The sequence below is a fragment of the Amblyomma mixtum genome, chromosome 1 (genome assembly GCF_055824585.1).
Source record: "Amblyomma mixtum isolate Tamu chromosome 1, ASM5582458v1, whole genome shotgun sequence".
NCBI classification, from domain to species: domain Eukaryota; kingdom Metazoa; phylum Arthropoda; class Arachnida; order Ixodida; family Ixodidae; genus Amblyomma; species Amblyomma mixtum.
In genome coordinates this window covers 64,143,174-64,429,591 of record NC_143012.1, presented here as the reverse complement: position 1 = coordinate 64,429,591, position 286,418 = coordinate 64,143,174, and the positions used below count along the sequence as shown (strand labels likewise).

General features: G+C 50.0%; 4 protein-coding genes across 14 annotated transcripts; 3 read left to right on the top strand and 1 right to left on the bottom strand.

Annotated features, from left to right (window-relative positions):
• Window positions 1–43,035: 43,035 nt before the first annotated feature.
• LOC149366518 (uncharacterized) lies at window positions 43,036–44,236 on the top strand. Its single transcript, XM_089571161.1, has 2 exons — window positions 43,036–43,476; window positions 44,108–44,236. The coding sequence occupies exons 1-2, from the start codon at window positions 43,036–43,038 to the stop codon at window positions 44,234–44,236; spliced, it is 570 nt and encodes a 189-aa protein (XP_089427287.1).
• A 7,429-nt stretch (window positions 44,237–51,665) lies between these two features.
• On the bottom strand, window positions 51,666–90,016 carry Skp2 (S-phase kinase-associated protein 2). 2 transcript variants are annotated; one of them, XM_089551205.1, is made up of 11 exons: window positions 89,832–90,014; window positions 87,461–87,758; window positions 77,730–77,841; window positions 75,520–75,628; window positions 73,065–73,179; window positions 71,810–71,865; window positions 69,919–70,059; window positions 66,599–66,697; window positions 64,088–64,215; window positions 63,258–63,420; window positions 51,666–56,165 (listed from the first exon to the last, which is right to left on the bottom strand). In XM_089551205.1, exons 1-11 carry the CDS (start codon window positions 89,873–89,875, stop codon window positions 55,979–55,981), a joined length of 1,452 nt encoding a protein of 483 aa, XP_089407331.1. In that variant the 5' UTR covers window positions 89,876–90,014; the 3' UTR covers window positions 51,666–55,978. The 2 variants fall into 2 exon arrangements, with proteins under 2 accessions (XP_089407331.1, XP_089407339.1); XM_089551213.1 differs by lacking the exon at window positions 51,666–56,165 and adding an exon at window positions 61,640–61,929 and having other exon boundaries at window positions 89,832–90,016.
• Window positions 90,017–90,287: 271 nt separating this feature from the next.
• On the top strand, window positions 90,288–107,788 carry Cchl (Cytochrome c heme lyase). Its single transcript, XM_089551220.1, has 5 exons — window positions 90,288–90,478; window positions 92,995–93,238; window positions 94,413–94,687; window positions 101,172–101,255; window positions 105,765–107,788. The coding sequence occupies exons 2-5, from the start codon at window positions 93,005–93,007 to the stop codon at window positions 106,027–106,029; spliced, it is 858 nt and encodes a 285-aa protein (XP_089407346.1). The 5' UTR covers window positions 90,288–90,478; window positions 92,995–93,004; the 3' UTR covers window positions 106,030–107,788.
• Window positions 107,789–110,229: 2,441 nt separating this feature from the next.
• Window positions 110,230–278,907, top strand: heph (polypyrimidine tract-binding protein 1 heph). 10 transcript variants are annotated; one of them, XM_089551158.1, is made up of 16 exons: window positions 110,230–110,650; window positions 126,990–127,014; window positions 178,597–178,641; window positions 238,491–238,592; window positions 241,816–242,127; window positions 242,250–242,406; window positions 243,645–243,703; window positions 244,728–244,887; window positions 248,379–248,471; window positions 253,696–253,826; window positions 261,433–261,466; window positions 268,111–268,203; window positions 268,742–268,958; window positions 270,290–270,367; window positions 275,571–275,634; window positions 275,717–278,907. In XM_089551158.1, exons 1-16 carry the CDS (start codon window positions 110,625–110,627, stop codon window positions 275,783–275,785), a joined length of 1,665 nt encoding a protein of 554 aa, XP_089407284.1. In that variant the 5' UTR covers window positions 110,230–110,624; the 3' UTR covers window positions 275,786–278,907. The 10 variants fall into 10 exon arrangements, with proteins under 10 accessions (XP_089407284.1, XP_089407311.1, XP_089407297.1 ...); XM_089551194.1 differs by lacking the exon at window positions 110,230–110,650 and adding an exon at window positions 111,849–112,094; XM_089551132.1 differs by lacking the exons at window positions 110,230–110,650; window positions 126,990–127,014 and adding exons at window positions 149,074–149,345; window positions 153,094–153,207.
• Window positions 278,908–286,418: the final 7,511 nt, after the last annotated feature.

The window sequence follows — 286,418 nt, the reverse complement described above, 5'->3', positions numbered from 1 at the left end:
ATCCTCAGATTGGTCAGCTGATGCCGCACTTGGAAGGCCACGAAGCTGCGGTGCCTCGCGTTTTCCAGCGCATGCTGCCGACGTTCAAGATAATGCACGGCGTATTGTACAAGCAGAACTTCGACAGCAGCCCGAGGTCGTGGCTCCTTGTTGTGCCGGAGGACCTGCGCTCCGAGGTCGCCCAAGCTTGCCACGACGATCCTACAGCTGGTCACCTTGGCTACAGCCGGACGCTTTCACGTATTCGAGAACGGTACTACTGGCCGACACTTCCTAAGTACGTGCGTCACTACGTAAGAACTTGTCGAGAGTGTCAAAGGCGCAAAACACCACCCATACGACCAGCTGGTCTTCTCCAACCACTCGAACCACCGCTTGTTCCGTTCCACACTGTCGGAATGGATTTTCTTGGTCCATTTCCGACGTCGCAGTCGGGCAACAGGTACATTATTGTAGCGACTGACTACATAACGCGATACGCGGAGTCCCGAGCACTTCCGTCTGCGACAGCTGTTGAGGCAGCCAAATTTTTTATTGAGTGCATTGTGCTCCGTCACGGTGCCCCTGCCGTTTTGATCACTGACCGGGGTGCCGCGTTTCTGGCCAAGCTCACACAGGAGATCCTCCGTCTCAGCTGCACCAGCCACCGCCGAACTACTGCGTGCCATCCGCAAACGAATGGGCTGACGGAGCGGCTGAACAAGACCATGGCCGACATGATCGCCATGTACGTGGATGTAGCCCATCGCAGTTGGGACTCGGTACTGCCCTACGTTACATTCGCTTATAATACCGCTGTCCAGGAGACGACCGGTATGACCCCTTTCCAGCTGGTCCACGGCAGACAGGTCACCACGATGCTTGACGCTATGCTACCGCACGAGCCGCCTGTCGACGTAGACGATGGTGCCCGAATAGTATGCGAGCGCGCGGAAAAAGCTCGGCAACTCGCGAGACTCCGCATCCAACACCAACAGCATGCCGACGCTCGTCGGTACGATCTCCGTCGACGCGACGTACATTTTTACCCTGGAGACAAGGTCTGGGTGTGGACGCCGGTACGCCGTCGAGGTCTCTCCGACAAACTCATAAAGCGGTACTTTGGCCCGTATACAGTTCTTCGCCGCATCGGTGAACTTAACTACGAGGTGCTGCCCGAAGGAACACGACCGTCATCACGTCATTCACCCCGCCCTGAAATTGTGCACGTAGTGCGGCTTAAGCCGTATTACGCGCGATGATCGTCTGCCCCGAACTGATTTTTCCACCTCCTCCTACACTGGCCAGCAGGAGTTTTTGTGCGCGTGTGCGGTTTTCCGCCCTGTGCCTTTGTTTTCGTGTTAGCATCGGGACGATGCTTCTTTATAGGGGGAGGTAGTGTCGCGAGTGGAAGAAAAAGACGAGGAGTGTTTTTGCCGCGCGCCGACGACGACGTTGCTGCTGGTGGACCTCCCTGTTTTTCTGTGCTCCCTGTCTTCACCCGTTCTCGCCGCCGGCCTGTACGTCAAGCCGTGACAGTATAACGGGTGCGCTGAAGGCTTTTTTTCAGCCAACCAACGTACGCGTTGGTAAATTAAAATTAGGAGGACGCTTAAGCTTCGCGTTAGGAGTAAACCCGATAGCGCCTCCTCCTTTTTCTTTTTATTCCTTTCTAATTTTTCACCGACTATCAATCTAAAATCATATTACAAATCACGGTCATCGATTAGAATAGTAATTGTCGATCACATTACTGACTACCCATCACCAATCAATACCTAGACTAGACTGCACGATACAGTTCCACTAAATACTCATATACATATACACCATTTCTTTCAGTACAATGAAGCACCAAAACCATCACGCTTAATTACGATAGGTATATTTGGTTCTATTTCTGTAGTTCAGTACACATCCCACACACACAAGCGCACGTCACACAGAGGCGCGAATGTCACGTGCTCTCATGGTCACTTGCGGCTGACAATGTCATTCCGAAGACAACGCTCGTCTAACTCAAAAAGACTCAAAATATGAAAGCAGTCTTACATGACAGTCAGTAGACTGACCGTGTTGCGCGCACCCTAGTGCACATCAGTGCAGTGTCTATCGGCACCTACACCTTTAATTCTTAGCACGCCACAAGGTCTCCGCTTTTTGGCCAGAATATATAAGCACAAGGACGCGAATAATCAGATATATGATTCGGATTCGATTCGGTTCTTTCACTATTCCATTCGTATTTGATCGTTTTCAACTGCGCTGTTCGTACTCGATTTGGTAGCTAGGCTAGCGTATTCGTATACGATTCGGTTCTGAAAAAGCACCCCTCGCATTACTCCTTGCTACCGCTAATCGAGGTAAAACAAAGCACTGAATGCGCTGACATCACTACTTTTATTAATCTTTACCGGCCAGGAATGCGGGGCAGTTATTACAAAATAGAGAAGAAAAAACTACGACAAACAACAGTCACACTGAGTTCACTCCAACACTATGCCGACAACATGCAGATGCGTCACTCTAGGGCCCACGGCACCGGGTCCGGTAGCCTGGAAAGTCAACCCCCTTGCACTACTTCCCCTATACTAGTGTTCTCAGTCTGTCAATGCGCTGCAGCGGCATCCACCTCTCAACGCTGCACACGGCGCGGTCCGGTCAGACAACAGTCCAAAGGCAAGACATCTCAATGGGCACTGCAATTCTTTCGGACGTCCCGCGGATGTCCTGCGGATGTCCCGAACGTCCGCAGTACGTTTATTGGAGTTTTAATGTCCACAGGGATGGTGCGGAGTTGAATCTGCCGCAAGAGCACCGCGGGGAGGCGTAGCTGTCTGTGTTTGTGTGGGCGCTGTGTTTGGAAAGTGCGCAGTCCTGAATGACAACGATGCCGCCCATTAGACTACTGCACATGCACCGGCGTGTTGTTCATAGCGGGCGGGAATCGTTGGAGCGAGAATCGTTGGCGGTTTCCGGCGGTAACAATGCCTCCAGCCATGGCATGACTTTGCTCCAGGAGGCCTGGCGCCGATTGGTCCACCGCTGCGATCGCTTCTTGTCTAAGTCAGAGTCGGTAACCGACGCCTTCTTGGAGCGGCGGAGTCTGGGAGGCGGGATTGGCGGGGACCCAGCCGCGTCAACTGCCAGGAAATCCGTGTTCTCTTCGTGATCTGATCCCGTCGGGGTCTGTGCAGGTAGAGAAAAAAAAACAGTGGCGTCATGAGATTATTTAGGCGCCGAACTAGAGCATTGTTCTTTCCTAATATCCACATTTGAGCGACCCATATCATCGAGCTCTGTGCAGATGGAGCGTTATAAAGAGCGCGGTCCTCTACGATGGCTGACCCAGAAAAGTGACCTCTGAAATGTTAGACAAGTCGAGGGCGTTAGTTAGAAGTACGCCACACGGCAGCGCTCAGGGATCGATTCCTGACGACTGATTTGGTGGACGTTGCGTGTCTGGGCAAGCACCTACGAGATGAGCGGTAACAGCGGTAATAGACGCAGACCAAAGAAAAATGTTTTACGGCTGACATGTGTCGTCTGTGTACACCCTATACGGAACTTGCTACCCACCGAGCATAACGACACAAGCTAGCCTGCAACAAATTGTAGTAAGACCTATACTACTCGAGGATAATTAGTAATGACTGCCGGTCTACTGTGACTCATAGTCACGGAGATACTTCTAGACAAGGAAGGTAAAGTTTAGCTACAGTAGACCTCTGTGCTTTTCGTTAAGAGTGCGCGGTAGTGAGTAGACGCACTACGGCGCGCGTACCTGGGCTTCTGCATCAATCACATCCGGAGGTTGCACGTCGGCGAGCCACTGCACGACTTCTACGGCCTTGGCGATCTTCTTCTGCTCTCTCTTCTGCTCTAACGCAAGGTGCCGCGCCTCCTCATCGCGCCGCACTCGCAGAAGCAGGATCATCTCGTTCAATTGGACCTCATTGCGTAGCCACATCTCTTCCAGCTGCCGCTGCCTTAGCAACCACGCCTTCCGTCGCTGCTCCCATTCCTCCGGCAGGATGTGAGTCCAGTTCTCGTCATCAGTGAGGACAAGCGCTTCGCATCCCATAAGCTCTCCCAAACGCCACGACTGGCAGTAGTGTCGCCGGTTCGCACCACTACGATCGGGGCAGCCCTGGTGGAAGGAAGCCCCAGTGAGATCTCTTTGCGCCGCCAGTGGCGGGTTCTTCGCTTGCTCCGGTGCGGCGTTGTGCTCGGTGAGAGGGGGTACCGCGTTGTTGCACTGCATCAAGCCTCGCTGAGGCCTCCAGCTGGTTTGGAGACTGGAAGGCACGTCCGTGTAAAGACGAGTGTCCCGAGGAACGCTCTGCGGCCCTACAGCATATTCGAAGCTCGAGTTGACCTGGGAAGCCGACTCCAACGTCTTGTCTGAGCAGCTTTCGTCTTCAGGGTTTCCTTCTTCGATGTAGCCGCTGCTTGTGATCGAGAGGCAGTCCAGCGGGCTTTCAGGCGTCTGGCCAGCGTAGAGGCCGGAGAAAGAACTCTCGGATGACTCGACTTCGCGGAGACATACATCAGGCTTTTGCAGGATATGGCTGATTCCATCAGAACACACCGGTGGACTGCCTGTGTCCGCGTCTCCGGGTTCCTGGAGATACTCGCAATGGCTTTGTAGTTTTTCATGAATCGGACGGGAGCCACGACGGCATGCTGGGGTTGGAGGAAGACCAGGACAGTCTTGAGCACCTTGGTAGCGTTCCGCCTGCATGTCCGCAGTCTTCGATGATGTTGCGCTCTGTAGGCTGCCTAAAAGAACCGAGGTAACCGCTAGGGATGCGTCGTCAGTATGCCGTGCTTCAGGTCGTCGCCAGTTTCTGCCCCGATGGAGCAATGCTTCTGCCGACTCGTATGCCGCTAGCGCGTGCTGTGGCTTGTTCGATCACTTCTTCTTCTTCGATCACTTTTTCTTTGCATTTCTTCTTCTTCTTCTCCTTAGTAAACATTTCATAACGACTGCTTCGTCTTCTTCAGCGGCTTGGCGTATCTCCCACAGCCGGAAGAATTGGGAATCTTGGAAGACACACTACAAAAGTGTGTAGCAAGATTGCAGATGGCTGGTTGGAGGCCGGCTGTGCTGTGTATGACTATAGGCCGAGAATTTTGCCATGCGTTCTTTTTTTTAATTTCAATGTATTTCTGCCATGAATGAATTTGTATACCTTTGCTGTTTGAACTGAAACCGAAACTTCATCGCACGGGCCAAAGTTCTGCTTTGCTCGACGTCAGCGATGAACTGAATCATGGAGAGTCACACGGAGGAAAGAAACATCCACGGAGAATCAGATGTGAGCCGAAAGAGGAATAAGAGACGAAGCAGAATTCCTGAGAGGACCCAGCGCGAATCTGTCATTCCTTCGTCATTTCTTCCGACAGTGAAAACGACGACTCCGTGAAGAGTTTCAGGACCAGTGATTTGACATTTGCTGAGAACCCGTTGCCAGGAGAGTAGTTTAGCGAGTGGAACGCTGAGCATTTACATCGCGTTACGCTTTGTTTCAGGTCATTGCGAGGTCTGAGCCCCTGTGTCAAGTAGAGACTGTGGCGAAGCGGTCCATCAGATATAATAATAATGATAACGAACAAATATATAAACGAGCTGGTTGAAATTAATGCCACAATAAATGAGATTTGTGAGCAGATGAGAAGTGGGAGGGGTACAAACACAATATTTAATTCGCCTAGACATACAACTTCTCTAAATACTAATGCCATGTGCATGACAAGGTTGGCAGACAATCTCATCCTTGAGAGTAGATGTAAGCATGAAATGCACTGAAGGAAGGACGTACCGCATTCTAGGACGGCTCATAGATACTAATAGAGGCACACGAGTCTGGGGGGCGTTCCTTATAAGCCACTTCTTTTCCTTAACTCTTCTTCACGAATGACAGCGCGCCCGGCTTTCTTTGTCGTTTTTATTGTATGGCTACCCGCACAACTGGCGCTTACCTCATGTCGAAGAAGAGGGGATGGTGCCAGCACCTGCTACTCAGAACTCTACGCCCTCGTCGCCGCCAAGTCAAAGAACGACGTATTAGAGCGTTTTTATAAATCTCTTTATTGTTGTATATTTAATTAATTTATTTGCTATGTTTAACTGTTGCATTATATTGTCACGTGCTTCCACAGAACCTCGACGAAGAAGCAGAAGATGGACTGACGAGAAAGGAAGAGAAAGAGCTGAAGGACGCTGGTAGGCTTCCTGCTTCCATCCTGCTCCGACCGATCCCCTCTGTGAATAAACCCCCGTGCGTGCTAAGCACGTAACAGTTTGGTGGAGGTGCTGGGTATCGACCACGGAGCATTCCATCTACCGAAGGAGCCGTAGACTCGCAGGCTTCCCACCACTGCCATTTGACATGCCTGGAGACGACAATGCCGAGCAACCCGGGATATCCACAGCGAACAACTGGCCACATTATCGAGAGCCCCGCACATTTTTTGGAAAACCTGAAGAGGACGTTGACGAGTGGCTGAAACACTACGAGCGGGTGAGCAAATACAATCGCTGGAACGCGGCTACTAAACTGGCTAACGTGGTGTTTTTCCTTGCCGCCACTGCCCTTGACTGGTTCGACAATCATGAGGATACACTGAATTCGTGGGCTACCTTTACAACCGAGATAAAGAAAAATTTTGGGGATGAATCGGCAAAGAAGAAGCGTGCGGAACAGACATTGCTTCACCGCGCGCAAGTACCAGGAGAAACTTGCACGGCATACATCGAAGCCATCTTAAAGTTATGCAAGCTAGTTAACTCCAGTATGCCTGAAGAAGACAAAGTCGGCCATCTTCTAAAAGGAATTGCGGAAGATGTTTACAATTTCCTGATTAGCAAAGAGAGCCTGAGCACCACCGCTGACGTTATAAAACATTGCAGAACATTTGAAGCTCTTAAGCTGCGTCGAATCACCCCTAAATTCGGAAGATTGGCCAATGTCACCTCTATAGCCAGTGTTAAAGCCTGTCCTCCAAATTCTATGGCTGATATGAATCGAGAGATTGTGCGCGAGGAATTGTCCAGATCCCGGAACACCTTCTGCAGCACAGAATATCTGCGGCACAGTTCTGCACCAGAGGAAGATGTTGCCGCCCTGTCGACTCCGTGGGCTCAACCTAACGGCACTTTGCCCATGGACGATCGGAACATTGCCCAACGTTATGGCCACCAGCTGACGGAAAGGAGGCCCACCTACCCAGAAGACGTGGTTCGTCCGCAGCGAGATCCTGGCTCCAGCCAACGTCGCGACTTTGTTCGCCAGGACTTTTATGGCGGTCGCTGGCGCTCTCAACCTTTGTGCTACCGGTGTTGCATTGCAGGGCATATCGCTAGATATTGCCGCCGTCGTTTCCCGACTTCTCAAGACTGCCAACCCCCGGTGCATACTTACGGACAACTGCACACCGCGCAGCAGCGACCCCCAACGTCCGCTTGGGAGCCGTACCGTCCGAGCAATTTGCGGAGTTCATCACCTGCATCTGACCATATGTTCCTCAAGTGAGGAAAAAAGGAAGGAGAAGAACCGAGTCATTTCTGACCTCCAAAAGAACGGCTACCCAAGCTCATTCATCCGGCGTATTATCAGGAAACAAAAAAGGCAAAACAAAATCCGGTCTATTATTTCCTCAGACGCATGCCAGAAGCGGAAACGTGTTTGCATCCCCTACGTGAGAGGCGTGAGCGAGACGCTCGGTCGCATTCTCGGAAAAGAAGGGGTGCTGACAACGCACAAACCGACCAGCACTATCGGTCGCCTTCTCCCCCGCCCAAAAAACCGGCAGCCCAGAGAAAAGGCCCAGGGCGTCGTGTACAAAATTCCGTGTTCCGTCTGCCCGGCGTCGTACATAGGGGAAACGAAGAACTTCGCGGAAAGGATGAACCAACACAAAGCGGACGTCCGTCACATGAATCGTCAACGCAGCGCCGTGGCCGAACACTGTGAAGGGTGTGACCACCCAATTGACTTCGACAGCACCATTGTATTGGAAACGGAAGCTAACCCACGCAGGAGGCTTCTACTCGAGTCGTGGCACATACAGCAAACACGAGAGAATGTTAATCGTTCCCTGGGGACTCTCCCGTCATCCTACGTCCATGGGCTGCGGCCATTGACCCGCAGGTCCTCCACACAGGGGCTTAAAAAGCCAAGCTGCGCTCGCCCTTAGTCACACCGTGAAGAAGGGGCCGAGCCGGTCCCGAAACGTCGTGTTTTTCCTGTATTTTACTTGGTTGGCGTCACTTACCTTCTCCTAACAAAAAACAACAAGAATATAGAATTAAGAAAACAAAAAGATGATGCTCCTACTTATACAAAGTATTCTAATGCTGTTTTGAAGCGTTGGTTGTCAGTAATGGTAGCGCTAGGTGCAGGAAGGCGATTCCACTCAGCAGCTGTTGGCATTGGTTTTGCAAAATGGAATTCCGACTTTGTTATTGTGATCTAGCCTTGATGAAATGTATTGGGGAGGGGACATCAGTTCGTGGCGAAGTGAAGGATGATAAAATATCTTGTGAAAAAGTGAGAGTCTAAGGGCTTTACGGCGAGATGCTAAAGATGGCAGGCTGAGATTTAATTTCATTGCAGAGATGCTGGCAGTTCGGTTATAATTACATACAATAAAGCGAGCAGAATTATTCTGGACGATTTCTAATGAGTGAATTAGGTTTTGTTGAAAGGGATCCCACACTGCTGCAGCATACTCTAGCTTTGAGCGGACCAGTGTCTTATATAGAAGAAGTTTTAGGGAAGAAGGTGCCTTAGAGAAATTACGTTTTAGATATCCCAGCATGCGATTAGCATTATTAATTACGTAAGAAGTGTGAATGGACCAAGTGAGGTTGCTAGTAATATGGATACCAAGATATTTGTAAGAAGAAACAGGATCTAGAGGGACATTATTAAGGTGATAGGGAGGTAGCTGGCCGGAAGTTCTTGACACACGCAGAAATTTACATTTTTTGATGTTTAATTCCGTTGACCATGATTGGCACCAAATACAGATAGCGTTAAGGTCTGCTTGAAGAGAAGATATGTCATCGTCGCAAATTATTTCCCTGTAGATGACGCAATCATCTGCGAATAAATGAATGTTAGAGGAAACACAAGAGGGTAGATCATTAATGTAAATGAAAAAAAGTAGAGGACCAAGTACCGACCCTTGAGGTACGCCGGACTGTACTTTACTTGGCTGCGAGGTTGAGTCATTAGCAGAAACAAATTGCGAACGGTTAAAAAGAAAGCATTCGATCCAAGCAAGCAGTTTGGGATCAATGTTAAGTTGATGTAACTTAAACATTAGAAGGTTATGGCATACTTTTTCAAATGCTTTCGAGAAATCTAAAAATATACAGTCGGCAAGTGAACAGCGGTCAAGGACGGTATCACTATCTGCATCGCAACGCGGCACCGGAGCTGCGCCTGCGCCGTACTGCGTCAGAATACAGGTACACTCTTAGAATAAAGAGTGTGAGAAAGGGGTAAAGAGGGCATAGCATGGACTTTTACGCCCTTTACAACACCCTAGGAGTAACTTTGCACCCGTTAGAAGGACGCTCCTGATCACTTACTTTCTTTTAGGAAGCTTGCACTCTACTTAAGCTTTCTACCAGCGTTGATAATTGCGGGTCCGTTCCTGCCCCTAAAACAGCGGGAAGGCTATACTTTGCTCGTGTGTCACGACGCGGCGCTCGTGAAGAATTTTGCATGGAGTGCCTTGAGGCGCGCAGTCTTCATAGAGCGGCGGCGAAGAACGTATATAATGGTCAATTTCTATTTTGCGGCAAATATATAAAGTGAAAAGATTAAGATTAACGTATATGCTGAGAACGGAATGCAAATCCTTAGAGCTCGTTTTATTATGGACTATTTCTAGTACGATGAAAATATTCGATGCTTTAATTTGACACGACGCGGCGATAAGCTCCAACGCTCACGTTCTGTGCGCATTTTATCTGTGTCCTTTACCAAGCAATTGATGTAATATTTCCTCCTCACGCTTAGCTGCACGTAACAGCAAGATCGGCGGGCCTCGATTTAGCGTGATAACTGCACTTGCACCATAAGCTCACGTTTGTCTGTAGAACATTCGTGGTTTACATATTGCGTCAGTCGATGTTGCGAGTACTTAAATAACCTAAATGACATTTGCCCTTGACAACCTTCACCTGCGTGTAATGGCCGTTTACTCGCGCGGTTACAGCTCCAGAATGCTCCTCAAAAGCAAAACCTGTGGCCTGAAAACTTCTGGGCAAGACTGTACCTAGCTTACTGTCGAGATTCTGCTCAAACAACCGGTTCTGCCAGTCAGCCTACAGCCTCCCAATGCACTAAGAAAATTAAAACAGAGAATAATAAATAGGCGCAACTGAAGTGCGTATTTTGCAAGCAAAGTGTCGATATCACTTTCAAATGCTTTTACTTAAATGCGAATCTGTGAACGCCTCATTTATGGCATGAGATCCCATGCGCGGGCACGGTAAGTTATTGGCTTGGATGGATTCTATCGATTCGATCCTTACTGTTGGTAAACGGAAGGAATAAATGAATGAAAGAATGCTTTCTGTGTGCCTGTATGTGCTCATGGAAACAGTTTCTTTTATCTTCAGTACAGAACAAGGGAGCTGGTGCTTATGTTAAACCTTGACGGGGGTTCCAACAACTGCATACAGTAGGCAGTGCCCTAGGACGACGCTAGTGCAGCGTTTACTTTTTTTTCAGTTCTGCATAAGAGCTTTTGAATTGCAGTTTTCATGACAAATAAAGCATAGAGTAAAGAAGGAAACAAAAAACCTGAATTGCGGAAAAGCATGGGCACAAGAGCGTGTACTTAACGTAGAACTGTTTGATACAGCAATACGTACGTAAATTTGCAACACTGAAACTGTGCCGCTTCATAGAGGAAAGAAGTGTTGGAGAATCATGTTATGTTTCCACTAAGAGGAAACTGTAAGGTGATTATTGCAAAAACTAAAATTCAAAAGCGAAATGAGTTCAATACTGCGAACGCAGATTTGCCACATCACATCGTATGAACACCCGTAAAATTTGTGTTCAGCCAAATACAACACCTCAGCACTTCCTCATTGGTAAATTATTGCTATCGGCGAATTCTACTAATAACTTTCCCCTGATATTCCTAGAACCTATGCCATAGTCGCCTACCGCCTGGTCCCCAGCCTCCTTCTTGCCTACCTTCGCATTGAAGTCGCCCGTCAGTAAAGCGTACTGTGATTTTACTTTGTTCATTGCCGATTCCAGGTCTTCATTGAAGCCTTCAACGATCTAGTCATCGTGGCTTGTAGACTCGCAGGCCTGCACCACGCTTGTACCCTTATTAAGCCTAATTACGATAGCTGCCACCCTCTCGTTAATACTAGAAAGCTCGTCTATGTTTCCAGCTTTATTCTGATTGATGAGGAATCGCACACCTTATTCTCGTCTGTCCGCTAATCCACTATAGTCCAATACGTGTCCGCCCCTTATTACCACATACGCCTCATCTGTCCTGCTAACCTCACTAAGCCCTATGACTTCCCATTTAATACCCGCTAATTCCCCCAACAGCACTGCTAAGCTAGCCTCACTGGATAAGGTTCTTGCGTTAAACGTTGCGAAGTTCAGTTTCCAATGGCGGCCTGTCCGGAGCCAGAGATTCTTAGCACCTTCCGCTGCGTCACAGGTCTGCCCGCCGCCTTGGTCAATTGCTGCGCAGCCGCTGGGGACTAAAGGCCAAGGGTTAATTGGTTTGTTCATAGAAAGTTGCGGCCAAGTAATACACTAGAGTGGCCAAAACCTGCTCTGGTGAGGAAGTGAGTTGTCGGTTCTGGTCACTGATATCCGGCCGCACCTCAGTCCTGGTTATGCAATTACATCGACACGCGGAGTTTTTTTTTTTTACCCGGTAATTGCGCCGATGCTTTTCCTCTACGCCAGCGGGGAAGCACAAACATATACGCTCAAGAATTTGTGGTTCTGGCTTGTTTGGTAGTGAAATATTTAAGAGCGAATGTTGTTCACCGTTGCGATGGGCCAGCGCAGTAATACGCGATGCCGCGAAGTGTAACGCGCGGTTGCCGCTGCTTTTTAAAATTTATATTCTACTAGAGCAGTGTGTGGCAAGTCTGGGGATCGTTGGTTCGGAGGTGATTGTGGTCTGTACGGCCAAGCGGAAAATTTCGCATTGCGTTTGGAGGTACTAGAGATATGTTAGAATGCATTTCTGTTATACGTGCATTTGTATCTCTGGTGTGATGGGTGGGCTGAAGGCACTTTTGTTTCTGCTAGCTAACGTAAGCATTCGGAAAATAAAATTAGAAAGACGCTTAAGCTTCGTCTTTAGAGTGGACGCGATAGCTCCTTCTCGTTCTTTTTTTCTCTTTTATTCCTTTCCCATTTCTCACCGATCCCCAGTTTACAATCATATAAAAAATCACACCGTCGATTACAATGAATTGCCGATGACATTACCCACTACCAATCACCAATAATTACCTATGTTATACTGCACGACATACGGCTCCACTAAATACTCATACACATACACACCATGTGTTTCAGTACAATGAAGCTCCATAACCATAACGTTTAATTTCGATAGGTATATTTGGTTCTATTTCTGTAGTTCTCTACACATCCCAAACACACAAGCGCACGTCACACAGATACGCGAATGTCACGTGCTCACATTGTCACTTACGGCTGACAATGCCATGCCGAAGACAACGCTCTTCTAACTCAAAAAGCCCGCCAAAATTCGAAAGTAGTCTTATATGAAACTCAGTGTACTGACCGCGTTGCCCGTACTCTAGTGCACATCAGTGCAGTGTCTATCGACACCTACAGCTTTAGCTGATCCATAGCGCGCCACAGGGCCTCCGCTTTTTCGCGGGAATATATGAGCACACGTACGCGAATAATCAGATATTCGATTCAGATTCGATTCGCTTCTTTCACTATTTGATCCGTATTTGATTGTTTTTAACTGCACTGTTCGTACTTGATTTGCTGTCAAGGCTAGCGTTTTCGTATTCGATTCGGTTCTGAAAAAGCACCACTCGCATATACTTCTTGCTAAAGCTAATCGAGGTAACGCAAAGCTCTGAATGCGCTACAATTACTACTTTTATTAGGCTTGAGCGCCCAAGAATGCAGGGAAATTGCTACAAAAATAGAGAAGAAGAAAAAAGAGTAGGACAAACAACAGTCACACTATACAGTCCCTCAAGCGCTATGCCAACAACATGCAGATGCGTCACTCTAGGGTCAGCGGCACCGTGTTCAGTGGTCTGGAAAGTCAACCGCCATGTACCACTTCCACTATACTCGTGTTCTGACTCAGTCTGTCAATGCGCTGTAACTGCATCCTTCTCTCAGCGCTGTACACGGCGCGGTCCACACAGACTACAATCCAATGCCAGCCGCCGCGGTGGCTCAGTGGCTATGGTGCTCGGCTGCTGTCCCGAAAGACGCGGGTTCGATGCCGGCCGCGGCGGTTGAATTTCTTTGGAGGAGAAATTCGAGGCCCGTGTACTGTGCGATGTCAGTGCACGTTAAAGAACCCCAGGTGGTCGAAATTTCCGGAGCCCTCCACTACGGCGTCTCTCATAGCCTTAGTCGCTTTGGGACGTTAAACCCCATAAAACCAAAACCAACAATCCAATGTCAAGACATCCCAATGGCCCCTGCAACTCCTTCGGTCGTCCCGTGGATGTCCTGCGGATGTCCCGAGCATCTGCAGTACGTCCTGGAGTTTTAATGTCCACAGGGATGGTGCGGAGTTGGTGCGGAGTTGGTGCGGAGTTGAATCTACCGCGAGAGCACCGCGGGGAAGCGTAGCTGTCTGTGTTTGTGTGGGTGCTGTGTATGGAAAGTGCGCAGTCCTGAATGCCAACGATGCCGCCCATTAGACTGAGTCTACTGCACATGAACCGGCGTGTTGTTCATAGCGGGCGCGAATCGTTGGAGCGAGAATCGTTGGCGGTTTCCGGCGGTGACAACGCCTCCAGCCATGGCAGGACTTTGCTCCAGGAGACCTGGCGGCGATTGGTCCACCGCTGCGATCACTTCTTGTCTAAGTTGGAGTCGGTAACCGACGCCTTCTTGGAGCGGCGGAGTCTGGGAGGAGGGATTGGCGGGGACTCAGCCGCGTCACCTGCCAGGAAATCCGTGCCTTTTTCGGGATCCGATCCCGTCCGGGTCTGTGCAGGTAGAGAAAAAAGAACAGTGGAGTCATGAGATTTAGGCGCCGAACTAAAGAATTGCTCTTTCCTAATATCCACATTTGAGCGAACCATTTCATCTAGCTCTGTGCAGATGGGGCATTCTAAAAAGTCCGGTCCTCTACGGTGGCTGGCCCAGAAAAGTGACCTCAGAAATTTTAGACAAGTCCAGGGCGTTAGTTATAAGAACGCCACACGGCAGCGCTCAGGGATCGGTTCCTGACGACTGATTTGGTGGACGTTGCGTGTCTGGGCAAACACCTACGAGATGAGCGGTAACAGCGGTAATAGACGCAGACCAGAGAAAAATGTTGTACGGCTCACATCTGTCGCCTGCGTACACCCTATACGGAACTTGCTACCCACCGAGGATAACGACACAAACTAGCCTGCAACAAATTGTAGTGAGACCTATATTACTCGAGCAAAATTAGTATTGACTGCCGGTCTACTGTTACCCATAGTCACGGAGATACTTCTAGACAAGGAAGGAAAAGTTTAGCTACGGTAGACCTCTCTGCTTTTCGTTAAGAGTGCACGGTAATTAGTTGTCGCACTACGGCGCGCGTACCTGGGTCTCTGCATCAACCACATCCGGAGGTTGCACGTCGGCGAGCCACTGCACGATGTCTATGGCCTTGGCTATGGCCTTCTGCTCCCTCCTCTGCTCGAACGCAAGGTGCAGCGCCTCGTCATCCCGGCGCGCTCGCAGAAGCAGGATCTCGTTCAATTCTTCCCCATTGCGAAGCCACATCTCTTCCAGCTGCCGCTGCTGGAACAGCCACGCCTTCCGTCGGTGCTCCCTGTCCTCCGGCAGGATGTGGCTCCAGTCCTCGTCATCAGTAAGGAGAACTACTTTGTATCCAAGAAGCTCTCCCAAGCGCCACGACTCGCAGTGGCGCCGGTTCGCACTACTGCGTTCGGGGCAGCCCTGGTGCAAGGAAGCCCCAGTGAGACCTCTTTGCGCCGCCAGTGGCGGGTTCGTCGCGTGCCCCGCTGCGACGTTCAGTTCGGTGAGAGGGGATTCCGCGTTGTTGCACTGCATCCTGCCTCGCTGAGACCGCCAGTTGGTTTGGGGACTGGAAGGGGCGGTCGCGTAAAGACGAGTGTCCCGAGGTACGCTGTGCGCTTCTACAGGGTATTCGAAGCTCGAGTTGGCCTGGGAAGTCGACTCCATCGTATCGTCTGAGCAGCTTTCATCTTCAGGGTTTCCTTCTTCGATGTAGCTGTTGCTTATGATCGAGAGGCAGTCATGCGGGCTTTGAGGCGCCTGCCCAGCGTAGAGGGCAGAGAAAGAATTCTGGAATGACTCGACTTCGTGAAGGCTGTCATCAGACTTTTGCAGGATATGGCCGATTCCATCAGAACACACCGATGGACTCTCTGTGTCCGCGCCTGCCGGTTCCTGAAAATTATTATTATTATTATTTATTATTATTTTCAATACTGCAGGCCCCTTTACGGGGCCCTAGCAGGTGGGCATACACAACAGTTACACTGAGGCAAGAACTACATCACACAACACAAGAAAATTTCAAAATGCGGCAAGAACACATGCAAAGATAAATCTGGTAGAACAGTGGTTCATTTGTCTACCTGCGGACAAACTATGTACAATCAGACAAGGTTACCATATGAAGTGATCAAACACGGCTAACAGTGAACAACATGCACGTAGAAGCGAAAACAAAAAATGAAAGAAAAAACCTTGGCGCTCAATACAAGATACGTATATGATGGAAACAATAATAATGCTGAATCATAGCGGACAATCGAACCCAGGAAGACAAACTATGACTACGCAAGGGGTGATGCACTGATTAAGACGACAAGAAGGAACGGAAGTGAAACGGATTATCAATACCCAGAGGCCCATGTGCATCACTGAGAGCGTTACTCTGCGGCAATACTGGCCTCGAGCCTTTTATCGAACGTTGTTAAGGTCGGCGCATGAGTAATCGAGGCATCCAGTTTGTTCCATTCTCGGATGGCTACAGGAAAAAGTGAATGTTTAAGTGCATCTGTGCGATAGGAATAATCAGTTAGAGTGAGTGCATGTCTGTGTCGTGTTGGTCGAGTCTGGGACGGGCAAATATATTTTGACACATTGATGTTATAATCGTTATGCAACAGTTGGTATAAAAATTTTAAACGCGCGTGCTTTGCTCTCATTGATAGCGTCGGGAGTCCTGAAATAGCTGCAAGGTTCGATGGGGAGTCAGTACGCTTATATTTATTATGGATGAACCGTAATGTCTTTCTTTGTATTTTTTCTAGTTTTGCTTTGTTAGTGGTTGATTCCGAAAACCAAACAGTGTGGGCGTACTCTAAAATAGGTCTTATGAAAGTTTTGTATGCTAGGAGTTTAGTAGATGCTGGTGCGAGTCGGATACATCTTCTGAAAAAAAAACAGTTTTCGTAATGCTGCCGATGTTACATTAGCGATGTGTACGTCCCATCTAAAGTCAGCGGTTAGTGTAATACCAAGATACTTATGCTGGGAGACTTTCATGAGTGGCGTACCGTGAATGCTGTAAGGGAAAGATGAGGATATTTTTTTTCCTGGTTACTGACATGCACACTGATTTTTTAGAATTAACGGTCATCTGCCATCTGTCACACCAATCCACCACAGCGTCAAGTGACTGGGAAAGCGCAATGTGGTCTTCCGGACTTTCTATTTTCCTGTAGATGATGCAGTCGTCTGCAAATAGCTTAATGTTACACTTAATCTGAGCGGTTATATCGTTTATATAGATAAGGAAGAGAAGTGGGCCAAGAACGGAGCCTTGCGGAACTCCCGAAGTGACCGCGGTTATTTTAGAAGGCATATTTTGAAAGATTACAAATTGAGAACGGTTAGATAGAAACTCTTTGATCCAACCCAGAACTTCCCCCCGCCCGATCATGCATTGCAGCTTTGCGATTAGTTTGTCATGGCACACGCAATCAAACGCTTTGGAAAAATCTAGTAGTAATATATCAGTTTGACTGCAGGTATCGATGATGAGGGCCAAGTCATGAACGGCTTCGATTAACTGAGTGATAGTCGACAGCCCTCGGCAGAAACCATGCTGGTCAGGTGATATCAACTTATTATGCTCTAGAAAATCTGTTAGATGTTTTGAGATTATGTGTTCGAAAACTTTACATGCTGTGCTAGTCAGTGAAATGGGCCTGAAGTTAGATGCACCACTGATATCTCCTCCTTTATGGATCGGAATGATTTTCGCCAGCTTCCAGTCATCCGGTAGTTTTGACACAGCAAGTGATTTGCGGAATATTATGCCGAGATATTTGCTGCACCATTCGGCGTATCTTTTCAAAATTGCATTGGGTATGTTATTTGGCCCGCTGGCTTTCTTCGGGTCGATGTTCTAGAGAAGATTGAAAATTCCGTCATCAGTTATGTTTATTTCTCTTATATCTGAAGTTCGGGTTGTTGCCATCTGGGGAATAACGCCGTTATCGGTGGTAAATACGGACTGAAAAAAGTCATTAAAGTAATTAGCCTTCGCACTGTTTTCCTCTGGTGTCTGTTCGTGTCCTGCTGTGTTTCTATTGCGGAAGTGGTTCCAGAACCTGTGTGGGCTACAAGTAAGGAAGTCAGGCAGCGTAACACTAAAATAGCATGTAAAATGTATGTAAAATGTACTAAAGTAAAATGTTTGCAACGACGATGTAGTTTTTCAGGAATCGGTCGTGCGCCACGATGGCATGCCGGGGTTGGAGGAGTACCGTGGTAGCGTTCCGCCTGCATGTCCGCAATCTTCGAAGCTGCTGCGCTCTGTAGGCTGCGTAAAAGAGCTGAGGTAACCGCTAGGGATGCGCCGTCGGTATGCCGTGCTCCAGATCGTCGCAAATTCCTTCCCCGGTGGAACAATACTTCTGCCGACTCGTACGCCACCAGCGCGTGCTGTGGCTTCTTCTTCTTCATCCTCTTTATAATGGCACATACCCACGTGGGGGGATTGGCCGAGGTATAGTTATATAAATAAGGAAATTTTCATAGGATTACGACAAAATATCAGAGCCAAACGTGAATAATGAAAAATGTAATCATGAAAAACGACCAAAGAATATTGAAATTAATATAACAAAGAACTTTTTGGTGAAAAGAAAAGAAAGAAAGAAAAATTCTAAGATTTTTAAAGGAGTTAGCAAATTGTTCGATCACTTTTTCTTTGCATTTATTCCTCTCCGTCGTCTCCTAAGTAAACATGGCTTTGTATTTCTTTCCCTTCTTCTTGTCCTCAGTAAACATTGCATTTTAAAACGGCCGCTTCGTCTTCTTCACCGGCTTGGCGTATTTGCCACATCCGGAAGACCTGGGAAGCTTGGAAGACACGCTGCGAAAGTGTGTGGCAAGACTGCAGATCGCTGGTTTCAGGCTGGCTCTCCTGTGTATGACTATAGGCCGAGAATTTGGCAATGAGTCTTTTTTTTTCATTTTAATGTATTTCTATTATGAAGGAATTTGTATACTTTTGCTGTTTGAACCGAAACCGAAACTTCATCGCAGGGATCGAATAAGTTCTGTTTTGCTCCACGTCGGCGATGACACTTGAATCATGGAGAGTCACTCGGAGGGAAGGAAGCATAATAGAGACGAAGCATAGAGACGAAGCATAATACCTGATTGCCAAGCGCGAATCTGCCATTCCTTCTTCATTTTTTCCGCCTGTGAGAATGACAACTCAGTGAAGAGTTTCAGGACAATTGACTCGTCATTTGCTGAGGACCCGTTGCAGGAGAGACGTTTTGAGAACGCGACTCTAGGCATTTACATTGCGTTACGCTTTGATTGAGGCGACTACGAGATGTGAGACCACGTGTCAAGAATAGAGTGTTGCGCAGCGGTCAAGCAGATATAATAATAATAATAACGAACAAAGATATAAACGAGCTGGTTTAAATCAATGCCAGAAAAAGGGAGATTTTTGAGCAGATGAGAAGTGGGAGGGGCACAAACACAATATTTAATTCGCCTAGACATACAACTTCTCTGAATACTAATGCCATGCGCATGACAAGGTTGGCAGACTATCTCATCCTTGAGAGTAGATGTAAGCATGAAATGCACTGAAGGAAGGGCGTACCGCATTCTAGGACGGCTCACAGATACTAATAGAGGCACACGAGTCTGGGGGGCGTTCCTTATAAGCCACTTCTTTTCCTTAACTCTTCTTCACGAATGACAGCGCGCCCGGCTTTCTTTGTCGTTTTTATTGTATGGCTACCCGCACAACTGGCGCTTACCTCATGTCGAAGAAGAGGGGATGGTGCCAGCACCTGCTACTCAGAACTCTACGCCCTCGTCGCCGCCAAGTCAAAGAACGACGTATTAGAGCGTTTTTATAAATCTCTTTATTGTTGTATATTTAATTAATTTATTTGCTATGTTTAACTGTTGCATTATATATTTAAAACATAACTTATTTAACACGTAACTGCTAACCTGCTTTCGTGAGTTTCACTATGTTCGCAATTAATAACCACATTCGTCAACGGAGTTCTTTCGTTAGAAAATATTAAAGTTTCTGCACAATTTATGTTTTATGTAGTATTAACGCCGTCTCTAATAAACTCTGAAAAGAGCTAGTCTTCGTGCCACCCTGTTAGGTCGGTATTGTAGAGGCTAGTGCCTTAAATGAAGAGTTAGTGTTCCCTGAAACACCAGGTATATGAGTTCAACGTGAGGCGGGACACGTGAGACATGAAGAAAGCAGCAGCACAATCGCTGGTTCTTCACTCGTAGTTAACAATACGTTTTGATGGGCTAGTTGGAAGTAATTGATATTGTGGACCAGCGAAAAACGGACAAGGGACCAAGGAAAGAGAACAGGACACAGGCGCTTTCTAGCAATTGAACTGTATTGAAAAACCACGTGAAATATATAGGGAACGAACCAAAACAAAAAGAAAAACAACAAACCAAAATCAGAACCACATCCAGAACCACTAATAGTTATTCCGCCTCTTGAAGCCGGGTTGCTTTAACGTTGTAGAGAATTAAAACGTTGTTTTACCGATTATATTGCTGTTTATTTCACGCCTTACATGATCTATGCTGACCTTCGACGTCATAGAGATTGCTTAGATGTTTAAACCGAAATCGAAACAGGGGCGAGAAGAAATTCGGTCATAAATGATTTAGCGGTCGTAGGCGAATACCATGTCGTGATCCCTCTATATTAATGTCTTACGCATAATTAGAAATACGAAAACACGTTATCGAAAATTTGGTGTCTATATTCCTGTGTGACTGTTATTCATTTTAATGCGAATGCATTACTAGCACCATTGTGAGAAAATTAGGCGGCGTGTGTGTACTCGCAGATGGTACAGCAAATCCGATGGAAATGCAAATAACGTGACGTCACGGCTATCGATTAAAATCGCAATTGCCGATCACATTACCGATTACCAATCACTAATCGTTATTTAGGTTACAATGCACGACATACTGCTCCACTACATACTCATACACATACACACCATTTGTTTCAGTCCAATGAAGCTCCATAACCATAACGCTTAATTACGATAGGTATATTTGATTCTATATCTGTAGTTCACTATAGACATCCCAAACGCAGAAGCGCACTTCACACCGAGGCGCAAATGTCACGTGTTCTCATTGTCACTAACGGCTGACAATGTCATGCCGAAGTGAACGCTCTCCTAACTCACAAGCCTGTCAAAATTTGAAGGCAGTCCCATACGAAACTAAGTATACTGATCGCGTTGCGCGTACCCTAGTGTACATCCCTGCAGTGTCTATCGACACCTCCCGCTTTAATTCATAGAACGCCACAAGGCCTTCGCATTTTCGCCGGAATATATAAGCACAAGTACGCGAGAAATCAGATATTCGATTAAGATTCGATTCGGTCTTTTCACTATTCGATACGTATTTGATTCTTTTCAACTACACTCTTCGTACTGGATTTGATAGCAAGGCTAGCACATTCGTATTCACTTCTGTTCTGAAAAAGCACCCTCGCATGTACTCTTTGCTTCAGCTAATCGAGGTAAAACAAAGCACAGAATGCGCTACAATTACTACTTTTATTAACCTTCACCACCCAAGAATGCGGGGAAATTACTACAAAACAGACAAGAAAAAAACAGTACGACAAACAGCAGTCACACTACAGTCACTCCAACACTATGCCAACGACATGCAGACGCGTCACTCTAGGATCAGCGGCACCGGGTGCAGTGGCCTGGAAAGTCAACCTCCATGCACCACTTCCACTATACCCGTGTTCTCACTCAGTCTGTCAATGCGCTGCAGTTGCATCCTTCTCTCAGCGCTGCATACGGCGCGGTCCGCACAGACAACAAACCAAAGGCAAGACATATCCCAGTTGGCACTGCAACGCCTTCGGACGGCCTGCGGATGTCCCGAACGTCCGCAGTACGTCCATGGTTGTTTTACTGTCCACTGGGTGGTGCGGAGCTGAATGTACCGCAAGAGCATAGCGCAGAATCATAGTTGTGTGTGTGCTTGTGTCCCCAGTCTTGAATGCCTAGTATGCCGCCAAAATTAATCTGAGTCTGCTGCACTTGCACCGGCGCTTTGTTCATTGCGGGCGGGAACCGTTGGAGCGAGAATCGTTGGCGGTTTCCGGCGGCAACAACGTCTGCAGCCATGGCATGACTTTGCTCCAGGAGGCCTGGCGCCGATTGGTCCACCGCTGCGATCGCTTCTGGTCTAAGTCGGAGTCGGTCACCGATGCCTTCTTGGAGCGGCGGAGTCTGGGAGGAGGGATTGGCGGGCACTCAACCGTGTCACCTGCCAGGAAATCCGTGTCCTCTTCGGGATCCGATCCCGTCGGAGTCTGTGCAGATGCAGAGAAAAGAATGGAGTCACGAGATTATTTAGGCGCCGAACTATTGGGCGACCCATACCAGTGAGCTCTGTGGAGATGGGGCATTATTAAGAACCCTGTCCTCTACAATGACTGGCCCACAAAAGTGACCTCAAAAATGTGAGACAAGTCGAGGACTTTATAAGAACGCCACACGGCAGAGCTTAGGGATCGGTTCTCATTACTGAATTTGGTGGACGTTGCATGTCTGGGCAAACACCGACGAGACGAGTGTTAACAGCGCTAGTAGACGCAAGCGGAGGAAATATCTTTTTGCGGCTAGCATCTTTCGTATGTGCATACACTATACGGAACTTACTACCCGCCCAGCATAACGACACAAACCGGCCTGCAACAAATTTTAGCAAGACCGGCACGGCTCGAGCATAATTAGTAATGTCTGCTTGCCCTCTATTGTGAACCATAGTCGCGCAGGTCTCTCTAGACAGGAAAAGGAAAGTTTAGCAACGGTAGAACTCTCTGCCTCTTGTTAAGAGTGCGGCAGTCTGCAGGCGCACTGCGGCGTGCGTACCTGGGTCTCTGCATCGACCACATCCGGAGGTCGCACGTCGGCGAGCGACTGCACGATGTCTATGGCCTTGGCTATGGCCTTCTGCTCCTTCCTCTGCTCGAACGCAAGGTGCAGCGCCTCGTCATCGTGGCGCGCGTGCAGAAGCAGGATCATCTCATTCAACTCGACCTCCTTGCGTCGCCACACCTCTTCCAGCAGCCGCTTCAGGGACAGCCATGCCTTCCGTCGGTGCTCCCAGTCCTCCGGCAGGATGCGGCTCCTGTTCTCGTCATCTGTGATGACGCGCTCTGCGTATCCGGGAAGCTCTCCCAAGCACCACGGCTCGCAGGAGTGGCGCCGGTTTGCACTACTTGGATCGGGGCAGCCCTGGCGGAAGGAAGCTCCAGTGAGGCTTCTTTGCGCCGCCAGTGGCGGGTTCGTCGCTTGCCCCGCTGCGGCGTTGTGTTCGGTGAGAGGGGGTACCGTGTTTTTCCACTGCGTCTTGCCTCGCTGATGCCTCCAGCTGGTTTGAAGACTGGAAGGGACGGCCGTGTAAAAACGAGTGTCACGATGGACGGTGTGCGACCCTGCAGCATATTCGAAGCTCGACTTGACTTGGGAAGCCGACTCCATCGTCTCGTCTGAGCAGCTTTCATCTTCAGGGTTTCCTCCTTCAATATATCCGTTGCCTGTGATGGATAGGTAGTCCAATGGGCTTTCAGGCATCTGGCCAGCGTACAGGCCGGAGAAAGAGCTCTCGAATGATCCGACTTCGCGAAGACTGACATCAGGCTCTTGCAGGATATGGCTGATTCCATCCGAACACACCGATGGACTCTCTGTGTCCGCGTCTCGGGGTTCCTGGAGATACTTGCAATGTCTTTGTAGTTTTTCAGGAATCGGATGGCCTCCACGACGGCATGCTGGGGTTGGAGGAAAACCAGGACAGTCTTGAGGAGCACCGTGGTAGCGTTCCGCCTGAATGTCCGCAGTCTTCCAAGCTGATGCGCTCTGTAGGCTGCCTAAAAGAGCCGTGGTAACCGCTAGGGATGCGTCGTTGGTATGCCGTGCTTCAGATCGTCGTCAGTTTCTGTCCCGATGGAACAATGCTTCTGCCGACTCATAGGTCACCAGCGCGTGATGTGGCTTGTTCGATCACTTTTTCTTTCAAGATAATAATGATGATGATGTCCTCAGGCTTAATGGCACATACCCACGAAGGGGGATTGGCAAGGAATTTCTTCTTCTTCTTCACCTCTTTATAATGGCACATACCCACGTGGGGGGATTGGCCAAGGTGTAGAGGTATACATAAGGAAATTTTCATAGGATTAAACGTGAATTTTGAAAAATGTATTCATGAAAAATGATAGAAGAATATTTGAAGTGAAATAACAAAGAGCATTTTGGCGAGAATAGTAATAATTAAAAAAAAACTCCGAGACTTTTAAAGGAGTTAGCAAATCAACCTACCAGTTGCAATTATGTAATCATGGAGATATCCACAAATTGAACTCAATGCAAGTCCTTTGGCGCTCGCTCCGAACGATAACAACACTGGCAGAGATAACGGGAGCCCTAATCTGGAGAGAGGGACCTCCAGGTAAATCTTTCTCTGAAGTGCGAACTTTGGACAGTAGAGCAGGAAATGGTCCACAGATTCAACGACCCCGCATGAGTTACATAGGTTTGTCGGAGACCACCCACATCTGCATAGCTATAAATATAAACTGGGAATCCTGCACCGCAGTCGCGTCATTGATACCTCACACTGCCTGGTCTTACACGAACGGACATTCCATTTATACGCTAAGTGCTGATAATCAGCAGTATTTAGTAGGGGATCGCGTAACCTGGCTGCTATGTGTTGGAACCGCTGAAACCTGGAGATCGCCAGCAGACTGAAATTCGGGACGGGATGCGTTATTGGCCCGTCAAGAGCTGACCTTGCTAAATAATCAGCCAACTCGTTGGAATGAATGCCTGCATGACCAGGAACCCAGACAAAACGGACCTCCTTTAAAGTGGACGGGACAAAAAATCGCAGGAAGCGGCACAAAAAATATTTTTGGGGAGTTTCAAGGGAGACTAAAACTGACAAACAATCAGTCAGGATGATAACGTGAGATACATGACACGGAATTTTGTGCAGGGCCATTCCAAGAGCCAAATATTCTGCAAAGAATATGGGGATATAATCTGGGATGCGGACAGAGTAGCTCCATGCCAAATCCTGCGAAAAGATGCCAACTGCAGCTTTTTGGCAGCTGACGGAGGCATCAGTAGAAAGCACCACATGATAGGGGAATTCCGCTATATGACCAGAAAGAATGCCGTTTAAAATGTTTGTGGGCATGTGTTTCGCATGAGATGGGAAGATGTGGTCAAAATGGAATTACCACTGCCGCCGGCGTGTCGTCAACCCACTGCAAAGAACTGAGATCAACACCAATCGGGGTTAAAATTTTCTGCGTTAAGGTAATTTGTGGCATTTGATATCGTGGCCAATGATGGTAAAAAAATAAGGCCTGCTGAGACACAAAAATAGGAGTACTGACATTAGTCATCGGGTCCAACGACCTGAGGAAAGTTCGCACCGTGAGTATTTGAAAGCGGGAAATTAAATCGGGCATACTGGCTTCGAGATAAAGCAGGGCGTTTGAAACTGATTTTGGGAGACCAAGGCAGAGACGTAGAGCACGCCTTTCCAGTAAGATTAAGGGTTGAACCTTGTAGTTTGCGCTACCAGAGAACAAAATGCAACCAAATTCAAGTATAGGTCTTACATAAGCTTTGTAAAGTAACAATAATGTGTCGCGGCGCATCCCAAACCTTTTATTGGCGATTCGTGTCAGCCGGCCTAGAGCGCGTTCTCCTTTACGCACGTTGTGCTTGATATGAAGGCTCCAATCTAAGGTTGGATGGTAAGTAACACCTAGATATGTAACAGATTCCACTTGTGGAATCAGATTAGAGTGATGGGCTAATGAAATGTACAAAGGCGTGTCTGGAGGAAATACCAGTGTGCCACATTTGTTAACATTCAGGGATAAATTAATACGGTGCAACCAAACTCCAAGAGCATCCAAATATCCCTGCAAAATCTGGTAAAGCGAATGGATATCCGTGGCCGAGGCGAAAAAAGCTATGTCATCTGCATACACAAAAACTGTTATATCAGGACGGATGGGGATGTCACTGACCAAAATATTAAAAAGCAGCGGTGATAGTACCGAACCTTGCGGCACTCCTCTTGATTGATGGTAAGTATTAGAACATACGGTACCCTCTGCGCAGTAAAAGTATCTGTCCTTTAGAAATTCAGATACCCATGCATAAATGTAGGTTGGAGGATGTAACTGCGCAAGTCTGTCAAGTAGAGTAGTATGTTCTACACTATCATAGGCCTTTGGTACATCAAGAGTCACCAAAGCTGAAACTTCTCTTCTGCGTATCGAGAGCCGGATTCTACTCTCTAGATCCACATGCGCGGTCTATATAGAGCATCCGCGACGAAAGCCAATCTGTGCTGGTCTAAGGCCATTAACATCCTGAACATGTTTTGTGAGACGGCTGTGCACTACCCTTTCAATTAATTTGACTAAATTTGAAGTTGGTGCAGTTGGCCGAATATTCAGAAGAACCGCTTCGTCGTCTTCACTTTCTTGGAGCACCTCCCACAGCCCGAAGACTTGGGTAGCTTGGAAGACGCACTACAAAAGTTTGTGGCAAGACTGCAGATCGCTGGTTGGAGACTAGTTGTGCTGTGTGTGACTATAGGCCGAGGATTTCGCCATGCGTTCATTTTTTTAATTTTAATGTTTTTCTACCATGAATTAATGAGTTTTTATGCCTTGGCTCTTTGAACCCGAAACCGAATCATCATCGCGGGGGCTGAAGTTCTGCTTTGCTCGACGTCAGGGAGGACGTGAAGCATGGAGAGTCACACGCAGGAAAGAAACATCCGTGAATAGTCAGCCAAGTGGAAAATTTCAAACAGTGTTTGGAGGTATACATAAGCTTAAATGCATTTCTCTTATAAGTGGATTTTATATCTGGTATTGTCGCGAGTGGAAGAAAAAGACGAGGAGTGTTGGCCGCGCGCCGACGACGACGTTGCTGCTGGTGGACCTCCCTGTTTTTCTGTGCTCCCTGTCTTCACCCGTTCTCGCCGCCGGCCTGTACGTCAAGCCGTGACATTTGGTGGAGGTGCGGGGTAACGCATCTCATGCAGCGCACCCCGCCTCGTAGTTCGAGCCCCATCCTAAGTCCTGGCCGTCGAGTTTTCTTGGAGGAGCCCTCGGCGGAAACTGAGACTCGCGCTAGCCGACGCCAGCAAGGCCAAGCGCCGGAATTCGGACTCTTGCCCGAGGGATCGCGGACATCTAGGACAGCCAACGTCACCATGGCGTCCCGGTCACAGCAAACCGACCCCGCGATTGCATCGAGGATCGTCTACGTGCCTCTCACTCCAAGATCTGTCGTGCCGTTCCGTGGCGATGGCCTTGACGATGTTGAATTCTGGGTCCAACACTATGAAAGAGTAGCGCGACATAACGGGTGGACTCCAGAGCAATGCCTGCAAAACCTGTACTTCTCCCTGGAAGCCACAGCGAAGTATTGGTTTGAGAACCATGAGGCTTCATTAACATAATGGGAGACGTGCAAGAGCGAACTGGTACGCACGTTCGCAAAACAGCACCGGCGACAGCAAGCTGAAGATCTGCTCCACGCTCGCATCCAAGGACCTACCGAAAGCGTCAGGAGCTTCGTCGAAGACGTGCTGCGTCTGAGTGCCCGCGCCGACCCGCGGGCTACTGAGGAGAAAAAGGTACGGGCGTTGATGAGGGGTGTCCGGAATGACATCTTTGGAGGCCTCATCCGCAATCCTCCGACCACAGTGGCCGGATTCGTCGCCGAAGCTACCAACATCGAGCAGGCATTGGCGACAAGAACCAGTCACTTTCGGAGACTGAGCGCCCTTCCTGTCGTCTCAAGTCTTGCCTCGTCTGACCTGGGTGGAGTTGGTCTCGCCGATGTTCGAGAAATAATTCGCGACGTCATCCGCGAGGAGCTGAAACAGCTCTTCCCTACTCCTGAGCAGCCCGCCTCTGTCTCCATCGCGTCGGCCGTTCGCGAAGAACTGCGACACGCGCTGGCGCCAGAAGACGTCCCAATTGTAGCTGCAGCCGACCCACCAGCTCTGAGCTACGCCGCCGCAGTTCGTCGTCCTCCCGCCCATCGCCAGGACCAGAGCGCTCCCGATTCCGGCCTTCGACGCCGTGAGTTCCTGCACTCGTCTGATGCACGCCTGGGACCGCCTGTTATTGCGTATGCCAGCCGAGCTCTTTCGCAGGCGGAGGACAATTACTCGACAACTGAAAAAGAGTGCCTCGCTGTCATCTGGGCCATCACCAAATTCCGGCCCTATCTGTACGGTCGCCCTTTTCGTGTCGTCACCGACCACCATTCGCTGTTCTGGCTCGCCAATATTAAGGATCCCGCAGGCCGCCTTGCTCGGTGGAGCCTTCGGCTACAGGAGTACGACGTCACCATCACCTACAAGTCCGGCCGCAAACATCATGATGCTGACTGCTTGTCTCGAGCCCCTGTGGAGCCGGCACCGGGAGGCGAAAATGACGAAGAGGACGGCTTTCTTGGGGCATTGGACACGGCAGATATGGCTGCTCGGCAACGCAGTGATCCTCAGATTGGTCAGCTGATGCCGCACTTGGAAGGCCACGAAGCTGCGGTGCCTCGCGTTTTCCAGCGCATGCTGCCGACGTTCAAGATAATGCACGGCGTATTGTACAAGCAGAACTTCGACAGCAGCCCGAGGTCGTGGCTCCTTGTTGTGCCGGAGGACCTGCGCTCCGAGGTCGCCCAAGCTTGCCACGACGATCCTACAGCTGGTCACCTTGGCTACAGCCGGACGCTTTCACGTATTCGAGAACGGTACTACTGGCCGACACTTCCTAAGTACGTGCGTCACTACGTAAGAACTTGTCGAGAGTGTCAAAGGCGCAAAACACCACCCATACGACCAGCTGGTCTTCTCCAACCACTCGGACCACCGCTTGTTCCGTTCCACACTGTCGGAATGGATTTTCTTGGTCCATTTCCGACGTCGCAGTCGGGCAACAGGTACATTATTGTAGCGACGGACTACATAACGCGATACGCGGAGTCCCGAGCACTTCCGTCTGCGACAGCTGTTGAGGCAGCCAAATTTTTTATTGAGTGCATTGTGCTCCGTCACGGTGCCCCTGCCGTTTTGATCACTGACCGGGGTGCCGCGTTTCTGGCCAAGCTCACACAGGAGATCCTCCGTCTCAGCTGCACCAGCCACCGCCGAACTACTGCGTACCATCCGCAAACGAATGGGCTGACGGAGCGGCTGAACAAGACCATGGCCGACATGATCGCCATGTACGTGGATGTTGCCCATCGCAGTTGGGACTCAGTACTGCCCTACGTTACATTCGCTTATAATACCGCTGTCCAGGAGACGACCGGTATGACCCCTTTCCAGCTGGTCCACGGCAGACAGGTCACCACGATGCTTGACGCTATGCTACCGCACGAGCCGCCTGTCGACGTAGACGATGGTGCCCGAATAGTATGCGAGCGCGCGGAAGAAGCTCGGCAACTCGCGAGACTCCGCATCCAACACCAACAGCATGCCGACGCTCGTCGGTACGATCTCCGTCGACGCGACGTACATTTTTACCCTGGAGACAAGGTCTGGGTGTGGACGCCGGTACGCCGTCGAGGTCTCTCCGACAAACTCATAAAGCGGTACTTTGGCCCGTATACAGTTCTTCGCCGCATCGGTGAACTTAACTACGAGGTGCTGCCCGAAGGAACACGACCGTCATCACGTCGTTCACCCCGCCCTGAAATTGTGCACGTAGTGCGGCTTAAGCCGTATTACGCGCGATGATCGTCTGCCCCGAACTGATTTTTCCACCTCCTTCTACACTGGCCAGCAGGAGCTTTTGTGCGCGTGTGCGGTTTTTCGCCCTGTGCCTTTGTTTTCGTGTTAGCATCGGGACGTTGCTTCTTTATAGGGGGAGGTAGTGTCGCGAGTGGAAGAAAAAGACGAGGAGTGTTTTTGCCGCGCGCCGACGTCGACGTTGCTGCTGGTGGACCTCCCTGTTTTTCTGTGCTCCCTGTCTTCACCCGTTCTCGCCGCCGGCCTGTACGTCAAGCCGTGACAGTATAACGGGTGCGCTGAAGGCTTTTTTTCAGCCAACCAACGTACGCGTTGGTAAATTAAAATTAGGAGGACGCTTAAGCTTCGCGTTAGGAGTAAACCCGATAGCGCCTCCTCCTTTTTCTTTTTTATTCCTTTCGAATTTGTCACCGACTATCAATCTAAAATCATATTACAAATCACGGTCATCGATTAGAATAGTAATTGTCGATCACATTACTGACTACCCATCACCAATCAATACCTAGACTGCACTGCACGATACAGTTCCACTAAATACTCATATACATATACACCATTTCTTTCTGTACAATGAAGCACCAAAACCATCCCGCTTAATTACGATAGGTATATTTGGTTCTATTTCTGTAGTTCAGTACACATCCCACACACACAAGCGCACGTCACACAGAGGCGCGAATGTCACGTGCTCTCATGGTCACTTGCGGCTGACAATGTCATTCCGAAGACAACGCTCTTCTAACTCAAAAAGACTCAAAATATGAAAGCAGTCTTACATGATAGTCAGTAGACTGACCGTGTTGCGCGCACCCTAGTGCACATCAGTGCAGTGTCTATCGACACCTACACCTTTAATTCTTAGCACGCCACAAGATCTCCGCTTTTTGGCGAGAATATATAAGCACAAGGACGCGAATAATCAGATATATGATTCGGATTCGATTCGGTTCTTTCACTATTCCATTCGTATTTGATCGTTTTCAACTGCGCTGTTCGTACTCGATTTGGTAGCTAGGCTAGCGTATTCGTATACGATTCGGTTCTGAAAAAGCACCCCTCGCATTACTCCTTGCTACCGCTAATCGAGGTAAAACAAAGCACTGAATGAGCTGACATCACTACTTTTATTAATCTTTACCGGCCAGGAATGCGGGGCAGTTATTACAAAATAGAGAAGAAAAAACTACGACAAACAACAGTCACACTGCATTCACTCCAACACTATGCCGACAACATGCAGATGCGTCACTCTAGGGTCCACGGCACCGGGTCCAGTGGCCTGGAAAGTCAACCCCCTTGCACTACTTCCCCTATACTAGTGTTCTCACTCAGTCTGTCAATGCGCTGCAGCGGCATCCACCTCTCAACGCTGCACACGGCGCGGTCCGGTGAGACAACAGTCCAATGGCAAGACATCTCAATGGGCACTGCAATTCCTTCGGACGTCCCGCGGATGTCCTGCGGATGTCCCGAACGTCCGCAGTACGTTTATTGGAGTTTTAATGTCCACAGGGATGGTGCGGAGTTGAATCTGCCGCAAGAGCACCGCGGGGAGGCGTAGCTGTCTGTGTTTGTGACGGCGCGTTGTTTGGAAAGTGCGCAGTACTGAATGACAACGATGCCGCCCATTAGACCACTGCACATGCACCGGTGTGTTGTTCATAGCGGGCGGGAATCGTTGGAGCGAGAATCGTTGGCGGTTTCCGGCGGTGACAACGCCTCCAGCCATGGCATGACTTTGCTCCAGGATGCCTGGCGCCGATTGGTCCACCGCTGCGATCGCTTCTTGTCTAAGTCAGAGTCGGTAACCGACGCCTTCTTTGAGCGGCGGAGTCTGGGAGGCGGGATTGGCGGGGACCCAGCCGCGTCACCTGCCTGGAAATCCGTGCCTTTTTCGGGATCCGATCCCGTCGGGGTCTGTGCATGTAGAGAAAAAAAACAGTGGCGTCATGAGATTATTTAGGCGCCGAACTAGGGCATTGTTCTTTCCTTATATCCACATTTGAGCGACCCATATCATCGAGCTCTGTGCAGATGGGGCGTTATAAAGAGCCCGGTCCTCTGCGATGGCTGGCCCAGAAAAGTGACATGAGAAATGTTAGACAAGTCGAGGGCGTTAGTTATAAGAACGCCACACGGCAGAGCTCAGGGATCGGTTCTCATGACTGAATTTGGTGGACGTTGCATGTCTGGGCAAACACCTACGAGATGAGCGGTAACAGCGGTAATAGAAGCAGACCAGAGAAAAATGTTTTACGGCTCACATCTGTCGCCTGCGTACACCCTATACGGAACTTGCTACCCACCGAGGATAACGACACAAACTAGCCTGCAACAAATTGTAGTAAGACCTATATTACTCGAGCATAATTAGTAATGGCTGCCGGTCTACTGTGATCCATAGTCACGTAGATACTTCTAGACAAGGAAGGAAAAGTTTAGCAACGGTAGACCTCTCTGCTTTTCGTTAAGAGTGCACGGTAGTGAGTAGACGCACTACGGTGCGCGTACCTGGGTCTCTGCATCAACCACATCCGGAGGCTGCACGTCGGCGAGCCACTGCACGACTTCTACAGCCTTGGCGATCTTCTTCTGCTCCTTCTTCTGCTCTAGCGCAAGGTGCAGCGCCTCGTCATCGCGCCGCGCTCGCAGAAGCAGGACCTCGTTCAATTCGGCCTCATTGCGTAGCCACATCTCTTCCAGCTGCCGCTGCCGGAACAGCCACTCCTTCCGTCGGTGCTCCCATTACTCCGGCAGGATGTGAGTCCAGTCCTCGTCATCAGTGAGGACAAGTGCTTCGCATCCCATAAGCTCTCCCAAGCGCCACGACTCGCAGTAGTGGCGCCGGTTCGCACCACTGCGATCGGGGTAGCCCTGGTGGAAGGAAGCCCCAGTGAGACCTATTTGTGCCGCCAGTGGCGGGTTAGTCGCGTGCCCCGCTGCGACGTTGTGCTCGGTGAGAGGGGGTACCGCGTTGTTGCACTGCATCCTGCCTCGCTGAGACCGCCAGCTAGTTTGGAGACTGGAAGGCACGTCCGTGTAAAGACGAGTGTCCCGAGGAACGCTGTGCGCTTCTACAGCATATTCGAAGCTCGAGTTGACCTGGGAAGCCGGCTCCATCGTCTCGTCTGAGCAGCTTTCGTCTTCAGGGTTTCCTTCGATGTAGCCGTTGCTTGTTATCGAGAGGCAGTCCAGCGGGCTTTCAGGGGTCTGAACAGCGTAGAGGCCGGAAAAAGAACTCTGGGATGACTCGACTTCGCGGAGACTGGCATCAGGCTTTTGCAGAATATGACCGATTTCATCCGAACAGACCGATGGACTGTCCATGTCTGTGTCTCCGGGTTCCTGGAGATACTTGCAATGCCTTTGTAGGTTTACAGCAATCGCACAGGCGCCACGACTGCTTGCTGGGGTTGGAGGAAGATCAGGACAGTCTTGAGGAGCACTGTGGTAGCGTTCCGCCTGCATGTCCGCAGTCTTCGATGCTGCTGCGCTCTGTAGGCTGCCTAAAAGAGCCGAGGTAACCGCTAGGGATGCGCCGTCGGTATGCCGTGCTTCAGATCTTCGCCAGTTTCTGCCCCGATGGAACAATGCTTCTGCCGACTCGTGTGCCACTAGCGCGTGCTGTGGCGTCTTGGCGTCTTCTTTTTCTTCATCCTCTTTATAATGCCACATACCCACGTGGGGGGATTGGCCAAGGTATAGTGGTATAAATAAGAAAATTTTCATAGGATTGCTATAAAATATCGGAGCCAAACGTGAATTCTGAAAAATGTATTCATGAAAAACGACAGGAGAATATTTGAAGTCAAATAACAAAGAACGCTGTGGCTTGTTCGATCACTTCTTCTTCTTCGATCACTTTTTCTTTGCATTTCTTGTTCTTCTTCTCCTTAGTAAACATTTCATAACGACCGCTTCGTCTTCTTCACCGGCTTGGTGTATCTCCCACCGCTGGTAGACTGGGAAGCTTGGAAGACACACTTCAAGAGTGTGTAGCAGTATTGCAGATCGCTGGTTGGAGGCGTGCTGTTCTGTGTATTACTATAGGCCGAGAATTTCTCAATGCGTTTTTTTTTATTTCAATGTATTTCTGCCATGAATGAATTTGTATAACTTTGCTGTTTGTGACCGAAACCGAAACTTCATCGCATGGGCCAAAGTCTGCTTTTCTCGACGTCATCGATGACGTTAATCATGGAGAGTCACACGGAGGCATGCACGGAGGAAAGAAGCATCCATGGAGAGTTAGTTGTGAGGTAAAAGTGAAATCAGAGACGAAGTAGTATTCCTGAGGACTCAGCGCGAATCTGCCATTCCTTCATTTCTTCCGACAGTGAAAATGACGACTCCGTGTAGAGTTTCAGTACAAGTGACTCGATATTTGCTGAGGACCCGTTGCCAGAAGAGAAGTTTTGCGAGCGGGACGCTGGGCGACCACATAGCGTTGCACTTTGATCGAGGTGATCGCGAGATCTGAGCCCCCGTGTCAAGTAGAGAATGTTGCATGGCGGTCAAGCAGATATGATAATAAGTACAACGAACAAATTTATAAACGAGCTGGTTTAAATCAGTGCCACAGAAAATTAGATTTGTGAGCAGATGAGAAGTGGGAGGGGCACAAACACAATTTTGAATACGCCTAGATATACAACTTCTCTAAATACTAATGCCATGCGTATGACAAGGTAAAAATACTATCTCTTCGTCCATAGTAGATGTACGCATGAAATGCACTGCAGGAAAGGCGCAACGTATACTACGACGGCTCATAGATACTAATAGAAGCACATTAGTTTCGAGGAGCGTCTATTATAAGTAGGGCCCGGAAATTTAGGCATTTGCCTAAACATGCCTATAAATGCCTAAACAGGGGATTTTTGCATTTGCCTGCCTTTTTGTCATTTTTTAGGAAATACTACATATTTAACCGCATTTTTTGCCTATAAATGCCTAAATCCGGCAATTTGGTCCTCGGTGCCGTTTTTCAATTTTGAGACACCTGTCTATGTATGGTGAAAGGTGCGCGCCGATGCACGCACAAAAGGCGCGGGTCTCGCCGAACGTTTTTTCGAAGTGTAACTTGAACGCAGTGTAACGAACTGTTTATCTTGAAGTGTAGCAAGAGACGAATTTGGAAAGAGACCTGACATACATTAGGGCAAACTTCTCAAAATTGACGGAAAGGATGACAAAGTTGGAAAAGGCTGGACTCTCAATAGATGAATCGTTGAAGGTAGTGGCAGAAGTACCAGCAGCACTTCGGGGACTGGAAGGAAAGGGTGCTACTGCTTCTACGAAGATGCAACAATTGGTAGAAAAAAAATGGATGCTTAGAAACAATTTCCCAAATCAGAGACTTTCTACGCAGAGACGATCGGCCACATCACCTGAAGGCCTAAGCCTTTATCAACTCTCATGTTTTAGGTTCGCGCCACTAACTTCATGTGATGTCAAAAGAAGCCTTTTAAAGTACAAAGCTATGCTTAGCGAAAACCAAAGGAGCTTCAAGTTCGAAAACCTGAGGATGCGCTTTATTGCTTCAGTTGAGGACTGCGTATGCTCCGTGCTTGACTTACAGAGCTTGTACTCATGAGTAAAGAGTATTATGCAAAGCGCCTATTTTTGCTTTACAGCGCCTATTTCAATATTTTTCAGAGCCTAGATGCCTCCCTATTTCGGGGTTCTTTAGGGCCTAAATTTCCGGGCCCTAATTATAAGCCACTTTTTTCTTGAGCTTTTCTTCACGAGCGACAGCGTGCCCGGCTTTCTCTGTCGCTTTTATTGTATGGCTACCCGCACAACTGGCGCTTACCTCATGCCGAAGAAGAGGGGATGGTGCCAGCACGTGCAACACAGTGCTCAATGCCCTCGTCGCCGCCTCCTCCAACTACCGCGTCAAAAGACAACATACTAGAGCGTTTTAATAAATCTGTTTATGTTTTGATGTTGAATGATTTTATTTCTTATATTTTTTGTTGCATTATGTATATATGAAGCATAACTTCTTTAATACGTCACTGCTAATCTGATTTCATGAATTCACTGTGCTCGCAATTAAAAAATTGGTGGTGGCTTAGCTTGGTTAAGCCTGGTAATTGCGAAGCAATACGTGGGTTCTGCTATTGTACCGCTGTTGCTTCCTCTTTGCATTCTGTCGACAACTGCAGCTTACAACGATGAGGCATTATCCGTAGCTACGCCATGGTTCAGCTGCTAGTGTAGCTGGTGGTGGCGCTTGTGGTTAGACTTGTGGTGATGCATCGGTTATCCAATCCAATCCAATCCAATCAAATGCTAAAGGTCAACCGTGCCTACCACCGCCTCGTGTTTTGACGAGTTGAGGTGGTAGCTAAAGTAGTATTGCTTCGCAATAAAAATTGGCAGTGGTTTAGCTCTGGTTAAACCTGGAGGATTGCGAAAGCAACGAGGAGAGAGAGAGAGGCGATGGAGAGCGCGCGGCAGCGGCGGCGGCCCCGGCACGCTAGCTATGCGCCGCTACTGTGCATGCGCAACTGGCGAGCGCGGCGGTGGCCCCTCTGAGTCAGCCGAGCAGTGACGGCGGCGGCGCGCCAGCTGTGCGCCGTGTGACGTCACTGCTCCTCGCGCATGCGCAGTATGGCCTTTCGTCAGCTCCGCGAAATGGCTCGGTGACTAGTGTAGTGTTGCTTTCGCAACATTGACCACATTCGTGAACGGAATTTTTCCAATAGAAAATATTAAAGTTTCTGCGCACATTATGTTTTATGTAGTATTGACGACGTCGCTAATAAAACTCTGAAAAGAGTAGCTGGTCTTCTCGCCACTTTCTTAGGTCGGTAGTGTAGACGTTTATGCCCTAAATGAAGAGTTAGACTTCCCTAAAACACCTGGTATATGAGTTCAACGTGAGGCAGGCAGGAAAGCAGGAATGTAATTGCTGGTGCTTCACTCGTAGTTATTCCGGCTCTTCAGGCCGAGTGGCTTTAACATTGTACAGAATTAAAAAGTCGTTTTAGCGATTATATTGCTGTTTATTTCATGCCTGACACGATGTATACTGACCTTTGACGTCATTGAGATTGCTTAGATATTGAAACCGAAATCGAAACAGGTGCGAGAAGAAATGCGGTCATAAATTATTTAGCGGTCGTAGGCGAATGCCACGTCGTGATCCATCTATATCAATGTCTTAGGCATCATTACTAAGAAGAAAACACGCAACCTAAAATTTGGTGTCTACATTCATTTAAGATAGTTATCATTTTCATGCGAAAGCATTACTAATTCCATTACGAGAAAAGGCGTCGTGTGTGTGTGTGTGTGTGTGTGTGTGTGTGTGTGTGTGTGTGTGTGTGTGTGTGTGTGTGTGTGTGTGTGTGTGTGTGTGTGTGTGTGTGCGTGTGCGCGCGCGCGCGCGCGTGTGTGCGCGTGCGCTCACAGATAGTGCAGAAAATCTCAGCGATGGCAAGAAAAATAGGGTGACGTCACCAAGCCGCCGTATGACGCACACAGCAAGCCCAGCACCACGACTTCAGTCAATCCTACACATGTCGTTCGTCTGTATGTACTCGCCACTGGCTGAGCTCCATGTGGCGTCACCTTTCCCGAACATCTGCACAGAAACTGTGACGCACACGTTTGTCGTACAGCATTCGGGGTGCTGTCATAAGATCTCTCTTTGCATATATCTTGCATGTGCCAGTCAAACTGAAGGCTAGCTTGCGACAAGGATTCGAACCGACGACATATGCACCTTCAACTGCATGCCTTCTCAGGCTTTCGTACCAAAATTGTGATGCAACCGTTAGTCGTGCAGCGTTCCGGGTTGTGTCATCGCTCGTGTGTTTCTGTGTGGGTTGTGTAATACGTCGCGCCACCGCAAAAAGCGCAGACATTGGACCGAACTGCCTGCGGCGCGCCATTTCGAGGTCATTAATGCATGTACAATCATTACGCGTTAACAATGCAGCCAGGGTCTGTAATACTTTCGCATTCGCACACGTAAGAAGTCTTAAATGTCTCTACCAATTTTTTTTTCATTCTCCTCTATGTCATGGCCTATTCTTCGGCCTTAGCCACCAAGTCCGTGAAAAACGACGCACTGGTCTTTTTGAGTGAAAACGAAGAAACCGATAGAGCGACCCGTGCCACGCGCGAAGCCTGAGGGCATCATCATCATCAACACTCGAGCTGTTCCATCTGGGCGAGAATTGCCACCGGGACCTGGATTCCGGCGCAAAGATGGACGACTGCTCTGCGACCACCGCTGCTCCTGTTGAGAGCCCAACCAGCGCAGCAGCTTCGAAAGCAGCCGGCACACAGTACGCAATGAACGACGCCAAGCTACCTGACTCGACGTCACTGGACGTTGTCATTCTGCAAGAGCCACCGCCTCAAACTTCACCTCCCGATCGGCTGGCGTCCGCCTTACCAGAGAGCAGGAGGCAGCGGCTTGTGGAATGGCTCCGAAGTGACTTTACAACTCCTGAAGGTGGCGATACAGGGCGAGTTGGTGAGGCTGAATTCTTCTCAACGACTGCATCCGTAAGTGGCCTTCCTTTTCAAAGTACCTCGAGCAACCTGCACGAGGCCCTATACCATAGCCCTCCAGCGAGCGCCGAGGCGCTCTGTGGACGATCTCTTGCCACCGGAGACGACAAAGCTTCATTGGAGACGACAAATGACATCTTGGAGGAACAGACTCGCTTGCCTGGCTCGACGAATCTTTCCCAACTCCGTACGACGAGACCGAAGTTACCAGCACCAGCGGTTCTTGCCGTAGAACTTGTGGAGCAAGAAAGCGACGATGATAGAGCCAGCGCAGGTAGTAACAATAGCACGCTTACCTCCAGCACCTGGATCACCGTCGAGGACTCTGACGACGAATGGATATGCGAAGAGTGCCAAGCTGACGAAAATGGCGAGGAGGAATGCTTTAACGAGGAAAGGGGAACTCTTGAGGTTGACATGAGTCGTCAGCGGACGCAGTGTCTGGAGTCTCCAGGACCGTTTGATAGGAAGAGACCTTGCCGAAGTGATTCAATGCCACAGCCTTACCGCAGCCAAATGGGTCCAGTAGATCGAGCCTCCGGTGAAAGTGTGAAGCTGGCATCCGAACAGCAGCTTGAACGAGCCATTAATTTCGACGAGACAGAACCATCTCCGATGCTGGCTATCCCTTTACTGATATCCGCTTCCTTCTTTCTTTTTCTGCTTCAGTAATCATCTCTAGTTTCTCCAGTAGCAATGGCAAATAAAAGCGTTTGTCATCCCCTTTCATATGCCTTACTGTCCTTAGTTTCTGCTTACATACTTACCTCAATTATTTGTTTTTAATTTACATGACATATTCGATTTGAGATAGATCATATAAATTAAACGCAGATTAATATATTAATGAAGCACCTGAATCCAGCTGCGGGTGCTGCTATTTCCGTATCTCATTTTTTTTACACACGTCTTAGCACCCTCAGACATGAGTTATTACCAAGTGAAAGAACTTTGAAATTCTCTGGTGCGATGTCAGGGCACGTTGAGGAACCCCAGTTTGACAAAATCAATTCGGAACACCCCGACGGTAATTCCCGTATCCTTTGCGCAGCTTTTGGTCGTTAAAGCCCACATACCACACCAAAATTTTCAATTTTTTTTCAGGTTTCTTGTCACGGACGTACCAAGAGTGCATAGGAAAAAAGTAGCAACTTGTAATAAGAAAAGGTAGTTTCTGTCATGTCCTCTTAAGCACATATCAGGAGCCATCACTCCTTTAAAGGTGTAAAATATGCCTGTGTTGCCTCAATCTCGTCACAATCAGTTGTGCTATCAAATCGGTATATTTTAAGCCTTTTTGCAGCGTTCGTGCTTGTAAATACAGCAACTGAAAGCACACACTCAGCAAAGCTCTCGCGAAAAGCAGAGGCGCGGCACGCCACAGGACCCGTTGCTCTCGCCCCGGCTCACAACCTGGCGATGGCAGGTCTCCCTGTCACTCTATTACTACCGGCCGCATAAGGCATGCCGTTTATGCGGATGAATTACTGTGTGAGGTACAACTGGCCCAGATGGAGACATACTTACTCATACATGCTTCGCTGGATGGTCTTCTAGTGGTGGCTGTGTCGGTCCAGCCCGTGTATAGGACGCTTTAGTGGTTGTGGTGGCTGTACCCCTAACAGCGTCATTCTACCACGTGCCCGCATAAATACGTTTCACGAGTCTTTCTTCGTGCGCACCGCTCACGATTGGAGTGACCTTGCCAACCATTTGGCGTCCATCGGTGATCCTGTACTGCACGCTTCAAGACTGCTATTGAAGAAGCTGCTTCATCATAGTCATGTTGGCCTCAAGCCTGTCACCGTTTATCGCCGTACATACGCCCACACCTAATGTAATGTCCGACATCGGGACCTTTGAGGTATCGATAGATAAATAAATTGTGCGGTCTGGGGGCTAATGCAGGGGGCCCGTGCCCCAGGTAGCACCGAACATTAGAATAGTGTTATAAAAATGTTATGCAAGTTGGAGTAATGTTACATGTTGCATAGTAACTTTACATTAACATTAAAAATTAACATATAACGTTATAAGTTACATAGGAAACGTTACTTTCACATTGTACACAAACGTTGTTTTAATGTAATCTTCTAAATTTTATTATAATGTTAGAGTCGCAACTATAAAACAACATTGCAAATATATTTCGAGCACGAATTTCGAGACATTTTCTCACTGTTCTTAGAGTAAAGATGTTTTTCAACTAACAGTACCTTGTAACCACATCTCTTAGATAATACTCGCCATAGATTACATGAAGAGCCCCATTATTTTGTCACAAAACTTTAGTTATTACCCATTCCCCACTGTCACTCATGGGACATCCCGCAGTAGCGAGTATATAAGCTCGGCGGCATGTTATTCGTTTGGAGGTGAGTGAATACGAGTTGCTGTGCTGTAGTGTAGCGGAGAAGGTGTCGCTCTTGTTGTTGGTTCTTGCAAAGCGTTGTAAGTTGTGTGCCGTCACCACTGGCAGGCCTGCATGTAAGCTTGTGCGGGGCTGCTTCACCATTTTCGAGAAAGTTCCATTTATGTTGTTTACATGTTTCATGAATGTTTGGGGAAAGTTATTCGAACATTTATATGTAACATTACAAATTAGAAAAAAAGGACATTAAGGACATTGAAATAACATTTGAGCATAACAAAAATGTAACATTATCACAATGTTTCGGTGCTACCTGGGGCGTTGCTTGGATTCTCTTACGGAGGGGGATTTCTGCGCAAATAAGCGTTCTTAATGGTTGGTTGGTCTCACTGTTGATGTACTCGCGTTATTCACGAAAGGGAGAGGTGTAACTCGTCACAGTGTGACCAGTAGGGTGAGAAACGGCGAGGCGGCGAGTCCATGGTGGCGACTTGAATTGTGCACGTCGGGCATCTCCTGGGGCCAATGCCGGTGGTGGCAATTTTATGTTCGGTGACTGTTCTGCCGGCACCGAAGATACGTCAAAGCGAGCGGCTGCTCTGGTTGGCATCTGTATATGGCGCGGCGATATTTACAAGACGAATCGGGGAGAGCGGACTCCGCCGAAGATGCTCAGGACCGAAGACGAGTGGCCAATCACCCGTGCTGCGAGAATGCCCGAATGGAAATGTTCAAGGTTCTCCATGAGGGTTGTCCACGTGGGTTGTTCGTGAGGCTGAGAGGCGATGGGGTGTAGATTCAAAGATGGTCTTACCCAACAGGCACTGAAACTACCCTGGACGTCCTGCGCACGTTTAGGACGTCTGTGAGACGTCCAAGGGAGTTTCGATGCCTACTGGGTAGTTATGAAGAGGTTATATAGGTATATGATGTGGAGGGTGAGCGAAGCGACTTCGTAGGGAGCCAGGTTGGCTGTCATCATTATCGTGTCCACCAGTTCACACGAGCGAGTAATTGTTAGCGTTAGGGACGGCTGGACTCGGAACTTACCATGGCGTGTAGGCTATCGGTGTTCGTCTTGTGGCACTGCACTCTCGATCGCGTCCTTGCGGTAATCCACTCAGGGCGGTGCATAACTTAAGGTGTCTTCATCTCTCACTTCTGCTGGGTTGAATTTCGCAGTTTCCGCCCCTTCAACACTTGCAGCAGGGCCGTCTCCGCTTTGGCAGTTTGAACAAGCAGCAATTGACGATCAAATGAAGGATGGTCAAAACAATAAAAGTATCAGAGGGGGCCTTGAACTTGCCAAAAAAACAACGCAGTGAAGGCCACGGGTGGCTGGTGAAGGTTTCGCGACGACTGGGCTCGATTTTGCAGAGCTCGATAAATGTACATGTACATCATTTCATATTGCCTGTTTATTCAGGACAACATATAGGACCTGTTCCTTCTGAAGGAGTGTATCTGAACGTCTGATGTGCTGATGCTGTGGTATAATTTTTTGAATGCGTATTTGTCTTCCTAAAAAATTGCCTTCAGGGCGCCCATCATCCCAGCGATACAAATCCACTTATGACAGCAATGCATTCTTACCTCATTAAGGATAGTTGCCGGGCCAGTTGGTACATGATCTCACCGTAAAACAGCCGTGATCTCACCGTGTTCTCACCGTGATCTCACCGTGATCTCACATGATCTCACCGTGTGTGCGTGTCTTCTTTCTTCGTCCCGTGTAAGCGCGCTGTTTTACGGTGAGGCATTCTTACCTGTCTACAGTTCCAAACACAGTACAGAATTTTCGGCCTGGCCATACACAGCACAATACCCTCCCAACCAACCATTACCAAACTTACACGCTACTGTAATGAAATCTAACTAAAAAAAAATCAGTAGTTAACAACAGGAAATGGTAAATGATATCATGTATTACTGCGCTGGCCAATTGCAGCAGCGAATAAAATCAGCTCTTTAATATCTATCCACCAAACAAGCCAGAAGCATCAAAATTATTGACCTTGTATTTCGATCTCAGGCTTCTTGTTTAGGTCACAAAATCTTTAACAACGATCTACGTTTTGTCACGGGGGAATTCTGTTCGGCGGTCCTGAATGCCGGCGGAGCTTCACAGAAGTCTTGAGTTGTATGCCATTTTCATATGGTGAAGAAGAAGAAGAAGAAAGAAAGAAAAAGTGACCGACCAAGCTGCGGCGCGCGCCAGCTTCTGAGCTTGCAGAAGCCGTGTTCCATCGAGTTAGGAAGCGACGACGACGTGGAGCCCGGCGTACTAACCGCTGCTCAGCTTCGTAAGCTGCGGACATAGAGGCGGGACCTTACCTCGGCGCTCCCCAAGATCGGCTACATCGGCTGCAAGGCTACATCGAACAAGGAAACCCCGAAGGTGATAGCTTCTCTGACGGTGCGATGCAGTCGGCTTCCCAAGGCAACTCGAGCTTCGAATCCCTTGTAGAAGCGCACAGTGTCCATCGGGACACTCGTCTTTATGCGGCCGCCCCTTCCAGTCTTCAAACCAACTGGCGGCCTCAGCAAGGCAGGATGCAGTGCAACAACGCAGTACCTCTTCTGACCGAACGCAACGTCGCAGCGGGGCACGCGACGAGCCCGCCCCTGGCGGCGCAAAGAGGTCTCACTGGGGCTTCCTTCCACCAGGGCTGCTCCGATCGCAGTGTTGGGAACCGGCGCTACTACTGCGAGCCGTGGCGCTTGGGAGAGCTTACTGGATGCGAAGAGCGCGTCCTCACGGATGACGACAACTGGAGCCACATCCTGCCGGAGTACTGGGAGCTCCGCCGGAAGGCGTGGCTGTTCCGGCAGGGACTGCTGGAAGAGATGTGGCTACGCAAGGAGGTCGAGTTGGACGAGATGCAGCTTGCGTTCGAGCAGAAGAGGGAGCAGAAGGCCATAGCCAAGGCCGTGGACATCGTGCAGTGGCTCGCCGACGTGCAACCTCCGGATGTGGTCGATGCAGAGACCCAGGTACGCGTGCCGTAGTGTTCTTACTGAATGCCGCACCCTTAACGAAAAGCAGAGAGTTGTACCGTCGCTAATCTTTCCCTGCCTTATTTAGAAAGATCTCCGTGACTATGCGTCACAGTAGAGGGCCAGCAGTCATTACTAATTATGCTCAAGTCGCGTAGGTTTTACTTCAGTTTGTTGCAGTCTAGTTTGTCTCGTTATCCTGGGCGGTTAGTAAGTTCTGTATAGTGTATGCACAGACGAAAGATGTCAGCCGCAAAAACATATTTCTTTCGTCTCCGCCTAACGCTGTTACCACTCGTCTCGTAGGTGTTTGCCCAGACACGCAACATCCGCCAAATCAGTCATCAAGAACCAATTTCTGAGTACTGCCGTGTGGCGTTCTTATACAGCTAACGTACTCGACTTGTCTCACATTTGTGAGGTCACTTTCCTTGCCATCCTTCGTAGAGGACCGGGTTGTTACTTACACCCCATCTGTACAGAGCCCGATGATATGGGTCGCCCAAATGTAAGATCAAGGCTCTAGTTGGCCCGATGATATGGGTCGCCCAAATGTAAGATCAAGGCTCTAGTTGGCCGACTGCCTAAATAATCTCATGACTCCACTGTTTTCTCTGCACCTACACAGACCCCGACAGGATCGGATCCCGAAGAAGACGCGGATTTCCTGGCATCTGACGCGGCTGAGTCCCCGCCAATCCCTCCTCCCAGACTCCGCCGCTCCAAGAAGGCGTCGGTCACCAACTCCGCGGCTTAGATCAGAAGCGATCTCAGTGGTCGACCAATCGGCGACAGGCCTCCTGGAGCTATGTCCTGCCATCGCTGGAGGCGCTGCCAACGACTCTTGCTCCAACGGATCTCGCCCACAATGAACAACACGCCAGTGCATGTGCAGCAGACTCATAGTTATGGGCAGCGGCATCCAGGACTGTGCATTGTCCAAGCACGGCACCCACACAAGCACGCACAGCTTCGAACCATGCTACGCTTCCGAGCGGTACTCTTGCGGTAGATTCGGCTCCGCCCCACGTCTTCCCGTTGTATTGTTGTCAGTGTGGACCGCGCCGTGTGCAGCGCTCAGAGAGGATGCAGCTGCAGGGCATTGACAGACTGAGTCAAAACATGAGGACAGGGGAAGTAGTGCATGACGGTTGACTTTCCAGGTTGTCGCTGACACTATAGTGACGCCTCTGCATGTTATTGGCATAGTGTTGGAGTGACTGCAGTGTGACAGTTGTTTATCGTATTTTTTTTCTGGTCTGTTTTCTTGTAATTGCCCCGAATTCTGGGGCGGTAAAGATTTAGTAAAGGTAGCAGTTTTAGCCCTTTCGGTGCTTTGTGTTACCTCGATTAGTGTAAGCAAGGGGTATGCGAGGGGTGCTTTTTCAGAACCGAACTGAATACGCTAGCCTTGCTACCCAACCACGTAGGAATGGTTAGTTAAAAACAATCGAATACGAATCGATTAGTGAAAGAACCGAATCGAAGCTGTATCGAATATCTGATTATTATCTACTTGTTCGAATGTATTCATACGAAACATCGAAGGCCTTGTGGCGCACTTCTATGAATTAAAGCTGTAGATGTCGATAGACTCAATACTGCATGGTGTCCACTAAGGGGCATGCGGTATTTCAGCGTACTGGGTGTTTCATCCAATATTGCTAGCAAATTTTATAGGCTTTTTGAGTTACAAGAGCGTTCTCTTCGGCATAGCATTGTCAGCCCTGGAGTCCATCAGAATACAGCATGTACTTATTAGCTAGCAAGCTGGCTAAAACTATTGCAGTGAAGCTCTCAATCAGAGGTTTGTAACCCCCCTACACGGGACCCCCCTAAGTGACATCCGTATCTGTCTAAGATTTTTCGTCACCGCTGCAGCGCAAGGAATTCTGGGGCCTCACACGGATGAAAGCGAAGGCGCGCGGCAATTGGCTGTGGTTTAGCTCTGGTTAAACCTGGAGGATTGCGAAAGCAACACCTGCGCGTAGCCGTATATTGTTGCGTGCGCTACATTGCCCACAGTCTCGCCGTTCTCGACCATACTGCGCATGCGCGAAGAGCAAGTGACTTCACTACGCACAGCTGGCGTGCCTCGCCGCGCGCGCTCGCTTTCCTTTCCGTAAAATGATTGGAGTGTAAAACGTTGCAACGCCAATGAGCACAATGAACGCCGATGGCCTATGGCTTCAGCGCCGCGTTCCTGGCACAACCTTGTCAATGCCTGCAGCCCACATCTTTCTCTCTCATCACCCCACGTACCTATAAGCACTATTCTGGCGTCCACTGACCCGGGGAGCCATTATGCGCACTTCCTTTCCTTAAAATGGTCGGTGTAAAACGTGGTCAACGCCAACGCCAATGAACACAACGAACGCCGACGGCCTATGGCTTCAGCGCCGCGTTTCTGGCACAACGTTGTCAATGCCAACGCATGCAGTGCACACCTGTCCCTACCGCCACTTAGCTTAAAGCATTGTTGAGGTGTCCACTGTTCCAAGAGGGCAGTTATGCGCCTTCCCTCTGGTTCAGGTGTCCACCGAGATGTGGTGGTGGTGGTGAAACAGATTTATCGTGCAATAAATTTTTACAGAGAGGTGATTGGGGTAGGCCCTATTGGCCCTCTCCCCTAACAATACTAGGTGGAGCCCCTATTCCGGGGCCCCATTGGCAAGCAACGCCGCCCGCGTCCGGTGAACCAAAGCCTTTTGGGTCTTTAGGTCCTGACAGCCGAGCAGGGCCGCCTCCAAGTCCTCTCTGGTGGGGTTGGGGGGGATAGATGGGTTTGATTGATACGCCCAAACCATGTGGAAGGTGTCAGCCACCTCCCCACAGAACTGGCACGTGCCATCAAAGGATGTGTTAAATGTTTAAGTACCGCCGGGCGCAGTACAGTGTTAGTGAGAATTTTGATGAGGAGGCGCTCGTCAGCGCGATCTAGTCCCTTAAAAGGGGCCGGGTAGCGCCGGTGCTCCTCCTTGTAGTAATCGGTGATGTGTTTGAATGTAAGGGCCAGATTGTCTGATTGGGATTAGGCTTCCAAGGACAGGGAGATAGCCCGGGGAGAGAGTGCGCGGGCGGTCTGATCGTTTCCTTGGAGTCCCTGGTGACCGGGGGCCCAAATCAGGTTATGTGGAGTTGGAGCTTTGCATCGGCAGCTATATTCTAGTATGCGCCAGGCAAGTGGGGGAGCCCAGCCCAACTCATAGTTCCTACAGGCCCCTCGCGAGTCGGTGATGATGTGTTTCGACTGAGGATTAGTGATAGCCAGAGCAATGGCAATCTCCTCCGCGTGTGTTGCGCTGTAGGCTTTGAAAGTGAGCCCGTTAACTGTGTTTGTGTTGTGCACGACTGCGGCCGTGTACCACCCCCCGTGGTGTGGGCCGGCAACGTCCACGTAATACACATGTTGATGGTTACCAGTATCGCGCCAACGCTTCCGCGCGCGCCTGGCGACGACCGCTATGGTCTTCTCTGGACATGTTGCGGGGAAGGGGTCGGACCCGGAGGGCGCGTCTCCAGGGTTCTGGCACTCTCTCCCTTTCCTCAATATGGTAGTCATGTTTGATGTGTAGCCGGTCCAAGAGGCGGCGACCGGATGTGGTGTGCGCAAGACGCGTGTATTGGATGACTAAGTGGGCTTCTCGAAGCTCCCGGAATGTGTTTACCACGCCCAAGGCCAGAAGTCGCTCGTTGGACGTGGCGACCGGGAGGTCGAGGGCCCGCTTGATGACTTTCCGGTGGATGACCTCCAGTTGGTCATCATCATGTTTGCGCAGGTGCAAGTAGGGGGTTGAGTAGAGGATTCTACTCGTTACGAAAGCATGGGCAAGCCGCAGTGCATCCTTGCTACTCGCCCTCACCTCACGCTACGTATATCCTAGCATAGCAGAGCTAAGCCACTACCAATTTCATATACACCACAAACAACGCAGATGGCGATGCGCAGTCGCTACTGCGCATCTGAGAGGGAGACTGTAGAAGAGCTGCAGATTGGGCTATAGTTGGTATAGATTCATAATGGTGGTTCAACAGTGCAAACACACACAGATCAAGAAAGTGGTGTGTTGTCTCTTTCTTGGTCTGTGTGTCTGCACTGTTGAACCACCATTAAGAGGGAGACTGTCGGCGATGCGATGGAGAGCGCGCTGCGGCGGCTCCGGCGCGCCAGCTGTGCGCCGCGTGACGTCACCCGCTCCTCGGTCTGTGTGTCTGCACTGTTGAACCACCATTAAGAGGGAGACTGTCGGCGATGCGATGGAGAGCGCGCTGCGGCGGCTCCGGCGCGCCAGCTGTGCGCCGCGTGACGTCACCCGCTCCTCGCGCATGAGCAGTTTGGCCTTTCCAGAGCTCCGTCAAATGGCTCGGCTACTGGCGTAGTGATGCTTTCGCAACAAAAAGCGGTAGCCACGCCTACCAGCGCACGTCACATAGCGGCGCGATTGTCCCTGCTCTTTTCGCAGTGCCCAGGTAGGAGCGGTAAGCGGGCAGAGAGCACGTAACATAATCGTAACTGCGTGACGTTCGCTCGTAGGCGTGTCTTGCGCTCTTTCTGCCCGTGTGCGGCCCCAGAATTCCTTGCACTGAATGGGGAGGGGGGGAGGAAAAACGTATAAAACAGATAGGGATGTCACTCATGGGGTCCGGGGCTACCTCTGAATGCTTGATGAGCCTAATTAAATTAGTTCCTAATTAAAATAGAAAGACAAACTATCCTCAGTAAAAGTTTTTCCTTCTCCACTGTTGTGGCAGTCCAAGACGCAGGCCGCTTCTGTTATTGCGAAAATTCCACTTGCCTGTCGAATGAGCGCACCAAACTAGCGGTGCGGTGTCCCCTGCCGGACTGAAGACCGCGAGTCGCGGACGCCGCCAAACCGACAGCTCGTATCACAAGTCGGCTACGGCTCGCAGCTAGGGGAGAACCGAGGCGCTGTCGTCGCGCGACCAAACTAGAGCTTGGCGTCCCAATGCAAGGATATTAAGGCGAAAGCCTTTAATGCCTCATACTGTCGTTAGCAGACGCGTCAGCAGCCGTGTCGACAGACGCGTCGGCAGATTCGTCCGCCTTTCGGCGTCACTGCTTAAAACGCTCAAGGTTCCAGCATGAATAAAGGCGCATCTATAGTGAATGCATGGGCTTCATAAATAAAATAAAAGGAGTAAAGTCAAGAAAAGGAAAATAAAAAATAAAAACACGAAAATAAACAAGAATGGAAACAAAATAAAAATAAGATTTGGAAATAAAAATAATCAATAAAATTAAAATAGAAGCAAAATAAATAAATAACTAAGAAAATATGAAAAATAAAAAGTAAATAAAAACAAACAGTGGCCAGGAAACGCTTTCGCCTTGCAGCACTTTAGAGAGCCAAAGTTCCCCCCGAATTTTTCTATTGGGCATTAAAAAAAATAAAGATAAATGCTGTTGATGCTGCAGAGTATGCGTGAGCACTAGAGAGCAGACGCTGTCGCGTTCAGACCATCCAGCTGCCCAGCTTCAACATGGTGCGGCGGTCCCTGCAGGCATCTCAGACTATCGGCAGTCCTCGCTGCCCCGCTGTCCAGCAGAGCTGCAGTAATGGCCTCCCGTCGCTCGCCCGGCTTCCTCTCTGGCCAGAGGCCATCTTGCTCACCCTATGCGCGCTGCCCCCAGCCGTTCGCGCGCGGCAGCTCTTGCTCTCATCACTGGGATGTCATGTACTTCGTAGTTACGGATTCACGGCAGCTTTCCCGCGCGCCTCGGCGTGGTTACAGCGGCGGCGCATCGTAAGTTCTTTGCGCAGCTTGCACGGCCCTACTCCATGATGCCGCTGTTCAGGCGGCGGAGTTCGTGGCAATAACATGCACGCTGCGTTCCTCAGCGCGTCCGGCGACTGAAGCCTGCTGTTGGTGGCAGCGTGGCCGTCCACTGCTTTCGGGAGGGAGGGACCTTCGGAGATCCACCACGCTCTTGCTGCGAGTGCCCATTGATTAGCCTGGCTCTACGTAGTACATACATCGCCGTCGCTCAGCACCATGTCGCATGCGTTGTGTCCGCGTTGCTATATAGTGACCCGCCACTACCACACTATATTACTTGTGCTGCTTGTACCTTTATCTCACTTCCTACACCGGACTCTGCCGCGCGTGCGGTCTGTTTGGTTTATTGTGGTTTAGCATCCCAAAGCAACTCAGGCTATGAGAGACGCCGTAGTGGATGGCTCCGGAAATTTCGACCACCTGAGGTTCTTTAACGTGCACTGACATCGCACAGCACACGGGCCTCTGGAATTTCGCCTCCATCGAAATTAGGCCACCGCGGCCGGGATCGAACCCGCGTCTTTCGGGCCAGCAGCCGAGCGCCGTAACCACTGAGCCACCGTCTAAGCAGTCTTTCCCCGCACTTAGTCAAAAGAAAATACAGGATCGTTACGAGGGTGTAGTTTGAGCGCTCGCTGTGCTGTGCGAAGGCGCAGGTCAGAAGGCTGTGTGGAATTCATGGTTGCATCTGCCGCAGCTTTCTACTTCACGCCTGGGTTTCCATTGGCAACGTCGTCAAGGTATGTTGGTTCAGGCACACTTTTTAGTGCGCTAGCAGTGGCTATTATAGCATTTGGGCACTGTGTGTTTGTATATGTTTGTCTGAAGCCAGTTTTGTGGCAGGCTGCTCGCCTGCACACCAGGTGGCAGGCAACCTTGTGCCACTGCTCACCTGCCCACCGTTTGGCTTACTTGCCAAGCTGTAGCTGGTATTAACCAGGTGAGAACCAAGGTCGTTAATTAGGCGGCACCGCCCCTAAATGCACCGAGCTAAGGTTAGGAGAACGTGATTCAAATGGTGCTTGTAGAGTAGCTGAACGGAAGAAGTTGGATTGTTGTTGCTGGCCTCCGGAGGAATGACGCGTAACCACAGTGGGGAATGGCCAAGGTGCCCTGCACATTGCGAACTTTTAAGACTGACGTAGGTGAAATTTTGTTGTAATGGAAAAAATTTAGACAATTATAATAAAGGAATCCCCATGTGAGAGAATAAGTGGAATAGGAGGTGGAAGCCCTAATTCAGTGAGCGAAATCTCCAACAAACTCTTCGCAGAGAAGCGAACCGCCAACAGGAAAGGAGAAAGTGATTCGGTTTGGTTTGGTTTATGGGGTTTAACGTCCCAAAGCGACTGAGGCTATGAGAGACGCCGTAGTGGAGGGCTCCGGAAATTTCGACTACCTGGGGTTCTTTAACGTGCACTGACATCGATTTCGCCACGATTCACAAAGGTTCGATCGAGAATCCCCATTGGCACAAATAAAGATCCAGTCGTGGTATTCTGCACCGCAAGAGGGTTGTGGACATCTCGCATTGCCTTGGACTGCATAAGCGGATACTCCATGGGAATGCCAGATGCTGAAAATCCGCTGTAGCAAGGAGCTCATGATTCAAGGAGCCCATTTAACTCATTTGCAATCAAATGACAGCTGATATGGATCATGAGAGGGAAATGACTAAAAGAATAAGAATGGGGTGGAGCGCATATGGCAGGTTCTCTCAGATCATGAATGGCAGTTTACCAATATTCTTCATGAGAAAAATATACAACAGCTGTATCTTATCGGTACTTACCTATGGGGCAGACACATGGAGGCTAACAAAGAGGGTTCAGCTTAAGTTAAGGACAACGCAGCGAGCTATGGAAAGAAAAATGATCAGTGTAACGTTAAGAGATCGGAAGCGGGTGCAGTGAGTGAGAAAACAAACGCAGGTTAATGACGTCCTAGTTGAAATCAAGAGGAAGAAGTGGGCTTGGGCAGGGCATGTAATGCGAAGACAAGATAACTGCTGGTCCTTAAGGGTAACGGAGTGGATTCCAAGAGAAGGCAAGCGTAGCAGGGGGCGGCAGAAAGTTAGGTGGACGAATGAGATCAAGAAATTTGCGGGAATACGGTGGCCGCAACTGGCGAAGGACAGGGTTAATTGGAGAGGTAATGGAGAGGCCTTTGCCCTGCACTGGGCGTAGTCAAGCTGATCATGATGATGCTTTGCATTTCTTGGGAGGGTTTAGTCAAAGTGAAGTGCAGCATCAGTCTGGAGATTGTGAACCTGTTTTACAGAACTGATTGTGACAGATTTTCGACAGCAGTGAGGCTTTCTAGTGTGTGCATGCATACTAGTGTTTGTGTTCTTCGGCCAGAGAGCCCCACGACAACAACATAACACATTGAAACATTGCCCTTTTTATTTAAAATGCTCTCACACACTATAATACACCACATGCACATCCAACACTCAGTGTGTGCTAAAACAAAGCACACACGATTCTTAGGCCAAGCACAGCAGCTAAAAACACAGCACTGAAAGATGTGACGAAGGAAAGAAGGATGAGGGTTTACAAAAGGGCATATGAGAAAAATGTATGAAGGAATGTCATGAGAATAAAATGAAAAGGAAGGAAAAAACAGACTTCCTTACGACTTGGTACAGGCTACCCTATAAGCATATAAAGCAACAATGTCTGTGCTGCGAGGGAGAAGGAACCACGTGAAGTGCTTACAGTCTTCGTTCAAGCCGCTGCCGAGAAGCCAAATTTAATGCCACTGAACTAAATGTTATGATAACAGCCAAGCCTACTGACCATTTGAAACAACTTATAGATGAAAACATGAAGCAATATGTTATGCAAATAACAAATTTGCTAACTCGCACACTGAATCATTCATATGTTTGCTCTGACAACCGCAATACCAAGCATGCAATGAATGATGCAGTTTGGCCTAAAAAATGCCAGTCAAGGCATAGCAAAATCAGTGCCAAACTAAAGCTAGAATTTTTTTGCAGGGCATACTTTAGCCGACACAGACAAAAAAGAAAACTGCTTGGCTTGCAGTTTTGGCATTCTGTACGGCTTTCAGTAAGCTTTTGAATCTGATGAACCGACGACATAATCTGACGAAAGGTTTAACGCAAACGACCTTAGAGGTAGCCTTTTCAGACAAAAGCATCTAATATCACCAAGTTTACCGTTAACGGCATTACCTGAATGGCGTTACAAGCACAAACTATAAACTGTTCACAAGGCTGGGAGTTGAAGTGGACTGTTGAGGCATCATAATAAAGATGCAAGGCAAGCTGGTGCATAGCTGGAACAAGATAAAGTGCTAGAAGACTGCACGCAGTCACGAAAACAATGCAGGTAGTGCATGTCCTGTTGTTTTCTTGATTGCATACCCTAATCTTAATCTTGATCCAGCAACGTTGAGGCACTTCGGCATTTCTGTACTATGCTAAGCTAAGCAGGGTGAGAGACAAATGGCTAGTGCTGAAAAAGCAAGCACTCTGCTATTGCTCTCCGAAGTGGTGACTGTAGTGACTACCTCACAAATGAAACACAGCAGACAGCAGTGTAAAAGCAGTCAGAATCACATAACAATGACTCGGTGACCCCTCAGGCTTGGCCTTGCTAGTACACACAATAACACTGCAGGAATGTGTACTGAATTCGTTTGAGTCCGCCAGGTTAGTGGCAACACCTCTTTTAAGCTGTTCACAGGCAGCGCAAAGCTTTATTTGAACCTTAATGACACCCATTCCTGCTGTACAGTTTGAAGAACAGGGCCAACTGAAACACGTGACTGGGATGCCGGTCTGTTTGTGATTATAGTCAAGACATTTTAGGAGCACCTTGTGTGCTCTCTTGTCACCCCAGGTGTAGCAAGTGCCCATGTGAGTGTTTTCTGCGTTTAGATAAAAAAAAGCAGCAAAAAAACTACCCTTCGAGTTTGTCATTCCAGAGGGGTCTCTGCGCTAAAGCAGAGCAAAACTTGCAGCTGAGTTTCAGTTAAGCGTCCAACCCTTCCACTTTGTTCTCCAGTGTAATGAACAAATCTTTAGTGTTTAGAATCGAACACTGATGCGACAACGCGAAAACCATTAACAGAGTCCACCCAGCTTAAATGCTATGGCAAGAGAGATGGCATTTCACGGAAAAAGAAAAAAAAAAAAGGAGCAGGTTAATGTAAGGCACGAAAAGTGAGCATGCACACGAGTAGTAGTGACGGTCGCAAGAACAGATAACACACCACACCTATGATCATTCAAACTTAAATTCTACTTTCATTTCCAAACAACATTTGTTACTTGAAACTTTGCAGGGAATAGATCTCCCCAAAGAAACGGTCTTACACTTCGTGAACATGAAACACATAACTACGTCGAACGAGGAACCAAGCAAGCTGTCTTTTTTAATGTGTACGAAAACAAATACACGCTTCTGTGAATGTTGAGGTCCTGGAGAACATGAGCTAGTTGAGAAATGTACATGTGCAAAACAGTGAAATACGCCCATGAATAGCAAGCAGTAGAATAGGAGTTGAAAAGTCTTTTCATGTGTCTTTCATTCACATCAGCTCAGAACACAAAATCATTGCAAATGTGGTGCTAGACTCCGACCAAACATGATAATGCAGGTAATGTATGAACAGTAGTTAACTACAGGGTCGATGGAACGAAATGCGAACAGAGCGGAGCCTAGGTGCGGCGCTGTTTTCGTTTTCTTTTCATCACACTTCTACTTAGATGTTAGCAAAAAGGCACTACAGTCGTCCGTGACACATTTCAGGACGACTAACGTCTTCTTGTTACCACCCAGGTAAAAGCGCGACGAAAAGAAATCCGAGCAGTGGAAAGCTTAGGCGCTGCGTTGTTCACATTTCTTTCCATTACAACACTACCACTGTGAGCCCCTCCGTTCTGTGAGAAATTCAAGGACACCGCAAACATCCCCTGTGGGACAATTTGTCAAAATTTGGCAACAACAACAACAACAACAAAACTACATCTTGAATTTTCCAGCAGGTATTTTTATCTCGGTCAGCTTCTCCCCCAAGATATCAAGCTAGAGATCTCTACTGTCACGGCAGTGGTTTGTATATGGCACAAAAATGACACCAGAGTTTCTTGAAAATCTCTGTGACGGCAAAAAATTCCGAGCACGTGACTACGGGAAAAAAATATGTGAGCAATAATCCCCAGGAGAGGTGTAGAGTACCATTACTGAGATCAGTGGTCATTTGAGCACTTGTGCTGTGTCCCACACTGGGACGAAAGAATAAATCGGTGCAGTCTCTGACAGCTGGAAAAATACAGGACACTCCGTTCAAGGATATACGATGTATGTTATGTTAAATCCTCCAGATAAGCTGAACAGGTTAGAGCAGAGTCCATTGCTTGGCTCTCTTCACTCACAAATGAAAGTAAAAAGATTGGTACAAACCAGGAAATTTGGACACATTGCTGGTTCAGTTGTGCCAACGGAACCAGTTTTGACTGGAAAATACAGGACACTCCGTTCAAGGATACGATGTATGTTATGTTAAATCCTTCAGATAAGCTGAACAGTTTAGAGCAGAGTCCATTGCTAGGCTCTCCTCTCACTCGCAAATGAAAATAAAAAGATTGGTACAAACCAGGAAATTTGGACACATTGCTGGTTCAGTTGTGCCAACAGCACAACTGAACCAGTTTTGACATGCAGATGTACTGGCAACTTAGTGAAGCAATGACGGCCTAGCAAACAACATGCACTGAGGCAAATTAGGTTCTTCAACCAAACAAGCAGGAACGTGAAGTTTGCTAGAAGTTGGCAAACACTGGACAGATGCCTCCACCCCATGTGACAAAAGAAGGCATAGTCAGAGAGCTTAAAACCCACAAAAGTTAACCACACGTGGTCTCCATGGGATTCATAAAAATAATTTTGTCCTGGAGTACTTGATGCACTTTCTGTTAGCTTAGTAATTCTAATTTAATAACAGCCTCTTTGTGCTTTCACGCATTCAATTATGCTGAGCACTCTAATGAACTCTGGTAAGCACTGACGAGCTGAACAGATTGACATCATTGCATTTGTCAACGGGAAGTGTACCGTATGCTTTGTGCATACAGTACATCTCCTGCTGAGACAAAATTCAGCGATGCCGCAGTGTGATGAGAATGAAATGCCACTTTGGTGCCAAGTTAGACGCTTGCTGGTTGGTTGAGTGATTCCACTTTAATGAACAGCCCCAGAGTGTTCCAAAATTCTTTACTAATCCCAAAAGTTCTGCATAAGCAGGTGCCGGGGAAGTGAAAAGACTGCTGTCCTAGTCTGTACCGTACAAAAACGACTCTTGTCCTAGTCTGTACCGTACAAAAACGACTCTTGTCCTAGTCTGTACCGTACAAAAATGACTTGCCCTAGTCTGTACCGTACAAAAACGACTCTTGTCCTAGTCTGTACCATACAAAAACGTCACAAAAGAAAGGGTAGGTCTGTAACGGACGAGAAGATGCACAGTATTTTAAGAGCACGTGTTGCTGAACACCACTTTCTACAGCGACACCACGCAGACAAAGCAGAGAGTCTGAAGTCTTTGAGCATGCAGTTGAGACCGCACCAACACGAGAAAGACGCAGCAACCTGAGAGAGAGACATGGCGGCAGCACTGGCATACAAACTTTTAGTCGGTGCCGCCACAAAGCTAGGAGTGGGTGTCGTCAGTCGCGAACCTTGATACCCCAGATGCTGGTCCGCCGGATGCCGGTTGTCGGGCGAGCTACGGTCGAGAAGAGCTGCTTGTTGATGTCCAGATGCGGTAGCCTCTTGCGGACTGCCTGGAGTGCGCTGTCACCCAGCACGCCGAAGAGCTCGAGCTGCTGGAGCGACTCCATCTTGGACAGTGCGCTGCAAGACAAGGAATGGGGTCACATACAGTGCAACCCTGGAGCACAATTGGGGTAACTATACGCTCGAACAAAACTCTAGAACGAAGCGGCATGCACTCCTCAAAGGAGGCCCTCTACCCATTGGTATTGATCCGTTTTCGTGATGCTACAGTCCGCTGCCTTGCACCAGCTATCGGGGTATTACACGTGGCTCTCGTGTGCAAGCTGGTTGGGTGTAACATCATGACGATACGTTGATTCCAGTGGTTGGAGGGCATCCTTTAAAGGTGCAGTGAAGAGAAATCTGAACTCGTCTTTTTGCCGCGGGAACTCAATCTACACGTACCAAGCATTCTTAGAAACTTCGACTTACTGCCCTGCGTGGCCGATTTCCCTAATTAAATCGGATTAACGTCCGGCTTTTTTGTTTGAATTATCCCCGTAAGGTGGGCGGAGTCGACCAACGCGTGGAGTGCCTTTCACCCAGTCCCGTGGCGGCTTGCCGCTCTGCCATCGGCGGAGTAATACGTAGCAATCCGTAGAAGCAAATAGTCCGCGCGTATTTTTATTTCTCCGGGCTTATTTTGCAGCTATATTATCTGCGAATGACACTATTTATTCACGGAAACCTCAAACACAAAACAAAGCCCCCACAGAGCTGGCTGAAAGACACTCCACGCGTTGGTGAACTCCGCCCACCGTACCAGGAGAATTAAAAAAAAAAAAAAAAAGGCAGAGGCAGATGCAACTCTGTGCTGATAAGCATTCCCGCAGGTCCCAAAAAGGGCAAGTGATTCTCATGCGAGTGCCCTTCTGAAGCCCTGCATTCCAAGGAATCATTTTATAAACTGCCTCCAATTAAAGATTGGCCCTCATAGCATGCAAGATATCTTTCTACAAAAGGAATAAAAATACAGCTGACTGTCCCTAACTTGAACTTGAGGAGAATTGAAAATTGGTGCGAGTTATGCGGACTACCAAATTAATGGGAGCCTTTCTAGTACACTTGGTGCTGACAGGACCAAAGTGAGTTTCAGTGAACTAGCTGTTTAAATTAAGCGAGCATAAAATCAATTGTAGTGAAGTGCACAGTGTGTTTAAAAAATTTTATAACATAATATCTTGCAGCGCTATGTAATCTTTCAATATATCACATTTTCACAAATTTGAAACCATGCTGACTTATTTTCTTCTGTACACACAAAAAAACTTTGGAAATATGGGTTTCTAAAGACAAGAGCAGTGATTCAGCATTATTCATCCCTTGTGTGCTAACGGGAGAAATGTTTCAATTCAATGGGATAAATTTTTTTGAATTTTCAGATTATTGTAAGAAGTGTGCCATGAATTTACAGCGAAAATTCCCCACCTGCTCCAATCATTAACCCACTAGCGGACTCTGACGAGCCTGGCTCTTGACAAGTACATCTTGTCCGGTACTGCATTGCTCGGCACTGTGTCCAGTTTAAGGGGAGATGAGGGTCTTAAAAACTCGTTTTTTATTTGTCGACATAACTTGTTGAAACTTGGCACGCAGGTGTATCATGGAATGGTGATTTCAAATATGCATTTAGATTTTCAAACATCTCACCTGGAAGAAAATTTATCGAAAAATAACATTCAAATTAGGCCACTTCTTATGGGCCTTTATAGTAATTTATCAGTTAAAAAGCTTTTTTTAAGAATATGCAAGCATTTCCAAAGGTCGATAGCACGTCCTAAAGCTTTCTTTTTTACTTCAAACATGACACATTAGCAATTAGCCCAAGTGTGGGCTAATTACTGCCACATCATCTTTTCTTTCCAACTTTGTTATTTATTTATGATCAACAAAATGACTTTATAGACATTTTGTTAGCTTTACGATGTGCTTTTGGCCTTTGCAAATGTCTGCTTATTCTTAAAAAATCTTTCTTTAACTGATAAATTGCTATGAAGGCCTCTAAGAAATGACCGAAACAGGATATTTCATTTTGCCATATATTTCCTTCCAGCTGAGATATTTGAAATCTAAATGCATATTCAAAATCAGCATTCAGTGATATACCTAGGTGCTAAGTGTCAGAAAGATATGTTAACAAATAAAAAGTTTTTAAGACCCTCATCCCCCCTTAGGCAAGTATGGCTCATCCAAAATTTTTTTTTGTGTGTAGACAGATGGGAGCATGACTGACATTTGGTAACGTTTTCAGAAAAAATTGTGTCCTTTACGGTGCTGCCTAATTAAGCAATTTTTGCTGGGTCTTCATATCGAGATAGTGACTCAAACTACTTTTGAGGCCTCACTTATAATTCCTCTAATAGGTAGTCATTATGTAAGGAAATCAGCACATTTTAGGCACTTTTAAGCATTCATGCTTGCAAAGCAAACACACACACACACTACCATAAAAATGCGGTGTCTACATTAAAATTAAATATGCGTGTTTTGCATGCCTCGCTTTATGCATTTCTACACAGTTTTTCAGGTCTCAATACATTTTATTACATACACATCGCAGGACATCGTCCCTTGTACACAAGGATTTCAGTAGTGTCTAGGATTGGTGTGCATGGACTAAGACAATCACTAGTGTTTTAACATGTCTAAATAAGCACGCATTACTGCATCTTAATTACATGGCTCTTAAAGCAATTTTTTTAAAATTTTTGACCAAATGTGATGAAATTTGTCATTGTTATTCAGCTTCTTGAACTGATCTCAGATGTCTTTTTTTAAATAGGCCAGTTAGTTACAAAGATAAATGAAATTAATGGTTCATAATCTGCAGAAACAATGAAAAAATAACCGCACTACAGAAATTGATACTGACGTATGGCTAAGTATTGAAAGCATGAGGAATACAACGTTAGGAGTACTTTTTTGGTGTAACAAATATAAGCGATGCAATTCAAAGTTTACTGTTCGAAATGTGGGTGCGCTATTGTCTGATCTAGAGCAGAACTGCAAAATTTTAAAGCATAAATGCCAAAATGTGTTCCTAACATTGAGTACTTTGCACTCTTAGCTACATAGAACGTTAAGTTGGGTGAGTTTGTATAGGTTCATGGTTGAAGAGTCGTCGCCTTTACTCTTGTCTCTGAAATGAAAGTTATGGTTCTGCCTGCCTTGAAGGCAGAGATATTGCTGCCGCAAATTAGCAAGAAGTAAAGTATGAGTGTTTCGAGAAAACGTTTTTGCTTGGAATTGAGCTCACAGTGACGGTATAAATAGATCCTGCAGCCAAAATACTGATCCACGAAATGGGAAACCTGGTGAATTGGAAGGAATGCTAGCTGTAGATTTTGAAAATTTAATTTTCGAAAAATTGGATGTTTTTCGCCATGTTATCGTCTCAGAGAGCCATGTTCCCCCAGAAAGACTTCATACATGCTGTTCTCATGCCCTCCCACCCTGTTTATTTATCTGAAAGAGTTTAAATTTTACATAGTGGCAATGCCAGTGAAGTGCAATTTGGAGCAGTTAGCTATAAGCTCCCACAATAAAAGTAACGAATATCGCGCAATGATTTTAGTTAACAAATCTCTAAGGCTGGCAAAATATCCAAGATCGATAGAGTTAGATAGCAGTTGAACTCTGCCGAACAGCTACATAAGCATGATTAAGCATGTTTTTTTTCTTTGGTAGATCTTTCATTATTTCTTTATTCCCCCCACCACTCCACAGCCGCTTATTCGTCTTCAATGACTCCCTTGATGGAGAAAAAGACTGATCGATGGTCAGGCCTATTCCAAAGACTAAGATCTTGATGCCGTTACCACAACCTGGATGGATGGATGGATAGGAGCGCCCCCTTTGAAACGGGGTGGTGGCAATTGCCACCATGCTCAGATTTTCTTTCTTTATTTATGTTCACCTGACGAATGGAACGTGGATGGTTGCACACGTAGAAGGATTCTTCAGAGCAAACATGACAGTTTGCATAAGCACACACGGCACACACACTGCCAAACGGGTTATCGGTAAACTGTTGGTGAAACTGACTTGTAGCGGCGGCGCTTTCATTCAAACGAATCGCATGAATCGTCTTTCTGCCTGCAACGATGTCCATCGGTGACTCGGAGTCGGTGGTAAAAGTAGCTGAGACAGATGTGTCGCCGGTGGCTTGCCTTTACCGCTTCTCTGAGTCTTTACACAGTCTCCTGGCAAGTCTACCTTCTCGTTCTTCTGGGGTTTCCGCCGCTCGTTTAGCCTTGCCAGCCTCATTTTTTCGCTGGCGAGTCCGCTCACGGCGAGCGAAGTCTGCTGGATGGTCAGAAGCAGCCCGCCGCAATGATCGAAGATGTAGTTCACTATACCTGCGCTCCTCAGTGCTCTCTCCTTCCACAGCATCCAACTAAGACAAGCGCACAGCTCTGGTTATGCACCTTTCCAACCTGGGCGCTGCCTTATTGTTCCCTGGATTGTTCCCCCCCCCCCCCCCCCCCTTCCTGCTTTCACTTACCAGCAATGTTGTCGAGTGCATTTTTACAAAGAGAGAGTTGCAACAGTTAAATGTTTATTGCACAGAATAATACATATACTAATGTGATGGGTGGTACTGCTTTCCTTTTGAGAGCAAGTCAAAGCGTGGCTCAGCAGCACTCAGAGCCAGTCTCGTATCAGCTGCCGGGTCAGGGCCGGTGAGGGTTCTCGCGGGACACAAGAAGACAGCCCGCGGAACCCAGTTTGAGAACCCCTGCTCTATACCCCATACCTGATGTCACAAGCATTCGCCAGTACGTTAAACTGGTGAGTCTGACAACCCTGACTGTCTAGTGCAGCCTTCCGAGCAACATCTTCTTGTTTGTTGCTAACCGGTGTCCATTGTTTCTGTAGCAATAAATGCCGCTTGTGTCAGCATATTGTATTCCTATCTTCTCAAGCGCACTGTTAAATACTCTGCGTCAGTAAGGCTCTTCCAAGACATCTTCACGGCACGACGGTGGGGGGCCACCCACTGCGTCCGAGGGAAGGGGCCTCGGCTCACTCCAAGGTCACTTGGGAAGCTCCCCCGCCGGAAAGCGGAGTGCGTGTGTGTGGCAGTGATTTGTGCTTCAGGGCCGACGGGCAGAGGGGACGATTGTTTTGTCGGTGACGGTGAAAGACAGACACTCAGCGACCCCGGAGAAGCGAGCCTCTCGTTTTTGACGTTCTCCGGCCAGTGTTCTTATTGTGGTGTAGTTGTAAAATAAATCCTCGTTCGTTGTTGTTAAAGTATTTCAGTCTCTCGTAAGTCATTGGAAAACAAACACGCACGGCCTGCCGTGGCTGTCTTGCGCACTGCGGTGCTAGCGATCACGGGGTGGGGCATAGACGCGTGGAGAATGTACATACATGTTCCTCCCTCCAATTTTGGAACCCCACAGCACTTAAAGACTTCTTCGCTCAGTGCTGCCTTTGTATGGGATAAACTGACATCAAAACTTTTTTTAAAAAATGTCTAAAAATCACAGCATTTATTTGAGGATCTCCTGAATGACTAGAGTCAGATTTATCCTTCAGGAGAAAGGCTCTATCACAATCTGTTGCACAGACAAAACCCTTGCAGCTTTTGTCGGGAGACGCTAAGTTGATGTGCATCTGCTTCATGCAGCAATGATGACGATGAAGAGGACAACTCGTGGATGTCATCCAATTGATGTGGTCAGTACATGATGTATGATGAGATCATAACTTCGGCCAAATGGCCACGCTGCAACCAGATGGACTGACTGCCTACACATTCGTACACCCAGGCTCAAGGCGGAATCTCACTGGGCGCCGCGGACTGGATGTCTTGACGAAGAACTTTCGAGGCCTCCTATGCGGAGGGAAAGACAGATCAGCGAGTGCATCTCTGAAGATTTCAATCTCCACTGCTAGTTGAAACCAAGTTGTTCAACATGCTGATGGGCGACTTCCGTCTCTGAAGAATGAAGAACGAGGCTCTCTAAAGAGCGGGGGCACGAGCAACGGTTTACAGAAGTTCAGAGTCGAACCAATCTAGGCCTTGCATTGGTTTCCTGGACCTCGTCAAGCTGCATTAGCAGCTTTTATTTTATTTATTTATTTTATTTATTTTACAATACTGCCAGTCTCAGTAAGAGACCATAGCAGGTGGGCGATCAGTACAATACAGATAAATTACAAGCAGATCAACAAAAATGAGAACTCTTACATAAGTGTTACATAACTACTAGTAGGCAGGTTAGCAAAGAATACCTTGAAGATTCAAAACTGAAACAAAAAGAAATCAAGTACAGCAGGAGTCGTTCATTCCAGAAAACATGCTAGTATTTGAAGTATTTTACACTAGGAACTAGAGGAAACCATCCAGAAATGTCTGGTGAATAAATTGAATTGAATTGAATGCAACATTTGTTTTAAGGGGGGGCACTGGTCTTGATAAAAAAAAATTTATTAATGAAGTCACAGTTACGAAATCTTCAGGGCTTATGTATTTTGTGTGCTGATTCTAGATATGTCATTTAATTTCATGTAAAACAATTCCTTGAGCACTTATGCACTTTTTATTTAGTATTTTGCGGAGAGTTTTGAAGAAAATTTGCTGCAGGAAACTCGCTGAAATGTATGCCATTGGGTTCTCTTGACACCAAGGAATGCAATAAGGGTAAAATTATCATCCTGGCTCTCATAGAACTTGAGTTATAGGGTACTGAAGCTGCCACTTCAGAAACAGGAATACACACTTTCCTTCTCATTTCTGAAGCAACAACTTGAAAACTCTATAACTCAAGTTCTATGATAGGCAGGAAGACAATTTCACCCTTATTGTATTCCTTGGTGTCAAGAGAACCCAATGGCACACATTTGAGCGAGTTTCCCGCAGCAAATTTTCTTCAAAACTCTCTGCAAAATACTAGCATAAAAAGTGCATAAGTGCTCAAGGAATTGTTTTACATGAAATTAAATGACATATTGAGAATCAGCACACAAAATTACATATTCCCTAAAGATTTCGTAACTGTGACTTCATTAATAAATTTTTTTTTTTCAAGACCAGTGTCCCCCTTAACCCTTAAAACCCGACACTTCAAATCATGCACCAATCGACGACTCACGAAAGCTGTGGGAACTTTCGTGCCTGCTACTCAGTCACAACGTGGCAATCGTTAAAGCGACACTCACAGGAATGTGGTGGGCACGATGTTGTAGCAGCGGCTCAGGCCCAGGTGCTGGAGGTCCGGGAGGCCTTTGATGATGGTGTGGATGGCCTCGCAACTGATCTCGGAGGCATCGCTAAGGTCCAGCTCGACAAGGTGTGGACACCGCTTCACGAGCACCGCCACGTCTGAAAGCACGGAAAAAAAAAAAAATTGCGTGCTTTGAATGCAACGGCATTCATTTTTTTTTTAAATTTAAATGTTTACTTCTTAATTTATTTAAAAAGTTTTTCTCTCCCTTTCTAATCACCAGTTACTCATTATCATACAGTCGTAAGGCAATGCACACATTAGGTTCCGCTTTGTTCGACAAGAAGCAACACGGTTTTGTGGCTGTGTGTTTCACGCTCGCCTCGCAATCTGAAAGTCCTGGGTTCAATTCCCCGTGCCTTAGCAAGAAATTTTATTTTTCTCGGATACCATGGTGAAGTCATGTCGGATTTTTTGTGAACACTTTTGCGGTCAATGATGACAACACCGGTTTTTGTTGCCAATGAGCCATATAATGGTTTGGTTTAAAGAGGTTTAACGTCCCAGAGCTACTCAGGCTATGAGGGTCACCATAGTGAAGGGGTCTGGAAAGTTTGACCACCTGAGGTTCTTTACCGTGCACTGACATCGCACAGTACATGGGCCTCTAGAATTTCGCCTCCACTGAAATTCGACTGCCGCGGCCGGGATCGAACCCGGGTACTCCGGCTCGGTAGACGAGCGCCTTAACCACTGAGCCACCGCGGCGGGGCGACAATCACTAAAGCCTGGTGTCGCAGCGAGAGGATCGGTAATAAAACTCACGGTCATTGCGGAGTTCTGTCTGGCAACCAGCGATGTTGAGCTCGCGGAGCTTGGGTGTCACTGCGTGCACGAAGGCGTCTATACACCCCTTGGTCATTCCAGCCCACGAGAGGTTCCAGGAGGTCAGACTGGCAAAAAGCAAAAAAAAAAAAGGGGGGTTTGAACAGTCAGTCACCACCTTGTCCAGCATCCCGGCAGCTGTGATCGTTAATGCAACTTCTACTAGAAAGGAAGAGAACAAAAACTGGCAGACGGTTACATTTCACGGTAATGAAATTTTTTTAGTGTAGCATACAGTATCTGAACCATGGGCGACCGCACGTGGAACACACCCTGCCTCGTGCGAACATATGGTAGTGCGCACTACTCTACCTTACCGATGATGTTCGCTCGGTGATTACAACGGTGCATGCTACTCTGGTGCCGCGGGGTTGATGCTGTACTATGTGCCTTCACGCTACTGTCATATTCTCCTCCTCCACTATCCTCCTTGTGCTTCGCGTTTGGCTAAGCCACTCGACCCGGGAATGGGCGCCTAAGAGCTGAAGTCTAAAATGCAAGCAAAAGCACCTTGGACAACAGAGACCTATAACCAGCAGCTTAGGACTGCTGAATGCAAACCCACTGGGCCTGTTGCCAAGCTAAAGAGGGATTGCGGGCTTTGGAGATGAAAGTTTTGGTTTTTTGGGTATAGAGAAAGGAAATTGGGCAAGTTTATTGGGAACTCCACTGAACACTTAACTATACTAGCCGACTGATTTTTCGGACTCCAACGTTTTCGGACTCCAACGTTTTCGGACTCCAACGTTTTCGGACTCCAACGTTTTCGGACTCCAACGTTTTCGGACTCCAACGTTTTCGGACTCCAACGTTTTCGGACTCCAACGTTTTCGGACTCCAACGTTTTCGGACTCCAACGTTTTCGGACTCCAACGTTTTCGGACTCCAACGTTTTCGGACTCCAACGTTTTCGGACTCCAACGTTTTCGGACTCCAACGTTTTCGGACTCCAACGTTTTCGGACTCCAACGTTTCGGACTCAACGTTTCGGACCTCGCTGAGAAACCGTCGCGCACATCACAGGAACATGTACGTTTTCATAACCGACATTTGAGACTCTGTGGAGTCCAGAAGTTTGATTTTTCGGAATAAAATAGGCACCACCAATACTGTGGAGATAGGTTTTCATTTGAAAATTTGCTTTTGTGGCTTAGCATAGATGTCAAGCAGGCATTGCTGTAAGAACCAACCGGTTCTTCGCTGCTGCCGTAGAGTTACAATCTCGTTACGAGAGACATGGTTACAAGAGACACTTGATTATTAGAGACATCTGAAAGTGGTTTGGTGGGTTTTCCTATATTTGCCATGTTAACAACACTGCATGCAAGAGACATGGTTACAAGAGACACTCGGTTACTAAGGACAACTTTTTTGGGTCCCTAGAGTAAATTCTTCACTATTTAGAAGAGACACAACCCAGATACGCTCACGCAACGCGGGCGACATCGTACCAACTCGTATGCGCTGCACTTTTCATTCCCTTGCCTTGATTCATGTCGCACATCAAATAGTTGTGGTAACTGTCTCTCGCTGCACCTTAATTGCCATATCACGGACTGCATGTCCTCATTGAGAGATTGTGAGCTTCCTCCTCAGCTACCTCACGGTTACAGTCATGATGATGTATTCAACGCGGATGAACTTACCGTATTTACTTGAATCTAGGCCGGCCACGATTCTAAGCCGAGACCCGAAAGTTGAAGGCCACAGAAAAAAAAAAAAAAAAACTTACCTCGATTGTAGGCCGGCCGAAAAAACAACTGCGAACAAGAGGTACAGCACGCAAACGACATTTATTGCCAGGAACCCGCTCAGGCTGATCTCGGGCTGGCGTTTGGGCGAGGAGACATATGCAACGCCAGCCCGAGATCAGCCGCCGAAGTCCCGCCCGGCTTGAAGATTTGACGACTGCTCTGCAGCGAGTATAACTTTCCGCTTGAAGGCGGCACTATAATGGCACCGCCTGTTTGGTGCCATGGTGTTGGTGATAAAAACCGAAAACTTCACTGCTGCGAATGTGCTCACGCCACCGCACGAGAACAGAACAAGGCCAAAATGGCAGCCAGTGCTCATGTGTGCTTTGATCAGTATCGGCTACGGATAGCAACGGCTACAGTGCTGTCTTTCGTTGGCGTTTTGTGGGGGCGCCACCTACGTGCTACATTTATTCGTATTTTACGAATACGAAACCTCGAAACGAAATCCTCGAATCTAAGCCGACATAAGAGTTCTACATCTCGTTTTTTTGAAAAAACTATCGGCCTAGATTCGAATAAATACGGTATCTAGTTCAACTCCTCAGTGCTTAGAATTTTTGGTCCCAAGAGACATCTTTCTCCGGTCTCTTGAGTGTCTCTTGTAAATAGGGCTGAGGAGGGATAGCGCAACCATCTCTCTGCACTTCACCACCCCAGCTGACGAGGCACGCGGACAGCAGACTGCAGTACCTACCTGGTGCATCCCCTGCAGAGGTGTGAGATGCCTGCGGGGGTGATGCCCATCGTGAGGCACATGTTGAGGGCTTCCAAGTCCCGGTTGGCACCAATCAGCCTGAAACAGGGAGAAGGCGTTCGCCACACTGTACTCCCCCCCCATGCCTATGCACGACAACAGCATGACCAGGCAGCAACACTAATGAAAACAGACATGCTGTACAATAAGCATGCAGAAAAAAAAGGCGAAATGAAAGCTTTCTGGTTACTAAAGCAGGACCGAAAAAGATAAAAAGATGGATAGTAAGGTTCGGTTTGGTTAACGGGGTTTAACGTCCCAAAGCGACTAAGGCTATGAGAGACGCCGTAGTGGAGGGCTCCGGAAATTTCGACCACCTGGGGTTCTTTAACGTGCACCGACATCGCACAGTACACGGGCCTCTAGAATTTCTCCTCCAAAGAAATTCAACCGCCGCAGCCGGGATCGAACCCGCGTCTTTCGGGTCAGCAGCCGAGCACCATAACCACTGAGCCACCGCGGCGCCTGATTGGGAAGAGGAGCGTCTGTGTGTGCTCGAAGGTAGCAAGGCTCAAAGTGAGCCTCAGTTATCGCTTGTGCACTTGGGCACGTGAGGACAGATATCGCACGTAAACTTCAGTTCGTTGGTTTGGTTGGTTGGTTTACGGGGTTTAACGTCCCAAAGCGACTAAGGCTGTGAGGGACGCCGTAGTGGAGGGCTCCGGAAATTTCGACCACCTGGGGTTCTTTGACGTGCACCGACATCGCACAGCACACGGGCCTCTAGAATTTCTCCTCCAAAGAAATTCAACTGCCGCGGCCGGGATCGAACCCGCGTCTTTCGGGTCAGCAGCCGAGCGCCATAACCACTGAGCCACCGCGGCGGCAAATAGTAAGGTTTACTGACATGACGTGAATATGATGCAAATGGCAGTGACTCCCACATAGGCACACAAAAATGCCACTACAGCATAGTTTGACGGCAAAAACCTAAACTTCACAAAAGCTCTTCCAATAATGCAGTCACTGCAAGACAAGATCAAGAGGGACCCTAGTGTTTGAAAAAAAACATTTTATTAATGAACTCACATTTACGCAATCTTCAGGGAATGTGTTTTTTTTTTCTGCCGATTCTAAATTTGTCATTTAATTTCATGTAAAACAAGTCCTTATGCACTTATGCAATATGCTGTGCAAGTCTTTTGGAGAGAGAATTGAAGAAAGTTTGCTGCAGGCGACTAGCTGAAATGCAATGCCGTTGGTTTGTCTTGACACCAAGGAATGCAGTAAGGGCAAAATTATCATCCTGCCTATCACAGAAGTTGAGTTGTGGGGTTTTGAAGTCCCCACTTCAGAAATGGAAAGGAAAAAAATTGGAGGGGACCCTTAAAGGTGCACTGAAGAGGATTCTGAACTTGTCTTTTTGCCGCGGGAACTCGATCTACACGTTCCGAGCATTCTTGGAAACTTCAACTTATTGCCCTGTGTGGCCGATTTCCCCAATTAAATCGAATTAACGTCCGGCTCCCGCCTTTTCTTTTTTAATTCTCCCTCGTACGGTGGGCGGAGTCGACCAACGCGTGGAGCACCTTTCACCCAGTCCCGTGGAGGCTTTGCTTTCGCTTTATTTTGTTTTTTAGGTTTCCATGAATAAATAGTTTCATTCACAGATAATATAGCCGCAAAATAAGCCCGAAGAAATAAAAATACGCGCGGACTATTTGCTACTACGGACTACTACGTATTACTCCACCGATGGCAGAGCGGCAAGCCGCCACGGGACTGGGTGAAAGGCGCTCCATGCGTTGGTCGACTCCGCCCACCGTACGAGGGAGAATTAAAAAAAAAAGGCGAGAGCCAGATGTTAATTCGATTTAATTAGGGAAATCTGCCACACAGGGCAATAAATCGACGTTTCTAAGAAAGCTCGGAACGTGTAGATCGAGTTCCCGCGGCAAAAAGACGTGTTCAGATTCCTCTTCAGTGCACCTTTAAGAATATGACGCAAATGCAATGAAACTACACATACTTGTTCAGTTTTTTTCTGCTGATTTCAAATATGCAATTTGTGTATTTCTAGGCCATTTAGTTCCTGAGATATTACTATATATCATGCCATTGTCTGGTCAAACAATAGACAAAAGATGGGCCACCAGAAATTTAATTTTAATATGTGGGTAGATATACTACAATGTGTGAGGAATGCAACGCTGAAAGCAGTTTTTAGTTTTTTTGTCCGTGTGGACAAATGGGCTTAATAGTTAGTTTTCAAGTGAGTTAACCAGACATACAGTTCCGGAAAACACGACACACAAGAGGGCATGCAGTCTAATAAGTTCCTTGCAGCAGAATTTCTTACAAACTCTCGGCAAAAGTTACCTAACATATCACGTAAGTGCACAAGCAGTTGCTGTACATAAAATTAAGTGACATATTTGGAATCAGCATGCAAAAATGCATGTTCCCTGAGGATTTCATAGTTATGACTTCATTAGTAAAAATTTATTTACAAGAACCTCTTCCCCGCTTAAGGGTCTGGTCTTGAAGAAAAAATTTTTATTAAGGAAGTCACAGTTACGAAATATTCAGGGAATATGTATTTTTGTATGCTGATTCTAAATATGTCATTTAATTTTGTGTAAAACAATTCCTTGAGCACTTATGCACATTTTATGCTAGTATTTTGCGGAGAGTTTTGAAGAAAATTTGCTGCGGGAAACTCGCTGAAATGTATGCCATTGGGTTCTCTTGACACCAAGGAATACAATAAGGGTGAAATTGTCTTCCTGCCTATCATAGAACTTAAGTTATAGAGTTTTGAAGTTGTCGCTTCAGAAATGAGAAGGAAAGTGTGTATTCCTGTGAAGTGGCAGCTTCAGTACCCTATTACTCAAGTTCTATGAGAGCCAGGATGATAATTTTACCCTTATTGTATTCCTTGGTGTCAAGAGAACCCAATGGCATTACATTTCAGCGAGTTTCCTGCAGCAAAGTTTCTTCAAAACTCTCCGCAAAATACTTGCGTAAAAAGTGCATAAGTGCCCAAGGAATTGGTTTACATGAAATTAAATGACATATCTAGAATCAGCGCACAAAAATACATGTGCCCTGAAAATTTCATAGCTATGACTTCATTAGTAAAAATTTATTTACAAGAACCTCTTCCCCGCTTAAACTATTCAACTGCAGTTTCACTATGACTGAACAGAAGTTTCCATGCTACAGACCACTGCAATTTTTAAGCACTAAAATGCGAGAAATAAAAAGAAAAGAAAAGGAAAAAGGGAGCCCAAAGCAGTGCAGAGCCCACCGGTGGCTACCTGCAGATCTGGTCGTCCAGGTGGCACTGCTCGAGGCTGAGCTTCTTGAGCTGGGTGCACTGAGCGAACAGCTGACACAGGGCAGCCTTGCTGATGCTGGCCATGCTGAGGTCCAGGTACTGCAGCTTACACACCACCGAGCTGCGACAGAGGCCGGGGTCACGAACAAAACGAAAGCCACGGCTAGTAGTCCCACTCTGGGCTCACACTATAAACCATGCGGCCTTGAAAAAAGAACAGAATTTTAAATACTTAGGCGTTTATCTCACTGCTGACCTGAGGTGGTCAAAGCATGTTAATTACGTCGTAAAGAAAGCTGCTGGTATATTAGGTTTGTTGAGAAGAAATTTCAGCCACCTTCCACAGCATCTCAAAGAACAGCTATATTTTACTCGCGTCCGCACGGTACTCGAATATGCATCAGTGTGCTGGGACCCGCACACACAAGAAATTATTGACAAATTGGAAAAAATTCAAAATAGGGCAGTCCGCTTTGTACTTGGAAACTATTCCAGGACACTCAGTATCTCGGAAAGCAAAAGGAACCTTCAGTGGCCAGAACTTAAATCTCGAAGAAGAAATCTGAGATTAAAATTTTTGCATAACATTTTCTATTCCAAGACTGGCATAGACGGATCAAAGTATTTGAAGCCGCCTGTCTCGAAGCGAAGAGACCACAATTTAAAGCTTCATGAATTTCCTTTTAAAGGTGACGTACTCCGTTATTCGTTTTTTCTGCGAACAGTTCGCGAATGGAATGCTTTGCCGCCACATATTGTTAATGTTCTACCTAAAGATGCCTTTTTTCACGCGTTAAGTGCATGATTTCTTGTTTTTTGAATATGAAAATGCCCCCCTGCTATAATGCTGAAAGGTGATGCAGGTACCAAAAAAAAAAAAAAAAAAAAAGGTGGGGCAGAGAGGAGAGACCACCCTCTCACAAGGAACAACAAGGCCTGGGAAGCTCACAACGTGGCTCTCACCACTATTCGGAGAAATGCTGAGCCCGGGCACAACAGCGACCCCCATTCGTGGGCACACTCTTTCTTATAGTTGACAAGAACAGAGCACTGGCACGTTTAGTCTGCCTTCAAACGCACAAAAAAAAGTGCAAACCACGCACTGTTCCCCATTGCCAGCATGTGGGACTTTTAAGGATGCTCTCACTGTAATTGCAGGCTAGCCAGTTATACTTAGTGGCACGGGCAGGGACACTTTATTTTTCATTCTTTTTATGGTCCCACAATAATTTTTGTAACTGCAGCCTGTTTATCATAGAAAACTACTCGCATCAAGTTGTAGCACATTATTTCACGCATAACAGCGACCGGAAAAACGGGCTCGTAGCGAGCAAAATTAAGTGCATTTCAAAACACTAACCACCACTGAGCATAGAATCAGAACTTAATCACAATGTTTTTTTTTTAACTTTTTTTTCTCTGTAGTGATTCGTTATTGCTGGAGACTAGCTTTACGGCAGCTTTGCTTGGGAACCAAAGTGCTCATATTAACGAGGCACGACTGTACTGCCATAACCAATACTAAGATGAAATGATTATCAAGCGTACCACTGAATGCTTCGAACACCTCGCATTTGATAGAACATGGCAGCAGAGATGTGGCAAAGTATACAAATGCCACAGCAAAGCCATGCCGCATCATACAAAAGTCAGGGTACTGCTAAGAGAGATGGCCTAAAAACATTATTGGAACAGTGTAAAGAGGTTCTGATAAAGTCAAATCCACTCGCCAAACCTTCCACTTTGCCCTGAAAACACTGACCTGTTTGCTTAACTAAACAAACCTTCGGGTGCATTTCATGCAAGGAACACGTTAGAGAAAGTGCATCCTGATCGGAGTGCAAAAGAAACATCAGAGTTGCCAGCATTACCTTTTATCGGCTGGGCAGGACATCAGTGGTGTATCAGTGAAGACTGGAGTTTTGACCTGAAAGCACCACATACGATCAAGTCAGTTTAATTCCTATCATTTCTAGTTTCGCAACAAACCTGAAGCACAACTTCGGAAAACCACACCGCATTTAGCTATCACTGCTCAAGTCTGCTGACAGCGAGGCTGACACCATGTAAAGCAAACATAATCTCATTGATGTCATACTGCAGATCCTGAGAATGCTCAGTCAGGCATTGCTTGTCCTGTACTCTAAACTCTTAAAGGTGCACTGAAGAGGAATCTGAACTCGTCTTTTTTGCTGCAGGAACTCGATCTACAGGTTCCGAGCATTCTTAGAAACGTAGACTTATTGCCCTGTGTGACAGATTTCGCTAATTAAATCGAATTAGCGTCCGGTTCCTGCCTTTATTTTTTTAATTCTCCCCGTACGGTGGGCGGAGTCGACCAACGCGTGGAGTGCCTTTCACCCAGTCCCATGGTGGCTTGCCGCTCTGCCATCGGCGGAGTAATACGTAGTAATCCGTAGAATCAAATAGTCCGCACGTATTTTTATTTCTGCGGGCTTATTTTGTGGCTATATTATCTGCAAATGAAACTATTTATTCACGGAAACCTAAAAAACAAAATAAAGCGAAAGCAAAGCCTCCATGGAGCTGGCTGAAAGGCACTCCGCGCGTTGGTCAACTCCGCCCACCGTACGAGGAGAATTCAAAAGATAAAGGCGGGAGCCGGACGTTAATTCGATTTAATTAAAGAAATCAGCCACACAGGGCAATAAGTTGAAGTTTCTATGAATGCTTGGAACATGTTAGATCGAGTTCCCGCGGCAAAAAAGAAGAGTTTGCTTGCAGCTTTAACAACTCCATGCTCTTGAATCTGGCAGTCCTAAACAACTCCTAAATAGCCTAAATAGCCTAAATAGCCCCAGAAGTAATTTACAGCTGGCATCAGTTTTGTCCCAGGCAGTCCTCCTGTCTGCCATTGGCCAGCACAAAGATCTGGGCCTCCTTTACATGGGAATCTCCCTTGATTAGTTCAAACTAGTTATCTGTTAACCAGTTCAAACCAGTTAAGGGGCACAGCGGTCTTTTGTGGGTGAAAAATTGCGAATGCAGCGCGGAAGCCGCTGTGCAAAGTCAAAGCAACCCAAGAGTAGTCATTCCTAATACGTATCATTTCTGCTCAGCGAATCCACAAGCGTGCTCCCAAACACATGACACAGCAGCACTCACATCAGCCGTGGATAGCCTGAGGACAGTCACTCCTCGTCTGAGCACGTTTCCGAGCACACCAGGGCCCAAGTGTTTCTTGCCGAGGTCGAGCCGCCGCCAGAGGCTCTCGTCAAACCTGCGTTCCGAGAGACAGGGCATGGGTAGAAACCCAGGTGACACTGTACCCCAGCTACAAGACATCACATTTGTCTCTGCTCTCGCATGCTCCCAATAGTGATAAATTGTACCATAAGTTTAGAATGGCTGCGTTAAAGGGGCCCAGAAACACAAAATTAGTTGACTGTTTTGCCTGTTGATCGCATACAGTGAGTTACAATGGTGCTATTAGCGTCGGTAATACCACGTATATTCCGTTTTTTAATATTTTAATGTGCTCCCAAAAACAAATTCATGGCTCTGATGGTGTCCCCACACAGTGGCGGGTTTTAGCAGCGGATATGACATCACCTGGCGCGAGCTTGATGATTGGACAAACAGTAAATATACTGCAAATTGTGTGAATAAATAGAGACATTTTGTCACCTGTTGGTGTTTTATATTAGATCAACAAAAACAACTTGTTCGTCTTAGATAAAAGCCCTGCAAAGCAAGTAAAATAAAAATACACCACCAGGGGCTCTGGCATGAAAACGACGCTGCCAGTCTCAGCAAGAACGAGTTACAGAGAGCAGGCAACCATGGAGTGCAAACTTCCGCCACGTGCTCTGGCTGGCTGTTTTGATTGGTTGCGCCAGGTGCTGTCATAGGGGGAGCGAAATAGGAGTGGGCAGCCCCGCCAAAATTGAGTAGAGGGCAGCGTTTTGTTTGCTTGTATTTTGAAATTTCTTCATTGAATAACTCCCGTTCCTGTGCATCGATTCCTGTAATTCTTTTTAAGTCAGCATCTGTGTGACATAAAGAATCCGCCTGAAGTATAGCCGGTATCCCCCCAAGCAGTGTTTCGCAGCCCCTTTAATAGCAGTCCTCAAAGGCATTCCTTCTATGCTATGGTATCTTGGTGGCTTTGTCTCCACTGCGAGCTGTGCTGGCATGTACAATCCACGGCTTCCTTCCAAGGTGTTGCAAACAACGCAGTCAGCCGCTGAAATCCCTGTGATCTTCAGGCCTTAGCTAGAACATTAAGGTGCCACCTGTTGGTTAAAGGCACACTTACATTCGCCGTTTGCAAAGGACAAGTGACCAGCTGCAATTAGCGACCAAGGAGATTGGTTTGGTTTAGTTTATGGGGTTTAACGTCCCAAAGCGAGTGAGGCTATGAGAGACACCGTAGTGGAGGGCTCCGGAAATTTCGACCACCTGGGGATCTTCAACGTGCACTGACATCGCACAGTACACGGGCCTCTAGAATTTGGCCTCCAAAGAAATTCAACCGGTGTGGCCAGGATCGAAGCCATGTCTTTCGGGTCAGCAGCCGAGCACCATAACCACTGAGCCACCGCGGCGACTGACCAAGGTGAAGGTCAGCAGTACTGATGTTCACACTAGAAAGCATGGCCCATAGCTTGCTTTCCCAAATGGTCTAGTTTGGAATAATACCCTTGTCAAGCGCACAAGTTAAGTGCACTTACGGGGAGTACGCTTCGGCATGTCGAGTGATACTTTGGGCTACGCGGTGCTAAACGGGAAAGCGAAGTGCACTCGTATTAAAAAAAAAAATGGCGACAGAAAATTAGCGGAATTTCTGAAGAGGTCAATGGAAAAGAAAAAGCACTCATAATAATTGATTGCTTAGCGTTATAACGCAAATAAAACGAGGTCAAGCAGTTTTTAACGATGAAAAAAAATAGAAATGGAAGAAAAGCCAAGACCAGCCAAGACTATCCAGAATTCTGGCAACAAACAAGATGGCGACGGGCAGCGATGTTGCATCTGATAACGTTTCCTTGTTGTGTTGCTTCGCTTGTAGCTATAACGAACGAATTTTTTTCTGAAAACAGTGCTATAGCGTGTAAAATAAAGTGGTAAGTACTTTTTACGCACTATACATATTTTGCCTTTGAAGTCGCTGCTGGCGAGACTACGCACTCGGGCCAGCAAAGTGTGGTCCATGAACGCATTCCTAGCGGAGTGCACTCTTCCGCGAGTGGCACTCCACTTGCGTCATTTAGATGTGGCAAAGTGTACTTACAGCGAGTGACACTCTCCGTAAGTGCACTTAACTTGCCCGCTTGACAGGGGTATAAGAGTTGCCGGTGCTAACATTTCTAGCAATGGGAAGCTGTAGTATGTACAAAAAGCTCCGTGTCACTTCTAAGGCGTCACTGATTGGGTTAGTATCTTGGCTGTTCGAATCGCAAGGCTGGAAAATTGAGCCGCCGCGCGACATCCAGCAACCTTTGCTTTTCGAACAAACCGACCATTTCCAACTGTCGCTTTTCAACCAAAAACGATCGTGCAACTTCTACAACTTGTGAGAGCACTCTGCGGGGAGGGTTCACTCCGACGCGGTACTCACGCTAGCCCCATCCATCGGCGGCAGACCCGGCCACAGTTGATGAGCACGTGCTTGGGTAGCCACTTGAATACTTCCAGAATGGTCTCGTCCGACAAATCCATGAACGGGTCTACAAGCACCACAGGGCAAAAAAAATTGTAGGGTAGATTACACTCTTGTGTAAGACTGATGACACAGCGATGCTCTTTGAGCTTGGTTCGACTGAGTTAACCGTGATTATACTGGTCATTTCGATCTGTTGTCTATAGTCCCCACTACATCTGAGGTCCGAAAGTGTGCTTCGAAAAGCCGGCTGTCCATAAGAACAAGTCACAGGTTTGTCCTCGAACGAGCACAATCAAATTCCTTGTAACTAGTTAAACAAAAATACTAGAGGCAATGAAAACAGCACAAGTTTTGTGAAATAGGCTGCGATTTGAAGCAATACTTTAATCATAGCAGCATAGCATGCATACGCTGCTTTTACCACACTTCATGAAGTGTGGTAAAAAACCAAGACATATGCAATCTGCCTGGCTTAACAACGTGTTCAGTCGGGAGTTATGCAATTCACTCGTTCAGAGAGCAACTGAAAAAAAGGCCTCATACCAACACCTAAGCAACCCCGCTCATATAAAGAGAAGGATACCAGGCTTGACAACCCGTACGAAGTTTTTTTTTTTTTTTGTCATGCTGGCAAGTTTTTCCATGTTTGCAGTGCTCAAGTCATATAACGGTCGCCAGTGCGAAAGACATACCGTATATTGCCAATTATAAATCGACTCTGATTATAAGTTGACCCCCCAACTCGCGATCCCCTTTGGGCAAGAAAAAGTTAGACTCCGAATTTAGGTCGACACTGCTGCACCCTGCGGTCCTAGCTCGCCCAAAAAGTTTTTCAGAAGGCCGAGTCATAATGAAACATTTATTCCTTCCCGAGACATCTCTGACTCCTCCTCGCTTGTGAGGACACAGTCGCGATCATCATCTTATGAGCCACTGCTGCCGCTGGTTGTCGAAAGCTGTGCTGAGATGCCGCACGTAGAAAACGCGCAGAGACCATGTCTGTTGGTAGTCCATACCAGGCATCGCTGACCCATTGCGCCTTTGGACGTTTTTCCGTGGAACGCCCATGGTTTGTCGATAATAAGTTGCTATCGTATTAAAACAAACCTTTGGTGCATATCTCAATCAAATTCAAGTTTTTCTAAGCAGATCCAGTTTCACACCGTGTCCGACAACTATTATGGAATTACGAGCGCACGGGGTGCGATATTATCCGCAACTCGGTCGAAATTACTTTTGACCCTGCATATACGTCGACTCCGACTATAATACCCGTGCCACACGGACAGATTTAATGCCATTAAGTGCTTACTGCCTTAAGTTTTAATGGCATTTGTGCGGTGCCACACGCATATATTTAATGGCATTAGCCTTACTGCCATTCGCGACCTACAGAGTTCGCCACAACTCATTCGCCCGTGCAATGTGTACTCTCGTTTCCATTCCACACGCAGAAAAGCATGCAGCTTTGTCAGTTACAAATTCCTAGCCCACTATAAAATGGTTAATTCTTAACTTTCAGCCAGATGAGGCACCTAAACCGCATTTTCGATGCGAAGAGTGCCATTTTAACCAGCCTTATTGACTGGTACTCTCGACTTATGTGCTGACATGCGAGTTTATGGCTACTTTTTCGACTTGTAAAGCAGGAACAGCCGTATTTTCTGGAAAATCGTTTTTACGTTACATCTGAACAACATTCCCGATATATTCTGCTCATTAGGAATGTTTATATTAAGATGAAACTTTTGACTACCTTGCAAGCGTTATCGTCATCGTCACTTTCGATAATGGCATTAAAAGTGGACGTGTAGCACCAGCTCCGAAAATAATGGCATTAACAAACTTAAGGCCTTAAGAATTTACAGCCATTTCTTGTGCGCGTGTGGCACAGGTATAAGTCAACCCCTCAACATTGGAAGGACATTTAAAAAAAAAAAAAGTCGACCTATGCGCGGCAATATATGGTAACAACTTGCACATCTTGGGCGTATATTCATGCAATGCCCAGTGCTCAAAGGCTGAGGACCTGAATCAAGTTTCAAAGCAAACAAGCTGCGACGACCAGACAAAACACTTGAACTGCCCAGAGATGAACTGAAAAGTTGTCTTCAGTTGCGACAGTGGGTTTCACTGAACAAGCAGAGACAGTGTTTTTCACCCACCTTTACCGCCGCTATTTTCCTGCTTGGTGCGCTTGTGCAGTGTGAAGTCATCCGCACCTGTCCTCGATGGTGGCGTGCTCGACAGCACAGGTGGCACATCCCGCTTCTGTCCCTGAAACGGGAACAACTGGGTGAGTGTGAAGAGCCTCGCAAGGTATTAAAGGGACACTGAGGAGAAATTGAAGTTGGCTTGTATCGACAGAATACCAGCTCCTGATTACAAAAACGCCACTCATACCGACAGCAACGCTCTTGTAACGTAGAAACTAGCAAGAACCAGAATGCAGGTGTCGCCGCAACAGGCCAAACTCGCAAGTACAAGCTTCATGATGTCATAGGACAAAACAGTGTTGCTAGAACCAATAGTTCTAGCAACACTAGGACACGAGAAGCCACGAATCACTGGGGCGCAGCAAATGCATGCGCAAATCTCCTTGACGTCGCCAGATGGCGCCACGTGCCCCGCAGCTACGCGCTCCTGAAGCATCGGGACCAATCAGCGCCTGTTTTCCGGCGGTAGGCGGGCTCCCGGTATTCCGCTAGCGGTGACAAGGTACACGGTATGCTAAAGGCGTCTATTTGAGAGAACTTCGTTGACGACTTCGAGAACGAGATCCATCGTAACGCTGGCAAAACGCCAGTGCAAACGTAATCGAAGCGACTGTAGCGACGGCCGCAATAGCCGATAGACCCCTTCAACGTGCGGCCGGCGGTAGCTTTCTTTTCGGCTGCTGCCAGGCCGCACTGCTAGGCCGCAGAAATCACGGAGTCTGCGGTACGTCATGTTTCACGTCACTTAGTCCTGTGTCGTCACAGGAGAATCCCAAGTTTGAATAAGAGCGGCGGGAAAAACTTCTTCAACTTCGAATCCAAATTTCTTAGAAATAAATGCATCTTTCGCTGCCGGCCAAGTGGCAACAAAGCCATGACATGTCGAACTATCGGATTTTACTATAAAAAAAATATTAATAGTGCTCTCCTCAGTGTCCCTTTAAGGCGAAAGCCTTCAATGCCTCATACTGTCCTTAGCAGCCGTGGCTGCCGGCAGATGTGTCTGCGTTTTGACGGGTGTTCATAGAGATAAGCGAGACACTTACTGCGTAATTTCCCTTCCTCAAATACAATTTTAATTTTCTTCATTACGGCCCCTCTCTTTCTTCTTTCACTCCCACTGCCTCCCTTCCTCTACAGTGCGGTTCAGGTGTCCACCGAGATGACAAGGAATCGCAGCGCCATTTCCTTTCCTCAAAAATCGCAGCGCCATTTCCTTTCCTCAAAAAGCCTTGCGTTCAAAGGGCAAGGCATCGCGCCGAACGGGTGGTGGCGTTCTGTGGACTCCCTGGCAGCACTACAACACGCAGTCGCGTTCTACTCCTAAAGGCGAAGCTTAAGTGTCATTAATGAGCAGTTAATTAGTATTTTGGTCATTAATTAGTAATTTGTCATTACTCCGTCATCAATCATGTGTGACGTCATCCAGTGTCACATAGGCAAAGTGGTGTGGAAAACGCTTTCACCTCTACGCACTTTCGACAGTCAAAGTACCCCCTGAATTTTGTTAAAGGTGCAGTGAAGAGGAATCTGGACTCATCCTTTTGCCACAGGAACTCAATCTAGACATTCCCAGCATTCTTAGAAACTGCGAATTATTGCCCTGTGCGGCCGATTTCCCTAATTAAGTCAGATTAACGTCAGTCTCCCGCCTTTTTTTTTTCTAATTCCTCGCACACGGAGGGAGGAGTCGACCGACGCGTGGAGTTATTTATTTATTTCATAATACTGCAGGCCACTGCTTGGCCCAAGCAGGAGTGAACATACAATGTTACATAACCAAAAGAATAAAGTTATTCAATATTAGCAGCACACGGAAGCCAAAAGAATAAACTTATACAATGTTAGCAGCGCACGGATACCAAAAGAAGAAACTTATACAATATCAGCAGCACACGGATACAAAACATACATATAATCAATATTAGCAGGTAAGTAGACGATTTAACGCATCAGAAAAATTTTGTGAGGAAAAAACAGATTCTGGTAACGAATTCCAGTCTTGCACTGTTCTAGGGAAAAAACTGTATTTAAAACTGTTAGTTTTGGCGAAAAGGGGAGTAAGTGAATGTTCACGAACATTCCGAGTCCTTCTCACTAGAGGACGCTTAATGCACTCCGCAAGCTTCAGTTTCTTTTTACCTGCCTTCCAGTGCCTTCCAGGCAGTCGCGTGGCAGCCTTGCTTTCACTTTTATTTTGTTTTTTAGGTTTCCGTGAATAAATAGATCCAGTCAGAGACTACATAGCTGCAATTAGGCCCACGGAAATAAAAATACACGTGGACTCCTTGCTTTCGCCGGCCACTACGTATCACTCCGCCGATGGCAGAGCGGCAAGCTGCCATGGGACTGGGTGAAAGGTCGGTCGACTCTTCCCACAGTCTGCGGGGAATTAAAAAAAAAAAAAGTAGGAGCCTGGCGTTTAATCTGATTTAAATCAGGGAAATCGGCCGCACAGGGCAATAATTTGAAGTTTTTAAGAATGCGCGGAACGTGTAGATCGAGTTCCAGCGGTAAAAATACGAGTTCAGGCCTTTAATTTCCCAAGTACGCGAGGAGCATTCCTGCTCTAGTGTTGTAGGGTGATCGGAAAAACCATACAAAAAAAATAAATCAATAACGCGAAAAGTAGAGACACTAGCATGACATGGTTCTTCACAGAAATTCGAAAGAAGAAATTTTTTTCAGAAAAGTTTTTATTAGTTAAAAGGTTGTTAATTTTACCTTCAAGGGACCGGAAAGAAAATATGACAGAGAATGTTTTCTAAATTCAAATCAGTGTGAAAGCACGGATTTGCGCTACGTAGAGGATGACAGTAAGCAGGCAGTGCCAAGGGATATTGTCGCCCCGCTTCTTGGACGTACAATCAGCACAAGAAAATTTTGCTCAGGTCAGAACCACTGGATCAGTGCCACGTAGAAGACTATGAGCGGGCAATGTTGCAGAGTCATGTCACAATGTCACATCGGAGGTGCGTGGGCAGCTCTGCAGCATTTAACTCAGATTTGAGTAGGGCTTTTTTCACAATCACTTGCCATGCCAATCGTACTTGGACATGGCGTCTCCTCTGGAAGCTGTTCGGATTAACCGGTGCGGGATGTGTAGCGTCCGAATCAGCGAGCGTCCGACACCGTAGACTTACAGGGGGGGCATTAGCAAGGACAGCACCGGCTGTCTGAATTATCCGGATTTCCGAATTAATGGGGGGGGGGGGGGGGGGGGGTCAAATCAACAAGCTTTGACCGTACCCTATTTGTCATTGACAGGCAGCACTTAGCGCTACTGCGCAAACTACTGACACAACTGAAGCGCCACATTTCAGTGGCAAAGGTAACCATTTCGGCAACCAAGTTTTTGGTTATTAAAGGTCAACTGCAGCACTTTTTTGAAAATTTCGCGATGTTCAAGGATTTGAATCTATGTAGGCTGTAGGTAAAGCATGCCAAGTGTTTTTGCACTGACAATCAAAATAGTGACGTAATCGACGATTGAAATTTGTGCTTCTCCACAATGCACCGGAGGAGTGCAGGAAAATTTGGCGTGACGTCACGGAAGGTATGATTTCAAATTACCGTGGTTGTCAGCCACATCGTGACCTGACGCGTTACACACTGCTAAACAACTCTTGGCAGGGTTCGCCTTCGGTGGCGCTGGTTTTTTTTTCTTCAAAGCAGGCGTTTGTGCGTCGGAAACGTACCGATACCTTCCCCCCACTTGGCGCTGTGGAGAAGCTTGAAGGGCGTCCAGATTTTAATCGGCGATTACTTCACTATTTCAAGTGCTAGCCCAAAAAGACTTCGTATGCTTTACCTGCAAGTTTTACACATTCGACCCTCTTAAGCTTATTGATTTCTAAAACCTATGCAGTTTCCCTTTAAAAAAACTACAACCCTTTTGTTGTGCATTTGTGTGAGTACTGCATTGCGTTAGTGTGTTTCCAAACCGTTGATTTTTACCTTGTCCCTTGATTTTGAATCACCCTGTATTCTTAAAACACACCGGCCTCATTGAACTTGGTCATAAATTCAGCCACGACTGCTAATATGCTCATGTAAATGACTGTGGTATGCTATGCACAAACACCCTGTGTGTGTGTTGACATTGTGATACGCATGTGAGAACTGCAGCTGTGGGCCAATCGCATTGGATGGACCAATCGCAATTGCACGTGGACCAATCGCACTGGATGCTGCACGCGACTAGCTACGGCAAACATGACTTGACACCAGCAGTGGCAAAACTCACTGAAATGACAAATCAAACACAATAAATAACCAGGAGATACCAGTCTACCTTGTTGCCGAAACTACTAGCAAGCACATGAGGTATGCAAGGGGACAGTTACTGTCCTCTTGTCATGCCCAAAGGAACTCTGCCACGCTGTATTTGATGTCACTCATACAGTTGCATTATGGTGCCCATAAATGTGTTCACCAGTGGCTTACATGTCCAACGCGTTTAGTTCTGCATCACACATTGGCAGTTCTGACACCTCTGAACCTCCTCTTACAAGTTGCCGATTTCCATGGGCGCGAGAAGAATATAAATTTTAGTTCCATCACATCGGGCTTTCAGAACGCATCTCAGAGTAAGCCCTACTAGACTAGAAGAACGACTAGTCCATGCTAGACTAGAAGAAAGGACAGCGTAAAACTCCCTAGCTCCCCTCAAGGACCAACAATGTTGGTCAAATGTTTCGGGTGAATGCCAATGAGTATAATTGCTCTCTTATTAAGAACCAACAATGCTGGGATCCTTGGCATGCCTCCGTGATTCACATTATAAGCAGAGCCCGAAAACCAAGAGGTATGACAAGCTTGACGAAAACGCCAGAGCACAAAGGGAAGAAATCCAGAGCTTCCCGTAAATTCCAACGTATAACCAAAATAAATTTATTTGATCACTAGGAAATGCTGGAACTTGAGAACTGAAAGGGACAGCGCGGATACAGGACGATGATGGTTTGGTTTATCTGGTGAAGATGAACGACAAAGGCTCAGCGTAGTCACACGGTGCCTGTGTCGTTCATCTTCATCGTCCTGTGTCTGCACTGTTCCTATCTGTCACGTCCAACCACTTAGCCCATAGCAGTACCTTTTATTGCGAAAGCAATACTAGCACTTTCACGCCGTTGCGTGCTGCAGCCGGTGACCACCATCGTGCCACGACCGGTGGCCACCATTGACCTTCATTTGACCTTGATTGCATTACATTGGATTAGATTACATTGGATTGGATAGGAGTGGATTCGAGTGGATTGGTTTGGATTGCATTGGATTCAATTGGATTGCATTGTATAACCGATGCATCACCACAAGTCTAACCACAAGCACCACCACACGCTACACTACGAGCTGTACCATGGCGTAGGTACGGATATTGCTTTCGCAATTACCGGGCTTAACCAAGCTAAGCCACAGATTTCTTTTTATGAACTGAAGTTTACTATCCCCCATGTGAGATTCTAGGAGGCCCCACACTGCACATGTCTCCATACTGAGCCAGTTAGTTGCCTGCTATCTCACTATGCCATAATGAACGATGTGCACCATTACATTACAGCAGAAAAAAGCCTCTCCATGCAGCTACAGAGCAGCACGAGCACAATGAGACCTGTGATGCTGTTCTTTACTAAGCCTGTTGCTCAGAGGTTTATTTTTGAACAAGCATTTGTGAAGAGTATTGTTAGAAAAAGATGTTGAAAAGCCAACAGACGACTGTAGCTGGCTTACCCACACGAATGGCCAGAATGGTAAACTACAGGTGGATAGAACTCAAGAACAACACGGAAAGTGCCCCTCAAATGAGGCCTTCTAACCAATCCATGATGTGAACAGCGCGAACTACAAGGGACAAGAAAAGAAGGGACACAGGACGAGCGCTGACTCGCAACTAAAAGGTTTATTCACTGAAACCTTCTTATATGAAGAAACAATCAAAGGGAAGAAACAACACAAAAAACTAAAAACCATGAAACGCAACATTCGTCAGGTGCTCCCGAGAAAATTCATCTCCCTATCGCAAAGGAAAACAGATGGTTTGCTGACGCAATTCAGTTGATCCCCTGCACATTTGGTCAAACATTGTCTAGAATGTAAAGTCATGAAAAAGAAAAAGAAAAAATGCACCGCATTATTCAATCAAACACGTGTACTATACACCCACAGTGATCAGACGACACGAGAAGTTGTCGAGGCTTTTCACATCGCAGGGGATCAACTGAATTGCGTCAGCAAACCATCTGTTTTCTTTTGCGATAGGGAGATGAATTTTCTCGGGAGCACCTGACGAATGTTGCGTTTCATGGTTTAGTTTTTTGTGTTGTTTCTTCCCTTTGATTGTTTCTTCATATAAGAAGGTTTCAGTGAATAAACCTTTTAGTTGCGAGTCAGCGCTCGTCCTGTGTCCCTTCTTTTCTTGACCTTGTAGTTCGCGCTGTTCACATCATGAATATCTACCAACTCGCCCAACTGAACGTTTTGCTAAACCATACTTCTAACCAATGGCACCAACTTATTGGCATGACACTGCAGCACCCGCTAGCATGGCATTTGCAGATGGTTAGCAGGCAGTGCAGGGCATTGCACTTGACGTCACGACCACGGGTTCGACTGAGGGGCACTTAGCACTTCAGTTGCATCCCACTCTAAATGCGCGTTGTGTATCGCTCTGTTCTCTCCCATGAACGAAACATCAGCCTGACTACGCCCACTGCCGGGCAAAGGCCTCTCCCATGTCTCTCCGATTAACCCTGTCCTGTGACAGCTGCGGCCACCGTATTCCCGAAAACTTCCTAATCTCATCCACCCACCCAACTTTCTGCCGGCCCCCGCTACGCTTGTCTTCTCTTGGAATCCACTCTGTTACTTTTTATTTATTTATTTATTTCATAAATACTGCCGACTGCCCTTTGGCGGTCAAGGCAGGAGTGCACAAAGAAAAAAAATTACAAAGTGGTAACAACAAAATAACAGCAACAAAGGGCGATTACAGTACGAGGACAAAATTCAATAAGACCAACGGGAACCAAAAAAAAAAAAGTATACAGGCAAATCATCCGACTTCAAACAGACTAAGTGAACAGAATAAAAACAAGGAAACCGAAATACACTGTGTACTAGAGACGCTACTGCGATACATGAGCCGAAACAGCAGACAAGAAAGATTCTGAAGATACCAGGTTGGTGATATCGCTTAAGGACCAGCTGTTATAGTTCCTTCACATTACATGCCCTGCCCAAGCCCATTCCTTCCTCTTCATTTCGATTAGGATGTCGTTAACTCGCGTTTGTTCCCTCACCAACTCTGATCCACCTGATTCTCCACCTCCTCATCACCTGATCCGTCCACCTGATTCTGACTGCTCCTGCTATGCTTGCCGTCTCTTGAAATCCATTCAGTTATTCTCAATGACTATTGGTAATCTTGCCTTCGCATTACAAGCCGGTCCCTATCATACAGAGCGATCAGGAAAACGAGGCCAGAGCTTGCTACCAACCTAACTAGCACAAAGCACAGCGGTTCCTCGTTCTTTGGACTGGCACCAGCGTCAAGCTGGACCCTACCAGTAGCACGTCGGTGCCCACAAGGGTGTTTATCCACAAGTCCCACATGCATTCCACGAAGCCGTTTATGCACAGTTACAGCACAAACTGCACATACAAACGGGCAGCAACAACCAAACGGGAGCCAGCATGAAGCCAGTACGGCGCAAACCGCGCTGCTGCGCTCCCCATTTGCTGTCAGTCTTTGTAACATTGGCCCTCGTCATGCGGTGTGCTACTGAGCTACGACATTTCACACCCCTATCCAAACCTGAGGGGGTTCACAGGGGTTGGCTCTGCCTTGCCACAAAGAAGCAGCCTTACAAGGCCTTGACTTTTCACAGCCTACTAACAGTTGCTCCTGCAGTTTACAACGATTGTTTTCAAACACTCATTTTAACGGCACCGGAGTGGGGGCTGTACAACCACTCCTAGCAACATCGCGAAAGAAAGCACTGAGCTCATCATCATCAGCCTGACTACACCCACTGCAGGGCAAAGGCCTCTCCAATTAACCCTGTCCTTTGCCAGCTGCGGCCACTGTATCCCCGCAAACTTCTTAATCTCATCCGCCCACCTAACTTTCTGCTGTCCCCTGCTACATTTGCCTTCTCTTGGAATCCACTCCGTTACCCTCAAGGACCAGCGGTTATCTTGCCTTCGTATTACATGCCCTGCCTAAGCCCATTTCTTCCTCTTGATTTAGACTAGGACGTCATTAACCCGCGTATGTTCCCTCATCCACTGCGCTGCTTCCGATCTCTTAACATTACACCTATCATTTTTCTTTGTTTATCTTGAACATGTACTGCTGTCACCTTTATGAAAGAGAACATACGAGCGCATGGCAGACAGCCTCGAATCCTACTTGTCGCAATATGCGGCCGCCAAGCAAAGTGGGAAGAGAGGCACAATTCTCCATTCGCTAGAAGCAAGCAAGGAGACTAGATGCCATGCGCTTGTGCGTTCCCTTTCGTAAAGCTGATGACAGTACAGCATTGGAAAAAAATATTAAGCTAATAAAGTCTTATCCTCAGCCGCGCAGTGGGACTCTGTACCACACCTGGGTGTCAGAGTTTATGAAGAGTTCATCAGTGTTGGCGAGGGTTCCCCTCACCAACACTCATTTGATTTATGATTTATGGGGGTCTAATGTCCCAAAGCGACTGAGGCTATGAGGGACGTCGCAGTGAAGGGCTCTGGAAATTTCGGCCACCTGGGGTTCTTTAACATGCACTGACATCGCACAGCACACGGGCCTCTGGAATTTCGCCTCCATCGAAATTCGACTGCCATGGCCGGGATCGAACCCTTGTCTTTCGGGTCAGCAGCTGAGTCACCAACACTGATGAGGCAGAATGAAGCACATAACATGGCCCAGATACAAACCCAACGGGCTGGGTATTGTTGACGAAGGTATTTTTTGCATGTCGTGTCTTATAGAGGCAGCAAAATTGTGCCATGCATTAGTGGCATTGCAGTGACAGGTTTATGCTGTATGGGACCCTTGGCATAAAACGGATATAGATAAACTTGAGAGGGTACAAAACTTGGGTATCCGATATGTCTTTAACAACTATACCAGGAGCTTTAGCGTTTCGCGTGCAAAAAACTCGCTGGGATGGAAGACGCTTGAAAAACGTAGGTACTGTTTGAGGTTAAAATTTTTTCATAGTATTTACTATTCCAATACTGGCATAAACCGTGACCTGTACATCCATTCACCAAACTATCTTTCGCTACGCCGTGACCATCTGTTAAGAGTTAAGGAAATTAACTGTAAATCAGAGATGTACAAATATGCTTTTTTCCCTAGGTCTATAAGAGATTGGAACCGGCTCTCTGAAGAGGTGGTATTAATTACGTCAGGTGATTTATTCTCTTCATCTCTGTGAATGCTGTTTTTAGGCTGTATTAATATTGCATCATGGTTGCATTGTATGTGCTGCACTTTGTTACCTTTTTTTTTACGCTTGTATGATGTGTTATTCCTCGCCACTGTAATGCCACTTGTGGCGCTGTGGGTATTACAATAAACAAATAAACAAGGCCACTTTCAGGACTGCCGGGTAATCGCAGAGAATTGTGCACAATCAGACATGTCGGCTGTTGTGCCAACTGCACAAAGCACGTACCTTGTTGTACTTGCGCGATGCTCGTGGTGGTGATGGTGGATTTACAGAGGCCTCGCTAGCTTGCGGAGATTCATCATCCAGGTAAGCAACGCCCATGTCCTCGAGGATGTCGCTCGGGACGCGACCGTCAACGCCCCACTTTTCACGTGACGAGTTGTCATCACTGTCGTCTATGACAATTATGTTCTCAACGTTCGTCTCCTCCTTTGCTGTGGTTTCTGGGTGCTTGGTGTTGCGTCGGGGGCGCTTGCCGGATGGCTGGTTCGTTGAGATGTCCTGCAGTGGGCTGCGCTTCTTGCTGTTTTGAATACAGAAAACAAAACAAAAAAAAAACTTAAAAAGAAAAGCAGGAAACATCAGGAGAAAATGCTGAACAAGACAGCATACATTCCTTGTTTGAATCTTATTTAGAGTTCAATCTTTTGTAGAGAGAATGATCTGGGGCATGTTAGGCCCACGAAAAAGCAAAGGCAAATAAAACAGACAGAAGTGATAGTGGCACATGTCACAAGCCTGGCAAATCGCTAGATACGGTGCGGAAAAATGTGTTGGCGAGGCATCAATTCACCTGCATCAGAAAGAACTTTACAAGGGTAGACGTGCAGGCTAGTTGGTGAACCATGATTCTTTAAAACAGCGCAAAAGACAAGGACACAGATAGAAAAGACACACACAGCACTGTGTGTGTCTTTTCTATCTGTGTCCTTGTCTTTTGCGCTGTTTTAAAGAGAAAGAACTTGACTTTTTGGGTTGATAAGATAGGGTACTTTTGCTTTTGGCGTTAAGTTTGGTCGCGCATGCGTTGCTCTTGAAGGAAGGTCGTTTCGTTCAATAAATCAGTTAGTCTACGTTCGTCCTGTCTGCATCTTTTCTGTGTCCTGTCTCCTGCGTAGTTTTATGTCTTCAGAAAGCCTTACCAACTAGCCTCTCATCACACACTTCTAAATGTCATAAGCCCTTAAATCAAAGTCGAAAAGTGCGCGACCAGGAAAACATTGCACCGTTAACAGTTAAAAACCTGTCCGAGAGCTGTGAGAACAATACCTTGCAGCTCGCTCAAAAGTACTTTTGGCAGCTTTACATTTGCGCAGCTTTGTGCTATGATGCTACAGAAGCTGACGCATGTGCACTTTGCAGAACATATGACCTACGAAACATTGCGAAAAGAAAAGAGCATGAGAGTGCAACGCACTTCAAAACCTGACGTCACAACGGACAGCTAGCCCTTACAATGAAAACAAAGACAACCTTCTGGGAAAGTTTATTCTGTCATACAAAGATGAAAACAGACCTAAGCAGAAGTTGTTTGCTTGCGACGCGCGTTTTTTAATTAAAAACGACGGCAAATTAAAACTTGCGCCAGCAACGCAACATTCACGAACGATGCGGTAGGTGTGTTCGAGTGACGACCATTACTGTTATTTCTTCCCAGACGGAAGCCCTCATGGTGGCAGCGATGCAAGAAACAAACACACGAAGAAAAAAGATTAAGCGCATGCCACAGAAGGCCAGAAAATTGTGAAGTTCGGGCTTTGATCAGAGGTGCGCACGGAACGATCGAAGCAGCGTCCGTGTCCGGAACGGATTTTGAAATTTTTACGCCGAATCAAATTGGGCTTATCGACAGAACTGCGAAACAGTAATAAGTGCTACAGGCGCATGAAATGACCACTGTTTGACCCTTTACAAAGCACCCAAGATGAAAAAGAAAGAATCATATTTGAAAAATTCCGTCAAGCTGGGCACAAACGGCGCCAATGTTGCGCGGGTGTTCCAAGTGCTTTTGGGCTAACAATATTGGCACTCCATCCATCGGATGGCAATTTGGGCTTTGACAGATGTATAAATGCATTGTTAATTTACTGCACTACGTGCAATCCGTACATTTGGCGGTAAAAATTAATTTTAGATAAGTTGGCGCCCGGCGTTATTGGCGCGCTTGGGAGTTTTGGCGGGTGATAAGCGATGCACAGATTCGGCAGCACACGGCGTAAAAACGCAAGTTGAGGCAAGAATAATTCTCCCTGACAAATATTTAGCGTCTTGAGCAGAGATCTGGCTGCCAGTGCAAGATACAAAATAAAACGACGGGTTGCAATAATCGGTGTTCAACGCATATGGGTCCCGCACCCCAACGGTAGCAGCTCGCACCCTCGGCATCGATTTACGCAAGGTCCGAGCACCGGTCGACGAATTTGGGCGTTCCTAAGAAAAATTACAACGTGTACAAAGCTTCGCGCTGGAATAATTACTCGCCCACACCTGAAACGTGCGCTCTGAGGAATGCTGTGCCCTGCAAAGCACGGATTCGTCCCAGCAGGAATAAAGCCAACAACAACCTCGGACATTAGTGCACATAAATTCCACTTACCTGCCCTTAGTGGAGTAATCCAAGGGAACCACTTTGTGATCCATGTTCAGCGCGCCTAATTCAGAAATTTATTCTTGCCGCCACCGCCACGATACCGCAAGCGACAAGCACACGCCGACCTCCACCTGCCAACTCCGCCGGTCTGCCGCCCGGTCAACGAAAACGACAAATGGTTATGCTGGCAACGCTGAACCGAATCGAAGCACGCGATTGGTCGTTCAGGAAGCTACTGCACGACATGGATAAATAAGTATAGTTCTTATGTTTCAAAATGTTTGAATTGGGGTTATCCTGCAATTAAAAATTCAATAATTATGAATAATTTAAAACTTTGTCTTCTATGTTTATATCAACATGAGCTGCGTAAACACAAACCACTGTAAATACACGCAAAGCATAAACTGTTCAACGTTTTTTTGTGTCCTGGTCCGGTTTCTGTATTACTTCCGGTTCATGCGACGCACATGCTGGCGCATGGCGGTGCAGTAGCTGCTGCGCGGTTAAAAGCGCGGTGCATGCGTGCGCTTGCGGTCTTCATCTTCGGTGCAAGTGTTTCGCGCTTTACTTGCGTTGAAATTTTCGAACGCTGAGCCTGAGGAAGTGTTGTGACCTCACCTGAGTGTTTTCTGCTAGCAGGATTGAGCTAGGTGAGCTATTTTTGGCATCGTGTGCGTATTATACGCGGCGTGCCCGGGTCGTTCACTTGGTGTGTCCTCTCGTTGGAAAGCATGAATGCTGGAAGTCTCTCACGCACGCTCCTTCGTTTATCACTGTGCGTGTGTGTGTGTTATATTTGTTTTTTGTAGTGAGTGGCAATTAGGTAGTGCCAGGACGTAGGAGTGGTGTGCAAGGATCTTATTAACGCTCGTGACCAACACTTCACCTTCAGGAAGAGCGTGCGTTTTCGGATGCTGCGCGTGGTGCAGGTAGCTAAACTTTATGAAAAACGGTTTTGCTGGTTTTCATTATACCACTGTCAGCTAACGACGCTTCGTGACTAGCTACTGATTACTTCGCAGTTGTGGGCGTTTTTTTTTTTTTTTTCCGCTCTGTTGCGTCGAACTTGTTTCAATTGTGAAGTTTCAAGCTGATGCGGAGAGCGCAGGTCAACCTCTCGCGCTACAGGTAACGTTTGAAGTAACCTGCGCTTGTGCCTTCGTTATTGATGTATGCCCTCTTGAGTCACGGACAGGTGTTGATTACGTTTCCGTTAACATTTTTTAAAGGAGATTGCCTAAGAGAAATTTTCATTTTCATCTTCAGATGATGAAATATGCCATTTGTCATGTCCTAATTTGACCATACCGTGGCTCACAGCTTATCTCAGGGTTTATACTGCTTTTGATTCATTCTAGTCGTATCAAATCGTGATCTAAACAAGCAAGCACATTTTAGCAATCTTTAAGTGTTCATGCTTGTAAAACAAGTGAGCAGAAAAACTCACTCACTGAAGTCTTGCAAGAGGCACCTGGAAACTCAAAAGCACTGTCTTAACGATTCTCTGTGTTCATTTCAAGTACTTAGCCTTGGGTGGTTCTGTTCAAGACTTCAGATTTTATTGCATCGACATTTGTGGACATTGTAGCTGTTCAGAGTGGGTCCATTAAATGTAGCGCAGCGCCTGCACAGGATATCTGCATTTCATTTGGGGAAAGTAGTGTCTTCTAGCAACTCATGTATAAAAATGCTGACACATGCATGCACAGTGCTCAATGCTTGTTGAATAGGCTGAACATTACCGAATGCTCTGTGTGTTCTTGTGGTTTAGATAAGCCATCACATGTGAGGTCTCGTAATTGCATTACAGTTACCAGCTGTAAATGGACAAATCATTTCATTGTCTTATTAACTGGATCAGGGCAGTTTGTGCAGATTATGGCTGATATGGCTAAGAAAAAAAAAATAATGGGGTACAACCCGACTGAACCTAGTAAGATGAGCGAAAGCTGTCAAAGTTAGCGCACGAAGGTAAGCACATGCATCTATATAGCGAATGGCGTGCCACGCTATTTCCGGCAGTTGCGAGAGTGCCGTCAGCTCCACATACGCAGCTGTGGCGAGGCACAGCTAGTCACATGATTCGATAGTTGTGAGGCGAGCGAGCGCGGTCGGCTCAACGCGCCCAGCTGTGGCGAGGCGTGGCGAGTCACTTGGCAAGACGTCAGAGCCAAGCCTCCTCTCCTCCTGGTTTGAAGGTCAAATTTCATAGCCACATGACCTTGAGCTTTGTAAGGGAGCAGTAGATCTTTTGTTCTAAGGAAAGTAAATGGGTGATTCTTCTTGACCATAGTTCACAAGCACATCTGTGAGCAGGGCCACAAGCACAGTGCTTGAATAACTGCGTGCAAGCATTGCAAACGTGTTTACTTTTTGTGTTTTTTAAATTGTGTGCTTAGCTCTTCCCTGTCTTTTCTGGCCTTTCTTGTTGTCGCTGTCCTCTGTGCTTCACCTCACTGTCCTCTCCCTGTCCCTTTTATTTTCGCCAGCTGCAGCTGAGGCGAGACTTTAAGGGGCTCTGAAAGGAGCTCTGATAAAGTTGTCGTATGCCTGGGCTATTAAAGCACCCCGCTTCACAAATGTTGACCAGCAAGAATTTTTTAATGCGCTTTGTAGAAGATGAGTTATCTGTAGTCAAAATCTGAATTTCAGCTCCTTTGTGCCCTTCCCTCTTCTCTCGTCACTTTTTGCACACTGGAGGGTCTGTGTTCCTCCACCGGCCCCACCTCCAGAGGCGGAGCTACGCAGCTTATTGGCCGCTGCCATGGTAGCTGCATGATGTCTGAAAGAATCCAACCAATAGCCGTCTCTGAACTTATATACGCAGGTGCGAGCGACGGAGGAGGGTGCGAGCATTAACAACTCATTGGGAAGGGCTTGCCAACTTTCTTGCGTGATTGTGGGTTCTCTGCTGCGTGTAGAAGTGTATTATTTGGCTCAGGTGTTCATGACAGCGCAATGCAGTGATTCAGAGTGTTGATGTGCTCTCCTCGGAAAGTGTTTTGAGGGCCCCTTTAAGATATTAGATAGCAGTTGCTGTGGCCGGCAACATCCTTTCCTCTCGATATGTTTGTTTTGATAAGCTACTACTACTACTACTACTACTACTACTCGTAGCTGCCAATTTTTATTGATGCTGGCTCGGTTCCCGCTTGCTCTGTGACAGCTGCACCAAGATGGGCGCCTCTGCATCACAGCCGAGAGAAGTGACCGGGCCACTGGGGACGGTGACGGTCCACACGCAGTCCGAACCGCAGCAGCAGCAACAGTCACCGCCATCCGAGTGCCCCATGCATGGCCTCTGCAACGAGATCACTGGCCAGCCTTCGAAAGAGCAGCCGCAGCCGTACCGGAGCGAGTGTCCCATGAGTGCGGCAGCATCTGGTGAAGAGATCAACCCGGCCAACATGGTTGGTGGAGATCTTCCTCATTGTGTGCACCTGCGGCTGATGTTGTGTTCTGGATGCTTGTTTTTCTCCTCTATGCATTTTCCGTGTTTGGCAGACCTACGACTTTGCTCGTTAGAAGGCATGGTGACTTGATATCTCATGCCGGACTTGAACTGAAAACTGTTCCAGTGGAATCCAAGTGCAGCATTGTGTTTTGTTATTAGTATGTGTATGAGGCAGTTCACTTAGTGCCAATTTTTGCCTTTGCCAGCCTTGTATTTTTGTTGTAGCAGGTGTACAATGTTTGCACAACTCTCTGCACAACTAGTTTGCTTCTGAAGCATAGCGTTGATGTGCAAGGAATGACCTGCAGTGCTCGGGAATGTTTGTAGCCAATGGATATGGTGCTCATGGCTAGCATAATGCAGGTATAATTGGACATCATGGGGAGAGCCTTACATTGAACCTCATTTGAGTGATGATGAGGATGAGCTGTCCTTTGGTGATGCTAAGCCTTAAAGGGGCCATGAAACATAATTTGAGGGTTGTGAATAAACCCCACCAGTGATTAGATAACGTGCTGGCAAACTTCTCAACCAAATCACACCAGTGGGTGGCCCTCGTTCTTGCTCCCGAAATTTTTTTTACAATTTACCATGCCTTTTCAAAACCTTGCCCTCATTTCAGCCTTCTGTGATCTCATTTCTGCTATCAAATTATGACAGAGGAATGGTAGTTTGTTGTTAGCTAAATGGGATTCATTAAGCGTCATGTTTGGTAGGTACAGTCTTTGTCAAAAGTAACCAGGCTTCAGGGTTTGCTTCTCACCCGTATAATAGAGTCCTCACGGCTTCCCTAAAGATCAAAAAGTTCTTTGAAGTTGAGAAGAGGGGTTTCTCTTTACCATACAGAGATTTAGAGCTTGAGGGCTGGCATAATAGCTTTAATATACGACTGAGAGGCAAAACGTGCAGCCTGGTTACTTTTGACAAAGACTGTACCAGCGCAAGTTGCAGTGCAAAGATAGCATGTGCGTCAAACCTGGTGAGCCGTACACTGAAACCTGGTGAGCCATGCCCTTGCACTTTGCGTGTTCAGGCTTTTGGTGCTGCTTTGATATGCATTTAAAAGCTTGGTGTTGTGATACTCAGCTGTGGTCGTCAAAAATTTCCGCCACTTTCTTCCGGACTAACAGATGCCCAGCCCCAACCAGCAGCCGGCACCGGACCAGCCGTTCCCGCTGCCGACGGAGCGGCAGCGGTCGCGCATCCCCAAGGCGGGTGGGGCCGAGGGGGAGACGTGGGAGTACCCGTCGCAGCAGATGTTCTGGAACGCCATGCTGCGCAAGGGCTGGAAGTGGCGGGAGGCCGACCTGCGTCCCGAGGACATGGCGCACATCATCCGCATCCACAACGCCAACAACGACCACGCCTGGGAGGAGGTGCTCAAGTGGGAGGCACTGCACGCAAAGTAAGGGAGGGAGTGATGCCTCTCTATGGAACTATGGAACTCTCTATGGAACAGCGAGCTATGGAAAGGAAAATGATAGGTGTAACGTAGGAGATCGGAAGAGGGCGGAGTGGGTGAGGGAACAAACGCGGGTTAATGGCATCCTAGTTGAAATCAAGAGGAAGAAATGGGCTTGGGCAGGGCATGTAATGCGAAGGCAAGATAACCGCTGGTTCTTAAGGGTAACAGAGTGGATTCCAGGAGATGGCAAGCGTAGCAGGGGACGACAGGAAGTTAGGTGGGCAGGTGAGATTAAGAAGTTTGCGGGGATACAGTGGCGGCAACTGACAAAGGACAGGGTTAATCGGAGCGACATGGGAGAGGCCTTTGCCCTGCAGTGGGCGTAGTCAGGCTGATGGTGATGATGATGATGGTGCCTCTCTGGTACTGTGCAGGTCTGGTGGGGAAAAGGATTTGATGTTTTGGTTTCAATTTTGACCTAAAAGGAGTCTTAAAGGTGCACTGAAGAGGTATCTGAACTCTTACTTTTACCGCTGGAACTCGATCTACACGTTCAGAGTGTTCTTGGGAACTTCGAGTTATTGCCCTGTGCAGCCGATTTCCTTAATTTAAATCGGATCAACGTTGGGCTCCCGCCTTCTTTTTTTTTTTTTTAATTCCAAGCAGACTGTGGGAGGAGTCGACCAACCTTTCAACCAGTCCCGTGGCGGCTTGCCGCTCTGCCATCGGCGGTGTAATACATAGTGATCAGCGAAAGCTAAGAGTCCACACATATTTTTATTTCCGTGGGCCTAATTTGCAGCTATGTAGTCTCTGACTGGATCTATTTATTCATGTAAACCTAAAAGAAGCAAAATAAAAGCGAAAGCAAAGTCTCCACATGACTGCCTTAAAGGCACTCCATGTGTTGGTCAGCTCCTCCCACCGTATGCGGGGAATTAAAAAAAAAAAAGGCAGGAGCCGGACGTTAATCCAATTTCATTGGCCAAATCAGCCGCACAGGGCAATAATTCGCAGTTTCTAAGAATGCTCGGAATGTGTAAATCGAGTTCCCGCGCCAAAAAGACTAGTTCAGATCCCTCTTCAGTGCACCTTTAAGGTACACCTACTTTCCAAGTTTTAGCGCCTGAAAAGACAAGGAACTCTCGTTCACTGTGCATTTCTTTTTGAGACACTACAACTTGAAAGTATGAATAAACATGCTAGGGGTGTGCGAATATTCGATAATTTCGAATATTCGATCGAATAGCACGGTATTCGATATTCGCTTCGAACCGAATTCTCGGTATTCGAAATTTCGAAGTATTCGCCTCGCGCGAATAGTGTTTCTGGGGCGCTTGCCCGCTTGCTTTATGTGGTTTCAGTTCCGAGTATTGCCGCACAGATGGCTTTTTTTTATCGCGCTTTCAACGCTCGGGGGTCAGTCAATACACGAATCACAACCAGGTCGGGGTGCGAACCCAGCTACAAACGAAATAAAAGTGAGGGCGACGCGCTCTTGCAGAAGATCCTGCGTTCTGGCCGTCTCCGAGCCTCCCCACTAAGGCTGCCATAAGCCGCGTCGCTGCCACCGTGTCGAGGCAGACGCAAAGAAGGAAGAGCACAGCCATCAGTCGTCTAAGCTTCAAAACAAGAAACCTCAGTTTACTGTTGTTGTTGTTGCGACTGAGCGAAGGATGAAAAGGAAAGTGCACGGGCCTGCCGACTGGCTCTAGCCGAGCCACCACCGCTGCCACGTGCAGATAGCGGAGAGTTCAAAGATAAGAGGAAAGAAAGAAAAAAGACGCGCGTCACACAACCCAACAACCGCGTCCGCCGCGGCGGACGCTGGCTGGAAAATCAGATAAGCACCGAAGCCTGGCTGGAAAATCAGATAAGCACCGAAGCCGCGCCCGCCCACTCCACGACCTCTCGATTTTTTTTCCCGTTAGAGTTGCGGAAAAGATTACCAGATAGGACAGATGCGAAGATAAACACGCAGCCCTACCGCGCTATCGCTTCACCCAGTCAGGTGACGAATCATGCGTACCGAACATGGGCGACCGGTCTCGGCAGCTTTCAAGCAAGCCATCATATTACCGGCGGAGGCGCGAAAAATTCAGCGGCAGCGCGGGGACTCGATGTCGCCGAAGTGTATACTTACATCAGTCAATGGGAAGGGCGCCTTTAGCGTGTGATAACGCTAAGCTTATTGTGCACCCGTGGAGGATTACTGCCGTTAACGCTCGGCATCTACGACTGGTGTCTTTTCTTGCTATTCTGACTGCTTGCGCGTTGATGGGAACGGAACGCCGCCGCCGTAATCAGGGCATTGAGCCATCTTCGGTGGTGTGCCGAACTCCGTTCGTCGCCGCAACTCGGGCACTCTGATACGTTGGAGGCTGAGAGCATTCTTGATGGAAGCGCGATGCTGAGTGCTGCTCGGAGGTACTACCGGGGACAATTTTGCCAGGACGCGCGAGCGGTGCGAATGACGTTTCGCTTGCGGCGCTAGAGTTTTGTACAGCCGCTTCCGTTCTTGCTCGAGGGAATATGCTAGTCTGGGAATGTAAAAATTGTTCTTCCAGTATAAATTGCCAGTAAAAATTGTTCTTCACTCTAGGTGTTAAAATTTTGAAGTGTAGTTTTAAATAAAGCCTCAGTGCAGTGTGTAATGGCATCGTGTGTTGGGAAAATAAATGGTTTTGGAAATGCCTACTGTCACTCAGCCTCTTTTTAGTGCCAGAAGTACTATTCGAACTATTCGCTTCGAAATTATTCGAAGAAAATCGCTATTCGCTTCGAATTCGCTTCGAATCAAAAAACCACTATTCGCACACCCCTAAAACATGCCCAAGTTTCAACATTAGCTTCTGTTTCTATTATTGCATCACCATCCTTTGTAGTCTTTTTATTTGTTCAGGGCCTTAATCTTGGGCTGGAGGATTTAAAAAATTTCCTCCACTGCGGGAATATGGCCTGAGTCACTTTGGGGCATTAAACCTCGCAAAACCAAACCTTAACCTAATAAGAGAGTAATTACTGATTGGAATCCACCCAAGCGCAGCCATACGGCTACAACTTCACTGCGAAGTTTCTGAGAAAGCTGTATAGCTTTCCTTTGTAGCCGTGTGGCTGAGCTTGGATGGACGCTAATGAGTAATTACTCCCTTATTACAAATCTACTCCATCTTGGGGGATTCCTCTAAACATTTGACCATATCTTACCTCTTTGCAAACACTACCATATTTGTGCCCAGATATTGCGCACAAAGTAGCATATTATGGTCTGTGTTGCTTGAGAAATGATTTATCGTTGGCAGCTACTAGGTGGACTGTTTAGAAATGTTAAATAACTGGTGAACACTGCTGGTGTTGTTCACAGAAAAGCGAGCCAGGCAGCGATTTTAACAAGTTGGGCCACCTGTCGGTGTCAGCCTTGCAACTTGCCCATCTGCTGAATCTAGGGCTCTTTGTGTTAGTTGCACCTTTGCATGGTAGATGGCGCCACCTGTAAAATACACCGGTTATGAAGGTGTCAAGTGTTGTGTTGCCTGGACTTGAATATCCTTAAACTTCTGATGTGGCCAACTACATGTTCATGAAGCAGAACAGATGGCACATGTGTGTGTATCTGAGCTAAAAGCCGCTAGCTTTCTGGAGACGGACCTCTGAGGTTTCGCTGATGTGAAGTGAACACATGCCACTTGTGTTAGGAAAGGAAAACTGGTGCCTATGTGGCATGCAGTGCTCTACCAATTGCAGTACAGTGGTCATGGGTGTGGATCCCACTGACACCATGTCGCTGTCATCTATTTTCTGTAAGATTATTTCCTGTTAGAAATGATTATTCAGCTAATTTCTCACATCATCCAACACCATCATAAGAAAACTAATTAACATTTCTCTATGCTTTCTTTTACTTTCAGTGACTGTTGAATTTCTTCCCATTCACATCCTATCAGCCCCTAGTCTCCTTACTCTTGTATGCTCATTTGCTGCGAGGCACTGTGAAGTTGCATTCAGACAGCTGATAAGTGTGCCCAGGCGCACAGAACACGCACCTGTTGCTTGACACTTTGGCTGTGTCATGAGTCACTAGTTGGTCGCATTGTGTATGAAGAAGTACAGCCACAAATACGGAGTCACGCGATGAAGCCATGGGAAAGCTCAGTAAGGTGTCCCGAATTATAACCTCCGATTCTGTGGTAGCATTGAAGAAAGACAGTCAGTGACTTCTGTTTGGACAACTGAAGTACCGTAAAAAACGGAATATAGGTCGGACCGGAATATAGTTCGAGCCCCCCAACTAACCAATTCTAAAACTGAAAAAAATCTTTTTCAATGGCAAAAGTACTGAAAGACACCCTTACCTTGAAACAAATGGGACTCAGCTGGTTGCACAATGGTGACAGTATCTGTTTTCATTTAGATGCTGCTCGTATGTACACCCGGCCAATTCTTTAACACTATCGCACGACCATTGACCCGCGTGCTAGTCAGTGCCCTGAGTGGTGAAACAAGCGAGATACGCACATGTGTACACATGCGCTTACTCTTGCTTCTTTCGCCGCTCCGTGATAAGGTGCTGACAAACACGCGAAGCAATGGTCGCGCGATACTGCTAAAAAATTGGCCGGATGTAAAGTACAGAGAAGGGCACGAAGTACGCAAGCATTTCTCCAAGTCATCAGAGTCGTCCGAACTTGAGTCTGATGACGATTGCTTGTCGCTGCCCACGTCCCACAGAGCGTCATCCTCTGTGCCGTCTAACGTGTTGCTTATGCTGCATTTTCTAAAAGACTTGCGCACCATCTCTGTGAGGAGAGATTTCCACGCCGACGACATCCAGCCACAAACCAGAATAACCTTGCGACAGCTGAAGCGCAAATTAGAGGTGCCACAACGTCCCCATACTGTGCTGCTGCTGATGGCAATGGTGATGGAGGCTGTTGACTTCAGTCACCCATTGTTGCAAGACTTCCGCAGTTTTTCCGGTATATGACCAGTATATAAGACGGGGGTCGACTTTTTGCCATGTTTTTTTTTTTTTTTAAAGTTCGACCTATATTCCGGTTTTTACGGTATACTGACAGTTGCACAATCTTACAGAAGAACTTGCTAACATACCTAATGGTTGAACACCCTGCGTGCTGCAAAAGATTTTGTAAGGGTTTCTGGAAAACGTGGAAATTAGAAGACTCATATTTTTTTTCTGGAAAAAAGCCTTCCCATACACCTCTGCACCCTTTGGATTTCCTCTTAGAAAAAAAGAAAAGGAAAGAAAGAGAACCATGTGTGTTGCCTGCATGTGTTGTACAAGTGTTGACATAAAAGTATATTTGCTTCAACATAGGGAAAAATTCCAGGTAGTGGCATGACGCCGTGAGTGTTTTTACGCTAGTTCGAAGTTCAGTTAGTTGCATTTGGCTCGTGATATCCTTAAGTGCTAATGTGTTGTAAAACACAATATAACTAACCCACGTTAGTTCAGAGGTTTTAAAACTGGCTTCTACAAAACCATTGAGTTTTTTGAAATGCTCTGAAGGCTATGCATGCCTTAACCTTGCTTTTCCTTTATCCAGCACTTTATTTTGGGACTAATCATACTGTAGTTCTGGGAATTCTGCTGCACGTATGGTCGTTCTTCAGTGAATGGTATTTTCTTCAGGGCATGAAAAATAGAGCATGTGCTTGCTCTGTTCTGCGTGCATACCAGGCAGAATGAACAGAAGCAAGGACATGCGGGTTTCCCAAGGCTGTGTGGAAGTAGGCGTTCCCTTATGATAGAACGATTGAGGACCTGTGCGTTAGTTCACGCAGTACAACCTTGTTGATTTGGATTTCAGGGGACCAGATGAAATGTCCAAATCAACTGAATGTTGAATTATTAGGAGGACATAAAAATAAGTGTAGATATGGTAGAATCTCGATAGTATGAATCTCAGGGGGTCGCTAGATGTATTGGTGTCGTTTGAAATTCGAATAATCCAAAACGAACCGATTTCATAAGCACAATTGACGGAGATTGTTTCTGGCTGACGAGGTTTTCTTACAGCCGCGTGTCACCGCTGACTGGTGACATCGGTGCTGTGCTAGTTGTGCTCCGTTGCTGACTATTGGTGGTATACACTTAGCAACCGGTGATCTCGGCGTCAGCATTGTACGGACAGCAAGTACTTGAGTACTTGATGCTCGAGGGGGGGGGGGGGGGGGGTCATGGCTTGCACGTTTGTATCATCCGCAGTGGGAAGGGGGCTTGCTCATAACATCCGAATTTCTGCCCATTGCACTCAATTCACTGTGGCCTATGAATTCGTATCATCTCAAATTCGTGTCAACCAGGATCGTATCATAGAGATTCTACTGTAGTATCTAGGAATGCCTTGCTCTGAAAGCTGGCTGAATCTCAAGGAGTACCTTTCGTGTCTTTGGTTTGCTGAGTTGTTGGATATGCATGCTGAGCTGTTGTGTGAATGCCCTGAGCTTCGTGTGTGGAATGCAGGGAGTGCTGCACGCCCCGGCTGAAGAAATTTGGAGGCAAGGCCACAGACTACTCGCCTCGGGCACGGATACGCAGTTGGCTCGGGTGAGTCTTTGTTTCCGGGGATATTTGAGCGGGCCTCGGCAGCGCAGATGCTTCGGGGGTAGAAGATGTACTGTTGGTGGCAAAAGTTTCTGGAACATGCGATTTGTAAACGAAGCCGATAGCTCTGTTATTAGCCGCTGGCTGGAGTCCACGCTTGTGGATGTGAAAGAGGAGGATTTAAATTTCGTCTTCACAAGTGTGGTTTTCAACTGGTGGCTAATAATTGAGCTATCAGCTTCGTTAGTGGATCAGTGTTCCAGAGATTTTTGCCTCTGACTGTACTCTGAGCTGTGCCACATGACGTGGCTCGTACTCCGTTGAACATGCTTCATAAAAATGTTTCTTTTGTTGTCTTGTCTCTTGGGAAAGGAATTTCTGCTGAAAGTTGCATGTACACGTCAGTTAAAGTTAGGGCCTTCAACTAAGAAAGTGACAGTGTCTGGCTGTTAGGTTCAGTGCGATCTCATAACCATCTATCTTTGTTTGTTGTACCTGCTGCATGCATACAGCCTCAAAATCTCGAGTGCTCACTCACAAAGGTTTGGTAGGCTGATGGGTTGTTCAAACTCAGACTCACTCGAACTCATGAACTCGGACTCATGAACTCATTTAGGCTCAGAGCACATGTGGACTCAATTTGACTTGTGACTCATCTGGGGTCAGCCATTTAGTTACTACTTACTTTGACTCACAACTCATTTGGGCTTACTCACTCATTCTGGCTTACGGCTCATTTGGGCTCACTCAGTCATTTCGACTCACTAGCATTCGGGCTCACTGACTCATTTTGACTCGAGACTCACATGGGCTCACTGAAGAGTCCAAGTGGCATGCCCCTGAGCCGATTGAGACGTGCAACAAAGGACCCTCACCCCCTGTGCAGCGACATAGTGAAACTCTGACAAGGCTCCTGACACATCCTCACACAGCTCATTACCGTACCTGCGTACACTAGCAATAGGGAAGGGACAAAACGCCATCTTCCTCGCCTCTGTGGAATCCTCTTCGGTCCCCCACCGACTTCGGCAAGCTGCCTCTCCTTCCAGCAAGCTTGGTCGTGGCAGTAAATCGTTCCTTCGCTCCGCTGCCAGCAAACAAACAAACAAACAAATACTATGTGCACTCCATCGTTCCGAAGACACAAACCTTGATCTGAACCTGAGCTCAGAATCACTCATGACTCAGATCATGATCTGAATGTGAGTTTGAACTCACTCACAACTCAGATTATCATCTGCATGCGAGTCCGAACTTACTTATCACTCAGATCGTGATCTGAATATGAGCCTGAGTGACCCCTAGTGACAGCTTATGAGTGAGTTCGCTGACCTAGCCTGCACAAGTCCATTTCAAGCAGAACTTAGGTGTTCTGCTTGTGTGGTATTCTGCACAGGTCATCCGGAGTATTGGCAATACTGCGTTTTCAGCGTTTTGAGCTGAAAAACAAGTTTTGCGGAGTGGGAGTTTACTTGCTTGTAGAGAGAACTTCATGTTGCTAGTTTGTTTTTTGTTTTAAATATTTTTTTGGACTCGACTCTTATAACAAATGATTCGTCACTCATTTCACTGCTCTGTGCAGTGTTCGTTAGCCTCAGCCTTTTTTAACAACAGCAACAAAATTCCTGCTGCAAGCTGTGTTCTCTCTGCCTATGTAATGCATGGTTTTGTGAACGCCATTGAAGCACGGTTGCTGCATGTCCTGTCAGCATCCAGTGAAACTCTAATGAGACAGTTGAAAGAGAGCAATAAACAAGAAGATTCTTGGTCAGGGAGACTGAATAGTAGCGCACTTGATTTTCACTTCGATATTGTGAAGACTGCTGTGTGCAAGTGTTACTGGAACCTGCCTGTGTCTCTTCAGTATCCAATATATTTGAATTTGTATTGTTGCATCACAGTTATCTTGCTTGCAGTTCGTTAGATGCCAATTGCACAAACAAAAGTATTTTATGCATGGCTCACTTCAAAGTCCCCCTCTTTTTTTTTTAAGAGTGTTAGCTCTCTATACTAATGTTTGTCAAGGATGCATCTGTCTGCCATGACGGTCAAATTGACCAAAGCTGTAACCACATGACCACACTACATCACGTAGCAACAGTGGGTGCATAGTGCCTCAGTTGATATCTATGCTTTCGATCCGTTATATATGTGCCAGTATAGCGGCCATCGAAGCAGGACCTCCCACGGGACCATCATTTGCATAAAGTTGGGGGTCACACGTTTGACGCAGAATGGTCGAAGTGGTGTCAAATGACTTGCTATGTTCCTGAGGATAAAATTACTAATCGAGATGAAGCCCAAACTATGTGTGGGATTCGCATCGATGACCTTTCCGCCCCCAAGCCGTGCATTCCGAGGACCTTCAGACGGCCATTACGGCCGAACCGCTTGTTGCAGGGAGTTGTGGATGGTGTCGAACAATTCGCCGTGTTGTGGATGCACACATTTATAAAGTTTATTAACAGATGTAACGAGGAAATATACCGGATGTAGTGAAGGTGTCTGTAAATCGCAATAGTAGTGCAAAATCCATGAGGTAGATTGCGCTGCTTGTGTTTTAGAAGGGATGTTTCCAGAAAGAAAACATCCGCGGATGTTTGGATTTGGTCTTCCGGGGACTGGAATGGGAACAGTTGGGGATAAGAGTCAATGGAGAATACCTGAGTAATTTGCGATTCGCTGATGACATTGCCTTGCTAAGCCACTCAGGACAAGAACTGCAAAGCATGATCAATCAGTTAGACAGCCAGAGCAGAACGGTGGGGCTAAGAATTAACATGCAGAAAACCAAAGTAATGTTCAACAGCCTAGCAAGGGAACAGCAGTTCGCAATTGGTAGCGAGGTGCTGGAAGTAGTAAGAGAATACGTCTACTTAGGGCAGGTAGTGACCGCAGATCCGGATCATGAGAGGGAAATAACTAGAAGAATAAAAATGGGGTGGAGCGCATATGGCAGGTTCTCTCAGATCATGAATGGTAGCTTACCAATATCCCTCAATAGAAAAGTATACAACAGCTGAATCTTACCGGTACTCACCTATGGGGCAGAAACGTGGAGGCTAACAAAGAGGGTGCAATGAAGTTAAGGACAACGCAGCGAGTTATGGAAAGGAAAATGATAGGTGTAACGTTGAGAGATCGGAAGAGGGCGGAGTGGGTGAGGGAACAAACGCGGGTTAATGACATCTTAGTTGAAATCAAGAGGAAGAAATTGGCTTGGGCAGGGCATGTAATGCGAAGGCAAGATAACCGCTTTTCCTTAAGGGTAACGGAGTGGATTCCAAGAGAAAGCAAACGTAGCAGAGGACGGCAGAAAGTTAGGTGGGCGGATGAGATTAAGAAGTTTGCGGGGATACAGTGGTGGCAACTGACAAAGGACAGGGTTAATTGGAGAGACATGGGAGAGGCCTTTGCCCTGCAGTGGGTGTAGTCAGGCTGATGATGATGATGATGTTTGCTGAGCACGCCGCTGTAAACACTTGAAGCTCCCATAGCTAACGCTCGTAAGTCGAACACTGAGGCGGTGTTGGCGGGGGATTTTTTGCTTCTTGACATTTCATTTGTTGGAGAGCAGTTGTCTCATACTGGGTGTCATATTGTGCATAGCGGTGCACAGTATTTGAGGGCAGTTTAAAGAGAAGCAAGCAGGTTGCATACTCATTGGGTACTTTTTGAAAGCACATAATCATGTAGGTAGGACGAGACTTTCAAAGCCCTTTACTCAGTTTTGAAGTGAGATTCAGGCTTGTCTAAATTCGCTTTCAGCAACCACACATTTGTCCTCACGGCTCTGAACAACACTATAGTTTGAGTTGACTTTTAAAAGCAGCACAAAACAACACTTTATTTTTTTTATTCGAGATGTTTGCCATTAGGCATAATGAGAAAGGGAGAGAAAGTTAGATGTGTGAGCAAGCTTCGCTTAAAAAGTGGCGAAAGTTCTCGATAAAGCGATTATCATGTGTTCACTTACGATAGTTGCCTGCAACATCTCATTGCAGGCCTACCTTCCTGCCAGATATTTGGCGCCCCCGCTAGGCCTGTCATATCCGGCGCGTCGGCGTACACAAATAATCGGAGTGTGTTAGCTTTCGCGACTTCCGAAACATCTTCAAGCTGTCTGCCTTATTCGCATTATACACGGATGAAAACTTTTTTTTCTGTTTTTGTTATCTCCAAATTGGACCTCGTATTGTATGCAGGTTTTTACGGTGTACCGCTAAAAAGTAGACCCTGTTGCCTGGGAACTTTTGACCTGTATACTTTCCAGACCTGCAGAGCTCTTGCAGCCTGAGGTTTTTTTTTACCTTCTCACTCACTTATAGGTCATAAAGCGCAGGAGTTATGTCAGCTGCATAGCAAGCAGTACACTTTCCCCAAAGACTGTGCATGTGTGTTTTGCTGATGCATTTTTATATGGCGACGTTCAGCTCACGTTTTGTAATGTTGATCTCATTATTTGGTAGATACGAGCTGCAGTTTTGTAATGTTGATCTCATTATTCCGCAGATACGAGCTTCCATTTGACAGGCATGACTGGATCGTTGACCGGTGTGGCAAGGAGGTCCGCTACATCATCGACTACTACGACGGCGGGCTAGTCGACGCTGAATCCAGTCGTTTTGCGCTCCTCGATGTGCGGCCCGCCTTCGACTCCTTTGAGAACGTCTGGGACCGCATGAAGGTGGCGTGGTGGCGGTGGACGGTAGCCAGCAAGCAGGAATCTGCTTCTGAGCCAGCCACGAGCCAACAGGGGGCTGCTGCTAGCCAATAGGACTGTTGATGTAGGGGAGACACGGGCAACCTTGTGTCTCTGGCAGTGATTGTGACAGTAGACAGGCAGGTAGCCAAGCAAGCGTGGTGAAGCTATGTGAACGAATTTCAACCCATATCCAAACAGGTTTAATTCATTTGTGCTGATAAAGTAGTTGTTCTCCAGTATTAGACATGGCTTGTTGCATCGTGGACCCTCTTAGGTTATCAACAATGGCTAAGTCATGTGCATTGGGATGTGCTGAGCAGTGCACACTAATCGTGGAATGTGAAATTAATTCGATAGAAAGGTTCTCATATGTGCTTGTTTAGGTTTTCCCCTAGTCTGCTTCTTCACTTCATGCAGTCATTGTGAGCCTTGCATTTTCAAGCTTGGCACTAATCTGGCTTCCCAGTTTTTGTGTCACTGAAACGTTATTGTGGTAGGGAACGCCAAAAGCGCAGTCACTGGGCCTGTTTGTGTTTGCAAAGCTTGCGATATTTCGTGATAGAAATCTTTGAGATGCTTCTTGGCTGACAAATCAAATGCGAAGGGCTAGTTGACTTCATAAGCGGCATTAACCGGTTCAGAACCTGGCAGTGATTCCAGTCGGCAGCTTTTTGATGTCTGCCACTCCTTGAAAACCATCATTGTAAGGTGGAAGCCATGATAAGCACTCTTAGTGGACATTGGATGTCTGTATTGTAAATGCTGCACTGTATATACATGCAAACATGGCCTTCACCATGTTGCATTCATGGCGCTGGGCTCCTGGAAGGCGAAGCTCATGGCTGACATGATCTGGCCTTTGTACACATGCGCCGGGCATGCTGAAAGCTTTGAATTGGAGGAGGGCAGAGGTTCTTGCGACCTATCATGCGAAACAGTCTGTGTTGTGTATTGGTCAGAAGATGTGCGCACTCTGATGTAGGAGATAGTAATGTGCAAAACGAGAACCACAGATATATGCAGAAAGCTGAGCAAACATGCGAGTTCTTTTTTTTTCCTTTTTATCGCTTTACATGAAGAAGCCACGTCTTCGTCGCTGCATGATTGAGGAGACCTGTGAATTTTGCTTGTGGAAAATTGTGTTAGAAGAACTACCCGGCAAATTCGAGATGTGTGCATATCCAATGCTTTGTTCTGAAACCTTGTTGTGTGCATGTTTTCTGTTGTCACTTATCATGCTGTCGCAATTACTCCACGCTGGCTATAGTCAGTGACTAAGCCAACTGATGAGCAATCCATTTTTACCGGTACTGGAAGCTCGGAGAGCTTGGTTGCAGTATATTTGTGGAATTTATTCTCTTCTGTTAAATTTTATACTGTGTAACATTTACTGTGTAACATTTATTCCAACTTGATAGCATCTCACTTTAATGCACAGCTTTCCCTTGCTTGAGTTTGCACCACGTTAACAAAACACATTCGTACTATAACTGGCTCAACTTGCTACCTTACTGCCCTTGTTTGGTTGCCTGATCGTGAAGGTTAGCTTTCTGTAGCCATGTAGACATGTGCATCATGTGAGGCTGTATATATGAACATGTAGTTCGATTGCTGCTTTTGTCACATTTTTGCTGATACTCTTTCAATGCGCCCATTTGCAGAAGGGCACGTCTTGTTGGGAAATGTGCTGCATTCATGTGGTCTGAATTATTATCTGGGACATTATTGGATATCTGCATTGAGATTTGGAATGCCATTGGACACTTGTTTCTAGTCAGCAGTGATTGTGTTCTGCTCAATGTCAGGAAAATTAAAGAACAGTTGAATTGAACCAGTTCTTGTGTTGTGTGTTCATGATTTTCTCAGCTTTGATGTGTGTGTTGTAACATTCGTTGAATGGTTCACGGTGAGAAATGTTTCACTGATGTTGGGTGCGCTGGCGAATGTGGTGCCAGTGATTGGAGGTATTAGGAGTGCAGAGGGGGTTGGAATATTAGTCAGAAGAGGGATAAAACTGTTGGTGTGGCAACCAATTGCAGATTACGTGTTTGCTTTTTTATATGCGCAGGTAATCACTGGGAAATCTTGCATCACATGATTTCAGTAGTTGATTCATGAGTGCTGCTTCTGCAGCATTTATTTATTTATTTCATTACTAGCAGGGCCGTTGAGGCGTTACAGATAGGAGTGGTAAGTATACTTATACAAATACAATAAGCAGAGTACTTAACGTAGGTGATGAAGAAGAGCAGATTTAAAAGCTTCTGGTTCAGAGATTGAGACGATGCTGGCGGGCAGGTGGTTCCAGTCTGAGCTGGTCTTGGGCAGGAAAGAATAAAAATACTGGTTAGTTCTGCAACTTGGAACACTCACTTTGAGTCGGTGATCAATACGAGATGATACATAACTTGGAACAGCGAAAAGACTTTGTTGTAGCGATTGATTTGTGTAATATATTTTTTGGAAAGTGAAAAGTCTAGAAAGATGACGCCGCAGTGAAAGATCTGGAAGGTCTAGAGTTCTCTTCATGCGTGTGACGCTAGAGAAACGCGAGTAGTTAGACAAAATAAAGCGGGCTGAACGATCCTGAATTGATTCTAAAGTGTTAATCAGTGACTTAATGTTAGGGTTCCATACAGAAGACGCATATTCTATTTTAGATCGGACGACCGTTTTGTACAGTAGTACACTAACCGGAGCAAGTGAAAAGTTACGGCGGTTATGGTTTTCTTGGACGGCAATGTTAAAATTTTAATGTTTGGAAATGTCAAGCTAAATCTATGCTGGGGACGTGTGTTTCAGCCGTCGTGTTCGCTCTGGCCTTGCACTTCTATAAATTTAAGAGGTGCCCTTTCTTTCTTCATATAAATTGTAGATGGCTGCATTGAACAATGGTAGCTCCGTGAGCATCATAAATTCAGGCACTGTTCCCATGGACAAAATGTGCTGAGAAAGTACACAGGATAGCTTTTGGTGTGTGCTAGTGTTTCTGTAAGTGCTGCAGTGTCACTGAATATGTTGAGATTTAGGGGAGAAAATATATATATATATATATATATATATATATATATATTGAAAATTTACCATAGAGAAAATTTACCATTCAACTGTCAAGATTTGATGCTCATAATTGCCAAGTAACAGAATTGGTTAGCCATTTCATTAACCATAGTGCATTTCGTCTAATTGACCGCAATTTCAAAGTGCTAGCAAAAGGTATGCACTCAAATGCTCGGCTGTTGTATTTTGCTTCGACTACCCCGAATTCCCTTCAATGGCAAAAAAAAAAGAAAAAAGCATTTATTCATGATAGGAGGAAACTGATATCTACCACGCAATTGTTGTTTACTGGCTATGTATGGTTGTGCATTTTAGCTTTGCTTTACATTTGTAACTTCATAATTTCACTTCCAGTGTGCGTTTTCTACATGAGGATTGAGTTACGAACCCCGGGTTAAAAACTAATTCGTGCTCGCATTATCTGTGGTGACGGGGATCGCACTAAAGCTAGAAGGTTTATATCAGCTTTATGCTGTCATATAACGAGTATACCCTAGGGCCAAATCCTTTTTTTTGTGGTTAAGTGCTGTACTCGAAGTTCGGCAGGATAGTAAAGGATAAAAACAAAAATGCGGTCCTTGCCAACAACCTGTCATTACGAAGACCATTATGTATGTCATCTACTGCCCCGCCGCGGTGGCTCAGTGGTTACGGCGCTCGGCTACTGACCCGAAAGACGCAGGTTCGATCCCGGCCGCGGCTGCCCAATTTCGATGAAGGCGAAATTCTAGAGGCCCATGTACTGTGCGATGTCAGTGCACGTTAAAGATGTCAGTGCACTTTCGGCTTTGCTTCACGTTAAAGAACCCCAGGTGGTCGAAATTTCCGGAGCCCTCCACTACGGCGTCCCTCATAGCCTGAGCTGCTTTGGGATGTTAAACCCCAATAAACCAAACCGTATGTCATCTACTGCGGTTGCGTCAAGTTATGGGCAGTACTGGCCGGAGAGAGCCAAAGCCAACTGTAATGCAGACCGCGCCGCTGATAGTGCACTGCGGCAAGACCAGTTTCCGCGCTGCCCTTCAGTTTTTCTCGTTTTTTTTCTTCCTCGATCAGCGTAACGGCGGCACGCCCGCGGACACGCTCGTTCCGTTCGGACGGACCCGGAATCGTACTCGCTTCTGGCGCGCGGGCGTGAGGTTGATCACCTGCCGGAGCGCGCGCGAGCGGCTGCAGCGCGACCTGAACGCCAGGGGTCGCCACCGTTTGTTTAGTCACGCATCGCACGCCCGCCCTCCTCTCTTGTTTTCACGGCAACGCCGACGAGGCTCGCACTCGCTTTTTACGTCGTGCCTGTTTCGCGAGTGACAACGCCCGTTTAGCGCCCCAAACCGCTGTTCGCACGAGCTGCAAGCCGTTAGCGCCGCTTTCCGAAAGCCGCTCCACTCTGCAAGCCACGCCGACAAGCGCGTCCGCGGCGTCAGCGACTCAAGCAGCGGTACTCTCTCGCTCCGTGCAGTGGTGTCCGCCATATTGTGTGACGGGTTGACCGACGACGGCGGCGGAAAAAATAGAGAAGGCATTCGCCCCCTCCTCTCCCGCGCGCCGCAGCAACCACTTGCTGCATGCCATCCGACTGCGACAGAAGACGTCGGCCGAAGTTTTAAATGAATTGTGTCGCTATTATGAACGGGTGAGTACCGCTTCACCATTCATTCCGGGGTCCGTTTTGGCGCCGCGACCAGTGTCTCCGTGCGCCGGAGCGGTGTCAACCCGCCTGCGGCCTGCTTGCTTGACCGGAGGGTGGGAAAAGGCCTAGCTGGATCGCGTAGTGGGTGCTCCCCACCGAGTCTTGGTTTCTTTCTTTTTGCTTTTCTTTGTGTGGCCGCTTCTCGGGACGGTCAAGGGGCAACAACACTGCCTCGTCTCGCACGCGTTTGCCGGACCGCGACGTAGGCGCCCCGGCGACTGTGTCCGTTCAGCGCGTGCGACTGTCCGAGAACGCGGACAGAGCTGCCGAAAAGAACGGCACTTGTCTCGTGAGGCGCGCAGGCTGTAGCCTGGGGCTCTTCGTCGTTCGGGTTCTCGGGAGTGCATGAACCCCGTCTGTGACGCCCTTTTTCTGTTATTTTCCATTAAAGCTAGCGCTGCGGCGGATGTCGGGTTCTCGGCGTGGCTGTTACACCATATATACCACCTTTCAGATTCGAGGAAAATCCAGGTTTGACTGCACGCTAAAGGGTCCGTGTCACAGCGTACCTCGGATTTGAGCGCTTCCCGCATTTAAAAGCTCTTTTCCGCAGTCGAGCGTTAGCAGCGAACAGTTCATGTCGCGCGCGTACGCGGATTAACTCTGCCGCAGCTTTAATCGTCTTATGACGTGGCTTTGCTAACCTCTACCCAAGTAGATCAAGCGAACGGCGCAGGAAATTGATGGCTTTCAGTCGCGCCGTTGATTCATCGCTTTTTGTTTCTAGCCGCACGTGCGGTTTCTCCCCCCCTCGGGGAGAACTTTTTATTTTCGTCGTTTTGGGGCAGAAAATTGCTGCCACTCGCATCAACTTAACGCCGCAGAAAAGTGCTCCACTGACGTTGAAATGGGAGCACGCGTTTTCGCGCGTCTTGGCTTTAGGACCAACAGGTGGTTTGAGAACTCGGAGGCGTGCTACGCTTCAAACTGGGGGCGCTCGCGGCATCGCGGTTTTTGTGCCTTTTTTTTTTTTTAACACGTCTTCTTCAGTGTTTTAATTGTTCCGAACGCACGCGCTCGGCGTGGCGTTTTTCTGTTTTTGTTTTTAAACTTCTCTTCTGCGCGGCGTCCATGTTGTGCTCTCGAAACCTTCCGGCGACGCTGCGCCTATAGGTCTCGTGTCTTGAAGGCGTTTGTTTGCGGAGTTCGTCGTTGGGGTTAGCGAGTTCGGCGCCGCGTTCGGAGGTTGTTCGGGTGTCGGAATTGTTTCTTTGCCTTGCTTTGCCTCGCGTGTATGGCTCGGTACCGACCTTCGTGACGCCGGGTTTCGGCGTGACCGTTCGCCGTCCCACTTATTGATCGTGGCGAAGGAACTGGCGATATGTCGGACACGCCAAGTGGCACTGTGCGCTGGTGACGACGGGGCAAGCCGGGAACTCTGTGGCGAGTAAGTTTGACAGGCTGGAGTGTCACAAGCGCGTAGCGAGGCCAAATGCTTCGCTGTCACGGTATGCCGGTGTTTCAGAAACGTGTGGCCAACTCGCTCGGGCTGGCGTAAGTGTGTAGTAGCCGAACGTTGCGTAAGGGCTTCAATTTCTGACATCGCTGCTCTGAGTCAAGTTATCATTTAGGTTCTTTCCGGGCGAGCGTTTCGGCGCCATCAGGCATGCTTTTGCCGCTTACGAGCGAGTTGTGCGCCCTTGGTTTAAAGTTGTAGGACCACATGCTTAGCTTTTCAGGAGTGCCATGTAACAGTAATGATACTTTTAAAGCTTTTAATCTGTTTAGAGTGAAAAGGGCTGGTTTCCAGCATATTTCAACGCCTGGATCTTAAGGGGTGTCGTTACTGTTCCGCTACACGACACAAAAAAGCAAACGGTACGCCTTGCAGGCTTTTCGTCGAGAGTGTACATGCAAACATGCTTATTTCGACTTTCAAACTGAGATTACGTCAAGTGGCTCCATGTTTGAAATAACGCGGAAAATTCGTTGCATGGAACGGTTGGTGTAAGCGGTGATTTGAGCTTCCATGCGAATACCAGTTGGTCAAAACTATGCACTTAACTAAGCAAAGTTATGAAGAGTGTAGTTTACAAATTAAGGACACCAAAATTGGAACAGACTGAGTAAGTTGTTTCTTGGTTGCCCTAAATGTGCATTGTGACAGGCTGCGGGAGCAAATGGAGAACTTACATGCTTAGTAGGGTAGCAGGCACCAGCTTGCTTGGTCCGGACAATGAACATCTGGCCGACTTCAGCTAGTCTTCCAGTCCCCTCATTCCCTGCTGCATCTGTGAATGAACATCTCGCACACAAAAACATGTTGTTCAAGCTAGGGCTGATTCCGAAAGGCTACCATTGCTCTGTCATTGCGCGTTCCCAAGTGCAAACCAATGTGCCGAAGCATGTTTGTGTGTAACGTTGGAAGGGGCAAGTGATGGTTACCTCTCATTGTGTATATTTTGGGCTAGCCTATTTTTCGTGCAAATCAGGGACGTAATGTTGCAGCTGCGTGCTGTGATGGATTGGAGCGAAATGTGTAGAATGTAACTCCGTTATTTGAGGCTTGGTGGTGCAAGTGATCAGTGCAGTTGTTTCTGAGGATGCATGTCGTATTCGGTTAAACTACGAAGAATTGGGTGTGGCTGCTGCTTGTACCCGTGCCACACGGCCAGATTTAATGCCATTAAGTACTTACTGCCTTAAGTTTTTATGGCATTCGTGCGGTGCCACACGCATCAATTTAATGGCATTAGCCTTACTGCCATTCGCGACCTACTGAGTTCGCCACAACTCATTCGCCCGTGCAATGTGTACTCTCGTTCCCATTCCACATGCAGAAAAGCATGCAGCTTTGTTAGTAACTTCCTAACCAGTAGGAAATGGTTAATTCTTAACTTTCAGTCAGATGAGGCGTCTGTACCGCATTTTCGATGCGAAGAGCGCCATTTTAGCCAGCCTTATTGACAGGTACTCTTGACACGCAGAAAAGCATGCAGCTTTGTTAGTAACAACTTCCTAATGAGTAGGAAATGGTTAATTCTTAACTTTCAGTCAGATGAGGCGTCTATACCGCATTTTCGATGCGAAGAGCACCATTTTAACCAGCCTTATTGACAGGTACTCTAGACTTATGTGCTGACATGCGAGTTTATGGCTACTTTTTGGACTCGTAAAGGAGCAACAGCCGTATTTTTTGGAAAATCGTTTTTACATTACATCTGAACAACATTCCCGATATATTGTGCTCATTAGGAATGTTTGTATTCAGATGAAACTTTTGACTACCTTGCAAGCGTTATAGTCTTCCTCACTTTCAATAATGGCATTAAATATGGACGTGTAGCACCAACTCCGAAAATAATGGCATTAACAAGCTTAAGGCCTTAAGCATTTACTGCCATTTCATGTGCGCTTGTGGCACGGGTCTTATACCCATGCCTCGCGGACAGATTTAATGCCAGTATAGTGCTTACTGCCTTGAGTTCAATGGCATTAGCCTTATTGCCATTTGCGACCTACTGAGTTCGCCTAGGCAATGCGTACTCTCGTACCCATTCCACATGCAGTAACAACTCCCAAACCAATATCAAATAGTTAAAACACAACTTTCACTCAGCTGAGGCATCTATACTGCATTTGTGATGCGAAGGGTGCCATTTTTACCAGCACTTCTGACAGATCCTCTCGACTTCAGTGTCTACATGTGAGTTTGACTACTGTTCCGACTTGTCAGACAAGAACGGCGGTATTTTCTGCAAAATAATTTTTATAATACATTTCAGCATTCCGAAAATACGGTGCTCTTGTCAGCATTCACATTTCTGACGAGCCATGCGGTCCCAACACGCCAGCACACGACATTTAACGCTCCTGCTCAGCGACCACGAGGCGCCCCGCATCCTAAACTTTCTCCTACGAGCGTCCCCCTTTACAAGCCACGATGCTGCGCCTTACGACAGCGGAGTCCTAGGAGAAGTATCTTCAACCAACACGTTTGGACTTGTCACAAGAGGCCAGACAGCGAGGCGCCGTTTCCTCCTCCCCCGGACGCCAGCGCGCGGCAAGATTTGAAGCGGTTGGCCGCGCGGTCGCTGGTTGGTCCTTTCGGAGTGCCGCCTTTGGATTGGCCAGTTCGGAGGGGCCACCGTTCCTCAGGCTATAAAAGCCCCACCGCTGCAGCTTGGGAGGAGAGAGATGACCGAGAGGCGCCGACGATAAGAGACGCGTCGGCGAGGCCCTCCCAACTCTGCAGATCCGCCGAACCTCCTACGTATCAGTTATCTCATTCTTGTATTCTTGTCTTAAATTCTTGTCTTAAAATAAATCAATTTCTTATTCGAAAAGAATCCGGCCACTTCTTGCTAACATGACGCAGTCGACAGGATCTGCAGAGGCGTCACCCGTGAACGAAGACCGAGTCGACAACGTGGAGCCCAGCAGAACGCCGACGGTGAGCTTGGAGTCCCCGCTCATTCTGTCCCTTCTGGCATCGGCAGCACGCAACGCACTGACCACCTTGAAGAAACGGCAACTGGTGGAAGAGCTCCGATGCCGAGGACTTTCGTACAGCGGCCGCAAGGACGACCTCGTGACGCGGATCATGGACGACAACGCTCGCCGCCAAGCCGAGAGGGCGGAATTCGAGAGACTGCTGGCCGAGAGAGATCATCTGCGGAGGCTTCTTGCTCAACGACAAGTGTCACACGATACGAGTGACAGCACGGACCAGCAGCCACTGTCGACACAGGTCAGCAACGAAACGGGCTCCCTACGACACGACGGACCCCGCGCCCCTGCCACGGACACTACGCTGCAGCACACGGTGTCGCCGCAAGCGGGCCACGAAAAGGGCTCCGAACGACACGACGGACCCCGCGCCCCTGCCACGGACACTACGGTGCAGCACACGGTGTCGCCGCAAGCGGGCCATGAAAAGGGCTCCCAACGACACGATGGACCCCGCGCCCCTGCCACGGACACTGCGGTGCAGCAGCCGGTGTCACCGCAAGCAGATAACGAAACGGGCTCCCAACGACACGACGGACCCCGCGCCCCTGCCACGGACACTACGGTGCAGCAGCCGGTGTCACCGCAAGCAGATAACGAAACGGGCTCCCAACGACACGACGGACCCCGCGCCCCTGCCACGGACACTACGGTGCAGCAGCCGGTGTCACCGCAAGCAGATAACGAAACGGGCTCCCAACGACACGACGGACCCCGCGCCCCTGCCACGGACACTACGGTGCAGCAGCCGGTGTCACCGCAAGCAGATAACGAAACGGGCTCCCAACGATACGACGGACCCCGCGCCCCTGCCACGGACACTACGGTGCAGCAGCCGGTGTCACCGCAAGCAGATAACGAAACGGGCTCCCAACGACACGACGGACCCCGCGCCCCTGCCACGGACACTACGGTGCAGCAGCCGGTGTCACCGAGATCGAACCACGGAACGGGCTCCCCACGACACGACGAACCCCGCGCCCTAGCCACGGATATTACGGTGCAGCAGCCACTACCGACACGAGTTGGCCACGAGACGTGCCTCCAACGACACGGCGCAGCTTTCGCATCTGCTACAGTTACTACAATGCAGAAGCCATTGCCAAGACGAGCTGGCTCATCCATAAAGCCAGCGCCGCGACGAAAGCGCGGCAGGATGCGGAACGATCCAACAAGCCCGACTCCCTGGACCAAGAAACGTTACGACCGAGACAAACACGGCAGTCCGCATAAGTCGTATCAGGTCCCCAGGTGGAAACGACGACGCAGTCGTATCGGTGAGCATCACGGTACAAGCCCGACTCCCTGGACCAAGAAACGTTACGAACAAGACAAACACGGCACTTCGCACAAGTTGCATCGTCTCCCCAGATGGAAGCGAAGGCGTATTCGAACGAGCTGGACGCAAGCCACAAGATACGCGGGGAAGAACGCCCAGCACGCCAAAGAATTGCTGTCGACAACGTGCGCCTGAGGACAGGCGCAAATTTTGGAAAGGCCGTGTCAGCATTCACATTTCTGACGAGCCATGCGGTCCCAACACGCCAGCACACGACATTTAACGCTCCTGCTCAGCGACCACGAGGCGCCCCGCATCCTAAACTTTCTCCTACGAGCGTCCCCCTTTACAAGCCACGATGCTGCGCCTTACGACAGCGGAGTCCTAGGAGAAGTATCTTCAACCAACACGTTTGGACTTGTCACAAGAGGCCAGACAGCGAGGCGCCGTTTCCTCCTCCCCCGGACGCCAGCGCGCGGCAAGATTTGAAGCGGTTGGCCGCGCGGTCGCTGGTTGGTCCTTTCGGAGTGCCGCCTTTGGATTGGCCAGTTCGGAGGGGCCACCGTTCCTCAGGCTATAAAAGCCCCACCGCTGCAGCTTGGGAGGAGAGAGATGACCGAGAGGCGCCGACGATAAGAGACGCGTCGGCGAGGCCCTCCCAACTCTGCAGATCCGCCGAACCTCCTACGTATCAGTTATCTCATTCTTGTATTCTTGTCTTAAATTCTTGTCTTAAAATAAATCAATTTCTTATTCGAAAAGAATCCGGCCACTTCTTGCTAACACTCTTTACCACTGTTAATATTCAGGAGCAGTTTTTGACTGGCTAGCAAGTATTATCATCATCATGGCTTTCATGTAATGAGATCAAATATGAGTGGGTAGACAGCAGCTCCAAAAATGATAGCATTAAACTTTGGGCCTTAACGGACTCTAGCCACCTGAATTTACTGCATGTTTTCTTCTTTAAAGTGATGCATTAGACTTTAGAATGCATGAATCACCAACGTGGTATTCGCCTTCGAATGCTGAATAATTTATAATTGAATTTTTCTCTCATGCTGTTTCGGTTTTATCAACCAAAGAATGGCTGTGACGTGCAGTTGAACTTTAGGTCATGAAAAAAATGGTAAATATAATCACTGATACATAGTTTTCATTCACTACAACACTTAAACCAGTTTGCTTCCAGAGCTATAATGATAACGACATATCAGCAGTTATATATATTGCCATTTTTTTCATGCCTCAGGCAACCTAGCACCAACTACACATCACAGCCATTGATCGGCTGATGAAACCAAGAGCATCAAGAAAAAATGCCATTATAAATTATTTAGCATTCTTTGGAGAATATCGTGATGTGCTCCATGCATACAAATGTCCAATGTATTGTTTGAAAGAAGAAAACGAAAGCGAAAATTTGGTATCTAGTCCTTGAGCATTTACTGCATTTCTTGTGCACGTGTGGCACGGGTATTGAAAATTGCACATACGCAGCTATGGCAAGCTTCGGCATGATGTAGTGCCTGTTATGTTTCGTAAGGGCTAGAATGTTGTGTCATGAAGCCAAGTTACGCCTGTGGTTGTGGGCACAGTTGGAATGTCAGCAGAGACCTTTACTTTTCAGAGATGTCAAAATTTTTCTTTACCTCGGCTTAGGTTGGGTTTCTTTTTCCGCTTCCTGAATACTTTGCTGAGCGAGTAAAAGAATTCCGAATGGAGTAATCTTTGTCTGCCAGTTCTATAACAATCTTTTTGAAAGGAAGCTTGCATGCTATGCCTGTGTTAAGTTCTCTTGTGCACAAGCGTTGGCAGCTGACTTTCCTTGCATTTACTTGTAGTGGCGGCCATGTTTGGAGATGCACTAAATGCCTTGGTGTTGGCATAGAAGAAACAAAATTCCTTGTGCGTGGGAGATGCAGGGTTCTTGCACCCAGTGCTGCCGGGCACTCCACTCGTTTTCAACTGGGTACAGGCTTTCCCCTGGCCCGGTGCTTAGCTTGCGGAAATGGCCCTTTTAACCACCTTGTGCGGACTAGCACGTTAGCCATGCCACTGTTTGGCCAAGCTGCCATTTTGCCGTTGAAATCGGATCAAGAAATCTCTTCATGGATAATACGATGACTCTGACACACAGCCACTCTGCCGAGCTAGAACTTTTCGCAGAGACAGTGACAACTGCTTCATTACCTTGCAGAATGCAGTGTAGGTTACCTTGGGAAATGAGTGCGCCACATTTTTTTTTTTGCTATGTTTTCCAAAATACTTCATGATTTGCAGGTTGGCTTAGCACGGTACAAACGAGGACAAGAGAGGGACACCGGACGAGCTGTTGTCCTCGTTTGTATCACGCTAAGCCAACCTACAAATCATAAATCACCAAATGACCCAACACTGCACTTTGCTAAAGTTCCAAAATACTAACCTGGCAAAAAGGGGCTGCTGTGGTGGCTCAGTGGTTGTGGTGCTCGGCTGCTGACCCGGAAGAGGCGGGTTCGGTATGGCCGCGGCGGTCAAAACTTCGATGGAGGTGAAATTCTAGAGGCCCGTGCACTCTGCGATGTCAGTGCACGTTAAAGAACCCCAGGTGGTCGAAATTTCCGGAGCCCTTCACTAATCCTTCATAGCCCGAGTCGCTTTGGGACGTTAAACCCCAATATACCATTATACCATAACGTGGCAACAAGGGCATCAACAACTACTTGATGTGGGAGGAACAGAAGCGCCTGTTTGGCTACAGTGCATTTTAGCATGTAAAGTCTGTAAAGTCCTTAATACCTTTTGTGCCGGGTACCAGCCTCTTCACTAGTCCAGGGCTTAACAGCAGTGGACTAGTGGAGAGGTAAAGGTGCTCACAGGGAAGGTGTACCACTTCAATGCTGTGCTATTTGAAGTTCAGGTTTTCCTGCAGATCAACTATTAGCTAAAGCCTAGCAACTTTTGCCAGTGCAGTTGGCCCTCTTAAAGATCTGGTCATGTCACCTTGGTTGCAGCTTTATTTGAAGGTTGACAAATTTCTCTGAGTGCTAGGGATATTCAAAGAAATATTCAGTTGGGTCGTAGGGTTTCTTCAAGCTTACCTGGGTGTCTAAGTGCATGGCGTTATAGAGCAGATTATGTAAATACGAGACTGTGGTGGTGGTGTGCACAAGAGAGTGCAGACATCACTTTTGCCTGCTTTCTCCACACACTTTGGTGAGGTAAACAGCTCTGTAAAGGTCATGCCGTCGCATGTTAAGTGCTCCTCTAGCCCTATGCTGCCTTATCACATAGTGCTAAAAGCAGCAGGCACACGAGAGGGGGGCAGGAAACCGTCACATTAAGACACCGCCTGCCCATATGTGTCACTCCGTGAACAGAAGGTAGTTCGCTCTCCTTTATAAAAGGTAGTGGACTTCCCTTTTTTGCGCCACAATATCATTTTGGCTGGGCTGGTTTTAAACCCAGAGACACCGGCCGAGCCTGAGGGATCAAAGAGTGGAAAGGATCGATAAAGAGTTTCCAGGTGCAGTAGGTAGTTGAAGGCAGACAGGTTGAAGTTTTCCGTAAACAAACAGTCGAAGATAAAGAAAGGATGAGTGTTTTGTGCACATTCTGGCATGCCCCACTTAACAGCATCAAAATAGTCAGATAAATAACAAGCTACACTTAATAAAAAAAATACTAGGAGAACGGAAATCATGCACACATCAGGAACGCTTTTTTGAAGTTATTTTGTGTCGTTTACGTATTGGACACACACACCTTACTCACAACTTTCTACTAACAAAACAAGACAAACCTACCTGCGAAAAATGCGGAGATGAACTGACAGTAACTCATATCTTAATCTCATGCACAGAACTTGAAACACTCAGAAACAAGTTTTTTACCCCGTTTCACAACCAGCACATCCCTTTTCATCCGTCATTGACTTTAGGTGAAGAAGCTCTTATTGATAAGTGAAGCGTTTTTAACTTTTTAAAAGAAGCCAACGTGCTCTCGAAACTCTGAATAATGGTCAGTTTTTTACAACTTGAGAATTTTTTTGAACCACTCCTCAGCCACCCTCTCGTCGTGAGAAGACGGCTGAGGTCCCTATTCCATTGGTTGGGGACCTCGAGATCCTTGCACAGCCAAGGATGGCTGCTGAGGTTGTCAACCCTTTTTAAAGCATTCACCATAAGTCTCTTTTAAAATTTTGTCTTATATTTTTACTAGGTTGCACGAATTAACTTCTTAGGCCCTTTACACCTCCGTTCATTTAGACTTTTGTATAACATCCTATATAAAATAATTTTACACCCTGAGCTTGGCGCATGATAGCCTTAGTTGCTTATGCGCTATTAAACACAACACACAACACAAATGAAACGCGAACAAGAGATTTTAAACGCAAACTGCAAAACTGGGAGTTGTTGCATTAGGGAGGCAGAATACTAGAGTGGTTAGTTTTTGCGTAGGTTGGTTTGGTGTAGAGACCATTCTTTGGAAATGTTATTAGGCCACGCCTGTATTTCCTCTCTAGCTGGTAATATTTTTTTGTGCGATCGTGTTTCAGTTTTGTTGGTGTTTCATTTGGCGCTGATGGTACACCCCGCTTATTTTGTCTCCAAGATGTGTAGTGGGGCTTTTGTAGCACCCGAAGAAGTGCTGAGCACCGGAGAGGTGAGGACGAGAGCTCCTCTCACCATTGAAATGTTTCTGAATGCTGGCAACTCCACTGGACTACTAGCAAGTGAAACAAAAGGTGTATTATGGTAGCCGTAATGATAGAGCATGTACATTAATGCTTCTTTCTTCAGGTATTGGGGTGTAGCGTGGAGAAATTTAAAGGAGTGTTGTTGCTCTCAGCTTTAGCATATTGCTTAGCACACAAGCATATTGCATTCGTGCAGTCCAACTTCTCTGTGGAGAGAATACGCTGAGCTTGGGGCCTGTGTGTGCAGCACATTGTATCAAATCATCAGCTTGCATCTCGATTCTGTCCTGTCACTTTCGTTTTCCCCCACTGTGAATTAGCAAGCTGCCAACATCTTCGTTTTATCTGCTGTTGAAACTTCGTACTGACGAAGAAAGTACGAGGTGTGTTGATGAGGCACCTCTGCGTTCAGAACTTCTACTTCGTTAGGTTTATTTCACTTCAATTTGATTTCACTGTTTTCTTCATTGTAGTTTCCACATGGAGTTTCGCGTATTTTGTATGCGCTTACTATTTTTATTGCTAGTGGCAGCTGCTCTCGAATCGAGGGACATCAGCTGGGTGGCAACATCTGTTTGTGGGCAGCCTTTTGAATAGAAGTACAAGCATTTAAACTACGTATTTATTTCTGCTGCATTGAGCACAACGGGCTGGAACATATTTATAGTCCGTATTTGTAGTGTGAAAGCATGCAGGGGCAGATTGTGGATGTGCGCTGGCCCGTGTGTGATTATGCTCGGGACACATCTTATTTTGGTGACGGGGAAGGCCATTGTTCCCTCACGTGGCCCGCTGGGCGCACAATACTGGATGCCTTTTGTGGGCACTTGTCATATCCGCATTTGGCAACATTTGTCACGGACATGGTTGGCCGACTCTGTTCATGTGGTGCGCAGATGCGCCACTGCGGGGATCCTTCACGCCCGCCCGGCTATATGTGTCATTGCATTTGATTTGCCCCCTTGGGGTGACAGCGTTGGCATTGTTCAGTCGCACGCTTTTGTGTGGGGTGTGTGTATGGTGGTGGAACTGGCTACTTTGTCAGGCGTGTTTGTAAGCTGATATTTTGTCCCGGAAGCATGAAAGTTTGGGCTTTTACTGCAGGTTCTCGGCTGCTTGAACCTGGCATTCTGCCTCTCGCTGTTTTTTACGAACCAGCTGTCACGAAGATCAAAATTTATTCAACCCGCCACGATGGCTCAGTGGCTGTGGCGCTCGGCTGCTGGCCCGAAAGACGAGAGTTCGATTCCGGCTGCGGCGGTCAAGTTTCGATGGAGGCGAAATTGTGGAGGCCCGTGTACTGTGCAATGTCGGTGCACGTTAAAGATCCCCAGGTAGTCGAAATTTCCGGAGCCCTTCACTACGCCTCATAGCCTGAGTCGCTTCGGGACGTTAAGCCCCAATAAATCAAATCAAAATTCATTCAAGAGCACATGAAGTGCACAGGTTCAATGATGAGAAACATTGATTCATAAAGGTCCCGAAGTTAGTGCTGCAGTGGAGACCTTTTGGAGTGAACTGCAAAGAAAAAAAAATAAAAGTATCTGTGCATATCAGTGCAGAAATACTACAGCTTGAAATAGTTTTAAAAAAGGGTTCGGAGAGATAACAACATACCCAGCGTATCAATGAAAACAGCAGTATATGTAATTAAGGGAAGAAAAAACAAGGTATGGTTGGACCGCAAAAAAAAAATTATTAGCATGTCACCGTTAGAAGACTAAAAAAGAGAATCTCGCATGACATGAGTGATTCGCAGTGTGCAAAACTGGAGGCAGCGTGACATGGTACATGCTATCCCAAACGTGGCACTTTTCTTCCTGTGTCGGAAATGCTGCGGCAGCTGGATTCGTTGCGACCACTTGCTTTGCGGCCACAATCACGCCATAATGCGTCTCCTGGATCACCAGGCGCTCGAAGCATGCTAACTTGCTCAGCATGATTTTAAAGGTAATGGCGGCCTGAAGAGTCACCTCTAGCTTCTATTATTACCCGATGTCTACTTCACTGCTTGCTAGTAAGCAGGGAAACAATCCATAATCTTTTTTTTGGAACTGTTTTTTTTTTTGCTTTATGGACACTTTTGCTCGGAAACCAAAGTGTCCATATTAACGAGGCACGACTGTAGCGTCAAAGAAATAGAAGGTGCCAGTGGTAACAGAAGAGGAAGTGGCAGCCGTATAAGCAACACTGGGTGAAAGGGGGAGAAGTGACGGTCAAGGAACTGGAAATCTGTTAAAGGGACACTGCGGAGAGCTCCATCCAGTTATTGTTTTCTAAAGATTGGTTTGCTGGCTCTCTCTGGGTGCGTTTGTCTGGGAGCTGAGAAAATTTAATTTAAAAAAAAATGGCTGTGGCTCAACTCGTCTGAGCCCGGTTATACGGAGCGAAAGGCAACGGAACCAATGGCCAGTGTCGACGCGGAGACGTTGGCAGCCTCCGCTGCCTTTTTCCGCTTGAGATACTCTTGTTGCCTGTGCCGCTGCTTCGCCAGACGTACCTCCCGTTCTTCATCCGTTTCATCGACTAGACGAGCCTGCTTTCATGACTTATCTCTAGCCAACGCGGCTTCGTGACGCTCTGTCGTAGGGATCATTAGAAGCAGCCCGGTGCCGCCAGTGCTTAGTCAGAGAACTCGTCCCGGTGACCGGTTCTGGTTCCATGTCTGTGCGGTGTCTAGGCAGCGAGCGCTGGCCTTTATTCAGCAAGATCGAATCACATGGCTAGTTATGACACAAATGGCGAGAGTGAGCGGTAACAGCCGTGGCAAATCACGTGGTATAACATCATAGCCACACCTCCGGCTAGCCTCCAGTTGACCTTCAGCTTTTGCATGTGAGAAGTAGAGCTTTTCGCTCCAAAATTTTCCCGTCCCTCAATTCAGAGTTGCAACTTGTACACTGAGGGCCCCGCCGCGGTGGCTCAGTGGTTACAGCGCTCGGCTGCTGACCCGAAAGACGCGGGTTCGATCCCGGCCGTGGCGGCTGAATTTCGATGAAGGCGAAATTCTAGAGGCCCGTGTGCTGTGCGATGTCAGTGTACGTTAAAGAACCCCAGGTTGTCGAAATTTCCGGAGCCCTTCACTACGGCGTCTCTCATAGCCTCAGCCGCTTTGGGACGTTAAACCCCAATAAACCAAACCAAACTTGTACACTGAGGAGTACTGGTTGCTGCCATTTGAAGGATCATCCGGTGTTGACATGTGCAGTTTACTTGCAACATCGTCCTGTGGTGGCGACATCTGTATTTTGCTTTTTGGCCTTTCCAAGCTTGTGAAAGCTTACTTTCTGTGGAGCGGTATCTATGTCGTTAGAATGCTGTAATCTGTCTATGCAGGCTTCCTTTTAAGGGCAGTGAAGATAAGCTAGAGGAACTTGCAAGCTTGTGTACTTAATGATGTCTTATCACCTCAAGTGCTCGATAAGCATGAAACAGTGTAAGTACGATGATCCACAAGAAAAGTGAAGTCAGAGGCTTGCAGAATTGTAGACCAATTAGCTTTGTCTTACAGCGAGTAGACTCTAACGAATGTCAGTCCTCTAGGCTTCATGGATGATTTGTGTGTAGTGTTAATTTTGTGTGAGAAGATACCTTTTTAGCTGGTTTACTGCTAAATCCACACTGCCTTTATCAAATACACATCAAATACATTGACGTAGCCAAGCCTTTTTGCCACTCTGGGTGGGCATGTGAAATCTTTTGTGCAGCGTATCCCGTCACGGCAGCTTGCGAACATAATCTGTATTCAGCCATTTCGGTCTGAGTTGTATTGACTGAACACCTTTTTAGCTGGTTTACTGCTAAATCCACACTGCCTTTATCAAATACACATCAAATACATTGACGTAGCCAAGCCTTTTTGCCACTCTGGGTGGACATGTGAAATCTTTTGTGCAGCGTATCCCGTCACGGCAGCTTGCGAACATGATCTGTATTCAGCCATTTCGGTCTGAGTTGTATTGACTGAACACCTTTTTAGCTGGTTTACTGCTAAATCCACACTGCCTTTATCAAATACACATCAAATACATTGACGTAGCCAAGCCTTTTTGCCACTCTTATGTACATGTGAAATCTTTTGTGCAGCGTATCCCGTCACAGCAGCTTGCGGACAAATCTGTATTCAGCCATTTCGGTCTGATTTGTATTGACTGAACAGTGGTAGTAATTTTGAGGGTGTTTTGCCTCTTTTCTGTTTAACCATGTGAAATGCGGATATGGCATAACAGGCTATGAAACAGCTCTCGAAGAAGTACCGCAGCAGTGGCCTAGTCGTTCGAGCATCTGCCTCGCTTGCGGGAGGTGTGGGGTTCGATCGCCAGTGTTGCCGGGTACCCACCGGTGACACAATGGGTACAAGCTTTCCCCTGCCTGGTACTCGGCTTCTTTAGGGTGAAATGCTTAGGAAATGGGTCTGTGGCTCCACCTTGAGTACAAGAGAAATAATCTCATGCCATGGCACTTTTTGGCCACGGATGCTCTTGAGTCATAAAAATTCATCATCATCAGCTCTCGGAGAAGCCATCTGTTTCATTGGTATGGCTGTCTTTTGTTGGGTTGCCAGCTCCATCAAAGCTGTGGCGAGTCTTCATCATTTGAATGTCTCCCTTTTGTGGGCTCCCTTATCTGCTCCCCTTATGTCAGCCACTTGTGGCATGGTTTGATATATGAGCTCGCTGCGGTGTCTGAGATAACCTCTGATTATTACTTTTGTCCCTGTGGCTTTGTTGGACTTACCGTGGGCTTACTAAGGCTGTGCGTAAGTCTCCAAGCAACCTGCTCACCGCTGATAGTGTCTGCTGGAAATGCGGAAACAGGTGGTGGTTATCTTCGCGCAAGAGAGTCCGCTTATTGCGTTTGGGCTGGATAGCGATAATGCGCCGGGGGATAAGACTTCCGGCACACTCGTGCTTGCCGACATGTGCTGCCATCTAGGGCAGGCGTCGCTCGCGCTGGCTGCAGCAGGCGTTGGAGTTGTTATGCAGCACCAGAGCTCGTGTAGCGAGACGCATGTGTTTTGCAGGTGGCTTGCTCCGAGTGCCGTTCTGCTCTCGAGTGGGTGCATAATGTGAGGCGAAAGCCTTTGGCGCGGTGTTGCTGCTTGTGTCACTGATGTGTGGTTAAGATGTTAAGTACTCAATTGTCAGTGAATCTTAAATGCTGGAGACACTGGAGGGCGTTTGGGAGGCATCAGTCTGATTCGATGCTACTCTGCAAATACTCTCCAGCGTCATAGACAAGAACTACACATGCGTTGGCAGGAAGTAGCGTAGCCATTAGCACGCTCGGCTGCGGAACGGAAGGATGGTGGTTGAAATCCCATCGTGCACAGTTTCTAATTTCAGGTCTGACAAGAAAAAGCGTGACACCTCTGCTGACAACCTTCTGTCAGCAACGATGAGGCATTAAGGGCTTTCGCCTTAATACGCATCATATCTAGTGGCTTTAGAGCAAAGACTCATTCCTGAACTGGGTTTTATTGCACTCCATAGCCACATGAACAGATTGTTCGCTGTTGAAGTGTAGTATTTGGTTGTAAAAGCTGGCAAAAACTTTCATGAGTAGATGGCCACTGTTCTTCTGCAGTTGATTTTGCCTAAGGTTACGGGAGGTTTTTCTTGTGGCTTTTTGCTCTGGTGGGTGACAGGTGTCTCAAGCTTGGTTGTGGGCCTTGGGAATCTTGTGTGCCTTCATTGTCTCCAGAACATTTTCTTTGCATTTCCCTGTCACAAGAAATAATCCTCTCCTTTTCCGTGCACCCTTGCCCCCCGTCATCTGTTGCATACCTGCCTCTGCATTGTTGGTCGGCTTTTGGCTTGTGCTTGTCTTGACTAATTCTTTTTTTCCCTTTTTCTCTCATTTCTTTGCAGTGAAGTCAGCAAGGACTTATTACGAGTGAGTAGACTCTTTTTTTCTGCCCTTCTTGCCTTGCGTGCCTGGCTCTGCAAAGTCTTGCTTTGGGTGTGGAAGGTTCTCTGGACGGCATTTTTCAGCAAACGGCCCAGCGGGACCTCGAGGAGTTATAAGTGCTACGAGCGCTTTTCCTGAGCATTTAATTTCTTTACTGCAGCCAAGTAGTTGGGCCTCTCCGTCAACTCGCCATTTGTTTGGTATGGAAAGCTGTTTTTTTTTTTTTAACTGGAATGCGCAGTTGAAGAAACAAGTTTGTTCTTTGTACAGGCTCGCGTTTCATGATTGGGTCAGTGGGGTGCGACAAGACCACTGGGTTTTTCTTTCTGGCCGTTTTGGTGCGCCCTGTTCTTCAATGTGCACAAGAATTTTATTCCGGCCCCACGATATTTTATTTTATTATGATGCAAAGGCTTTTCCTAGTCTACTAGACCCGGCCATTCGTGTTGCTTCCCCTAAAATCGGGATCACTTGTGGTTTGGAAAATTGCATGCTGTGTAAGCGTGGGTTTTTGACATCGGCGATATTTACACCAAAAAATGTTGAGGTTTTGGTGGAGTCTGTGCATTCGACTTCATTGCTGGGTAATCTCCTGATCTAGACATCACATCATGTTAAGGCTTATTGGCCAGTAAGCCTTTAATACCTTTCCGAGCATCATCAGAGGCCACAAAGAGCCCCTATTTTCTCATATCTGTGTTGTTTATTTGTTGAGATGCCCTTAATTGCCTGATCATTGTAGAGGGCATGACATTTGCGAGTGAAATGGGAGTTACTGGTGTCTTGGAAGAATAAATGTCGTTAGTGATTGTTCCAACATTGTGATCGTTCCCACCTTAGTCTCGTGGCGATCACCGAGTACACTCCATCCCATATCTTACTTGCAGCACTCCTTAGCCTCCCTGGAGAGCACGTTAGACATGTTCCTCCTCGTCTCACAGTCGGCGTGTCGTCTGCCCGAGAAGTACACAGATATGGTTAGAAAAGAGTATAAATCGACGGTCTACATACCATGCATGCTTACTTAAGCTAAACGCAAGCATTTTGCATGACGTTGCACCATTGGTCACATTCATGCTTTTAGCTCGGCGCATGCAGAGACAGAACAAAAAAGTCAGTCTAGTGGCGCCATCTGGTGGTTAGAACGGGAAGCGTTTTTGTAAGCAAATTGACGCTTCCGTTTAGGACCAAAAGTGGCAGAATTGTCGCTGTAAATAAAAAATAAACCAAATTTAAAGCCCGTAAGGTTTATTATAAGAGATGAGACGAAGCCTAAGCCTGGTGCCGCACTTATGTCCGTGAGTTCTTTAATTCATTGTGGGAGGGGGGGGGGGTCCTCTTCCTTGCCTATAGCTGTAGTCATATGCGAACCCAGTTTGCCGGAGTTGCGTTCGTAACCTGACTGCAGAGCAGGCCTGTGTACAGTCATGGACAAAAGTTCGCGGGGTATGGATTCGCGGGAAAGAAAATTATTGCGGGGATGTCAAGCATAGCAGATCACAGAAATGCACAGGAACATGAGGAGACATGCCTGCTCCATCTGCTACAAAAATACAGTATGCCTGTCTACTGAGGCAGTGCAGAAATAATTTTTTTCCCCCCAAATCCGCATCCCGCAAACTTTTGACCATGTCTGTACAGCAGGTGTTTGTGAACTATCGAGAAACTTTTTTTCACTTCGTTTCGTCTGCATTAAGAACTGCTATGCTGCTTAGGAGGTACTTCTCTTTGATGCCTTGTCTCATGGGCTGTATTCTGAGGTGCTGAGGGTGGAAGCTTACTAGGTTTATTTCATCTGGCCCTGCCAGAAGGTGTTTTGCATACGTTTGAGCACAGCTTGTGGGATGAAGTGTGGCACTTCTCGCGTGTATAGAATGGAAGAAGAAAGTTTTATTGTCTATGCATTGGAAGAACTGGGAATGGCGGACATGCATCTTCCTTGATCAGGTTACAGAGGAGGGAGGGGCGATTTTCGGTGCTTCGCTTCTGGCTGATGTTTAGCTTGGTCATCACTGACCTACATTTCCGCGAGAGGCAGTTCTAGAGTTCATCTTTCTTTTTTGCCATTTTTACCATCACTGTTGATGCAGAAGAAGTTCAATGTCGGTAGTGTGCTATCAGCAAGGAATGAAATGCAAACAAGAGAGCTGAGCCACGAAACGCAGAATAAGAATATTTTAGCCCGAGAAAGCTCAATACTTGCTCAGGTTCTTTTGACTTCAAAGGCGTGAAGACTCTTCTTCAGCAGTGTTAATCAACCTCGCTAGCGTTTCCACTCAAGGCGCTAATATTACGGTGTCTTTGAGATGTCCCCTCAGTTTTCTTGTTTGCATTTCATTCATTGCTGATAGTACACAGGTGAGGGTGGAGTAGGTAACCATGCTGGACCAGCCAGACAAATAATTTGAGCTGCACACACTTTCGCTGGGGCCCTTTTGCTGCGATGGTTTCATTTATTTTGTGTTAAGGAATGTTCTGCAGGCAACTTTCTGGGTGTCGTGAACTGGGGTCTCCTGTGTATTGTTAGTAGTGGAGCATTGTTGTTTCTTGCTTGGAAGTGCACATCTGGCAAAAGTTCTTCCAGTAGCCCACAAAGGGTGGCTCCACTGATACCGCCCAGGGGGGAGTGTACACTCTGAACACGAATGAGCATATATATATATTATAAAGTATATGGGAGTAAGGTGTCCTCTCGTGCACTCTTTTTTACTCCATCCTGTTCAGAGTGTACGGTGAGGTGGTCGTGTTAACAAATGTAAAAACAAAATCGGCTTCACGTGAACGGTGTTCGAATTTGGTCGGAACGAGGTAAACGGCGGTACGTGAAAGCTCTCACGGCTTTGTCACATTCAAGCGATTGAGAGGCGCGTCACGGCAAAAAATTTCAGACTTGTAGTAACCTCGTCGCTGTTGTCGGTGGAAAGAGGTTTTTTTTCGTCCACGCTGGCAGAAATCTCGAGCGTTTTCGCTTTTGATGTGAAACAGGCTATCAATAGGGTCGTTTACCGGTTTTTCGAAGATCTCGCGCGAAGAGCGGCGTCCGAGGTCACTCCGATTCGACGCCGCCAAGGTTGGCTAGGCTAGCTGCCTTTCTGGGCTGGGCTTTGTTAGTAAATGTAAATTTGTTTTTGAGGAAAGGAAATGGCGCAGTATCTGTCTCGCATATCTCGGCGGACACATGAACCGCGTCGTAAGGGAAGGGAGGAAGGTGGGAGTGAAAGAAGAGAGCCGGGATAATTTCGACCACCTGGGGATTTTTAACGCGCACTGACATCACACAGCACACGGGCGCCTCTTGCGTTTCACCTCCATCGAAACGCAGCCGCCGCGGTCGGGTTCGAACCCGGGTACTCCGGCTCGGTTAGTATGATACCTTGTTTCACTTTTCCACCGCTATTTCACGTGGGCGTTGGTGTCGTCCACCATCATTCCCCAAGCGCGTCAACAGTGGAAACGCAAGCTCTGGCACTGTGCCAAAGTGGTCCCTTGCAGGGAGTGAGTGCCACTGAGGCTTTGGACGTAGCATCCCCTTTGTGGGTTAGTTGTAGAATTCTGAGGACGCGTGTGACAATCTGGGTGAGCGGGTGCGACAGGATTTGCAAACTTTATTTATGGTTTATGGGCGGGTTTAACGTCCCAACGCGACTCAGGCTGTGAGGGACGCCGCAGTGAAGGGCTGCGGAAATTTCGGCCACCTGGGGTTCTTTAACTTGCGCCTGACTTCGCACAGTACACAGCACTAAATTCAGCCGCCGCGGCCGGGATCGAACCCGCGTCTTTCGGGTCAGCAGCCGAACGCCGTAACCACTGAGCCACCGCGGTAGCTGATTTGAAAACTGTTGCGCAACAAAGATACACGTACGCGAGGAGGGCCCCAACTTCTTTCCCCGGGCAGCTGTGTAGAGCATGGTCAGCGGCGGCCTGCCTTTGCCGTAGCATCGGCGATGCGCGTTGACGGCAGGCCGGGCAGCGGGCGAAACTAGTTTTACTGCCGAGCCGCGGCCGCAAATAGCTCGCTGTCCGCGGCGGGCCCGCACGTGCGAGGGGCGACCTTGAGAGCGCGGTCACCGCAGCCTGGGTTGGTAAGGCACAGCGGACCACTGGCAGAGCGGCTGGTGGCGGTGGCTTCCGTGTCCCCCCGTGTTGATGAAAACGTGACGGGAAACGTGCACCGGGCTCCGGTGGCGCCTTAGCTCGATAGACGTTACCATGGGGTAAGAGCGGGCAGATGTCGGAGCACATGCTCTCTCTGGACTGTTGCGGACAGGTGCAAAGAGCTTGAGCTGCGACTTGGCACCGTGCCTTGCGTCAGATTCAGGAGAAGCTTGGCCTTTAAAGGTGCACTGAAGAGGAATCTGAACTTGTCTTTTTGCCGCGGGAACTCAATCTACACGTTCCAAGCATTCTTAGAAACTGCGACTTATTGCCCTGTATGGCCGATTTCCCCAATTAAATCGAATTAACGTCCGGCTCCCGCCTTTTTTTTTTTGAATTCTGCCTCGTACGGTGGTCGGAGTCGACCAACGCGTGGGGTGCCTTTCACCCAGTCCCGCGGCGGCTTGCCGCTCTGCCATCGGCAGAGTAATACGTAGTAGTCCGTAGAAGCAAATAGTCCGCGCGTATTTTTATTTCTGTGGGCTTATTTTGCGGCTATATTATCTGCGAATGAAACTATTTATTCATGGAAACCTAAAAAACAAAATAAAGCGAAAGCAAAGCCTCCACGGGACTGGGTGAAAGGCGCTCCACGCGTTGGTCGACTCCGCCCACCGTACGAGGCAGAATTCAAAAAAAAAGGCGGGAGCCGGACGTTAATTCGTTTTAATTGGGGAAATCGGCCACACAGGGCAATAAGTCACTGTTTCTAAGAATGCTAGGAACGTGTGGATCGAGTTCCCGCGGCAAAAAGACATGTTCAGAATCCTCTTCAGTGCACCTTTAATGGCTCATACTGTCGTTCGTTAGCAGACGGTGTCACACCTCTGGAAATGTGTTAACTCGGGAACTAAAATTGGTAGGAGAAAACTAATGGTTGCATCAGATAGAGGAGGGAAAAATGAACCTAGAAGCCACGTTTGATGAATGTAGAGTAATTAATTATATGTAAAAATGCCAAATTTGCGTCGAAATAGCGCGGACGTCGATATAGCCACGGGAACCGGTGTGACGTCACATCCACCGGCGTAGTGAAGATTGTCACAGAATGGTCGGAAAAACGTCGGATTTGTGTCAGACTAGATGGAGAAATGTGCGTGAATAACACTTCCCCTGAAAGATGTATGATTTGGGTATCGATATAGCCAAGGGAACAGTGTGACGTCACATCCACCGGAAGTCGTCAGGGCATTACTGTCCTGGGCTTTCGCCTCGGCACTTCAGTTTCCAAAGTGTCCTCGCAATTTTTGATCATATAGTTCGAGACCTTCGGATTGGTCTTTTAGGGAGATGCCCCAGAGATCCATGGGCGTCATCGCCACATTACTTGCTGACCTGTTGGGCGGGCTCCTGAACCTGGCACGGTGCCAAGAAGCCGGAACTCCTCTGCAGCTGTCCGCAACAGTCCAGCTAGAGAGCGTGTGTTCCGGCGTCTGCCACGTATTGCAACGCAGACAAAGACGCGCACAACGCGACGCTTCTTTCTCTGTCCTCGTGTGTGTTTGTACAGTCTTTGTCAATAGTAACCAGATTGCATGGCTTGCTTCTCATTCGTATAACAGAGCCCTCGCGGCTTCCCTAAAGATCAGTAAGTTCTTTGATGGTGAGAACAGGGGCTCTCCTTACCATACAGAGATTTAGAGCTTGAGGGCTGGCATAATAGCTTTAATATACAACCGAGAAGAAAAACGTGCAGCCTGGTTACTTTTGGCAAAGACTGTACGTGGTCTGCAGTGCTGTTCGCCTCGCCTGTTGTAGGTCTTCGACACCGCCGCCGGACTTGACTTACAGATGAGCTTTGAGCGCCCTTGCCCGGACACCGAATGCAGGGGCATCTTCCTGGGAAGCAGTAGTTTCGGCCCCTCCGTAATTACGCAACACGCTCGCTGCTTACCTTCATGTGCGCGCCCCGCGGAACGCGCCGCTTCCTCCTCCCGTGGGGGGATGCTCCGCTGCCTCTTGGGGGCGGCGAGAAGGCACACGGACCTGCTTCTTCGCCTGACGGACCGCACGTGCTGCTTGGGCGAAAATTGCGGTGGGAGGGCGCTGACCCCTGCAGGCAGGGGTGCGGCTGTCCGAGCGGCGCAGCTGCCCCGAGAGGTAGTGAGTTTTCTACGGCGATGCGTTTAATCGGGGACTTTGTCGGGCGTCGTAACCTGACTCCCTTGAACATTGCTACCCAGGAAGTTCTGATCTTTGCCCGACATGTGCGCCCGGGGAGTGGTCACTCTCGACGATCACCTCTCCGTTTACGTGTTTCCGTGTAGTTCTATGTTTTGGCGTGAGTGGCGCAGGCAGCAAGAGAGAAGTAAACAACAGCTGTATCTTACCGGTACTCACCTATGGGGCAGAAACGTGGAGGCTTACGAAGAGGGTTCAGCTTAAGTTAAGGACAACGCAGCGAGCTATGGAAAGGAAAATGATAGGTGTAACGTTAAGAGATGTTATCCTAGTCGAAATCAAGGGGAAGAAGTGGGCTTTGGCAGGGCATGTAATGCGAACGCAAGATAACCGATGGCCCTTAGGGGTAGCGGAGTGGATTCCGAGAGAAGGCAAGCGTAGCGGAGGGCGGCAGAAAGTTAGGCGGGCGGATGAGATTAGGAAGTTTGCGGGGATAGGATGGCCGCGACTGGCGGAGGACAGGGTTAATCGGAAAGACATGGGAGAGGCCTTTGCCCTGCAGCGGGCGTAGTCAGGCTGATGGTGATGATGATGATGGACGTATACCTGTTTTCCGTGCCGGGGATGCGCAGTGACAAGCGCGTCATCGGGTAGGACCACTGCGCATGCGCTACTGGCATACGTAAACCCTTGATACGTCTCCGCTAATGCGTCTCCGGTATGCTAAATCTCTCCATTGTGGTCCGGATGAACTTTTGGAACCGATGGGATGCTACGGCTACCTTTGGTCATCTCTTCGATCGACCGCAGGGGGAGCGGGAAGGTCGGTAATTAGTTTCTGCAGCCTCACTATGAGAACCGACGCCGTCAGGTGTGCTGCGGGCCCTGTCTGTTCGCTCGTAGCTCCGAGAAGCGACTGCAGTGGCGCACAGCGGTTTGAGGTGGTAGCGTGCGCGCACGCTGTTAGCCTGCTGGCGACGAAAACGCGTTACATAGCTGGGAAGACCTTGATCGCGTGGCAAGCTGTCGAAGCTCGGTGCCTGTAGAGCGGGTTTGCCGGTGTCGTCGTACGTCTTCCTTTTCCGCGCTGTCGTCGGAACCCGGCAGCCGGCCGGCTTGTGACGCATATTCCGTCGTTCGGTGTCTGGTAATTAATGTTTTGAGGAAGGGGCAGGCGCAGTAACGATCTCAGTCGGGATGGGCATCTGCGAACGCCCGAAAGGAGGCAGTTAGAAATAGGCGACGTTGTGGGTGTGCCCGGACTAATTTCGACCACTCGGGGTTCTTTCATGTGACCCGACGTCTCACAGCGCACAAAGTTGTTCCCGAGTAGAGTGCCAGTATATTGGAGGCACTATAACGCGATTGCAGTGCCGGCCCGATGTGGCGTCTGAGCGCGTAGTACCTGCACGCTCGCTGCCTCGCATGCAGGTGCGTGCGGCGGCATCATCGCCCCCCCCCCCCCCCCCCCCACCACCGCCGTCGTACATACGGCCATGCTTGTTTCGCATCCTGTGCGCGTTTCCGTTCGGCGCCCGATCGACGTCCCCGAGGCCTGTTCGCGGTGCGCGATCGCTGCCTCCCATTACGCTTGCCAAGCCCGGCGGTGACGCCAACTGCGTCGCGTCCCCCCCGTTCTCTCCCGTGTCGCTCTTCCTTCCCAACTGCGCGACGCTTTTTCGTTGTCTTTACCGCCGTTTTCGCCAGCCATGCCGACCCCCCGCCAACGTGACTGCCCGTTAGACGCCCCGGAAACGCCCTTGGCCGCGTCTTCGAGCGTATCTTTCGCCAAGCGCTAGTGCAGAGCCGGAAACCTGTGGTGGTCATTGAGGGTTGCATGTTGTGTAATGGTTTTTAGCCCCACCGTACGGTAGCAACGGCAACTGCTACCTTGCGGCAAATGTGTTTAGGCAAGCCTGACTACGGTAGCAACGGCATCGCGTTTCCGTATCTGCCGTACGGCCGTCCGGCTGCGCTAAAACTGTCTAGTGTGCGTCTGGGTGTTCGTGTTCGAAGTGGAAGGTTTTCAGCCTCAGTTCGTAAGCACCCACTCCGCTTATAGTCCGCCACGTCCTCTCCCGCTCTTCTCAGTAGCAGTGTGTAGTTGGCTGTTCTTCGGTATCATGTACTGGTAGCCTTTGGGGGAGTGGTCTGTATTGAAGCTCTCCGTTCCTGTTGATATGGCGTCTATATTGTGTTCCGCCTGCCACAACCGGCCCTTACGGCTTCTCCGTGATTGCTACTCAAGCACCGCTGTACGGCCATTGAAGGAGACGGCGTCAGCGTTTCTATCTCTTGTTCTCGAAGTGCATGACGTCATCTTGAGCAGGTGGTGCACACTAGTAACAACGATGCTTGCTTGCTTTCTACCCTCCATCGTGACTGGTCTGACGCTATGTTTCTGAACAACCTCCACCGTTAATAGGCAACCTGCAGTGTAGTTTGCAGGTACATGTGGCGCCGTCTCGTGGCCGAAGAGACAAGCACTGAGTAGGCAGCTCGGCGCGGCCCGAGCGGCTCCGCTTCCCGAGGAAGGCGCAAACAGCGAGGTTGCGCAGTTTTGCGGATTTTTGGAAGCTTTACCTCGGCCATCCTACGCCATGGCTGTCGGTCGCACTCGGAAAAAAAATCAACCGGAGATACTGTTGCGGGAAGGACTGTCATACACGAGAAGGGAACGGAGACGTGAAGCTGTTTCGTTTCCCTGCAAGGCCGCACGGGTCAACCCGGCGACTGAAGTGGATCGTCGCAGTGTGCCATGTCAAGAAAGTTGCACTGGTGTTGTAATTCACGTGAAGCTAAGAGGAGAAAAAAAGTGTAAATGCGGAGCGGCTGAATGAAGCTATAATATTGAGCTTTCATTAAATTCGCCGCTAGTAGTTCTCTTGCTTGGTATCGCCGAATTACGGTCGCGCTCCCGCGTTAAGAAGCCGTTTTTCTGGTTCTGTCAGAACAACGGTCTTCAAATCAGGATTCGTCGCGTTCGAAAGCAGGGCTCTTGGTCGCGGTTTTGTCCTATACTGGTATACTCAAGTACGTGCGCTCAACGTTAGCGTGTACGTGTCGAGGTACCATGAATTAAAGGCAGCACGCCTCGCGGGGTGAATCGCAGGTGATTAATTCAGGTCCCACTCCCGTATGTCGTTCCCATATGTGTTTGCCCGTCTCGCGCAGATTTGCATGCTTTGTCTAAGGGGTGAATTGATTTTGCAGTGCTGTGTGTCATACAAATTTGGTTGCATTGTATTTGAGTGGTGAAGACTTCTCCAACTGCAGCCCAAATGACAACACAAAAATATGTTCAAAGCACTTTGTCCGTGGTGAAAAGAGTACCATTGAAACGCATCCCGGTTATCTCCCGACAAGCAAGGTCATGCATGAAACTGCCCTAACATTATTAACAACCTTAATTCAGCTGTAAACACCTGGATACCGCGGGAGTCATAAAGAGGCTGACTGTGTGGTTGCTTGGACGTTCAGTCTGGGCTCGATAGATGCAATTCTTTCTGTACACCCACCACTGTTTACTGTGCTTTCGATTACACGCTACGGGAAAAATTCACATATTCACGGGTCCCGTGCATCTAAATTTTGTCCCTTTATGTTTTTAAAAATCTTTTTTCCAGATCAGTTACCAATGCAAAGCTGCGAGACGGTTGCTTACACATGCACTGTACATGCACAAGTTGAACGTCGTACACGTGTTTGCCCTGCTGAGACTGACACTTCGCCGAAATTTCAGCGCCGTCTGTTTCCTTCACTGAGTGCACATGGTTGCTTTCGGAAAGGCGACATCCTTTTTAGAGCTCCGGTCGCCGAAAATACACATCGATGGCATCAATAGGCTTGAATCCGCAATATAAAACAACCGACATTTTCAAATTCGTACTGGGCATGCACGCCGCAAAGAGCGACCGCCTACCCAGTACCAAAAAAACATATGGTGGCGGCGCTGTAAGCAGCGCGACAGCGGCGCCGCCTGGCTATTGCAGGTTGCCTATAGCCAGCAGGACGGGGCGATTTGCCGCTCCCTGTAACGGCGCGTGCCGAGGGCTCTAGACGTCCATTGGCGCTTTGTCTTGAGGCCTTGCTGGTTCGCCCTTGAGAGACGGTCCAGCGGACGTCCGCCTCCCGTCGAACTGCGCGCGACACGACGTCGTCGCCGTCGGTGTGATTTGCTCGCGCCGTCCGGCAGCTTGTTGCCAGTGGAGTGGTCAAGTTATCGGCGCGAGGCGACGGTGGCGCTTCCACTGCTGTTGTCCCCCCGCATGTAGGGTGCAGGTCTGGGGAAGCCGAGGGCTCGCGCTCGCGCCAACTCCAAGCCGGACGGTGTGTAGCGTTTTGTAGTCTTTCTTTCTTTCTTTCTTTTCCTTCTTGGTACGTGCACAACGGAGATTTCCTCTGGGGGAAAAACCGGCTGGCTGCCTTGCGAGCGCCGTTATACGCGCAGGCGGATGTAAGCAGGCGCGCCGCTTCCGGCGCATTTGATGGGCTCACTGGCCTTGTGCGGCCACGCTGGGGATGTAGTGTTTGCCGGCGGTTGGGTTGTGTTGTTCTACCTCGAGGGCGACGTTTATTACGTGCAGCAGCGTCGCCCGCGCACGTCGCCTCCTATCGTGGTAGTTAGCTTCTGCCGGTCTTCGGTGCCCCGACTGGGGTCGCATTCTCTGGCAAAAACGGAAAAACCGCGTCGTGGGGAAACGAATGAAAAGGGGGAGGGTTATGAAAGAAGAACGCGAGAAAGAGGTGCCGTAACGGCAATAATCGAAAGGCGCCTTTGCGGCCCGGATTTTATCTCTCGCGATGCGGACTTGGAAGCCGAACGCACTAACCACTGAGCCAGCGTGTGTGATGCGGACTTAGGAGCCGAACTCTGTAACCACCGAGCCAGCGCGGCTAGTCTAGATCGACAAGCCGGCGACTCCGCCGACGGCGGCACCAAAATGGCCGCCGCCGCCGCGGAACTGCCGCAGCGGCCACCTTTCAGACCAAGGTGGCCGCGGTGCCGTGAGTGGGCATCGTTGGCGGAACGCTTCAGCAGGCCTGCTGTGTGTTTGGCCACCCCCTGCCGCGGCTACAGCGCGTGGTACACCGCGTAATGGTCCACCGGGGGGCCTCCGTGCGTACGGCGGAGCCGAGTCGAGGACGGCTGAAAGAAGCGTAAAAACCGTGGCGCAACGGTGGCGTGCTTTGTAGCGCTGCCGCCGCGCGTCCCCCTCTCTCCAGACCGTGGCCTGCTGCTCCATGTGCGCAGAGCACGCGAGGCAGTGTGTGTGTGTGTGTGATAGAGCGCGATTGCCCCCGAGTGCCATACCCCCCCCCTCTCATCTCTCTCCTTGTGGGCGCGTGCTTCCATTGTGTCATCGCTCCTCCCCGCAGCGTCGCGTGCTGTGTGCCGTCCATCGACGCGGGCCCCTCCATGTCGGTGGCGTCCGCCTGTGCCGCCCGGAATCCAATTGTGTGCGCGACGCGTGGCCTTGATTGGCAGCGGCGCCTGCGGGTCGCGACGCGGACGAGCGGCTCTGCGAAGGACTTTGGCTGCGCGCACGTTTGGCCCGCCAACTGTTGAGCGCAGGGGAAAAAGGCCGGCTGGATAATCCGTGCTAAGCCTGGATTAGCGGATTCCTTGGCGAGAGTGTTGTTTCGTTATCGTTGCGGTTCTCTTTGAAGGGACACTGAGGGGGAATTTAAATTGGCCTGTGTCGATAACTGCTTTCACAGGAAATTTGGCTTCTATAAGCTACGAAAGGGAGAGGAAAAGTCAATACAGGTGACGCCATCAGCCGGCCGATTTCTCAAGCCGACTGGGGTGCGGATCCCGGAGGTCACGCTTCGTCGTCATTTACCTGAAAACGGTGATCACGGAGTGCGAGTTTCGATGTAGACGTCGCGGGTTTGAATCGAGCGTGTGCCTGGAAAATTTTTAAATGCAATTTTCTCGGCAATGAATTGGGTCATTAGCCGCCGGACAAACAAAAAGGTGTCCAGGAAGAACTGCGGAATTTTACCGAGAACAGAAGAAATCGGATGGCGTTTGTATGTAATACCCCCATTCCTGGGGGCCTTTAAGGTAATAAAGTGAAGTGTAGTGGAGCTCCCCCGTAGGGGCCCATGTATTCTTGGGTGCTGTCGTACAGGTTCCCACAAAAGTTTTAGGAACACGTAAATCGCAACAAAGCTTGATTAATGGGTAGCCTAAGCATGCAGCCATCAAGTGAAGTGTGTGCTTTGTAGTTCCCAGCACGACCTGCACAATGCACCCCTCAATGCCTGGATGCGCTTCTATCGTAAAAAAACCAGCGCTTAAGAACACGGACAGAGCACGAGGTGAAACAGACTGACGGCGCTGACTTATAGCTTAATTTTATTCACACGTAGGCAGTCAATTTATGCATTTACACAAACATGCGCAATGGCGTCTTGTCAAACCCAGATACACCGTTGCCACTCACATGCGTAAAACTAGAGAAAACAAAGAAACAGCAATCATTCATTCAAGGCACGTGTGCCATTACCTCACCTTCCCTCGCCAGAATGAAGCAAGCTCATTTCCCTCCCTGACAGGCTTTTATCGAGGATTTGCTTACGCATCCCTCGCCCTTCCTGATGATGTGGAATGCTTCCGCGATCTCCCTCGTGCACTGATCGTGATGTACAAACACCAGTTCCGTGTCAACAAACGTTTGACGGCGTCAGCGCCGTCAGTCTGTTTCACCTTGTCCTCTGTCCGTGTTCTTAAGCGCTGGTTTTTTTACGATGGATCACCACCAACTCGCCCAATCCTCAGTTCTTCTGCGCTTCAGCGAGGAAATTAACGTTTTTCGTGATTTCGGCGTTCCGGAAACTTTTGTGGGCACCTGCACATGCTTGTAAACGCGTGGGGTTGGCTGTCCTTTTGTACAGGTGAGCTAACATCTGTATCGGTGATGACGAAGTTGGTCGTCCGCGCAGGATGAGCGCCAGCTGTCGAACGGGCGTAGAGACTAACCTTTGCACGCTTGCGCGCACCTGTGCTTGTACATGAAGGACGAAGAGAAATGATCGGACAGTGGGGAAAAAAAAAAAAATGCGGCGCGCAATTGATGTCGTTCGTTAATAAAACGAGGCGACGGGAGTGAGCCTCCGCTGTGGTTTGCCGAGCGCATGTCTGCTGGAGCTTTCGTACCGAAATCTTGGCGGACACCCCAACCGCGCCGTAATGCAAGGGAGGAAGGTGAGCGTGCAAGAGAGAAAGAGGTGCCGTAGTGGAGGTCTCCGGGATAATTCCGACCACCTGGGGGGGACCGACATCGCACGGCACACTGGCGCCTCTTGCGTTTTCCGCCTCCATCTAAACCCGGCCGGGTTCCAACCCGGGTACTCCGCGGCTTGGTAGACGAACGCGCTAACCACTGAGCCGCCCTACCGAGCCGCCCCTACTGAAAAAAGTTGTGCGGTGCAATAGCCTCAAACAGTTTTTCATACGAATGTCGTATGCAGTTGTGATGCAAATGTGTTTTTCGTTTTTGCAATATCGTACATTTGTCATACAGGTGTTATGCAATATCGTGCAAATTGTGTGACATTTATATGACGAAGCCTGTATGAGGGAATTACATCGTAAAACTTTTTTTTTCGGCAGGGACCGCGGCGGGGTTTCGCGCCGACCTCCGATTTGGAATTTAGTCCTCTTCCGGGTATCGAACCCGGGACCACAGTCATTCCTGGGCGAGATAAGTGTGGGCCCTGCCCGCACCGCCTGCAATAATAGCGCCGCGGGGCAGTTTCTCGGTGGTCAGAGGCCAAACACTGGACTCTTGGTCGTCTTTCCGAGCGCTCTAGGTGTATCCGTTGTCGGTCCCGCGCGGAAAGTGAATGCGTGGCGACAGCGAATGAGCGCGCGGTGATGAGTCCGTCTCTCTCGCGCATATTGGGGGCCGCGTTAAAGGGGTCGCACCCCCCCCCCCCCCCCTCCCCCGAGATCCGCGTTAAACGGGTCGCCACGGTCCCCCGAGATTGGGCGCCCCGTGGCGCTGGCTGGGCGTTTATATATGAGCTGTGCACACGCGTTGGCTGCTGCATGAATTGGCGCGCTTGTGCGCGGAGTTTGACGGAGCCGTGGCGGGGCCGGAAACGCCAGCGGGGCGCGGAGGCAACTACGCCGCGCATAACTCGGGGAAGAAGGGCCCCGGCCTGATTTGACTCGATTTATAATACTCTGTGGATAGCTAGACAGTGAGCTAGTGAATCCCCGCCAGCGCCGCGTGTGGATGAGAAAAGACTAACTGTTAACGCGCAATCACGGTGGTCGGTGTCCCGCTTTTCATAGGGAACCCAAGCTGAAGTTTGCCGTGTCGATTGCAGCGCCGTAACACACAGCATAGCGAGAGGAGCTTATTGGCATGAGCTTCTGCGCTCTGTCGAAGCCACACGCGGTGCCTGTTAGCTATCTGGGTTATGTCTATGGAAGCGAGGCAAATAGTGCTATCAATCAAACGCGGGCTTCTAATCGCTATGAATGTGCTTCGCTTTTGTAGCGGCCCGAACGACTGACGACAGCAGTTTTTAGGCACCTAGTGGAATAACTGCAGTGCCACCTGGGCAGCGCAGGTTCTCTATATGCGCCTGCAGTAGGAGGGAGTGAGAGGGGGGGGGGTTCGGTTTGTGCGATGCTTGCAGCGTGTGTGAGCCGACTTGTGGTATATCTCGGCCGTCACCACCAGTCCTGCTACGTCCCCGCTGGAGGAGAGCAGAGTTGACGGAGGCCTCTCCCCTAGTGCCCCTCGTAGTTACGACGTTGTTCTGCGCCCGCCTAATCACCGCAGATGTCCTAATCTCGTCTGCCCGTGCACCCTGTTAGGTACCACCGGTTTTATTAGACACTTTTAGTTGGCCGTACGTAACGGGCTTACGTACGCAACGCACACTACGTTGCGTACGGTACGAATGGCGCGTCCATCACACTTTTAGTTAGCCGTACGTTAGCGTCCTTCCGAGTGGACGTACCAAGCGCATCCTAAAATTCTCCGCTGTGCTTCTCCGCGCCATCTGGCGCAAGAAATAAGAACTGATGCTTGAAAAGTTCTTGACATCAGCCAAACCAAGCCTCTCGCCAATCCTCCTCCAGCCATTCTCGCTGTTTTGTCTGCTTCAGGTTGTGATTCTCGTGTGCTCCGCGACTACCACAGCAGCTATCGAAATGCCGAGAAGCATTTAATTACTGGTAACGAAGCTGGCTGCATCGCGAGTCTTTTTTTTTTGTTCCAAGAAAAACTATGTAAGCAGAAGAAAATGAAATAATTGACTAAAAGCCAGAGAAGTGCTCCGCTAGGTGTCGTTGCTACGAGGTAAACACGGTTAGGCCTACAGCTTGAAAATCGCCAAATTATCTTAAAAACAGGGGCTAGTTATCGCTTATACTTCTGCGTGTGGGCGAGAGTGTGCGAAATAAAAGCGAACCGCTACGATTTCAGCGAGCTATCCCGTCGGAGAATGCAGCGGCGACATGTGTTTATTTCGAAGCGGGCGAGCAGGGCGCCGCCATCTTGTCAACGCAACCCGTAACGCGCCCGTAGCGCACGCACGCAACGACACGATGCGTGCGTACGTACGCAAGCGGCCCAGCGGTACGGAACGTTCTGCGCATGCGCACTCGCGACCCGTAACGTTCCTGCGTACGTAACGCCGTTCCGTACGGCCAACTAAAAGTGTCTAATGGTAGCGGCAACGCGGTACACGATGTGCCAAAGGTGTCTCAATACCGAGCCAAGCGCGCACCGTGGCCCTATGCGAGGCGTTGCAGGTTGCCGATGTGCTTGCTTGGGCGCTTGTCGCCCTTGATGTCGCCGTTTCGTTATTAGAGAGTTTTAGAATAGGGTCGGGGCGAATAGGGTGACGCTATCCGCATGCGCTTAGCGTTAGGACGACGGGTTCACGTTTTCTGTCTATAGAATAGGGTCGCGGATGATCGCTTTGCACTTCTTGAAGGCAGCGACATGACTGCGGGAAAGAGAAGCTTTCAGAGCAAATAAGTTAATATATATGCTGTATTTTTTCATTAAGACGACATGCAAACTGTTGCAGTTACCAATTTCTATTTAGGAATTGAGAAAAATGATGCAAATATTTTTTTTTTATAATGCGGACATGTTCAATCCGAGCCAAGACTATCCACACAGGAAGACCAAAATTGCAAACCTGTTTGCGGAGATCAGGAGTTCGAACCTCCCGCGCTTTCTGACGTCAGTCGACGCGCACTCGCTAAGCCTTGCAGCTCTGTAAACACGGAAGCAATCTGAAAATTTGGCGCGTTTTATCGTTAAAATTTTGTTGTTCAGGCAACTCCAGCCAAAGCGAAAGCCTCGTGCGCCTTTAGTTTGCCGTGAGCGTGAGCCACAGAGTAGCGGCAACGACGAATTGGTGATGAAGGGAGAGGCCCCGCTTAGATGGGCGCCGCCATGTTGACCGAACGTAAAGGGGCTTCGGGGCGCACGCTATTTCGCCGATTTAAGGCTGAACTCCATGTACGCGAAAACTCACGCGACAGCGGCAAGCGACGAGCGGCACCGTCGCGCGAAGCGAAATACCCGTGTCGCTTGTCCTGTCGCTCGGATCTGCACTCACAGAAAATTTCGCTCGTCGCCCGGAAGTTGCCAACGCGATTAGCCAATAGCAGCAAACCTGGCAGCGTACGTCACTACCGAGCCTCTTGCCGGCTCTGGCAAAGATGGCGCTGGCTCTGGCCGGGAATCTTGCTTCACCACCGATTCGTCGTTGTCGCTACGCTGTGCCCCACGTTCACGGCAAACTAAATGCTCACGAAGCTTTCGCTTTCTCTGAACTTGCGTCAACCACAAAATTTTAGCGATAAAACACCCCAGATTTTCAGATTGCTTGTGTTTACGGTGCTGCTAGGCTTAGCGAGTATGCGTCGTTTGAGGTCAGAAAGCGCGCGAGGTTCAAACAGGTGTGCGCCCCACGTTCAGGCAACATGGCGGCGCCCGTGACAATAACATAAAATGACATGCAATGACATACAATGACAAAGCTGTAAACACGTTTTATTTGACATTTTTCTGCCCAAAATTGTAATCCTTGCAAATAATGTGACTCTTGTAATAAACGCAAACAGCTTTGCGGTGTATTATGCCAGCAACACTGATCGTCGTCTCCGTTTCGCGTTCGCGTTGTCGCTATGCATGGAGCTTGGCCGGTGGGCGAAGGAGCGACAGCCAGCCGTCGTCGCCGCGCCGCCTTGTCGCGTCGCTTACTTTTTCGCGTACATGGAGCTCAGGCTTTAGCGTTAGCGTCGCCCGCTCACCCAAAGACCCAAGGGGCGTTAGCGTTGTGCGCATGCGCAGTCGCATCCCGCTATTCCTGTATTACCCAAGCGATAGGGTGACCCTATACTAAAACTCTGATGTCGCCGTTTCGTTTTCGAGCCGACAGAGGAACGACGTCCTCTCGTCGGCAGGTGGAGTCGGGACGGTGACTCTCCGGGTGTGTCGCCTGGAGAGGCTGTCACGCGTTCGCCATCGCTCTGTGATGCGCGCGCACTTTTCCGTGTCTTTGAGTCGGTCTGCATTGCATGCGCGGATCGGTCGCGCACCTCATTCACGCTAGTGTGACATGAAGGATTTTTCAAAAACTGTATTCTCGTCGAAAAAAAGTGAGGGCAGTTGCTGTTTTCCGATGCGACGGAGTGGAATGGTTCGTTTGCAGCGGAGCGCCGTCATCAATCCCCCCCCTTTGCTTATTAAATCCCCGTACGCGTACCAGGCAACCCAGCAGGCCCAGCCCTTTACCCAGTGTTGAAGAAGCGCCGTCTGCGGCGGATCTGGTATCGCCGCATGCGTAAACGCGACCGGGACCTAGGGGCCGGGGAACTGCGTCGTGCGGAGCCCGGAATCGGCGCTGCTGCTCGAGAACAGCTTCCGTCATCTCGTGTTCGGCTCGTTTTCCTCGTTTATTTTTTCCCTTTCACCGCGTAGCGACGTAAACTGTCAAGACTAGACAACAGTCCTTCGAGGACATTGACGTCGCCTCTTTTCTGCTCTTCGTTTCCCGCCGAGATAACCGACTGCGAACGGCTTTAAACTTGGCATAATCGCCGGAGGCGAATCTCCGCCGACAAGTCTTGAGCGAGTGGCTCGAACTATTTTTTTTTCCCCCCTCGTCGTTTCCTTTGCGTCTCGCGACGACGGGCGGCCTTAATAGTTTATTATTAAGTGGAGCGAGCCCGCACAGCTCTTGCGAGCACAACTTCTCGAGGCATGCCTGGGTGTCCCGAGTTCCGGCCTGCCGGCGTTTATACAGTGTAGTCCTGTCGAGCCCTTCGCAGCCTCACTCGAGCCCCGTGGTGGTGGTGGAGGAAGCAGGAAAGACCGTTGAGAAACCCCCTCCGTGTTTCATCGATTACCGAAACGTCTCTCTCGTCACGGCCTCTTCGGCGGCTGCCGTTTTCTCCCGGCCGCCGCCGCGAGCTTTGACTTCTTTTTTTTCCCCTCTCTACCTCTCCTACGACGAACGGGAAAGAGACTGGTACTCGCCGTGAAGCGCCCGTCGAGGAGACGCCAAAAAGCGCGCGCACAAATAGACGCGAGATTTAGGCGGATACACAGGCGGGTCATCATCGTGGCTCTGTCCGTGTAATCGAGCGCCCGACGTGGCCCGATATGCCGTCGCGTTTTGATACTGGCCGTCGGCTGTGTTGTTTCCTCGTTGTGCGTCTCGGCTCTGTTCATTTCTTCCTTGAACGACGTTGTGTGGGCCACGGGGCCACGGCCCCGTGGCCGGCGGTGTCAATGGGCATTCCCTCCACCTTCTGTCAACTCCCCGTGTGTTTGTGGGGTATCGGTTTTTGCGCGAGTTGTCCGCTGCCTCGGGCAATGAGCGCCGGGGCGGACTGTGCTCGGGCGCGCGAGTGATTCAGTGATTGGTTTTGGTTATTGGAGTTTAACGTCCCAAAACAACTCAGGCTATGAGGGACGCCGTAGTGAAGGTGTCACAACTATCGCCCGTCAACCGGCTGCCTGGTGCAAGCCGTTGAGGCACAGGGGCCGCTTTACGCTCCCCTGTGGCCTAAGAGCGAGCGTTGTGCAACATTTATTTGTTGAGGTCGGTCAGCCCGTGCGTGGTGCACGTGTGTCGGTCCTCCAAGGGAACTCAAGGGGTTGATGGGTGAAAACAAATATCTACTCGCATGCAGGAAAACACAAAACAGGTAAAAACGAACAGAGGAGTAGCCGAAAAACTATACAAAACACGACAAGTAGGAGACAGACAATACAAAAAACACACAAATCCAACTACAGAGAACAAGAACTCTGGTCCGGGTGGTTGTGGATGGACGATGGCTCGACGGCGGCGGGCCTTGCGAGATGGAACGCGTGCCTCGGCGCGGTAAATCGGCCCTCCACGCCCGCAGACACACCGCCCAACCTCTTCAGCTGCCTATTTCCTCCTGACTGTCCCAACCGCCCGCTGCAACCTGGACGGGCCTGCAGATAGCATACTTCTTCCCTTTCCCTCATCATCGGGGCGCTTTTGTCAACGCGGTGACGACGGGGCAGAGGGGACGCATGAACCCGCGAAGTTCCCTCGGAGCGCCGCGCGGGAGAGCAGGAGGGAGCGCAAAAGGTTAACGTCTTCCGTGACAGGCGTCGCCGAGTCGGCTATGCCTGCACTCTCCACTTTCAAAAGAACAGCGCACGCGTACCACCGCTCTAGAACTTTCCACTCCTCCTGGAATTCCAGTGTCGGCTTCGTTCGCCGATGGCCGAGCCCCGAGAGAATTCCTGACGGACCCCCAGCAACCGCCGTGCTACGTGAACGCCGCCTCTCCTCTGTCCTGACGAGACACGTTCCACTGGTCTGTGACAGAAGGGCTCCGGAAATTTCGACCACCTGGGGTTTTTTAACGTCCACTCACATCGCACGGCACGCGGGGTTCTAGAATTTCGCCTTCATCGAAATTCAGCCGCCGCGGCCGGGATCGAGTGATTCAGTGAGACCATCGATTCCGCTAGGTGCGCGCCAGTTTTCGCGGCACCCTGCTAAAAAGACGGCCGAGGTTTAACTCTTCTAAGCTCCGTTAGACGGAGCGAGAGCTCCGTTAAGCATTGTCTGTGTCTCGGCCACACACGCGGTAGACCGCAAAGACTCTGGACTGCGACAAACACGGTTCTGCGTTCGCTGTAGTAGTTAGCCTTTGTGCGTATCATGGGCGAGTGCAAGGTTCTCGCAGGCGGTCTGTCCGCACTGCCTGCCGCGCGCTCATTCATGGCGAAACGCAATGTGAACAGCGGCTTCGGCTTATCAAGCGAACGGCGCGTCATGTGGTTAGTCACGTGACCACAGCTGGCGAGGCGGCGGCCGGCGCGCTTGGGGCAAGTCACTGGGTACGACGTCGTAGTCACATCTCCAGCGCGCCTCTAGCGGTCAAGCGGCAGCACCCGACGACGTTGGCGAAACGTGGCGTAGTGGAGCTCTCGCTCCAACGAAAACGACTTGGCGCAGTCTTGCGGTTCGCTGTCACAACGCCTCCGCGAGGTGTCAGTCACGCGGCTCGTGTATCGAGTGTCCCACGTTCTGTCCGTATTCACGCATGCCCAACCGAGAACTGGGAAGCGCCGTATGTGTGCACGATTATGCCTGCCTGTATGTGTTCAGCTAGCGCGCGAATAGCGTTACGAAGCCGCGACCTGCCGATTCTCGCTTCCGTCCGGGTGCGGTTTGGTTTGGTTTGGTTTATGGGGTTTAACGTCCCAAAGCGACTCAGGCTATGAGAGACGCCGTAGTGGAGGGCTGCGGAAATTTTGACCACCTGGGGTTCTTTAACGTGCACTGACATCGCACAGTACACGGGCCTCTAGAATTTCTCCTCCAAAGAAATTCAACCGCCGCAGCCGGATCGTCCCGGAATCGTCCCGGCAGCCGGAATGCACGGATCGTCCGTGTCCTTGTCAAGTTTGCCCGAGGCCGTAGTTCTTTAGGAAGAGAACAGCAGAGGAAGCGAGGATGGCGACTTTAGACAAAGTAGAACTTGTATCTATGCCGGGTATGCGTAGACTTCTCGAACAGGTAAGGAAACCTGACAGGTGGAAAGAGGCCAGAGTGGGCCAGTTCCTCGCCGATGACGGGCGATGACAGGTCGCCGGTGTCGTTCATCTCTCTGGGTGACCAGATCAGGGCTAGAAAGGTTGCGAGAAAGGACTCACAGGCGTGGCTATGCACTGAGCTGGGCGTTCATGACACGTGATGAATGAACTGCCGGGTTGGGGTTACTACAGCTACTTAGGGAAACGATTTCACGAGTGCCAGGTGCAGGAGCATACTGGCCTGGTGGTCATGCCCGCATTGCCGCGGACTGCTTTGTTGGAAATTTGGTGCCCGGTCGCAGCACTGGCCGTCTCGGAAGGTCGCGCGCGCCTTTCTTTTCAGGCTACCTGGACCATGGTGTTGGTTCCGAAGTTCGCAGTTTTCTGAAACTTTCCTACGGCGCCTTAACTGCGCTCGCAGCACGGAGGTCTCTGCCTCCGCATTCCTCGCACCCCCGCGCCAGCGTCCATTGGCCGCGACTCCTTGGGCGCCGCGTGTTCCCTAGTTGGGGCCTTTTCTCTATGCGCGGGGCTCGCCGGATGCGCCTGTTGAACTCCGCCGATATACCCTCCTTTTGTGCGCCCCTAGCTCGCGGCGCGCTCTCGGTGGCTTCCGCCGCAGCGATGGAAGAGGAGGGGGGACGCCCCCCTCCTCTTCTTCTTTCATTCCTTTCTGTCCTGCTGCCGGCTTTGTTCCTCCCGTCGGCTCTCTTCTTGCACCCCCGGTTCTCGGATTGCTCGCCTGTCGTTCTTCGTCGTCGCCGCGGCTGCGTCGTCCGCACCGCGCATTCGCTCGGACGCGTCGACGACGGTCGGCCGTGTGCGTACTCCTCCTACCAGGCGGACTCCGGGACGTCGCCGGTCCACAGGGAGGGAGACATGTTCCTGCCGTCGACCAAGTTCGCCATCACGGCCGCGGGGAACGTCGTACCCGTGGTCCCTCGCAGCCCCGCGTCTACCTCGGTAATCGGCGCACGAGCACGTTTTTGCTTTTGCTTGTTCTTTTTTTTTAACGCCGATTTGAAAGGAGGGCTGGATGGATGGATGGATAGATGAAAATGGCTTTACCCTTTGTGCCGGGCGGTAGCTTTCGCCACCTAGCTTATACTTCCCCCATTGTTAATTGATTTTTCTTTTCCCTTTCTTTCAATTTCGCTCTTACAATGTCTAGTCTGGCTACCCCTTTCCCCTCCAAATTCATCCCTTCCTTGATTTCCGCCACCAATCCTCCAACCTCCCCTTCGTCAGTGCCATGCCTCTCCCATCCACTCGCCCGTCCTCCCCAGCAAATCCCAGCGCTATCTCTGTCTGTTGCTGTCCCCTCTGGGAGAGGGCTGGGCGGAGTTCTGCGCACCTCGGAACCAAGTGCTCTGTGGTCTCCGTTTCCGTTTTACAAGCAGAGCACAAAATATCCACTTCTTCAGATTTGGACCTATACGTTTTTGTTCTCAGAGTCCCTATCTTAGCCTCTCCAATTAGTGTCGTGGTGGCCAGTTGTCTTGTACCTGCCGGCCACTTGCCCTACCACGCTAGCAGGTGCAAGTCGTCCGACCGTTATATGTCATCCGTTGGAAGGTCCTCCTTCGAAGCTGCGTTTGCCGTTTTATTCGCAGAGTTGTATCCCACTGCGGTCTCACTGCCTGGGGACTGCGTCAGCGCCTTGATTGACCCTGACACGGTTAGCTCTGCCTCCCCGGCTCTTCTTCGTCATTGGGTGCAGATAGGTGTACGCGCGCGAATTGGCTCGCAGGGCACGTACTGTTTTCAAACAATGCGCACGCTCCGCGGGTGCGTTGGTCTCTGCGGGACGTCGTTCTATCCGTGGCGGTTGCCCTCATGGAAACGGTACGGTCGAGCTCTGCGGTTGGCCTCGCTCGCTGTTGGGTCCGAGTTTGCCAGCCCGCATCGCTTGTACCGTCTTCTTCCTCGGAAGAGCTCCTCAGTCTTGAAAGCGTAATCGCTTCGATGGAAGTGTAGGGACTTTGACCCACAAAAGTGCGCCTTTATACCCAACAGACGAAGCAGTGCGCAGTTCTCACCCTCTCATGCGTGTGGGTCTCATAAGAAAAAGCGGTGTTCATTCTACTGGAGAACTCTTCCGGCGTATTAGGGCTACAGCGCGAGAGACGTCGAGGAAATGGGAGCAGTCGGGACGAAAGGGGAGCCCTCGTCCCGTTAGCCCCCGTTATGTTGAAGAGGGCTCCTCCCATTTCGTCGCACCGGCCCACGCGAACTGTTTCTCAAGCGTTCTTGAGTAACGCAGTCAGCGTACCGTGTGTCGCAAAAGTTTACAGTCCACGGCCTCATTCGAATGAGTGGCGTAATGGGTTGTAAACTTTTGCAACGACGGTACATACTTCCCTACAGGGGTGTACAGATTCGGTCACGTACTCTGGCTTGACTGTTCTTAACTATTCCCGAAAGTAAAAGCGAGAGGCTGTTGTGAAGGGATTTAGATAGCCACTCCCCACAGTAATAGTTTTCCGGAAGGAAAATTTGAAGTTGCGACTGGCGGCCGCGGGAGGGGCGCGCTACTTGAAAAAGGTCGATCTGTGTCTTATCGCATGTCCACTCGTTGTAAAGGGTATGACCACGACATCGTCATCATCGTAAGAAAAGGGTAGTCACTTCAAAAAAGATGGTCTCTGCAAAACTTATCCAGTGTCTCTAGAAAAAGGTAGTCACTGGGAAAAAATGACGACTCAAGAAAAGCCCATTGTGTGGACGAAGTCCTTGACCACTTGTAAGGTCCACTGTTCCAGCATAAGCGCTGCGGGGTCGGGATAACTGCCTCCGCTCAGCGACCCTCCTCGCCTTGACAAAAGCAAAAAAAAAAAAGGGGGGGGGGTGCGGAGGGGGGGGGGGGGGGCATCCGTGGTTTAGGTCCCCACCACCGCCTCAACTTAACCGCAGCGCGTGCCTAGCTTGGACGTCGACGCCTTCATGGAATCGCGACTGTCCGGCGGGGGAAAGAAAGAAAGGAAAGTTTCTCGGCAGGCAGGATGTGCACGTGATGCAGGTGTATCCGTGACGTGTGCGGAATTTCCCCGGTTCGCAAGGAGAGCTGCTGCTCCGCCGCAGCAGCGGACGTCGACGACGGCGGGGTCCTCCTCGCGTTGCGGGACGCTGGTGTCTGGTGACATCCGCTCGTGTCCGTACCTGGCTGGGCGGTCACGTCGCTTCGCGCATTCCGTCCGCCCTCTCTCTCTTCCCTCCTCCTCCTCGAACCCTCCTCCCCGCTTACATCATGAGACCGTTCCGATTTCCGCCGCGCGCGAGAGCCCTTTGTTTCCCACGGGAGGCGGCGTTAACCGAGATGACTGCGTAGTAGTATAAGTGCGGTAGGGGGTGTGTGGGGGGGGGGGGGGGGGGGAGGAGATGTGGTATCTTAGCGCGAATATACGCCCCATCTCGCTCGCTTCGCGTTACAGGGCCCCGTACTGTCACATGCCGCTTTGTCTCTAGGGAGCAGTAGAATTTTTCTAAAGCGTAGCGTTACTGCGTACCGCTAGGAGGGTGTACTGCTACCGTAGCCAGCAAAGCACGCGCTGTTTGTGGGCGCCGGCAGCGGTGGCGAGCGAAGCGGGACTCGGTCCGCTTCTGACGCTGACTGGGGCGGAAAGCAGCGCGGCGAGGCCGATCGGTCAGGACCGATTTCCGCCGCCGGAAAAAAAAAAAAAATCGGGGGGGGGGGGGGGGGGGCACTTTGACGATCTAAAGTGCACGTGGCGAAAGCCTTTCCACCAAGGAGACGACGGCCGTAGGCACACACGAGGGGGATATGGGGCGACTTGGATTGGCATGACTAACTAGGTTAGATTAACTAGTCAAGATTGGTTAATGACTAGTCATGACTGGGTAATGACTTAGCCGTGGCTAATTGGTGACAAACTGGTCATGATTGGTTAATGACTAAGTAGTCATGACTAATTTGTTGATGATGATCACCCGCCGCGGTGGCCCAGTGGTTACGGCGCTCGGCTGCTGACCCGAAAGACGCGGGTTCGATCCCGGCCGCGGCGGCTAAATTTCGATGAAGGCGAAATTCTAGAGGCCCGTGTGCTGTGCGATGTCAGTGCACGTTAAAAAACCCCAGGTGGTCGAAATTTCCGGAGCCCTCCACTACGGTGTCTCTCATAGCCTCAGTTGCTTTGGGACGTTAAACCCCCATAAACCAAACTAATTTGTTGATGAATAAATAGTCATGAGCGGTTAATGACTAGTCATGACTGGTTAATGACAAACCAGGCATGAATAACTAGTCTTGAATGGTTAATGACTAGTTAGTCATGACTTCTGACTAGTAATGACTAGTTACAACTTTCGCTTGAGATGTAATGGACGGACGCTTGAAGGCTTTCGAAACGAAACGTTAAAGGCTTTCAGCTTAAAATTCCGGGACGACAAACATGGCGGCGCCCTTCGAAGCAGGACCGCTCGCTTCGGACTGGATTCGCCTTTGTTGCTGCCTTTTTCAGTGCGTTCGCTTGCCGTAAGTTGGGGCACCGGTTTGTTCATAGTAATGGTTCCGGTCCTGACAAGCAGATGGCGCCACTAGGCTGTGCTTATCGTTGCGTGTCTGTTTGCGTGCGCTTAACCAAAAGTTGGAATGTGCTTGCGTTTAACGTAGGTAAGCGCGCATCGGTTACGGTGCGTAGACAGCGTCGATTTTATGTGCTCTTTTTTTCTGACCACATCTGTGTGTACGCAGCGAGCGGTGACGTGGGGGCCGGGAGGTGTGTGGAAAAACTGGCAGAGTCGGGAGGTGGCCGCCCGCTCGTGGCTGCTGTCGTTGCTCGTGCGGCTGTGCTTCGGTGTTTCCCTTGTACGTAAGGCTGCTACTGTGTGACGGATTTGAAAAAAAAAAAAAAACGAACAAACACACACAGATCGAAGCAGATGAAATCATCGAAATCAAGGCGGTCGAGTTGAAAAAGACGTTCGTAGGAGTGTGTGCGTTGACAAAGATCGGTCTTCCGATCGAAACGTCGAGTCAAATGTTTCATTTAACGAAGCGTGTACTTCCCTGTGTGTATGTGTGTGTGTGTGTGCGCGCGTGTGTGTGAGAGAGAGAGAGAACATAACCTCGGCATGGGTCGTTCAAACATAAACCAAGCCAAAGGCACAGCGGTCAGTAGGCTATTTCTTTTCCAAGTTTCACCGCTGGGGAAGGTCCCAATTCTATGCAATCCAAAGGCAGTACAGTCCGCTGTCCGTTTGGCAGGTGTTTGCCGAGTGCAATTCTTGGCGTTGGTGTGCCTGGATGACTGGAAAGCTCTTGTCAGGGTTCGTGTGGGTCACCATGCGAAGGGACGGTAAAAGCTCCCGGTTAGTGGTGCTAGAATTTAACTTCCAGAAGCGACGCATGGGCCGGGTTCTCTAACGCGCGCTGGCATAGCACAGCACACGCGGACGGCTTTTATGCGAAGCATATTGCTAGAGCTACCACTCACGCCGTCGCCGTGGGACCCCCACGTGACACCGTGACGTCACACCACGTGACATCGGATGAGAGAGCCGGCCTCCACCTCGCGCCGTCGCCGTGGGACCCCTAGCCGTCACACCCGCGCATTCCCGCGCATTTCGAACGCGCGTTCACACTCGGTGTAGGTGAAACGCTCGCTCCACCGGGCAGGCAGACGCGGCTTCCGTGGCAATCCAGGCGCTCACCCAACGCGCGTCTCGGGGTTAGTCGGCGTTCCGCTGTAGCCATGCCGTTGTCTTCCCCCACGACGAAGGCTTCTCGTGGTTGTATTAAAATGACCAAGTATTCAACCAAGGAAAGCCATGTATTACCAAGCCTAGCCACTAATATGCTTCGCATTCCCCAGGCTTAGCCAAGCTGAGACTCAGCAATTTTTTGCATTTTGCCGTCATCGCAACACGGCCGAGATTGAACCCGGGTCCACCGGCTCAGTAGCTGAACGCTGTAACCACTGAGCCACGGCGGCGGGGAAAAAGAGAAACCTATGGTTTATCATGACTAAGCGCGGACTATCGTGCAGTAGCACTAGTTAAGGTGGGCATTTGAGTTCCTTACATGCTAAACGCCTTCGTCCGGAAGGCATTTATCATGAAGGCCTTCAGCCTAAAGACTTTTATTTTACCACGGAGGCCTTTACCCTCAAGGTATTTATGGTGAAGGCCTGCCACGTGTACACACAACCATCACGGAGTCCCTTATCGGTCTCGGCGTCACCAGCTTAGAAATGAATGGCGGCGTAGCCCGGCCTCAGAGATCCATGCTGAGAAGCTTGCCTTCTCGGCAGTTTCTTTTCGAAAACGGCCTCCAGGTGGCGGCGGTGCCTGTAATTTTACTTGTTTTCGCGGCATCCGGCTCGTAATGGCCCCGTTCGCGTTAGTGTGAGTGGCCTCTTCGTTATTAGTGGTGTCATTAGTAGGGCAGGATCCGCACCCACCGAAGGCAGCCACAGCTGTGTGCTGCGCGCAGAGCACCGGCGCTGCTCCAATTAGCGGGCCTCGCCCGCCGCGCGCCATTGTCGTGCGCTATCGTGCACCGGCCGGGGAGAGACAGACGGGCGCGTGTCATCCGCGGCCTTCACGAGCCGGGCGTCTGATCGAGGGCGACCCGTCTGTCACGCGTCGCCGACGCCTGCTGTGTAGGTGGGCTGGTCGCATCCGTAAACGCACCTAGCGATCTGCGGCTGCCTCCTGTCGGGATGCTGCTTGTTCGCTGTACCGGCCGGGCTCAGAGTGTCGAACCGGAACTGAACCCGAAACCGGAACCGAACCCGAATTTTCGCCCGGAACCGGAACCGAACCCGAATTTTCGCCCGGAACCGGAACCGAACCCGAATTTTCGCCCGGAACCGGAACCGAACCCGAATTTTCGCCCGGAACCGGAACCGAACCGAACCCATATTTTTTTCGCCATCTTGGAACTGAACCCGAACCGGAACGATTCAAAGGAACCGTTCCGAACCGGTTCGGGACCCGGTTCAGCCCCACTTTTTTTGCATCTCGGCATACGTCTTGTTTTCCGACAAAATGATATGATCTATCGCATAGACTTACCCACCCGTAGCTGTCTGCGCTGGGAAGTGCCAAAATGGTACCCTGTATATGCGACAGCAAACTTACAGGAGGTCTGGTGCCTGGGAAGAAGCCTAATTGTCGCTTCTCTAATGTACTGCCGCCAATTCTAAACACTTGTACGTCAGGTTTATGCGAAATCTTGAGTTATTACTCCTCCGTTTTACATATTGGCGTAAATCTTTAATCAAAGTGTTAGGACTGCTCTAACTTAGTAAAGTACTTAAGACATGAAACTTTTTCTTGCGTGGCTTTCTTCTTTCAAACGATGCGTTAGACGTTGGTGTGCATGGAGCACCGCGCGGTATTCACCAACACCTAATAAATAATTTATGCTTGAATTTCTTCTTGATCCTGTTTCGGTTTCACCAACATAACAATGGCTGTGACGTGTAGTAGAAATTAGGTCGCGTGAGGTGTTATAAACGGCAATATAACTGCTGATACGTCGTTCGTTGTAATTATAGGTCTTGAAGTCGGCTGATATATGTGCTACAGTGAGTCAAAACAACGTATCAGCGTTTGTATTAGTTTTCCCGTGCCTCACGTGACCTAATGTTGAACTCACGTCAAAGCCATCATTCGGTTGATGAAACCGACACAGCATGGGAAAAAAAAAATTATTTTCTAAATTATTTAGCGGCAGTAGGCGAATACCACACGGTGATCCATGTATTCTAATATCTATGGCGTCATTTGAAAGGAGACTTCCAGGTAAAGTATGCGAAGTCCTTTTGGCCTAGCATTTGAAACGGTGACGTAATCACCAATTAAAATTGCGACGGCCTTCAAACTTCTCCGCAGCGCACAACGCTAAGTGGAGGGACGCATGATGACGTCATCGAACGTATCCGTACATTTTCAACGCGTAAGCGCCTGCTTTGAAGGAAAAAAAAAACAACAGAACCGAGTCAAAGCCCGCCGAACGTTGTTTGGAAGCGTCCAACGAGGCGCGGCAGGGCGTGGTTGACGGCAGCAGTAATTTCAAATCATACCTTCCATGACATCACACTGAACTTTCCCGCACTCCTTAGTTGTTTTGAGGAGAAGTGCAAAATTTAATCGTCGATTACGTCACTATTTCAAATGGTAATGCAAAAAACTTAGTATCCTTTACCTACAGCCTGTATAGACTTGAATCCTTCAGTATCGCGAAATCTCGAAAGGTGGCGCAGTTGCCCTTTAACTTGCACTGACATCGCGCAGCATACGGTGTCCGCGTTTCGCCTCCATCGAAACGTGGTCGCCGGGGACGAGCTCGAACCAGGGTACATCGAATAAGTAACCGAGCGCCCTAACCACTGAGCAACCGCAGTGGGTAGTGCAAAATTTACTTTTGTAGGCGCTCATTGTCTTAGACAGCAAGTTCTAAATAAAACCCCTCACGATGCGCCTGTAGGGCAATAAAGAAAAAAAATGGCTCAATGGCTGTGGAGCTCGGCTGCTGATTCCAAAAATACAAAAACCAGCGTGCTCTGTCGCGCGTCGAAAATTCCCAGCTGGTCTCCGTTAATCTGAAGCCCTCCACTACACCGTCTGTCATATAGCCCCAATGTCTACTCGACACGTTAAACTTGAGATATTACTACTAGTATTACTAATAGAAGAATGTATAAATTGGTGCAGCTTTTTTTTTTTTTTAGAATCCGCATATTCTCGTTTGCGCGCGACGGAAATAGGCAACGAAAGGCGGGTTTTTGGCAACGCTGGAGATGTACTAAAAAGGAAAAATTTAAATGCCGATTACACAAAAGGACAATGCGGAAATACATGTGCTCGCTGGCATGCGATAGTGATTACGCCCAAAAAGATGCTACTCCGATGCAATGTAACTACTATGAAGTGATTTCGTTATGCCGATTCACTGAAATTGTTCTGCTTCTAAGAAAAAATTTCTGCCAGTCGCCAGCGCGCGGCTCCATCCGCTGTTCTCGCACAGCTCGATCTTGAATTCTCTGTCTGGCGACTTATATCTACTTTTCGCAGTCATATTTCCCGTTCTTAGTGTCTGACGCGACAGGCTTATGATTGTTAGTGTTTTTTTTTTTTTTCTTAGAACGCTTGGGCGATTGAATACGTTGAGCCTTCACAACAATCTGCCTCGGCTATATCGCGTACAGGTGGGTATTGGGGGGTGGTGAGATGGGTGAAAGTTTTTGAAGGTGCATTTTTAGCAGTGAATGCCCTGATGTGTCGTCCACCGGAGTGTGCATCAAGGATGGAGGCTGCACGCACGCAGCGCGGTTATTTTTGGGAAAGCAGGCTATACTGCTAACGTAGTAAAAAGAACAACTAAAAGAGTATGCATAGTCTTACCTCTGACTCCGAGTGGGATTCGTACTAATGGCGGCGCAACAGAAAACTCTGTTTACATATGCTTTAGGCTATTCGGCTATCTTGTAGGCTTCTTTTTATGGCTTTTTATGGTTGTTGCATGGAATATTTGGAACCTCTCTGACACTCCTCATGCCTTAATCTACAGCGTCAAATTCAGCGATCTCGTCATAAGGCCTCACGTCACCCTGCATCCCTGCATCCGCCCGCACGTGAAAATTCCAGACGGTGCACACGCCATGAAAGGGGAACCAGTCAGGAGCTTGAACTTACGCAGCGTATTCCCCCTGCGTTAAAGTGCACTGTTGTCTGAGCAGTGACCTCGTGGAACGCGGCTGTTCTGCGTCCTATGAACACGAAGAGTTCGCACGGAATTCAAGAGTTTTTCATCGCAGACATAAATGTTATAATGAAATGTATGATGTCAATGGGTTTTTAAGAGACTGCTTAAGTATGTTCTAAAAGAATACAGCATCATGACAAAAATATCATTTTATTGCTGAACTTGTTTCTCGTTGCTTGTTCAGGTTGAAATGCACTGACTACGGCACAAATGCCCCTTTGGCGCGAAGGTAGTACGTCCAAACATGTAAGGTCCATGTCTGAAGGGTGAAAAAGGTTTTTGTGGCCGATTAAAACTAAGTCGAGGCCACTTATAGCGAACCTGACGGTCCCGCAGGTTCCATTCGTTATATCTGATGTTCGTAGCAAGTGGATCCTTCTTACAACAGCCAGCCAAAAATAGTAAGACCGCTAAAAGTGGCAATTATTTCTTACAAAGCTGCGTTATGCCTGCCTACTTGTGCAAAGCAGAGCCTGCCGCTGCTCTTTCCAGGCTATCTAGGGCGGTCATTTAATCCTCGTCGAGACCTTGCTGCCAACTATCAAATTTAGGGACGGGGTATAAGTAATCATGGATGAAGTGTGCCTGGCAACTGGTGGCAGGTCGGCCACGTAAATGAGATTCCTGGCAGTAGGAAGAGCTCGCACTTGGTGTTCAACGTCTCCGTCAGAGCAGGCGCTTCTGCGATTTTGTGGTCCGCAGGAACGTAGTTATCCGAGGAATCATCCGGTCGGCTATGGATCAACGAAGCGTTGCCAGAAATCTGCAATCATCTGGTCACGCGTGTTTTCGAGCTTCTTCTGTCGTTACTGGGCTGATGCAGCGACGAAGTAGTGCAGCGCTTGTGGCACAGAATGCATCCGTTGCCCTGTCAGCTATATGACAATGCCTGCACATTGCAGCGGCGCCAAAGATTGAGACGACTGGGCAGGCTACGCATACCACGTGACTGGGATGGCGCGCAAGGATTTCAAAAATTATCTAATCGCTGTTTTTAGTTGATCCGCGAGATTAGTCAGTAGCTTCGCTTTTGACGATGCCCCTGTCTCACGCGCACCGCGCTTCTACAACTCAGGATGTTTTGCCGAGCCGGCGAACGCGTAGGCAATGATTGCCCTCGTTGGCCATCGACGCGGGTTTGGCCGACGGTTGCTTACTGTTTCAATAGAGAATTATAGCATATCGTTACCATGTTTACATTAGCATTTACAGTGTTACCGGACGCCGGACTTTCCGGTCAGCGCTGCGCACAGCAGTGCCTCCTTTTAATTCAATTTCTGGGTTGACATGTTCTTTCCGGGGCGGTGTAATGAAGATTGAGAGGCGCTATTTCATCTGCGTGCTTAGCGGAAGGACGACCTCTACAACCTCGGGGTAGTTCACCACGCCACCTCGTTCGCTATAACCGAGTGGTGTGGCCAGAGTTGTTCGCTGTATCTGCGACGAATTTCCGTTGCCCTTATGCATATTTTCACGGTAGCACCACACCCGCTCGAAATAAGTGAGCGTTCCTTATATCTGTGGCCATTAAACTGGGCTCCACTGTACATCCGCTGACTTCGCTTTAATACACTAGTATCAAGAAAGTTAAGGTAAGGCTGTAGATGTATGGGTAGAGGAAGTAATGACCGATCGCAACATTTGTCATCTGCCTTGTGGAGAGGCCGCACAGGTAAGTAAAAGCCAAGAGTGAGAAAACAGAATGAATCAGCACTCCCTAGCATGTCCAGAAAAGACAGGCAAGCACTTACTAACCAAATAAGCATAGCTGCCAGAAAGGGGTTGTTTGTAGCTTTGGAAATAAATGCCTGAAACAAGTTGGTGGACAAATGGTGCACGCCAGATTAACCCCTTTGTATCACTCTATCAAGGGCGCAAAAAATTCTGTGGACGCAAAGGTTGCCTTTGATAGCGCCCAGGAAGAGTCCCAAACATTCTATCACGAACAAATTTCTTACTTTACTAAAGTGAGAAGCCACGATTAGCTGAGTTTTTGAAGATACTGAGCTATAGGGGCTCAGCATATATAACGTGAGTCACAAAGGCGATGCGTATAGGTGATTTAAATAAAATATGTATGGTAAGTTATTTATGTTAGGGAGAGCCAGTGCTCCCACGAGGCTCTCGTTGGGTGGGGGATGGGCGATGGAGGGACAATAAATAAAATGGGTAAAGTGAGAACATCTCGCATGAAACAATTTTTTCGTGCTCAAGTAACGCAGTAAACACGACTAAAGGAAGAAAGGAGATGACACGAGCGTTGACTAACAACTGGTTATTTTATTCTGGAAAAAGTATATAAAGGCGCAGGGCGCAGGAAACAACCCCCCCCCCTCCCCCCAAAAAAAAATCAGAACAAAGGTCAAAACTTAAAAACCATACTGCGCATGCACATCGTAGTCGAGTCGTGACGTCTTTTTCAACGCAATTCGAAGAGTATCTTCGATAGTAGACGGCACTCCCCTATCTCCTGGACCTCACACAATGCCAAGAAAGCCTGACTCCTTAACTACCAAACTGGTAGATGGTGTAGCAACACGCTCATCTGCTTCCCCACTTCGAAAGACAAGTCTCCTGTTTAATCACTCTGATCGAATTTTTAGGGAAATGGTGGAGGCCTTTATGATCAGGAAGGATGCAGATGATTCCCTTGCCACATAGTGCTAAAAAGACATAGACACACAAAGAGACACAGGACGGGCGCTAGCGCCCGTCCTGTGTCTCTTTTGTGTCCGTGTCTTTTTAGCGCTATGTGGCATGTGAACCGTCACCAACTCGCCCAAGCTTCTACTCTGACTATACTGATACAGATGATCGTGTTGCTTCACCATACATCAATTTCGTAGATAAGGAGCCAGGCTTTCGTGGCAACTGTATAGGGTCAAGGAGATAGGGGAGTGCCGTCTCCTATGGAATATAGTCTTCGAATTTCATTGAAAAAGATGTCATGACTCGACTACGACGTGCATGCGCAGTATGTTTTTTACTTTTAATTTTTGCTCTTCTGTTTTCTGGATTGTTCACTGTGCCCTGCACCTTCATATACTTTTCCGACAATGTAATAACCAGTTGTTAGTCGGCGTCTGTGTCGCCTCCAGACTTCCGTTTGTTCTGTTTCCTGCGCTGCTTAAGCAACCGTTACCAACGAGCCCACTTTTATGTTCTCGTAAACAAATCTTTTCATTTTTTATTTTGTATAGCGATGTGCAAGAAAAAAGAAAACGCATATTACTGAAACCCATCTGCGTTCTAAATTTTTTTGTTCTGAACCCGTTTGAACCGGTTCGAGACGGTCCGAACCGGTTCGAACCGGAACGGAATGGCCCTCTGAACCCGGAACTGAACCCGAAAGGCGTGAACCCGAACCGAACCCGAAAAAATACCGGTTCGACACCCTGGCCGGGCTCCCCCGATGCACAAGGTCCCCGCTGCCTGGGCCCACAATAGCCGCGTTTACACGAATGCGACCACAGCGCATCGCATTTCCTAGCGTATCCCGTGGAGCCGATGCGCGACTGTTTGCACGTGCAGCATCAGGTCCTGTGGGACACAGAGGGGTCCAGTGACCCCCATCTTGAGCCAAGTCTGCTTTGTTATCCGGCGTGGGGGGTGTTGTATAAACACAAGAAGGAGGTGGGACACCTCCAAACCTGTTTCCATTCGCCGCTGAAGTCGACTTGCCATTCTAGATCTGCCCCCATCTGGCGCATTGATGCGGTGCGCTTTCCTAGCGCATTATCACCGTTTGCATGAATACGATGCGCCAAAAAGTTGATGCGATGCTGTCGCATTCATGTAAACGGGGCTTATGGCCCTTGCGTTGGTCAGGTTGGACGGGATGAGAAGCGCGTCGTTGTCTTCTTGACGGCGTGCGGGACGCCTGGCGGGTTGTGTTCCGTCCCCGAGGGCGGCCCCGCGAATGGCCTGGTTTAGATGCGCGAGCGACTTTCTCCGTTCTGAACTACGTCGTTGTTGTATTGTGACGGGGAAGCTTCTGTTTGCCCGTTCACGTGCTCGCTCGATGCTCCCCGTGGATGCAGCCCCGTAGGAGACACGTGGAACAGGTGGGTAGACATGCGGAAGGGTTGGACCAATTGTGGGGCATTATTTACATAGGTCTCATAGAGGACGCAATTAACTTGATGGTTTATCTGGGTTTAACGCCCCAAAGTGACTCAGGCTATGAGGGACGCCGTAGGGAAGGGCTACGGATAATTTCGACCACCTGGGGTTCTTTAACGTGCACTGACATCGCACAGCGCACGGGCCTCTAGAATTTCGCCTCCATCGAAATTCCACCGCCGCGGCCGGGATCGAACCCGCGTCCTTCGGGTCAGCAGCCGAGCACCATAACCACTGAGCCACCGCGGCGGGGCGCGATTATCTTGAGTAGTCTTCTAGTGGTGCTACTTTCGGGGAACACTTTCGTCAAGCAATTTGAGGAGTAAAATTTGACAAGAGGACAATTTTACGGGGTTTCATGCAGTTTTAAGAACCGAAATGGTCCCAATTTTATCTTAATTTGCGGAGTTTTCAAACTGCTGCGAGGAAAAAAGGCCTAAATTAAGGGGTTTCGTGTATAATTTAAGAGAATTTTCGGTTACAGCGTGCAACATCGCTCTACTCGGCCGCCGTTGTCACTTTCTCGTTCCAGGCTTGGGAGCTTTGTTGACTTTGCCATAAGTAAAAGGGGCACGCTATTGCGTTCGAAGTGCAATCAGGCTTTCTCCATTGGCAATGAAGAAGCGTTGTTTGTCTACAAGGAAAGCCCACCAACCTGCTCTACCAGCATGCGCGCACCACTGCTGGGAATTTCAATTAGGTGACGCGTGAAAAATATTCGAAGACAGTTGCGTGCTCCGCTTACTTTTTTCCACGCCTGTAAATACCTCGTGACGGCTTGGGGTGTCGTTTGTGTCTCTTCCGGACGCAAGTCGGAAGTGCTTCGCTTGCCTAACTTATGTCGTCGCGGCTGTCGTCGGGCCGTGTTTGTCCAGCGCGGTGGTGGGCCGCGTCCCATTTCGTACCCGCGTGTCCGATCTCCGTCGAAGGGGGGGGGGGGGGGACTTCCGGGACAATCGCTGCCCGCTTTTTCGTTTCGACGCGTCTTCCGTTGGCGGCGAAGTCTTCTTCCTCCTTTTTACTTCCTCATTCGCGATGCGCGCCGGTGGTCACACGTACTACGGCGGCGTGGTATAAGTAGCCCGAGACCCGCATGTCGAAAACCCGCGCAGGTTGGGTCTGGCCGGATTCTTTTCGTTTTTTTTTGTTTTATTACGGTGCGGCCGTTAATGGAGATGTGTGTAAGGTAACCCGCGTCGCGCACCGGCGCCCACGTCAATGGAATTGAGGGGGGGGGGGGGGGGGCTGCGCGAGAGTACACGGGCCGACCGACCGTTCTGGCCAGTTGGGTAAACGTGAGGTGTGTGCCCGAGCTGGTGTGTGGCGCAGTGGCGGCACCCCCCTTGTCTTTTTTTAATCTTTCTTTATCTCTTTTTATCTTCTTCTCTCGTGCCCGCGCGCTGCGTTTCGCGTGGGAGAAAGAACGCTTTCCGTAGGCTAGGCGTGCCGCATGCCAATGCAGCCAGGCGGAGTGCCCCTACGCCGGGTGTTCGTCACGGCATCGCGATGAGCCGCATGTCTCCTTTCTTTCTCTTTTTTTTTTCGCGTTGGGCTCTTGGTTCCTGTTATAGTTCTCCCATTATTCCTCCCCCCCCCCCCTCCCCCGCTTTGTTTTCTCCGCGTCGCATCGAGGGTCCATTGGAGCGTGCCTCCCGACGCGTGCGCTGTGTCCCCAATTGATGCGCGCCCCGTGCATCGCAGTGTCCCGCGTTCCCGTTCTTTCCCCGAATGGGATCGCCCCTATATCTGTCCCTATACGTCGGCGCCTGTATCTGTACTCGACGGACGGGCCGTTTTGCTTCTCCTTCCCTCGATTATCCTTATCTCTCCCCGCCGCGGTGGCTCAGTGGTTACGGCGCTCGGCTGCTGGCCCGAAAGACGCGGGTTCGATCCCGGCCACGGCGGTCGAATTTCTATGGAGGCGAAATTCTAGAGGCCCGTGTACTGTGCGATGTCAGTGCACGTTAAAGAACCCCAGGTGGTCGAAATTTCCGGAGCCCTCCACTACGGCGTCCCTCATGGGCTGAGTCGCTTTCGGACGTTAAACCCCAATGAACCAACTATCCTTATCTCCGTCGGGCGGTCCTCTCTTGCTGTCCTTTATCGCTAGGACCCGTGGTTTAGTGTGTCGCGTGCCGCTCTGCGCGGCCTCTGCCGGTTGGCGCTTGTTTGCTCGCTGGCAACAACAACGCGGTGTCTTGTGTTGGTCGCCGCGGCGTGTCGAGGGCTCCGCAATCCAACCTCGCGCCCGCCCCTTCGGCGTGCCGGGGTGGTGCGACCGTCGTAGGTTCACAACGGGGTGCCTTTCTTTCTCTCTGGGCCCACGCGCCGGTTGAGAGAAGGCGCCGCATCGGAGTCTTCCAGTCTCGTCGTAGTCTGGCGCGCGTGTCCCCGACTCCGCAAGGGCGAGCAGGCCGCCGCGGGTGGTTGCGCTGCGCGAAGTTATGCGGGCGTGTAGGAGGCGTGTGTGTGTAAAGCGCGCGGGGGAGGGAGGCAGCGGGCTTCGCACTCGGACGGGAGGCGTTCGGCCTGGACTGGACACCGCAGTCTCTGAAATCGGGGTCGACGACTTCAACGTTACGTTAGCAGCGCAGTGCTGATCAGCGCGGTAGTATACAGGCGTCTACACTGTCTTTCAAAAGGGTTGAGAATTGGGCGAGTTGCTACGAATTCATACTGCTGTGCACCACTTGTGGCACTTGTGTCGTCACTCCGTCAACGTCCTTGTGGTGCCGCACCAGATAGAGTACTCTTTTCTTGTCTGCGTTCGAGATGGGTTCTCGCTAAAGGGATTTGCGAAGTGCGTAGCTGCGCTTGCTATAGCGTTCTGTTCGCTGCCGGAGGCATTCTTCTGGGCGACGATGTGCCGAGGCTGCCGCATGCTTTGCGGCGTTGCGGAAACTGAGCGGCGGCGATATCACCGGTCGCAAAAAAAAAAAAAAGGCGCGTCTCGCGGTGAACCCTAGAGGGTGTTGGGTGAACTGGGCCGACGATCAGCTGGCGGGGATGCAGAACGGAATGGCAGCTCACCGAGCGCGCACTCTGTGAGAGCGACGTCTCGAACCTGACGTTCAACACCAGATGTCGCTGATGTTAGCAAGCTGCTATAACGGTGTCTGACTGGTGGAAGGAGGAGTAAACGAGATTTTTTTTTTTTTGTCGATATATACGACCCTCCCAGGTGCAGGGGCGTGTATAGACACCATATATGGGTCCCATATACACATATACATAAGTGCCTCATAAGTGCCGGTCACCAACTCTGCTCCTGCCACCACCAGCCAGTTCTTGGTCAGGAGAAGTGGGGTCAGTTAGCCGCTCCTTCCAGGAGGTTTGAGAAGTAGGAATGGGAAGAACACAAGTCTTCGACCCTATTCAACCGAGCCCTATCGGGAAGAGGGATGGACGGTCCCCACAGTGCGGACACTCAGAGGGAACGCATCTGTCTTGGTGACGCAGTGGGGAGGATGATGATGCTCTTGCACAGTCATTACGAAATGCGCTGTAAGTGTACACAGATTGACACAGCGTTGAACAGGCCGCTGTAACAGGCCTGTTTGTCCATCCCCGTGCGCTCGTATCCATTGACTGTGCGCTCGCTCGCGTGGCTGCCGCCTGTCGGCCGTTATCCCGACTCGGCCGAACAGAGCTGCGTCGTTATGTCACTGCTGTTTTTTTCGTTGTTTTTCCTCCAGAGATTCAGCTCGTTCGACGAAGCGGTATTATGCAGCTGGTTTCGACTCTCCGTCCCATTTCTGTTTTTGTCGCTCACTTATCCAGTGACAGCGGCTGTATCTGTAGTGCGCATGCGCAAGCCCCCCCCCTCCCCCCCTCCTCCTCGCTCTTCTGCATTTTTGCCTGGAATTCGCGTCGAAAATTCCCGGCGAGTGCGTTGCACGTGTTTTTCCGCGCACAATGTTTGTGCGACCGATGACACCCCTGATCGAAGCCCCTCGGTCCCAGCGCCATCGATCGATTCTACCCGCGTTTAACAGATTTTTTTTTTTCCCCTTAACCTGAAGGAGCAGACCTGAAAAACGTGGCAGCAGATGCCTCTCTAGGAGACTCCAGCCAATAGCGTCGACCTATTTTCATGATGCCGAGGTTAATCCGATTAAGGCCTGTCTGCCAGCCCGCTGTGATTTCGCAGAATCAGGTCCCAGGAGATTAGTCAAGGGGGTACAGGGGTCTCACACACACAGATGACGCACGCCACACCTGCCCTGGCTACACGAAGCCAGTACTGCCCTTAAAGGTGCAGTCAAGAGGAACCTGGACTCTAGTTTTTGCCGCGGGAACTCGATCTACACGTTCCGGGCATTCTTAGAAACTGCGACTTATTGCCCTGTGTGGCCGATTTCCCTAATTAAATCGAATTAACGTCCGGCTCCCGCCTTTATTTTTTGAATTCTCCCCGTACGGTGGGCGAAGTCGACCAACGCGTGGAGTGCCTCTCAGCCAGCTCCGTGGAGGCTTTTGCTTTTTTTTTTAGTTTTTTAGGTTTCCGTGAATAAATAGTTTCATTCGCAGATAATATAGCCGCAAAATAAGCCCGCAGAAATAAAAATACGCGCGGACTATTTGCTATTACGGACTACTACGTATTACTCCGCCGATGGCAGAGCGGCAAGCCGCCACGGGACTGGGTTCTGAAAGGCACTCACTTCACGCGTTGGTCGACTCCACCCGCCGTGCGGGGAGAATTTAAAAAAAAAAAGGCGGGAGCCGGACGTTAATTCGATTTAATTGGGTAAATGACCACACAGGGCAATAAGTCGAAGTTCTAAGAAAGCTCGGAACGTGTAGATTGAGTTCCCGCGGCAAAAAGAAGAGTTCAGATTCCTCTTCACTGCACCTTTAACTATCACCCCAAGGTATGCCTACCCCTCCATTGTACAGGAGTTCTCTCAGAAGGTAGTGGACCGGCGCGTGGCACACTGGTCCCACTGGTGTATTTCGCCCGCCACCTCTAAAGGGTGCACCACTGCTGGTAAGAGATCCCATTGGGGATAGCGCACCATCCTGTGGAAGGGAATATGGTACCAGCTTTTTCCGCTGAACTACTTTGAAAGCAGAGTTTTAGTTGGCTCTTTCCTTCTTCGGAAAGGTCGGTCCCCACGTGGTACTCACTCGCGTACGACCGGTGACTAATTGGTACTTGAATTTCTTCTCTCGTGTTGACACTCACCGCAACCAGGTAGCCTAGTGGAATGCCTTCCTTATTTTTAATCAAGGGGCCATTACTGTAATTTATCGCTGACAGATAATTGGTTGGAAAGCGTTGGAGAAACAAATGCCGCCGGTCGGATCCGAACCCAACACCCCCGAATTTCACCCTCATTTCCCATCCCTTGTTTTTCAGTGCTTTTTTTTTGGTCCGATTAGCCGAACGATTTCTGTGACGTCAGTGTAGGTCACACGTCCCACCAAACGATATGATAGCTGCGTCTTAATTCGTTGCAATTCCAGCTTCTGAGTTTCGGGGTTGCTTTGGCGTTGCAAGGAATGAAAACGACGAAACGGCAATTACATGGCAGTTTTTCATGCCTCACGGCCGTCCTCGCTTCGGAGCAGCGAATCAAGCTGCTTTGTTCCTCTGGGCGCTCCAACGAGTTGTCGACGCTCTGTGCTAGCTTGCGGTCAGCGTTGCGGCCGTCCGTTGCAGCCGGCCTGCACGCCTTTGCCGCCGCAGTTTTTTTCTTCTTTTATTTGACACCACTCGCTCGCCTTTCATCTGGTAGTCTGTCAAAACGCGGCCCGCTTTCCATTCTGCGTGCCAGCGCGTTCTTCCGGGAGTACCTACCCCTTTTGTTGTCGCTGGCCGGCACTTCCTCCTCCTCCCGGAAGCTCATCGCAGCCGACCTTGCTCCGCGCGGCGTGTCAACCCTCGTCCGCCTGCCCCTGTTGCTGCTGGACACGGAATGGCCTCCCCCGATTCTGTGCGCTGGTAGACTACTCTCTGGCGCTTCCCTTTGTCTCCCCGACTCTGTACCGACTCATCGTTTGATGACGACCTCCTAACTTCCTTCCGGCCATCGTCGTCGCCAACGCTGTCCCTTTCGCGGCGTGGCCGGAACGAGGGGCAAGACCCCACGCCTCATTTTGTCTGCCCCCTCCCCCCTTCTGTTGTCACACCCCTATGCGCTTCCGTTCTGCCTACTCAGGGGCGCCTGCGGTAAATGGCGCCCTCTACCGTGGTGCCTGCCTGCATTCCGGGTGCTCCCCTTCTCCCCCGTCCTCGATCTGGTGCGGGGTTTCATCCGAACGCTCATCGTTCGGCGCAGCACTGTTGTGTCCACGCCGAAGAAAATCGAGAGAGGATAGGGTGCTGTGAGCTCTTTTGTGTGCGCGTTTTTTTCCCCGTGACTCTCTCTCTCGTCTTTCCATCATTATCCGCACTCGCTCATGAGAGCGCGCCCGTGTGCTCTGCTCTTAATCCCCTTAGCAGGTGTTGTGCACCTGACCCGCCGCCGCTGCCGCGAGGTTTTGTGCCGCGCAGTTTTTTCCGCGCGCGCGCGTGTCTGTGTTTGTCTACGCGTGGTGGTGGTGTTGGTGCTGTATCCGGACGCCCCGCGACCGCCGGCGGCGCGAGAAGCACGTGATCGCCCTGTGTGTGTGTGTGTGCACCCTTCCTATCTTCCTTTCCTTCCTCCCCTCTTTGTGCGCGCATTGTTGGCTGGCGCGCTTGGTACTCGTGTTCCATTCGCTCCCGTTGGTGATCGCCACCGCTTCTTTCTGTGCGGTCGCGAGAGACGTCCAGTAGAGGCGAGGGTTTATTCCGTGCCGTCACTAGTTTGACGCGGATCGGAGGAAGACGTGCGTTTTTGTACCGAGTAGGAAGACGTCATCGTGGTGGTTGCGACGAACGCGGAAATAGACGACGTGGTCGAAGTCGTCGTGGTTCGCCGAACGCGCTCGTCGGAAGGGATCGTCGGCATGGAGGAAGCAATACGCGCTGCTTCCGTCGTGGCGGTTGGTGTTTCTTTATATATATATTCTTCTTCTATATGTGCACGGAGTCGTCTTTTCCAGTTTGCTCGACACGTGCTCCCCGCGTCGCCTCTCTAGCGGTTGTCTTGATGTGTCGTCGCCGATATGGCTAAGATCTTAACCTGTCGCGTACTGACATTTACTGACAGTGGCATTTACTGGCTATGCGCGCGTAAGTGCGAATGGCCCGGCGCGAAGCCGACCATTGGCTTCTTCTTTTGAGGTATTAGATCCAAGAAACGCCCTGAATAGCAGCTTCGCGTTGCGTTTATTAAGTACGGTCAGCTGTTGACTGTCCTTTGTTTTTCGCGAGTTCGTTTACCGCGCACCAGCTGCGCGGTTCGCCCGCGCGCGCAGCTGTATTCAGCCGGGTCTGTAGTGCTGTGCGCTCAAAGCTTCCTATCAGGTGGATGGAAAAAAATGTCGGGCCCGAGAGAAGCGCGGAAAGTGTCAGGCTTAGCACCGCTCCCAGGGGTTGTTTGTTTAGTCTGTTCCACTAGTACTACTACTACTATTGGCCGCTTTTGTGGTTATTGCAGCGATCGGTCGTCGGGCATGCTATCACAAGTGCGTTTCGAAGGCTCTGTTTGCGCGCTCTGTCAGGGCTTTTTGTGTCGTGCAAATTTGCAGTCTTCGGCTTTTGGGCGGCCCTGTCGCTTTTCAGTGTTTTCAACCTCGGTTGCGTAGAAGCTGCCGCCGCGCCTGACCGCGCAGAAGTGGTCGCTTTACTCATTATTCTACTGGGCCTCCTTTTGAGAAATGGACAGCTTGCGGAGTGGGCGTTCTCCCGGTAGCGTTGTGCGAGAATGCGCGATTCCAGTGCGTCCGCCATTTTTGCCGGCCGTTGTAGGGAAATGGGAGTGGGGGGAGAGTTCAGTGCACATGTTCACCCACGAACCACGTTTTTCAACAACGTGACGAACTGCGGGACGAAAACTTGTTTTCTGGGGTGCGCAATGCTCAACTGTTTCCTGTACTACGAGCACAGCCCAATATGGCGGCGCCCATGGACAGGTGAAGGAAAAAAAGCGGCTTTTCCCCCTAAGAGAAGAGCGCCTTGCAGCCGTCGACCCATTTTCATGAACCTGTTCGTCTGAGCAGCGTGAACATGCAGGGACAGGACTATCCCCGAAAGTGCAGGGAGGAGACTACCCCCCCCCCCCCCCTTTCATCCGCCACTGCCTGCTTTGTCACTCTGCAGGCTCGTGAGAATCGGCCTGCGCCATTGGCCTAAAGACGGCCCTTTGACGGTGAAAAGCCGTTTCTTTTTCTTGAATTCTATCTGAGATGGCCTCATTGCGACCCTCGCAACTGCACGGGTGACGCATGCACCCCCCTCCTCCTCCTGAATAAGAAAGATTCGGTCGTCTTTTGGGAATGAGAAGACGCGGACCTTCGGACCGCCGTCATAATGGACAACTTGCAAAATTGCAGGAAAGCTGACTTCCAGGAAGATATTTTCCAACCAAAAACTCGTGCACAGGCACGTTTTCGCTTCCTGCCCTGCTGCCTGAGGGGGTTAGCGTGAGGGGAGGTTTGTCAGCAGCCCTCCACTGTAACCTTCTTGGAAAAGGTATGCGGGTCTGGCCCCAAATCTGCGTGGACCTGAAGCCCCGCTGGTCACCACCTGCTTTCGAGATACAGCGTAAAGGGTTGTTGTGGAAAGGTTACAATGAGGCATTCCGTTGACGAGCACCTGTCTCGACCCGCGCCTCGCTTTCGCGCCCCTGGTCTGTTGTGTCCTTTCAACAACTTCCCTCTCATAGAGATGGTGGCCTCCCCTCTCCCTTTTCGAACAAGAATGCGAGATTTTCGAGAGTTTTCGGGTGGAAAATTGTAGAGGGCGCTCGTTATTCTGCAAGTTGTCAATTTCCACGGCAGTTCGGCACCCAAACAGCGGCCCATCCTGGGCTGCCGTAACTTTCACTGGCACTTTCACGACGCAGATACGCAGCGCACAACACGCGTTTGCGGAAGGAAATGAGACCACGCTGCGGGAAGAAACACGTGCTTAGCTTCAGAGTCAAGCTGCCGTGACGGGACACTCCAGGCAGCACGTGCGTACTGACAAGCCTGTGGGCGGTAGTGCACCAACTTGTTTGACCGGTCACCCCTACCGCCCGGCCGACCAGGGTGAGGTGACGTCAAAGGAAGCGAGGAGGAAAGTGCGGAGGCCTTAAAAATTTCTAGGAGGCTTTGGTCAGGCTCGCCAGTCTCCTTTTAGTCATGCTTAAAGGTGCACTGAAGAGGATTCTGAACTTTCCTTTTTGCCGCGGGAACTCGATCTACACGTTCCGAGCTTTCTTCGACTTATTGCCATGTGTGGCCGATTTCCATAATTAAATCGAATTAACGTCTGGCTCCCGCTTTTTTTTTTTTTTCACTTCTCCCCCCGTACGGTGGGCGGAGTCGCCCAACGCGTGAAGTGCCTTTCAGCCAGCTACGTGGAGGCTTTGCTTTCGCTTTATTTTGTTTTTTGGGTTACCGTGAATAAATAGTTTCATTCGCAGATAATATAGCCCCAAAATACGCGCGGACTATATGCTTCTGCGGATTACTACGTATTACTCCGCCGATGGCAGAGCGGCAAGCCGTCACGGGACTGGGTGAAAGGCGCTCCACGCGTTGGTCGACTCCGCCAACCGTACGGGGGAGAATTAAAAAAAAAAAAAGGCGGGAGCCGGACTTTAATTCGATTTAATTAGGGAAAACGGCCACACAGGGCAATAAATCGAGGTTTCTAAGAAAGCTCGAAACGTGCAGATTGAGTTCCCGCGGCAAAAAGACGAGTTCAGATTCCTCTTCAGTGCACCTTTAAGCATATCAGATGGAGCACTGAAGCAGTGTCAACCGACGACTCACGCCTATCCACATTTGCTGGGCGAAGCCAGCACTTCTCTTGGCTGCTGCCCATCAAATACGCCCAGCGCACCACTGCTGAAGGGATTTCCGCGGAATTTTTTTCGTCGAAGCCTTGGCTACCCGAAGGTTCATTGCAAGAAAGCTGCCGTGAAAATTTTGATTTGCTCGGGGAACATTTCTGTACCTTTTTACTCGATTCAAACTCGTGACATCAACACCAGAAGGGGCTCCGCGTTTAGGAGTCAACTGTGGCGTATTCAGGCCTTGCAGATTTGGATTAGGCATGTCTCCTGTTGGCTCGGTTTTCTGGACCCGCAGTTCTAGTTTTGTCTGTTTCTAGCTTACCAAAACTACGCTTCTCTGGTGGCTCAGTGGTTATGGCGCTCGGCTGCGGACCCGAAAGACGCAGGTTCGATCCCGGCGGCGGCGGCCGAATTTCGATGAAGGCGAAATTCTCGAGGCCCGTGTGCTGTGGTCAAAATTTCCGGAGCCCTTCACTGCGGCGTCCCTCATAGCCTGAGTTGCTTCGGGACGTTAAACCCCAATAAACCAAACCAAAAATTACGTTTTCAGCAAAAGTAAACTAGTGATCTGTACATGTTGATCCGTCGATGCAGGCCATCGAAACGCGGTCAGGATTCGATCTCGCGTCCTCCCTCGTTCAGCGAGTAGTTGTTTGTTTATTTTACAGTCCCACAGAGAAGTCGGTTTCCGGCATTATCGCCAGAGGAGTGGTTGCGCTTTCGCGGAGACGACCTGACACACGTATACGACCCAGGTCGACGTGGAGGCATTGGCGGTTCCGGTCGGCCGGGGGAAACGGCGGTTGTGGGAATATCCTGCGGTTGTAACGTGTTCCGACGTCACCGTAGCGTCCGGATGTTTACGTTCTCTCGTCCTCGAGCCACCACCGTCTCGCTGACTTCGTTGGTACTGCGGGGTCTCCTGCTGAGACTCTCGCGAAGAAGCGTACGAACAAAACAAGCAAAGAAAGGATCGAGTCGCACTGCGTAGTCCGCCAGACTCTTTCCCCTCCTGCGCGGAAATGATGCGGCAGGGGTATGTGTACAGGGAGTTTCACCTAAGACTTTACACAATTTTTAAAAATCGGCAGTTTTAGTTAGAAAGCTTTTTTGGGCGTAGCATTGTCAGAAGTCAAGCACACCAGAATACAGATAAGGCGTGCTAACTAGGGGTGTGCGAATATCAAATTTTTCTAATACGAATCGAATACGAATACTTGATTCCGAATATCGAATAATCAAGGACAGACGCATTAACCACTACAAAACATTTATTTGAGTACCTAAGAACATCACAGTTCAACTATCGATGATTAAATGGACACAAAAGGTGTGTGTGGCTGCACAAAAAGTATCAAAGTCTCGAACATTATTCTTAGAAGAGTGGAAATATCAGAGAAGATGGCTAGTACCCAGCATTGATTAAGGCTAGCTTGCCATCAGCACAAAGGCGCGTTGCTGGGAAGAACATAAAAGGTTGTCGTGAAGGAAAACCAGCTGCTCCACATGGTCAGGCAGAAGTAGTTCCCTTCTAGCTGAAACGACTCCTCCAGCCACAGAAAATGCCCTCTCACTTCGCACTGAACTGGCACGTATTGCGAGGTACTTCGTGCACAGCTCTGACTCTACGGCATGGCCCTTGGAGGAATGAAAAAATTTCGTTCCTCGAAAGAAAAATTGGAAGGAAAAATTTTTATTCATCTATGCGCATTGCTCTGGGCGCCGCCATGCTATTATGTCTCTGTCGATAGGGCTTGCGGACCGAAATGAACGCCGGTGCTCACAATGAATATTCGGCTAGATACGAATATTCGCATCGGGTCGATTATTCGAAAGAACACGAATACTAGGACTTCGAATCGAATACGAATACTAAAAATATTATATTAGAAGTATATTTTCGATTATTCGAAAGAACACGAATACTAGGACTTCGAATCGAATACGAATACTAAAAATATTTATTCGAAGTATATTCGAAAATTTCGAATATTCGCACACCCCTAGTGCTAACACTAGCCGGTTAACTAAAATTGGATAGTGAACTTTGTAACTTTTACTGTTAGCCTCCTTAATTACTGAGAGGTGTGTATCCCACTGCAATTGATGTCCTTATCAGTTTCTAGAATTTCGAAACTACGGTTACCCTCGGCGCTGCGACTGACCCAACAGATTTTGCCCACATCGCGCCAGAATGCATGTGCTTTCGAGAAGCTTGCCGGCAAAGCAACTTCGCCGAGGTAGCCAAAACGTGTTGGACCACAGCGCCGATTGTAATCGTGTTTTCGAAATTCTGAAAAGTGATACGGATATTGCTTGCGATGGGCTACACGCCTCACATTAAGTAAGAGCGGATTCTGATGCACTGCACCGCTGACAATGCTATGCCAAAAAAAAAAAAAAAAAGCACTGTTCTAGCTCGAAAAGCGTATTTTTAAAAATCGGTGGGAAGTCAGGTGAAAAACCTTGTATAGTCCTTCATTTGTGTACCAATTTTGTACTACTTCTGTTTTTCGTTATCTTCGTTACTTGCTGAAGCGACGCCTCTGAATGGCGGGACAAATTGGGATGAAACGTAATGGGAATCGCATGGTCATGCTAACTGGACACAGTTGGTCGATGTGTACCATCTAATCACATTGGGGCATGGCATCGGAGCCAGGTTGAGTGGCCGCCGCGGTGGCTCAGTGGCTATGGTGCTCGGCTGCTGTCCCAAAAGACGCGGGTTCGATCCCGGCCGCGGCGGCTGGAATTTCTTTGGAGGAGGTACTGTACGATGTCAGTGCACGTTAAAGAACCCCAGGTGGTCGAAATTTCCGGAGCCCTTCACCACGGCGTCCCTCATAGCCTGAGTCGCTTTGGGACGTTAAACCCCATAAACCAAACCAAACCAGGTTGAGTGCTCTCACTACTGGAAGACCGTTCGAAGGCCGTCCGTGACGCTAGCGCTACGCTAAAGCGTTACGCCACCGCTCTGAACGCGTAGCGGTAGTGGTGGTGGCGGCAGCTGCGTCGTCTCCAGCTGCGCGCTAAGAGAATGGGGGTGCTGCTGCGCTCGGCGCACAATGCGGTGCCGCCGACGGGCCGTTGAACTCCCCCCTTCGCGATTTCTGTCCGGGAAACCTGGATCCCGCCACGTCGTCCGTCCCCGTTTCGTTTTTGCCGGAAGCGCCATCTGTCTGTGCGCATCTTTCCTCTCCGATGCGCGGGACATTGTGTGGTGGTGGTGCTTTCGGAGCCGGTCAATAAATACACCCTGTCCTGCCAGTCGAGGACACGATCAGTGCGGGCGTGTCGTATGACTTTGAAACTGCTCGTAACGCTTGATTGATATTTCATGGGTATAGTGCTCTCGACTTTTTTCCTCTTTTTTTTTTTTGGTCATAAGACGCGGAAATACTTCGTTATAAGGTTCAAACTTGCGCAGATCAAAAAGCGCTACTTCGCTTGAAAAAGCTGGGCTGCTTGTTCTGTTACATATTGCTCCGTTTCACGTTTATAGTTCGATTCTTTTATCGCTGTTTGTGGGGCAGCTGCTGTTGGTGCCAGTAAGGTAAAACTAACTTCGTCATGTCTGGTGGCTGATGAGAAACTCGCCCGTACGGTCACATGGAAGGAGCCTGTCACCGCAGGTGGACCGACGGGTAGGCGTTGAACCACAGTGGCAGACCCGGTGTGCGTATAACAATTAGTTGTCGTAATACCGTGTCACTGTCCGCTCACCTGCCTTGAAAAAATCCTCTCCTATTGACCTTCCAACTCTGACCTATACCAGTGGGGGGTACCTTACCTCCCCCACAAAGCTTCTGCCCTACTGCCCGCCCTCTGCCTAGTTTACCTTCTCCCCAGGTACCACTCCCTTACCCCCTGAAGACACTTCGGTCATCTCTCCTGCTTATTGTATTCCTCATCCCCTGTATGTTTCCTTCCTTTGAAATGCGAAAAGCATGCTTGTGACGTCATGGACACCAGAGAGGAAGTGTTACGCATGGAGGGGAGGGGAGGACAGACGGGAGTGTTCCTCTCAGGCATTCGGCCGTTTGGGGCGAAATGTCGTTTGTGTGTGTTTTGTCGCGGACGCGCTGCCCGATGTAAAGGTCAATAACACGAGCGCTCCGAGAAGGTGAGCATTGTTTTTCTGCCTCCCAAGAAAAGGGCACGCCCGCGCGCATTGTGCCGGAGACAGGAGCTGCGTACTGCGCTCCTCTCTTCTCCGTGTCCACGTGTTCCTTGGTCGGTGACGAGGTCGTTCGCTCTCTCGTTAAGCCGCCAGGTTGGACCACGCTGGGCCGGCAACTGATGGGCTTCGTGGGAACCTTCCTTGCAACCCTTTCGATATTCGAGGGATGTGGACGCATTGTTAAACATGATTCGCCGCGCGGAAACGGTGCGGTCGTTTTGTTCTCTGTTGTTCTGATTCTTGAGGCATTGTAGAGACCACCCAATGCCCCGAGACCACACAGGCGCTCTGTGTTGTCTTTTTTTTCTTGTGTGCTCGTGTACGTTGTCCGCAATGCAACGCCAACTCGTCCATCAGTCTGTGCTCTTGAGGCAGCCTGGCGTAAGATGACAACGAAAAAGACCGATTGTTTTTTGTTTGTTTGTTGTAGTGCATCGAGTGACCTTCAGTCAACTTTAACCGCATATTACAGGGTGTCCCACCTAAGACTTTTACGCAATTTTAAAAAATATGCTTCTTGAGTTAGAAGAGCGCTTTTTTCGGCATGGCATTGTCAGCGGTGTAGTGCATCAGAATACATACAGCTAAGACGTGACGACTAGCAGGATTTTTAACTTGAAATAAAAATAAATAAGAAAATATTGAATAGTTGACTTTTTATTACTGTTACGCTCCTTAATTATTGGGGTGCTTAATTACGTTGGTTTGGTTTATGGTGTTTTAACGACCCAAAGCGACTCAGGCTATCAGGGACGCCGTAGCGAAGGGCTCCAGAAATTTCGATCACCTGTGGTTTTTTTAACGTGTGCGGGCATCGCACAGAACACGGGCCTCTAGAATTTCGCCTTCATCGAAATTCGACCGCCGAGGCCGGGACTTAATTACGTGTGTACGAATGATTTACGCACCATTCCGAAGAAACACACCCAACCGAACAGTTCGTGTCATTCTGCTTCAGAGGCGGCAAAAAAGACCGATCCGCGAACTAGCTCATCAAGGATGGAGACCGGGGCCTGTAGTGTCGTTTCTTTGCTGCTGATTAAGCAACCAGTCCTTACTTTAGGCGTGAATTTTTTGTAAGGTAGACCGTGCCGGTTTCCTCGGGTTAGCTATCAAGCTTCGTCAGGAATCAGTGTGAGGGCAAGTGTGGAGTTTTTTTTTTTTTTTTTTTGGGGGGGGGGGGGTGCTCGTTTATCTGTTGGTTCTGCTCTGTCGCAATAAATGGGGCCACGATGCCCAATGGTGCTGCGTTCTATGTTGAAGTTGGCCATTTTGCGACAACCTCGGGTGGACCTCTCGTACATTATGAGCATTGCCCGCCCGCCTGTATTTGTTCCGCCTTTGTTTAACAGATCGGTTTTACGGCTTGGCTTTCATTTCGGGATATCACGAATGTCGTCATCGCACACGCTCCCCTGTGTAGCCGTTCAGATTGGCCAGGATTTTTTTTTTCTGGTGCTTGTCACGTCGTCGCTGTGTCTCGCGAAATGCAGCCTTTGTTTTTTTCTTTTTTTCTTGGTTTCGTTTGTTGTCGCTGTTTTAACATTACTTTATCGGCTTCTTGAACTGGGTTGAGAGGATATTTGATCATCAGCTGAGAATGGTAAAATCAAACAGATTGATAAACGCTGACGTAGCCTTCCAAGCTTAAGTACTATTACTATTCAAGGAAAAGCTTGGAACAGTAATCGTTTAGTGCTTTGTACCATAGCCTCCATACCACACACTCACGAATCCAAGCTTAGGATGCAGTGAGTACGCGTGGTTGATTTTATAGAATCGATAGTACTATAAATAAGTAGTATTGACACGGCTATCGATAGTACTATACACAGAGTTATCAATAGTAATAACTATCGATAGTACTATCGATATAGCGCTATCGATAGTACTATCGATGTTAAAAAGACTATCGATAGTTCGATAGTGACTCAACTTATCGATAGTACTATTGATAGTTTTGCATCACTAGTTCGATGCCCTTCATATCAGTCAGTGCACGCCGACGCTCCTAGATGCGGCACCCTCTTGTGTTCTAGTTTTGTTCCCGTTCTCGAAGTTAGCTGTGCGTATGCGGGGGAATTCCGCGAAACCGGGTCAACAGTGAGGGTGACGTGGTGTGGTGCCTACTACTAGTTTTCACTTTTCGCGCGATGAAGACGACGTCGACTACCTTTGCTGCCGCCTCCCAGGCGCCCGCTTATTATGTTTGTTTGTTTGTTTTTTCTGCTCATTTGCATGCACGACCTTGGTTCGTTCGTTTTTTCGTTTCACATTCCCTCTTTTTTTCTCTCTTGTATTTTCCAGAACGACTACAACCACGCGTTAGCGCTCAAGAGAAAGCTGGACGACGTGAGTGATTTTGAAGCAAGCATGCTTGTTTTCATAGTTTATTCTTTATTTTTTCGCTCTTTTTTTTTGCATGCGCTGCGCGGCGTTATTTTGTTTTGTCCGCGTAATTCCTCACGACTGTTACTGCCACAGTGGGCCTTTTTTTTTTTTTCGGGCCGCGACGAAATGGATGCCGCGTTCACAAAATTCGTTGCACTCCAGTGGTTGCCGATTTTGCTCCGCAGTTTCTCGCTCATACAATGGGAGACGAACAACAATAGTACCTTTCTAAAGCGTGCCTTTCTGCCTCAAGACGGAGAAGGCCTCTCTGTGGCGGCGATGCCAATCGGCGTGTTGATGGCCTGAGCGACTGCTGGCCTTTTGCCTTGCAGGCTGAGAACAACGGTAAACGCTAGGTCGAGCGCTCGCAGTTCTGCTTGAGAGAAGGGAGTTTTAGCGAGTCGCTGTGCGCAAACGGTGTGTAGTCATATACAACTCGAGAACGAATCTGCAGATGTCCCTCACAGGAGGCCCACCAGCCAGTGATGTCGACCTATTATCAGTACTCTGTGTGGTGAACTGATGGTGAACGGTATTAGTGTTCTTAGCGTTCGCACACGTTTTTCTTTTTTGGAATTCTATGACGTAATTGGCGACTAGTGTTTTGGCTTTGCTCTTGTGGTCGCCCGGGTGGCGTGCGTAACAATAGCAATCGCCTACTTCCGGTGACCGTTACAGGGTTATGGTTGCCTGTGCGTGCGTCTTATGGTCGTATCGAACTTATTTCTCAATGCCTGTCTGAACCCGGTTGGCGGATTTGTGGAAAAGAACGGTGCTCACGGCCACTTGTCACTGGCCGTGGAACCCTCGAACATCAAAGTGCCGTCCGTACGTACGCGCGACCAGAAAGTAACGATAACGTTGAGAGCGGTCTCTGTGTGTCTTCATTCTCTGCCCGTTCCTCGTTGCGCCGCTGCTCCGAAGGACAAACCACAGCGACCGATCTAGGCCGATCTATCTATCGATCGTTGGCTATCGAGTCCGTTTCGGTTGTCGAGCTCGCGCGTGCCCCCTTATCGCGCTGTTATCGCGTCGCACGCATCAAACGCTGTTCCTAAAGGTCGCGGCTCTCTGTCACGGCCGCCCGCTTGGGGGATTCCCTCCTCACGCGCGGCCGTTACCTCCTCCGTTCGTCCGAGTTCCCAGCTTCTTCTTCTTCGAAGTCGTGCCACGTACTGCGTGGGCCATCAATTTCCGCGTAAAACCTCCGTTCGATGGTGGGGCGTTTACACCGGTCGGGTTGCTTGCCGGGGAAAGGAAAAAGCTCAGAGGTCGTTGACGTCACCTCTGTAGCGTGGTACGGATGTAATTGGTTTGGCGTGCGGGTTCCCAGAACCAGACGCCGCGGTGGCTCAGTGGTTACGGCGCTCGGCTGCTGACCCGAAAGACGCGGGTTCGATCCCGGCCGCGGCGGTCGAATTTCTTTGGAGGAGGAATTCTAGAGGCCCGTGCACTGTGCGATGTCAGTGCACGTTGAAGAACCCCAGGTGGTCGAAATTTCCGGAGCCCTCCACTACGGCGTCTCTCATAGCCTTAGTCGCTCTGGGACGTTAAACCCCATAATACAACCAACCAACCGTTCCCAGAACCACCGCTGGGTTGTTTCTGCAGGTCAGAGTTGACCGACTGGTGGCGATGCAGAACGCTCTCGCGTCGTTGTTGGAATTTTCAGCTGTCCGTGGCGTTTCGCGTTTTGACCACGTGGGATTGCTAGAGTGGTTAGCGGATCATGTTAGTGGGTGTGGGAAGTTATTTATTGGTCGCCAGAAACGCGGGGATGGGTAGTTCGCTGCCCGTACGACGCCCAGGACGCAGTTCCCGTTCCTGCCGTTTTGAATCTGCCCGCTCTTTGAAACGCGACCGAAGCGCCCTCTGCTTCCACGCCGTGTTTCGCGCCGCTGCCACGAGGTGGAGGCACCCGTCTCGCGTGGTGCTTGGCGCTGTGCGGCCCTCGGGAACTGCGCTGGTACTGCCTCGGATGTGGGTGTTTCGCGAGCGGTGTGTCACGGGGCGTGCTCTTGTAATGACTATGCGTTTGTGCTTTCTGGCTATCGTGAGCGCATATCCGATTGCGGGTTTTTTTTTTTCCCTAGCTGCGACCGGACGTGTTGCGCGGGAGAGGTTCTGTGGGTGTTCGGATAATGGTAAGCTGTAAGATGGTTTAGGAGTGGGTAGCATGCACGAGGCCTTACATATGCTTGCACTAAGGTGCTTCAGATCGTCAAAGGAAGTCAGATTTAGGTTTTCAAAATTGTCTTCGCCTTGCTATTGCGCGGCTCACATTCTGTTGCCTGTGTGTAGGATGTTGGTCCTTTTCAAGCAAGCCACGTAAGGCGGCATGCGGCGAACCCGCATGCTGTTAATGAATGCTATGTAGCTGCCCCCTCTGTTTTCGATCGTTGTTTACTTGTCACTTTTATAACTATTAAATAGTGTTCCTGGTCAAATCGTTGCCGCTGTGTCGAACGCGCCTACGGTAGCGTACTCTAGCGGCTGCCTCATCAAACGAGCGAGTAACGAGATCCGCACAATCCGCGCGCAGGTCTCGGAGGCGGGTGTTTGTTCAGTTGTTTTCGTCTTGCCTGACAGGTGGCGCTACGGGTACCGCTGAGAGGCACGGCTTTGGGCGTGCCTGCAGTCGGTGTCTGTCGGTGTCCAAGCACCAGAAATACGCGCTCTACGAGGCATATGGTAACGTTATATGGAATTCAGCGCAAAAAAAAAAAAACGGACAAGGGAGGTAGTAAGGGACACAGAGACGTTCACGAGCGCTCGTGAACGTCTCTGTGTCCCTTACTTCGTCCCTTGTCCGTTTTTTTGCGCTTAATTCCATATAACATGCTTCACCAACTATCCTGGCAGCTTGCTCTCCTGAACTGCATATTGTAACGTCGGGTTCCGGAGCCGCCGGACTAATTTCGACCCCTGGGGTAATCTCGCAGAGGAGCGCGTTTTTGCATTTAGCTTTATCGCTTAGGTTCGGGTATATTGCCGAATGAAGACCACTTATTTTCGGCGATTAGATGGCGGGAGTAAGTAAATCAGATTACGATTGCGTCCCATAGCCGTTTGGATGGCGCCACGCGGGACGTTCGCTCGGTCCCGCCCAGTGCAATCGTACCGCGAGTGCACGTGTTATTGGAAGAGGTGTGGAAAGCGAATGCGCGTGGCACGTGTTGCCCAACTCGGAGCCAAGGGAACCCTACGAGTCGTGCGGTCAGTCCACCTCTTACAACGAAGTACGAGTTATAAAGAAAGGCATCTAGGCATTGCTTTCTGCCCTTGCGTTTCGTACTGCGGCGTTTGCACGGGCGGTCTCCTCCCTCCTCGGTTGAGTGCCGCTCCCGGGGCCGGGCGCGCCTGGCTTTTGTCTGTCGGGTGGTGTGACGTCAGCCGGCGGCGGTTTTGTGTTCTCCGCCGCATCGTCTAGGAATGTGCGAGCAGCACTCGGCCGCCGCCGCTATGGGATGACAAGTCGTGTGAGGAGCAATCTGCTGGGCAGCTGGTTAAGTTTGAGCTGACTCGCGGAAAAACTCGCCTCGCCGAGACTTACGTAGCTGCTGCGGTAGTTCATGAGTTTACCTTAAGTGCGATTAGTCGAACGAGCTTTTGAGCGGGTTTGTTTGATACTACAGGCATAACTGCAGCTCTAGAACCGTGTTCACATTTAGGAAAACACGCTTACCAATTACACGCTTGTCCAATTTTCGAGGCCCGTGTACTGTGCGATGTCAGTGCACGTTAAAGAACCCCAGGTGGTCGAAATTTCCGGAGCCCTCCACTACGGCGTCTCTCATAGCCTGAGGTGATGCTGCTGCTGATATTTACTGGAATATTCATTCACATATTAATTAGGTTTGGTTTATTGGGGTTTAACGTCCCAAAGCGACTGAGGCTATGAGAGACGCCGTAGTGGAGGGCTCCAGAAATTTCCACCACCTGGGGTTCTTTAACGTGCACTGACATCGCACAGTACCCGGGCCTCTAGAATTTCTCCTCCAAAGAAATTCCACCACCGCGGCTGGGATCGAACCCGCGTCTTTGGGGTGAGCAGCCGAGCGCCATAACCACTGAGCCACCGCGGCGGACGTTAATCCCCATAAAAGCAAACCAAACCAAGCTTACACGGATGTCCGCTGCACTGACAACTCTTGACTGCTAGAAAGCACGCTGAATATAAGAGCTACGTTGCCCATGCGCGCACAGACTGAACTAAGGCAAACACAGACGGACACACGGGCCAAAGGCGCTACTTGAGCCGGCACATGCTGTAAAGAACATCTGGTGGCAGAGAATGGAGCCTATTCGGTTCTGTAATACTCGATGGGAAAAATGCGAACAATTCGGCGCCTACGCGCCTCGCTGTTCGAATTTCTTTTCAACGCGCTTTTACCTGAGTGGTAAAGAAAATGGCGATTGAGTCGTCCCTGAATGCATCACGCACGACTCTAGTGCCGTTTCGCTACCACCGATGTAAAAGCATGGTGAAAAGAAGTGCGAACAGCGGAGAGCGCCTGGGCTCCGCTCTGTTCGCGTTTCTTTCGATCTCCCCGGTACATACCAACTGAGGCGTCGCTTACGCTGTCATTGCTCCCATTCCTTGCGTGGCAAGGTTCCAACACTCTGCGTGCGGTTAGATGGTTTACCTAGAGCCCTTGCACTGTCGAAATGTGGTGCACCCTTCTTGCAAGCTTTGCAATGCGCGAATTTTCTGTGCTGCGGGACAATTTGTTACTTACGTTAAAACAGATGCTTGGGCAAGTTGGTAACTCCGGTGAAAATTGTTACTTACGACTGCTCAGTTGCATCGTTTTTGAGGCGTTGTAGGTAGCCCATCGCAGTATCGCCAGTAGCGTGATTGCGTCAGCCACAACACCTCCTAGTCTTGCAGGACCTCTGCACACCGGTGTGACGTCACGCGAGTGAAGTGAACCCCTTGCCTCGACCGCCGTGCTCACTGAAGGCACTGGAAGAGCCCGTGTGTAAAGCCTGGAGGGCTCCGGAAATTTCGTACACCTGGGGTGCTTTAACATGCACTGTACGATGTATGTGCACGTTGAAGAACCCCGGGTGGTCGAAATTTCCGGAGCCCTTCACTACGGCGTCTCTCATAGCCTGAGTCGCCTTGGGACGTTAGGCCCCCATAAACCCTCATGCAGGCACACCATGGTGGCTGTCATCTGGCGGTAGTGCTGTAGGGTCCTGGGGTAGAGGCGTCGTGCGTGGGGGTCCTTGTAAGTCCTCTAGGTGGCGTTGCACCTTCCCGTACTGAGCGCGCGTGCAGCCCCAGTGGTGGTGAGAAACGTGGGTCGATTTTGTTTTCTTCGCTCAGTCCCGGGCGCCCCCCTTTGGCTCGGCCTTTGGAACTGTTCGCCGTTCTGTCCCGTACTTCCTCTGTCTGCCTTCGCCGCGGTGTTGTGTTGGCTCTCATCGCGTGAGACCGTGACGGCGCCTCAACGCATAGGCTGCCGTGACCGCACGCCGCGTGTCGTGTGCTAGCGGCCACCTCGGAGTGGAAAGCACTTTCCTGGACGCGAGCACATTGTTTTTGTTTTTTTTTCTCGCTCGTAGAGAGCTATAGACTCTTCGCGAATCGAGCGGCTACGCTGACGCCGTAGCGACCATACATACCGCTTGGCGCTTCTCAGCTTCTTTGCTAGCTAGGGTACTACCTTTCCCATAGCTCCGCCGACGTCTTGGCCATCGCTGGGTCGTGCACTGTCACGGCGCTCTCTTCGGTGCTCGGCTCGGCGTGCCTAAAGCGTGCCAACGTTATGCTGGCAACAAAAATGTCGGGGAAGAAGGATGCAGCGCTAGCGTCGTGCGTCCCCCCCCCCCCCCCCCCATCGTTGTTCTGGACGCTGGCCCTCCCATTCCCGTCCTTCTTTCCCCCCGGCCGCCGTTCTCGTCCGGCGCTGTCCTCTCGCAGACGCTGATGGACTCCCACGGCACGCCGTGTCACGGTCCGCCTTGGCCGAGGTCAATGTCAGGGCGGCCATTGTTCCTTCTACCGCCGCTGCCCGTGGCCGGCCAGCAGGCTACCTCCCTTTTCTTTTTTTCTTTCTTCGACCTCTTTCATTTCTGAGTACTTTTTCTTCTGTTCGTTTGCTTTGTGGTGTTTTTCTTTAAACCTGCGCTGGAATCTCGCTCATGCGTGGACGCCGCCGCAGTGAGTCGTCGCTGCCCGCGCGCCAGATCGCGGCGCCTCGATCGTTTTCTCGCGTCCCTTTATCGCCCCCCCCCCCCCCTCCTTTTTTTGTGTTTTTCTTTGTCTTTCTCGGTCTCTCCCTTGTGTCGACGGTGCTTCTTCGCTCGTGAGGCGAGCATTGTGCGTTCTTGCGCGTCCCGCTTCCTTTGTGCGTCCATTCCTCTCTGTTCTTCCCGGGACGACGATGCCCCCCCCCCCCCCCCCCCGGCCACTCTCTCCCTTCGCCCTAGCTCGCCGCTCATTGTCTGCCCGCGCTCATTACGCCGCGTGCTTTTTTCTTTTCGTAAGCCGAGGCTTTTTTATTTTTTTTCTTCGCTCCTTCCGCAGTCGGAGGAGCCGTCGTGGAGATCGCTCGCGAGCGGCGTTCTGGGCGCCGGTAATGTTCGCTTTTCTTCTCTCTTGGCTGCGTTCGTCCTTGCTCCTCTTCCTGCACGGGCCATTCATTTGTTTGTTTGTTTTTGTCTCTGCGCCGCCTCCCGTTGTCTTTATGGTCCTGCACCCGTGCGTGTACATACCTCGAGGTCGCCATCGCTGTTGCTGCGCTCTTTCGCCGGTTCCGCCAGGGAGCGTCGCCGGCTTCTTCTACCCTATGCTGGCCTAGGGCTGCGCGATGGACGATTGCCGCTCCCCCAACCCTTCTTCGCGTTCCGCGGAGCGAGACGAGGGAATGGTTGGCATTTTCTCTCTCCTACGGCGTAGTTCGCACGGCAGGAGAGTGGGACTTGTGTACCTCTTTCCCTTGTTGGAAGCCCAGGTCCAGGGTTCGAGTCGCGCTTTGCCTGCCAAGGTAATTGGGAAAAGCAAGCTCAGTGCTCGTAATCTACGTTAAGTAATGACGCTTCTACCCTGCAGTTCACGCTCCTTGAATCGTGGAAACCCGCTATGCCTTGGAGCGTCTCCGACACTCTGCACAGGTGTGCGCCTATACGGGAGTAAAAAGGGGGGTAAGCTTAAGAGGGTAAGGGTAATTTCGACCAGCTGTGATTCTTTAACGTGCACTGGAACAGTGCGGAAAAATACCGGAACTGCATCCGATGAAAGAACAAACAGCACAAGCTGTGCTGGCTTACACGTCACTATCGTGCACTGCAGACGTCGTCCTGCTGACGTAACCGCTGCAGAAATGCTCCTCGCACACATGCTTCGCAACTAGGACATTCGCACGCCAGCATTTTATCCAGCGACTTTACGTAGGGAACGTCTGCAGAGCTCGGTGACGCGTAGGCCGCGAAAACGGGCGAGTCCTGTCGGTTACTCATACGATCGCCTCCGTACCACACACTCGGGAAACCGAGTTTAGGATGCAGTGGGTGCGCGTGGTTGATTTTATACAATCGATAGTACTATATATAACCAGTAGTATCGATACGGAACCCGCCGCGGTGGCTCTGTGGCTACGGCGCTCGGCTGCTGACCCGAAAGACACAAGTTTGATCCTGGCTGCAGCAACCGAATTTCGATGCAGGAGAAATTCTAGAGGCCCGTGTACTGTGCGATGTCAGTGCACGCTCAAGAACCCCAGATGGTCGAAATTTCCCGGAGCCCTTCACTACGGTGTCCCTCATAGCCTGAGTTGCTTCGGGACGTTAAATCCCAATAAACCAAACCAGTATCGATACGGCTATCGATAGTACTTTCGATACTGCTGTCGAAAGTACTAACTATCGATAGTCTTTTTTACCATTGATAGTACTATCGATAGTTTTGCGTCACTAACTGGCCTCCAGTCATTTTTGTAATGCAGGGACCCTAAATATCATCGGCGCCTTGTTTCGATATGTGCTCCGGTCGTAGGCGAAGAATACCACGTGGTGATCTGTGCGTAGTAATCTCTTGGGCACCATTACGCATACGAAAACTTAGAACCGATATTTGTTGTCTATGCATCTTAATTCTTTAACCGGTAGATGAATCGGCGCAGATCGAAAAAGTGCACTATGCAATACAAAGGACCAGAAGCGCGCTTCTTTGTCTTCAGATATAGTTTTTATGCGAAGCATATTACTAGAGCTACACTACAGCCCGTCGAGCGCGGCGGTGGAGCTACCATTGACCTTTAGCGTGACCACGTGACATGACGTCACAGCAGAGGAGAGATGGGCTGCCGGCTCGCGCGGTCGGCCGCGGCGGTGGAGGCTCCACATCAGAGGCGCTGCAGCTGACCACGTGACGCTACAGCAGCGGTATAAAGCTGAGCTTGCCTCGCTCTCCGGGCACTTACGAGGTGGTGGTGAAAAACTTTAATTTACAAAGAGAGTTTGAGGGTCAAGAAACCCTGCTACATGGTCGGTATCCTTAGTCCGGGACACCGCACGACGAGGCCCCGTCTCGCGCCCGCTTTACTAGAACCCTTTGAGACTCCAGCGTGGAGCAGTTGAGGAGGGCAGTCTCCCATGCCTCTCGGGTGGGGGAAGGGGGAAGGTGAGGATTCCGAGTACATGCCCACACCATGTGAAAGATATCGCAGATCTCTCCACAGTGCGGGCAGCACTTACGAGGCGGCCAGGTGTTGGGATTCCACCTAGAAGCAGGGCTGATTTGAACGAGAAGCGAAAGCTTCAGCGTGCCACAGAGACCGATGAAGAGCGGGATGAACGTCAACCAAGGAAAGCCATGTATTACCAAGCCTAGCCATCAATATGCTTCGCATCTGACTAGGCTTAACCTTAGCTAAGCCTCGCCATTTTTTTAGTTATGCGCCGTTTTCGTGATGAGGTGGATCGGCCGACTCTCCCCCGCTTCGCCGTGTTGCTAGTGTGCGGTGTTCGCGGTTCGATTCCGGCTCGATGAAATGCGCAATCGGTTTCTAAAAGTTGCGCGACCGATCGGGAAGCTCACCTCGGGAGCGCCAATACCGGTGGCTGGCCGCGGGCGTGTTTGCACAGGAAGCGGAGACGCCTCCTGCTGCTCGCCTTTCGTTGCGCGAAGGCCAGCCTCCGTCGTCGGCACCACCTGGACGCCACGTGTGGCAGCTCGTCCTCGCGTCTCTCTCCCCCGAGTCTCGTGAGTCCGCGTCTGGGTGCCCGCGACGAGAAAAGCGTAAAAATAGGAGGGAGGGAGGGGTTTCAGCTGTCTCGAGTATGTTGAAATAGCGGCAGTTTGGAAGCAAAGCAGCGAACTGGTTGGTGCATTCTGTTAAATTAACGCGCTGCAACTGTCAGGGCTCCGGACTAGGAACTCCGCGACCTGGGCCAGTAGTACAGTCTTTGCCAAAAGTAACCAGGCTGCACGTTCTTCTTCTCAGTCGTATATTATAATTATTTATGCCAGCCCTCAAGCTATACATCCCTGTATGGTAAGAAGAAGCCCTGTTCTCCCCTTCAAAGAACTTTTTGATCTTTAGGGAAGCCGTGAGGGCTCTGTTATACGAATGAGAAGCAGACCATGGAGCCTGGTTACTTTTGACAAAGACTGTACTTGGGCCAGTAGCACCTGGGCCCAAACTCCGCCTTGTACGTGATAGTAATTGTTTGCCACCACCACCTACTGTGGCTTTGCGAGAGACTCGCGTGTACGCGCGGTGTTTTTGTGGTCGACGTTTATTACCCCCCCCCCCCGGTTAGTGTCTAGTGTAGCGTCGCCTCATCGTAGCGCGCTGATTGATTGGATTCCGGCCTTCCGGTTGTTATTGTACAAAGGCGCCCTAGGAGCAGCTCTTCGTTGTCGTCTCACGGTACCGTACTCGCTTTCGTGAAAAGAGGCACGTATTGGATTGGATTGGAGTAAACTTTATTTGTGCCTGCAGTTGGGCGCTCGCGCGCCCCGACGAGGGCCTACGTCGTCTACGAGGCTGCCGTTACTCGGCGCGGGTCTGCACTCGCCGTTGCCGGCTCGCTGGGTCCCTACCTTTCGAGCGCCCCGAGGACCTGCTGGACGGCCCATAGCTGTTGGTCATGGTCGTTGCTCTTCGCTGCTGCCTCCAGCCGCGGCGGGAGGCACGTAGTCGGCGGCCCGGAGGCGGGTGGGTGGTCGTCCCGTGAGATACGGGAACCTGGAAGCTTTCGCGCCGGGGCCTTGTCGGGCGGTTTCTTTTCTGGTTGTACGACGGCGAGGTGGTAGGACCTGCCTGCGACTCCGGCGGAGCTGGAGGTAACTAACCGAGTTCTTCGCGCATATTCGGTTCCATACGTCGCTCGCTGTATCGAACCGGGGGAACGGGTAGCTTGCGCGATTCTAAAGGCCGCGTGTAGGAAGGCGCGGAGGACATAGCTCAACTTAAGTTGAGCTACGCCTTTGCGGTTGTTTATTGCCGGGCTCTTTCCGCTAAATTTCGATTGCGATTCGAGCGCGGCGCTGTATGCATTGTTCTTTCTTTAGCGGTAAGTTCGTGCGTGTTTGTGACCTGCTTTCTATTTGCCGAGGCGCCCTCCGATGCTCTCTGAACGTGCCGAGGCGGCATTTTTGGAACCCAGTGTGTGGGCCGGAAGTTCGCGTTATGCCTCGAAACTAACCTTCACCCGCCCTCGGATGTGTTTATTCCTCGGTATTTGACCTTAACTAATCCGAGTTATAACGAAGCTGAAAAAGGCCCGGCGATTACTTCGTTATAGCCCGTGTCGACTCTGCTTGCAAGGGGTGATCGTCACTCTTACGTTGTATCATTATTTCGTTATGACCCGTTTCGTTGTTTCACGCTTTATGGGCCGGCCGGGTTATCCTGTGCGGCGCTAACACGGCAAGTACAGCGCCACTCTGTTATAACGAAATAATGGATCTAACGAAGGAGTGACGATTCCCTGTGTAAGCATGGTCAACGTAGGCTACAATGAAGCTGCCTGACTGGGTTAGCCTGTGCGGCACTAACCCGCAAATACAGTCCCACCCCGTTATAACGAAATGATGGATATAACGAAGTAATGACGATTTCCCCCTTGCGAGCATGGTGAACACGGGCGACAACGGAGCTGCACCTGTGCTACTCAGGTTTCCACTAGAGAAGCACCACCGCCCTTGCGACGGTTCGTCGACACCGCATCATCTCTCTGGTGCGTCTATCCCTTGGCAGCTAGCTACCCATCGCCGGGCCCGCCTGCCCGCATTGTTCAGCGGCGCGCGCCGCCTCGCCGCTGTTCGGGTTGTCCGCGTACTGCACCGGCTGCCGCCTTCTCCGATGGCGCGGGAGGAGGGTGTGCGTCTGCTGCTGCTGCTTCGGGGAACCGGTTTTTCTCCGCCGTTTTCTGCTCCGATGCTTCGGCGGCGTGTGGGCGGCCGGCCCGTCTGGCCCCTCCGCCGCCGCCAAGATGGGTGTGCATGAAACTGGCCCATTGTTTTCGGCTGCGCGAAAGGGGACGAGGATGGGGGGCAATGGTGGTCGTCTCGAGACGCCCCTCCGACGACGTGGCGGCGTTGGCGTGCGCGCTGACCTGCGGGACAGACTCCTTTTCGCTTTATCTTTCTCTCTCTCCGCCTGTTGGTGTTCCCGGTGTTTCAACCCTTGGAGGAAACGTGGCCCCGGACCGGCGTCGATAGACAGGGTCCCTTCTTGTCGTCGTGGGCTTCAGCGCCGGCGTTGCAGGTCGCTGTCATGTGGGAGAGGAAAGGGATGCCGGGTTTCTGGCTCGGCAAGCATGCTTTGTGACCTGGCGTCCCTGGTCTTAGTCGGCCGAGTGAGTGGCGGTTTGAACCGTGACTTGGTGGGTAGGGCTGTGTATTATGAATACTCTTTCGATGCTGGGGCCAGCGACTTTCCTTGGTTATCGTCAGACAGCTAAGGAGCCGTGGAAAAGAAGCACGTTAGGTGGTGTCCGGGGCAAGAGCGCGAAGCGTTTGTGTCCACTTATGTCTGATGTCCCAGTCACTGGATAAGCCCGGCCCAAGCTTCTTTCCCCCGTCCAAGCGGCACGTTAGTTTGAGTAGTGCTGTAATAGTAATCAGGCCCCCGCGGCGATGGCTTAGTGGTTATGGTGCTCGGCTGCTGACCCGAAAGACGCGGTTTCGATCCCGGCCACGGCGTTCGAATTTCGATGGTGAAATTCCAGAGGCCCGTGTGCTGTGCGATGACAGTGCACGATAAAGAACCCCGGGTGGTCGACATTTCCGGAGCCCTCCTCTGCGGCGTCCCTCATAGACTCGAGACGCATTCCGTCACATTCATGTAAACGAGGCCAGTATTGACCGTGGTGTGCGCTTCCTCCCCTGGCCGGGCTCGTCTCGAAAGGTGCACCTCGCAGTGCAGGCATTTCTTTCAAATACCGAGTCACGGCCGAGAGAGAGCGCGCTCTTCTCCCCTACGCCCGCATCGCAGCTCTGCACAGTGCGTGATGGACTGCGTCCTAGTCTTCGTCGCGGAGGTTCATCCCGAGGCCCGCTGACGTCCCACCGTGCGTCGGCCGTTGGGGCGCCGGTAACGAGTCGTGATGTGCGCCTGACACTCGGGACTGCAGGGAGGGGGTGAAGCGGTGCGTGGAAGCAGTGGGAGGAGGGCGAGAAAAGTGGTCCCCCTCGTCACGCTCGGTTCCTCGCGCTGCTGGCGCCGTGGGCGCGCGCGGGACGCTCTCTGCCGTCGCTCTTCTGCCTGCGACGTTGCCCGCTGCCGCGAAACGGCGGGGCAGGGACGGAGAAAATTCGTCTCCGCGCCTCTTCGTCGTCGTCGTCACGCTATGCGGGCGCGCGAACCGAATGGCGCGTAGACGATGCAGGCTTTATTTTTCGCTCGAGATTCGTGGCTGCCACCGCTTCTGTGTATCAGGCTGATGCACAGTCAGTGGCTGATTGCGCAGTGCCGTTCCCGTCGCTAAGTTTGATCGGTAGCGGCATCTTGTCTTTTCGGAGGTCGACGACGTAGTCGCTCCGCCGTTGGGGGTTCGCTGAATCTGGGAGAGAATGGGGTCGAAAGTCTGATTGGACCTGAACACAACTGGCCGCGTTTCCGTTTCTGTTTCTTTTGCTGGAAGTCCCCTACGGCTGAACGGGGCTTCGCTTTAATTCTAGAGGCCCGTGTGCTGTGCGATGTCAGTGCGCGTTAAAGAACCCCAGGTGGTCGAAATTTCCGGAGCCCTCCACTACGGCGGCCCTCGTAGTCTGAGTCGCTTTGGGACTTTAAACCCCAATAAACCAACCAAACCCCATAGACCAAACTATCGCTCTCCCTACGGGCGGCTTCCGACTGCGCAAGAGCGCTTGAAATCGCGTGCGGATTTGTTTTTTCGTTCGTTTCGCCTGGGAAAGGCTCGGACTGTGTCAGCCTACCCGACGCGAACTCGACCCGACCGGCTGTCGCTTTTTTATTTTATGAGCCGTAGGAATGCATTGGAGTCCCGCGAGTCAAGTCGACCCACTTTTTGCCGTGCGAACCTCCCGGGATGACAAAAAAAAGAAAGAAAAATCCGAGCGTTTCGACCGACGCTGCAGTACGGCATCGGGACGTTTCTGCAGAGTGTCGTGTGTCCTCGATGACGTGTCCGTAGCCGGTGAGCTCCGCCTGTGTGCTGCGTGCCTCTGCACTGCTCTCTCCTCCGCGTCCGGCCAGTCGGCCGCCTGGCTCAGGCTTTTTTCTTTTCTATTCCTTTTTTTTTTATTTTTCACCCTGGTAGTGTGCGAAGAAGAGCGCTGTCCTCCGGCCGAGTCTAACGATGCGCGTCCGTGTTGGGGCCTCTTCTGGTGGAGCGTGTCGTCGTCCCCCGAGCGGCACCTCCTCTTTTTCTCACCCTCCTCCTCCTCCTCCTCGTCTCTCTCCCGAGAAGTCGTCTCCGCTCCGCTGACCGCTGCTGCCTCCGCGGGGGCCGTCGTGCGAATTTCGAGCGCGCAGGATGCGTTGTTGCCTTGCCGCCGCCGTTCTCTGGTTTTGCCGTGGGACGTCGTCGCCACAGCCCAGCACGTGGTCTCAGTCCCTCGGGGCACGTGGTCTCAGTCCCTCGTGGCACGTGGTCTCAGTCCCTCGTGGCACGTGGTCTCAGTCCCTCGTGGAACGTGGCCTCAGTCCCTCGTGGAACGTGGCCTCAGTCCCTCGTGGAACGTGGTCTCAGGTGCTGCGGCCGTGGTTTGCCTTATCCTGCGCCGCGGTGTTCAGCTTGGATCGCAGCTTCTTCGACGGTGCGCTTTTCCTAGGCGAGCGTTTTTGGTTTCGAGCTTCCCGAACCTCTCGCCACGCTCGACTGGTTTGTGTATACGCGAACAGAGGAACGAACTGGGAGCGCTGACCGGAAATCGGAGTCAAATCGAAATCGAAGCAAATTTTCCGACAAGTGGATGGTCGCCTGGGCTTAGAGCTGTACAAACAGCTTGACCAAGGCCCAGGAAACCGGTACGCAGCGTAGCGGGAGCAAATGGCAAATTCCAGAAGTTCATTAACATGACATCCAAAGGTGTTATAATAATGCATACGTCACTGTAGCACGATATGAAAAGAAAACAAAAAAGTTTATCAATAATAAAACCAATGGAAAAAGCTCAACAAGGTAGAAAGTTTGTAAATGCGAGTATAATGTTTAAAGTAAGGACACATGTATGGATAGATTGTATTTGCACGAAGTAGGACTAGAACCAACAGTGTCTCTATATTTGTTCAGGAAAAACGGGAAGATTATGCGCCAAGGATTGTAATTTGTAGTCTGTTCTAAAATATGGTAGTGTCGGTCGCGTGGGCTGCGATTTTTTGGCGCGCTCCGTACCGCGCGTGTTCGCGAGCTCGTGTGTGTTGTCTGCGCTTAGTTGTCTAGACTCAGAGGGGGGCTTTCGCGCACCGCCCGACTTTGCTGGACGCGGTAGTAGGCTCCGCGTACTGCCCCGTGGACGGCGGTGCGTCGTTTGCGCGCACGAGCAGAGGGCGGGTGTTGGAGGGAGGAGAGAGACCTTGACCACGAGCGTTCACCCGTCTCGCGCGGTTTTTTTTTTTTTCCCTGAGAGCCCTTTCCCGCCGCCGCGCTATCGGACGCGCGCGCGCTTTGTTTCGGACGGACTGCCCCCTCTTCCCTCCGTCCTCCTCCTCCTGCTGTCCGTATCGCCCGTGGGCATCGGGCACTTGCTCGGTGCTCAGTGTGGATCCCGAGCTCCTCCGGCGCGCGGTTGTTGGAAGGCAGTAGTAGTGGCTTTATTGCTAAATTTCATATGGAAGGTAAAAGAATGTTTGCTGCCCCGGCACCGGCTATCGCGGCTGGAAGCACCTGAGCTGGTGTGGCGGAAATAAAGGATAGCAGGCAGTGTGTAGAAGTGGAAAGAAAGAGGTGAGGGGATAGTAGAAAGGACAGGGGGAGGGGTACACTGACAGTAAATAAATCTATTTACATGTGTACATGGTAAATATATACAGGCCGCACGCGCGTGAGGGTCTGGTAGGTTTTTGAAGTTTTTCACACGAGGTGCGCTTCGCAGTACCGCGTTACAGGTGCGAGCAGTAAGCCGCGTTTACATGAATACGACAGAGGTCGACTGTCTTTGAGGGAAAGTGCAAAAACGCCGAGGAAGAGAGTAGAGGACGAGTCACCCGTTTCTTTCTCAAAACCTCCTCTTTCCCTCAAAGTTTACGACTTCTGTCGCATTCATGTACAACCGAGGCTGTAGAAGTGTGCAAACGCTTTGTTGGAGGGCAAGAAGCGTATTTGAGATCTGTCGTTGCCCGCGCGTGTAGTAGGGTCTTGTACTCGGAAAATGTGAAGCCCCCCTCGCCAGGTGGTTATTAGTGGTTTTATTGATTAAACGCTACGCACTGAATACAAATCCACCTAGGGCGTGGCGCCCGCGTATGGACGCCGAGAGTACGCCGTTGCAGTCTGTTAGGCCGTCTGTGGAGTCTCTCCTGACTGGCCGCGATGGCTGGGTGGTTAAGGTGCTGGACTGCTGTTCCCGGGGAGGCAGGATCAAATCTCGGTTGGAGGCTAACTAGAAGCATGTGCGTGTCTATAGAGTACCCCACGTGGTTGAAGTGAATCCCAAGCCACGACGTCACTAGTCGCTGCTGCGTACCTTTGAGCGGTTAAACTTCGCCCGCGCACAGTGCCCGTTTTTGGACAAGTCCATGAAATCTATTCGCAAGTCTCTGTTTAGCCGCCTTTTGGGCCTATGGAGAGAGAGAGAGAGAACGTGTGCAGGCGCTTCGTATAGCTTGACCCTTTCCAGAGCTATACGAGCATCTGGTAGCTGGTTTCTACCGCAGGCCTCTTCGCTCTCTTATGAGGTTCATATACGACCGGTGGAGGATCTTGTGAGGCGAACGGGCGTACCAGGGGAACGGGCGCCGAGTTGTTGGACTTGTTCAATGGCGCCGTTCGCGACGTGTGGAGCTGTGATGGGATGCTCCTAGCAGCATTAGCAGCAGCATCGACGCACTGTACGGCCCCGTTTCGGGATTGCGCCTTTTCGTTGTCGTGCGCAGTGCGCGCTCCTGGGAGGATCAGAGAGGTGATGTGTGACTGGGCCATCAACTAAGCTGTGGGCACTGAGAACGACTCCTTCCTGTTGTTGGTTCGTGTTCGCAGTGAAAATTGGTTCCCCTGGCACTTCCTGGGTGTTGTGATCGTTTTGTCCGGCAGAAATGAGCAAATCTGCGGCTCTCTTGATTCAGGCCCGGCATATTTTGTTTCTCGGTGATCCTTTAAGTGCTCCGCGCGGTTTCCTTGGCGCGGCTGCTAACATGGCGGCAAATTTGCCCCAAGCTTCGTCCCCTGTGCAGGACTGCATGTGTGTAGGGTGCTGGCGGTAATTAATTTGGTTATTCCGCCTTCTCCTTCTCAACCCCTGCATGTCTTTGGCATCCTGGGACGCACACAGCCTTGTTTGTGGAAGTGGGCGAGGTATTTCGCTGGCATTTTCCGAAAATGCCGGCCCTCCGCCCGTGTGCCGAAGGTTGAGACGTCGAACAAGAAGACCCAGCTGGGCGCCAGAATCGTGCCTCCTGGCCCGTTCGTTTTTTGACACCCTGGAGTTCTTCCTCGGCCGTTTTGTTTACGCTGAGCCTCGCCCTTCACTCCCCGTCCTCCTCTCTCTTTGGTGCCCGGTCGGGCGCAACCGATCTCCGTCGCCGCGTATGGCCGGGGGGGGGTCCGCTCGCGGCCCGTGGTCCGACGATCGGGGTATTTCGGGGCTTTCCCAAAAGGGCGCGGGTTGAGAGCGCAACGCTTTGGTCCCTGTTTATCCCGTACTTTCTTTTTTTCTTCTCTTGGTCTCTGTGCTGTTAGTCCGGACGTGTGTGCCTCGTCGGCGGGATCTCTTTCCGGCCGAAGTATAAAAGCGCGTCTCTCCGGGCGCTGTGCCGGCGGACAGGCCCCGGGGGCCGCCTGGCTTTCGTCTTCCCCTTAGTGGTGGTGTTCTTGTAGAGGACGGGCCACGTGGCTTAGCGGTGGCCGCCGCCTCGCTCTTTCTGCCTCCCCCCTCCTTTTTTCCTCCGGACTGCAGTTGCTTGTCCTGAAGCTAAGCGAGGTTTGTGGGGAAATAAAAATTGCGGGCGTATGCCTGTGCGTGTTGTTCGTGTGGTGCGCTTTTAGGGGCGCTGGATTATCCCTCTGCAACTGTTCAGCGATGCCTGGCTTGACTGCACAAGCAGCGCAAGTAATGGGACCAATATTGAGAACGCTTGGTTTCACTGGGGGGTCCTTCGTATGACTGGCCTTTGCCGACACCTTTTACCAACGGGAGGCCAATGTTTCCTCGTGCTTCGTTCTGTCGGGTATGCGGCTCGCGAGTGAGATTGCAGGGTGAGCTTTTTGACGGAGGCCCGAGTGAAATAACGCCATTGCGTACACCGTTGTGCTGCGCGCTTTGGAGACTGAGTAAAGCCGAAAGTCGTGCGAGTTGAACGGTCATGATGTAGAATATAGCGCAGATGAATGTGGCGCTGGTCTGCGCCGTCCCGTTTTGCGTCATGCACAGTGGTGGTCAAGTCTTAAGGCCCTAGGCTTTTCGCTTCCGCCCCATAATAGAGGCATTGCGGTACTTTTGATTTCAATGGAGGCGAAATTCTAGAGGCCCGTGTGCTGTGCGCTGTCAGTGCAGGTGGCCGAAATTTCCGGAGCCCTCCACTACGGTCTCCCCTAGTCGCTTTGGGTCGTTAAACCCAAACAAACCAAACCAAACTATCATAACCGAAGGACCTTGAAATACTAGCTGAAGGTTTCTTCTTGCGGTGGAGAAGCTGCCTCCTTGACTTGTGTTTTGAATGATTCGTTACGCGGGACGTTGTAGGGACATTCATTTAGATGCAGCTGAACGCTGTGGCCTTAGTACATTTGGCAAAGACTGTACGTTGGAGAACCCCGCGCGATAGAAATTAGTGCGGAGGGCCCCCTCCCTCCTCTGGACTGTACGGCGTGCCTCTTGAGGCCTCCAACCAGCCTGCAGCGTTCCTTCCGTCGCCGCAGCAGCAGCACTGCGCGCCTACAGTGTTTGTTTTGACGGCCGACCGGCGCCGATTCGGTTGGTGCCCAGACCCGTGCTCCTCAGTGCGCTGTGCAAGGGCGCTCCCTCTTTCCCTCTCATCTGGTCGGGGGGAGCTCGTGGCGTGTTTACACGGCGGCGGGGCCCGGGGTGCAGATGACGGCGGTTTGTTTTTCCACCGGCGTTGCCGTCGAGGAACACTACAGCGGTGCGGCTCGCAGCTTTTAAAAGGGCTCCCCAGCGGGCCGCCAGATTGCTCCGAGACTGCGGCTGGCACGCAACGCAGACCCAGTGGCGGGCTTTGTCTCGTCGCTCTCCTCCGCGGTGGGGACGACGGAGTCGCGCCTTCATCATCGCGATGGTCTGCACGTGCGTCGCCTCGTGCACGGCTGCCATTGAGGGCTGCTAGGTTCGTGAGGCAGAGGCAGTCTCTCCGACTCCGGCATTTCAGAATGTATGCACTTATACAGGCGGCTTCGATCCCGGTCGCGGCGGTCGAATTTCTATGGAGACAAAATTCCAGATGCCCGTGTACTGTGCGATGTCAGTGCACGTTGAAGAATCCCAGGTGGTCATAGCGACTCAAGCTATGAGGGACGCCGTAGTGAAGGGCTCTGGAAATTTCGACCACCTGGGGCTCCTTAACGTGCACTGACATCGCACAGTACACGGGCCCCTAGAATTTTGCCTCCATCGAAATTCAGCCGCCGCGGCTGGGATCGTACCCGCGTCTTTCGGGACAGCAGCCGAGCACCATAACCACTGAGCCACCGCGGCGGGCATATAAATATAAAATATACATCCACGTGTCTGTGTAGGGTACAGCTTAAGAAGACAGCATTTAGTAGCACTGGCCACGATTCGATTGAGGTAACCAGAAAAGCTGTAACAAATGTTTGCTTCCTGTCACGGGGGGGTTTAGTTGGCCGGCCCTAAATGTGCGCGGAGTTTCGGTGCAGACTTGAGCTGTGTCCGACTATGGGTGAGGCGGAACGGAACGGAACATCAGCACCAGCGTGCGCTGATGTCGCGATGCGAACAAGGTCAGTGTAATTGCATTCGTGTAGGCAGTCGCCTCGTGTGGGCTTTGCCTCTGATTTCGAGACGAGAGAAAGGGATGTTGTAGATCTGTTATGTGTCCTTGCGTTCAAAGGCGAGGGGTTTGTGTTAAGAAAGTTTGCAGTAAAAGATCGTTAACCTTTGTTTTGAGCAAAGCTGGTTTTTTTATTTTTTTCAACCTAGCGTTGGTCGCGTTGTAGTCAGCCTTTTATGCGCCTTGAAAACCCAGCGAAACCGCGAACGACGCGCTCCTATTTTCACAACTTGAGGTCGCACCTTCGCGGCGTGAAAAATTGGTGGCGTCCAATTTCCCCTAAGTTCGCCTTCGTGTTTTAGCGGTCGAACTGGAATCGCTGGATTCTGTGTCATTTCGTCTACTTAGTTATCTACTTGAGTCACTATCGGTCCGAGTATTCGGAAAGTCGAGTGGATCTCCTCGCCAACTTTTTTTTTTTTTTTACGTAAAGGTGACTCTTCCACTTCGCCTATTTTCAAACCGGTCGCAGCAGTATTTGTTCTTACTGTGCAGTCGAGGCACCGATGTGAGGAATTGGCGGTCGAGAGTAAAAGGACGTCGCAGTTGCGCTTTTGGTTTCCTTCGTGGCTGATATCTGTGCCCTCAGCGGTGCAAGGTGCCTCCAAGTAACGAACGGAGGTATCTCAAGAAGCCTTTTCGTGACGCGGCGAGGGAAGTCCGTGGTTTACCGAGAACGCTGACTTTTATGCGTGCGCGGTCGGGTCCGGCTGATAATGAACTAGCGAATGCGCCGAATTTCAGCCCCGTACAAAAAACTAACAAAGCGTTGCACAGGGAATCCCTGCTAGCTTTCACCTGGCGAAGTCCGTTGTGACCGGAAGCCGTTGTCGTGTGATGTCGTCCGGACTCTATGTGTAGCACTGATAGCCGCTTCTTCGAGCTTGTGCAAAGGGAAATTTCGGGGCGAAACCGTGTCGGTAGGGTTTCCCCCTCCTCCCCCAGAGGGGAGTCACTTAATCGCTGGTTACGTGTGACAAAGCGATAGAGCATAGCCGCAACCCCGTAGACACTTTTGCGTGTGTTAGTTGTCGGTTCGACTCCAGGCCGACGGTCGGCGTAAGTTGCCTCTGAGTTCTGCGCTAGATCTCGCGCAGATTCGAACACAGTCAGCCCCGCAGTTGTTGCCTGGCGATTTTGTGCGCCCACAATCTTCGCGAGACGCCCGTGCGCATGCGTTGGTTTACGGTTCGACTCCCAGCCGATGGCTCGCGCAATTTGCGGGCTAGCAGTTGCGCGCGAAAATACTCGGGGGCATATTCGAACGCGATCGGTCCAGCATTGGTAGTCGTGCGACAGTCTGGGGGCCCGCTAGAACCTTTTGTAAGCGAAAGCTACATCGGCCGCGAACTTGCGATTTCGCTGTGGCGGTGCTCCGAGGAGGCACAGAGGCCGGCATTGAGCCGTTGCCTAGCAACCGCCGCAGCTGGCGGACGCCGCGCGCTCGCCGCGCCATCTGGTATGACGTCACACCGCGCGCCTCGCCGCTGAGCCGCCGTTTGGTATGACGTCACACCGCTTGCCTCGTCGTTGCACTCGCTTCGCCAGCTGTGTCGCATGCCTGATAACAAGCTTTCCCTGCGTACATCCTGGCATTGCCGAGCTGCGCCACTGACACTTTTTTTTCCAAGAAAGTGGCGCCTCAGCGAGTCTGATAGCGGCGCAACAATAACGCCGTGAAAACGCCTGAACGGGGCATAAACGTTGAGAGGGTTAATGGCGGAGAGTCACTAACTCGCCTTGCAGTGGCATCGGTGCAAGAGGAACGCTTGTTCGAGGAAGGCTATATATAAGCGTGGCGTTTCTGTCCGTTGCCTTTCGACAGAGAACAGAACAAGGAACTCGAAAAGAAAGCGTAGGGGAAAAAAAAAAACGGATGAATGAATCGCGCTCACGTGTCCGCGGAGATTTCGTCCAGGAAATGAAACCGCGGTCACTGACTCGGCTATTCGCGGCCGCGCTTTCCTTTTCTTTCTTTAATTTTTATTCGAGGTGTGTCTTCTTCGGAAAAGGGCTCCGCGGACGACGGACAGATGTTTTTTTTTTTTTTTTTTTTCCGCGCGCGCGGTTCTTGGCTCGCCCTCAAATAGCGGCGGGTCGCGTCAAAAGGGCGCTCTGGAGCCGTGTGTTGCGCCGCACAGAGAGCGGTTTCTCGAGAAGTTATCTGACAAGGGGCGCCTCGGGTCGTTCCCTCAATCTGGCGCCGCCGCGTTCCTGAGATAAATCGATCACACGCCGGTTGCGGAATTGTCTTCTCGTTGGTGGGGGAGGGGGGGGTTGATGTGACGCTGCTCAGGATTGCTTCAGACATGGATGGTGTGAAGAAAGCGATGCTGTACGCACTGCGTCCTCCGACCTGTGATTGGCGCGGTTTGCTAAACGTGTACACGGGCGGACGTGTTTTTTTAGTTTCTGCACTGATATCGACGTGGCGCCGCTCCGGGAACGACAGAGCTCAGCGGTGACGTCTCTGCCTTGCGTCGGAACTGTAGCCGCGCCGTCCTAATAGCAGTTGGGAAAGTGAGCCAAACTCCTCCGAAGCGCTCCAGATTGGAAGTTTCAGTGCTCCAGACTGCTCCGAAATGGGCGTTCCTCTGCTCCGAAGTGCTCCAAATTGCGTTTTACCAATTGCGTCACTGGAACCCGAAAAGATGTGCCTGGGAGTCTGTTAAGATGATCTATTACAGCAATGTCTCTTATTCCCGGCCGCGGAGGTCGAATTTCGATGGAGGTGAAATTGTATAGAGGCCCGTGTACTGTGCCATGTCAGGGCACGTTAAAGAGCCCCAGGTGGTCGAAATTTCCGGAGCCCTTCACTACGGCGTCCCTCATAGCCCGAGTTGCTTTGGGACGTTAAACCCCATAAACCAATGCCTCGTATCCGGCGTTCTCGGTCACCCGCGCTTTGCGACGTGAAATATCGGTGGGCACAGAGCCGCCTCTTGGGAAAGAGAGCCGTTGTAAGTTTGGTTTGGTTTATTGGGGTTTGACGTTCCAAAGCGATGCGGGCTATGAGGGAGCCGTAGTGGAGGGCACCGGAAATTTCGACCGCCTGCGGTTCTTTAACGTGCCGTTGTAAGACTAGTGCGCACACCGCGGAGATACCAATGCATCTCTGTTCTGCGAATACCCGTTACTTGTGATCAGTATTTTGATGCATAGCCCTAGGAGAAGAACGTTGCTCTAACGGATTACCTGGAGCATACTGTACTATACTATAGCTGCAGATGTTCCACAGAGGAGTCCCTGCAATCAATGGCGTCGACCGATTCTCCCCCGTGACCGATCCTGTTGAACCTCGCCTGTGTGAAGTCACGAGGGGTGGCAGGTGAATGACGTCATGACGATCTGTCGGCGCCATTGGCCGGAGGGGGGGTGTGAGGGGCTTTCAGAACAATCTGCCGCTCTGTTCATGAGTTGTTTCCGAGTTTAGGACGCACCAGCTCCCGGCCGTTCTGTCGTTCCCGAGGCCGTGCGAAACGATCGAAAACTCGGTTTTTATTTCAATGTCATGTGACCGATGACGTCGCATACCTAGTGACGTCACGGGGGACCAACTTCCGGCGACACATTTTGCGGACACTTCCGGCTTCAACATGTAATGGTTTCTCTAATGAAGTATACGCTGACAGCAGAAGGCACACAAGTGAAGGGAAAGAGGTGCTTTTTATGGCATACATGACTGTGGCATACAGCCACCGAAAGCAGGAAAGCATAGGGGGACGTCTTTTTTTTTTAATTTGTAGTTTTTCATCAGTGGGAGAGTAATAAAAGCCGAAGAAAGAACAACCACATGCCGCCGGTGGGATCCGAACCCGCGACCTCCGAATTGAAAGCGGTAGTAACACAAAACCAAAGTGAACCTGGCCATAAAGAGGTCAAATGGGGGCATTGTCTGTTTGCCGAATCTTGAAATTTCGTTAGACTTACAATCATGCGAAGCTTGGTGCCAATTTGTTAGCTTTTACGATTTACTTCCCAGTGAAGTGCTGTATGAGGTGCGTTTTTTTTTTTTCGGATAGTCTCGACTTTCGGCTGATAACGAGCCGTGTGTGAATGTCCTCAAGGGACGTTGGATGAAGGCAGATGCGGAGAGTCAAGCGAGAATGTTGGTTTGCGTCGACTTGGCAGATTTCAAGCTGGGACCGAGTTTTTGATGCCGTGGTGGAAAGCACTAGGCCATTTTTGGTTGGTCTGTATGGGGAGCCCGGTCGGCTGATGCAGGCTTTATTTTATGGCAAATTTGAATGACGTCAGAAAGTCTGTTAGCTGCGTGAGGAGTCTTAATTGCTAGAATGAGCTTAGTGTGGTGGTGCCAGCTTGCGGAGGTCGGCTTCCAAAGCCTCGTGTAATATGTATCAGTGCTAGCTATAGTCAATATGTGTAATAGTCTATTTCAAGACGGAATACATTGCTCGTAGCACGGACGCTCCACACTGTGTCCTCACATTCAGACAAACCCAAATCTGACCTGCGGTGTTTGTTAGCATTGCCTGTCGCATCCTTGAATCAGACTATCCGAGAGCTCCTCTTCCGTTTTGCTTTGCTATCGATGACGAAAGATTTGCTCAGTTCCTCACTAGTCATTTTGTGGTTGGCTTTCTCTTTCGTCGACATAGTTTTTTCGAAGCTTGTGTTACTGCCTACAGTTCGCGGTGTTAATCGGGTGGAATGACTGGTTGTTGTAATGTGCAGTTGCCCTGCAACCCATTTCTCGCGCAACTAGTCGCGTAAAGTGCGATCTTTCATCACCCTAGACTTAGCTTATGAGTGCTCTTGCTTCGTCGTTTCACACGGTGTGATCGCGAAAGATCTCTTTGGGTGGCTGCTGAAAGCAAGGCCGATTATGAGCCAACATCTATTTCTCCAAAATACTTCTGGCGTCGAGCACGTCGAGATAAAGGGACGAAAGTCAAGCTCGATCCATGCAGGATCCCGGAGCTGATCGCGAGCCCCCTTTCAAAGCGGCTGTGCAAAGAACGCTTCAAGTGGAAAGGAGGGGGTCAAGCCGCGAACAATGGGCTCCCAGAAGAGAGCCTTCAAGGATGCGACGCGAAAAAAAAAACGCCTTCCAGACGCGGAGAAACGCCGAGGGATGAAACGCAGCATTGAGATCTGTGGAAAGGGGGGCGGGAATCCATAGCCCTCCTCCTCCTCACTGCCTGGAATGGTCCTTGTAATTAGGGCTGCTCCGTTGGGGGAAGGGGAGCCGCGCTTTCGTTGGCCCGCTCTCCAGATGCGACCGTCTCGTCACGCACGCGGGCACAAAACGCGACTGGACGCATCATCGTGTCGAGGCGGCCGCTCCGTGACTCGTCGGCGCTGATGGAAGAATGACCGGGGCCGCCGCTCTGTCGCTCGCCTTGCCACGCCGTCCCCTCCGACTGCAACAAGTGCCATTGGGGACCGCGTTTTCTCCTCCGGAGCAGTGCGCGCTGGCGGCGAAACAGGCTTCGTCTCTCTCTCTCCTTTCCTCTTCTGTCCTCTCTCTCCCTCCCCTGATGGTGCTCTCTTCGCATTCCTGGACCCCGCTTGTTTGGTTTCTTTGGGAGGCAATGGCAGCGGCGTGCCGAGCGGAACGGGACGAGTCTGCGGAGCCGAGGAAGCGGAAAAAAAAGAAAAGAAATAGGACCAGCCTCGGCGCGTGAAGAAGCAAAGAGCGCCGCTGCCAGCCCGCGATGGAAAGGGGGGGGGGGGGGGGACGCATCGTCGAGAGAAGCCGTCATTTCGCGGCGGCTTCAAGGTTGTGCGCCCCTCCGCCGAGCCATTGCGGCCTTTGAATGGCGGCGGCGCAGGAGGAGGAGGGCAACCCGGCCGCCATGCAACGCGGGCTCTCCGCCCTAGAGAGAAGGCGGCGGTCCCGCGCCGCGATAACGACGGCAAGAAGAAAGAATCGGTCGTCCCCTCTCGGCCGGCACGAAGTAATCGACGCTGGCGCGCATAGTTCCGCGCCGGACGCCGCATCGTGCCCCGCGCGCGCTTGTTGCAGCAGCAGCAGCGCTCGCGGCCGCCATTTTCTTTGCTTTCTTTTCTGGCGCTCCGCGTCACGTGACGGCCGATGCGCTCGACGCTCGTCCAATGGGGCGGCTCGCCGGAGCGTGTTCCTGCGTGCGCTGCTCTTCTCCCGTGATGGAGAAAGCGTGACTCCCTTGGAGATGCGAGGAGGAGGAGGAGGCGGAAGAAGAGGGCGAGGCGGTTCCCTGGAAGGGCGCGGAGCACCTGTCGTCGAGGCTAGTGGAGCGCCGTTGCGCCGCTCTTTTCGCGCTACCCGCGCGGTTTCTTTCCTCATTCTTGTTTATTTCGTTGGCGGAGCTCGCGGAGTGCTCGCCGCGCGGCGCTCGCGTCGCGGCTACCCTCTAGACCGGACGCGCTCCGCGCGGGCGCACACTTTCGTCTGCTCGGCTCCGTTCCTCCCTGCCGCGCGCCAGCCAAGCACTTAGCTGCTCTGGCGGCTCTTTTTTTTTCCACCCCCTTCTGTCGCTGTCACACTTGTTTCTCCTAGGTCACCCCCCCTACTTCTTTAAGCGTCACCTCTCTCGGTCACAAGCTCAGTCCGACACCTCGGACTGTGTACTCCTTTCTTTCCTGTCCCTGTCCGCCGCCATTTCTTTTTCAATCCGCGGCGGTTTTCTCGGTGGCGGCGCCGGTTGTCATTCTCCGACCCTGCACTGCTCCGGAACTCGGGCGGGAGCCCTCCCCTCCTCAAGTGGTCCCTCGCGCGTGGTTCTCTTCACGTGTTGCGGCTTGTCAAGTGTGCGGCCAAGTCTGCGTTGCCTTCAACAGCTACGTCGGTGTTCCCTTTTTTTTTTCCCCGCGGTCCTACGTGAAGATTTCGCATCGCACTCCTCGCGAGGACCGACGTTGGACTTGCACCCCCGCGGCCTGAAGCGAACAAGTTTTTTTCATCACTCAAGGCTCGGATTATCTACTTGGGAGCGATCACGTCCGTAACCCACCGACCTTTTTGTCACATATACCTCGAGCGGAGAGCGCCTTCGACTCCGTCCGCCCATTTCGAGTCGACGGTGCAACCTCGCTGCAATAAGTGATCCCGGTGTTTTCTTCTCCTCCTGGTGTTCGCGTGTGGTGTGTGTTTTCGTCTGTGTTTGTCGTGGTATTTATTGGCGTCGCGTGAGAGTGCGAGACTTTTTTGTCACAAGGTGCGGTCTACTTACCTGCGAACCCCAGTCTGTTCGGCGTCCGTAACGTTCCGACGCGTTGTTGTGAAAAGGAGCTCCGATCCACTCCCCAGCCTTAACGAAGAAAGAAGGTGCACCCCTCGTGACCTTGAACGCCGCAGGTGTGCGGAGGCGCTTATTCGGAGCACAAAGTTCCCGGGTCTTTCAGTTCCTGCATACCTCGTTTCAGCCTGCTTGTGTACGCTCGGGGCTTGCGTTTAAGCAAAGAAAAAAAGAGGAGGAAACTTAGGTTTTCACCGGAAAACAGCTAAGCAACTTCGTGGGCTGTTTTGCTGTTGTTGAGTTCCGTCTGCTCTCAACCCTTTGGTTCGGAGGGAGAGTCCCAAAGCAGCCGAAGGCTCTCACCGGGAGGATTGAACGGAGCAGACGACACACCACTCCGCCGCGTGGGTGTCTGTGGCCTACTACACACCCGCTGTGGATTCTGCTCTTCTGCGAACAACTGCGAGAGGTCGGCATCAGCGCGAGGTTTTTTGCTGGTGCTGCGCGGGTGTGTGCGTGAGCGTGCGGCGCCGGTTCTTGGTGGTGGTGGTGATACGTAGAGCAAGAAAAGGAAAAAAACGGAGTAGTAGGTGAGGGGTCCACTCCCTTTCTGGTGCAACCACTCCCTTGCTGCCAACCCTTCGGCGAAAGTGCGGAGAGAGTGGGAACGGAAAGTTCGCAACAAAAATGGTGAGTGCCACGCGGCTTTTTCTTCTTTTTTTCAACCTCATCCTCGCTGGTGGTGCTCCTTCTTCTCTCTCTCTCTTCTGTCTTGTCCTGGCGTCGTCTAGCGTCTGTTTAGTTTTGAGCTTTTGTCTCGACTCCGCGTGGTTGTTGACCGGCTTTGCCTGTGCCATCACCTGCTGCGTGCGGCGGCGACTCACTCTCTCTCTCACCTCTCTCGGTCCTTCCCTCCTCCCCTCGGGTGCCTGGAAAAGCCGGTCATTGTGCTGTCTGCCGTCCCGCCGTTGCTCTGACCAGCCGGCCGGCCCCCCATGTCATTTCGCGATCCCGTCAATTTGTGCCGGAACCTGGCGGTTGCGCGTTGGATTTGGGCGTCCGTGTCGCCGTCGATGTTCCAACTCTTTCTTTCGGTTTTTTGTTGTTGCTTTGGCCCCACTATGCGTTCCTATCTTTCAATGACTTTATTAACAAAAAAAGACAAACCTGTGTGTGAAATGTGTGGTGAGGAGCTCACGGTAAATCACATTTTAATTTCTTGTTCGCATCTCGAAGAGCTTGGGAAAAATTTTTTTACGGTATTTTGCAATGAACACATTCCATTTCATCCCGCATTGCTTTTAGGCGAGCAAACACTTGTCGAGTTTTCACTTGTTTGTAAGTTTTTAGAGAAAGCCAATGTTTAAAACATATTATAATGTAACCTCTATACACTTAACATAACATCATCTAACCTTGTGTTTGGCGCATGATAGCCATAAAATCCCATATAACTAACTAATTTGGCCAAGTTTATTGCTTTAAGAGCGTCACGTTGGCTGCGAAACGCTTCTCCGTCGACGGCTTCCGTTCCCTTGCATTAGAGCGTTATGAATTCCCGTTTATTTTTTGTATTTATACTCTTCGGTGAAGCGCCGGCGGCATCTGAGAGTAGCCTTGCGAATCCCGCCGTGGCGCGTTTCTCCTGTCTGCCGACACCGTGACCCTCGCGAGGACCACCGCCGGCTGTCGCTCACGAGAGATCGGCGTCGGCGCGATAAGCCGAAGAGGAGGAAAAGGAAGAATGCGTGCCGTTTGGCGCCGGTCGTTGGCGTGCGGCGGCTTTTTTTTTTCACCGCCAAGGGGGCAGCGGGGAGTACGTAACACGCGCCGCGGCTGCTCGATGTCGTGGGTTCGAACCGGCCACGTAGCCGTAACCGTGAAAGCGCGACTGGGTGCGAAACTGCGGCACGGCCACGGAAGCCTCGGGTGGCCGAAGTTTCATCCGGGTGCCGCCTCGGGTGCGTGTCGCATTTGACGCCACCACGACCGTGGCTGTGTGGTTAGTGCGTTCGGCTACCGAGCCGGAGTACCCGGGCTCGAACCCGACCGCGGCGGCCGCGTTTCGATGGAGGCGAAACGCAAAGGGAGCCCGTGTGCTGCGCTATGTCAGTGCGCGTTAAAGATCGCCAGGTGGTCGAAATTATTCCGGAGGCCTCCACGACGGCAGCTCTTTTGTTCCTTACTCCCTCCTTTAATCCTTCCTTACGGCGTGGTTCGGATATGTGGAACAGTTACTGCGTAGTTTCCTTTCCTCAAAACCGTTTTCATTTTCAGTTTTTATTGATTCCAAGGCTTCTCAAATTTGGTGCCAATGACTCTGGATGGCTCGATGAGATGTCTGCTTTTCGGCGTGTTCCGAAGAAAGCTAGCTTTCTGCCCGAGGAACCGCATAATCAATGCAGCATTGTAAATGCGCTTTTGCCTTGTCGCCTAAGCCGCGTAAGGACAGGAAACTAAATTTGGTGTCTAGACAAAGCGTCACTGTTTAACCGGACCCAAGAAATCCACCTCCCCGAAGACCTCTTCGAACGGAAAACGAAAAGGTTTCGAGCGTGGTTCGGGAAACTGGTCGGACTGGCTACCAGTCGTTCCGTCTGAGAAAATTTGCCGCAGGGCTGCCTTGTCGGCGTCTTTTTTCACGCACGTTCCGTAATCGCGGTCCGGTAAAGCCTGCGGTAAATACGGTGCACAACCGGCGCATCGTGCTGGTTGTTGCGTGAGGCGCAGTTCACCGCCGTGTCTGACACTGGCGCCTCCGTGGGCTTCCGGATGGTGGTTGCGAAATGGGAAGGAAACCGCGATCCCGCACACACCACCACAGCGTGCAGCGGGTTGTAATGATGCGCGTCGTTATATTATGCGTGTCCGGAGCAGTGGGAACGACGGAGCCGACAGTTCATTAGCATGCGCCGGCCGCAGAATCTTCGTCCGGTTCGCCGCCTGGATCCTGCTCTTTGCTTTTTTTTTTTCTGTTCTCTAGGGGAGGAGGGGTGCTGCTGCTATTTGCGGTCGCTGGAATCGCGTTCATTCTTGGGAATCTCTTTTTTTTTCCCGGTGGTGGCGGTTAACGTGGGAAGGACGCGCGATCTGTGTCCGCCGAACGCCGTGGGGCTAGTGGTTTGAGCATCCGCTTCGCATGCGTGAGGTTCGGGGTTCGATCCCCAGTGCCGCCAGGTACCCACCGGTGATATAGTATGTACAAGCTTTCCCCGGACCTGGTGGTCGGCTTCCGTAGGGTGAAATGCTTGGGAGATTGGTCTTAGACCCGTGCCACACGCGCACAAGAAATGGCAGTAAATGCTTAAGGCCTTAAGTTTGTTGATGCGATTATTTTCGGAGTTGGTGCTACACATCCACATTTAATGCCATTATAGAAAGTGACGATGACGATAACGCTTGCAAGGCAGTCAAAAGTTTCATCTGAATGTAAACAATCCTAATGAGCACAATATATGGGGAATGTTGTTCAAATGTAGTGTAAAAATGATTTTCCATGAAATACGGATTTTCCATGAAAGTCGCATGTCGGCACACGAGTCGAGAGTACCTGTCAAAAGGGCTGATTAAAATGGCGTTCTTCGGATCGAAAACGCGGCATTATATTATAGATGCTTCATCTGACAAAGTTACGAATTAACCATTTGCTTCTGGTTAGGAAGTTGTTACTCACGCTTTTCTGCGTGTGGAATGGGAACGAGAGTACGCATTGCACGGGCGAATGAGTTGTGGCGAACTCAGTAGGTCACGAATGGCAGTAAGGCTAATGCCTTTAAATTCATGCGTGTGGCACCGCAGGAATGCCATTAAAACTTAAGGCAGTAAGCCCTTAATGGCATTAAATCTGTCCGTGTGGCACGGGTATTAGACTCCCACCTTGAGAAGACGGAAAATACCTTGTGCCTTGGCACTCTTTGGCCACAGATGCCCTTGCGCCGTAAAAATGCATCGTTCGCTCGCGACTGATGTTGCGCAAAAACTCATCGTCGACGTGTACATTGTTCAGGCACGGCCATGGCTTCGGATGTGTGAAGGAAGTGTTGGAATGTAGAAGCGGTTTTTAATCACTGGAAAAACACAGATCGGCGCTCCGGAAACGGGCAGTCCTGGAACGCAGCCAGTTCGAACGATGGTATTATTTGCCTCGACTTCGACGCATGTCAGTCTTCCTTTCGAGGAGGATATTACCTGGCTAGCGTAAATTGTTGCCTACCGATGCTTGTGTGCGATTCGGAGCGACTCCCCGAGCTCGCCCGCGCGGCTTGCGTAGAACCAGGGTGAGGACGGGGGAAACCCAGGCTGGGGAGAGGGGGATGGAGCTTTGGTAGTACCTGTTTCGCTAGTACGCGTTGGCTCGTGGTCGTTGCCCCAGGGAGATAGATGGTTGTGAAGCGACCAAGTGGCTGCCGCGCATTTTGAGTCCGCACAACTGCATTACACCGTACCGTCGGATGGTGTTGGGGGGGGGGGGGGGGGGGGGGGATACTTTTCACATTGTTGGGAGGAGAGTTGTTCGTTGCTGGTTTGGAAGGAAGCCGAACATTGTTTTAGAACTGAACTGGGGCGCTAAAGCGACTGCTTCGTGGTCAAAGGACAAAGGCTCAATAGTCGGATACAACTGAAGAACTAAGCGGCAGGTGCCCCTCAACGGAGGAACTCTAGCCAATGGCGTCGACCGATTTTCATGACGCCGAGTAAGCCCTGGTTAGGGTGGCTAGACTGGGGAGGTGTGAAGACCGCGGCGCTTTCCCTCGGGCGCGCGTGACCCCTCTGCGCACCGATGCCGCCAGGGGAAATGTGGCGCTGCTACTAGCGGCGCGGTAGGGTGGCTAGACTAGGCGCGGTAAGCTTCGCCTGGTCAGCCTGGCTCAACCTCTCAGCTGCGTCGGTGTTGCGCACATCGTAGCAGTTGTCAGTGCAGCGTTTTCTCATGCGAGATGCCTCCACCAGCAAGAAAGAAGACCGAGCGTTGGTGCTTCGTGCCTGGGTGTGACACGGGATACAGGAAAACGTCAGAGAAAGTCTCTTTGTTCCGTGCCCCTGCCTGCCAAGAAATGTTGGCCAAGTGGTCTCGAGCGATCCCACGGGCCGACAAGGCCAATTGATGCCATGGAAGTGGCCGCAGACCACCACAGCTATGCTGAGGGGCACAGCGATGCGCGGCTGATCTATTACATTGCTAGAAAGCGAGTTCTGACAACCCATTGTGAAGCCTGCAGAGCAGCATGTCTCTGTGATAAAGACAACATTGCAAAAGAACTTCCAGCCGAGGCAACCAATGAGTGGAACCTTGGGGGCCTTTTATATCCCTCAGTGTCGTTTTATAATCTTATCAAGGTCCTTGAAGACAAACTTACATATGCGTTCTGCCGAACGCGCTTGCATGCCGAAGCTGCGGTAGAGATTTTACAGTCTATTAGTGGTGTGCCAAAAATTGGTTGCTCTCACCATTATGTTGCGCTGACAGCATCAGTAGTACGTTTTTATTGCCTCACAAGGATGCACTTTTTGCTCAAGGGCATAAATCAGGAGGGTAGTGAAAAGAAGCGTAAAACACTGAAACCTTGTGTATTGTAGATTCTTTCTGCAGAAGTTTCCCCCCTCATTTGTAAATAAATGTTTTCATGACCAGATATGTGTTGCTTCATTGTCTAAAATCGTCGGAGATTGCTTACGTGAGCGTCAAGCTGGCATACATGCTACAGGTTCACAATCGGGGACAACTGGTTTGCGCGTTGGGGCGCCTTCAGCCAACGCGACTGCAGTTTCGAGGTCCTACGGCACGCATTACAACCTGCTCTTCTCGCCGTAGTGGCTGCGTTTCGATGGCGGCGCAACGCAGAGAGTCAGTGCACGTTAAAGAAACCCAAGTGGTTGAAATTATTCTGAAACCTTCCACTACGGCGTCCCTCGCATCCTGGGCAGCGTCTCGAAATGTGCACGCATAAACGCGCTTCAGTACAGCTATGCAATGCAAACTGGGCTTGTGAAGCAGCATATTCCACGGGAATAATGATGCAAGTTGACGAAACATTATTTTATGGTAAAGATTCATTCTTTGACACTCACAAAAAACGCGCGGTAAGCGAAACAAGCCCATTTTCGCCTCGGTGCTAGAAATTTAGCCTACGCTAGGGTGGCTACCTACGCGATGCGCTCATTTCGGCTGCTCACCTTACCGCGCCTCTGCCGTCAGCGCCGCCACACGGCATCGGTGCGCGGCGGGGCCAAGCTTCTCCGGCCGGTTTTCACACCTTCCCAGTCTAGCCACCCTACCCTGGTATTCCCCATTCATCGGTGCCAGCCTCTGCGATTTCGCGCTAGCAGGCCAAAGGGGATAGCTCTTGGGGAGGGGTGGGGGTGCGAAGAGAGTCGGTCAGTGGGGAGATTCTGTCGACCACACTGGCGTATTCGTGTGGCATATTCCTGAGAGCAGTGCAAGGGAACCACAGGATACGCAATAACGCCGCGCCTGCGTTTCGTCAAGTGGTCTCTCTGATGGCTCGGCCGTTGTTCCGTTTTGCGGAATGTTCGACTCGTCGTCGGTCGACATTAACGGCGGGGTGCGTTCACGACGCTGTCGCGCACATGCCCACGTGACGTACACCTTCGACGGTATCGGGATCGGACCGTGACAAGGTTAGGAAATTTCCCGAGGCTGACGCGTGACGGGAACAGTTGGAAGGTCGCTTGTGGGTCTTCTGTCTTTCAGTGGACTCGAGCACTGACGACGCTGTGTGCGCATTGCCGACGGATCGAGAGGCCGGCAGCGGCCGACTTTTGAAGCGCACACGTGTTTCGATACAGCTGCGCTTGTTTTTTGAAGAATCGTCGCGGCGCCTGCGTATCTGTCTGTTTTCCGCGAAATCTCCGTTGCCCGATTCGAAGTCTGCCGTCGCGTGGCCGCCTTGCGTGTCATTCTGTTTCGCCGTGCAGCAGCCTGCGGGGCTTAGCGAAGCCGCGTGCCTCGCTGCCGCCGTCTCGCCTCGCCGACGGTGGCCGCCATCTTGGACGCTTTCTTTCTCTCTCTCTCTCGCCGCCGATTCTGGGAATCTCTCTTCCTCTCCTCTGCGTGTGTGTGTGTTGGGGGGAGGAGGAGGGGGTGACACGGCTCGCTGGCAAGCAAGAGGGCGCGGCTGCCTTTTTTTTTTTTTTTCTCGTTGGCTGCTTTGAAGTGCATCGCACCGCGGCCTGTGCCGAGGTGGCGGCGAGGGAGAGAGGACGGGGGCTGACGTTGAGTGGCCTTGGCCGAGGTTAAAGTGCTTTCCTGTCTGTGCTGCTGCGCCGAGGCGCGGCCGCCTGCGAACCCCCTACCCTCCCCCACCCTCTCTCCTCCCCGGTTCTCTACCTTTTTCCCGTTTCGTTGTTTTTCCTTTCGTCGGAGGGGGGGGACCCCATCGTTCTGCTCCTCGGGCGAGGGCGGGGGCCGAACCGAGCAACCTGCCTGCGAGCGGCCCGTGCGCTCTCGTCGTCGTCTTGGTCTGTTGCGCCATCCCTCCTCCTCTCCCGTCTGCTGCCGCGCCTCTCCTCCTCTCTCGTTCCTTTAATTGGCCCCTATTCTTGTCCGTGGCGCGTGAATTCTTCTGTACTTTTTAATTCGACGCTCGTCGGCCGACCCATTCACGGGTCGGACGGTGCGTCTGGCCGGGGATGGTCGAACACGCGTCGTCACGTTGTCCGAATGGTCCTGCCTCCCCCCTTTTTCTCGATGCCCTTAGGGTAGCGTCTTGCGATGCGGGCAGCGTTCGATCGTTGATTGCAACGTGTTTGGTTTCCTGCTTTGGGCGGGTAGTACGGGACTCCCCGCCGGGACGACGGTTAGTGATTTCTCCCCAACGACTGGCGGGAAGAGTACGCGGCTGACCGTTGGTCTGCGGAATATCGCGAGATAATTGGTTGCTAGGTTCATTGGGTTTAACGTCCCAAAGCGAGGGCTCCGGAAATTTCGACCACCTGGGAGTTCTTTAACGTGCACTGACAACGCACAGTACACGGGCCTCTGGAATTGGAGCTGGCAGATATCGTCCGAGTATTCGTCTAGCGGGGCGCTATTTACGCTGTACCGTCTGCGGTAATTTTTACCCTTCTTATGACGAAAACTTTGCAAGGTGACGAAAGCAGTGCGTGCGTTGGAATACGCATGCAAGTTTTTTTTTTTTGTTGTTGTTTGTGTGCTCCTTATTGTGCTGTACCAGCTGACCTTCCTTCACCGGTTGCCGCGCTCGCTAAGTTGCATCAGGAGGGTGCAGTAGTGGCTGAAACCACCGCGGACTTGATAAAGAAAACTGCCGCTATCAGAGAGAGCCGACGGAACGCGTGGAGCAGCAGCTACGCGGTGTGCGGTCAGACTTCCGGCGGTGTGGCCGTGCGGCGCTCGCTGCGTGGGAAGTGTCGGGTTTCCGAGCGGATTACCGTGCCCGACGTCTGGACGGTCGGCTCTAAATCGGCCGGAAGGCAGTTAAGTTTGTGTGCCGTGGCGCGGTAAAAGCACTGATTCCACTATTGCGCCAAACTAACCGGCTACTGTGACACCGTGATATAAATGGGGAAGTTATGCGCGAAACTGCTCGAAGCTGATTGCCCGGGTGATGCCGTTCGTAGGTGATCGTTGCCGGTTGTAGCACGCTTTAGGTAGAACGGTACACGATATGCTAAAGGGGGCGTGAGTTGGGCCGTAGCACCGCCGGCCCAGAATAGTGACTGGTTGCAAACAGGATTCCTCGCCCGTGCCGCGCGAGGAAACGATTCACGAATTTCTCCTCGTTTTTTCTCTTCCCTGGCCTCCGCGCGGACGCCAGAAGTTTTTTTTTTTTTTTTGCATGCAGACCTCTTGGGAATAGCAAGCACTTTCAGAGGTGTTGCTAGGTGTCTTCGCAGGTGATTCGGGTCGGCGCTGTCCGGACACACACGGACGGGCAAAAGTAATGCGAAAGGGGACGTCTCATTAGCATGGAGTGAACTGCGACTTCCAATGAAAAGCGCTTTGTTGTCTTCCGTCGATTTACCTGTAACGCTTGCGGTCTCTTTGATCTCTTTATGTTCGGTGCGGTGGAAAGAATAAATTTGGTTCTTAAGTGCCCCATCAGCTGCTATCTCACTGCTCGTACCTGTACGCTCGTGCTCGGTGCGCAGTCGTCGGGTCTTTCTGTCGGTCACCAAGCTTGGTCGGCTCTCGGGAGAAAGTGCACGCGCAGTCTCGTCGTGTTTCTAGGTTTCTGAAGGAAGAGAATGTTTTAACGAATGGGGTAAATAGAAGTAGTAGTGGCTTTATTGCATTTGATATTGAAGGTAAAAGAATAGAGAGTTTTAGTATAGCGTTAGCGTGATAGCGGACCTAAGGGAAATTACGTTAGCGTGCCGCAAGCAACTTATCCCCACAGACAGTTTTAGTATAGCGTTTTGAAAACGTTAAACGCAATCTGCTTGACATGGATGCGAATGGTCCTTCTAAAATGGTAAACTTGCCAAATTATAATTTCCGAGTTTTTTATACGAAATATTAGTGCAGTGTTAATTTTCGTCTGCAAAATGACCCCAAAATTACAATAAAATGAAATAAAAACGTAAAACAGTGGCGCCATCTAGTAAAGGCAATGTTAAAGGGCCACGGACCACCCCAACTCCCTCCAACTCCCCTCAGCCAACTCCCTCAGTTTTACTGTTTTTTTACTTTTTATGGCTAGGGTTCAAGGCTGTCGCCGCACGCTCCCTCCGCAGTTTTTTTTTTTTGTTCCTTCATGCGGGTTTGTAGGCATGAGCCAGAACAGAAGGCGCTGCGGAAAGCGTTGTGCAGACGACGCGACGCCAAGGCTACGCCCAACCTTCTCCCGTCAGTCAGAACGATGCACCAATGGAGTGCCTTTAGCGAAAGTAGCCCCCCCTGACGTCAGCGGGGTGCAGAGTAGTGGGCCGGGCCCGTTTTTGAAGGAAGGAAAGAACGAACGGGCTTTGATTTGAATTTTCGCAGCTTTTCGGGGCGCGCATGGCTCTAGTATTTTGCAGAGGTTATCTTCGATGCCTCATCTATGCAGTGGGCTTGTTTTTCAAAAATGTCCGGACCCTGGTCAGTGGCCCTTTAACTACAAGCCGTTGGAGCAAGAATATTTGCCATCATATGACGTCTAATGTTCAAAAAACTTATGTAAATTTAATATAAACTCTTTTTACATAATTTAAGTCCATAAAACATCGCGAAAAACCTCCAAATCTATTTTTGTCTCGTTCCAGACGTTTTTGCTAGGTTTCTGCTGCGTTTTGGGCAGTTGCAGACGGTAGCATTGCAGCTTGAGTTTCCATTAGGCTTGCGCGCTCCAGAATCGAGAGCGTATCTCAAAAACTGGGCTGAATTGCAGCTTAAACTTTATCGTCGAAGCAAGGTAAGTCATAGCGAAAACCAACAACACCAGTAGTTGCCGGTAAACATGCCGACCGGAATCGCAAGAGCTGCTGAATCGGCTGAAGCGGGCGGCTCTCGCTTGAAAGGACGCCGCCATGTTTCCACGCTAAGGGCGCAAAAGCCGCAACGCTAAATTCTGAAAATTGCGTGCGTACGCTAACGCTATTTCCCCGTTAGCGTTCTGCGCATGCGCACTCTGGACCCGCTATTCCGCTATGCACGCAATTACGCAAAGCCCGCAATACTAAAACTCTCTATTGTTTGCTGCTCCGCCATCTGCTATCGCGGCTGGAAGCACCTGAGCTGGGGCAGCGGAAAGGAAGGATAACAGGCAGTGCGTAAAAGTGAAAGGAAAGAGGTGAGGGGATGGTGGAAAGGACGGGGGGGTACGCTGACAATAAATGAATCTGTTTACATATGTACATGGTAAATATATACAGGTCTCACGCGCGTGAAGGTCTGGAAGGGCACAGTACAAACACACGCGCAGGGTAAATAGAAAAAATCTCCTTTCTGGCATTAACGCTAACGGATTTTTACCACTCGTTTTGGCGCACGATAACCTAGCTTCGTACGCTCTGTAAAAAAAAGACTCAACACTCCGTGGCATTGTCTTCACTGTGCGCGATGCCCCCATCTTCTCGGAGAACGCGTCCTTGGTCGTCGGGCGTGGAGATCTGCGCTTCACGATCCGTCTCGCTGTGGTCTTTTTTTCTCCACGGATTGTTCCCTCCTCTCGGAGGCGGAGGCGGTTGCCCTGCGTGCTGGTCGCTGCGAATTAGTTGCGCGTGTCGGCCGGCGCGTTGCCGTCTCTGTGTGTCCTTTGCACGCGCGAAGGTGATTTGGCGCGCTTTCTCCACGGGTCAGTCTCGGGAGGCGATCGCGTTTCGCGGTGCTCCTTCCTCTGACGCATCATCGTCGGTCGACCCGGCGAACCGTGTCAAGGGTCCTGCACCCCGTTCTCGCTCAAAGGCGCTGCGTAGCCCCCTTCCCTCCCTCCTTATTTTTTTTTTTGTTTCTCTAGGGATCGTCTCTCTGCGTTCTTTCGCTTAGCGCGCGTGACGGAGTTGTTAAAGTGGCCAGCGCGCGACGGTGGTGGTTAGACGCGGTGGCGACGGTGGTGACACGGTTCTCCGTGCTCCCCTTGCGGTCTGGAAGGTGCCCGCTGCACTGTTTCAAGGCGAAAGGTTGTGCGCGGGCTTTTTTATTTTTTTGCCGTTTTTCCCGCCTGTCGTAGTCGCGCCGCGTGCGTGCGTGCCTGCACTACTCCAGTATCTGGGTCGCCGCTCAGGAATGCGAGGGCGGCCGCCTTTGTCCCTTTTTTTTTTTTCGTCCCCGCGCGCACCGCCGCCGGTGTTTTTCTTCTCGGGCGCCCGCCCGCCCGCCTTTTCCATTGTCGAGGGGTCGCGGGCACTGAGGGATGGACGTCTGGATGGATCTGTGTGTCTTTTTGCGCGTGGCGCCTTCAAAGGCTGCGAAGCAGTTCACCCAGGTATCTGCAGGATGGGTCGTCCGCGTATGAAACCCTGCTCTCTCCGTAGTAACGGTCGCCGCGTTTCGAGAACGTTCGACGGCCCTCTAGACGAAGGGAACCGACACCGAAGGCGTACGCCTCAGCAGGCTCGTAGTACGTGCATAGAATGCTGTCATGTGGCTGTAGCTTCGTGAGCGTGCGTGCTTTTACACAAGGGCGCGCTTCTACTGTATGCTATACAGTGCGGGGAATGGGCGGGAGCCGGGAGAGAACCTAATCGCTGCCGTAGACGACGGCCGTCCTCGTAGCGATGAATGGAGGGCGACCGCAGCTGTCCCGAGCGTAGTTTAGGAATCGACCGCTAGGCGCCTTTCAGCAGTGCGCGGGACGTATAATACTATAGTAGTTAGTAGTAGTAGTAGGTGATCTCGCTCGCTGCTGCTGCGCTGCTTTTCGACCTTCCCGTCCGACTTTCATCCCTGTGTTTTTTTTCCGTCACTAGATTTTTTGCGCCACTGGTGGTTGTTACCGTGAAGAATAAGAGTGACTACTTTAGCAGTAGCAGTAGTAGTAGTAGTATGATCTCGCTTGGTGCTGCTACGCTGCTTTTTGACCTTCCCGTCCGATCTTCGTCTCGGTGTTTCTTTTGTTTGCGTCACATGTTACTCCTTAACCGTGAACAGTAAGAGTGCCATTGCAAGAGGTGGTACAGTGCTGCGGAGGAAACAGGACCGGAACCGAGTCGCAGGATATAGCACCGTCCACGGAGCTCGTGCGGTTTTACGACGTACTCGAGAGGTAGAGACCGGGGACCGTCTCTCCAGTTTATCCGCTGCACCCTTTTCCGAGTTTCTCGGCGGTGTTTGTCCGAGCGGGACGGGCCGTGCTTCACGTAAGCCACGCGTAGGTCTGGACACCACAGACGAGGGTGCAGCACGGAGCCGCGCCAGCGTCACGTAGCCCATTGGTCGAGGAGCTCTCGTAGAACGTCTGGAAAACGTCTGCGACGAGAGCTGAGCACGCAGCGCCCGCGAAGAACAGCAGCGTTTCTCCGAGGAGCGTGGGCGCATTGGCGGCGTGGCCCCGAAGTGGGCGCGGCACTACCACGTGGCGCAGGCGGTCTGGTGTGCGTGCGTTCATCCGGATGTGGCTCGCGCACTCTTTTCACTCTTTTCTCGGTGCTAGGGAGCGGCGCTTGCCCACGAGGGGAGGGGGGCGTGTTATACCACCCCAGACTGGCGACCGGCCGCCTGTGGGAGGAAGAGGAGGCGGCGGTCACTTTCGAAAAGGGAAGCGGGCCGGCTCGTATTTCTAGGGGCGTAATGCTGATGTAGCCGACCGATTGCACCTACTATACTCGGAGCTATCCAGGATGGGCTTTATCTTTTTTTTGTGTGCTGTTGCGTGGCGCGAGGAATACGAGGGGGGAGGGGCGGTGTGCACTTGAGTTGCGCCGGAAGGGGGGAGTCCGTCTAGACGGCGTGAATGTCGTTGTACTTCTTGGCCAACCGGAGGGAAGCGGTGACTGTACTGCCAATCTTGTCAGTCTTTAAAATTTAAACTCGTAGCGCGCCGCAGCGCTCCTTGCATGGACCCCCCGCGCTGTCATGGGGGTGGTGGTAGTGGTTTATTTAAAAAAAGATAAATAAATAAATAAATAAAATAAAAAGTGAAGCAAAAGAGTGTTGCCGGCTGCGGCAATTGCTATCTAATATCTTAAGCACCCGAGCTGCAGCCGGCGGAAATGAAAGGGAAAGGGAGAGGATAGTGAGAAGTATAGACGGGAGCGACAGCAAGAAAGGATAGGGGAGAGCTTTGTACACTATTTACAAAATACAAAAGTAATCAAGTTCGCGCCGCTCGCGGGCGATAGCTACGTCGACGCTGCGCGCACAAATGTTCCGATAGCGGCTGCGCCGTTCACACCTGCGCCCCCGTGGTACAGTCTGTCAAAAGTAACCAGGCTTCATGGTTTGCTTCTCATTCATATAACAGAGCCCTCACGGCTTCCCCAAAGATCAAAAAGTTCTTTGAAGGTGAGAACAGGGGTTCTTCTTACCATAGAGATTTAGAGCTTGAGGCCTGGCACAATAGCTTTAATATACAACTGAAAAGAAAAACGTGCAGCCTGGTTACTTTTGACAAAGGCTGTACATTCCGCAGCGAAGCTTGCGGCCTCTCTAAAATTTCGTGTTATTTGTGAAAGGCGTTTTTGTCGGGTTTTTCCTAGCGTTCCTACGCGGCACCCATGGCTGAGCTATCGCCCGCGGGCTTTTTTTTTTTTTTTTTTTTTTACATTCTCCCTACGCTCGCGACGACCTCCGACCCGGCCTGGATGTAGCTGTCGCGCTGCTGTAGAGACGCGCTCTCTCTCTTCTTCCTGGGCGCTGTGCTTGCGCAATGCGCATTCCTCCCGACTGGATGCGATGAGGGGGGGGGGGGGGGGGGGATTAGCTGGCCGGCCGCGTTTCGGGGTCGCCTCTTCAGCTCCGCTGCCCCCCCTCGTTCGACGTTGCGCTGTACGAACGAGCGCCTGGGGACGACGCAACGGGGACGCGCTCGCTTTCGGAGTCTGCGGGGGGACTGTGAGCGGTGTGTGTGCGTGTCGCTTGACCGGCTCGCGTTTCGCTGCGACTCGATTGCGCTGTGCTCGCTTCGGAGGCGAGACGACACGTTTTTCTTTATTTTATTTGGTTTTCTTAACGGGAAGGCCTCGGTGGACCGGTAACGGTACGGGTAGTTTTGCGGTCTTCTTTTCGTTTGTGCGCCGGCTGCTAGGTAGCGCGTTCCGTTTCTCCCACCTCCAGAGGTGCATCTTCCGGACGGGGAGGTGTTGGTAATTTCATTTCAATTATTAGGTCCTCAAAGGCCCCATTTAAGGGGTGTTATATGAGGGGTGGGCGGGGAGTACGGCAGTTGTGACAAAAAAAAAAATGATTTTCGATGGCAGTCTTGGAATTGTTGAAGATCTTCAAGGGAAGCGAAATGGCCGGGAAGGTCGTTCCAGTCCAGGGCAGTACGGAGGAAAAATGATTTTTGGAACGTTGTGGTATGGGCGCGCTGGGGGTAGACTGCTTTGGGATGGCTGTGACGGGATAAACGATGGGGCTGGGCGGACGAGTGCGTTGTTCGGTGGCAAGCTGTGAAAAAATGTATGATAAAGAGAAAGGCGAGCTAGTTGACGACGGGATGCTAGGGTACGAAGTTCAAGTTGAGATTTTAGTCCAGTTACACTAGCGTAATGTTCTGTGGTTGTTGTTCTTCCCCCGTGGTATGTTTCGGACAGTGGGGTCGGTGCTGTTCTGTGGTTCTTCCGCCAAAGGTGTACGAATGAGCCCGGCTTCTCACATGCTTCGCTTTGTATAGTGCTAATCAACAGGACCTGCTTTGTTCTGACACGTCATTTTCAATTTCTATGGGGCGTAAAGTGACAGAACGTCTACACAGTAAAGCCGCATTTCTCTGTTCTGAAGACGCATATAGCGAGAACGAGATAATTAGCTAATCTCCTGTGTCCCAAGCAGAGATCGCTCGTTCAAAGCCTTCAGATTCCGACCTTTCGGAGGCCGTCCAAGACATAGCGTCCTCCTGGGATGCTGTGGCTGCAGAGGAGCTGCCTACTCATATTGAGAAATTACTGATCGATTGGCGTTCTCCTGCGTTCCGAACGACTTCTCTGCATCAAGAGCCCTTCCCTACGGCTTCTCTCTTAGCCCGAGTCCCTGTGGGACGTTAAACCCCCATAGACCAAACGATCTGCTGATGTACTTCACACGGTCCTTTTGTTTGCTTTCGTCTGACTACATCCAACTGTGAGGACCCGTGACCGTGTCCAGCTGCCACGCGACAGCCTTTGGCGTCCTACGACTGCAAACGAAATCAGATTCGGTTTTTAACTCGAACTTCGACATGGAACTTTATTTTTCATATTTAAAACTGCGCGAACAAAAACAAGGACCGAGCAAGAACACAGTAACACACATAAGCGCTTGTGTGTGTTACTGTGTTCTTGCTCGGTCCTTGTTTTTGGTCGCGCAGTTTTAAATATGAACGATTCAGACCAACTAGCCCGCCAGAAGATACTTTTGAACTTTATTTGCCAGACATTCTGGTGGGTTACCTAGGACTAAAAGTTCGAGCTGTTTGCTCGACGAGGCCCAGGCAATCCTAGCAGTGCAGATATGTTGGTGCACACAACAAACTAGCATTTAATATGAAAGACTCAAGTTGCATGGTATAATGAACAGGCATCTCATCGAGAGAAATGCAAACAAGCATAGAGGAAACATGTTTTGAAGCAAGAATTTGGTTTCACAAACCGGAGAAAAGCTGTGGCAGTTTAAGCGGTGTTGGGCAGTTGGTGTGTGAGTACTTGATTTAAGATGGACGGGAGGCGGTGGCGCAAGGACTGGAACTTGTAGCTGGTGAGGAAACAAGGAATTAACCATTTGTATTTGTTTCGTGCGTTTAAAATGTTATTTTGTCACTGTAATGGGTCAGTTATTTCTATATAAGTGACCGAAAGCTGGCCGAAAGAGAAGTGATATAAGCGTAAAAGTGTGTTCATGCATGCGGTTTACGCGTCGAATATAGCGGATCTGAAACAAGTGCACTGTGGGAGACGAGTAGTCTAGACAAAATATGCGATGCATAGCATTTTTTGCTGTACAACTATATATAACCCGCCGCGCTGGCTGAGTGGTTACGGCGCTCAGCTGCTGGCCCGAAAGACGCGGGTTCGATCCCGGCCGCGGCGGCCGAATTTCGATGGAGGAGAAATTCTAGAGGCCCGTGTTCTGTGCGATGTCAGTGCACGGTAAAGAACCCCAGCTGGTCGAAATTTCCGGAGCCCTTCACTACGGCGTCTCTCATAGCCTTAGTCGGTTTGGGACGTTAACCACCAATAAATAAATGTAAAACTGTAATTTTGTTAAAATTTTGTTTGATTGTCAGTCGTGCCGAACTGCAGTAATTTATTTGTGAAACGAACAGAAGCGTGATATATCTGAAGACTCCTCGGACCGTCGACGTTGCACCTCCGCTGGCTTCTGGTCACGTGTTCACCGGCGTTGACTGAGCGAGAGCAAGAGGAGGAGAGGCGCCACGTGTCGCGCGGCCGGCGTGCGGCGAATCAATTTGCGATAGTGCCCCCTTCCTTGTTGTGCTGTCTCCCATGCATTATGAACCAGGCCGGGGTCGTGTTGTCCGCGGCCGGCTGGCTGTTTGTTCTTTCTTCCCCGGTTGGTTGCGCGTAGGTGTGCCCCCCTCCGCGGTTGCCATGGTGATCCGGAGCCGCGTCTCCGCGGGCCTCCGACCTTTTTCTTGCTCCATCGATTTCCCGCTTCGCCGGGGAGACACGGTGGCTTCGCGCTCCTGATTCTCTCTTCCCCCGTTGGGGTGAGGTGCGCCGCGAGCGGTACAGGTACAGTGCTCTAGAACCTAGTACAGGCACGGCATGTCGCGGGGCTTAACGTCCCGAAGGTATACAGCGGGCTAGGAGAGGCGCCATGGTGTAGGACCTCTGGCTTAATTTTCCGGCCACAGTGGTTTCTTTTGAAGGGGCACTGAAGGGAAATAGCGAACTGATCAAGAAGCTAATGTAGTTGGACAGGTTGTTAAGCGGGAACAGTGGGCCGAAACTGTGTCGTTCGTAAAATTCGCTCATTGGGTGGAGGAGAGTGACGTCATTTCGGGTATAGGCATCAACAGCTATTTCACTGTCAATGCACACTGAGTGTAGGTGATTGGTTGGTGACAACTTTATTGGAGCCACTTCAGTCAGGTGATCTAGGACCGCTCTAGATCACCGGACACTGTTGGGCCGCGGCGATCTTCAAGGCCCAGCCTGAGATGCGAAGCTGCAACTCCGCCTGTGAGCTGCGCAAAGCAGCCTCGCATCGCTCCTGTGATGTCATCCCTTGAAAAGGGAGGTCTCGGTTTGTTTGAGCAAGTTCGGTAGGTGTGTTTAAAATCCGCTCTAGTGCTTGGTCCTTGCGATTTCTTTTTTTGTTTCTGCGGTTGTGCTGTTGATGAAATCGCGAATTAAATTCCTTATGTCCTCCCACACTCATGGGCCCCCCAAAACCAGGGGCCCTTGAGAGTGGATGCCGTTCGGAGCTTTCGATTCTGAACTTGCTCTGTACAGCGGCTATACGCTTACTGAGTGCGCAGTGCGAGACTGAAGACTCGGCGGTCGTGCATGCGTTTCTTTTTATTACGAGGCTCTTGACTATGCTTCCCGCGATACTTTCCTCGTACTTCGATGACAGCTGCCTCGCTGACGGCGAATTTCGTCGCACGAGAAAGCCATGCACCAGTCGTGGCATGTGAAACACCGACGTCTGCAGGCGCAGTTGCGGGAATCTGCGGTGTCTCTGTTGCCACACACTTGTTTTGCGCTTTTTTCTGGCTTATCCGAGTTCTGTTTTCTTTGAAAGTAATGTAAATGTACTTGCTATCTCGTGACTCTAACCTTGGTAGAGACAGGTTGGTGAGACGGTTCTTGATAATTACAAAGTGAACAAGAGAGGGAAAGGGTGCTTGCCAACGCTACGACTAGAGGGCTTGTCTTCAGATAACAGGGAAAGGCGGCTACTTGGTAGTTCGAACTTGCGCGCATGTTGTAACTGCGCGAACGCCAAGGGACGAAGAAACACAGGACGGAGCTTGTCTTCGTCTTTGCCGAGTACCTCCCGAAGCATAGCACTCTGCTGTAGTATAAATTTGTTTTTTTGCTTCTCGGTTTGGCCGCGACGTAGGTCGCCAATGATAGCTAGTAGTGAAGCGTAGCTATTAGCCAGGCTTCACTAGTGCTCCTGCGTTGGCAGCCGCCACAGGCCTTGTCTACAAACTTCTTCGCCGAAAGCCGCCGTTCGCAACAGCGCAACCGGGTGTCCACGGCGTTGAGAGGATCCTTTCTGTCTATTATACAGACACCCCTCTGGCTATCCGCCTCCCAGGGTCCACAGTCTAGAGGGTAGTTTCGCCCGCTTATAGATGGGTTGTACCGGTGTTGTAGAGGCTGCTGCCATGCTTGAGACCAGAGGCACGGCAGAAACCTGCGCTTTTCTCCAAGCTGCACGTCGCAGCCTGCTCCTACCTGCGCTGTGGAAGCAAGCTTGGCGTCTCGCGCAGCCCGCGCATATATGGCGACGACGCACGGGTGGTGCCGTCCTCTGGAGAAGACGTTTCGGCACCGTGTCGACGTCGCAAAGGGGAGAGAGACCTCCGGTGTTCCAGCACGGACCGGTGGCGGCTCGGAGATGGCGTTGCTGACGCGCATCGCGAGGCCCGACCCCAGAGCACACCCCAACCATCGTCGTAGGCACCCAGATGCACCCACCGCGTCCGGGGTTTTGAGCACTGAGGCCTTCGAATGCACTCACGATGTCCGCTGAGGCTGGCAGAAGTGACTGCTTAGACGCATTTGCACTTCGCACCGACTGCCTTTGCGCCCACTGAAAGTGATACGACTCCCGTCGCGTTATTGTGAAGTCGGGTCTGCTTACCTTTTACTGAAGCCGTCGTTAAAGTGGCGCGTTTTTTTTTAGATGGCAGGGCGCATTTGTCAGTGCCATTGGTCGGTGAGGAGAGATACTTTTGTGCGGTCGCCGGCTCGCCTCGCTGTAGAGGACACACCGTTGCGTCAGCCACTGATCGCGAAGGTCCAGTTCGGTTGACCAGATGGGAGCCTTCTTGCTGTTTTGTTGCCTCTGCGGCGATCGTTGCGGGATACCTTGGCCGGGTGTCGACACGTTGCGCCGACCGTCGTGGCAAGTGCCGCTTTCCGCCGTGACACACTCACGCACCGGGAAAATCGAGTCTAGATCCTCTGCGGTCTGCGCAGGGGGAGGATACCACGGATTGCGTCGACGCGGAAGACACCGAAAGGCCCCCTCCCGACCAGAAGCTCCTGGAGTTGCTGCACCAGAGGCGCCGCGCCGAGCGACGCGCCAATCGGACGAAGCAGGCCAGCGACTGGACAGTGTACAATCGCCTGGACGCCGTCATCCGCCGCTACAAGAATAAACTGACCCGCCTCCGGTCGGCTGGCCTGCCGCCGCCGTTGCCACCCCTGCCAGCACCGTCGTCGACATCGTCGTCACTGCCTGCACCGCCGTCGACATCGTCGTCATTGCCGTCACCGCAGTTGCCGCCACCATCGCCATTGCCACAACCATCGCCGTCGCCATCCCTATCGCCGCCGTCATCCCAGCCTGCGCCACCGTCGCAATCGCCGTCACCTCTGGTACGTTGACGGACTGTTTGCCTGCTCCTGTGGGTTACGTCATCTGCCAGCGTTCCCAGCACACCTGGACGATGGGCCGGTACTTGATCGAACGAGAGGGTCTCCCTCTCCGCCTTCATCGCAGATCAGCGGGCGAGTTGTTCGCGTCGCTGCACCCCCCCCCCCCCCCCCCCTTCTTTCACTCCTCTTCACCTTTTCGTGCCTTTGATCACGGCCGGTTCTCGACGCGCGTCAAATCCGCAGAACGCGCGGTTCTGGTTCTTGGTACCGCAGGATGTGGTTCTGGACGCTGGGCAGCTAGAACCACGCTCCGGTTTCTGTCACGATAGAAATCGTTGTCACTGCCCGGGCCGTAGCCCGCCGCGGTGGCTGGGTGGTTACGGCGTTCGGCTACTGGGCCGGAGTTCCCGGGCTCGAACCCGACCGCGGCGGCCGCGTTTCGACGGAGGCGAAACGCAAAAATTATGGCTGAGGCTTAGCTAAGGTTAAGCCTAGTCAGATGCGAAGCATATTGGTGGCTAGGCTTGGTAATACATGGCTTTCCTTGGTTGAATACTTGGTCATTTTAATACAACCACTAGAAGCCTTCGTCGTGGGGGAAGACAACGGCATGGCTACAGCGGAACGCCGACTAACCCCGAGACGCGCGTTGGGTGAGCGCCTGGATTGCCACGGAAGCCGCGTCTGCCTGCCCGGTGGAGCGAGCGTTTCACCTACACCGAGTGTGAACGCGCGTTCGAAATGCGCGGGAATGCCGGTCGAGGACATTCCGGCGTCTGTGCGATGACATCGTCACGACGACGTCACGGTGTCACGTGGCGTGACGGCTAGGGGTCCTACGGCGACGGCGCGAGGTGGAGGCCGCCTCTCTCATCCGGTGTCACGTGGTGTGACGTCTAGGGGTCCCACGCCGACGGCGTGAGTGGTAGCTCTAGCAATATGCTTCGCATAAAAGGCGCCCGTGTGCTGTGCGATGTCAGTCCACGTTTAAAGATCCCCAGGCGGCCAAAAGTTCTCCGGAGACCTCCACTACAGCACTTCTTTCGCTCCCTCCTCTATCCCTTCTCTTACGGCTGTTGCGACCCGGGTAGCATGGCCGGAGACCGGTGATGGGACGAGGAGTATGGGAGACTGGGTTTAGAGGAAGGTAACGAAAAAACTTTAAACACTTATTTACATTATTTACATAGAGCGGGACTGAGAATTGCTCTCAGTGGAAGGGGAACGTCTTCGTCTACCGTAGTCGACTGGAGCTAGCAGGCTTCTCTCGGCCACACTCACGGCCGAGTTAAATATCGTTCGGATTCCCCAGATCCCTGGCTGGGGAATAATGTTCGACGAGCACTGTCCAATCGGATGGACCGAAGGGGATGTTCCCACGGCACGGCAGGTGCGGGATGTTCCCCTCTCTCGCAGCTGGGTCGATGGGAAAGGGGAGATGCTGACTCATCCAGCCCGGCTGGAAAGGAATTTCCCGCAGTCTTCCAGCAGGTGAATGAACTTGCTTCCCCGCGGAATGTCCAGAACACGAGTCGAGTCGGGAACACAGAAGTCTTCAATTAACCGCCAGCGTGACCGGCGCCGCCACGTCGCCTCCGCATCCACGGTGGTTGCTCGGACAATAGCTCCTGGGCATCGCCTGCCTTCGTCGCCGCTGCCAGTCACCTGCACTCCGCTTCCGCTCAAGGAATTTCGCTGGGGTTACTGCTGACAATGGCCCTTGGCATTCCTGCTGCTGACATTCCAAGCACCCCACTTCACCACCGCTGTCGCGAGGTTGTCGGCCTCGTCGATTGTTCACGATTGCTGCTTGATCGGGCCCACGTGGTTAGAAGTACGGTCACAACACGGCGCGATACGGATGTCCACCGAGATATGTGAGACAGTTACTGCTCCATTTCCTTTCCTCAAAAGCAAAAAAAAAAAAAAATCGGGGCCGTAAGACGGATGCGCGTGCTCTGATATTCTCATCGCCAGAGGGGATGCTTAATATTTCACTGTGGAGTTTTATCAGCGTTTGTCCGGACGGCTCGTCGCGAGTGCGTGTCCGGTAGCTGTCGAGTGACGAGTGGTGGATCGCTGAAACGGTGACGTAATCACTCGCATGCGTCATTCGTAAAGTGCGTAGCTGCCGCGAGTTCGTTGAACTGACGTCATTTTGGGCTGTCCTCGTATAGCAACTAGCTGGTGTCGTCGCCGCGGACTTCGCTGACTGGTGTACGCGAATCCTTCCGGAGTTCTCGTCGAGGCCCTTGTCGGTGGCTTTTTGGTAGGTATACAAGCAACGCGCTGCGAGTTCGCAAGCGGGCGTCGCGGGGAAGGGAAGCTCTGCACTTTGGGAGGTGAACGTGACGCCGGCGCTGCCTAGTGATCGAGCGGTGCCAATCGAACCCGAGGCGGAAATGGTTCGATCAAATCGATGCCGTCGCGTGGCGGCTGCGTGTGTCCTACCGGCGGGCACATCGAACGCCGGCGTCGCGGTGTGGGTTCGAAGTGTCTGCATTCGCGGTTCGGCCCGAAAGCATTGCCTTAAAAGAGGTATCGCCAGACCCCTTTACTGCCTCCCTTGGCCTTTTCTGTAGCGGAAGCTACGCTAGGATAGCTGACACACATTTAGCCGCGAGTCTCCGAATGACCTTGAAGCGACCTTGAGAGATAAGTAATGGTTGCGCATCTGCCTTACCATGTGTGGTCCACCTTGGTGCCGCAACACTTGTCCTTTGATCCTTCAAGTTGTCGGTAGAGGGCGGTAACAAGCCACGTGGTAATAGCGTGCTGTCACGTGATTCGATTTACAGTCGTGACGTCAGGGTGTGGGGTATGCAAACCGGAGCTGTGCGCTCTGCTTTCGTTACGTGAAAACTCTGTTCAGCAGAGTTGAACAGCCCGCCCGTCTTTTTTTTTTCTTTTTTTTTTTTGGCGAGCTTTCCGGCTTGCTCATTTTCTCCGCGTTCATTTCTCGACCTCGCGGTTGACGAAGGAACGAAAGAAAAATGGCATCTTCCCAGTGTGACCCGGTCTGATAGAAGCGGCCCATCCGAGCCCTCGGAGTGTCTCAATTTACGGGGCTCTCGCGTCTCGGTTCCCTCGATCGCCGGGGGCTCGTCGTATAGTTTCGGTATCCGGAAGCTCCTCAAACGTCGTTCTCTGAAGATAAATGTGTGAAAGTTCACTTGCTTGCGGCCGATATTGTGTGATAAAACGTTGCCGTGGGAAAAAAAGACGCACTCAAGTCACATTCTGTCGCGTTCACGTAAACGCCGAGGCGTTTTGAAATCTCCCGTTTTTCTGAAGGAGATGGGTTCTCTCATCATCATCAGCCTGACTACACCCACTGCAGGGCAAAGGCAAGACCTCTCCCATATCTTTCCAATTAACCCTGTCCTTTGTCAGTTGCCGCCACTGTATCCCCGCAAACTTCTTAATCTCATCCGCCCACCTAACTTTCTGCCGTCCCCTGCTACGCTTGCCTCCTCTTGGAATCCACTCCGTTACCCTTAAGGACCAGCGGTTATCTTGCCTTCGCATTACATGCCCTGCCCAAGCCCATTTCTTCCTCTTGATTTCAACTAAGATGTCATCAGCACGCGTTTGTTCCCTCACCCACTCCGCCCGCTTCCGATCTCTTAACGTTACACCTATCATTTTCCTTTCTCTCACGTCGGTTTATTATCGGTGTTCCCTGCAGTGGCCGGCGCTGTGCCGGGACAACCGCGTCGTCGAGACCGCGGCCAAATTGGGAAGTTCCACTCAGTCCCTCTCCTCACAATTCCTCCTCGGCCGCCAGTTCATCGTTTTAAAAGGCGGCCTCCTCCGCGGGGTCGCGTACCGAAGTGGCGCTGACGCGCCGAGACGTTTTCGCTTCGTCAGCGCCGCTAATTGAATTGGCGTCGCTTAAACCCGGCGTGCGCTCTGTTGTCGGGGGCTTGCCTCCCGAGACTCGTCGCCTCTGAGCTGGTTGTCTTCGCGAGTTGCTTCTTCCTGCGGTCCCTTCGTTGCGACTTAGCACTTCCCGCAGTCTCAAGTGCTTGCGCCAAGTGCCAATTCGCTCTCGAGGGTTTTCTCTCTTAAAAGGGACGTCTCGAGTGCGGGTCGCGCCGGGGGTCAGTGCGAAAAGCATCCCAGAAGCAGGATGCTGCTGTGGCGCTTGTTTTGCACGGCGGGCCCATAAACGATCGCGGCGGCAGCAGCCCGCGGAATTTGCGAAAGGCGCTCGCGCTGCTTGCGAGGAAGTGGTCGACGTTCGAGGCTGGCGTTGCGCTGAATCGCGGGACGTAATATTGCGTCCCGGGGCCCGCTCGAGCGCGTCTCGTTGTTCGCTCGAGCGGCGGTGTTGGTCAAGAAGACGCGCGCAGTCACGATCGGCGTGCCTTTCCTTTTGAGCGTGAAGCGCTTTCGCTTATCGTCTCTTTCGCTCTCTATCTAAGAGCCTCTCCAGCCAACCCGCGAACGTTGTGCACGCCGGACGTAATCCCGTCGCATTTGTGCGGCTGCATTTCCGCGCCACGATGGGGGGGAAGTATTCACCTCCGAGGCCTCAGTGCGTATGCGAAACGAAGAAAGATTGGGAAATCTTGGCACAGCCGGAGGTGATCTTCTTTCTTCAGCTCGCGGTGGATTGCCGATGGAACGGCGGCCCAGTTTCGGGAGATCGTTTGGCGCTGTCGGGTTGCATTCGGTCACGAAGGCCGTACGTGCGCTCGTGGGGAGAGGGGTTTGGTTGGTGTAGGTGCCTTCCGAAACGCGGGAGCTATTTTGGCGAGGTGCCTCACTGGATATCCAGATCGTGAATGGTTAGGTGAGAATAAGAATAGCAGCTTGCCTCGAGAGGGCTGCGCGTGAGCGGTGTGTTCTTCTTTCCGGTGTGGACCCGTGGGGCTGGAACTTGGTTGTGTAGCGTGGAGAATAACGTGAAGGCTCGAAATTATTTTTGGGAACAGCGCGGCGATCCGTGGACACGAAAAATGGCAGGTCTAACCTCAGCGTTGACGGTATCTCCCGGCGGAAATTATGTCCGTGTCAACAACTCGGCGGAATCCAAGGGAAGAAACAAATGAGAAAAAAAAAACAAACTCGGGGGCTGCCGATGATGCTTGCGCTGTGCGATGTCAGCACACGTTAAAGAACAGTGTATACGCTTAATTTTTTGTTACATGTTTTTCTTCTTTCAAGTGTTGCGTTCAGACACGCACTCGTGAGAAACGGTATGTCCCGTTTTCAAGAACAGATTATGGCCATCCAGTGATTGCAAACGCCTTGACACGGCTATTAAATTCTTAAATATCGGCGTTGACACATCAAAATAAGTGAATGAACGCGTGGTTCACCACTCGGTATTCGCCTACGACCGCTAAATAATTCATGTTTTTCTCTTGATGCTGTTTCGGTTTCACCAACCGAACGGCGCCTGTGACGCGTTGGAGTGTGTTTTAGGTCAATTGAGGCATGAAATGAGCGGCATTAAAAACGCTGATAAGTCCTTTCCTGTCATTCCTATCCCCCGAAGCAGGCAGACTTAAAAGCGTTGTAGTGAATTAAAACCACGTGTTAAAAAGTTTTATTGCGGTTTTTTTTTTGTCTTCACGTGACTTACACTCCAAACGCGTCACGATTGTTCAATCCCTGAAACCAAGAACAAATTCAGTTATAAATTATTTAGCGGTCGTAGGCGGATGCCGCATGGTGAACCACGTATCACAAGGTCTTGTGCACCGCTTGAAAGAAAAACGGTGAAGTCAAAATAGGTGTGTGTGGTTTCAGTAAATAACCCCAGGTGGTTTAACTGTCGCTTTGGGACGTTAAACCCCAGTAAACCAAACCAAACCCAGATGGTTTAAAGGAATCCGGAGCCCTCCACTTCGGTGTCCTTCATAGCCCGCTCCTAGCATCGAGACGTTAAACCCCATAGTTCGCAATTCATTCCACTTTTTTTTTTTTTTTTAGCGTAGTCGGCTTGGCTCGTGGCTGTGATCACAGCGGCGGCGAAGAGGTTGTCTCGTACCTCAGGATGCTGTGGCGGCGTGGAAAATGTGTCGGCGAGCCCTTACAAAACCGTTTGCGTTCTTACGAAAGCGATTCGAACCCGCGGAGCTTCGCGAAAGCCCGTGCAGGGTGGCGGGCGGTGTCCTGCCACGTCCACCTGTCGGCCGCATTACCAAAGCATTTCTTGCGCGTATTTCAACCCCCCCCCCCCCCCCCCCCCCCCCCCCCCCCCCCCCACGAGTGTCGTCTAGGCCGCACTTTTTGCCTCGTCGGGGTTTTTTTTCGACGTCTCCCCCATCGCTGCCGAGGTGTCTCCGAGGGTGGGCCGCCTCTCAGGAAGCGCCGAATAACAAACCGCGGCGGATGGTTGCGCAACGGCGAAAGAAGAGCATTTGCGCAGAATGAAAGCAGCCGGGCGAAACACGCCGCTAGCGAACGACAAAGCCAGCGGTGGCGAGTCTTGGAGAGGCGCTTCCTTCTCGACGTGTGTCGCCGCGCCGAAAACGAGAAACAATTACGAGAAAGAAAGAAAAAGAGGGTTGTTTCGTCAGAGCGCCTGTCTGTGACGCGGCCCCGTTTTGACATTTGTGGACGACGGGTCGTAAATAAGAAGGAAAAAAAGCGTCGGATGCCCAGCACGCTTCCTCTCGGTTCCCCGGGGGTTTTCGCGGAAGCCCCGAGAAACAAATGAACGCGCGGCGCATTCTTGGTTGTCTCGTTTGACGAGCCGTGCTCTTCGGGAAGCAGCGGAGGACGGATGATTGGCTTTTCTGTCGACGTGTTCCGGGCTGCTGCCGAGTGACGCCTTCCGTCGCGTTGGCACCGGTCCTGCGGAGGGGATCTGTCGGCGCCTCTTTCTTTCTTTCTTTCTTTCTTTCTTTCTTTCTTTCTTTCTTTCTTTCTTTCTTTCTTTTCCTCCGGCAGAGTAGTTGTACCTGCCTCCCGTGTGTCGAAACGGTAGCCTCCCTGCCGCAGGTGCTTTCTCCGATTGCCCTGGGGTTACGTTCGCAGGGACGCGGTCCTGCGTTGTCTCGGGGGCGTGGCCCCGGACGGGAGACGTCGGCTGTTTGCGCGAACCCTTCCTGTGGCCACAACGGGTCTCCGCGACGAGCCCCTAAATTTCTCCATCCTTGTAAGCTCGCCAGCTTAACGAGGGCATCGGTTCTGCGCAGTCTGAATGCCGTCGGTCGCTTAAGTGGCTATCGATTAGCCGCGACTTTTGCCGTTCGATCACGTTTCTAGTTGGCGTGATCAGTGGTGGCGCTGGTGAACACTCGAGAGTTAGGGCCGCGCGCGTCGTGAGTGCGCTCGGAATGAGAAGTTGATCACGCGGCGTGCGCACGTCGTGGGTTCGGATCCCGCCGGCAGCCTGTGGCTGTCTTTTATCTACTCTCTGATTAGGTATCTTTGGTCAAATGTTACCATAAGCTTGCCGTCCTGGTTACCTCAATTGGTAGAGCGACTGCTCCGGTGAAACTGACCAACACTGTTCCCACTTCTAGTTATTGATCAATTCGCTCTCGCCCTACTATAAGCTTGCCGTCCTGGGTTCGAACCCCGGACCAGGACGAATTTTTCCTTTAACTACGAAGTTTCTGAGAAAGCTGTATAGCTTTTCTTTGTAGCCGTATGGCTGCGCTCGGGTGGATGCCAATGAGTAATTACTCCCTTATTATCAGGTATCTTTCCGGTAAAAACTAATTACGGAACTGATTTCCAATTTATCAATACTACAAATAGTAAAACAGTACATTCCCGTATGCTTTCCTTGGTTTCAGTGTCTGTTGGCTTCCTCCATATGTGCAGTTTTTGCCAAACGTAACCAGGCTGTACGGTTTGCTTGTCAGTCGTATATTAAAGCTGCCATGCCAGCCCTCAATCTCTGTATGGTAAGGAGAACCCCTGTTCTCACCTTCAAAGAACTTTTTGACCTTGAGCGAAGCCGTGAGGGCTCTCCTATACGGATGAGAAGCAAACCATGCAGCCTAGTTACTTTTGGCGAAGGCTGTATGTACATGGACGTTAGGCTATGCGCATGACCTGATGTGGCCACTTCGAATTTAACAAGCCCAGGGCGTAGATCGGGGCCCTTGTTATGATCGCCTCTGGGGAAGCGTTCGAACCATGCGCGCCCTGAGAGGCGGCGAAAATTTCAAATCGAAGCCCGTTCCTGCTCTTTCGAGGCGAGGCAAGCAGTCTTCTACGCTGGGGCATGGTCTTGACAGAGAGCTTCTCGATACCGATAATCGTGTTTCACAGTTTAGCGCGTACCACGACGCACCGTGAAGAAGAGCTCTGGAGACATGTTCACACCGACGAGCACGCTTGGAAGCTCCGTTTGAATTCAAGTAGCAAAAAAAAAAAATCTGTTGCAAAACATTATGGCCGCGTGTGGGTTTCGTACTCGCAGCGGCGCTAGCAGATAAACCGCTGGCCACCGCATTAGGCCACTCCGACGTCGCCGCGGAGGTTCCGGGTTCGCTGCCTGTCTGGGACGGGGAGTAGGGGCCCTCCTACATCGCTGGAAATAGTTTTAATCATCATCATCGAACATCCCGCATGTGTGTAAACAGCCAGTCTCGCGCGCTGTGCTTTGGATGTCGCCGTCTTGATCAAGTTCCGTCCGTGCGCAATGCATCCAGAATTTTCCGCTATCGCCTCGCCCTCTTAAACCGAACCGAAACCGAAGAACCACGCATAATCGTCCGTAATTATTTTTTTCGGACTGTCTGACGGCCGGCGGAGTGCGTCAAAGTTCTCAATCAGTGGGTGGTCCGGAGCCCGTTTGGGCTCTGCTCGTCGAACAAGGTATCCGGGTTTCCTCTCTCTCTCTCTGCGTATTGCGCAGTGCGGAAGTTGTGCGGTCCTGCATGTGATGTCCTTGCTGAGGTCAGGAATAGGAATTGGGCGCGTATTGCGGCGCGAGCGTAGCTGGAGGGGCTCTTGAGTGTCAGGTGAGCGAATGAGAGGCAGTAAGATGGCCACAGCTGGCGGAGCGGACCCTGCTGATTGGTTGTCGTCGAGACATGCGTGTTTCGAGTCCCCCCCTGCCACCACCAGCGCCGTAGAGCGGGCAGGCGGGATGAATCTGCCTCGTGGTCGATCTCCTGCAGGGCCTTTGGGAACGCGAGGCTTATTATTGTGCGGCGAAATTCGAGCCGTCGCCGGTGCGCAATGGAGTGGTCTGGACGTGTTCGAACATGGACCACCGATGCCGTCGTTGCGTTGTTCGCAGAGCTGTCGGCAAGGGGTCGACGCTTGCCTCCTGAAAGCATCCTTTCTTCTATCGCTCCCCCCTTTCGTTCCTTCTGCCTGTCCTCTCCGTCTCATTTTATTCTCGCTAGCCGCAGCTCAGGTGCTTCAGGCTTCGATGGTAGATGCCGTGGCTAGCAACATCTGTTCCTTCATTTCTTTTCTTATTACCAATAAATAGCCACTAACAACAACTATTTGTAGATCTTCGCGTGTCTTTTGAAAATCCCGGCGGGACAACGAAATGTCTTAAAACAGCTCACTGTTGAAGAGTTTAGCGCAACGAGCTTCAATACACATTTAGAATACGGTGTCCGTATCGGCTAGGGGCGCCAGTGCGCAGGACTGTAGAGATTTAGCATACCGGAGACGTTCTAGCGGAGGCGTACTCCGATTTTACGTACCGAAGCTGCACCTGCGCAGTGGCGGTCGCGTGGCTGCGCAGTACTACTGCGCGTGCGCAACAGTCGTACGCTAAACCGGTATGCCTCTCCGCTTACGTTTTCGGTATGCTGAATGCCTCTTAATAAGGCCCCTCCCTCCGGTTATTATGAACCTGTGCCTCTAACCGTAATCTAGACGCCTCTTAATCTCGTGTTCGATGCATAACGACCGCTTCTACGCCGTTAAACTGCCATCAGTTTTTAAGGCGTATACCTACCGTGTGCGGAGGGTTGTCGCGTGGCGTAGAGCGAACGCTGTTCGCGCCAGCAGCGCAGCGTGTCCTTGGCTGCGCGGCTTCCGCTAACCGCCGCCGCCGCGCGCGTTCGGCGTGCGCGTTTCTGTCGCGCGCGCGCACCGCACTGTGTGTGTTTGCGTCCACCGCTTTTTCTTTTAACAGGCTGAGAGGCCACCGCTCGTAGTATAGCCGCCTGTTCCACCGTTCGGCGACGTCTCTCTTGCTGCGTCCGATAATTCGCCGCGCTAATTCCGGGCGTCTTGCCAAGCCCCACGCGCTCGTGCGTGCTCGGGCCAGGCTGTATATACACTGTACGCGTGTGCGGCGCGCTCCCAGTAATCTCCGGCGCTGAGCGCGGTGGCCTGGCGTTGTCACAGTGTGCCTTCTCTTTTTTTTCCCCGCCGTCTTTCCATCGTTGGTCGCGAGCCGTCAGCGGGGCTATTTCTGACGCCCGAACGTCGCCTCGCTCGCAGCGGCACGCAGCTGCTACAGCGGCGTAGAGAGCGCGCGCGATTAGCTCTTGCGCAAGCGGAGTCATTCCCTTCCCGAGGGCTTGGAAAAAAAAAAAGTATGGAGAGAGAGAGAGAGACAAGGTCGCTATCACCGGCCGGCCGCGTTCCGACGCCCGCGTTTTTCTCTTTCCGCACCGCAGCCGCCGCCATGTTGCCTCTGCCGTTTCTCTTTCTTTTCGCCGAGAAGACAGATAGCTCGCTGCGCCGATGCCACGCGCGCTGACCGGTGATCTGACGTCGCGGGTTACAGCGTGTCGTCGCTGTGGACGGGACGTGTCCGTCGCTGACGGGCAGAGGGGGCAGAAATGCGACGGGGGGTGGCGGGTAAACATTTTCGAGGCTTCGGAGCTGTATATCACCCGCGTGTCCCGCTGGCTGCGTGCTGGTTTTTGCGTCTAGTGGAAGCTTTGGAGTGGAGGAGGCTTCCTCGATGTTTCCCGGGGGTACAGAATCGTCACTTGCATGTTCCAAGTGTTTTCATTCAACTCGGTGAAACAGGCTGGGGGATGTGGCACAGGAGCATCCCGGGCAGTATTAACGAGCAGCCAAAATTAGTGCTTTAGTAGTGGTACACTGAAGCTGAAGTCGAAAAAGGGGCTACAAGGCAAACCGTAGCCAAGGGCTCCAGAGTAATTTTGGTTGGTGGGGATTTTGTAGCTCTCGCTGAGCTGTAGGTGCACAGGTGTTCACACGCTACCCTGCCATTGAAATGTGCTTGCACAGCCAGGTTTTAAACATAAGTCAAGAACTGGCACAATGAGCTGAAAGAGCCTTTGGAACTGTCCTTATCGTCAAGACTTGGATTAAAATCAGATCTTGATTGAATTCCTGATAGCACTAGCTTCATTGTTGAATAGTGGCATTCGGGGCATCGATGTTCATTTTTTCTTGGCCCTCTTCTGTGTTGCGGTAGTATGCAGTGTTTTACACTGTGTACTGCACAAGTCAGGCTCTCCTGTGACCCCGAAAGTGTTCATTCATTTCACGGTCTAGTGGGTGACCTTTACTCTCCTCATCGTTTTGTGGCCACCCTTCTGTATCAACACATGCACTTGCTTCTTTGCCGATATGCCCGCATATCTGTCGCGGAGGTTTTGACCCCTCCTTTTCAACACCACTAGAGTGATAAGCGGGGAAGTGGGCACCTGTACTTGAATGGCTGACGCAGCAGGACTTGGGCACTTGAAGGAATTCAGATTGCAGCTGTGCCTTCTTGGAAGAGTGATCTGCTTGAGACTAGATTGCACTCCTTTTTCCTTTTCACTGCTGTGGGGTGGTTGTGGAATGAAACAAGCGGTCAGTATTGCATGTTGCTGCGTAAATAAGTTTTCCTCCGCCTTGATTTCTCGCTTCTTATCACTGAAGGGCATGGCTTTTTCACTTCCACTTGACGGCAGAATTTGCAAAGCGTTGTTCGTGTTACTTGCTGCGTTAAAATAGCTATTGCTTTGGTTTCCAAACGTTTTGATGATCATCTCCATTTGTGCATTGCTAGGGGGACAACTCGTGATCAGTAGTAGAGAAGGATTGTCATAGAGGAAGGGATGCATGGCTGCGATTAAGGGCAGGGCGCTCTTCAACATAGCCGCCCTATGCACTGGAATTCTGTCACATGCAAGAAGGGCATGGCATGTCTGGTTGGTTATCGTAGTTTTAAGCACCGGCCCCAAAGGTTGGAAGCAGTTCTCTAGGCTAGACTTATTAAAAAAACAGGTTGACACTGCAAGCAGTGCTAAGCATTGTTTCAATGGGATATGTTCTTGAGGTAATCTTCCAAGAGTATGTTCCATTTTCAGTTCCTGTGATGCCAGACAGCTTTTTTTGCTGGAAATGTGCGGTTGATATTCTATGACAGTGTTAAAATTCAGCGGTTCTTGAACTAAGCCCTGGTTGTGGCACCACTGGCATTAGGTGTGGCTTCTTTGTTGTGTCAGTGTTTGTTTTGTAGAGCCTGAATTACCTTAGCCGTAGTTACATGATTTGAAGCTGCCAAGCTTTTACTGTCATTTTCGGTGCTGCGGACCCATTCTCATGCAGAATCAGATCCTGGCACCTTGTATGCCTGTCAGCACTTGCTTCACTTTTATGGTTACTGGGAGAAATGGGGTGCAGGATTGCATGGATTTCTGATCATATGCCGTTCGTTTAGCAAGCATTGTATATTGCTTTTATCCTCTCCTGTTTGTCTAATTGGATATGTTGCTTGTCGTGTAATTCGCGTACACTAAAAGACACCTTAGCTTTGCACTTTTTGTGTCTCAAGTCGCACAGTTTATTCCATCCCGAGAGCTCTAGACATCTGTTTCACATGTCTTAAAGGGCCAGCATTAATTTATTTTACTACGGTGTTCCCTCTTTATCTGCGAGCAGTGCCACTGTGGGCTGTGTGGACACAGCTTTTGTGTGCGAGCTCTGTCGTCCTGCGGGCCTAGAACGTGGAGCTCAACCACCACCCCTCTCGCTTTCCCTGTCTTTGCAGCGTGGATCAGACGAGCTGCTGACGCAGACCAACGCCGTGAGCAATGGGACCATCATGAGCCCACAGAACAACCACAGCGACAACAACAATGACGCTAAAAAGGTGAGGGGCGCACCATTCGCGATTGCTCTCTCGAGTTCTTGGGTCATCTCGGCGATGTTTTTATGTTGTCATGAATGCCGCATGTTGAAGATGCTGCACGATGCGATATTTTTGTACCTACGTGAATGCATCATGTTGCAAGATGCTGCACCATGTGGTATTAAGGTGAAAGGAAGCCTATAATGGCTCACTGTCGTCCATTAGCAGTGGGCGTCACACCTTTGGTAGCGTTTAATTCGTGTTTACTCGTGAACTAAAAAGGATCGGGGAAAACGAATGGTTGCTTCAGATAGAGGAGGGAAAAATGAACCTAGAAGCCAAGTTTGATGACTGTAGATTAATTGATTGATTATAGGCAAAAATTCAAAATTGCGTCAAAATAGCGCGGATGACGATATAGCCATGGTAACGGTGTGGCGTCGCATCCACCGGACGTCATCACGGCATAGTAAAAATTGTCATAGAATGGTCGGAAAAGGGTCGGATTCGTGTCAATTTAGATGGCAAAATGTGTAATTAAGTGTAATTAACCCTTAAGATCCCCGAAAGATTTATAATTTAGGTATCGATATAGCCACGGGAACGGTGTGACGTCGCATCCACCGAAGGTCGTCACGGCACAGTGTCCTCGGCTTTCGCCTCTCAAGGCTTCAGTTGCCAAAGCGTCGTCGCAATTTTTATGTGTACCTTCGTGAATGCCGCATGTTGCAACATGCTGCAACATATGTTTGTTATTGGCCGTGAGTCATTTGTCTCTTGTTGCCTTGGTAGAAGTCCTGTCTGAAGTCAACGGGGTGCAGTTTTGGTGTGAAAGGGCTCTGGTGCACAATCTGAGACGCATCTTCTCTAAGCATGCATAAAATCTGTTGCATTTGCGCGTCACGAGTTCAGTGACTGTACAAAGTTACGCAAGTTGAGCAAAGCGTAACGTTGTGGGAGGGGGCCAGCTGTTCAGTTCCCGGTAGAGCTGGTTAACCAAGCACACTGAATGAGGTTTAACCAGTGCCTCGTTAGCTCCGCATCAGGCATCTTGGAGGCCGCAACCAAAGTTAACCATCAGATCAACAGCACGTTGCCTGCCTGAATAAAAAAAATCCTGTGGAATTGGCACGGTAAATTTTGGGGTTGCGGGAAATTTTCTAATGAACTAGGGTTTTCAGTGGGCTGAGATAGAATTTTTTAGGGTGTAATTAGGGGTGTGCAGACATTGAAGTTTGCATATACGGATATGAAGAAAAAAATTGCATCAAGTATCGAGTCAAATTTATATTTGGAATGAAAAAATATAATCACAAAAAGATCAGTAGGTGAATGTTTTCCTTAAGTTTTTGCAACAATAGTACATGATCTTTGCAACTGACATCAAATGAAACTGGACTGACTTAGCACCATTAAAAAGAAGAAAAAAGTCTGATTGGACAGTATAACAGTGCAACTTGGAATGTAATCTTGGAAAATGAGGGCAACTAAAAATAGCATGATGGGTTGGGTATTGGTCATATGTTGAGGGGAATCCCCCAAGGTGGAGTAGATTTGTAATAACGGAGTAATTACTCATTGACATTGAGTGTATGAGGTATTAAAACCTTATACATTCATTAATTTAACTTCAGGAAGTGAAACAGATGCCAGAGTTATCCGTAGATAAAGCCATCCACCCGCCTTCCTGGGGGGAAAAAAAAATTAGTGCTGAAAATGAGATGAGGCCTAGTGGGGAAGCTCCTCTCGCACAAAGCGAACAAACGGCCCATGATGAGCGCGCAGTTCTATCACGCTAGGTGAATAGGACATAAGCGAGGGGAACGCACGCACATGCGAGTGAGAACAGCGAAACTGCTTCTGGAAGAAAAAAAGGAAATGACCAAGGCGAGGCATAGCCTGCCTGCAGAAGTAGCAAGAGAGGACGAGACCATTGTGGAAAGTTTTCTACTCTGGTTGCCTACAGCATCTGCTGTCACCTGTTGATTCACATGGGTTTCGGCAGCCCCCTTGTTTTTTAAGAGAGCCATGCAAACGATTCTCTGATGAAGATGTAAAGGTAAGGACACAGTCACACTGCGTCAACACTGCATCGCCTCTGTGGTCATCTGACTGTACCTTCTCTAAGTCAATCAACTTCTGAGTCATGCCTCCCAAATGTGGGCAACAATTCTCGGCAGCGTTAAGCAAGGCCTCTGTGGTTGCGACACAAAAATTGAGCGACAGCATATGCGGTTTCCTCTAGAAAAACTGTGCATCTTTTGTTGGCTGTGGTGGAATTTGTTGCAGATTTTGGCATGTTGTGAAAATTTAGGCTGAAAGCAGGAATATTTTAAGAATTTACGTCACATCAGTACCTACTGCTGAAAAATTAAAAAAAGTGGTTTTGAGGAAAGGAAATGTCGCCATAAGGAAGGGATAAAGGAGGGAGTGAAAGAAGAATGGAAGAAAGAGGTCCGGAAGTGGAGGACTCTGGAATAATTTCGACCACCTGAGGATCTTTGATGTGCACTGACATCGCACAGCGCACGGGCGCCTTTTGTGCTCTTCCTCCATCGAAACGTGGCTGCGGCAGTCTGGTTCAAACCTGGGTACTCCGGCTCAACAGCCAAGCACCCTAACTGCTGAGCCACCACGGGGATCTACTGCTGCTTCAGTTTGCATGACTAGCTCGCAGCATATTTTGCTTGATCCCTTCCATGGCAGGGGTATCTCGATGGAGGCGAGATGCCAAAGGCCTGTGTACTACACAGCATCGATCCATGTTAAAGAACAACAGGTAGTCGAAATTATTTTGAGTCCTCCACTGCCTCCACTGCCGAAATCATTTTGAGATGTTAAACATCATATATCCAATCTTCATGAATGAAAATGCTGAAGACCTTAGTAGTGATAAGGGTGTGATTGCACATGTAGGGCCCCTAGTCTACAGCATACAAATGGCATATCCAGTGGGGCAGTATGGCAGCAGAAAGACTTTAGGGAATGCAGTATATAAATTGGGCTGCTTGCGGCATATGTTTTGGGGTTGGGTGCAACATAGTTGCTGATACAAACAGAAAATTAGTTGTCTGTCTTAGGAAGGACGCTGTTTTAACCATATCAAAATGTCAAAACAGGTTTCTAAAATTCTATTGTAAAAAATTTCGTGAATACAATCTGATGCCAGCAGTCCTAACTGCAATCCATTTCATTGCAAGTCAGTTTGCTTTTGCTGTTATATAATTGTGGCCATGCATCGCAGGTGAAGCTGGACACAGGTGGCAAAGTGGTGGTCGGAGCGGGCAAGCCCTCACGGGTGGTGCACATCCGCAACATCCCCAACGATGCGACGGACACGGACATTGTGCACCTGGGCGTGCCCTTTGGCAAGGTGACCAATGTGCTGCAGCTGAAGGGCAAGAACCAGGCCTTCCTGGAGATGGCCGACGAGGGGGCGGCCGTCTCCATGGTCGACTACTTCGGCAAGGCCTCGCCCACAGTGCGCGGCCGCGTCGTCTACGTCCAGTTCTCCAACCACCGCGAGCTCAAGACGGACGGGGTCCACGGCTCTGTGGTGGGTGTCGAAGGACTCGCACTTTTGCCAAGAGAAAGTCTTCCTTTAGGGATGCTTGAAAAGTGAGAAAGAAGTGTGTTCATCGTTGATGAGGCTCGCTTTCTCTCTCCCCTCCGTGTAAGGTTGCGCAGGCCAACCAGGGCGGTGAGGGTGGTGGCAGCAACACGGTGCTCCGCGTGGTGGTGGACAACCAGATCTACCCGGTCACCCTGGACCTGCTGCACAGCATATTCAGCCGCGCTGGCAAGGTCCTCAAGATCGTCACCTTCACCAAGAGCAGTGAGTGTTTCCCCCCCCCCCCCCCCCTCTCTCACTGCTGCGGAGAGTCGCATCCCCGATTCCGCTCATCTCCTGCCTGCTACTCTTTCATTTGGCTGGGTGGGGGTGCGCTGCTCGGGGCATACCTTGCACTTTCAGCTGCTAAATGCTCAAGGTGGAAAGTTGGGCTAGTTGGTGTGTCATCGTTAATTAAGACTAACGCATGAAACTAGGACAGAGACATAAGAGACAGGACGAGCGCTAAACATGAACTGAAGACTTGCTACAACAAACAGGTAGGGGAGGCACAAGGTTAGACCGTGAGATTTGTGAAGCCTATCACATTAACAGGGAAGGTGATAACTATGTCAGCACGACATCACTTGCCCTGTCCAAAAAGGAAGAAATGTATCTCAGGAGCAGTTTGGCGACATTTTGATTAGTTTGTGCTCGTTTTAACCCGGTGTGCACATGTGCCACCAAAGTGTTCTTATGTACCTGTTTGTCATAGTAAATCTTCAGTTGATGTTTAGCGCTCGTCCTGTCTCCTTCTATGTCTTTATCCTAGTTTTATGTGCTAGTCTTTTAATTAACAATAATAATGCTAAAGGCTGATCCGTAGCATTAAATTTCAAGTTGTAGTGTGAAGAGTGGCACTGGCTTGCCGTGATTGGAACCATAATACACAATAGCAAAACACTTATTCAGCTTTCATAGCTGTGGTCTCCCCCCTCCTAAAGATTACAAAGCCATGTCAGCCTGCATCCATCCCTTTTGAGAGATGCGACTTTCATCAACCTGATCTCGCAGTGTAGTGCAAGATTTCAGCAATTCCTCTCCTTCAGTAAGTCCGTGTTAGGTTGTGTGTAATGCGAAGGCAGGATAACCGCTGGTCCTTAAGGGTAACAGTGGATTCCAAGGGAAGGCAAGCACAGCAGGGAGCGGCAGAAAGTTAGGTGGGAGGATGAGATTGAGAAGTTTGCGGGGATACGGTGGCCGCAACTGGCGCAGGACAGGGTTAACTCGAGAGATATGGGAGAGGCCTTTGCCCTGCAGTGGGCGTAGTCAGGCTGATGATGAGGTTGTGGTGTGGAACCTTACCTCTGACTATGTATGCTCTTGCTTCATATATCGTTGTCCACCTCAATCTACCGGCCCTCCCTGTTTTGTTTTTTCTCCATGTGCAGAGGTGCAAGGTGTGCATCTGCTGCCTCTGGGTTTGCTGAACCTGTTTGTCTCTCCCTCTCTGTCCATTCCAGACTCATTCCAGGCCCTCATTCAGTTCAGCGATGTCATGGGTGCCCAGGCAGCAAAGCTGGTGAGTGTGTGTGCACCTGCCTTCCTTCCTTCCTTCCCCTCTGAATGAGAAGGTTTGGTGCACGCGTTTGTAGCATGGCACTGCAGCCAGCCACCTAGTGTTTTTGTCTCGAAAGCACATGCACAAATTCCCAAGCAGCACACATAATTGGCCCAATATTGGAAGTGGCTGGCTTCGCATTTGTTCGTTATAGGACCGACATTTGCCGATACATTTCCAATACTGGGCCAATTAGCTGTGCGTCTGGGGAAGTTCATCTGCTTGCTGCTTCCTGATTTCTCTAAGGGGGGACACGGGTCTTGGAGCTGTTTTTTGTTTGTTTTGCAGAGCGAAATTTATGAAACTGCAAACTTCCTTAGTTATTACTGCTGATTTCAAATATGCAGTTAATTTGCTTGTAGGCTAGGCCAATTAGCTTTCCCGGGTATTAAGGATCTCTTGTTGCCGTCTCCTCAAACAGAAAAGAAAATGGTGATCGGAAATTTATTTTCAATTTATGGGTATATATGCGACAACGTGTAAGGAATGTAAGGGTGGAGGCAGTTTCTTAATTGAACTAATATTATATTTAGTAGCCGATTGAACTTGATGCTCGCAGCAAGGTGACGAAGAGCAGACACTAGAAGAAGCAGAAGAGTTAACAGAAATCTAATTATCAGGGCTTTATTGCTGTCTGACGTTAGTTTTATTACGTAATAACGAGATAATCACAAGGAAAACTTATAAGCACAAATATTCCTCTTATTCACTGCTGCAGTTGGCTAACTGAGTAATATATCACAGGTTGTGGAGTAATATAGTAATGTATTTCTCCACAGGAGTAATATATCACAGATTGCTGTTTTCTTGTGTTCTGCTTTAGACACAGCACTCCGAAATTTTTTGCGTGAATTAACAAGGTCAAGCTTTCATTTCTGCCCAGTGTATTATTCCTTCGCGCCACATTCATAAGCTGGCAGGCAGAATGAAGCAAATTCAGCATCTGGACCTTGTGAGTTGATGTCTTGGGGGCGCTTTATTGCAGGCCCTGGATGGCCAGAGCATCTACAATGCGTGCTGCACGCTTCGCATCGAGTACTCCAAGCTCACTAACCTCAATGTTAAGTACAACAACGACAAGAGTCGCGACTTCACCAACCCCACCCTACCCACGGGGGACCCCGCCCTCGACATTGGGCTTGCTGGTGAGCTGTCCGTTTCCCACCTCTTGCTGTTCTTCTTGCGTGGCATCATGCCCCCACTCTACAACTGAGCCCTCCGGTTGAAAAGTTTGGCCACTGAAGCACACTCATTGATCACCAGGAGGAGGGGATGTATACGTGTGTCATGCCAATAACTTGGAACGGACGAGCGGGTGTCATGCCAGTACCCTGAGCTGACCAATGGATGTCATGCCAGTGCCCTGAGGCGACCAACGGGTGTCATGCCAGTACCCTGAGGTGACAAACATTCCTGAGTGGCATCGTTAAGAGGTCAGGGACCAGCACAGTGGGTGTCATACCAGAACTTCCCCTTCAGCTATTCCTAACATTTAGCCTGATATAGTACTTGTTTGTGGGGGCTGGCACCGTTTGGTATTGCTGGATCCACCATCTCGTTTTTGCATTCTCATGTTCGTACCCATGCTCTCTGTGGAGGCATTAAGCTAATTTTTTGTCCATTTGGGAAAGTCAGCTGCGTGGATGAGTTGGTTTCTTTTGTCATCGCTGCCTGGGGCCTACAGACAAGCGTACATGTGGTCTTTTCAAGAAGTGTGCTAAAGCATGGGAGGGATGCTTAGTTATACACACCACTCATGCACACAAGACCTGCTCCTGCTGACAGCAATGTTAGTGGAGCCGTTCGAGGCGCTGAAGGCAAGGGACTTTACTGAGTGACCAGGCTCTTATGTGTAATGAATAGGCGGGTTCTTGTGACAGGACTCTTAGCACAGGTAGTGAAGATGTGACTTATGTGCCAGCGTTTACTTCACTCGGACAACGGAGTGCAGCACATACGCTTATTGGCTTGTGTTGTCTGAGAAATCAGCTGTTCTTTCATCATTCAGTCAGTAAACATGGAGACCTACGCATGGAAAGGTATGAGAAATTCTATTCGCTGAGGGCATTACAGTGCTTGAAGCATGATGCTGGGACTAAAGCTGTGTGTGCTTTCAGTGGCCTGTAACTGTTTATCTTAGCTTCATGATTTGCAATGCTGCTATCTTGACCCATATTTGCCATCTCCCTTCTGTGCTGCCTTTGTTTTATTTTGTTGGTTCTTGTTTTGTGCTTTCAGTCACTGTCCTGTTTTATTTTTGGTTTGTTAGGTTGCCTCAAGTAAGTAGGACTAAGTATCAGGTGTAATGGGGTCATTGTCTCTGGCTGCGAAACTTGTAGAATTGCAGCAGTTCTCCTGGGTGGATTTGAAAAGGCAGTTCCCACAAATGGATTATAAAATGCTGTTTGTCTAGGTTAGTGCAGTTCACTGTGTTCGATTGGCAAGAGTTAGGTATTGAAGTTAGTGGTGGAAACCTCTGTAACTACCGATTTGCTGATGACGTTACGTTGCTAAGTAAGTCGGGAGGAATTGCATGTTTGACCTCTCAGTAAGGAAGCAAATGATGGTTGGACCGTGCCAGTACTCATTCATGTGCCAAACACTTGGGAGTTTGGTGAAAAACCTTGAAATTGAATTGCAGAGTGTGCAGCGAGCTATGGAATGTAAAATCCTGTAAGTAACATTAGGAGACAGAGCGATGTGTATTAAAAAGCGAATTTTAGTTCATTGCATTCTAGCTGAAGTCAAGGAAAGTGAAATGGGAGTGCGTGGGCATTTAAGGGGGGAAGAGGGTCTTAGAAGGAAGTCACAGCGATTATACCTTCAGGGAACATGCATTTTTGGGTGCTGATTCCAAATATGCAATTGAATTTTGTGTACAAGTCCTTGTGCACTTAGGCAATATGTTAGGTAACTTTTGCCGAGAGTTTAAAAAAAATTCTACTGCAGGGAACTTGTTACACTGTATGCCTTTCGTTTCTCTTGACATCAAGCTATGGAGTAAGAGTAAAATTATCATCCTACCTCTTGTAGACGGTGAGTTATATAAGATTTGGAATCTTCAGTTTTGTCTCGTGGTAAATTCAATACCCTGTAACTCAACTACTGTGATAGGCAGGATAATAATTTTGCCCTTATTGCATAGTTTGATGTCAAGACAAGGCGATGGCAAGCGTCCTAGCAAGTTTCCTGCAGCAGAATTTATTGAAAGCTGTCAGCAAAAAGTTGCGTAACATATTATATAAGTGTACAAGGGCTTGTTTCATATAAAATTAAATAGCATATTTGGAATCGGCATGACAAAAATGTTTCTTGAAGATTCCGTTATTATGACGTTATAAACAAATTTTTTTTTTCTAAAATCAGCTTCCCCCCTTAATGCAAAAAGATAACCGGTGGTCCACCAAGGGAAAAGTAGCAGTTGTGTTGGAGAGGAAGTGGAGAATTGGTGTAATTGAAATTCTAGGCAACGATTGCTTTTTTTTTTGCCGGTTTTATGCTTCTAGATGCACAGCTGTCTCCTAACCTTTGTCCTACTTACTTGGCAAATCCTGTTTTTGTTTTGTTTGAGCACGGGCAGTTTCTTCTTTGTCCCTGTGTTTGTGCATTGTTTGGTTTGTTTTTTCCTTGGTTACCGTCATTCATGCGTTCAAAACTGATGCTGTGGTTGAAAGGACAAGGGCTGTGGGAGGAGTGGAAGGTTGATCCCGGGTGGGGGCGGGCGCTTCTGTGCCAAGCTGTGTGTTCTTGCCCGTGCTGCGATCCTCTTAATTGAATGCTTGCTCTGCCCATATCTTTTAATTTGCTTGTTTTGTAGTTAGCTTCTCATTAACCACGTTGAGGTTTTGAGGGCAGTCCCTGCAAATAAGGCTTCTCGCGCTGTCCCCGTCTGGGTTGGCGACATGCTTAGTTGGAAGACGGGGATCCAGGTCTCGGGGGGGGGGGGGGTCACTGCAAAGTCAGTTTCAGTGGTTGCGTTTTACTGGGTGTCAGGTTAAGGCTGGGTGGATGTAGACATCTCCGTGTTCAGAGGTTGGAGAGTGGGGTAGGCAGGATGCATGGACCAGCGTTGTTGGAAGCTTTTGCCTGCTGTTTATGAAAGGATGCCAATTCTGGCCTATGCAAGATCTGGGGTAGAGGTTCTGTGCGGTATACTCAATGCGGGCACGGTGGCGGGTTCAACTCAGTAGCCGCAGCATTTCTGCACAGTCTGTGTCTGGGGGAACCTCGCACACGATTGTTGCACCCATTCCTCTCACGGAAGAAGTTGGGTAGGATTAACGGCCGACCTACATTGCGCTTGTGGGGCCCAGAACGATGGTCGAGGTGGCGCGGTGAAAGCGACGAGGCTCCCCGCTTTGTTTGGTTAATCCGACCAGCCCCTCCCACAATCCCTCTCCGCTCTACCACCAGCACCATTGCCAGAGACGAGGCAGTGCACATAGTGTAATGAGTAGTGTCTCAACAAAGCTTGAGAGAGGTGCCACCGACACTGTTTTCCCTGGTGTGCTGCGTGCCTGCCTGACCCATCCTGTCGCCCTTTCCCCTCCCTTCCCCTTCTCCCCTATGCCCTGTTGTCCCCCCCTCCCTCCCTTCCCTCACTCTTTTTGGAAATTGGCAACACGGAAACGAAAAGGTTCGTTGGGCATACTGGCCTCCCCGTTTGGTGCCGCCGGCCCGGGCCTGACCTCCCCACTAACCGCTGCCTATGCCGCCAGCGCCACAGCAGGTAGGATCAGCTCTCCTCCTTCCCTCCCTCCCACCAACGCACTCTCTCTCTCCCACTCTGCACCGCTGCTGCGCACACCCTCTCTTCTTGACTGGGGTTTCTGTCTCCTCCAAGTCCACTCTGGCCTGGCGCTTGCGTTTTGACTTTTTAATTAACGCTGGCATCATACGTGAGGGCGCCCTGCACACTACCGTCTAGGTAGAGCCTGGTCTCATGCTTTCTTTTTACTCTCGGATATTCAATTCCCGTGCAACGCTGGCAATCGGCCCCATATTGGAAACATATTGGCAAAGGACCGGAGTGAGGCCATCCATTTCCAATATATTGCCCGCCGTGGTGGCTCAGTGGTTACGGCGATCAGCTGCTGACCCGAAAGAAGCGGGTTCGATTCCGGTCATGGCGGTCGAATTTCGATGGAGGCCCGAAATTCCAGAGGCCCGTGTGCTGTGCGATGTCAGTGCACGTCAAAGAACCCCAGGTGGTGGAAATTTCCGGAGCCCTTCACTAAGCGTCCCTCGTAGCCTGAGTCTCTTCGGGACGTTAAACCCCATAAACCAAACTATTTCCAATATTGGGCGATTACCTATGTTGCATGGGTTCTTCTCCTGTCTGCCGGGACATACTCGCATAGTTACTGCTGGAATTCATTGGGAGTTGTCATTTTCTTTGTAATGGAGGTTTGAGGCGAGGGGTCGCACCTGAAAGGGGGTGCTGGCTATGTACGTACCGTGCACGTCAGGAAGCGGTGGGTGGATGGTTTTGCTCTTTTTTTTCTTCTCCTCTCTTGTGCATGGGCATACTGGGTGCACCTCGCAGCTTTCACGGCAGGTGTTGTTTCATCCTTTCTTTTTGGCGTGAGTAATGTGTGTGTCCATGGCCACGTGGGAAGTGTGAAAAAGAGGTTGTAACGAAGCTGCCGCACGAAAAGAAAAACAAGAAAGATTGCGGTCATATTACCACTGAGGTGTTAATTGGGGTGACATCTTTCAGTTACCCTTGTGGTTAGCAGGCGAGCAGTGTGTTGCGGTGCAGTCTTTTGTACTAAAACTCTGGTTCACATAATTGTATGTTTGTGTCGGTAGAATCGCAAATTGCAGTAGTAGCATTGGCACTGTGCCTGTTGTTATTATTCCCTAGGAATTACTGCACACCTAGGCAGCGCTTGGTTAAAGGTAAAATTCGCTTTCTAATCTTTATACGAATGCAGTTGGAGCCCATTGCTAGTGGCCCATCATAGAATGTTTTTTCTTGTTAGTAAACTATGTCATAGGTTGATAATGCTTAGGAAGAATATGGAGAATTGGGACCTCTTGGCAGCGTAGGTGGAGACATGTATGGTAGTCCCACAGTGTTCAGTTAGCTTCAGTTAAACACCTATCTTAGCTCTGCAGTCTGGAGCTGATGAAGCTTTCCACTGTGCTGAGATTAACAAGTTCTCTCCTTAGCTTCAGCTCTTTGCAGTCTTTATCTCTCTGATCGCATTTTGCAACTGGAAGCCAGAGTAGGGTTTGGCTGGGCTTTCTGCTTGTTGCAACTTTCATCCCGTGTATGTTGCGTCCCCTGCTATGCCTGCTAGGTGTAACAAATTAGTTGAATAATCGTAGTGAGCCGTGAGACATTTATCTCGTAGGTAAGCATACACACGGCCTCACATTCTTTTTTACTGTGCTTTATGGCTAGGTAGTCAAGACACAAGCATTAATTCGGTGTTGCGTTTCCTCTATAGGGCACTGCCCTCTCGGTCCAAGGTAGGTTCAGTTGCCCACGGGGCACTGTTTCGCGAAATGATGTAAACTCTGGGCTTTCGCTGTTGCATTGCTCGCGTTTCTCTCTGACCCTGTGCGAGCTTTCTCGTCGGCAGCGCATCGCCAACTGTTGTCGAGGGTGTCCAAGTGGCTCATGTTCTGTCGCCGCTTTTTTTTTTCCCTCTTCTCTTTCTCTTCTCCCATTTCCTCACCCTGTTCAATGCTGCTTTCTCTAAAAACGATAAAATAAAAGGAGACCAATTTGACAAGAAGCAGGGTAGGTAACTGTGCTCTGTGTTGTTGTGCCAGTGTGCTTCAACTCCCCCATTGTGCTCAGTTTCAGACTTGCCGCACCCCGTATATTCTGCATTCGTGCTTGAGCCGCACCGTTCCTCTTGCTGGCTTTGGCTTGAATAGTTGAGGGACCGCATCTTTAAATATGTTCGCTTTTATTTGTTCTTACGTGCAGTGTATTGAAGGTAGTTTTGGTAACGTGACGCTTTTGAGACTGACGGCATGATTACGAGGTGAATGAGTGTACTGTTCGAGTGCGGTGTTATGAAAGGAAACTACAGAACACAGTACGTCAGTTGATTAATGCATCAATTTAAATAAGCTAAAATGGCCGCCTCTTCCAGCAGGTGTGGATAGATGAAAAGCGGGCTAACATCTATTTGATGGCATGGTTCGGGTGCCATCGTGGGGCACCATTTTCTTTTTAAGCAAGCATGAAATATTGAATTCGATTGCGCCTTTATTTGCATCAAATGTGTTTGTGGTGCAGGCAGCATAGTGGAAACAGGTGTGGGAAGGCTGGTGTGTCGACAGTGTCTCGGCAAAGCAAGCATCAACTTTGCATCTGTACAGCATAGTATCATAGTCACTCAATAAACGAAGAGCTTATGCAGAGAATTCCACAGAATATTCACAGCTAAATGGACTCGTCATAGTTGAAGTATGTTTTGTTAGTGTCACCAGAAGGTGTGCATGCTTTTACATCGAAGGGTACAAGAGCTATGCCGTGTAGGCAAGGTCGGCAACACGGGGACCTCAAAAACGTTTTATGATGTCTATTTACTATATCCTGCCTGGAGCCCTTTTTGCGCTGTCTTCTTTTATGGCTGTAATGTAGATGTCAGTGCACGTTAAAGAACCCCAGGTGGTCGAAATTTCCGGAGCCCTCCACTATGCGTCTCTCATAGCCTTAGTCGCTTTGGGACGTTAAACCCCATAAACCAAACCAAACCTGTAACATAGATGAAACTTTTTTTTGAAGAATACCTTGGAGAAAACAGGATCCACTTGATTGTTGGTGGCAAGGATTGGGTCGAAACATGTCCAGTACACTCATAGAACCTTGGAAAGCAGTGACTCTCCTTGGTTAAGGCGAGAACGAAAGTTTCTGATGAGCATCTGTTGACCCTGTCCGGGCTGGACGGTGCCATCATCGCAGTACGGGCCAAAATCGGATGGATGTCATCTTTTGACGCATCTGTCGCCTTGCGTCTGCAGAGTGTCTGCGGAATCGGTGAGATGAGTGCCGTTGACAGGCAGGGTCGGTGCGAGACGAGGACGCCATGCTTGCAGTGATAGCTTCGCATTTAGAGATTTCGTGGAAAGTTCAAAAATACACTCGTGCGACAGACAAGAAAAAAAGTGAATCTCAGTTCCTTTTCGGCAGACTGGATGGTGCTACAATTTAAAAAAAAAAAGACGCGATTGCATTGTATGGCCCATTGCGTACCATAAGGGCGTATTAATAGATTTAGAGAGTCGCTGTCATGTGTAGGATTGATGCTTGCGGTATATGCGGTGCTCGTCATATGAAAATCTTGCATTGGGAATGCCTTTCCTAGTATGCTTGACGTCTTCACTTATTACAGCAGCGTCCTCACTTCTAAGGGTCAGAACTTGGCACCTTCGTAGTGGAAATTATTTCCTAGCTGACTAAACTTATAGGAAAGAGTTCCTGAATTCGTGCATGGATTTTTGCTTCCCTATGAAAGCAACATGAACTTACTGCTAGCTAGCAAATGTAGGCGTGTTTTAATGGTGTGATGCTCTCCAACGTCCCACCTTAGTGCTGTGCACAACGAAATGCTTGTTGTCAGTCCGGGTGGTTGCTCAATCTCATTCAGTGTGCCGGGAACAGTTAGCAGTTCCTTTGCTTTGTTTTGCATTCACAGCCTGATTCAATTCTGGCAGATCTTGCTTTTCCCTTTCTTATCTTTGACTTTAGTGAGCATTGACTGCACTGCTACTGCGACTGATACCCCTGTTGCTGCTTTGGAGTGGCTGCCCCTTGTAGCTTAAAGGGCTCCTGACCCACCTTTGTGAGCTCTTGAAGAGTTCGTTAAAATGCTGATGCCTTTCTCTTGTCATTTGTATGTTGGCCATTGTATTCGCGGGTGCAGGCTTCACCAGGAATATGTACACATATACCTGGGGCTTTGCTTCTGAGTCATGCAGTGGGGGGTTTTAGTAACAATGCCTAAGGAAGCCGTCGGCTTGGGAGGGGTGAGAATGTAGGCTTCTCTCTCATTCAAGAGATTGAAAGTGCAAGCGATGGAAGACGGCTGCACTGTAGTTTGGGTAAAGGCTGCGCAACTAAAATGAAACTCCCATCACTGGCCAGCAGCCTTGGCTGAGAAGAAAGGATTAGTGCGTTTGGGGAGGCGATGCGGTGTCGTACGATTGGCCCAGCATCGGGGTGTGCACCATAAGGCCGCATTGGGCATGTCCCGGTAGCTTTCAACATGTTTGTAGTGCGGAAGGGAAGAAAGCCTGTGCAAAGAAAGGAGCAGGGTTGGTTAGGGGCCCTTTAAAGGGCGAGTGGGAGAGCGGCGTTCTCAAGGGGCCAGCCTGGCAGGTAGAGATTGCAGTGTCTGATAGTGCAGCATTAGCTCATGTTAGTCCTCACTTGAATTCGCGTATGCCTCCTCATTTTGCATTGTGACCTGTACGAGGTGCACGAGGTTAACATCCTTGACCCAAAAAGGCTTCTCAGCGACGCATACGTGGCATGCAGTTTCTGCAAAAAGTCGTGCGCGGTTTCATCAACTGTGGGACCTTACTGATGTCGCTGAATTTTCGTGTGCGGCATGCAAAAGCCGCAAAATGTTTCGACAAATTTTATCCCGGTTTGCACGCCATCTGTCCAATGACTCGTTTACAAATCCTGCATAACAAAACGTTTATTGACATGGACATGTTTGCCTAATTGTTGTTTTCATGCCTGGTTTTAAATGTTTTTAAGTGGTCATTCTGATGTATCTAACCTAGTGTGCGCTCGTTTAGACCACTTGGCTGGTGAGGCACACTCAAATAAGCATATCTGTCTATCTATCTAAGAAACAGCCTCGAAAGCTCTTGCCTGATGTATGTGACACGTCAGAGGCCTGGCATTTGCCGTCCCGTTGGAGGCGGGTGCTAGTGACATCAAGCGCACGCCACCTGACTTGAAGTGCCCGTGTGTGCAGGGCTGCCCCTGGGTGGCTTTGCCCTGTCACCGTCGGCTCCGGCGGCTACAGCTCTGGGCATGGCCGGCATCCGGCTTCCTGGACAGGCGACCACCAGCTGCGTGCTGCTGGTGTCTAACCTCAACGAGCAGGTACGTCTTCTCGCTTCTTTTGCTCCCCCTTTGTTCGTTCTTTCCGCTGGCTTTGGTCTTCTTCCTTTGGTGCTGGTGGGCACCTGCCGCTCTGCTTTGGGCTGTCCCCCTCGCATGCTGCATTGCTTCCCTGCCTTTCATCTTTTTCCTTCTCTTCAGTACTGCTCCTTTTTTTTCTCTCTGTCTCTGCAGGTGAGGCAAAGGTCTGTTTGACATGTTTACGGAAAAGGTGGCGCTAAAAAACTGAGACAACACACACAAGACAGGACTGGTGCCGTCTCCGTTTCCTGATGTCCGTTGTCTCCGTTTTTTAGCACCAGTATGCCTTTTGCGTTAACATGTCGTGCTACAACCAACTAGCTCAAATCAAAGTATTGCTCAAAGGTCTGTTATTCCCCCGTTAGGTTTTTCATAGCCCTTGACTGTATTGCAGTCTGCGAAGAGAAGTTGTGGTCTGACTTCTGTGTTTTGAAGCCTCGTAGTACATTTTTATTTTGTGGCCTTACTGTGAAGTTTCTCTATCTTTACTCTGATAGACCCGGACTTTTGACTTTTCTTTTTGCTCGCTGTGTGTGACATTATCCCTTTCGGGTGCTTTGTACACAATTGTGTAAGCAGCAAACTTACAGGTTTTTCTGAGAAACTGGAGCACTTAAAGGTGCACTGAAGAGGAATCTGAACTCGTCTTTTTGCCGCGGGAACTCAATCTACACGTTCTGAGCATTCTTAGAAACTTCAATTTATTGACCTGTGTGGCCGATTTCCCTAATTAAATCGAATTAATGTCCGGCTCCCGCCCTTTTTTTTAATTCTCCCTCGTACGATGGGCGGAGTCGACCAACGTGCGGAGTGCCTTTCACCCAGTCCCGTGGCGGCTTGCCGCTCTGCCATCGGCGGAGTAATATGTAGTAATCCGTAGAAGCAAATAATCCGCGCGTATTTTTATTTCTGCGGGCTTATTTTGCGGCTACATTATCTGCGAATGAAACTATTTATTCACGGAAACCTAAAAAACAACATAAAGCGAAAGCAAAGCCTCCACGGAGCTGGCTGAAAGGCACTCCACGCGTTGGTCGACTCCGCCCACCGTACGAGGGAGAATTCAAAAATAAAGGCGGGAGCCGGACGTTAATTCGATTTAATTATAGAAATCATCCACACAGGGCAATAAGTCGAAGTTTCTAAGAATGCTCGGAACGTGTAGATCGAGTTCCCACGGCAAAAAGGCGAGTTCAGATTCCTCTTCAGTGCACCTTTAACAGTGATTTTATTATTTCAGTCAAATTGAGCACTCTTCTTGTTGCAAATAAGTTCCTTTTTTGTACCGTGTAGCAAATGCAGTAAATAATATTTCACATAAGAATGATCTAGGTAGCGCTTTGTCCGCCGTTTTTATGCGGGCAGATTTTGCCGCGAGTGAAAACATCTATTGTTTTTGCTCAATTTCAAGCGTAATGTGAATCTTTGAAACACAAGAGATTCCATGATCCCTAGGGTGTTTTTTACCCGACACACACGAACATTTCAATGGTGCTATTTCTAATCAATGTGACACTTTGTATGGAATTCTCCACATCGTTTTAAGAACTGACCTGCTGGTCTTTCACAAATTCCTTTTCTTGAGGCCTGACTATGCTTCTTAGGTGAAAAAATAATTGATTTCAGTCAAAACAAAAAATGGCGCCTGAAAGGGTTATGTTGGTGCGTGTCCTCTCAAGAAATGTCCAAATTCAAACAGTAACGGGACTTTGACATGGAGCAGCTTGCTTTCAGCAATTGCGGTAAGGTTGTGAAACTTGGGGGTTAAAGCATGCACGGCGAACCTGAAAAGAATGTTGTTGAATGGTAGAATAATTGATGGCTGGTCTGGTGCAGAATTTGAGGCAAAGTGGCAAAGGCAGCTCTAAAGTAGTGCACATTGTGTGTTGGCTTGTGACAATTTTTTTTTTTGTGCGGTTCTCTTCACGACGTCGTGGGCAACCAGCATTGCAGCCGTCCTGTGTCTGCAGTGCATAGGGGCTACGAATGTCTTGCCAGCAGGTGTCAGCAGGTGAACACGGCAGAATTAGTCTTCAGGTAGCAGCTTCGTGTTCAAAATGAATGGCACTGCAAGAGTGGCGTAGAATGTTTGCTGCAGGTGCCTCAGTGCAGAGTGGTGAGTTCCCCAAACAGATTGTCCTGTGCAGTACATATTAGGCTGTTTCATTAATTTTTTGGTAGGTTGCAGTGCATTTGCCGAGACAGGAGGGGTTTTAGAGGCCAGGATGTGTAAGGTTCATGCGGGGATGTCGGATTCATACTGGCGATGTCGGGTTCATACTGGGGATGTCGGGTTCATACTGGGGATGTCGGGTTCATACTGGGGATGTCGGATTCGTACTGGGGATGTCGGGTTCATACTGAGAATGTTGGGTTCATACTGGGGACGTTGGGTTCATACGGGAAGTCGGGTTCATACGGGGACGTCGGGTTTGTACGGGGAGTCTGATTCGTACGGGGAGTCTGATTCGTACGGGGAGTCTGATTCGTACGGGGAGTCTGATTCGTACGGGGAGTCTGATTCGTACAGGGAGTCTGATTCGTACAGGGGCGGGGTTTGTACATAGCGACAGGGTTTGTAAGGTGTCGTGCTTTGTAGGGGTGTGAGGTTTCTATGGGGGTAGGATTTGTCGGTCGTTGCATGGTACTGGTGGGTCTAGGTGTTGTGGCTATCTGGTTGGTAGGTTACCAGCCACTAGCAGGGCTTGTACAACACGACAGTATCCGGGTTTGCCTGCCTTTTATTTGTCATTTTGTCAACACTGCTGGGCATTCGCACCCTGCAAAAGGTGTACCCGAGCCTCGTAACACTAGACCACCCTTCAGTTAACCTTACAATGGCTGCTCAGGAAAGGAGAGATGACAGTAGGAAACAATAATTTGCCTCCACCAGTCTGGGGCTGCTTTCTCAATAGGGGATATTCAAAATTCTGCAAGTGCGCTTTCCCACATAACCATGTTGCCCCAAACAAGATGGCCGACTTCGCTATAAAGGAACTATGTGGGCTACAGGACAGGCGCTAAAGGTGTGGATAGAATATAAGATACGTATTTTGGAAGAATCAAACAAAAAACCAGTCTTTCTTGCTTTGTTTCAGCGGGAAACGCATGGTCAGCCATCTTGTTTGGGACAAAATTGTTATGAGGGAAAGCGCACTTGCGGAATTTTGAATATCCCCTATTGCAGAAGATATTTCATCAGGTGAAGTTTTTCAGTGAATGCATGCATGACTTCCCATGCGTTGTGCGGTGCTCCGGTATGCCAGCCTTTTTCTTCTTCATTGTGCCTTCTTCAAGCTGCCTTTGCCGTTTTTTGTTAGCCCTACGTCATCAGCTTTGTTGTTGTTTTGTTATTGTCTTACATGCTTTCTCTTTCCATTGTGCTTTTCTTTTTTTTCTAATGTCATCTTTTCGTTTCAGCTACACCCTGCCTCCAGCTTTGCAGTCTCATTTTTCTCTGCCTGCCGCTGCTCTTTGCACTTTGCTCTGGTGTTCACTGATCTGTCGGGCTTCTTGCATGCTGCAGTGGGCAAGGACTACGTAGTCGTTTTTCTTGCAGTGTAGCTCACTTCAGGGCCACCTTTTATTTTGTTTGCTGCTGGTTGCATTGTTAAAGAAGCAGTTTCTTCTGGCCGTTGTTATACCATCTCCCTAGGAAAGTTGCACGCGCTTAAGGAGCTTAAGGTGTATGCGCATGGTTGAAGTGTGCTGACGCTTGTTAAGATTGAGGGAGGCCAGAGTTCATGTTGCCTTTGCATGGCTGGTGCTTTTTAGGCTTCTGTTACTGATTGTTTCAAATTTCATTTCCTCTGTTATTACTAGGTAGTGCAAACTTCTTAGGCCCTCTGCACCACCGATCGCGTTCCACATTTCACAAAATTCCCCAGAAAACTTTTCCTGTATCTTGTGCTTGGCGCATGATGGCCTTGACTGTCTTGCGTGCCAATAAACCCAATACGATGCAGTAGTGTTTACTGTTTTGAAGATCAGGTGTGGTAATGACAGAAATGATTTCTTCCAGTGTTTTTTTTTTTTTTTGTGCCTTGCATGCTGGCTAATGCATAGGGAGACAAACCTTGCTACTTTGTTTGTTTGTTTTTTTTTTTCTGCCCTTCTTGTCTGAAGGCCAGTGTGCAGTGAAAATTCTGTGTATATGGTTTCGCTGCATCATCGTCAGCGGGTAGACCTCGGTGATGTTGGGAATGTGGCGCGTCCGAATGGCAGAGGACCAATGGAATGAAAAATTGAATAGAAGAAGAATAGAGCCATTAGGTTAATGCACAGCATCGAGGGCGTGCTTTCGAGCTAAAGGATCATAGGACTTCAGTTGCCCTGATGTCTAGAGGAGCTTCGGTACACTTTAATTTGCTTCTGGAAGAGTGCAGTGAATTTCCATTTGATGAACGGTGGTGTGTAGAGGTTTACGCACAGTAAGGTGGCACCAGAGCTACCATTTCCGCAGTTAGAGTGCCCTTGGTAAGGCCCACACATCTTGTAAGAGTGTTCCATTTAACGAGTGTGCTGGCTCTTTTCTGGGGGTTTTGTGTGCCCTCACTAGCCGACGTTGGTTTGCGTGCAGTTCTAGAGGTGGTACTGAGTAGAAGTGAGCGTGGTGTGCTTGCTGGGAATATACGAGTACTACGAGCTGCTTGCATTATGGCACGATAGTGGAGGGCGTGGTGGTGCAAGAGACCATCCTCAACAGCTTTGAAAAGTATCACGAACATGCAGAGTTTGCCCCAAAAGAGAGAACGGAGCGGTTAAAGTAATATACCGGGTGTTTGCACGAGAACTTTTGATTACCTTGCACGTTTCTGATGTGCTGTCATGCAGGAAAGTGCACGGGGAAATAATGTTGGATGGGGAAAAACTGTTCAATGTTGCAGTATTAACCGCACCAAGAAGCTTCATTCCACGGCCAGCATACAAGTACAGAAGTCTGAATTCTCGGTTCACATTAATTGGCCACATTTGATCCTGGCCCATTAACATGAGAACCAAAAAACTGGCTGCCATTGTTCTTCCGTTTAGGGACACTTCCTTACTTATTTGTTATGCCACTGTGGAGTTCGCGGGAAAGGTGCAGTTGACTGCTAGTTTTATAAGCAAACACCTGCCTGTAACGTAGCTTGGCAGCTCCACTGAGAGTATCAGCCACAGAAGAGAGTTAGCGAAGTCGGCGTTGGTTCTGGATATGTTTTGACATGAGAAGGTGGAAGTTGCAGGGTTGGTGCCGGTTCTGGATATGTTTTGACATGAGAAGGTGGAAGTTGCAGGGTTGGTGCCACGTCAGATGTGCCTCACCTCCGATTCATTTTGTCGCGAGGCACGTACAGCACACTCATGCATGGACGCAGATGAGAGTGCACGAAAGTAATGCAGCATAGCACTGCACTCTCATTTTCGTCTACTCATGCATTGTACAGGGTTGGTCACACTTGGTGGGAACGCATGAGCACAAGGTTGCCTGGCTTCCACAGTGCTACCTGTAGCTACAGGGTTGGTCACATTTAGTGGGAACACTTGAGCACTAGGTTGCCTGGCTTGCACAGTGCCACCTACAGGGTTGGTCACATTTAGTGGGAACACTTGAGCACTAGGTTGCCCAGCTCACACAGTGCCACCTACAGGGGTGGTCACATTTAGTGGGAACACTTCAGCACTAGGTTGCCTGGCTCGCACAGTGCCACGGTGGCCTGTGCAAGCTAGGCAACCTAGTGCTGAAGTGTTCCCACTAAATATGACCAACCCTGTAGGTACAGGTAACACTGTGCGAGCCAGGCAACCTAGTGCTCAAGTGTTCCCACTAAATGTGACCAACCCTGTAGGTGGCACTGTGCTAGTCATGCAACCTTGTGCTCAGACATTCCCACGCAACCTTCAGGTGTGTGAGCCGTAGTACCACCTGCTCAAGTGTTTCCGCCAAGTGTGGTTGACCCTGTACATGCCTCGCAATGCACCACTGAGCCCAACAGGGACTTGCTGGCAGCCTTTACTCTGTCGCCACCTTGGAGCGCTGCTGTGCACTCTGCTTACTGTTCTGATTATTCCGACTGTCTCTGGCGTGGACTGCACGGCACTCTGCCTAGCCGCACTGTCACAGTCGCATGTTGCTCTCGATTCACTTGCTGCTGCCACCACTCTTGCTCGCTGCTGCTGCTGCCACCGTCACCGCCGCTTGCCCATGCGGCTGTTGTTTGCCGCAGTTGTTTTTTTTTTTTTCCCTTGACTAAGTTTATTTCTCTCCTTTCTTTTGTGCTGAGCGTTTGTTTGGTTTTTATGCCTTTTTCCAGTTTTTTGACCCGTTGTTTTGTTTCTCTTTTTTTTCTCTCCTTCCATCTCTTCACTCTTTTTACGCTGTCTCTGCTGTCTCTTTCTCACTGTTTCTCTCTCTCTCTTTCTCTCTCCTTCTGTCTCTCTTTCCCTCCACTTTTCTACCCCTCCTCCCTTCTACTCCTCTCCACCGTTCCCGTATTCCCTGATGCTGTCCTTTCTCACACGAATCGCTATCGCTTCTCACCCCCCCCCCCCCCCCCCCCCTCCCTAATGTAACGTGGTTTTTTCATTCGGCGCTATGCCAACCCGTATTGCTGCATGTGTCCAATCAATCCTGCTACTTGTCCCGTTTCGCATGCCTTTTTTTTCACTTGTGTTTGAACCCTATGGCCTTGTTTGCTTTTGCCATGGTCATTCCCTTATTTTTGTTGTCTTCATATGTTCTTTCCTTCCTCTTTTTTTGTCTTCTATGCCTTATCTGTGTGTCTTGCATGGCTTACTTTCTTTCTGAAACCTTCCCTGATGCCTTCTGGGGAAAACAATGTTTGTGGTCTTTATCTCTATACTTTCCTATTTCTTGTTGATTGCACCTCTTGTTACTTCTCTGCTTCTGTCATCAATTTTTGTCCCCTTTCATGCGTCAAAAAAAAAATCTGACCGCCCTTTTCTTGCCTATTCTTCGTCTTTGCATCCCTTTTTCCTTATTTCTAAACATGTCCTGGTACTGCACTGTTTTGTCTGCTTCGTCTACACATACAATTCTGTCTCTGCGTTGAAATTTTTTTTTTTGCCTGCCTGTCCACTTTTTCTGCCCCCCTTGAAACCCATGCACTGTTCTGCCCTCTCTTGGCTCATCACTTGTCCTTCCCTAATTCCCCGGAACATGTTCATTGCCCTTCCCAAATTCCCCGGAGCGTGTTCTTTGTTCTTCCCTAATTCCCCAAAACGTGTTCCCCGTTTCCCTTCTGCCACTTTCTTCTACCTTTCCTCACCCGCTCTCTCTCTCTTTCTGCTTCTCTTTCCTCTTCCCTCACCTCTTCTCTCTCTCTGTCTCTAAAAATAAAAAAACAAATCTGAAACCGCCATCACCACTGCTGCCTCCTGTTGGCTGTCGTGCGGACCGCGCTCTCTCTTGTGGTGGGGAACTTGGCCCGACCCACCGATCACCAACCAACCAACCAACCACCACCTCCCCCTCCGTCCGTGGGTGCCTGCCCTCTTGGCCGCACACACCCTCTTCTGCTGGGCCCGCCTCTTCTCGAAAAAAATCCTCCTCCTCCTCGTTTTATAGATGGTCACGCCCGACGCTCTCTTTACCCTTTTTGGTACGTTCTCTCTTTGTTTTTTCTCTCCTCTTATTATTTCTTTTTTTCTCAGTGCACACTTGCTACCGTATATTGCCGCGCATAAGTCTATGTTTTTTTGTTTTGTTTTGTTTTAATGTCCTTCCAAAGCCGCCGCGGTTGCTCGGCTGCTGACCCGAGAGACGCGGGTTCGATCCCGTCCGCGGCGGTTGAATTTCTTTGGAGGAGAAATGCTAGAGGTGTACTGTGCGATGTCAGTGCACCTTAAAGAACCCCAGGTGGTCAAATTCCGGAGCCCTCCACTACGGCGTCTCTCCTAGCCTTAGTCGCTTTGGGACGTTAAACCCTATAAACCAAACCAAACCCCATAAACTAAACGAAACTAAACTAATGTCCTTCCAAAGTTGGGGGCCGACTTATAAACTTATAATCGGAGTCGACGTATATGCGGAGTCTCTTGAAGTCTGCCTATATGCGGGGTCAAAAGTACTTTTGGCCGAGTCACGGATAATATCACGCCCCATGCGCTCATAATTCCGTAATAGTTGTCAGACACGGTGCGAAAGTGGATCTGCGTGAAAAACTTGAATTTAATTGATGTGCACCACAGGTTTCTTTTAATGGGATAGCAACTTGTTGTCGACAAACCAGCGGCAGCAGTGGCTCATGAGATGATCGCGACTGTGTCCTCACAAGCAACGGCGAGTCAGAGATGTCTCGTGAATGGATAAATGTTTCTTTATGACTCGGCCTAAATTCGGAGTCTTAACTTTTTTTTTGCCTAAAGGGGGTCGCGAGTTGGGGAGTCGACTTATAATCGGCAATATACGGTAATTGTCTTTTTTTTTTGTGGTTCCGTTGTGCTCGTAGTTCATCTCTTCTTTTGTTTGTTTCACTTTGTATATAACCTCCTGTTTGTTTTTACTTTTCCTGTGCATTTCTGTCGTATTTTTTCTTATTATTTTTTCCTGTGCTGGACCACACACACACATGCGCGCGCACGCACACACTCCTGTGGCCCGTTCTGTCTGTCGGGTTGCTGCTAGCATTCTGGCCCGTTTTTCTTTACCTCGTGAATTGCTTTTAATCGCACTTAATTGTTTCCGTTTTGCCTCCTTGCTTGATTTATTTGCCCGGTTCGCCGCTAACTTCTCCTTTTATTTTTCCCGCACTCTTTAGTTTTCCGGTGTGTGTGTGTTTGCTCTGTGTGTGTGTGTGTGCTGTCCTCTTTAATTTCTACCGCCAGTAGCAGACCGGAGGCTTCTTTTGGTTCCGTTTTTCTTGCCTTTTCATTACTATTTCTTGTCTCCACAGGTGATTCTTGTAAAGATTTCATCCTTTGGCCACTGCCGTATTTACTCGCATAATGATCGCACTTTTTGAAAAAAAAATTGACGCAAATTTAGGGGTGCGATCATTACGCGGGGTAAATTTTTTACAAAATATTTTTTAGCGCCAAAAATGCAAACAAGTTGCAGGCAGACAACCATTGTCACACGGGCGTGCTACCCGCAGTTATCACGAACCGAGTTCAGCGATCTTGGCTTAGTCGTTAACTGAGATGGTAGAGTGCGAAAAGCGCACGAGCTGGCCCGCTTCAAGAACATAATTTCTTCGCACTAAATCACGTTCTAAGAGCAGCGCATCAAAATAGCCAGTTGTATAGTGCTGCGCGACGCAGCTTTTTGCAGCCTTTGATCTCGTCCGATGGCACAGCAGCAGCGTACAACACCAACATCCCGCGGCGCTCAAGCTACGCATTTTTACCACCTTTACGCCGAAAAATGTTCGGTCCCTGCCGCATCGTTGATGTACTTAGGTGACACGTACGCAGTGCTCTGAGCACTGGATTTTACGTGCTTACCGCAATGGTGCCGCCCGCGAGCACGGCGGATGACAGCGCTCTGTACTCCCTAGTCGTAGCTAGGCCTAACTTGTTTCGTATCGAAGCCACAGTGGATGACGCTTTTGAATTGACCAACGCTATAATGAGTGTTCTACTTATGGTGCTGTTTTACTGACAACCTAATTGTTTCATATTAAAAGAAATATATAAGATCAATTTCAGCGATGCCTTAGCAGCGGAGCTGGTGTGCAAGCAGATCGGGTCACTCCGCTGCTACGTGGCTGCGGGCGGAAAACTAGCTTGTATTGTAGTTATTGCTCCTACCTGCAACTCAGTACAGGCCAGCGATCCTCGAGGAGGATTCATTTTTGGCGTTCCCGTATCCCACCCAGGGCTTATTATTTATGAGAACAAAGTTTAGCCGAATCACCGCGTCACTTCGTTAGTTGCACCGCAACCCAGAACGGTGGCGAGCCTTGCGACAACGGCGAACTGTGATTCGAGGTAACGGTAGTTAAGTTTGGTATCCGTGGTTAAGCATAACCGATTTTAGACTGCCCGTGTGACTGCAGGTCAACCAACAGGTGGCTGCCGCTGCAATGCTGACAGAGAAAGATGGTGATCTGCACGTGCCATCTGTCAGACAGATGGCAAGTACGATCACCGTCGGCTAGAATCGACATCGTCGACAAATTGCTGCGGCAGGTTAGGGGTGCGATCATTACGCGAGTGCGGTCATTATGCGAGTAAATACGGTATAGTTCTTTGCGTTCAACGCTGTAGTTGGGAACAAGAGCAGCCATTGTGGACAAGCTCCTCGACAAATTGCAGTGGCAAGTTAGGGGTGCGATCATTACACGAGTGCGGTCATTATGCGAGTAAATACGGTATAGTTCTTTGTGTTCAACGCTGTAGTTGGGAACAGGAGCAGCCATTGTGGACAAGCTCCTTGGCAGCGTGCCATGAGTAGTTTCTGCAGAACATGTAATATTAGCACAGTAATGCTAGTCCCTGGGTGTCCAACTTCTGAGATTGGTTGTGAGGCTTAGCGAAAGCATAAGTTGGGAACTCCTGAACAATTGCAGATACACGCAGTATTCTGCTGTGGCCCGGGGTTCTGATGGGTTGCATCAGGCCGACTCCTTGGGCTAAGTGTATTCTTTGCTGCAGATTGATGCGCAGTTTAAGCTGTGGACGACTGTTGTAAATTATACCGGCCTGCTTCCTCTGATATCTTGATGGTTTGGTTTGGTGTATGGGGTTTAACGTCCCAAAGGGACTCGGGCCATGAGAGACGCCGTAGTGGAGGGCTCCGGAAATTTCGATCATCTGGAGTTCTTTAATGTGCACTGTCATCGCACAGCACACGGGCCTCTAGAATTTCTCCTCCAAAGAAATTCAACTGCCGCGGCCAGGATCGAACCCGTGTCTTTCGGGTCAGCAGCCAAGCACCATAACCACTGAGCCACCGCAGCTGCTCTGATATCTTGAGTAGGTTCATAGATTCATATGGGAGGTTAGCGGTAGGACAGCTCTGGGGATGACTTTATTACAGGACTACCTTTTCAAAGGAAGTTGCTTAGCGTAGAAATTGTTTGCCTTGTGTTGTAGTTGAAAATGGTCTTCAGCAGCTAGCTGATAGGGGTGTTGGCGAGTTAGGGCTGTGGGAACTGTTTTGGCTGTTGGGTAGGTGCTTTCAATAATGGGCTTGGTGCATTTAAGGGTATATGTTGAGACATACTCTTGGGCTGTGGCGACTGCAAATGGGGCAAAGTTGGTGCCGAGTTGAGGTCACCAGGAGCAAGGTTCAGGCTTAAAAGTGCGTCCCTTTTTTCAATTTTTAGTGTTGGGAGTGTTGTAAAATCGCAGCACTAGCAAAAATAAGTTTGTCGGTATGAAGGAGTTCCGCTTTTTTTTACCAGCGACCAGCGGGTGTTTCACTTACCTAGGTTGAAAGCATTAAAAAGTCGATTTCGTTTACTGCTTCTATTGGCTAGTGGAGTAATACAGGACACTTCGGACTGTCCCCCAGTGTTAATGATTGCTGTTTTTTTTTTTTAAGTTGTATCCTACTTTAATATTGGCCCAATTATCTACTTAGGGTCTTGGTATCAAGTAATGCAAGGTGCCCCACTTCTTGAGATTGAGCCTTCCTCGGTGGCTTAGTGGCTGTGGCATTTGGCTGCTCATCTCAACATTGCGGGATCTGTCACAGCTATGGCGGCCATATTTCAGTGGCGGCAAAATGTGTGGTGTCGGTGCATGTCAAAGAACACCAGCTGGCCTAAATTAGTCCGGGGCCTTCCACTCTGGTGCCTCACGTAGCCCATGTGTCGCTTCGGGACATTAAACCTTGTAATTAACTATTTGCCTCCTGCTGTTGCCCTGGGCTATTGTAAAGGTCTTTTTCAAAGGCTTGTAAAGGACACTGACATGGTGCACTCTTTCTAAAATGGGTAGCAGCCGGAAATCGACAGCCAAGGAAGTGCGGCTTCTTTGATGGTCAACTGTAACATGCAGTGCCAATTTGGCAGGGTAAAGTGCACGAGGTTCAGACTGAGGAAGGTTACAGTGTTGATGTTGGTACTAGCTGTTGAAGTTAAGTTCAGGTTCTGATGGTGCAGCCTTACACTTGGGATAAAAGAAGCCTTGGCAGTGATTTTCCAAGGTTAATTCGGTGCCTTCTCTTGACAGGGAATGCAATTCGAGGCTGTTGTTTAAGCAGTTACCAGTGCAGTGGGGGCTATTTCTCTACGTACCAAAGCGAATATGGGAAGAATACACGCTCGCACAATAAATAAGAGGTGCGTGAATAGTGAAATTTCGGGGCGTATCAAAATTCAAAATCAGTTGTTAAATAGTTCTGCAAAGTTCAGTGGTAGCAAAAAAAGTCATTTAAACCAGATTCGAACGATAAAAATTGCACAAATGGAGTAGCTTGCACTAGACAAGATATGACTTATTCATTCTCATTTATCTATGATCATGGCCAAAGATCATTAATCGAGGGTACAAAAAAAAAAAAGCTGCTGGCATCTGGGTGACGTTGAAGTAACGAGTTTTAGCTGTTTGGTTTACTAGAAATATTACTACAATGCTATTGTAGATGGCGCTACAAGTCTCAATGCGAGATGTGCTGTTTTCTAGTTGCTGCCACAGATGGCGCTGTGATCTCAGGGTGGTAGCAGACCCCACGAAATCTCGAAACATGATGAGTAAGAGCCGGTGCTCTTAAAATGACCTACGTCTGAGATCAAGTAATCGAAAAGTTTTTAAGGTTCAGAGTAAGCAGTTTGGTATGTAACAGATCTTGTGCTAACAGTCTGTGTGAGTTTTTCTGGTGTTTACGCTGAAGGGTTTTCTGTACAGCACTAAGACGGTATAGATCCTTCTGTTGTGCACTGCTACGATGAAATGCTTAGTGGTCTATGCGTTTGCCTCAGCATGCTAGTTAGCAGTCTACCCAATGGTTCATTTTGACATGCAAATTATGTATCAGCATAACATCTTTAATGCAGACTGCAATGTTTTCATGTCTGATGATGAGATGCTAGTTGTCTATCAAATGAAGCACTAGCAAGACAACTGAAATGAGACCAGCAAAGCAAAAGGCTTTTAGCTTGGGGGAGGACTGCATCCTGGTGCGGTTGGTTTTCACTTAGACAGTGTGAACACTGCTCTTTTGAACTTTTGGCCCCACCTATAGTGATCAGTCTACTAGGCTGATGAACGTTTTGGGCCCATTGCTTACTGACGCACACTTGTTGAAAGGTGCGACATGTTCTGCGGATAGGCACCATACCACCCGTAGTTTACTTGGGGCATGTTTTCTTGAACAAAAAAGAAAATAATAGTGTGCAGTGCAGCCTGGCATTGGTGTGGAGTCGCAGCCTCCCAGATATGAATCCTGCAAGCTTTCATATCTGAGGCTACATTCCTGTTGCTAAATTTTCTGTAACATTGACTTGTTGGAGGGAATATTAGATTTCAATTCTATTATTAACACACTGCTGGAAAATCCTTATCTCTGTGGTTACAGGTTCTAGGAGGTGGAATTAAACATCTACTGAAGGATAGAGCAGTCTCTTGGATGTTCAGTCCGTTTTAAAATTTCTCATCTGTTGAACAGAGGTGTGGTGCCTGTCATAGTGTAGACGTTTTAAACTGGGGTGCCGCCATATTGCTCGCTGGACAGCTTTTTGCATCTGGTGTTACAAAATGCTCCCTGACCATTACTTCGTTGTTCGCTAATCCGTCATGCGCACCTGCTGCAGATGCAGTGTATTAGTAGCGCTAGGTGCGCGCTGCAGTTCAGTCAGCAAAACGGTGATGCCTTGGTTGGAAAGTATACAAGGAAGACACTCAGTGCTCACGCCCGCTGTGATCAGAAGCTTCAGGCATGGAGGCAGGGCATGTGATGCGAAGACAAGATAAGCACTGGTCCCTAAGGGTAACTGCACTGCAAAATGCGACAAGTATTGATTGCAGGTCCTGCAATGCTCAACTGTGCAGACATCCTCGTTTAGTGAAAAATTTGGAACATTAAATTTGTTCTTCTATGTAAATCCTAAATATTCGTCTAGAACGTAATTTTCGTTAGAGTAGATTCCAAGAGAAGGCAAGCATAGCAGGGGGCGGCAGAAAGTCGGGTGGGCAGATGAGATTAGGAAGTCTGCGAGGATAGGGTGGCCGCAGCTGTCAAAGGACAGAGTTAATTGGAGAGGCCTTTGCCCTGCAGTGGGCGTCGTCAGGCTGTTGATGATGATGATGCCTCATGGTGTGTGTGCCTGCCTGCTTCTCTCTCCCCCTTCCCTGCCAGGTGTGTATGGCGACGTGATCAGGGTCAAGATCCTCTTCAACAAGAAGGATAGCGCCCTCATCCAGATGGCTGAGCCTCAGCAGGCACAGCTGGGTGAGTACTTGCTTGCACTTCCTTCGCTGTTCTGGGGGCGCAGGACAAGTGAGGAGTGCCAACCTTTTGGCATGCAAGAAGTGAAGACAGGAGATGGAAAGGGCACGAAAACTCTAAAATTGAAATTTCGACTACTGATAACTCGGCTTCCACTAAACGCATTTAAGAAAAAGTGTTGCTAAGGCGTATTAGTGAAGCCGCATCCCTTAACATTCCAAGCATACTGCAACTTTGAGGGCCCCTTTACAGTGTGAAAACGAAAGCCGTGTTTTTCAGTTGTGCAACAGTGGTAACACAGTACACGTGGCCCTTTCATGGCTTTGCAATAGCTCCCACTCGGTAGCAAGTGGTCGGTATCTTGTTTTGGCTACAGCAAACTCATTGAAGCTAGTGTAGATGCAGTAAGAGCTGCCTGCAGAAATGTGCGTGCTCTCCGTGCGCACTCTTCGTGCCCCAGCACTGCACTGGCGCTCAAAGCTGTTCTTCCCCCCCCCCCCCCCCCCCCCCCCCCCCCGCCCCCCTTGTGTTTGGCGTGCAGCCATGAGCCACCTGGACAAGATCAAGGTGTACGGGAAGCCCGTGCGGGTGACCCCCTCCAAGCACCACATAGTGCAGCTTCCCAAGGACGGGCAGCCGGACGCGGGCCTCACCAAGGACTACATCAACTCACCCCTGCACCGCTTCAAGAAGCCCGGCTCCAAGAACTACCAGAACATCTACCCGCCCTCGGCCACCCTGCACCTGTCCAACATCCCGTGAGAGAAATGGGGTCACACGTTTGTGGTGTCAGTGCATGCATACCGTATTTATTCGAATCTAGGCCGATAGTTTTTTAAAAAAAAACGAGATGTAGAACTCTTATGTCGGCTTAGATTCGAGGATTTCGTTTCGAGGTTTCGTATTCGTAAAATACGAATAAATGTAGCACACAGGTGGCGCACCCACAAAACGCCAACGAAAGACAGCACTGTAGCCGTTGCTATCCGTAGCCGTTGCTATCCGTAGCCGATACTGATCAAAGCACACATGAGCACTGGCTGCCATTTTGGCCTTGTTCTGTTCTCGTGCGGTGGCATGAGCACATTCGCAGCAGTGAAGTTTTCGTGCGTGGTTTTTATCACCAACACCATGGCACCAAACAGGCGGTGCCATTATAGTGCCGCCTTCAAGCGGAAAGTTATACTCGCTGCAGAGCAGTCGTCAAATCTTCAAGCCGGGCGGGACTTCGGCGGCTGATCCCGGGCTGGCGTTGCATATGTCTCCTCGCCCAAACGCCAGCCCGGGATCAGCCTGAGCGGGTTCCTGGCAATAAATGTCGTTTGCGTGCTGTACCTCTTGTTCGCAGTTGTTTTTTCGGACGGCGTACAATCGACGTAAGTTTTTTTTTTTTCTGTGGCCTTCAACTTTCGGGTCTCGGCTTAGAATCGTGGCCGGCCTAGATTCGAGTAAATACGGTACGTGTGTGTGAGCGTGTACGTATGATGTGTATGATGCACAGCATCATATGCTGAATCATGCATGTGTATCATGCTTTGCTATGCGCACAGTTGAGGTCTGCAGGAAGAGGGATCACATCGAATGATCGAGACCCAAGCTGAGGGTTTATGCAGGCATTTTGGGGTGGAAGGGTGGTTGCGCAGAGTGCTGTACCCGAGCTTTCTTAGGAACGGGGAGACTTGAAGCATAAGGTCATCGCTGGAAAAGTTGCAATGATGGTGTTCAGCGGACAGAACCAACGTGCGCATTGTTGCACATTACGGAGCTTCTCTCGCTGCATTGTCACGGTAGGCAGTGGCCCAGCTTGCTTACTGTGGGGCATTTTTAGAGGTTGCCAGGGCAGAGAGAGTCTTCTAGCTTGTTGTGTGCGAGTAGATTTTGCGGTGGGGACTTTTTGGAAATCGAGGCGGTAGTGGAAGTGACTTGGTTTTTCCAAGTGTGTCCTGTGTGCCTGTGCTGCATGAATCACTCATTCATGGGATTATGTTTTGGGAAGAGCAGGCAGATGACATCATGGGATGGTCCAACGGGCATTGGTCGTGTGATTCATGCCTTTCTTTTTTCTTTTTTTTTTTCCTGTCCCATGCAGGCCTGCCGTGTCTGAAGAACAGATTCGAGAGGCATTCACGCAAACGGGCGGGACCGTGGTGGCGTTCAAGTTCTTCCCGTGAGTCGCTGCCTCTTTTTGGAGGCGCACTTGATGGCAGCCCTGCGTTCTAATGTGTATATCAAATGCGTGCTTTGCGTTCCACTCTCCTTTGCTATCAAAAACTGTGGTGTCATTTTGTTGGGGGAAATTCGTATAAAGTGCAACATTTTCTTCACAGCCTCAGCTGGATCTAGCTACACGTACAGTTCTGTAAATATGGGTGTAACGTTAGGGGGCCGGAAGCAGGCGGAGTGGGTGAGGGAACAAACGCGCGTTAATGACATCCTAGTCGAAATCAAGAGGAAGAAGTGGGCTTGGGCAGGGCATGTGATGCGAAGGCAAGATAACCGCTGGTCCTTAACCCTTTGAAGGTTTTTGCCGTATATGTACGGCGGCGGTTTTCTGTCCCGCAAGGTCTTTGCCGTACAGGTACGGTTTCGATCTTCCGTTTGAAATTTTGCGCCAAAAGAGCAATGCGTGCTCACTGGGGGGTGCTGCCACCTCTTAGGACTTACAAGAAGTGTTTGAATTTTGTGCTGCTTTCTTACGGAGATAAGCAGAACTTATGTCTAGCTTTAGCGCAGCGGCACAGACTTCGGCAACACCCCTTTTGTAGTTTTGGTTTCGCCGCGTGATCGCAACGGAGTCGCGTGAAATTTGAGTTTTCTTTTTGTCAGCACTATCTTGCAGGGGCTGCCGAAGTTGATTTCTATCTTTATTGGCGCTGCTCTTAGCTTGCTTATCACCGTTGCTCGCGAGGTATTCTCGCCCTTTGTGGCAACGCGCCTACGCAGTTTCGATTCCGCCGCGGGATCGCAACGGAGTCGCGCGAAACGTGTTTTCTCTTTGTGGGCACTGTTTTGCAGAGGCGGCGAAAGTTGATTTCTATCTTTATTGGTGCTGCTCTTAGCTTGCTTATCACCGTTGCTATTCGTTTCTATTGAACATTTTCCAGTTGTGAGTGATGCTGTCACCAAAGTACTGTTCCTAATTTTGTTTTACTATTTATTCTCGATTATATACATTTTGTAGATTCAAGATCCGCAATAAAGTAATTTGACCACCTGGGAAAGTTTTCTTCAAAATAATTCGACCCTCAAAGGGTTAAGGGTAGTGGAGTGGGTTCCAAGAGAAGGCAAGCGTAGCAGGGGACGGCAGAATGTTAGGTGGGCGAATGAGATGAAGAAGTTTGCGGGGATACGGTGGCCGCCACTGGCAAAGGATAGGGTTAATGGGGGAGAGGCCATTGCCCTGCAGTGGGCGTAGTCAGGCCGGTGATGATGGTTATACAGTCGAACCCGGATATATCGAACCCGCATATTTCGAATTATTGGCTATATCGAACACACAGATTACCCCCTTGAAAATACTATGTAAAAGTATAGGACAGTTGCGTTGTATATCGAATTCCATTTTCGCCGGACATTGGATATATTGAACGCCGCGCCGCGCCCCTGGACGGTGCGCTTTCCCCAAAGACATTCCTGTCCGGTCCTCAGCCGCCTCAGCGGAGAACATTTCCGCAGTAAAGGCGGGGACACATGTCAGGCGAGCGCTCCGAATCCGGTCCGGCTAGGGTGCTGGGCATCGAGGCACCCTAGGTCCGGCTCGCCGCGTCCGGCGGCGCCGCTCCGGCCAGCCGGCGACCGCCGGACGCGTCAAACCGCGTAGATATGTCCGGTGCACCGCGTCCGGCGAATGTCCGGCACGCCGCTCCGGCGGGCAGCGGCAGCCAATGCGAGCGCGCAGAGCGCCAACGTCACGATGACGTCGAGTTCGCGACGTCACAGGTGAGCACGACAGAGGTACCGTGGTGAGCGGTGTGTCGGCTGCTCAATTGTACGGTTAGTTTGACAGCGCTGTTTTCACCGAACACCATGTCTTCGTTCAAACAGTCCCGGATTTGGGAGAACGAACAAGGGGTGCCGAGTGTAGCACCTTTTTTGAGCGCTGGCCAGTCCCGAAGAGCCCGCGGCTGCGGCGTCGATACGAAACCACTAGGCCTAGCGACGACTAGGGCAGTCGGGGACTAGCGCGCAGTTCGTCGCCCGGCGTTGCCGCAGGCGATGTCGTTGCCGAAAGCTTCACTCTAGCACAGGCATGCTGTCGTTGCTCGAATCTAGGAAGCATCCTTTCTGGTAGCATGGCTGTTCTGTATTTTCTTGTGCGAACGTGAAGTAAGACGAGCCTGCCGGTCGACCAGCCTGGATCGCGTCTGCTGGCGTCATAAAAACGAGCTAATTAGTGTTCTTGACGTAAATAATAAACCCTGGGATAGGGAAATGAGAAAATTATATCATTTTTCTGGTTCATTGGCCAATACCGAGTTGCTGGTAAAAGTAACAACTGTGGTACGAGCGAATTAATTGCGAGAACCGCCTCGCAGCTGCCGCTAGCTGGCCCGACGCTGGGGTCCGGCTCGACTGGCGCCCGCTAGCCGCTGCTGAAGGCGCCACGGAAACTGACCATACTATTATTTTATTGTGTGATGATGCTGTTGACAGCAAAGCGGAGTGAAGAATAGGCCTTGAACTATAGCGCAGGCGACTTCCGAAGCGCCGGCCCCTGCCGCTTCGATGCGGAGCAGGCTATAGGCCTAGCGACGACCACGGCAGACAGGCAGCAGCAGAGCTCGTCGCCCGGAGCGCCCGCGAGCGGTGTCGTTGCCGAAAGCTCGCAACATAAGCAGGCATGCTTTGTCGCCGCTCGAGTATAGCATGCAGTCTTTCTGATAACAAGGCGATGCCGTCTTTTCTTGCAATATTTGTACACCAAGCCAAGCAGCACTCAGGCACCCTCAGGGACACACAAGGATCGGTGAGCATCGCTGCGCCGCTCAACCCAAGCTCCGCCCACAACCGGCGTCGCACTTCGCCGCCGCGCAGCGGTGCCTGAGCGCTGCTTGGCTTGGTGTACAAATATTGCAAGAAAAGACGGCATCGCCTTGTTATCAGAAAGACTGCATGCTATACTCGAGCGGCGACAAAGCACGCCTGCTTATGTTGCGAGCTTTCGGCAACGGCACCGCTCGCGGGCGCTCCGGGCGACGAGCTCTGCTGCTGCCTGTCTGCCGTGGTCGTCGCTAGGCCTATAGCCTATTCCGCATCGAAGCGGCAGGGGCCGGCGCTTCGGAAGTCGCCTGCGCTATAATTCAAGGCCTATTCTTCACTCCGCTTTGCTGTCAACAGCATCATCACACAATAAAATAATAGTATGGTCAGTTTCCGTGGCGCCTTCAGCAGCGGCTAGCGGGCGCCAGTCGAGCCGGACCCCAGCGTCGGGCCAGCTAGCGGCAGCTGCGAGGCGGTTCTCGCAACTAATTCGCTCGTACCACAGTTGTTACTTTTACCAGCAACTCGGTATTGGCCAATGAACCAGAAAAATGATATAATTTTCTCCTTTCCCTATCCCAGGGTTTATTATTTACGTCAAGAACACTCATTAGCTCGTTTTTATGACGCCAGCAGACGCGATCCAGGCTGGTCGACCGGCAGGCTCGGCTTACTTCACGTTCGCACAAGAAAATACAGAACAGCCATGCTACCAGAAAGGATGCTTCCTAGATTCGAGCAACGACAGCATGCCTGTGCTAGAGTGGAGCTTTCGGCAACGACATCGCCTGCGGCAACGCCGGGCGACGAACTGCGCGCTAGTCCCCGACTGCCCTAGTCGTCGCTAGGCCTAGTGGTTTCGTATCGACGCCGCAGCCGCGGGCTCTTCGGGACTGGCCAGCGCTCAAAAAAGGTGCTACACTCGGCACCCCTTGTTCGTTCTCCCAAATCCGGGACTGTTTGAACGAAGACATGGTGTTCGGTGAAAACAGCGCTGTCAAACTAACCGTACAATTGAGCAGCCGACACACCGCTCACCACGGTACCTCTGTCGTGCTCACCTGTGACGTCGCGAACTCGACGTCATCGTGACGTTGGCGCTCTGCGACCTCGCATTGGCTGCCGCTGCCCGCCGGAGCGGCGTGCCGGACATTCGCCGGACGCGGTGCACCGGACATATCTACGCGGTTTGACGCGTCCGGCGGTCGCCGGCTGGCCGGAGCGGCGCCGCCGGACGCGGCGAGCCGGACCGGATTCGGAGCGCCCGCCTGACATGTGTCCCCGCCTTAAGTCAGCAGGCGCAGGACCCCTTTTTTTTTTTTGTTCCCCGTTTTTGCGCCCCACCGGCGCGAGCTTTCCCGCTCCTCCTGTATCGCCGGCGTGTGCTCCGTCAAGGTCATTAAGCGAAGAGAGAGTGCGGCATGGAGACGCGCGGCGACGGTTCTAAGCCACGCTTCTTGGGGAAAGGGAGAGAGTGAAAACGGTCGCTCGTGGGCACATCGTGGGTCTGGGAAAAAGAGAGAGCTCAGAAAAAAAAGAAAAAAAAACGAAGCCCAGAGCGCCGATCTTTCTCCCTGCTCTTTCTTTTCCCTCTGTCGTTCCTTCGCAGCCGCGTTGACTGCCGCTCGCATAGGCTTCGCTCTTATCGCTCCATCTGCGCCCCACGTGTTTTTTTTTTTTTTTTGTGTGTGTGCCTGTGTTTCAACGCGCGACGTGAAGCAGGCCCCAGTAGCCAACTGTTTTGGCAAGGCAGGCCTTGAAGTGGCCGGAGATGAATGTCCGGAAGATTTAGATGACGATGAGTGCTTGGACGACACGTTTCGCGACTTGTCCAATTTTCTCGGCGCCGTTCCGTCCGAAGTGACTGTTGAGGACTTTAACGCTGACAGCGAAGTTCAAGCGGTAGCTGGCGTTCAAGACGCCGACTCCAGCGACGACGAGGGCAACTGTGTTGTCGAAGAAACGCGTCCGTGCGCAGCCACTGAACTGGCATCAGCGTTAGCCTGATTCGGCGCTGTTGCGGCGAAATGGAAGGCACTGTGCTCTCGCACCTGGACAGTCTCGAGAAGATCGAGGCCAGTGTTTTGAACTTCGTTTCCCAGGGGAAAAAGCAGCCAAAAATTAGTGATTTTTTTTTCCGCGAAATAAAGCGCTTTCACATTACGTGCCCATACTATGTGATTCGCGGCTGTTCCAAACGGTAAGCCACAATTTGTTATGATCGGGAGTGCAGTTTTAGCCTATATCTGTATATCGAATTTTCGCTATATCGAACTATTTTCCGATCCCCTTCGAATTCGATATATCCGGGTTCGACTGTAATGCCACCCTCTTTCACCTCAGGCACCTCTCCAATGCAGAGCCATCTTCGTGCTTTCTTCTTTTCGCAGGAAGGACAGAAAAATGGCACTCATCCAGATGGGCTCCGTTGAGGAAGCCGTCACAGCCCTCATTGTGAGTCTGGTTATTGAAACCTGCCGATCGGGGCAGTCTCGGGGCGTCTCCCTCACGGTTGCCTCTTCTTTTCTCCTCTCAGAAAATGCACAACTACCAGCTGAGCGACTCCAATCACCTGCGGGTCTCCTTCTCCAAGTCGACAATCTGAGCCGGTGCATCTCCTCCGCCCTCAGAAGCCCCTCAGGTGGTGCGGAGGGCGGAGTGCCATCACCGGACCGATCGGGCGGGGAAGAGGCCGGCGCTGCCAAGAGAGGGCGCTAGTGACGGCGGCAAAATGGGACCCGAAAATGAGAAACATGTGACGCAACGGAGGAAGGCGCAGCAGACATTGCCGGCAAGGCAGGAGGAGCAAAGGCACTGTCTCGTTTCACAAAGGACCACGGTGTTGTACGCGCATCATTCCTGCAGGCCTGCGCTGGTCGTGATGTCGTCGCACGGGGCATCGGACGAGATGCCGGATGCGGCAGGGTAAATCTGCGTGGGGAAGGGGCGTAATTTTTGTTTTTGGTTTCCTAGGACCCGACGGACAAAAGGGTCGAAGGCAGCAGCCAGTCTTGTTGCATAGCTTAGCCCGGCTCGAAGGGACACGCTGGGCTGTGACCGTTAACGAGTGGGGCAGATTTTTTTTTGTTTCGCGTGGATTGAGAGCTCCGTTTCCACTGCCCTTTGGCTTCGTTCTCCTCCGCATCATTGACACATTTTTTTTGCCCATTGTTGCTTCTTCTCCAAGAAGGGATTGGGAACTGCGGCGGGTCTGCAGACTTCCCGTTTTTCAGCTTTTTTTGTTTTGTTTTTCACTGGCATTTTAAATCTGACGGCAAAATTGTGGGGGCGAAGGAAGTACGTGCAAATGGGGGATGATTTTGCCTCTCCACGCATGACTGCAGTCCCCCACGACCCCACTCCTAACTCCGCTTTCGAGTGTCTCTCAATGCCCCTTTCTCGCGCTCTGATTAGCAGCTGGGATTGACTGGTCATCAAAGGTCTGCACTCCAAAGCGGCAGCCTGTAAGAAGAGCGTTTTTCGGAGCCCCGTTTCGAATCCGCTCTACACTTCTCAGTTGCGCTTTGTCACGGGTTCTCCCGTGGCCGTCCATCGTTCAGAGTTTGCCAGCCGCTAGCAGTCATACAGGAAATCATCTCCCGAAGAACATGGACGGCTCTTGGCAAGTGTGCGTGGTGAACAAGATTAGGGGTGCAACTGCACGTGAGCAGGCTCAGAGTAACACGTTTGTTGGGGCTATGTTCTCAGATCGTTAAGTGCGGGCGGTTGCAGTGCTTAACCAGATGTTCACCTTGCCCACTTCCACTTCACATCCCTTCCTCCATTCCTGCTTTGTTTGTCGCGTCATGCGGCTCTTGGAAACGATTTGGGTACTTGTAAAAAACGGGTGTCTTTCTGACGGGCTGTTTCCTTGACATGGCTAGGCTAGCTTTGGAACAGCAGTGTATCGGCAGAGGGTCAGAGCCGAAGTCCGGGCCCGCGCCTGTTTTTGTTCTGTGCCTCCGCCCACACCCCTTCTTGTCCCTGCAAAATTTCGGCTCAAGCGCAGAGCTTTGCCGGGGGTTGAGGGGCGACTTCATTGGGGCCCTTGCAAGGTACCTTTTCGTTTTTCCTCAAATGGCTCCTGCGCACTACGCAAGTTTTGGTTTTTTGGGGCAGCAGTACATCCAACCCCCCTCCCCTCACTAGCCTGTTCGGAATCTTGACACCCCCCCCCCCCCCCCTTTTTTTTTCATTTTTGATCCCATGCAGTGCAGAAAAGGCAAAAGCCGTTGCTGTTGCAGTGTGGTGTGCTGGGCTTTTGCTCTGTATCGGTTCTCCGCTTTGGGGTGGGTCGGTCTGCGTAACCAAGATGGCGGGACCCGCAGCGTCCTTCGCCAGATCCAAGGATTGCTCGGGTTGCCGGCTAGCGTGTAAACCTTTGTGAAGTTCCTTTTTTTCCTTTGCCTTCTTTCTTTGCCCTCTTCGCAGTCCACTTGGGCCGCCCAGTGAAAACACGTGCCGCTGCAGGGGTTGTAGCGGGTTTTCTTTGTGGTTGGATCGCCGGGTCTTCCCTCTCAATTTGTCCTTCATGTTTTGCTTTTCGTATTTTGTTGCTTTTGGTTCATTGCCAGGGGGCAGTGGACGCCTTCAATTTCACTCTACCTCTCGCTTGTTGCTTTTCCTCCTTGCTGTGTTGTTGTGTGCCCCTGGCCTCTGTTCATCTGGGGACCAATCCAGTAGGCCTCACGCCGGTCACTTCATTCTTTTCTTTTCCTTGTAATCTTTTCGTTGTGACTTCCGTTTTCTAGGCTCGTTTACTTCAGCCTCTTCTTTCCTTTGTAATCCTACTCTTAGTTTTCTAGGCTCGTTTTCATCAGATTGAAGGAAGGCCTTCAGAGCGCGTTTGCAGTTTTCCCAGTTTTTGAATTCGCGACCAACTAGCTTCCTTCATTTCACTACCGTGGGCGATTCACGTTTTGGATTGCGTGTGGCACATCTTCATGGCTAGAGTCATGATCTGTTGTATCGCAGGAACGAGAAGCATTTGCTGAAGTACACTGAGCAAGGATTGTTCCTTCCACACGGTGCTGCAAGTGATTGGCACCCAATTTGATCGGTTGGCCCATGTTTGAAAGTTCTGTGCCTCCGAAAACAGCTGCTCGGCCCGTAACATCGGCCTCGCAGGAAGAGGAGCTGTGTTTGGCGGCTACCCTTTCACTGTGCTCTCTCTCCATTCCCCCCCACCCCTCCCCTCGGTTCAAAACACGCAAGAGCAACGGCTTTGCAGCTTCAAAACACAGTCTTCTAGCATTCCAGGATTTTTTTTTTACTATTATTTTGTTTCCCCCCCACCAAGCATTACTTCCCTCCCATTACTCTTGCTGCATCTGTTTTTGGGCCAGTTCTTACGATTTGGAAGTGCATTTTCTCATGGCCAGTTTTTTTTTTTTTTTCACATGTATGCTTCTTCGATTTTTTTTTTGTTCCCTATTACCCTTGGTGGTTGTGTTTATGTATTAATTATCTGCCTGTTTATGTTCGCACCGCTCCGCCTCCCCTCCCCTACGCCTAACTGTGGCCCAGGCAGATCTGACTTGAACAAAAGTAACATCCTCAGATCATCAGTTTTCTTCCTTGTGTATTTTTTTTTTTTCATTTTGTTCTTGGCCATTTGGCATCATTGCCTCCTGTTTTCTGAAAATTGTGGGAGGATCCATGTGTTTATTTTTTATTGAAGTGAAGAAGTATTTTGGTCAATAAAAATGTTGATTCCATCTTTTAAAATGCTGCTGCAAAGCTTTTTTTTACCTGGTATTATCTGCGATTTGATTCGGTTAATTTTTTTTATGGCTTCTTTGGCTGCTGTATCTCACTATATTTTGCTGCCCATGGTTGCTGCCCTTGGGGACTGAATCATTTCTGACCTGAATCTTGTCAGGGCAGGTCGCAAAAAGTGAAACCAATAGAACTGGTTATAAGCAACCAAGCTAAGTTGATTGCTGGTACATGCATGAATAAGTGCACATTTTGTCTGTAAGCTTTCCGCTATGCGAAGTAGCTAATCAAATTTGAATGCACCAACCACAATAGTGCCGTTCCTATGTGGTTCTTGTTTAAGTCTTTCAAGATAAGTTGGTCCTTTATCTGTGTTTCGACAGGCTTCAGGAAGGTTTTCGTGTAGCACATTTAATTCCTAGCTGTGCTGTTGAAGGCACTTTGGGTCTTCAGTTGAGCCTGGCATACTTGTGTGCTGTTAATTAGGGTTGTATAAATGTTAATGGGCAGGAATGAAAACTCGGGGTCTTTGTACTGTTTACGTATTGCTTCTAGTACTTGAGCAAGTGGCGTAGAGCGTGATCTAGAGTGATGTTATGCGCCTGTTTGCTACGTCGATAGCAACAATATGCCTTGTGCAGTTGTTGACATGACCACTACATACATGGATGTATACATTGTAATGTTGCTCCTTTTCTGGGATGAGGCAGAATGGTGTCTGGTGCTCACAGCTCGAGCTTGTCTGAAGATGGGTAAGAATGGTCGTAATGGTTGCTCGACTTTTTTTCTTTTTCTGTACAGTAGTGCGCACTTATGTTATCCTTTGTGTTCAGGTTGGGTCAGTGGATAGGGCTACTTTGAAGTTGGGGGTGTGATTTACTAAGTGGTGATTAGGGGTGCATCGAAGGTACTTTCTCTGTACAACCTTGACTGCTTCACGAGCCACTTTGTTGTCTCATTTTATTGGCTCCCCCGAGTGCCCCAAGAATTCGTAGTCACCTGCAAGCTCAAGACAAAGCGGGGCTCCTTGGGTACCTTGAAACGCTCACTGATCGCAACTGGAGTGCTGAGACTGGCACCAAGATTGTATACTTCATGCTTAGCAGTCCGCGAAAACCAGAGCTGCTTGGGACTCTTGGGGCCAGGTACTCGAATGCAGAAGGGCTAGCAAATCAAAGGCAACTTCTTAGTGCTAATGGCGTTGACCCGTCATCAGTCTGGCGCAAGGCGCACGTAAGTCGGAGGAATTGCCATGCGCCATCGAGCTTGGGACAAGCGCACATCAAGACATGTGATACATCAAGTAGTCTAGAATCTGTAAAAGCCACGAACAAGAGCACTATTTTGACGGAGGCAGCTTTCCCGGCAGCCCCCCCCCCCCCCCCCCCCCCCTGCTCCGTTTTGCTGGTGAGAATTGTTTCGGGGGAGTGCGCATTCAGTGCGTACCTGGTGCGTTTCCAAAAGACATTTCCATTTACGTGAAAATGTCATTACACAGGGTGTCCGTTCAATGCTGGCTTCCGCTCTGCAATGGCGGTCTTGCACAGAGCTTGACTTATGGGTACCAAGATGTGTGGCCTGCTGGGAATTTATGATTTAGGAGACAGCATTTTTGTGTGACCAGCACACTGTATAAAGAACGTTTAGTTGGGTACGACGAAAGAGTCTGCGAATGTGCCTCAAAGGATGGTCTCGAGGTATTGACATCTGTCTATATTATAGTCTTGACGTCGGGGGTCAATTGGCTTGCACGGGGAGGTGTAAGGCATTCGACCCTAATGTCGTGACGGTTGACACCATTAGCTAAAGGGGAACCTTTGAGCCACATTCGCTGATTCTTTAACCGGTTGTATCTTGACTATAGCGGCATTTCAAAACTGCAGTGAAGAGAGTGTACGTCATCACTTGTACACACAATACATTCACTGACGGGCTAGCATCTTGCGTGCATCCGTTTTGAATGCCCAAGCCGCCGTGTTGCTCAGGATGGAGTGGCATCCCGGGCCGAGAACTCTGTGCATTGCAGTTTCGCTGTGCCTTTTGAAACTTGTTCCTTCATTCAAGGTGAATTTCTCAAAGGACGGATGTTTGCAGACGCTTCCTTTGTTTGGCACACGTGGTCCTGGCGGCAAGCAGATATCACGCCCCCCATGCTTTACCCGGCACATTTCGAGGAGTCTTTGCAGTACATATCACACAGCACACAAGGAACGAACAACTCTGAAATCCCCTGCCCGTATTATCGAGTGGCCCTTGTGCCATCAGTGAGCACTGTTATACAGGCACTTGTATCACCATTATACCGTATACACCAGCGCGTAAGACGCATGTCTATTTTTTATCGACAGTTTCTATAGCATCTATAGACTCGGGACAAGTAAAACTTGCTGCCAGCTGTGGTCGTGGTCGTCTAGCTTTTCGTGCATTATTCCTGAGCTTAGTGGCAAAGTAAGTCCTTCCTCCGAAGCCACTCTTATACTGTGTCGGGTTTTGGTATGTTCTACGGGTTGCGTTTGTGTACTTCCAGGGGCTTACAAGTCTCGTCCTGGTATACTCGTGTGGGAACACCAGTTTTTGGATTCAGCATGGATGTTATAGCAGTTCTGCTGGAATTTGTGGAATGACGGTGCATTTTTATTGCTGTTGTCCATTGACGGGTTTTTTAGGGGCCACTAGGTCGCGATTGCCGAAGCAATCAGCGATGCATGTCAGCTGTAAATCTTTTCAGTCAATTTCGGGGTTGATCGCAGTACCCGTTTTTTTTTTTTTTTTCCTGCATTCGGTGCATTTCTCGCTAACCCTAGTGACGTCATATTGAGGGACACTTGCCTATTCGTGTAAAAAGTAAATGTAATATCAAATAGCTGCCAAGTTCTGTCTTCAAACAGGGCTTGCTGTTTTGACCACATGTAGTTTGCGTAGCTGCGAAAAAAAAAATTACAGCTCTGAATGCACTGCAGAAAATTCACTGAAGAAAATTTAGGGACATGTTCTGAAATGATTTGCAGGTACAGGCCAAGGCTGAACTCGGGATACGTGTTGAGTTTATGGGAGCTTTGGCATTCCATTTCTCCCAGCGGTGCACATTGTACAGGGTCCGTCAAAAGTTCCCAGGCCACATGGTCCGCTTTTCATCGGTATATCGTGGCACTTAAGATTCCGATAGAGCTTTCGAGGTTCTCAGATGGTAGAACGATCCTTCTATTCTCTACAGATATTTTGAGCTTCGAGGGTATCTCAACAGCCAGACTATGCTGCTCAAAAGCAAACCCTGTGGCCTTGGAACTTTTGACGGACCCTGTACATGTCTTCGGACTCCAGATGACACTATGTAACAGCCGAACACAGCACATGCCGCTGGAGACCGTTATATCTTGTAACAGGGTAGCCCTGTTCATCGAAAAGTCTATAGACTACAGAGGTGTGCACGAGGGCGCCTCTACGTTGATTTCTTTTCGGGGTCCTTGCGCTAGTGTTTTACGTGACGGAATCAAAGTACATGCAAAATCTAGAATAGGATGCCTTGAAACCTTCCCCCTTCCCCATACCTGTCACCGCCCTCTGTACATTTTTTCTTCCTTGCCTGTTGTACTCTCATTTCCTTCAAAATGCGTTTTCCTCTTGCTGCTATGTGCAGCGTCATTTCTCAGGCAGTCTTGCTGCGCTATACATCTGATGACGCTTTCTGGGACCTTGTTCTCTGCCTGGGAACTGTCCGGCTGGCCGAGCAGCACGAAACTGGCTCCATTCTTTGCTGAAGATTATTCGGTCTGTTTGTTGGAAGAAGCACCTCGGAAGCTTTGCTAAAGGAAGCCATGTATATAATCTGCAGAGCACAGAACTCGAAATTGGTGACGCTTAACTGGAATGGTACTGCCGTCTCTCAAGACCTCTGCAGTTTTATTTCATCCAAACTACTACTACTGCTGCTACTATCTGCTATTACCGGCAGTAGTATGTAGCTATAAGAAAAATCCAACCTCTTCTGGTGTTTGCGTTCCACTGAAACTGAGCCAAGATGAGAGTTCAGTGAGCACGTTTCGGGCTGCTCGAGTCGGCCTTGCTGTCTTTTTTTTTTTCTCGCACTTTTCTGATGAGTGTTTTCACTTTTTCAGTTATTCCTTGCTGCTATTTTTCACACTGCATTCTTCCTGTGCCATTCGCAACTACATGTGTCCTGTGCGTTTCGCTGCTACTACTACTATTATACCACTGCTACTGGGGTGTTAAACGAGCCTATATATATGTGTGTACATATACTCTCCTTTCTGCACTGTATTACTCCTTTTTGCTATGTATCTTGTCTTTTTATTCTTGTGGTGGGTTACATTAAACGAGAAAGAAAATTCTTGTATTCTCGAAACTCTCTCACCTGTCTCTTTTTTTTCTCGTTACTTTTCTCTCATGCTTGCCCTTTGCACTATCAGATGCCATGAGAACTCTGGCCAGTCTGCTTTCGTCCTCCCTGTATGCCTTTCCATAAAATTACCAGGCGATCATCGCAGATGTGGCTAATTCAACACCAGTGCACTTAACCAGTGTTGTGCCCCATGTTGTTACTGATGTACAAGGCGGTAAGTGGCAGAACCGGGCCACACCACTGCAAATTAGATGTATATTGAGCGGGGGCTGTTTGGTTCTAGATCGGGGGGGTCGTCACCTAAGCTGCAAGGAGAATATCGAAGATTAGTATACCCCTGCTCCACCTGTGCTCATTCGACCACGCAATGATGCCACAGTAAATCTGGCTTAGCCTGACGTCATGGTGCTGCTGAAACTGCGTGCACATGTAAGAACACTTGCGGGTGACACAGCGAGCTGTAGGAAATAAATCTGGGTGTAAAAATTATCCGCCAACGCTGCCTCGGTGTTTGACAAGATTGTAGCTACAGGAGCTTCAAATGATTGCATCGGTGTGCTCGGCAGACATGGTCTTCTGGAGGAGACCAAATCGAAACATCCCTTTACAGCCACTTTCGCTGTATCTGGTATAGTTCCTCGTTATATCAATTAATAAACTTCGTAAATGTGTGCATCACAACACGATAAATCGTGTGACACCATCTGGAACCCCCTGCGACAAATGGTTCGGACGTATTGGCGGTATATTCCTCGGAATGCACGGTTTGGAAGTGGAAAAGGTCATCGGTACGAATACCGCACATATTTTATTGGGCTTGTTTTCATTTCGTAATTTCATCCTCTAGAACATGCCAAGTAACTTGACACCACTTCAAACAGGTGGCCCCAGGAGGGTCCCACTTCGATGGCCGCTATACTGGCACATATATAACTGATCGAAAGCATAGTATCAAGAGAGGTGCTATGCACCAACTGTTGCTATGTGGTGTAGTGTGGTTACTGTTTGTCACTTTGCCTTAATTGCAGAGAGGCTTCCTTGACAAACGTTCGTAGTAAGAGCTCACGCTCTTCAAATGAAAACGCGGTAAAAAAGCAGATGGGTTGGTTCTCGATGCGCTGCATAACTGAAATTGCTGCATTCTTATCTGTGCAGATGGTATGGCATGTGGCAACGTATGATGATGATGAAAACATTTATTGAAAGCCACAATGCCTTAGTTGAAGGGAAGGCTGATCGGATCTCTAGTCCGGGACGGCGTTGGTAAAAGCAGCTGCCCGTGCTCTGGCGACGAGGGCTCGTTGTTCCTCGAGGTTCGAGCTGGACGTAGGAGGAATTTATTATCGGGGCGGGGTGGTCCCTGATGTCAACAAAAATGGCGTCGAGCTCGCTTCATGCTGGACTATGAATTCGGCGAGATTCCGTTGCTTCAGCTTCGGTTCTACAGCAGTAGCGAACATTCTGAACACATCTCTAGCCCTGCATTCGGTTCCGATGGTGATTCAAGCTCAATCAGCCTGGAACTTCAGCAGGTGCTGCATGGTGAAAGTATTTTCTGATTTATAGTCAGATATAACTTAAGTCTGCAGTGAAGCTCCGCCCACTTTCAGCCTCCGCGCATAGAATTCCTCAGCGACGAAAAAGTAGTGTCGTTACCTAAACAAGCTCATCACGAAAAAAATTACAAGCTCTAGAGTTTTGATACGGGGATCGTTTAATATAGTCAAACATAAAAACGCCGATTTCGTTCAGTGTTGCGATTGGCCAGCGGAGTAATACAGGACGCCGCGGCCCATTGTTAGCAACTGCTGTTTTTTTTTTTTTTAGTTGCATCCTACTAAAGCTGCAGGTACAGTCTTTGTCAGAAGTAACCAGGTTGCACGTTATTCTTCTCAGTCGTATATTAAAGCTATTATAACAGCCCTCAATCTCTAAATCTCTGTATAGTAAGAACTCCTGTTCTCACCTTCAAAGAACGTGAACATTAGGAAAGCCGTGAGGGCTCTGTTATACGAATGAGAATCAAACTATGGAGCCTGGTTACTTTTGACAAAGACTGTACTCTCTGTATTATCTCTGTTAAACCACTATGGCGGTGACCAATTTCCGAAGAAGCGGGTGGCGCTCCCGCCGCTTGGGGAACCCGGAGTGTACTTGGGCCGCGAGGGGGTCATTGAACTGAGAAGCGGCGCAAGCAATTTCTGTCGGCCCTTGACTTTTTTCTGCTTTTTTTTTTGCAGACACGAACAAATATGCCTTCGCTAGCGCTTGACAACAGCACAGAACTGTTTCGTCGCCTTGCGCAGGAACCATACACTGTAAACAGTAAGGAGTAAAAAGGGAATAAGCTCTCTAGCGCACTCTTTTATAAAAGATTGCCACTGGTGTTGAAGAGTGCCTACAGAAGACACGTACAGGTACGCGAGCCATATCGCCACATATAAGCATTATGCCACATGTTTCTGTATTCTGAATTTTTGTTTCCTATTTCTATATTCATAGTTTTGTCAACTTTCCCTTCATTTTGTTGCTCCAAAAGTTCACACTGGAAGATAATCTTTCACGCCACTTACAACGCATAACTGCAATTTTTTTTTGTACGGAAGAATTTATATAGCTACATTTTGGTGTATGTTATACTAGGGATGTTGCGACGCAGTTTTTAACGTTTCTGAGAAAGCTGTATAGCTGTCCTTTGTAGCCGCATGGCTGCGCTCGGGTGGATGTCAATGAGTAATTACTCCCTTATTACAAATCTACTCCACCTTGGGGGATTCCCCTGAACATTTGACCAGCACTGTTCCCACTTCGAGTTATTGATAAATTCCCTCTCGCCCTACCATAAGCTTGCCGTCCCGGTTAGCTCAGTTGGTAGAGCGACTGCTCCGGTGAAGCGGTGGTCTCGGGTTCGAACCCTGGACCAGGACGAATTTTTCTTTAACTACAAAGTTTCTGAGAAAGCTGTATAGCTGTCCTTTGTAGCCGTATGGATGCGCCCGGGTGGATGTCAATGAGTAATTACTCCCTTATTACAAATCTACTCCACCTTGGGGGATTCCCCTAAACATTTGACCAGTTTTTAACGTTTTTCAAAGCCCCCCCCCCTCTCTCTCAGAATCGCTCCTGTAAAAAAGGCCGAAAATTCCTAATCAAACACTGC

Bases quoted from the DNA above. Each gene is read 5' to 3' on its own strand.
- LOC149366518 (XM_089571161.1), top strand. From the start codon at position 43,036: ATGCAGTGCAACAACGCAGTACCTCTTCTGACCGAACGCAACGTCGCA. The intron at 43,477-44,107 runs GTACGCGTGCCG...GCACCTACACAG, and splicing joins TGGTCGATGCAGAGACCCAG to ACCCCGACAGGATCGGATCC.
- Skp2 (XM_089551205.1), bottom strand. From the start codon at position 89,875: ATGGATCACAAAGTGGTTCCCTTGGATTACTCCACTAAGGGCAG. The intron at 73,180-75,519 runs GTGAGTACCGCG...CTCGGAACGCAG, and splicing joins CGCCGATGGATGGGGCTAGC to GTTTGACGAGAGCCTCTGGC. The intron at 63,421-64,087 runs GTGAGTTTTATT...CCGTGCTTTCAG, and splicing joins GACAGAACTCCGCAATGACC to ACGTGGCGGTGCTCGTGAAG.
- Cchl (XM_089551220.1), top strand. From the start codon at position 93,005: ATGGGCGCCTCTGCATCACAGCCGAGAGAAGTGACCGGGCCACTGGGG. The intron at 93,239-94,412 runs GTTGGTGGAGAT...CCGGACTAACAG, and splicing joins AGATCAACCCGGCCAACATG to ATGCCCAGCCCCAACCAGCA. The intron at 94,688-101,171 runs GTAAGGGAGGGA...TGTGGAATGCAG, and splicing joins TGGGAGGCACTGCACGCAAA to GGAGTGCTGCACGCCCCGGC.
- heph (XM_089551132.1), top strand. From the start codon at position 149,262: ATGTTCCTGCCGTCGACCAAGTTCGCCATCACGGCCGCGGGGAACGTC. The intron at 238,593-241,815 runs GTGAGGGGCGCA...CATGCATCGCAG, and splicing joins ACAACAATGACGCTAAAAAG to GTGAAGCTGGACACAGGTGG. The intron at 243,704-244,727 runs GTGAGTGTGTGT...GCTTTATTGCAG, and splicing joins GTGCCCAGGCAGCAAAGCTG to GCCCTGGATGGCCAGAGCAT.